This window comes from Lampetra fluviatilis, chromosome 20 (genome assembly GCF_964198595.1).
Source record: "Lampetra fluviatilis chromosome 20, kcLamFluv1.1, whole genome shotgun sequence".
NCBI classification, from domain to species: domain Eukaryota; kingdom Metazoa; phylum Chordata; class Hyperoartia; order Petromyzontiformes; family Petromyzontidae; genus Lampetra; species Lampetra fluviatilis.
In genome coordinates, this window is record NC_136294.1 from 2,887,088 (window position 1) to 3,108,947 (window position 221,860).

General features: G+C 47.5%; 4 protein-coding genes and 1 long non-coding RNA gene across 8 annotated transcripts in view; 3 read left to right on the forward strand and 2 right to left on the reverse strand.

Moving 5' to 3' along the window:
* The first annotated feature begins 7,576 nt into the window (after positions 1-7,576).
* On the forward strand, positions 7,577-20,523 carry LRRIQ3 (leucine rich repeats and IQ motif containing 3). Its single transcript, XM_078865367.1, has 10 exons — positions 7,577-9,066; positions 10,766-11,101; positions 12,629-12,907; positions 13,115-13,177; positions 13,662-13,812; positions 14,376-14,605; positions 14,934-15,096; positions 15,448-15,576; positions 18,868-19,096; positions 19,843-20,523. The coding sequence occupies exons 1-10, from the start codon at positions 8,452-8,454 to the stop codon at positions 20,045-20,047; spliced, it is 2,400 nt and encodes a 799-aa protein (XP_078721493.1). The 5' UTR covers positions 7,577-8,451; the 3' UTR covers positions 20,048-20,523.
* Positions 20,524-20,603: 80 nt separating this feature from the next.
* On the reverse strand, positions 20,604-23,681 carry UBL5 (ubiquitin like 5). 2 transcript variants are annotated; one of them, XM_078865371.1, is made up of 5 exons: positions 23,596-23,681; positions 22,296-22,379; positions 21,566-21,649; positions 20,997-21,034; positions 20,604-20,866 (listed from the first exon to the last, which is right to left on the reverse strand). In XM_078865371.1, the coding sequence occupies exons 1-5, from the start codon at positions 23,664-23,666 to the stop codon at positions 20,823-20,825; spliced, it is 321 nt and encodes a 106-aa protein (XP_078721497.1). In that variant the 5' UTR covers positions 23,667-23,681; the 3' UTR covers positions 20,604-20,822. The 2 variants fall into 2 exon arrangements, with proteins under 2 accessions (XP_078721497.1, XP_078721496.1); XM_078865370.1 differs by having other exon boundaries at positions 22,296-22,357; positions 23,594-23,667.
* Positions 23,682-23,911: 230 nt separating this feature from the next.
* Positions 23,912-43,897, forward strand: PIN1 (peptidylprolyl cis/trans isomerase, NIMA-interacting 1). The gene is made up of 4 exons (XM_078865368.1): positions 23,912-24,020; positions 27,428-27,622; positions 30,400-30,510; positions 42,174-43,897. Exons 1-4 carry the CDS (start codon positions 23,960-23,962, stop codon positions 42,281-42,283), a joined length of 477 nt encoding a protein of 158 aa, XP_078721494.1. The 5' UTR covers positions 23,912-23,959; the 3' UTR covers positions 42,284-43,897.
* A 4,967-nt stretch (positions 43,898-48,864) lies between these two features.
* Positions 48,865-147,476, forward strand: LOC144937739 (uncharacterized). 2 transcript variants are annotated; one of them, XR_013637771.1, is made up of 4 exons: positions 48,865-48,905; positions 110,988-111,066; positions 144,451-144,561; positions 147,258-147,476. It is a non-coding gene; the product is annotated as an uncharacterized LOC144937739 (long non-coding RNA). The 2 variants fall into 2 exon arrangements; XR_013637772.1 differs by lacking the exon at positions 48,865-48,905 and adding an exon at positions 83,870-83,887.
* Positions 147,477-190,621: 43,145 nt separating this feature from the next.
* LOC144937852 (noelin-like) overlaps positions 190,622-221,860 on the reverse strand; it is a 75,404-nt gene continuing 44,165 nt past the window's right edge. For both annotated transcript variants that reach the window (XM_078865373.1, XM_078865372.1), the window contains exons 2-6: positions 215,918-216,067; positions 211,761-211,916; positions 209,191-209,410; positions 194,358-194,464; positions 190,622-191,335 (exon numbers count right to left, since the gene is read on the reverse strand). In XM_078865373.1, the coding sequence (XP_078721499.1) occupies positions 190,646-191,335; positions 194,358-194,464; positions 209,191-209,410; positions 211,761-211,916; positions 215,918-216,067 (1,323 nt within the window). In that variant the 3' untranslated portion in view covers positions 190,622-190,645. The remainder of the gene's footprint in view (positions 191,336-194,357; positions 194,465-209,190; positions 209,411-211,760; positions 211,917-215,917; positions 216,068-221,860) is intronic.

Sequence of the window (221,860 nt, forward strand, 5' to 3'; positions counted from 1 at the left end):
AATGACGGGCAGATGTCTCTCTGCGATGAAGAAAGGCCATTGCCCGAATCGTGGAACCTTTTATACATCTTAGGGCAGTGCTATTGACGAATGTGTTTGCGTGTGCATTATATGTGAATGAAGCACGTATTCTACGCTCGATTATATATGTATTGCATGTATTGGACAGGCGTCATCAATAACCACGCAGCCGTGGTCAATCCGCTGCTGAGGTGAAGGCCTTCCCAGCCCCGTCGAGATATTTCACGATCTTGCGATGTAACATCCACCGATCTCGTGCACGACACACGCGAGCTGATTTAATCGCTCCATCTCCTTAGAGGCAGTCGTCCTGCCGGGCGCGTTCCGTCTCTTGGCTGCTGTGACCCCACTCGATATTCTTGACCAGCCTGCTCAAATGTAATGCACGTGTACGGTTATGAATAATATCGTTATCATTCACGGCCCTGTGTTCATCCACTGCTGGATGAAGGTGGTTGTTTGGCCATACTTCGCCACGCTGGTCAATGCGGGGTGCACAACATGATTATATATTAGTGTACGGTACAATAATAACAATAATTGCCATGATTATTACAATAACTGATACTTTATATATATGTTAGGGCACGTATGTTGTCCAGGTGCATTCACGTTGATCAGTGTGTGGAAACACCTCTTGTGGAGTATAAGGGTGTCCCTTCCAAAGGCACCGGAGGAGAATTGATGGGCGCAATGCACAATGCCAGAGAGCCACGCTGCGCGCCTGACTGCGGGAGATAAGAGTCCTCACGCTTTGTCACAAATAAAGCGCCGCACGCGATAGTTGAAAACCATTCTGCAGAGCATACGCGTGTTTGTGTATGCACATATGCGGCGTGGAGCGGTGGTGCGGCAATGGGTAGCGCACGGTGCCCGTGCTGTGATCCCGGCCAACCGAGTAAGATTCCCAGCCACGGCTGACATGGGTGGCGAGTGATAATTATCTAAAGCGGTCCTGGACTCCCACCGCACCCCTCTAACCCCTCCACCCCCGTCGCAATCAATCCCCAATGACCAGCGTGGTGAAGTATGGTCATGCAATCCCCATGACCAACACGGTGTGAGGAGGCCTCCATCCAATAGTGAATTTTAGAAATTATGTAATTTTTGTTTATATATCTTCATTTTGGTACTGTCTATGGGTATATGGTTCAAAAGCACGCACGTTAGAAATGACCCTGGCCAGAATTATTTGACAATTCTCGCCCCACGCTCGTAATTTGACAACCTGTCCTGGTTCAGGCCAACGATTTGATTCAAGCGAGGATGATTGTTACGTTACGATAAATGGTGGCGCCTCCAATGAAGGCAGACGGTGACGTGAACCCATTACAAACATATCTTTAAGTTTGAAAAAACCCTTCCATGCACAATATTCGATGTGTGGATAATAAGTTGGAGTCATCGATATAAATCGACAAAAAGACGTATTTCACCACCACCACCACAGTGCATTTATTGCGGCTCTTGCCAATCCATCGCATGGCCATAGTGTGGTTAATGCTGGGCATATCGTGGCAAGACAGGGGAAGAGAACACGGGGCTGGTAAGTAAGCGTCGTTAGATATGAACGGGCAGAACAGCGGCTGTGCAGGGTGGGGCACGTGCGCGCTCATCGCTGATGAGGGCCGATTGGGAAGAGAAGACCGAAGTGAGACCCGTTGGTGGGACACTGTCACTGTAGACCAGGGATCAGCAAACCAAAATAACAAGAAGAGACATTTTTTTTTTAATTCGTTAAAGAACTCGATATTTCAAGAGCCGCGATGCAACGTGAATGCGAGACGGCTGCCTCTAATACATACGAAGCAGCGATTCTTAAAGAGCCACACGCGTCTCCAGATGCCGGAGGTTGCCGACCCCTGGGGTAGCCCTTCAAGGTCGTTGCGTTGTCAACTGTGCAGCAACTGCGGGGCTGGCGGAGGGTGGCTATATATATATTTTTTATATCCGACATATGGTCATCATCATCATATCACGCACTTTTGTATCTCCAGGCGAGAACCCATTGAGGCAAAACGTCACTTTTTATAAGGGTGACCTGGTCCTACATGCCTACAATAAACAATCGTGTAGACTAATTGAATCTTCCCCCGCAGCAATATTCCAGTTGGAAGGGTTTTTTGGGCAATGGCATTTCGTGGCTTCTGTGCCTCATACACAAGAGCTTCGTATAATTACTCGCTCAGTCGGCAAATTAACCACGCCATGGAACGGCATTGCCGAGTCGTAAAAAATAATCGGCCACCTTGCACCGTGAAAGTAATGCGACAATTATACATAACATGCGGCTATATAATTCCAGATTGTGAGCATTTGCATTAACACGCGTCGAACATAGCGAATGGTCGTTGCGTGATGATTCGGCGGTGCAATTGGTTTGTGAGCACACGGGACTTGCAAGGCAGAGATTGCCGGTTCGATTTCCCGGCGCGGCAGTCGAAATAAAAGTCCAGGTTTCTTAAATCACCCCCTCCCCCCCACTCCACCATCGCCTTTGTCCGCCCAGCAGTTAAACAAGGGCTCCATCAGAGTTCGCCGATTGGTGGGTGGGGTGAAGTGTGGGTATACCCACCTCTTCCAAGACGTGTGGCAAGGGTGGAAGAGTAGGCCAAATTACCCTCGAAGAATAACCCTCTGAAAATCGCTCTAAGTGGAGGCCCCTCCGCCAGCAGTGGCGTGAGCAGGAAATTGCAGGGCCGCGCCTTTACCCTTTTTGCCGATGCGCTACCCGTGCATAAAAGGTGGTGAGAATTCTAATGTTCGCATCATACGTGGTACACATTCGTTATCTCCTGTTAATTACGTATGCTAGTAATACGAATTAAGAGAGAAAAAACATACGGTGTGAAATTAAGAAAAAAATATGGAAAAGATAATTGGCATTTCTGGGACCCCCCGGCGATTGGATTTAATGTCGTTCATTAAGAAAACGCTGACGCGACCAGCGACTTTGGTGAGCACAATGGGAGAGAGGCAACCACGCCAGAGTGGCCATAAAGATGACGATTGCTGCCTTGTGGGTGAGCCGTTGTCAGGACTTCACGTTGTGGAACTTGGCCCTAATTTATGTCGATCTACGCACACACGGTGACTCGTATTCCGCCGCCCTCGCACATTGCCCAGAGACAGTGGCAACACTGGTGCTCATGCAGTGTCTATATGCCCTTGCGTGTGAGTGTGTCTGAGGGTGAATATACGGGAGCGGTAGTGCAGCGGTTAATGCGCTACGCTACGAACCCGGTGACCCGAATTAGATTCCCGCTCACGACCGATACCAGTGACAATTATCTGAACCGGTACTGGGCCTCCCCTAGGTCGACTCAGCCGCAAATGAGTACTTGTGTGATGTGTAAACATCGCCACTCGGGAGACAAAGGCGGCCGGGCGTGATGATGGCCACTCACCCCCTCGTGTGCCGTGTCGGCCTTCATAGGTGCTCGTTAACCGCACTTGCCCAAGCAGTCTTATAAGGCTATACGGGGATCTTTGTATTTGTGAGTGAATATGTTTATGGGGAGTGATAGAGCAGCAGTTAGCGCACAGCGCAACGAACCCGGCGACCCGAGATGGATTCCCGCCCACGAACACCCCCCATGAACTGTGAATAATATATACGGGGGATCTTAATATTTGTATTTGTATAAAACACGCTCAAACACAGTTATGTGTGGTGCGCTGACCTAGTGGGTGAGTGCACTTTGTCGTGAACCCGGTGACCTCAGTTCGATTCCGAGGCACGACTAACATCAGTGGCGAGTGATATGAAAACTTGTCACGAGCCTCCACAAATCTTCAAGTAGCTTTTCAAAATATTTCAGCCAGCAGCGGTCGCATTTTCACACACACGCTTGCTGTGATAATGTATTGACCATCAAACATTTGTTTTTATCTTCTTGGTTTTTTTCGGTGAAGTCACGTAGAATGGAAATAATAAAATAATAAAAAATAAAACATAATAAAATCATTCTCACGACGTTTCGGCCACAACGCAAGCAGCCGTCCTCAGGTGGGGAACAGGTCTGTCGAGAAGACAGAGTCTGAATGACAGACCTGTTCTCCACCTGAGGACGGCTGCTTGCGTTGTGGCCGAAACGTCGTGAGAATAATTGTATTATGTTTTACTTTTATTATTTTATTATTTCCATTCTACGTGACTTTACCGAAAGAACCAAGAAGATGAATCCCTGCAGTCACGAAAGCTTTAAATCGAAATTAGCTTTTATATTTAGCTAAATTAAGGGAAATGAAGTTCAATAGGGTTCATGTGGACTGTTGGCAACCAGGCTGAGATCATCAATCACCTCGGTATTGAATCGCGAACCCTGCACGTTAATCATGCGCATCTGTAACTCAGATTCTCAGCAGTACCGGCCCAGTGTTTCTGACCTCTTCTGAGCTGTGCGGTCACCTCATAAAATGTTCAGGCGAACATTTACGGGTAATGTCTGAATGTCTTCAGGAAGAAAAAGCCACTTACAATACCGTATACGACTTGGCTTTTCATAACCGCATCTCCACAACTCAACATGTGGCGGTTGGCGGCGTATAATTTTTTTTATGTGTTGTGACATTGACAATAAAACCGCTCTGTTGAATTTTATCTCTCGAGATGGATTATCTCGTTTGCAAGATTGTGCAGGGTGTAAATTGCCACCTCACGCATACCGAGTACGTAATCACAGGCATACGAATATATTAATATATTGTAAAAAATCGATAACATATACCGTCGTATACGTTTCTGAAAAATCATAATTGTCACAAAAGGCACAATGGCAGTGAGACTAAACATTTTTTTGTTTACCAGGTAAGGCCCACTGAGCTCTTTCTCAGAAGCGACCTGGCCACAAATGATAACTCGACGAAGTGGCTTATCATGTGTAAATTGATATCAGCCAAACACTCGAAATGCACGTTTGTAAATGTGGAGGGACAAACGGGAGGACTCGGGAGATAAAATCCACGCCACCACGGGCAGAGAGACATGCAAACTCCAAATATACAGGCATCAGGGTCGAGATCAAGCCCACGACCTCCTGCATATCAGGCGATAACATCTCGCCACGAAACGCGAGCTTACACTCGGGCAGAACCCTACACCACTGTAGGCACGGGGCAACCAAAATGAAAGTGAAAATCTCCATCCATTCTCAACGAGCTACATCCATTCTCAACGGGCTGAGAATCGGTCGAGTTTCATTTGCATAAATTTGCATCGGTAATTCTCCGCACTTATCAGTGCCAAACAGATGCTGCCCAACAAAAAAAAAATCAAAGCGAGCGCACGGACAACAGCCTGAGCGGGTGTAATCCGGAGCAACAGACAAAATTACTCCCCGGAATTCAAGAGGATTTGGTAAAATAATGTTTGCGAGAAGAAAAGATTATGAAAATTAAGATTAGTTTTTTTTTATATATATACCGGCGTCAACATTATTTGTCGAAGACAATGACACACGTAAACTATTTAATTCGGCTGTACTCATTTGACAAGTACTGTCAATTATTCGATTATTGGCCTGACTATGCACTCATTCTCAATTGGAAATTATTATTTTTGATTAGTTTATTTATGCAGTACGCATATCATTTGTTACGCTAGGGAGTAGCGATTTAACGTCCCCCATCACACTAAGATGAATCAATAAGCTCTTTTGATGCTCTTTCGAAGCACTTGGGAACGTAAAAATATTAATCTAGACAAAATCGTCACAACCCGAGTTACCCGACCACCATATATTTTACATGCACTGCAAAAACAAAACAAGAATACCCTAAAGTAGATTAATACATCGAATAGTTTTGATTACTTTGACCGTAACGCTTAATTTAATCGTAATTATTAATGGGATACATCAGGATTAATCGTGTTTTTGTATTGTTTGTTGTTGTAACGTTCTGACCTGCCCCTATTGGACATCTGTGAAAAAGAGCGTTGGGGCCGTCCATAAATGACGTCACGCACCTAGGGGAGGGAGGGGGGTCAGATATTTGTAACGTGGTGTGACGAGGGGGGAGGGGGGGTGAGAACTGTGACGTCACATCAAAATACGCAACGTTAAATAAATATAGACAACACGTTCTACTTGATTAAATATTTTTTTAATAAATGTTTTCCCCTACAATATCAGTGCAGGGTCACATTAAATACGCACTACAATTACAATAGTTTAAAGTGATTTGAAGCAAGTTTTATTTTCAAAATGGAAATATGGTTTGGGGGGGAGGGGCAGAGCTTCGTGACGTCATATTTGAGGGGGGGTCTGACTTTTTGTGACGCCGTGTGACGAGGGTGGAGGGGAGGGTCAAAATCGGCCAAAATCGCGTGACGTCATTTATGGACGGCCCCGTTAAAGCTCGTCGGATTCCTCCAGGATATATACAGATTCTGATTCTGATTAATCGCATCGTGATGATTAACTAAACCATGAAGATTACAGGGTGGTCCAGATGTCTTGTGACCCCCAATTAATTCTCAACAACTTTTTGTTAATTAATATTCTTTTGGTCTTTCGGTAAAGTCACGTAAATAGGTTTAAAGTAATAAAAATAAAATATAAAAAACTACGACGTTTAGATCGCCTGTTTGTTTTCCTCCTGATGACGATCGCTTGTGTTGTGATCGAAACGTCGTAGTTTTTATTTTATTTGTATTAACTTTAACCTATTTACGTGACTTTACCGGAAGAACCAAAGAATATGAATTCCTGCAGTTACGAAAGCTTTAAGTCAAGATTTTTTAAAATTAAGTTTAATTTAAAACAGAAATTAATATGCCAATGAAAAAACAAATGTTAAGGGTCAATTATTTGGGGGCTAGTAGACATCAGCACTACCCTGTGACATGACAGTAATCATAGGGGGTTTTCCCCTTTTTTCTGGCAACAAAACTGAAACCTTTTTACAAGGATTAATGTCTGCATTAACCACGATACTTGCAGTCAAATGCAAACAAAAACACACTATGATAATATATGCAAAGGCTTGGCATCCTCTGGTCGAGCACCAATTGGGTCGAGGCTCAAAAGAAAGCCGTTCCTTGGTGTGGACCAATCAGTTACAAGGACAATGCATATATTATCATAGTGTATTTTTGTTTGCATTTGACTGCAAGTATTGTGGTTAATGCAGACATTAATCCTCGTAAAAAGGTTTCAGTTTTGTTGCCAGAAAAAAGGGGAAAAACCCTATTATTATATTTTGGTACTGGCAAAGGAGGTCTAATGATACGACCCTTCGAGTAGGAGCTTTCGCCGTCGCCACGCGTAAAAGTGCGAGCCACAGTGATGGATAGACAGACGCACGCACCGCCTGTAACCCAGCACCGTGGAGGCGAGGTTTGGTGGATCGCAAGCATATTTGTTCTAGATTTGAAGCTTTCGTGACTGCAAGGATTCATACTCTTAGGTTTTTTCGGTAAAGTCACGTAGGTAAAAAATAAGAAATAAAAAAATATATATTTTTTCTATTATTATTTATTATTATTTATTTTTTACCTACGTGACTTTACCGAAAAAACCTAAGAGTATGAATTATTGCAGTCACGAAAGCTTCAAATCTAGAAAGGTCTAATGATGACAGTAATCGTAATGTGATCATTATCGAAACCCGTAGTGACTCCAAATCGAGCGGCGCACGAGCGAATCGCGTTCCGTGCGCCGCTCCCCGTCTCGCGCTCCGTAGCGCGGCCGTTGCCGTGGCGACGCGGAGCCGCGACTAAGCCGGAGGGCCCCTGGGATTGCCTTATCATCCTCCTCATCATCATCCCCCTCATCATCATCCTCATCATCATCCTCCTCACTCCCTCTCCGTCTCGTCTCCACTCTCGCACCCTCTCCTTTCCCTTTCGCCCTCCTCTCCTCCGCTCGTATTCACCTCCACGACGCCGCTCATCCTCCACTGCGTTCACTCTGTTCTCATCGACAGCCGTCTCTGCTTCATGCACTCCCCGTCTCACATTTCAACTCATATTCTCTCTCCCGTATTTCTTATTTACTCTCCTCTTCTATCATTTCCGCTGCTCTCTCCCCGTCTGTTCCATCTCACCTCATTTTTCCTCCTCCTCTCCGTGCCCTTCTCAGCGCTCTCTCAACATCTCCCTCTTGATCACTAGATTTGAAGCTTTCGTGACTGCAATAATTCAAACTCTTAGGTTTTTTCGGTAAAGTCACGTAGGGGAAAAAATAAATAATAAAAATAAATAATAAAAATAGAAAATTAATAGAAATTTCTGTACAGCAATTGTGCTGTGACGGTTCCACCTGAAGACGGAAGCTTGTGTTGCCTCCGAAACGTCGTGATTTATTATTTTATTTCTATTATTTTATATTATTTATTTTTATTATACATTTTTTACCTCCGTGACTTTACCGAAAAAACCTAAGAGTAACTCCCTCTTGCTCGCACTGGCCCTCACAAACACGCCACATGAAGGAGGCGGCCGTGGCTGGGTTCCTGGTCACCCCGACCTGGCCATTGATTCTCAGCAGAGGCCAAGCGGCTGGGGGTCAACCAGCGCGTAGCGACGAAGCTGCCCGTGGGAGCGTCGTGACCCAGAGTCAGGGTCACTTGGGAGACGCGACCCGGAGCCGGAGCAACCTGAGCAATTGGATTCACGATAAGACACATCTTGAGTCGAATCTTAACCGCGGCGGCGAGCTGAGAGAGGTCACCGAGGGTCAGATAGCACGTGGAGATGTGACCACTCAACAGAGTTGCCTTGGAGAGGTGACCAGCGATAGGAAAGCCCTAAAGGTGACCCAGGTGACCACAGAGCAGCCCGACTCCAGGGACGTGACCCTGGGCCACGGTAATGTGCGGGTGGTGACCGGGGATCAGGCTCCACGGGGTCAGAAGGGAGGCCCCGATGAGTTGCTTCGCCTGGCCGTGGTGTGTCTGAGCCAGGCGAGGCTGGGCAGCATGGGAGACCTCGCGCTCTGCCACTCGCTGCGATTCCTGCACCTGGGCAACAACTACATCAGGAGGGTGGAGGCGCTGGGGTCGTGCCCAAGCCTCCTGGAGCTCGACCTCCACTCCAACCAGGTGACTTGGAGACGCCGGAGGGGACGGATGGATGGATGGAGCGAGCGAGTGGTGCTGTGTTGGAGGTGTTCACGTTGTGGTGGCGGATTGTGTGGTGGTTCGGTGTGCAACTCGCGTGTTTGACCGTCACGTATATCCGCCCTGACCAATGAACCGCATGGTCACTTTTGCTAAAGGGGCCGTCCATAAATGACGTCACGCACCTAGGGGGGGGGGGGTCAGACATTTGTGACGATGTGTGACGATGGGGGGGGGGGGGGTGAGATACGTGACGTCACATAATGCGCAACTTTAAATAAATATAGACAACAGTTCTACTTAATTAAATAGACTTTTAAATCGATGTTTTCTCCTACAACATCAGAGTGCAGTGCCACATTAAATGCGCACTACAATGACAATAGTTTAAAGCGATTTGAAGCATGTTTTATTATTTTTGGGGGGGGGGGGGGCAGAGCTTTGTGACGTCATATTTGAGGGGGGGTCTGACTTTTTGTGACGCCGTGTGACGAAGGGGGGGGGGGGTAAAACATCGTCCAAAATCGCGTGACGTCATTTATGGACAGCCCCAAAGGTGTTCTCATATCCTACCTTTGCACAGAGATTGTAGGCGGTCACGTGAAAAGGTTGGATATCCCAACGTCAACTTACATTTTGACAGCTACGCCACGCACAAAGACTGCACTGAGTGTCGGTGCTTAATTGGTGAGGGTGGATATGTGACGGTCGGATATGCGACGTACTGTGGTAATTAAGCTGGGTTGTCACAGAGTAATGGTTTACTATATAATTTACGGTACAATTTGGGTATAACAGTGCAGACGGCTGGGAAAATGCATTATTAGACAAAGGAGTAGCAGAGGAGAATAAACGACCTCCCACTGTGAACTAAAGCTGACTGGGGGTTTGATTCCCACTCTCATGGACTTTTATGCTAGGCATTCCTGCGTTACCAAAAGTGCACAACTTGTTTAAAGGTAACTCCTAAGGCTCGCAAACAGTTCAACGTTTGCATTTGACTGCAATGAGAACTGCGAAGCAAGAGACTTCTAGACGACAATGATGCTAAAAAATACATTTTCTGTTTTACTGATTCCTACGTTATTTTCTTGAGAAAGTGATAAACTATTTGGACGTTCGCCTGATTAAAGAATGGGCTTTGATTTATTCTTAAAAATTTTCATGTAAATAAAAACATTAAAAACGGAAGATTATGTGTATTATTTATTGGTGCAGGTCTCCTGTGCTGGGAAATGATATGTCATTTCTGAATTGAACTGCAAAGGGATTTAAAAAAAAATGAGTTGCATCAACTTTGAATGCATAAGTGGTACGAGATTACATCTTTAAACATGTTTTATGGCCTGGAAATGTTACACTGAGCGCAGCAGTGTGGCACATGCCGTTATATAATAGTTGTAGTAGAACGTTACCTTATTTTTCACTGGGTACTATTTCAAACCAATGAATGCAATTATAAGGCTAATGTAATTTAAACTCGCGGTGAATTAATGACCCTTATTGCACAAAGCGCTTTTAAGGGACTTGTAAAAGCCGCAAACGTTTATAATCGTTAAATTAATGCGTTTATGTTATTTCATTTTCTATTTAAATGTAGGCACATGGCTTTAATGAATACATAAATTATTCACGCACAAGATTGATTGAATAATAAAAAAAGAATGCGTGCCGATTGCAGATCAGCGCGCTGCCCTGGCCCGACTTTTGGCTCGGGCTGCCAGAGCTCCGTGTGTTGTACCTTCACGACAACCCACTGGGCACTGCCGCCATACCTTGCCTGGCAGCCTGCCCGAGCCTCGTGGCTCTTACTCTGGCCGACACGCCACTTTCGCTGCGGCCAGGCTACCGGCACCGCGTCGTCAATTCGATCGCCACGCTGCAGGCGCTGGACGGCGTGGTGGTGGCCGACGAGGAGATTATCGAGGGGCTGGCGGGTCGCGCGTCGACGAGCGAGCGATTCCGAGCCCTGAGCCCAGCCATGGTCGTGGGCGTACGCACCTGCCTTCCGAGACAGGTTTGAACACGCGGCTTCATTCGGTGTATATATTTGCCCACTTAGGTACGGATCTGAAATGTTTGACGCCGACAAAAAGTATCGAAAATGTAAAAAGTATAGGAAGTAGGATTGAGAGCTGCATTCGTGGAATTAGGCTGAGAGACAGAATGAGGAATACATGGACGGGAGAACAACATTATTGAACACATTCTGCCAATGGCCCTTCGTACCACATAGGAAAATTAGTGGACATTGGCAGGACACATCATTCGAAGGGATAATGGCCAATGGATGAAACTATTTTTCAAACATTTTTTTATTTCACCAGGTAAAGCCCACTGAGCTAATAGCTCTTTTATAGAGGCGACCTGGCCACAAATAATAGCTCAACTGAATTGGCTTATCATGTGGAAATTTATAGCAGCCAAATAATCTAAACATTCCTGAGAGGGTAAGATCAACTCATACGTCAGAGTGAGATTGTGGTATCATGGCACCGTGTGGGATGGTGACGGTTTTGGGAGGCCTTCATACAGAATTGGATCAAGCTTAGCTGATGACGATGAAAATGAAAAATGGCAATTGTGTAAAATGGCAATGTTAGCTAACTAATAAGCCTTTGACAATGAATGGTTTGCTTTTGTGTTCCTTCCCTAATATCACTTTTTCTTGGGATTTCCATAAACTGTATGTTGTAACTGAGTAATGCATGAGCACGATTAGGTTTTATATCTGTAACTTATATTTGTGTAAAGTTTTCAGGGGACTCTATAATGTGACTTAAATGCAGCCCGTTCAATAATTAGCATATGAAATAAGTAAAACACGAGTGCTATAAAATTGTCACGAATACAAATGATGCATGCATCACAAATTACCAGCAGAGAATCAATCCGAAACAGCTCATTCATATTATCTTGTGGATACATACTTAGGCTGTGTTCCAGGATGTCAAACAGTAGATTTAATCTTCGTTAATAACAACATAGACTGAAGTTCTGCGCATGCATGTCATTACAGCACTGTAGTGACGTCGTTGCATTGACGTATTAAAATGGGAGTGTAGTCAAAGTGATTTTGGATTGCGTCTTCTGTCACTTAAGTTCATTTTAGCATATCAATGCATTGACGTCACGAGAGTGGTTTAATGGTGTTCCTATCCATCAATTTAAAGTCTTCTTTCTCATTTACAAAAACCTCAAACTTGTGTCGCAAAGCCTAAAACACACAGTCGAGGTATATATCTACAACAGAAAAGCCATTTACTGCATAAGGTCACAGTTGAGCTGCATGACTCTCAATGTGTTGTTGGATTGTACCGCATGTTGTGCAGCTTGATGTCCGATATTTCTCTGCGGGTGCTGCAAGTTTCTTCAGGAACTGAATTATTCAGCCTGTCAGACATCATGCTGAACAACACACGGTACAACCCGAAAACACATTGGAAAACGATAAACGCTATTTGTGTTGTAGTTTGCACTCTACCTTTTAGTTTTTAATGCGTACTAAGAAAATCAAGTATCTATTTTTAAATGCTACAATCAGATATCGTACATCGCAAAGATGCAGCACTTCCAGAGGCTCCTGAAGGACATCAACGCAGTGCTGGCACGTCACTCGGCTGTGCACATCATCCAACGTTGGCTTCGCGGGCACCTGGTCCGTGCCAGGCTCGGGAAGACAGGCAGGAGGCTACCAGCATCGTGCGGCAGAACATCTCGGCCGGAGCGGGAGGAGCGAGCAATCCTGGCTGAGGGCCTAGCGCGGGCCTGGGATGGAGGACCTTCTGGCCAGATGACAAGCAGGAGCCAGTGCAAAATGAAGGTGCGTGTCGTTTCCGTGCGCTTTGAATGTTTTAGTTTTACGGTCGATTTCGGTAAACCGTTTTAACTATAAGTTACTTTTATTCTACAAAGGGAAAAAACAACACATAGGAACGTTTCAAAATGTATAAGTATACCATCCATTTTTTTTTAAGGATGGACACTGCCCATATAGTTACTTAATTTGATATATCTTCTTTTACTCAAGGAAAAAGCAGAAGTCAAGCATCTTACGATAGATTTGAATCAACTGCACACAAGTACAGTCCAGGTAAACAGATTCTTCACGAACAACAAACGCCAGTGCATGATTTTGTGACTATTGATTTTGTGTCATTGGTTCGTACAAAAGAAACTGTACAAAATCTTTCAATTGACTTGTAACGTCAATATACACTCACCACAGGTATGAGATAGTGGATTTTGATGTGCATTTCACTTGTCAGTCGTGTGAAAGTGGTGATTACGCGCATTCAAGTCTTGTATTGCTACAGTGGTTCTGCTTGAGTCACATCTCAACACAATCACGAATGTATTGAGCTTTGCACTAACAATGGGCTTTTAGTGAGCGAAATGATTGTCCCAAGGAAAATTACTCAACCGCGCGGTGAAATTTGCAACAATTTAAGCTGACTTATTGTGCCCTTGAACAAAGCTAGTATGTTCCATTCATTGACATCACATGTGTGTGTGTGTGTGGTAGGGAATGCTAAAAAGGTTTAAGTTTTTATTCACCATTTGTATTGTCTTGCAAGGATGCCTTGGATCGTTTGAGCCCAACAAGTGCCTACCCACAGAGGTCCTACCCATCCACTTGGATTCATACCGCTCCTTTCAGGCACCAGCGTGGTCACATTAGTGAAGTAATGAGACGGAAGGAGACAAAGCCACTTCGACAACAAACAGGTCTATTTGTCTCTTAGCCACGAACACACATGGAGACTTAATTAGGTTTTTTTTAAAATGCAAACGCTTGGAAGTAACAAATGTAATGGTAGGATATTTAATGTATTATAACCTTCTTCTTCTTGGTTCTTTCGGTAAAGTCACGTAGAATGGAAAAAAAAAACATTATTTATTGTATATTATTATACTATATTATTTTATTATGTTTTATTTTTATTATTTTATTATTTCCATTCTACGTGACTTTACCGAAAGAACCAAGAAGATGAATCCCTGCAGTCACGAAAGCTTTAAATCGAAATATTATAACCTTGCTTATTTATAATAACAACACAATGGCATACCCAGGTAAATTAATCGAATGTTTGGGAATAATTTTCCCGATGAAGTGATTGTCTTTACAGCAGTAGTTATAAACATTTAGATTTCAGAAAACGTCCATTAATTCATCTTTTATTGAACATCAACCATGTTTCAGAGTGTAAATGTAGCGCCACTGATACTTATGATTAGGATTGTTTCCTTTTAAAATCGCTTACATCAATGTATGTGTTCCACAATAGTCTTGGAGACACGGGATAAAGGTGATGACTTGAACACGGATGTCAATCTGGAAGACCAACAAGTCCAGTTCCGCATGTCGGGCCTGTGTGCCAGGATCCACCAGTCTGATCCTCTACGGGATTTGCTGCTTACCCGGCATGAGCAGGCATGTGATATCAGGAAATCCGTGAGCCAGATCCATTCTCTCATTCAGGATGAGTCCAGGACAGAATTTATACACCGACCACAGGTAAGGAATTGACAGAGACAAAGCCACTAACGAACTAGCAGATGTTTTGTTACGAAGTGCATTTATTTCGGTTACCACTTTCCATTTTACATATTTAATGCAGACCGCACCAAACGAATAGAAAAAAAAAACATTGCAATCCAGTCAATTAGATGTGCGATTTGCATTCCTTCCAGGAGACCGATTACTTTGTATTTCGCTTTCGCACACACGCTAAAAGTGCTTTTCTTGTTCACGCGCATTTGCCCTGCTTTTGAAATAAAGGTCAAATACCACGAGAAACGGTATGCCAACGTGTAGGTGCGTGTGTGTGTGCGCCCGCGACCAGCACCCCACGACGAGTCTGGACGAACGCCTACGCCGTCGCTCCATGGGGTCCCACGTGCTGGCGCCGTTTGAGACCCTCGAACGGGCTCAACGAGAGCGGGAGAGAGTGGGGCACCTGACCGCCAAGGTTGAGACCGTGAACAGGGCGCACTCGGCCAAACGAGGTGCGAATGGGGGGGGGGGGTGTGCCGTGTGGATGATTGGGTTTCACGACTTCTGGCCAATGGGCAGTGGCGACTTTCAAGGTCGTGTGCGCCATGACAAGTCAAGCTTGAAAATAATGATAGAGGAAACTACTTCCTTGCCTGATTAGATGAGAAAATAAAATCATTTGGGCAGATGGCCTATTGTAAGGCAGCAAATGGGCATCTATTTCCATCCGCCCATGCAGAGCAATCTGCTGGTGTAAATTTGAACACCCACCACCATCACGACGCTATTAGCTCTGTGCCAATGACCTACACATTTTTTTTTAAGTTTTTTTTTCTCACTTCCTAATTGCATTTGGAGAGCAGTGATGCAGGCGCGCATGCGGGGCTTTCTGGAGGAGAAACGTGAGGTCGCGGTGCGCCTGAGGGAGGCAGATTGCGCTCGCATGACGGACGACCTGCAGCGACAGAAGAGGCAGGCGCCCCTTGACGGAGGTATTTTCTCTTTAAACCGAACTATATTTATCTTATCAGGTAAGGCCCGCTGAGCTATATAGCACTTTTTCAAAAGCGACCTGGGCACAAATGATAGGTCAGCGAAGTGGCATATCATGTGGAAATGTATAGCGGCCAAGTACTCTAAATGCACGCTTCTAAATGTGGAAGGAAAAACCGGAGGACCCAGAAAATAATCCACACGACCAGGGTAAGAGAGGCATGCAAACTCCAAATATACAGGTGTCAGGGTCGGGATCGAACCCACAAACTATTGTATACCAGGCAAGGTAGTTAACACTGTGTGGCGAGATGGCAAGCCCTTGACTCATGTTCCCTTCATCCTTTTTTTTATGTTGCTTAGCACAGGACCAAAGGCCCAAAACGCCAAGTGGCTAGCAACAAACATCACTATTCAGGATTCACTAAAGGTGTTTTAGGTGTCAATATGTTTCTTGAGTTAAGCAAGGTTATACGAACTTGAGAAAACAGAGCGGGAGAGGGCAATCCAAAGTCGAGCAAAGCGAGGGAATAAACAGAAATTAAAACCTTATTTTGACCTGCAGTGTGGTGGTTGAACGCCATTTGGGTGGGTCAGTCTGAACGGCCTCAACATAGGTGGATAAACGAGTTGAGTTCACAGGAATAGTAACAATATTAATAGTGATAGAAGAATGATAAGGGGGTGAGAGAATCACTGGAGCAAATCAGTGAGTGCCGGATGATCAGTCAATCCGTTCAACATTGCATTCTATCACGTACATTGTGTCACGTGCTCCACCACAGATACGACAACGGTAAAAGATCCTGACCGATTTTGAGATTTCTTCATTTCACTGTACGGCCCCCTTAACCATCGAACAAAGATGGTCACTGCATCGCGCGTTTTCAGATGTGCTTTTGCGGCCGTCTGGAACGCTCTTCCTTCTGATATTAGGAACCCAATGGACCTATGCACTTTAAAATCTAGATTGAAAACTAATTTCTTTAAAACTGCTTTTTTGTGTTTAGTTTGTTGTCCTACCCCTGAACCTCTGATTAGCACGGTTGGCTCTGTACGTTGCGAAAGAAGTTCACCATAAATTTCGATTTAAAGCTTTCGTGACTGCAGGGATTCATATTCTTGGTTCTTTCGGTAAAGTCACGTAGAAGGGAAATGATAAAATAATAAAACAATAAAATTCTCACGACGTTTCGATTGCAACACAAGCAATCATCATCAGGTGTGAAATCCACACCAAGAAAATTAGAAAAAAAAATATTGCTGTGGTTTTCACACCTGATGATGATTGCTTGTGTTGCAATCGAAACGTGATAATTTTATTATTTTTTTATTTCTCTTCTACATGACTTTACTGAACGAACCAAGAATATAAGTTCACCATACATACATATACGTACATACATAAGAGCTATTACAGTGGCACAATTCCAACGCTCGTATAAAGCTACACATTAACGTGACGGTAAAGTTTATTACGCAAGCATGAATTTGAAGTAGCTATTACATTATCGAACACTTAATGGCGAGGCTGAACTCAATCTTAAGTTGTGCTACCCTTTATGTGCTATGAATGGTCACTGCCAAAAACATCATCCGTTATATATTGTTTATTTTAAGGCAGCGTTATTGATGTGTTTTGAAGTTTTTTTATGTGCACCTGTGAACGACATCCAACGCAGTATCACCAAATAGTGTATAATACTGCAGGTCAAAACACTTCTTAAATTGCGCGATACCCCTTCAATTTGTTTTACTTAACCCAACCTTATCCACCGCTGTATGAATGCTTCCGCATGCCTTCACCGTTCCTTCTGGTCTTGCGATGTTGCAATGCTGCACGTGAGCAAACTCATTGCTCCATCTTCCTCGGTGGTCATCTTTTCGAGCGTGTTCTCCACGGCTGCTGTCACAATCTCGTTCATCCTCTCGCCTAGTGACGTGACTTGCTCAAGCCCATGCACTCACCTGTCAATGATGCCTCTAATTTCCCCCGGCCCATGTTTATTTGCCTAATTCCAGGGATGCATCCGTCCATGCTTGTTTGGCAACTTTTCGGTTTTTATAACCGTTGTACTTTGTCCATGTTTCTCATGCACGTCGCAGCACTTTGGTATGTTGCTGTTATCAAATTGAGGTTTCCAAAATCACTCCATTGTGCTTTTGTAACTTCAATCCACCTCAATAAGTGCCTCATTGTGTATTCCTTCGGACATAAACTCTTGTTAGCAAATTTGTTGAATGTGACATTTACTCATGCAGACCGTTTGTAAAACACATTCCTGCGGAGGGAGCTGGTAGGAACGTTGGGTTGCTCGGTCAATGGCCAGGGTCAATGGCGGCGTGGTGTATTCCGCAAATATGGCCGACTGTGAGGGCGGGCACAAGCCGGCGTGAGTAGGTTAAACTTTGAGCTTTATAAGGGCACCACGGGGTGACCAGCCCCTCCCAACCCTCCCCTCTCCACCAAGCCCCACCCCTCCCATTTTTTGATGCACGACGGACGGACACAATAATCCCCTGTGGGCTGGTGGAACCAGGTGGTTCCTACCAGTATAATGTCCTATAGTTAATTTCCATTGCTTGTTATTACGATCATTAAGAGTATCTGAGATGAGTAATAATTTCTACATTAATTATGCTTATACCTTTATTTTTCCAATTCAATATTATGAAAATGTCTTTGCTGTGAAACAGCCTTGGTGAGAGCATATTTTCTTGACATACTCATTTGTAATGTATTGCTTATTTCCTGCAATTTAGGTGTAGTTGTTCCATCTTCAAGTTATATTTTTGACCTATTCTATCATATACAATCCGTGTATGTGATAGCATAGGTCTAATTTTTCAAATCAGTTTTATCTTCTTTCTTTGAGGTATTATTCCATTAAGGTATGTGTATATATTAATTTTGTTTAAACAGCTGGTCCTACTTCTTTGTTACTCCACCTGGTCTGGGATATTAAAATTTTACACTGGAATGGGCAGTGTAAGCTTATCGTCAATATTCATTCCTGTATTGTTTTATTTTAATACAATTGTTGTGCACAGCCAAAAATTATAAGCAACCAACAATGATTCTGTTGATGTCATAGGTACGGGTGGTTTCTTGAATTTCACCACTGGATGGTCTTCGTGTGCCTTGCCAGTCATGGGCAGTTGCTTGACCACAATGCACCGTCAACGTGGTCGGTGAAGGGTGTTGTCGAGTCCATAGCATAGTGTGCTCACCAATGCGCCACCATTCCACCACCTCCTTCCACACACTCACACTATTCTCTTGCACGCAGACAATGCGCGTGAACGGAGACTGGACCACGACCGTCGTTCGCGCCAAGCGGAGCTTGTTATGGCACGGGCATTTGGGACGCAGCAAGCGGCCGTGGGTAAGGCGTTGTGGAGGCACGACTGGCAGATGCGCCGGCAGGAGGAGCGCAGCGCACGCGCCGAAGTGGCCGGGGATCAGCGGGAGCACAGCCTGCAACAGCGCGAGATCGTGCGCACGTTCCTGCAGCGCAGGTTTGGACGTTCATGCGCCTAAGTTTCCAGAAAGTGATATTGTGTGGCTGTCAGAATGTGCGTATATGGTGTTCTTACTCTAGGCATAAGGCTGTAAATGAACAACCCTCCGCACATATCTTGCTGCTGATCAACCGTGTTGTATCCATTTGTTTGGTGGATAGAGGAATAACAAAACTTGCCTACTATTTCAACAGCCATGCTAAAATGTAATCAAATTGGCGACGTATGGATTGCAAGTCCATTGTGCTAACCATTACTCTAATTATTTTAATATACATTATCAAGCAGGGCTCCTGGGATTAAAGTGAGCATGCATAGGTGGGGGGGGGGGTCCTGTCAATACTACTGCATCTAAAACAAATTAGGAAAAATCAGGCATACGCATTAATTATGTAATGATTTCTAACACGCATTTATCATAGCGGTATGGATGCAAACGGAAAGCTGTCAGGGCACTGTTGGGTTGAATATATGCAATTAGCCATTTTATTAGAATCAAAATCTTTAGAATAGTGGATTCCGATGAGCTATGAAGCTCTTTTTAACAGATGTCTGGGTTGTTTAAATTGAGCAACACTGATCAATGTGGTCAGTTTTCAAGTACCTAACTTGCTATTAAAGTTTTCTTCACATGAGAACATATTTTCAAGTTATTATGACTCCCTTACCATTACAGAGCGTATGCACAAATGCTTTCAACCTTAGTTAGAAAGTGTTGAAAAAAAAAAATTGTGTGCTTGCAGACAAGAGAAGTTTCAAGAGCAGGCTGCGACCGAACGAACACAGCTGGATGTCCACCTCTCCCGGGACGCAGTAGAGCGAACACGGGAGGCAAACCGTCGTGTCGACCGCCTTAAGGCACACAGGCTCGCGCCAAGAACCACTCAGATTCACCAGGTTCACGTGCCAAAGGAGTCCATCACGCTGAGTCTTGAGGGAGTGTTCTGAGAATGAAGGTATCTGTATGGCTGAGTGGCTCCAGAGGTCAGAGCAATACGCTTGCACTGTTGAGATCCTGGGAGCTGCTTGTGATTAAACAGTTATCTTGTGCAGTGAGTTGATGGGCTCAGCCTTGTTACCAATAACTGCATATAAAAGCCATTACATACAATGTTGTTTCTTACATGGCTACCATTCCAGCACTGAGAATTAAATATTGCTTTGACTGTATTGTGATGAACATTACTCTCATATGCATAGCAGGTGGGACAATGCTTCCCTCAACTGTGTGGACCAGAGGTCACTTCATAGGATATCAAAGGTAGCTCTGATATCTGCTTGCATGGGCATTCTCTTACTTGAAGGGTGACACTGCTGTGACACATTTAAATGGATACTTCGTTTTATGACACAATTTGGGTAAAAGCGGGGTAAACAAAAAAATATAAAAAAGCCTCCTACCTATGATTGATTTAAAAGCATAGCACTTTGTGAAAACAATTTCAATATAGTATCATAGCACTTTTAATTTTGCACTAGGATTGTAAGACAATGGTTCGACAAGTCAACTTGCATTTTTATTAGAAATAAACTTGATAATGGCATGAATGTAACAAAAGCCATTCCTATTGCGGAGATACAATGTTAATGAGTGTCAAAGAATCAAGAATGTATTACAGATTCCCCATGTAAATAATACATTTAATTAAAACTGACTGATGTACAACGATGTCTTGCGGAACATCCCAATTATGGAATTGTTGACGCCATGCTTGGATGTGCTTCATTGGTAGTACAGCTCCAGATTTTGTCCGTCGTGGATCTCATCTGTGTTTAAACATTAAGGACAATCGCAATGTAATGTTTACTTTAAAACATGAGGTGAACAGGTAATGTGCTTCATGCATTAAAAATTAAACACTTTAAGGCGTTGTTAATTTGTTTTTGTAAAGGATACAGTCCTCCAGCGTAACGTGGTCTTTAAATATGGTGTACCTGAAAGAGAAACGAGATTAAATGATTGCTAAAACTGTGAGTATAAGGTACATTGTATGTTAAGCCTGATATGGCCCATAATTAAGTATCCATCCCTACATCACTGTTATACATGTAATGATTAATATATTCAAATAAAGTCTAACCAAATACATGCATTGAACAACGCTTGTGAGACTTCATTTATATCGTACAAGACTACTTTATGTAACTCCGCCGCCACTAGATATTATACATCTACAGATGTTTTTTTTTTAAAATACAATTGTGACCCCAAATAACTATTATTCGAATTGCTTAACGGGTGAAATGTGACATTCCTAAACTGTTTCCACGATGTCCACCGTAGATAACACACGGGTGTGTGCATCAGGCAATTTTTCATACACTTTGGAGTGTTCCAGGCTTGTGCGTGTTGACATTAAGTATAAAAAGTACACATTATAGAAATGGGTATTTACTGAATACACATTTAATCGGCTATGCTGTATAGATTTATTTCGACATACAAAACGTATTCCAGTGTCTTACCATTTCTTCAGGACAATTTTGTCCCATTTTGTTCCAGTCTGTGCTGCAATAAGCTTTTTTAAATCCCCGATTGTGTCGCTGGGACTGAAGTATACGGTCAAGGCGTGTAAACACAAGTCATGGACATTCAACAGGTTATGTTCGATGCCTAAAAATGCATTCTCTCTCAATATAAACAGTAAAAAAAAGAATTTCATATATTCATTTCCAGATTATAAGATGCATTGAAAATCGCACTCAAAACCTGTGCACGGTGTCAGGAAAGTTATACAACCTGATCAAACACACCAAATTATAAAATGCACCTCCAAATGTTGCTTTAAAATACATGGGAAAAATGCATCTTTTAATCTGGGCAATAAGGAAATTCAGTAAATTGTAACATTACTTAATTGGTCACTTTTTGTCTCCTTATAGCGCTGAAGCGCTAATCCATTTTAAAGTTGTATTATCTGTAATGACATTTTCTTGGTTCTTTCAGTAAACAGTAAAGTCCCCTTCTACGTGACTTTACCGAAAGAACCAAGAAGAGGAATCCCTGCAGTCACGAAAGCTTTAAATCGAAATTGTAATGACATTGTTTCAAAGCAAATGTCAAAAAAGAAAAAAAACATCACTACTAACGTTACTCTCATGAAACCAATTCCTGTTTACTTTTGTTAAGAGACCGGACGCTGATCTTGTTTTTTACGACAGTTCATCGAATTAACCCGCTGCTGATGAAGGATACTTGCACTTGACCCGCACTTTCTTTCCCAGCCGATCGTTGCAGGTGATCTCCAACATTGTGACCTGCGGGAAATCACAACAGCAGTGATAACAAGAAAAATGCACACTGCATTTATACGTTACATTCAAAAATGACCTTCGTTTGAGCAGGCGAAAACCCACGGAGATGTAAACTAATTCTAGATTTGAAGCTTTCGTGACTGCAAGAATTCATACTCTTAGGTTTTTTCGGTAAAGTCACGTAGGTAAAAAATAAAATTAAAAATTACTAAAAGTAATAATAGAAATAAAAAATAATAATAAATCACGACGTTTCGGAGGCAACACAAGTCTCCGTCATCAGGTGGGACCTGATTGATGCAGTAATTTTAGCTGTGACGGTCCCACCTGATGACGGAGACTTGTGTTGCCTCCGAAACGTCGTGGTTTATTTTATTTTAATTATTACTTTTAGTAATTTTTTATTTTATTTTTTACCTACGTGACTTTACCGAAAAAACCTAAGAGTATGTACAAACTAGTTATCTCGGGTGGGATGCGATGCACGTGTGTAAAACGTTCAATGTCTGTGTCAGTCTACTGTCGTGGTCTCCCCCAAGCTATGTGACCATACTTCACCACACTGGTAAGTGCGAGGTGAAGACAGGGAGAATAGGACATTGCAAAACATTATTTAGCGACATTAAACACAAGAGATATTTCCCCCTGGATTTGCGTATAACCGTATGGGGTAAAGGTAAATAAAGTAAGATATTGAACGTGCCCAGCTTTGGGAGGTATATTGCTAAGAGGCCACAAATTTCAAGCTTACTTTAAAAGTAACCAAGAAAGCCATTATTGCACTCGGATGACTCCACATATTGCTTGCGAAGTTAACACGAGATACATCTATTTGTTACAACTTTAAGCTTTTATTTTCTTTATATGGAATCGGTCACTGGGAACAATTCAAATGTAACACAATATACAAACGTAATCCTCGAACTGCACCCCATTAAAAGCTGTCTTCGTCAAGTAAAGAAGAGGGTATCGGGAAACATCGCTTAACATCGTTATAACTAACACAATATCAAATCAAGATTAACACTAAATATACGATCTGAGAATCAAGGCCCTGAAACCCAGGCTTTAGTGAACGCACGCGCACTTCCAACTAAACACCGCCTCCATTAAAGCTGTTAGAATACACAACCTTTAACAACGACCTCGATTAACTATTATAGGTAACCAATGACCAATTAACCAGTCAACTATATGAGGGTTTATTGATGAATGGGTATTTGAAACGGAGTCGCTTACCGCTTCTTCTTGTGTTGAGAATCTGGAATAGAGGCCACAGAGTAAACGCAGCCTCCGCGTTGTACGTTCGCATATTCAGGGGTCACAGTCATTACGCGGCGAAACATAAACCCACAAAACAAAAACGTCTTAATATCAACTTTTTTTTACTCACGATCAACACAGCGTCGCAACTTTTGCCAGATATACATATAATAGCAATTTAACGTTCATTCATATTTTTTTTGGCGGGGCACAAAAATCGTACGAAATCACACGGCCTGTGTTGGTGAATGAGTGACCCCCCCCCACCCTCGTTGACGCGCGCGAAAGTGCAGGCGCGAAACGCCGCGCCGATGTTTACTCAAGCGGCTGTGTGTGTCAGGCATGGCGGATGAAGCAGAGTCACTGCCGCAGGGATGGGAGAAACGGACGAGCCGCAGCTCCGGTAAAGCAGCAGACGCGACGAGGTGGCGGTCATCTGCGAGAGGAAGGGAAACCCTCCCTTCACCCCCCCTCCAATGTTCGGGGAGAGCCTCGGTAGCCCTCCCTTAGCGCCTACCAGATAGATGGAGGGCGCTGGTTACAATGTCTGGCCCCACCCCCATCTGTACTGCATTGCAGCATGGTCCGTGGTGATGGTGGTGATGGCGATGTTGGTGATAGGGTTGATGTGATGGGGGTAGCTCTAAAGGTTGTGATGGTGGTGGTGATGTGATGTTTATAGTGGTGGTGTTTTTGTTGGTGGTGATATTGGTGATGGCGATGTTGGTGGTAGGGTTGATGTGATTGGGGGTAGCTCTAAAGGTTTTGGTGGTGGTGGTGGTGATGTGATGGTTATAGTGATGGTGTTTTTGGTGGTGGTGATATTGGTGATGGCGATGTTGGTGGTAGGGTTGATGTGATTGGGGGTAGCTCTAAAGGTTGTTGCAGTAATGATGGTGGTTCTGGTGATGTGATGGTTATCGTGGTGGTGTTTTTGGTGATGGTGGTGATGATGTCGGTGATGGCAGTGTTGGTGATTTGGTTGATGTGATGGGGATAACTCTAAAGGTTGTTGTGGTGATGGTGGTGGTGCTGGTGATGATGATCGTGGCGATGTGTGATGGTGATGATGACGTTGGTGGTGGCGATGTTGGTGATATGGTTGTGATGGGGGTAGCTCTTAAAGGTGGTGGTGGTGATGTTGGTGAGGGGATGGTTGTTGTGGTGACGTGGGGTGATTTAGGGGATGATTATAATAGTTGTGGTAATATTGATCATTGTAATGGTGAATGTTGTGTTCATGTTGGCGTAATTAATAGTTGTTTAGGTGTTGATGTTGGTGGTTATGTTGGTGATGGCATGATTGTTAACTTGATGGTGGGTGGGGTGGTGATTGCGATTGTTAGGATAATGATGCTGGTTGAGGTTGTGAGGGTGGTGATGGTGAATGTGGTCATGACCAGGGTCATGTTAATAGGGATTATTATTGTGGTGAAGGTGGTGATTGTGATGATGAACATGCTATGGTGGTTGTGATAATGGGAGTGGTGATGATGTAATGACGGGGGTGGTTGTGATGATGGTGATGTTTTTGTGGTTATGGGGGTGTATATGTGATGATGGTTGTGGTGGTGGTAATGGCAGTGGTCGTGGACTCATCATCACGCTGGTTTGAGATGCATCTAGTACAGCTCACCAGGTGAGCAGCACTTCCTTAGGCCTGGACCACAGAGTGGAAAGGCAAGGGTAGTTTTCCACTCGTCGTAGAAACATCATCAATGGCTTGGCCAAAAAATGCAGTTCAGCACCACATAACATACATTCGATTATGGGGGAACTTTATATACTTGTTTTCATCTTGTCAACATGTGCAATATATGTGCATTGGGACATGGCTCTCCGGTAGGCACAGCAGAGCGTAGGCAATCCATTTTTTTCAATTGCAATGTCTGTAATTTAACCAGAGGAATTAGACCCTTTTGGGAACCATTAATATTGCCCTTTTTGAGTGGCCCAAATCGGGCCTTTTGGAAATCTAGTGCCCATTTGGAAGCAAAATAAGTTATTGCCTTGGCATGGGCCATCTGGCATAAGACGACTCCATCTGTGTTGTGAAATGTCACTGCCGGGTCTGTCCATTGGGCGTTTCTGTGTTTGGCTTATATTTTGTCATCCGGGGCGCTTAAAAGAGTCGGTCATGTTTAAGTCATCATGCTTTTCTAGACAATTTGTTTACACAGTACCTGGCATTTATGCAGGGGCTGGGATACACCAGGCAAGCTCGCCTACGACTTCAAATTCCACTGGGTTGATGCCAAATTGCAGCCTGGGAACTCTGTATGCTTCCACATAAGGGGATTAGGAAACACGTGTTTTCACGCGGATATCCCTTGGTTGAGAAGGAGGTGATGAAACATCTCGCTGCTTGGCCATTTAATGCTCCATATTCCACACGACTGATATGTAATGAAAGTATAAATGTAATAAACGTCACTATAAAATACATTAAAGAGTGTTTAATAACCCTAATCATGGTTGTTGTTTTTTTGTAAGCGACTTTCAAAATGCACAGTTCCAAAGCACGTTGACATTTGTGGGATGTGGTCAACAATGCAGTATTTTCAGGAAACCCAACACAAACATAACATTAGCAAAAATCAAATCCCACAACAGTGACGGCTAATATTGCCACCTTAAGGGAAGAATGTTTTGTTAAAGTCATTATACACCGGGGAGGCTGGCCAAGTATCATAGAGGTCCAGAACCCTGAGCTGAGATCCTGGATTCGAATCCAGACAGCCCCACCTGTGATTAAACTGGGTTCTCAATTTTAGTGAAAGTCGATGGTCCCAACCTAGTCACCAATGACTGCATTAAAGATGATAATCCCATAGAATTTGATTCCGTACCTTAGTTGTGAATTAATTTGACTGGAATTGTGTGTATATTGTGCTCGTGTATAGTGTAACGAAACGTCTCGGAGCGTTTTATTTGCAATTTAATGTCACGTGAAGAAGTTTGTGGGAAGAGTGCTGTGCCCCTCTGTTGTGTGGATTAGACGCCACTTGATGTCAGTGGTAGCTCTATGATATCCACTTCCATGAGCTGTTCGTTAACACGTAAGGTTGCAATGCTCTGAGAGATCCGAGCGGATACAATGTCTCGTTACATGGCACCAAGAACAATCGGGATAGAATTCGGGAAAAAGATGCGTTTTTGTGAAATATAAAAGTAGTATACCTAACGACACGCACTTTTTGTAATTTCACCTACTAAAAGTAATGACCGTAAGCGACATGGCGCATTCGCCGCTTATTGCAGAGGTTCACATTTCGAATCCAGCAGCCACCCTGATTAATACTGTGTTACATTAACCTTAAAAATTGTGTGCTCCCGTCATGGTTCAGTTTTCACAAATTTTAAAAGGTACCCTCTTACTCAATAGGAATCTACATACCAATAATCGCCCCACACTGCGAAAACTTGGCACGACCCTTCTGAAAAAGAGTCATTAGACTCTTGAGTCTTTCCTGGGTAAACAAGCATAATAATTGATAAATTGTATTAAACATAATTTTACAGCCCTTTTTGTCATTCCGCTGCCAGCTAAAGACCTCCCCACGCCACGTTGATCACAGGAATTTGACCATACTTCACCATGCTGCTTAGTGAGGAGGGGGGTAGGCCAAGAACCGGCCCATATATATCATTCACCCCTCATGTTAGCTGTGGCTGGCACTCAGCTACCACTCCACACTTATTATTCACACCACACGCAGTCACGTTCGGCACGTGTAATGACTCTCCGTTGTCTTACGTCTGAAGCGCGATCGGTTGACGCTTCCCGTGGCCTCTCGCCGTGCGCCGCAGGCCGCGTTTACTACTTCAACCACGTGACCAACTCGAGCCAATGGGAGCGGCCGGAGGGGGGCAGCCGCGGTGACGAGCCCTCCCAGGTGCGCTGCTCTCACCTGCTGGTGAAGCACAGCGGCTCGCGGAGGCCATCCTCGTGGCGCGAGGAGCACATCACTCGCTCCAAGGATGAGGCCGTCTCCATCCTGCAGGGTGAGGGTGGCCAGGATGGCTGACGCGATGCCCTCTTTCCCCTGCGAGCCTCGTTTGCGGGTTGAGTTTGTTCCCCTGGGCGTGGGGTGCCTGCCTATGGCCCACGGGCCATATATGGTCCGCAACTTCATTTAAAATACGCCGCGGTGGCGAGATGTGAACTACCCCGCCTGGTATACAGGAAGTATTCAGGTCGTGTGGATTTTTCTCCGGATACAGTTTAGTTTTGCCACGGTACAACTGAGTTGTGCCGAGGCCATCTCAGGTTATTTTTACGTTGCCGAAGCAGAGCCGTGCTTTTCACATCGCTCGCAATGAGCGAGTCGAGACGCGGGCACAGTAGTTTACACGGTGACGCTGTGTCCTTTGCAGTGAACTGACGTCGCACGCAATGCGTCGTCAGATCTGCCCATGACCCTTTTTGGGTCCGAACCACATTCGGTTTCTATCGAACCACGACAAATAGCCCTTGGAAAAAAACACCCGCACGGCGAGGGTCCTGCGCTGGGCTAGGTTGAGATCAGCTACAGTGGAAAGGGGGTGATAAGCTCCATGGCCACATGATGCCTATCACTTAGAAAGTTGCCAGTAAACGATAATTATTAATGGAGGTACGCACTTTAACGCACTAATCAGGTAAAAGAGGGGGAATATTTAGTCGCGTGGATTTTTCTCCGGGTCCTCCAGTTCCTCCACATTTAAATACATGCGTTTAAAGATTATTTGGCTGTTATACATTTTACACGTGATGATAAGCCACTTCGTTGAGCGATCATTTGTGGCCTGTTCGCATCGTCAAAAAAGAGCTATACAGCTCAGCAGGCCTAACCTGGTAAAACATTTTTAACATCGCAACGCTGTAGTGCAGTGAGTGAGGTGTGTGTTGACGTATGGTTCACCAAAGGTATTTGAAAATCCTATTTGACCCTCACAAAGCAAAATGCTACCCCACCAATGCGTTGCTCGTCTATTTGCAGCCCCCGGGTTTTTACAAGCTGGCGCGTGTCAGACAACATCGATAGATGTAAATTGTATTGGACAGAAATCTGTTCATAATCCAGTTTTCTCTATTGGACACACCTGACCTTCAGGACCAATTTGTAAAATAAGGGTTGACTAACTTTGTTCAGTGTCACAAAGTTGAAAATGTAATTTTGTTTCCCGCGCGCGTGCTGTACGGGATTTCTTATAGTTAATATTACTCTTTGGGAGGCAATATGGGATGTTTATGATGGCATTTCAACAAGAAGTACTTGTTCGTGATTAATGCCTGCAATTATGCCGGAGAAGCAGATTAATTAAAGAGACCCATTTATGTGGATATTTTTAGCTGTAGGCATTGCTCCTCATTAGCGCCGGCTTTCCAATGTTAAAGGTACATTCAGGGCACCTAACGAGGCAATGCTTCATTCGCTGGACACCACCAATCCTTTTTTAAGACACTCCACCCAATACCACCTATCCTGACACTCTCAAGCACTAGCAATTTGTCACACATTGCCAGGGGTGTCAGCTGCCATGAATGCGACGGTAAATCTCTGTACGAGACCACTTGCGCTATTGGCTCATTGCGGCGTGATGAATTGGGTTTGGAATTTCGGCTTAAGGTGAATTGGGGGGGGGGGGGGGAACAAAATCAAATGTAGTTGTCCTTCCCGATGGAGAAAAGGAGACATCGGTTCAGTTCTATAATTATGCACAACATTTTAACTGCAGTTACACGTGACGTGCAGAAGGGGGTGTTGCTTGCTTGGAATATTCTTGATTTTAGTTTTTTTTTTGTGAGGCCTTTGTTAAATGTAACTAGATTGTGATATTAAAACGCACACGTACAAAAGCACATTGACATTTTTTTTTAAACCTATTTACCGCTCATAATTACTACGGTAATGTAGTTGTTAGTGGACATGTCCATTCCTCCAGTCCTTGAGTTGTGCCTCAATGTTTTATATCGATTCAATGACATTAACTCCAAAATCACTACGAATTGCACCTATTTCCACAATGCAATTAGCGCAGGATGTGTTGCTGCTACCAATGCCACCTGGCATGTTATGTTATCTTGATACGTCGAGGGTATTTTTCTTGGTAGCGTCATTAGGTGTACTGCTGCGGTGTAATGGTCAGCACGCTGGACTTGCAATTCAGAGGTCATCAATTCAGTCTGATCACTCAGTGCGGCGTGTCAAACAATGAGGCCATTTTCTTAAATTGCCCGCTACCCCCGCCTCCCCCCCGCACTGACCAGAATGGTGAAGTATGGTCAAATAACCCCTTTGATATTCGTTGGAGAGTCCTTCAATCCGGCAGTAAATTGGAAAAGGGTTGTAAACTAAAAAAAAAATACACTGTGCAATAACATAACAGGTTCTCCATTAGCCATGATCTATCCACTTCTGGATTAAGGCCTCTCCACGTGTGACTGAGACATCCAGCACAGCATTGATAAATGTCTGTTTTGGAAAGGGGAAATAGTTTGATGGGTTTTGGCGAGTTTTTCATTTGGCTTTATGCACACCACATTAAATTCGATTGGCAGGTCACAAGTGGCGTGGTTAATCGTGGGTACTCCCCCCTCTTCCAAGGAGTCTGGCCAGCGTAGAATAGTAGGCCAAATATCATCTAGAGGGACTCTCCGGAGCTCCCTCCAGCGGAGGCCCTTCCGGTAGTAGTGGCGTGAGCAAGCAATTGCAGGACTGCACCTTTACCCTTCACCTCAGAGATGTGAATCATCTTTCTCCCCCCACCAACGCCGCTCGTCCTGCGTTGTCGGACAGAATACATCCGGCAAATCCGGTCCGGAGAAGTGCCATTCGAGGAGCTCGCCTCCAAGTACAGCGACTGCAGCTCGGCCAAGAAAGGGGGAGACTTGGGATTCTTCAGCAGAGGTGAGTAGCACGGAGGTGGTGGCGGTTTCATGTACACTGGACGTCTATGAAGAAGAGCTTCATAGCTCATCGGATTCCTCCGGTATAAATAAATGTTCAGATTCTGACACGCTTGCCGCATGCAAACTCACGAAGCGAAACGTCAAGCGGCCAGCATCAGATTAGAACAAAGTTGTAACAGATAAGAGTTATTAATACGTTTCTTATATTAAGCAATGTTATGAGAGCTTGGGGAAAAGAGACGATGGGAGGGAATTCAAAAGTGGTGAAGTGCGAGGGAAGAAACAGAAAAGATAAGCGTTTTGAAAATGAAAAATGTAATGCCCAGTGATCGAGACTATCATCCCACTACACTTGAGAACACAGTTGAATCACGGGCAGCTGAAACTAATATTCGAACCCTGGGTCTCGGCGTGTCGGCTCAACTGCGCCGCAGCTCTCCATGCCATGCGGTGGTTGAGCACAGTACGGGTGAGATGACGCAGTCGGTCTGGCAGACCGTGTCCTAAACGCGGGTGGAGGGGTCAACGAGCGGCGTTGACGGGAACGGTGGCCATGGTGGTAGGGATAGAGGAGTGACGGGGGAAGGAGGCCACGCGTGCTGGCGTCACAGTCAAAAACTTTGAAGTTTCACAAGTATCCCCAAATTACCGGATTTGACGAATTGGATAAAACCACGTAACAACATCGCCCCCTACCGGCAGACTTTTACCCGTCGATACATCGTGCCTTAGAGATAGCCGAGCGCTGTAAGTAAATTTTACTATTTTTCTATTTTACCAGGTAAGGCCAACTGAGCTATGTAGCTCTTTTTCAGAAGCCATCTGCCCACAAATGATAGCTCAACGAAGTGGCTTATCATGTGGACACTTATTGCAGCCAAATACTCTAAAAGAATGGGGCGAATACCAAATTCACGAATTGTAATCAATAGTATACACGTACGGCTGATTTGCCAATCCACTGCTGGATGAGTGCCTCCCCACACCATGCAAGTCATCAAGGTTAGTTGACCATTCATCATCACGCTTGTCAGTGGGGGTTTGGCGAAAGCAAGTAGCGTAGAAGTTGGAGCATAGCACGGTACAACATTGGATGTTGCTGCACTGCTGTCTGCTGACAAGGGAGCCTCGCAGCATGCTGTGACACCTAATTCCGTACATGGGGGTCGACCATCGGAGTGCTATCCAGGCTCAAACCTGCTTCGCTTCTGAGATCTGATGAGATTTGGTACTTTCTATGCCATCCGGTAATGGGCTCAATTTACATAATGGAACGGCACAAACGTGCACAGTTAGCGTCAAACACAAGGACATCTCGAACCGCGTAGGTCAGCAGCTGCACTGCAGCCATTTGTTTAAGTCTGATTGTATTACATTTTTGGCTTTTTTCATATATTTAAAAAAAAAATCAATTGTGCCGGTTTGATTTCTTGCCCATAGCATGTCCTTGACATATATCTTCTAAGTGAGTTTTTCAATGTTTGAAAATGTAGAATATACGTTCCCATAAATGTTTTCTTGTAGAACTGCGAGAAGGAGATCAATGGTGCTGTCATGTTGTGGATGAGAAAGTGCTTGCTGGCAAAACGCAGGGGCCTGCCCACGTGCCTCTGGTTCTGCCTTCAGTTGAGACATAAATCTTGCGCTCAAAACCACGGACAGTAGCATTCTACAAGGGTACCAACCTCAATATCGCTACGAAGGCCAGAGGCACCTTAGCGCAGAGTCTAACATGGAGACGCACTTTAGTAGCTCAAGCGTTGGCCCGTCAAAATAAACACCGACGGATTTTATTGAGACGCTAGTTGGGAACAGAAACATTTTAATTTTACGGATATAGTCCCCATAGCTCATACATGGCAACTGCTTGAATCTTTATTGTGAAGGTTAACAGGGTGATGAGTGTTAGTCGTATGTCAATAGTACTCTTAGTTTTTTCAGTAAAGTCACGTAGGTAAAACATTTAATTAAAAAATCACAACGTTTCGGAGGCAACACAAGTCTCTGTCATCAGGTGGGACCGTCACAGCCAGATTTGCTGCATCACTTGATCAGGTGGGACCGTCACAGCCAGATTTGCTGTATCACTTGATACAGCTGTATCACTTGATACAGCAAATCTGGCCGTGATGGTCCCACCTGATGATGGAGGCTTGTGTTGCCTCCGAAACGTCGTGATTTTTATTATTTTATTTTTACTAATTTTACCGAAAAAACCATGAGTATGAATCCTTGCAGTCACGAAAGCTTCAAATCTAGAAGTATGTCAATAGTGCCAGAAAGTGATGACGTCATCACCATTATCGTCGGCCATGATCTACCCACTGCTGAAAGAAGGCCTCCCCAAGTCATTGCCATCCCTCACAGCCTTGCGATGTCACGCCTGCACGCGAGCCCATTGAATTCCTTCCATTTCCACTGGGGGATTGCACTGGTCAACAATTTTTTTTTTTTCTGGCCTGGACTTTTGCAGCTGTTTTAGACTAATTTGAGGGTGCTGATTCCAAATCTGATCTCAGATTTGCTCTATCACATCTCATTTTTATGCTATGGGCATACCCCATTTCATTGATTTTACCCGAAATTGACTCTATCACTTATGATTGCAAGTTGTTGTGAGTCAGTGACTGCTTTAGTGTTAAAATATGGTGCTGTATTTTTAGGATAGTGTGTTTATAATATCATTTTATGTAGATATCCACATTTATTTAATATTTTTTTTCTGCAGTTTTTATTGAAAATGCAATATTTGATATCTCAAAAACCTGATGTGGTAGACAAAAAACTGATGCCAGATTTGGAATCAGCATCCCAAAATGACCTTAAAACCGTTGGAATACCTTATGCCAGAAAAAGTGTGTTGACCAGTGTTGTCAATGATGGCAACAACTTAGGGAGGTCTAAATCCAGTGGTGGATTGATGGCAGCTGGCAATGACGATCTCCCACTGTGGACGTACTCTCCGACGTGAGTCTTGACCTTCTTGGTTCTTTCGGTAAAGTCCTTCTACGTGACTTTACCGAAAGAACCAAGAAGATGAATCCCTGCAGTCACGAAAGCCTTAAATCGAAAAGTGAGTCTTGACCACTGCCCCATCATCCCTGCAGGCGACTCGTCATGTCCAAGTCTCCCCCGCCAGCGGGTAGATCTTTGCATCGTGCAGTTAGTTGGAAACCGTTGCCATTAAAAAACTAAACGGTGTTTCGTTGTAAAGGGTTTTTTTTTGTCATTTCCCAATGCAGGCAATGTTTCTAGAGAGGTAAATGTGTTCTGACTCCTGTAGTCCGCAGCAACTTTCAACGCTTGCGAGTGATTAGCAGCGTGTCAGCTCGCATTTGCTGATTTCAGCCTTTTGTTTTGTTTAATACAAAAAGACGACTCTTTTGATTGGGAAAGAGGCAATTTTGCAACACTTATTTAATGCACGAGCTCCAACTAAATTCAATAAATATTTATGTTGTTTACTGCAGCGTCAATTGGAGGCTTTAAAACGTGTGCAATGTTTTATTTAAAGCAATGGTTCGTCGTTTGGAATTTACTGTAAGGTATCAAGTTCTTATATTAATGATTTATGAATGCGGGGATAGGACTGGAGTGGTGGCGCAGTGGTTAGTGCATTACCCAGTGTCCTGAGTTTTGATTCGCAGCCGCGACTTGCTTACACAATGTGTGACTGATATCTGAACTGGCCCTAGGCCACAGCTACCTACAACCCCCTTCGAGCGGACCGGCGTTGCTAAAGTGTTGCTATCATGCTTGAGAAGGAACTCTACTCGCTGAGCAATTGGTCCTATATCCCTTTGTATGCGTGTACGCATGTTGGATTTCTTTAGCACCGTCCGTAGCCCACCGTGCTAATCGGCGGTGCAGCAGGACCCTCCATAGGATATCGTCTTGTGACTCGGCGAAGGCTTTCGCATTACAGCAGTCGCTACACGGGCAGTGCCCCCATTCTCTTTACGAAACATTGGATGGGAATACTTTCCACCTTGGATAATTTCCATTTTTCGCACTGGGGGGGGGGGGGGGGGGAAGTGTGTTCTTCAACAAATCATCGGAATTTACTGCTCCAAAGAGCGCACGGTGTGTGTTAAGGTGTGAAAACAAATAGATCAGCAGACGAATAGGCGAAGCAAAATTTATAGCTTAGGGAGCACAGTAATATCAATGCATTCTCCAGTTCAAATAACCCAGCAATTGCATTTAAAATAGGCAATTTGTTTAATAATCCTAGCCCCCAGCAATCGCGTTTCCTCCTATTCATTCCTTTGTAATTTATGTTATTTCATTTCATATTCTCTCATTAAAATTATATTGACCTTTACAAGTACTCGCCCTCATAGGTAGGTATGTACGTTCTGGGTATTTTATCTTCTAGGTGTGTGTTTGTGCGTTCGTCAATTGGCGGGTACGTGTCTTTGGGCAGGGTACACGTGTACTGTACAGCCTGTCACCGACCCAGTCATTAATAATGCAGAACCCTTAAGATGTAGATACATTATCTCGTACCTCTTCACATCCGCCCCAGACATGCTGCTGCGGTCTTTCGTTACCGACCGTGTAAACCTGCAACTTGAAACGGGCAAAATGGGTTCACATCAAGTCGCGGTCGGATTGTGCTATATTCGTGACGTGTGTGGGGGTACGCGCACAAAGGATTTGTCCCAGACCCCCCCCCCCCCCCCCCCTCCACAGGGGGCTAACTTGGATGGGTCCGGTTGCCACAGATATATCGGCGCAATTTGAATGAACCAATGGCAGTCAGTGTCTCTTGGTCGTGCCGTCATCCTTATAACCCATGGATGTAATAAGGTGTTCTCTGATTGGCTCGATAGACCTTAGCTTTTGGTCTGAGAGAGCAGAACAAGGGGATACATTCTAGGGATGTAACTGGACAGGCAAACGCATTAGAAATAGGTTTTGACCGCAGGGTACAGCTAAATGTCCTCATTCATTGTAGGGTCGCCAACTGTTCCGGTTTTCCTAGGAAATGCTCCTTTTAAAGTTTGCTGTCCTGGGAAACGTGCAAGTCTTCCTGAGACATCGGGACCTCGTCAATTGTGGGAAAATGCACCGATCAAAACAATGCATTGACATTTACACTTGTCCTCTCTTCCGCTCAGTAAGATATTGTCCCCATGATTCATCTGAGTTTTCTTGGACCTTGGTCTTTGTCAATTATGCTTTACAAACTCCAAAACGGTAAGTGTTGCGCACGATAATTGCTTACATTTATCGGCCAATAAGCTTTCTTCTCCTAGGAGCCAGCCAGGTGGCTCGGCACGAAAGCGAGCGGTTCGCAATCGGAAGGTCACAACTCCTGGTTCGGAGTTTACTCAGCACACCATTCCTTGCTGTGTTGATAAAAAAAAACGTGTACCACAATGGGGGGGGGAAGGAAGTCAACAGTGGTTGTCTTATCGATCGTCTCAGGCCCCATCATAGGAATGTGGAATTTCCACCATGGGATCAGAGCAATAAAGAGGGGGTGAGCATTGCCGCAATGCTCCTTGGTCAATCTTGCAAATGAGACTTATCCTGGTCTCTTTGAATTCTCACCTTTTTGAACAAAATAGACTTGGAACTCATTTTAGCAGCTGTGACTTAAATCCAGGAAAGGTCCGCCTATTTGGTGAAATGTTTTGCAAATTGGAAATATTCGTGCTTGTACGGTTGGCCTCTGTCCATGCAGTTGAATAATGCGGCCACAACCGTGAATCTATCCTGGCAGCTGGTGGAGTTTATTAAGGAGTTTTAGTTGTGATTTGTATGTTTCTAAATGGAAGCACGGAGTACTTAGATGAATTCCGCTACTTTATACTTTGCGGTGGGAAACTGTGCTTAATAAAACTTCAGGATTTTTTGTAATCATTTTATATTGTTACGAACTTTGCCACAAGCAAAATGCTACTGTACAAGTGCTGCCTCTTGCTTGTACGTCTTCATTCATCACTTTGTGCGGCAGTTGAGTTTCCACGTTGCGTTAATGTGGTTTGAGTAATATATTTTCGGTGGTCATTTATCTTCCGCATCATCATCATCAGCAGCTGCGATCAATCCACAGATGTTAAAAGCCTCCCCCAAGTCTTCGCCATCCTTCATTGTCCCTCATTACAACAGTTCATCCGGCACCAGCACGCAGACTTATCTCGATGCTCCATCTCCGTGGTCTACGTCCTCTTGCGCGCACTTTGCCTCCTTTGGCTGCCCTCTCGGTAGTTATTCTCGCCCACCGGCCATCGTCCTCTTTGTCAGCATAGCAAAGTGCAGCTTTGCTGTTGGGCTTTTAAGACATTTGTCACGAAGATAGGTCCCACAGTGGTGGCTCCACAGCGTTGCCGTCCACTGCGTGAATCTGTCGTTGAAATTCAACGCTTTCGCGACCAAATTTTCATAATAAGAATTCCTTTGGGTTAAAGCGCGTAAATGCAACTGTGTCGTTAACCCACCACCACCTGGCACAGACAATTAGTAAGGTTTGTCATGTCAACAAAACGTTACTACTTCAGCATGCCAGTGTGTTGGACAGTAAACCCACAACATTTTAAATTTGAGTACCTTGATGTTTCGCTGCCGTTGCAGTTAAAATTTCAATTGCGATTTTATACAGCGTCTAAATGCAAACGCATCTCAATTTGCCGGACAAACACAGAGGGACATGGGCTTCCTATGGAAAAGGTGCGTCCTTATATATTTATTCTGTGGGCAGGAGAAGAGACAAAAAGGTTTTGAGGCCTGGATTCGAACGTAGATGAGGCATCCACAGCACGGACGGCTGGAGGAACCAGCCTGTACACGCAGCAGAGGAGAAGGAGCGACCTCCCAGTTCGCATAACTTCATGCAATACACAGTGACCGCCCTCTGCCAGTCTGGTAATTACTCAACTGAACGAGCCATTTGTGAAATGCGTTGCGCTACCCTAAAAGACCGCAGCGGCGGTGCACATATTAAATTTATGAAATTATAGTTTTCTGGCACAGGTATATTTAATTATTTCTATGCAACTTAACTTTTGTTGTGAGTGCCTTATGCTGCAGAATTAAAGTCGGTGCTTTAATACCCTCAAGACGTCTGTCCTGGCAGAGAATGCTTATTAAGCGGTTGTGAAATTTTGTCACGAATTACTATGCATTAGATATCACTGCATTTAATTACATTCACGGCGCTTGATCAATCCGCTGCCTAGACTTATCCCCACTCCCTGTCAATTGTTGGAGCAACAACGTTTCGGAAACAGCCCTGTTTCCGCCATTAACATGGCAGCTAAACTAAAGTCACTCTTTTTTATTTCACCAGGTAAGGCCCATTGAGCGGTCTAGCTCTTTTTTTGGGAGCTGCCTTGTCACACCTGACAGCTCAACTAAGTGACCTATCACGTGGACAGTTACAGCAGCTAAATACTCTGAACTGTTAAGTCTTACTTACAATAATATCCCGAAGCAGACGATAAGTGCTGGATGCAACCACATTTGCAAATGATTACAGCCAATTCCCACCATAGCCTCGTTGGAACTGAACGGTGTACTTGCTACACTCGGAGCAGATGACACCCTCCACGCTTTGTCCGTTAGAAATGGCTCATTGTCGGACACACTCAGAATGTCTGCAGGTGAATGAGTGGTGCCCCAAAGACACTTGCAAGCGCTCCATTATTGTCGCAGGAAAACAATTGACTCTCTTGTGAGTGGCGGTGGAGAGAGCCAAGTGCATTGCTGTGTCTGTGCAGAGCTCCGGTGCACGCTCATATAGCTGGGTAAAATGTAAAATGCACCGTGGCTGCGTTGTCTGCGAAGCAAAGGGCAAGCTGAGAGATTGTTTTTCAAGGCGTGCCGTGACATTGTTTTTTTTTTAGTCTACGTGTATAGAGAGATTGAACTGGCTTTGAGAACCTGGCAGGATTAATTGAAATTAAGTGATGGTTCTCTGCATGTTTCCCTAAGAGGAGGATTTGTGTTTGTGGTCAGAAATAAATCGAATTTCAGGACATTTTTTTGAAACTAATCTCGTTTGGCCATCAAGCTAAGCCTGTCTCGGCCTAGGAATTGCACCAAACTGCAAAAATGTGAATGCGAGGGTGGGTATTGCATTTGCCAGGAGCTTGACAAATGGACATTGGCTTCGGACCTATGTGAAATAGATCTACGTGTTTGGTAAACAAACGGATTCTCCCGGAGAGCACCATTCGTTTTACCCCACCCCTGTTGTGCTACCTGCTCTTGCCGAGATGGCTATAAAGGCCATGCGCCGACGTGCTTTGTCATCTTGAAGATGGATGCCCGCTCTTATTTATGGCTCCGGTAACGCGTTGTTTGTAAAATGTACGGCCGAAGTTTTTGGCGGCACGGGCTGTTACCCAGCTACGTGCAACTTTGCTCCGTTACTTGTTGGGAACCGCGATGACGGGAAGGGGCTTGGCAGCGGTGATCGATGTGACGAGCCCGAAATAGCCACCCGATTTTGCGACCATTTCGGCGATCCCATTCCCACGTTTCCCGAAACGTGCAAATTATTGTCGACAGCGCGGCACTGTTGCTCTTCACGCAGCGGCGGGCTTTCCGGCCGGCCTTGTGGGAAGAGCTGTCAGATGAAACGCGCGCCTTCAGTGTCGCTTACTTCGGTGCGGGGTCACCGAAGCCCATCGCCATGAATAATTTATGATGGACATGTCTGCCCTAATGCCCTGAAAAGGATGTGGCACGTGTTATTAAGCAGTCCAGAGATTCCGCTGTGTGCGCCCACGGCTGTGAATGTCAACAACCGTGGATGTTAAATGTACTTTAGTCAACTAGTTATCGGGATAATTAGCGTATTGTTATTTGAATGGTTCTTCTTCTGGGTTTTTTTTTATTTGCCAATGTTTCCGTATAAAAATGTAACAATTGCGAGCATGCATCGTCACTGGTGCACAAGCACAAATAGATATACTCCGTATATTTGTCAGTAACACAGGGATTCATCTTCTTGGTTCTTTCGGTAAAGTCACGTAGAAGGGAAATAATAAAATAATTAAAATAAAACAATAAAATAATTCTCACGACGTTTCGGCCACAACACAAGCAGCCGTCCTCAGGTGAAGAACAGGTCTGTTGGGGAGAGACGCCCTTCCCCCCTTCCAACCCAGCTTAAATATACGCTCCAAGCGTGGTGGTGTTTCACTCAGACGCTATCTCCCCGACAGACCTGGTCTTCACCTGAGGACGGCTGCTTGCGTTGTGGCCGAAACGTCGTGAGAATTATTTTATTATGTTCTATTTTTATTATTTTATTATTTCCCTTCTACGTGACTTTACCGAAAGAACCAAGAAGATGAATCCCTGCAGTCACAAAAGCTTTAAATCGAAAAGTAACACAGGGCTCAAGGTGAAACATTTCTATATAATAGAAGGGCCACTGCCCAAAACGTCACCTATTTTACATTTCTCCTGTTCCTTTTCAAAGTCAACGCGATCTCCTGCTCAAACGAGCCCGAGCCGGTGGTGGAAATTCCAAAGTGAGCCGATTGGTGGGGACAAGTCTGTCCTCAAGACTAACCGCTGTTGACTTGGTGCACGAAAAAATTTACCCGTAAAAACAAAGTTTTTCACTATAAATCCTTTATATGTGTGTTCAATGGGCCACAACCCAGCCCACATTGGTCTTTGAAACGGGCGGCTAGAGTCCTCTCGTCCTCTGACTTGAGATGGCTGCCACCTATGGGTTAGATGATTGCCTGCCACCATTAAGCAATTGGTAATTAAATATTAAAAAAAAATCCTAAAAAGTGTACATTTTTTGGAAAAAATTTTCACGAAAATAAATTGTCACGCACAACGAGTCTGTGTGCAAAATGTCAGCTCGATTGGATCACGGGAAGTGGGTTAAAAAAACGACCGAAAGATTTGCACGGTCGTAAGCGCGCAAGCAAGCAAGCAAGTGAACTTAATATAAAGGATTTTAAAATGGTCCTTATTTTACAAAGTCCAGAGGGATCGTGTTTCTGAATCAAAAGCCCCAGACACGATGTGAACTCGCAACCTTTCTATTGCGCGCCCGGCTCACTCTCCCGCCGAGCCACCAGGCCGGTTATTCGGGCACTGTTATTGACAAATGTGTTTCATTGTTTTTCTTACGTATATATGTATAACGAGCCCATGAAGGTTATTTTTCGGACATCAAAATGATTTACACGGCTGTGTTTCAAACATTTTAACCCCCCTTCCCCCCCCCAAAAAAAAACTAGCTTGCATCATACCCCACGACCAATTTCAATGAATATTACTTTGGAAACAAGCCACTAACCCACAGTGAGCTTTTTAACTGAACTTACTACAGAGAGGTAAATTGATTGGAGGAACATTCTGTATCCAATTATTTTAAGCACCTGGGTGAGTGCAGGCCGGAGACATAAATGCACGGCTCGGCTGACTCAGACGCTGCCGCTTTCTCCTCCTGCCCAGCGACCACTTTTCGCGCCTTCAGTGCGCTTAATAATTTTATACCAGTTGTGCACAGTTTGGAAACGCACCAATGGGCCTACATCACTGGACCTGTCTTCTTTTTCAAAGTGTGTAGGACCGTATAGCCTCACTTGCTCACTTGGCATTTCAGCTTTGAGACTCAAATATGACAAGGTTATTTTTCATTTTTTCGGGTGTGAAATGGGATTGTAGTGACAGATCGGAGGAGGAGAGAGGGAGTGAGGACTTTGGGGGGTGGGTGGGAGGGCAGGCGGGGGCTGGTGGGCAAAGTAATTTTAACAGCCCCACTCAAAGCTCTACACCAGCTGTCCGTATGTGTCCGTGCTGCAGTGTGGCGTCTGCGGGGGTGAGAGTTTCACACAAATGTGACGAAGGTTGAATTTTAGATAGGGCAGTATTTAGTTTATGCAATGTACAGCTTGCCCTTTACAGCACAGCAAGGGTTTTAAATCTGTCCCTAAAAAAATAAGTGTCCTTTTGTTCATGGAACGTGTTTGCGTGTGCTGTGTATGCGGGTGCGCTGCGAGCCCAACAACCCGAGTTCGATTCACGCTCACGGTCCACACCATTGACGATTATCTGAACCAGTCATGGGCCTCCCCTAGGTTGACGCAGCCTCGAATGAGCACCTGGTGTGACATATAAACTTTGCCACTAGGGAGACAAAAGCAGCCAAGCGTGGTTCTGGCCACCCACCCCATCATGTTCAAGGTGGGGTGGGTGTACTTGCCCAACAGTCTGTTCAAGGCTATACGGAGGATCTTTGTTTTTGTGCTTGCGGGTGGTGGTGTGGTCAGTGCATTGCGCTACGATTTCGATTCCCGGTCACGGCTCACGTCAGTAGTGATTTCTCTGAACTGGTTCTGGGACCTTCTACATCGAGTCTGTTAAATGACTACCCGGTGCGGTGTGTGAACATCAGCAGCTGGATCTTGCCCCAACAGCTTGTGTAGGCAACACAGGGGGGGGGGGGTCTTTGTTTACGTTCAATATCTTACTGTGCCGCCTGGTGAACGTGGGAGTGTGTGCCTGCAGCGTGGCTCTGAGCTACTGGGAGATCTGCGAAAAAGAGCTTCATTGCTCATCGGATTCCTCCAGTATGAATACATTTTTTGTATTCTGTCTCGCAGCTGTTGGAAAGTGGACAACCGTCGATGACTGATCCACCCCTTTGTTCCTTCCGCCCCTTTCCTCTTCCACCAGGCCAAATGCAGAAGCCGTTTGAAGATGCGTCGTACGCCATGACAGTGGGGGAGATGAGCGGACCGGTCTTCACCGAATCCGGCGTCCACATCATCCAGCGCACGGGTTGACCGCGTCAATGACCAGGGGGCAGGTGTCTTGACTCTCGGGTTAAAATAAATAACACAACAGCTTCGTAATAATAATAATAACAACAACTGCCACCACCTTCACCACCGTGTTACATGGCACGTCGTCAGTATGCTACCACTGCTTTTACATTTCAGCAAAGCGTTTGTAGTCTCGGTTTACAATAAAAAAATGTTTTTTTCTTTTATGTTTTACTTTTGTGTGACCGTCATTGCATGTGTTTTATTTTTTAGCTAAAATAAGTAAAAGCAGGAAGTAGCGTTTTAGATACCCGTGCCAAAAGAGAGTCATCAGGACACTTGTTCATCTTAATTTCTTATTTTTTACGTACATTTTTTTTTTAGCGCTGCTAGTCTTAAGCAGCGGCAGCAGCAGCAGCGTGCGCGCCAAAGAATTGAATGAACCACATCGGGGCCACCGTGTTTAAAGAGATGAGCGGCAGCTGGCATAACGCCGCGGCAATCATTGATATCATCCCTACCCGCCCTGCTGGCAAAAAAAAAAGCATCCCGAGATGGTTTTCGCGCAACGAAAGCAGGGTCACCTCACGCGCTCGCTGTCATGCTCTTAGACGGCTTTTGTTTTGAACTGCTGCTAGCCTCTCGCGCTATTAATGTTCAATACCATTAGGCGGCTGTTCTCTTCTAAAAAACTGAAATAGTCGTAATAATGTGTTTTTTTTAGGATTACTGTTATTATTATTGTTTCGCTGCCGTAGTTGTTTTGCACTCGCCCCCCCGCCCCCCCCCCCCCCAAAAAAAAAAACCAACGCGTCGTGCTGTAGCTTGGCTTAGCGGCGGAACAAAGATGGCAACGAAAAACCAACCGCGAAACGGGTGCTGTTTTATTTTGGTGACGCAGGCGCGTTTTTTGTTTGTTTGTATTATCCACCACCCCGTAACGCTACCCTTCACGTGCTCCCGCTGGTTGCTCTCGACGACTTCACAATAAATATCCAGAAAATTGTGGAATAACGGGGGCAGCGCTCTGGTCTTTGCTGCCGCAATTTGCACCTTGGGTTGCGGCTGCAAACTTTACAAAGAGCGAGATTTATTTCGAACCGGTTTAAACCCCCTCACCCCCCCAAGATTCATTAATCTGACCGAAATGCAAGATTTCAACAGGGTGGATGGAGAGGGGGAAAAAATCCATTATTGTGCTTTGTGAAACATAACAAATGTATTGATGGTAAGATTTATTTGTTCTCTTTCTCTCCCTCTCTCCGCGGTGTGGTTGTGCTGGTTAAGGCTGCAGCTGCCTTCGTCTCTTTACTGTCAAATAAAAGCAAAGAGATTTACGCTGTAGCCATATTGATGCACGGTAGTAAAGACGCACAGTTTTTTTTCTTTCGTGTGCTGGTTTACGCAGTTCCCAATTTTTGAATGCACGGCGCTCAGTGCATGCATAATGTTATCGCCAGTTCGACTTGTATCCCGCTTAGAAATCAAACGCGCATTGTTTAGTGTGACGAGTGCAGTGGCATAGGCAAAACAGCGGCCCGTGGGCCAGTCCCAAGTTGAATGAAATATAAGCAAGACTACAATGATATATAATTTTCCAATATTGTATTGTAACATTAAATGTGATGGACATTGTTTGCGTTGCTGTGTGTTCTTTCCTTTGTTCGGGAATGTCATCGTGATTATATCTAACCCATTTATTGTGGGTGCAATAAAGAACATTGCTTGGGGCTTATGAATCATGTTGCTCTTAATTATTTGATGAGCTATTATATATGCCAAGAATATGTGCGAGCATTGCCCTTTTGGCAGATGTTTTCTGCGAACGCCCGTCGAGTTGTATGATTCACAAATAGCGGAGGCCGTGTTATAATTATCGTTTTTTTATTGTGCTATTAACTCCCAAGCAAATAAACTCAATTTCATTATAGCCTTTAGCGCGTAATGTAATGTGCGAACAATGGGGTTAGCGTCAAGTAATACCGTTAACCGGCGCATAATGGGTGCCTGACTGCACGTGATGGAATTGCAATGCAGGTTACCCAAGTGGCCCTGAGGGTGCCCCATGTGGTTTGGTCTTCCGTAGCCTGGTCGGTGCGTGGATGGGCGGCCATCGGTCCATAACCAGGTGTTGTCGGCAAACGGCTGCGCAGGCTGTGCCTGGCAATGGCAGTACGGGGATGGGTGTGATCGACGGATAGGTTTGGGCCCACTCGCAGGGCAGAGTCTGTGGATTGCATGTATGTGCGGGTAAGCTTTTGATTGTTACTCCATCGCACTTGTGGGGTTTTCTCTGGGTACTACGAATTCCTCCCAAATGGCAAATATCTCCACTGCGGGATCCTCCTGAAAATGGGATTCGAGACCTGGAGTGAGAATTTTTTTTCGAGGTAAACAATTGGCGTATGTGTCAAACGTGCACTTTGCCATCCGTAGTGAAGTATGGCCATACAACCCCCGATCGCCGACGGTGTGTAGAGAGAGGTCTCCAGCAGTGGATTGACAGGGCTGTATATTATTTTTAACTTTTGTTTTACTGGATTTCTCAAGGCCTATTTATGAGCACTTGTCAACAAATTGTCAGGGCAACACTTCATATTGTATGTCTCAATGATCATTTGTGTCCATGAAAACAAATGATGTGAGTGGTGAGTGGAAAAGCATTTGTGATGACAAACTGGTGTTAATATTGCGTTTGTGTTTTCTCACGTGGATGTGACTCATGGGTTTATTGTTTGTACTGATTTACAGTTTATTTTTAAAAACGCTAATATTATATTTGTAATGAGCACAGCTGGAATTCAAGCTCGGAGAGGCACGACAGACCACAGAGAAGCGGGGAAGAAGCCAAAATCGGCGTCAACAATTGCCCAAAGTCCGTGGTCCTATATGGATGGAGGACATACTCTTTTGGTCTGTGAATTCCTGCACTCACGAAAGCTTCAAGTCTGGATGGAGGACGCTGGCCAACTCGACTGATGGCTATTCTATACGCGTGGGAGGAAATCATCGGAGCGGAGTGGCCGGATAAAACCCACGCGCACACGTGTGATGACAGTAGGGGGGTGGGTGGTTAACACTTAATCTCCATACAGATGGAGAACAGATGAAAATTAGTCTACTTGCTGTACTGCCATCGTACACTGGAAAGCCAGGAGGTGGTGACCTCGACACCCGCGCACAAATGTGCTTTTTCGGTAAAGTCACGTAGGTAAAACATCAAAATTAATAAAAATAAAATAAAAAATCACGACGTTTCGGAGGCAACACAATTCTCCGTCATCAGGTGGGACGGAGACTTGTGTTGCCTCCGAAACGTCGTGATTTTTTATTTTATTTTTATTAATTTTGATGTTTTACCTACGTGACTTTACCGAAAAAACCTAAGAATATGAATCCTTGCAGTCACGAAAGCTTCAAATCTAGAACAAATATGCTTGCGATCCACCAAACCTCGCCTCCACGGTGCTGGGTTACAGGCGGTGCGTGCGTCTGTCTATCCATCACTGTGGCTCGCACTTTACGCGTGGCGACGGCGAAAGCTCCTACTCGAAGGGTCGTTATCATCATCGCCGTCGTCACCACCACCCCCTCGGAGCGAGCGATTTAACAAAGCGTCACCTTGGCACGTCGCTTAAGACGACAGCGCGGCGAGAGAGAGAGAGAGAGACAGCGTCGTGTAATTAAAGGCATTCTATCGACTGAGCCCGTCAAACGCTCGGAGCTCCTCGCAGCTCTCCGCATGACGAGATTCGCCTTTTTGAAAAGTTTGACAGGGATACGCCAGGGTCTTCTTGTTAATGCGACGTCTAATGGACTTTTCACGAAGCGCAATTGAATGGCGCAGCGCCGGCGGCGGTGGCGGTGGTGGTGGTGGTGGCGTGTCTTTAAATGCCTCCGCGTCCGTCGGTAAGTTTGTCATTTAAAACGAAAGACATGTGCGCGTTATGCGCACGTGTTGGTTTAAATTTGTCTTCTGCTTCTCTCTACACGCAACTGCGTCTGTGCGCAACGTTGTCACGAACGATCACACGCAGTGTCCGGCGCTACTGATAGCTGATCGGTAGCGCTGTGTGGCTTAGGGGTCGAGTTAATGTGTACGTATGTGTGGTGATTTCTTTCGTACCGTACGTAGCCAACCGTGCTAATCGGAGGTGCAGGAGAGAGTCGGCATTTCGGTTGTGTGTCAGTCCATGCCTGCATGAGCAGTCCCTACATGAAAAGCAATGCGTGTGTGTGCCTTTGTTGTGGAGAGCGGTGGTGCAGCGGTTAGCGCACTGCACGACGAACACTGGCTACCGAGTTCGATTCCCGCTTACGGACAACACCGGTGACGATTGTCTGAACCGGTCCAGGGCCTCCCGTAGGTCGACTCAGCCTCAAATGAGTACCTGGTGCGGTGTAAACATCGTCACTGGGGAGACAAAGGCGGCCGGGCGTGGTGCTGGCCACTCCCTCGTGTGCCGTGCTCGCTAACAGCACTTGCCCCAAAAGTATGTTAAGGCTATACGGGGGATTCACACTCTTAGGTTTTTCGGTAAAGTCACGTAGGTAAAAAATAAATAATAAGACTTGTGTTGCCTCCGAAACGTCGTGATTTATTATTTTATTTCTATTATTTTGTATTATTTATTTTTACCTACGTGACTTTACCGAAAAACCTAAGAGTATGAATCATTGCAATCACGAAAGCTTCAAATCTAGATTCATACGGGGGATCTTTGTATTGTATTTGTTGGCTGAATTGTAATTCATGCTTGTCACAGCCGTGTGCTCCTGGCTTGTTCAAAGCCCTCATGGTGAGAGCCCTTATATAACAATACGTTGACCTGGTAATGTACATAAACAACATTCACGCTTTTTGTATGAAAAACACCAAATTAGTGATCACGACGCTTTTCTCAAAATCCATCCACTTGGTTTCAGATCGCCTCTTATGAGTGCTCAGGGTGGGGAGGGGCTGGGTGGGGAGGGTGGGGAGGGGCTGGGTGAGGCTGGGTGGGGCTGAGTGTGGTGGGGCTGGTCACCCCGTGGTCCCCTTATAAAACTCAACGTTTAACCTACTCACGCCGGCTTGTGCCCGCCCTCACAGTCGGGCATGTTTGCGGAATACACCACGCCGCCGTTGACCCTGGCCATTGACCGAGCAACCCGACGTTCCTACCAGCTCCCTCCGCAGGAATGTGTTATATCAAGGACCAGCGTCTCGTATTCACCGCATTAGCATTGCGACAATTGAAATATTTATTTTTTAAACCCGAAAAATAAAAAAATCCTCGTCCGTTTGGTTACCGGCCCCCGGGTCTGAACATCACGAACCACGGCGGCGTTCAGCACGCGCGTAAACACCTCCGATTAGCACGGTCTGGCGACGTACGGTGCGAAAGAGGTTCAACGGTACATCGCGTACACACAAGTCGACGGCACTGATTTCAAAAAAACTAAAACCGTCGGCCGCGTGTACAACTGCCGTAGCCACAGTCTCCGTAGCCTGCAAGCAAAGCAAAGCATCGCCGTGGTGGTGGGAGTCGTAGCCGCCGCGTGATGTGTGGAGCCCTCACGAAAGTTATTTTCGCCGCGTCGCCGATGTAGTCGAGGCAGTAAATCACGTTGACGGAGCAGATCAATCTTTCTTTCTTTTCGCTCGCGGTTATTTTCTTGCGTTGGGTAAACGTCCGCGTTGCAATTGTTGTTCGCATCACGGCTGAGCAAAGAGAGTAGGTTTCATTTATTTATATATTTTTAAAAAAATGTGTTGCGCTTTTCCCTTCCACGTTGGTCCCAGACGTCCATCGATGATGGCAGTCTAAGCGACGGCTGGGCTCAAATACAAATGACCGTTTCTGGGTGTCTCGGGTGACGGGCAGGCTGCGTGTCCCATGCGGTGGCTGTCTCACCAGCCGCTGTCACACAGCAGCACTCAACACGCCGCTTCGCAATTATCCGTCGTAAATATTCGGCTCATTGTCAGAACGCCGATAACATGTTCTCAGCCCCTTGGCGATTGACCGCTAGATGGTTAGGCTCCACCCATGGCACACTTCACCACGGTACGTGCCCGTTTGGTGGTGACGAGCTGGTGAAGTTGGGGAGCAGGCAGTGTGGCGGTTAGTACGCCGCGCTACGAAACCGGTGATCTGAGTTCGATTCCCGCTCACGGCCAACACCATTGACGACAATCTGGGCCTCCCCTAGGTCGACTCAGCCTCAAATGAGTACCTGGTTTGGTAGGTAAAACATCGCGGCTGGGGAGACAAAGGCGGCCCGGCGTGCGGTTGGCCACCCCCCCCCCCACTTGGGTGCCGTGCCGGCCTTTATAGGTGCTCGCCAACAGCACTTGCCACAACAGTCTGTTACAGGCTATGCCTTTGAGCTGGTGAAGGGGTAGCTGGTCGAAAGATCGGTTCAGATATCACTCGCCATTGATGTTAGCCGTGTGGCCAACGGCATTTGAACTCGGATCACCGGGTTCTTAGCGCCGCAGTGAGCCAGCCACCCGCTGACCCAACACTCCATGCAAACACTTCAGCAAATCGACACCTTTTATCAGGACTTCGTTTATCACTCGATCATTTTCCAGAACGCTGCGAGGCTGGTCAGGAGTTGGGAGTATCGGCACGAGGCGCTACCACTCGAGTACAAGGTACGCATGTGGATAATAATTAAAATATAATTGTAACCTACACTCCTATAATCATAAGCGGACGTCCATAAATGACGTCACGCACCTAGGGCGGGGGGGTGGGGGGTCAGACATTTGTGACGATGTGTGACGATGGGGGGGGGGGGGGGTTAGAAATGTGACGTCACATCAAAATGCGTAACTTTAAATAAGTATAGACGAAACGTTCTACTTCATTAAATAGACTTTTTAATAAATGTTTTCTCCTACAACATCAGAGTGCAGCGCCACATTGAATACGCACTACAATGACAATAGTTTAAAGCGATTTGAAGCATGTTTTATTTTCAAAATGGAAATATGGTTTTGGGGGGGGGGGGGCAGAGCTTTGTGACGTCATAATTGAGGGGGGTCTGACTTTTTGTGACGCCGTATGACGAGGGAGAGGGGGGTGGTCAAAAATCGTCCAAAATCGCGTGACGTCATTTATGGACGGCCCCTAATAACAGGTGTATATATATAAAGGATAATAAGGCGAGATGGATGTGGATGGATGCCTAAATAATTCCCCGAACAGTGTTCCGGCTGAAATTAAGGCATTCCTTTACAACTATTGTTCACATTATTATTCATTAATTCTAGATTTGAAGCTTTCGTGACTGCAAGGATTCATACTCTTAGGTTTTTTCGGTAAAGTCACGTAGGTAAAAAATAAAATAAAAAATAATAAAAGTAAAATAAAAAATCACGACGTTTATTATTCATTGCTACAAATCTGTAAAATCTTGCGCGGCCTCTTGAAATGATGTAAAGGGACGGTATAAATTCAGATCCGCTCCTGTGAAATGCTTTGTAAGCAAAATAATTAATGGAACGTCTGTGAGCTCTGTGGCTGATGGTACGAGCGGAAAGCAATAGGCTATCTATCACTCAAAAACAAAGGATCCCTATATAGCTTTTCACAGTCTGTTGGGGCAAGTGCTATTAGCGAGCATCTATGAAGGGTGGAACGGCACACGAGGGGGGTGAGTGGCCAGGACCACACCCGGTCGCGTTTCATCTCCCTCGTGGCGATGTTTCTACACCGCCACCTTGTACACATTTGAGGCTGAGTCGACCTAGAGGATGTTCAGGACCGGTTCAGATATTTATCACTGGCGTTGGTTGGCCGTGAGCGGGAAGCAAACTCAGGTCGCTGGGTTTGTAGCATAGCGCGCTAATCGCTGCGCCACCGCTCCCCAGTGCCACGCACACCAATTGTATTTATAAAAAGAGTTTTTTCCCTTTCTCGAAGTAAAACAGGTGTGTTAAGATGTTAAAACACCAAACATGAACCCTTAGCAAGGAATCCTGTCTGCATTAACCACATATACTTGTGGTGAACATGCAAATAAAGAAAGCATGCTCTGGTAGTATATGATGATGCATTGTCTTTGAAACTGATTGGTCCACACCAGAGACAGCTTTCTTTAGAGCCTAGTCTCAAACAGTGTTGCCAGAAAGGGTAAAATCTATTCTTATTTTTCGATTTAAAGCTTTCGTGACTGCAGGGATTCATCTTCTTGGTTCTTTCGGTAAAGTCACGTAGAAGGGAAATAATAAAATAATAAAAATAAAACATAATAAAATCATTCTTACGACGTTTCGGCCACAACGCAAGCAGCCGTCCTCAGGTGAAGAACAGGTCTGTCGGAAAGACAGCTGTCTTTCCGAAACGTCGTGAGAATTATTTACTGTTTTATTTTTATTATTTTATTATTTCCCTTCTACGTGACTTTACCGAAAAAACCAAGAAGATCTATTCTTATATTTTGAGACTGGCAAGGGAGGTCCCATGACTAATTGTATACATTTTCCGATACCGGTGCATGTGCAACTTTATGATAAACTCGCCCAGCGTCCAGAGAGGTGTCTTCTGGTCCCCCGCGGTCGTATCAACCCCCCTTTGTGTACCGAGGACAAGGTGAGAGGGCCGTTACCAATACAAATGAGCGGGGCGTGTAACACGTGGATAACCCGCGCGTGTCGGCACGGCGTGGCAGGCTGGTAGGGGGGGGTGTGCGTCTCATAGTTGGTTAGGTTTTTTCGGCAAAGTCACGTAGGTAAAAATAAATGATAAAAATAAAAATTATAGAAATAATAATAGATATAAATTATAAATCACGACGTTTTGGAGGAAACACAAGTCTCCGTCATCAGGTGGGACCGTCACAGCTAAATGTACTGTATCAAGTGCGGCAAAATTCCAAGAGACGAGCTCTTAAAAGAGTGGGAAGTCATCCCTGCCGAGATAGAGGTTCCACACTCGCCTATCCACCACTGCCTCGGAAGGCCAATGATCTCTCTCGCAATGATTTCCGTTGCAGCGATTGTATCTCTCGGTCACAATGCGTGTGCAATAGCAAGTTGACCGTGGTCGGTAGCTTTTTCGTGATCAAATATGCACACAAAAGTGGACCATAATACGAGTGTTTGATAGAGCATGCAGTTTTGTAACGGAGGGTGGGGGGCAGTGAAAAAACTAATGTGATACGAAACGCCTTACAGAATATGGGAATAAATAGGAATAATGAATTTCGAGCAGACAGTATATGCGATTAACTTTCTGTTCATTGTGAACGCCGATATCATTTGCCATTCAAGACGGTACTAACCAACCTTGCCTAATGGCCTTAAAGGGGGTGGTGGGTGCGGAGTGAGGAGGGGGACAGGATGGTGGGTGGGTGCCCTGTGAGCTAAATTCACCCGGAATCATGATCGTGATTTATCGCCCGCCTTCATTCAAACCAATTAAAGCGTAAAAAACTCGCGCCTCTGCGCCATCCGCGCGAATCCGGTTTTAATTACGGGCAGGCGGGGACGCTGAGATATCGTCGCTTGGTGTTCGCGGAAACTTCCCTATTCCCAGTTGTACCCGTGCCTGGGACGTGAGTCTCCGTTTGAGTAATTGCAGGAGGAAAGTGATGACGTCCTCCTAATGTAACTTTCCAGATGGATACGCGTCCCGTTCTCAATATTGGTGCGTGTCCCGGTGGGTGGCACAGCTGGGATAAAGCTACACCCAAGACAACGCAAAGCCCCCACGTATAGATGTAACGGTATTTTTTGGGGCAGGTGTTGTTAGCGAGTTAGCACCTGTGAAGGCCGGGACGGCACACGAGGGGGTGGGTGGCCAGCACCTCGCCCGGTCGCCTTTGTCTTGCACGTGGCGATGTTTACACACCGCTGCCGGGTTACTCGTTTGAGGCCGAGTCGACCTAGGCGAGGCCCCAGGGCCGGCTTAAATAGCCGACGATGGTGTTGGTTGCCTGGACGAGAGGAAACTGCGGGGGCCATCCACTTGGTGGGACTTTTGGACGTCTGTGAAAAAGAGCGTTCTAGCTCATCGGATTTCCTCCGGTCGAAATACGCGTTCTGATTCCTCGGATTGAGAGAGCGACACACACGCACACGCACGTGTCCACCGACTCCGTCAGGGCGAGCGGATTCCTTTGACGTGGATGCCAGGTAAAACAACGTGCACCAACCACGCAGTGTGAGTGCAGGGGCCTTGGAGTCAACATTGGGGGGGGGACAAAATCTTCCTGGGGGTCCCCCCCCCCAGAAAATAATCGAAATTTGAAAACTCATTCCCTGCCTAAAATGTAAAACATTCACTAACACATGGGATTTACTTTTTTTTTTACAATAATGTCTAATAGTGTATTGTATTACATTGCTCTGTTTTTTTTATTACCTTTTCTTGTTTCATTGTATGTAATGGCAGAGATTATGGATGAATAAAGTACAACCATAACCACAATCATATGAACACAAATCTATGCATTGTTAAATGAAGACAAGTCCAGATATTGTGGCCAAGGTTTAGAAATTTTTTGTTTTTATTTACATATTTACAAGTAAACTCTCCTGTCTTCTCCTCTCTTCTCCAGTCATATTTTTTCCTCTCCTCTGCTCTGCAGTCATCTCTGCTCCTTTCCTCTGTTCTATCCTCTCATCTTCTCTCCAGGCAATGACAAGTGTTTTGACTTCCCATTCTTCAAGCAAGGGGTCCAAAGGCCTTTCTGTGCTTATCGTTGAAACCGATAAAAGGCTGGCATATTCCTTCAAGGTCCAGTCTGTCCAGTTTCTCCTGGTGCACGTGACACATGGCCACATGATTCAGCCTTGTTTGACCCATCGGAGATCTACGCCATGTCTTAAGCCTCCTCAGGGCACTAAAATTCCTTCCTCTCAGACTCTACAGAGGAGGCCGGGACGACCAGCAGAAGCCTTACTAAAGCTTCCACCAGACACCAGACTGAAGAGACCTCTTACCTCTGGCACCATTTCCCTAATAATGCTAGCAACATCTGAGCTCGTTTGATATGTGTAATTAGCCCCAAACATGGCCAGCTGCACCTGCAGTCATCTTCAATTAAATTCAGCAGACTCGTCTACCACCTTGTCCATGTCTCCGTGTAGCGGCACTTGTTCAAGCTGCTGCAGCTTGTGGAATCTAGCTTGATCAAACCTCTCTATGAATTGAGTATTCACTGTGTCCAAGGCGTTGTTGAATTGGGCTCTGGACAAAGACTGGGCATCCGGATGGATATGGGCTTTGTAGGTTTGCGGATATGAGGCATCTGAATAGGTTGTAGGTCCAACTTTATTGCCATAGCAGTTGCTTTTGCGAACAAGACATCAAAGTGCTCCTCCATTCGCTTGTCCTGCATCCTTGTTTTACATGGTCCACAGCCTCCAACACACCTGAAACAGTCTGTTTCCTAAGCTGCAGGGATGTGTTCAGGCACTCCAAATCCCCCATCAGGTCTTCAGCCATTACAGTGTTCCCTTTTAGAAATGTTCCATGAAGACCATTGGCCTTGGTTGAAGTTGTCAGGTGAGCTGCATGATGCCATTTCTTCAAGGGCTGTCAGCACTGACTCATACTGGCTGAGAACTGAGCAGATGGCAGGGGTGCGAACAGTCCACCTGGTGGGACAGAGAGGTTTCAACGAGGTGAAACCATGCTCTGATTTTGCGATTTCCTGGAAAATCACCTTGAACATTCCAGATTGATGAAAGAAGTCCCCAAAATTCATGCACCAGACCCATTGATTATCTTACTAGTGGAGAGGCTACACAGGCAGCCTGCGTAACTAAGTTCACGCAGTGTGGACCACAGTGACAATACATAGCCAGCGGTTTTTTCCTTCAAATAGCTTGCACCCCCTGCAATCGTCCAGCCATTTTTGAGGCACCGTCATAGGTTTGTCCTCGAAGTTGGGACAGAGGAAGGCCTAGACCAGGGGTCGGCAACCTACGGCTCCGGAGCCGCATGCGGCTCTTTGCGGGCTGCTTCTTGACGATATGTACGTATGTACTCAGATGCATTGCGGCTCTTGAAATACTGAATTTTGTACCGAATTGGAAAGAAATGGCTCTTCTTGTTATTTTGGTTGCCGACCCCTGGCCTAGACGCATCATCACATCACATGCCATCTTGGCTATATTTTGCCCTGTCGTTGATGACACTTCGTAGAGTCCCAGGAATTCTTCCTTTGGTTCTACAAAGCGCAAAGATATTGGCTCCTGCTCAACTCCTGATATATCCTGGGTGCTATCAATGATAAGCGCGAACTGGACCACTGGCATTTATGTTATTTCCAACACAATTTCTTTGACGATTGTATTGCCCATCAGCTTAAAAATTTCGTTTTGCATTTGGGGATTGGTGAAATCAAAGTGACCTTTCAGCCAGGTGGTCAGCTCTGCATCGCCCTCTGCCTTGTACTTTAGAAGCTGGCTGAAATTTCCACTCTCCTTATCAACGCCCCGACAAGCCAGACCTTACCGTGCCAAGTACTTCACACCCCGAACAATCTTCGTAAGATGTTTTCTCGCTTGTTGCTGCTGTCTTTCAAGCTCACGTGAAAGTTGCACATTAACAGGTTTTGGCTCCTGAATCCGAGTCATCACAGCTAATTTGTGACACTGGCTGTCTTTATGTGCACTACATTTCTCCAGTGCCTTCTTCCAATTTTGAAAGCCGGTCTTGACAAAAGCTGAATCTGCTTTTGACGCAAGATTAGACTTTTGTGTTGCAAAGTATTTAGCACAATAGAAACAGATGCCCCCCTTTAAGGAGGGGCTGTAATGGAGCCAAGTAAAATCTTTTAAGCATATCTCCTGAAAGTAGAGTGTCCTATTTGATAGGGTTTGACTAGGTATGACATTAACATTTGGCTGATTTGGGCGAGTTCCAAGCTCCTCCACTCCCTCTCCTTCACCTTCATCTTCGCTTGCCTGTCTGCTCTGGAAACTGGGAGTACCCTTCTACAACAGCAGCTTCGTATATGGGATGCCTTACCTGGCTAACAAGTGCCATGACCTCGCCAACTTCGCCTGTGCTCAGGCGAAGATGGCAGTGTACAAAACGAGAAAAAAGATGCTGGAAGGTGACACTGACGGCTGCTCTGTGCTGCTTCCAGTGTTCAGGGGCCTGCTTAAGGCGCGGCTCCGGCTGGAGCACGCATACCACACACATGTTGGTGATGTGCACGTCTTCTTCGAACGCTGGGGAGCCGGAAAAGCCCCTCTCTGTACCAGCGTGGACGGCACCCTCGTGTTCACCTTCTGAAGCGCTCGCTCGTCACCGTGGCGTGCGCGATGACACCACAACCACGTGACTTTTGTATTGTGCGCGGTGCTTTTAGCGTCATAGCGCGTCGATTTGTAGCGTTTATTTTCATTTGTTTGTTGGTGACTGTATTTCATATTGAATTCGCCTCCAGTACAATTTCTGCTGGCGGCAATAAAAGTTGTTTAATAGTCAAAAGTCTCTTTTCTCTGAATGCACCAGGGTGAACATGAAAGAAATATGATCAGTAAACAAGTAGTGTTTCTTGCCATGATGTTCAGGAATGGATTAATAACCATTTCTGATCTGAATGGCAATTATTATATCGAGAACCATTGTCTCATCTCTTGTGCTACTGGATACTTCTATCATCTGACTGCTACTCATTTTCTCACTGCTCTTCAACTTTTCTTCTTTTCTGAGGCTGCCCAAAAAACTGACGAATGTCACCGCCACCCTTCCTCTTGCGCATGATGAAACTCACTGTGAATGAAAGCTGACTGTTATAAAACTGCTTGCACTTTAAGTTAACGCTTTCGTGACTGCAGGGATTCATCGTCTTGGTTCTTTCGGTAAAGTCACGTAGAAGGGGAAAAAAAAAAAAACATTATACAATAATTCTCACTATTATTTTATTATGTTTTATTTTTATTATTTTATTATTTCCCTTCTACGTGACTTTACCGAAAGAACCAAGAAGATGCTTGCACTTTAATCAAAGAAACACTAATAATGCTATTTATCATAAGCAAGTACAGCTATACACTACACTATACGAATACGCAATAAATGAGAGCTACTACTGTCTACAAATATTACACATGCAACGCAACATAAATGATTGACACTTTTCTCAGACTTCACGTGGCAATTATTATTATATCGAGAATATAACGTCATAAAGACATTAACGTTAGTTGAATACGTCCGTGAGCGCCATTGTTGGTCGCTGGGTGAATGTGTGGCTAATTAACTTTCCAAGTAAATTACTGAGCTATGAGAGTTAACATTAGTGATGGTTGATTGATTAGCAATCGCAAATCGGCCCGTTTTCACCAAAAAAACGTTTTGTTTTCCGCTCGACAGTGATATAGCCTACGTGACACTCATATTACATTCTAGTTTTCTTATTTTTTTTATTATACATTTGAAAGTAATTAAATGGAGAGACAGTGCAGTGTTTGACATTGATTGTACCGACCCACAGCAGTCGAGCAACGCCTTCTGCTGGGGTACGGCAACGCCACTTGGACAAAGCACATCGCAGAACTGCAGTACACCGTAATACTGCAACTTGTTGTAATAATAAAGGCAGTTTTTTTTTTAAGTTTGGTTATGATTACATTTGCTAATGATTATTTCAGACGGCGGTGTGTGGTTGCATGTCGTAGCATAGCAATAATTTTTTATATCAATATATTGGGGGGGACATTTTGAGCATCCCCCCCCCAATATATATTACAATAATGGCCTTGGGCTACATCCCTACCCAGCCCCCTCTTGTGCTGTGCCGGCCTTAATGGGTGGTCGGCAACAACAACGGGGGCCAGGATTATGTAAAAATATTACTGTAAGGATTGTTGCTGTGTGTATGCATTTGTAATTATATATATATATAGTTCCGTGTGGGTGGTGGCTATAACTATACCTGTGATATCCACATAGGTGCTCGGGAAACAGCGCTTGCCTCAACAGTTGAAGGATACACGGGGTGTCATTCATTGCATTTATCCGTTTTTTATGTGTATCTATTCTGAATAGCTCGCCAGCAGACGCTAAGGTTCTAAGTTCAATACCCGGTCAAGGTTAAATTGAGCTTCATAAATAAGTATAACCACTTGACGTCCGACAAAACCACCACCGCCACGTCTTGCCACGTGGCACCGCCTTGGCTGGCTTACGAACGTCCTTGGCCTCGGCATAGTAACGAAGAATTTCATGACGGTTGCTGCCTCGGAACTGCGAAAGGCACTCGGCCTCCGCACGTGCTCATTAGCGAATGGGAGGAGTAGGAGGACGCGCTGACTTTTGGAGGTCGGGAGCCCTTGACTTTTTGAAAGGTAATAGGCCTTTGTGGTGAATTAAATGGGTGACAGGGCGTGTTGGGGGGTGTCACAATACAATGAATTACATCCAACTGCTCTGCAGGTGCCAAACGAGGCGAAGGTTATTAAAACGGCCCCGGGCAAAACAATTGCACCCAAAATAGGCAAGTCCTGCATTTAACCAGATTGTTTGGTGGTTTCTGCTGCTGCGTTGGCAGTGGTGCACATGGACCAATTAACAACAACCAAACGCGTTCGTCAACAACGCTGTGGTCTTATAAGGAAAACATTACAAGCAACATGTTGGGCAATAATGCCCTTCTTGGTAGTCCATGGATAGAGAGTGCCACGGTGGTGAGATGTAAACTACCTCGCCTGGTATACAGGAGGTCATGGGTTCGATCCCGACCCTGATATGCTTTGGTTAGGAGATGTTAACTACCTCGCCTGGTATACAGGAGATGGTGGGTTCGATCCTGACCCTGACATGCTCTGGCTAGGAGATGTTTACTACCTCGCCTGGTATATAGTAAATCGTGGGTTCGATCCTGACGCCTGCTGTAGAGTTTGCATGTCTCTCCAAGTGGTCGCGTGGATTTTTCTCTGGATCCTCCGGTTTTTCCCTCCACAATTAGAATCATGCGTTTAGAGTATTTGGCTGCTATAAATGTCTTAATGATAAGCCGCTTTGTTGAGCTATCATTTGTGGCCAGGTCGCTTCTGAAAAATAGCTACATAGCTCAGTGGGCCTTACCTAGTAAAAGAAAATGAGTTAATTTTGTCTTAGTTTAGAGAGGGCAGTGAGATAGCGGGAAATACGAGTTGTAGACTGAACTTTATACCACGGGGCTTGATGAGAATTATATTTGAAAAATCTTTTGCAATGACCAATTTTCTAAATGAGATGTGAATAAATGTATACTTAACCATGGCAGTTGCGCATCGAGATTCACCGTTGAGCGATGGGAGCTGATGCATACATGTACATATGCGCAGCATAGCCTGTGTGTCAGTCCACTGCTGGAAGAGGGCTTCCACACGCCGTGCGGCTCGCGAGGGTTACTCGACCATACTTCACCACTTTGGCTATTTCGCGCGGGTTGGCGAAGATGGGGAGCGTAGACGTGGGTGTGTGGAGTACAGCACAACATTGGAATTTGCTGCTCCGTCCTCGAAGCCCCGTGACAAACCCGCTTGTGCATACTCTTAGTGTTTTCAGTAAAGTCACGTAGGTAAAAAATGAAATAAAAATTAATAAAAATAAAAGAATAAAAATCACGACGTTTCGGAGGCAACACAAGCTTCCGTCTTCAGGTGAAACCGTCACCCATCCGAGCACGATATCCAGGTTCGACTCCCGCTTCAGGCTTCCGAGGTCTCACGCAATCGGGCGCCATGCCTGGCGATTCGCTCCTGGCCGGTGGAAGCCGATTTCTGAACGTCCAACGTTCATTCAAACCCGGCGAGGACTCTCGGAGTCTCCAGAGTGAGACAATCATTTCCAGGAGGGTCCTGCATCTGGTGTTATTTTTTGTTGTTGTTGTTGTGCCACCACTTTTATTTTTGCCATTGTTGGCGTTTATACGGAAACTGGGATACCCATAAACATACCCACCAGGCACACGGGGGAGATGACATTGAAGTCGTAACGAATTGGCACGTTTTGTTAACGTGACAAATATTACTAATTGGCTGTCGGGTGGTGGAGTGTTTAACGACACATTTATATTAACGCGATCTAACCCGAAAAACACACATTACGGATATTGGTCGTGAGAGCCTGCCACGTGTTAAACTGCCATTGAAAGGGTCTGTACAGATAGGTTCATGAACCCACTTTGCTGTACTGCCACCAGAGCCATGCAGAGTTGGGAGTTTCACAAATATCTGCGTGATTCTCCAAGTGGCGTTCCTATCGAGTGTGTAGGCGGTGCAACTGCACCGTGGCTCACCAAAGCCGGAGGGGTTCACGTGTTGCGAAATTGAATCGAGAGCGGGGCCCCTATTTAATTCCTTCAGCCAGGGCCCGTGCCAAACCACGCCGCACAACGGCGGATGACATTACCATTCGAGCCACTGTCATTCCCAAGCGCACATGCGCTGCAGACTCCCGGTGGCGTGTATGAAGGTAGAATCCCGCTGATATTTCCCCACTGGATTTGTCATTAAAGTTCAGTGTTTGCTGGCGCCATGGGGTCAGGTCAAGGGGGGTGGTGGCCACGGATGGCAGAGGCGCCCCGTGCGCCGACCCCACGTCGCGCCGAGCTCAGCGTTTGATTTAACCGAAGCCGGTGTTCTTTTACGTGCGAGAAATGTACAAGTTTACAACCCTATGTGTCACTCCGCTCGCGGATGAGGGCCAGTTCATGCGTGCGTGCGCTTGAGGTTGTGCGTGTTTGTAAAGGCGGTCGGGCGTGGTGCTTGCCACCCACCCCCTCGTGTGCCGTGCCGGCCTTCATAGGTGCTCGCTAACAGCACTTGCCCCAACAGTCTGTTCAGGTTATACGGGGATCATTGTCTTTGTATATATGAATTATGTATGTATGTGTGGTAGTGTATTGGTTAGCGAATGATGCGACAAACCCGGTGAACCGAGTGCGATTCCCCACTCACGGTCAAAATCAGTGACGATTATCTGAATCGGTCCTGGGCCTCCCCTAGGCTGACTCAGCCTCAAATGAGTACCTGGTACGGTGTGTATACCTCACCACGCGGGAGACAAACGCGGTGGGATGTCATGTTGGCCACCAAACTCTTCGTGTGCCGTGCCGGCCTGCATAGGTGCTCGCTAAGGGCACTTGCCCCAACATTCTGTTCAAGCTATACGGGGATCTTTGTCTGTACGTGTTTGCGATGGAGCAATGAGATCAAGTTTTGTGTGCGTGCGCGCGATGTATGTGCGTGAGTGTGTATGTGTGTGTATGTACAATGTGTATGTGTCTGTATGTATAATGTGTGTGTCTGTATGTACAATGTGTATGTGTGTGTATGTATAATGTGTATGTGTGTGTATGCACGATGTGTGTGTGTCTGTATGTACAATGTGTATGTGTCTGTATGTACAATATGTATGTGTCTGTGTGTACAATGTGTGTGTGTCTGTATGTATAATGTGTATGTGTCTGTATGCACAATGTGTGTGTGTCTGTGTGTACAATGTGTATGTGTCTGTATGTACAATATGTATGTGTCTGTGTGTACAATGTGTATGTGTCTGTATGTACAATGTGTATGTGTCTGTATGTACAATTTGTATGTGCGTGAATGTGTATGTGTCTGTATGTACAATGTGTGTGTGTGTGTATGTACAATGTGTGTGTGTGTATGTACAATGTGTGTGTGTCTGTATGTACAATGTGTGTATGTGTCTGTATGTACAATGTGTGTGTGTGTCTGTATGTACAAAGTGTATGTGTGTGTATGTACAATGTGTATGTGTGTGTGTATGTACAATGTGTATGTGTGTGTGTGTATGTACAATGTGTGTGTGTGTATGTACAATGTGTGTGTGTGTATGTACAATGTGTGTGTGTGTATGTACAAAGTGTATGTGTGTGTATGTACAATGTGTGTGTGTATGTACAATGTGTGTGTGTGTATGTACAATGTGTGTGTGTCTGTATGTATAATGTGTATGTGTGTGTATGTACAATGTGTATGTGTCTGTATGTATAATGTGTATGTGTGTGTATGTACGATGTGTGTGTGTCTGTATGTACAATATGTATGTGTCTGTATGTATAATGTGTATGTGTGTATGCACAATGTGTGTGTGTGTATGTACAATGTGTGTGTGTGTCTGTATGTACAATGTGTGTGTGTCTGTATGTACAATATGTATGTGTCTGTATGCACAATGTGTGTGTGTATGTACAATGTGTGTGTGTGTGTCTGTATGTAAAATATGTATGTGTGTGTATGTACAATGTGTGTGTGTGTATGTACAATGTGTGTGTGTGTCTGTACAATGTGTGTGTGTGTCTGTATGTACAAAGTGTATGTGTGTGTATGTACAATGTGTGTGTGTGTATGTACAATGTGTGTGTGTGTCTGTATGTACAATGTGTGTGTGTGTATGTACAATGTGTGTGTGTCTGTATGTACAAAGTGTATGTGTGTGTATGTACAAAGTGTGTATGTGTCTGTATGTACAATGTGTATGTGTGTGTATGTACAATGTGTATGTGTCTGTATGTACAATGTGTATGTGTGTGTATGTACAATGTGTATGTGTGTGTATGTACAATGTGTATGTGTCTGTATGTACAATGTGTGTGTGTCTGCATGTATAATGTGTATGTGTCTGTATGTATAATGTGTATGTGTCTGTATGCACAATGTGTGTGTCTGTATGTATGTACAAAGTGTATGTGTGTGTATGTACAATGTGTGTGTGTGTATGTATAATGTGTATGTGTCTGTATGCACAATGTGTGTGTCTGTATGTATGTACAAAGTGTATGTGTGTGTATGTACAATGTGTGTGTGTATGTATAATGTGTGTGTGTCTGTATGTATGTACAAAGTGTATGGGTGTGTATGTACAATGTGTATGTGTGTGTGTATGTACAATGTGTGTGTGTGTATGTACAATGTGTGTGTGTGTATGTACAATGTGTGTGTGTCTGTATGTACAATGTGTGTGTGTCTGTATGTACAATGTGTGTGCGTGTGGTGAGATGGAGCGGTGAGATCGGCTCACTGCAGGCGGTGAGATGGATTGTGGCATCGCGGGACCGTGACGGATGGTGACAGTGCGGGAGAGAGAGAGATCCACAGACAACACTCTTTGGAAGTTTCAGCGCATCCTCCTTGCCAACGCTTCCCCTGGTGGTTACTTCGGTCAAGATCACAGACGGGATTCGCTAAGTTCGGCCCTAAACTTCGTCGCAGATAAGAGGCATCCTCCTGCCCTATAATTATACTAAATCCACGCTGCTGCTGACTCGGCGCTGAGCTTGCTTCTCTTCGTGGGCCACGGTGTATTTAAAGGTCCCTTTGTCAGCACAATCAGTGTCTGTCACCATCTACGAGGGAGAAGAACACCGAGTCGTACTCATAAATACCGTGATTTTCGACAAAATTTAGTGTGGGCGTCTCTGAGCCATATCTCAAAAAAATTAACCCGTAAAAACAAAGTTTTTCACTATAAATCCTTTATATGCGTGGCGGCTAGAGTCCTCTCGTCCTCTGGCTTGAGATGGCTGCCACCTATGGGTCAGATGATTGCCTGCCACCATTAAGCAATTGGTAATTAAATATAATTTATTTTTTCCTAAAAAGTGTACAATTTTGGAAAAAAATTTTCACGAAAATAAATTGTCACACACAACGAGTCTGTGTGCAAAATGTCAGCTCGATTGGATCACGGGAAGTGGGTTAAAAAATGTCCGAAACTCATCTCCTGAGCGACTCCCCCCCCCCACCCCCCACAAATCTGCGGAAGCGATTGGAGGCATCGGCACATTTTTTTTGTTCGTGATTTTTTTTTAAAAAGAAACCCCCCGCCGCCCCCCTAAAAAAATCGTAACGAAACAAAAAACACGCTGGCCAACAACGTTGGAATTGTCACCCGTCGACTTGTCGTTGAGCGAGAGACGCGCCCTGCGTGTTTCACAGCCAGAGGACAGCGGCCGCGTTCAGCGCGGAGCGCCACGGCTCTAGCGCTGGCCCCGGTTCACTCCTGGGGTTATTGCCTATTGATCGAGCATGTTTGCACTTATTTTTTTGGGGGGTGGGTGGGGGGTTCTTTCCTTTCTCCTTCACCTTTACTCTGCTGCTCCCACCCTAACCCCCCCCAAACCCCCTTCCCCCACCCACCCCCCTCCCTCCCTCCCTGCAGAATCGCTCCTTCTTCCACCACCAATGCCTGTTGATTTACGGCGCCTGCACGGCAGATCGTTTGTCCCTCAAGCCAGAACGTGACAGCCGCAGCCTTAGCGAACCCCTTCTCTCCTGTGCCACCAAGCCCCCCCACACCTCCCACCCACCTCCCCTCACCCCCCCCCCCCACCTCCTCTCTCCCCCACCTCCCCTCACCCCCCACCTCCCCACCTCCCCTCACCCCCCACCTCCCCCCACCCCCCCACCTCCCCCCCCACACCTCCCGATTCTGTCAGACCCATGAGCTGAAATGCAACACATTCTGGCGCAGCCGATAGGCCTCTGACAAGCTGCCGTTGCCCGCGGTCGAGGCTCTGCACACGGCGGGGTGTTTGGGGTCGTACGGCGCGTGGGACAATCGCGCTCCGCTGTCGTAGGGCGGCGCGTTCCGCCGAGATCGATGCCGAAACATGCAGCGGTGAGCGCGTGGGGAGTGGCGTCCCAGGGCTCCCAGGTTGGTAGTCTCGGGCAGGTGCTTTGTCTTGACCAACGACCATCATCACCCACCCACACAAAAGATCGCGTGTAGCCTTGATAGACTGTAGGGGAAAGTGCTGTTAGCGAGCACCTATGAAGACCGGCACACGAGGTGGCCAACACCACGCCCGACCGCCTTTGTCTCCCTTGTTGCGATGTTTACACATCGCACCAGGTACTACATTTGAGGCGAAGTCGACCAAGGGTTGAGAAATGTGACGTTACATCAAAATGCGCAACTTTAAATAAATATAAACAACACGTTCTACTTAATTAAATAGACTTTTCAATAAATGTTTTATCCTCCAACATCAAAGTGCAGCGCCACATTAAATACGCACTACAATGACAACAGTTTAAAGCGATTTGAAGCATCTTTTTTTGGGGGGGGGAGGGGTAGAGCTTTGTGACGTCATATTTGAGGGGGGTCTGACTTTTTGTGACGCCGTGTGACGAAGTGGGGGGGGGGGGTGGTCAAAAATCGTCCAAAATCGCGTGTCGTCATTTATGGACGGTCCCAAATGATGACGAAAAAAAAACCTTGATAACAGAAAATAATAAATCTGATGCAGCAGATCTGCCGCATTAGATTTTGAGACTCAGTACGATTGCGAGTATGTGTTATTACTACTCGTGTATAGAACTATTGTGGAGTGAGAGGGTTGAGCGGTGGTGCAGTGGTCGGTGCATTGCGCTTTGAACCTGGCGACCCGGGTTCAATTCTCAACCAGCGCTGCTCCTGATGCCCCCCCCCCCCCCCCTTTCACCAACCTGCACTGGTCAGCGTGGTGAAGTATGTTCATACAGCCCCACGTGACCGATCATACACATTAATGCAATTGCACGGGAGTAGATTTTTTAAAGTTAAATTATGCAAATCTAATACAAGCCCATTTTATGAAGCGCCTTTAGGCTAACGGAGTGCACGAGATGGAACAGACAACGAGGGGCAAATGAGAAATGCGATACGAATTAGAAGAGATCGTCATCTGCTATGCTCTTTAGACTGCTGGATGAGGGCCGTTGCATCTTTCGCCTACTCGCGATTCAACAGTCGGTCGAGCTCGTGCACGGGAGCTGATTTCGTCGCGCTCGGGTTGCGTTCCCTCCTTGGCCGCAGTTCATTGCCACGCCGACAAACCGGATGAAAAATAATCGATTGCTCGCGTGAACTGTGACCCCCACCGCCCCTGATTGTGACACGTCATTCAATCAGGCGCGGAGGAGTTGCGTCGGTGAGCGTTGCACGTGTGTTGTTGAGTATTGTCCTGCGGCCTTTCAGTTGTTTGTAACGGTATGCTCCTTAATATAAGTTTTTTTTGGGGTTAGATCGCATAAGTATATAAATGTATCGTTAAAACCTGCCAACACTGTGAATGTTGTGGCTTGGCTCTCCAACACACAACCGGTGTGCTGTACTGGTGATGAATTGGCAAGTTTTGTTTAGGTGACAACCCTTACTAGTTGGCTGTTTCAGGTGGTGGTAGGTTTTCACGACACATTTAGATATTTACGAGATCTAACTCCAAAAAAAACCCTCTTATGGATGATATTGGTCGCGAAAGCCTACTACGTGTTGAACTGGTATGCAAGGTACCCGTGATATATAGGGCATCGCATTGGCATGGCCACGATTGGCATCACGCAATTGATCACTTGTGGCAAGTAGCCATGATTACATTCAATAATCTTGTGAAAGACCCAACACAGAATGTCCCTGGAGGTTTCATCTACCACGAAGCTGCTCATGGTCCACCCTGAGCCGCATCCACTGCACAAACCATGGCAGTAGATGCGGATACCTGATGCACAAATGCCAAATTAAATACTCTCTAGCAGTGTGCGACTGTGGTCATCCGGAACAGACCGTACAAGTTGTAACGATTGGAACCTCATTTGCCAGTAAAAAATATGATAATTGGTTTATTACCCTTCTATCTGGCAACAAAACTGACACCTTTTTTTACACGGAGTCATGTTTGCATAGACCACAATACCTGCAGTCATAATGCAAACAAAAAACATAACTCTGATGATGTATGCACTGTCCTTGAAGTTAATTGGTCCACACCCGAGACAGCTTTCCTTAGAGCCTAATCTCACATGGGTTGGACCAGATGACGCCAAAAGGCGCACTTTTGGCGTCATCTGGTCCAACGTCATCTGGTCCAACGTCATCTGGTCCTACGTCATCTGGTCCAACCTCATCTGGTCCAACCTCATCTGGTCCAACCCATGTGAGACTAAGCTCTAAGAAAAGCTGTCTCGGGTGTGGACCAATCAACTTCAAGAACAGTGCATACATTATCAGAGTTATGTTTTTTGTTTGCATTATGGCTGCAGGTATTGTGGTCTATGCAAACATGACTCCTTGTAATAAAAGGTGTCAGTTTTGTTGCCAGATAGAAGGGTAAAAAAACAATTATCAAGCTGTAACGACGCAATGCCCCGATCCACAAATACGAAGGAGACATCACGGCCATGATGATTCACCCCGCTGCTCCTGACGCGGTTATCTGGCTTGACCACTGCATGTGCGATTGTAGCTGTTGCTCTGCGTCTACATTAGCCGTACGACAGAAGAAGAAGTTTCAAGAAGGAAATCTGGCTTTTTTATATTATGGTAAATATAGCCACCTCTAGTGGCTTGAGGGATCACGTCCGTACGACACACGTGGATCTATGAACATCTCGTTTAGGACACACGAATCAATGCACGTGTCACGAGTTTAACGATCGATATCAGGAGGTGGCTGGGTGGCTCAGAGGTCAGAGCTGAGCCAGCAACACTGAGATCCCGGGTTCAAACCTGGGCAGCGACCTGTCATTTAAATTACATAATCGTTAGTGTCGGTGTGGAGAATAGAAGTAACAACATTTAATAGACGTTATTCTTCACAAGGACGCGAATTATTATGTTCTTACATACTATATCGTTTTGCATCGAGCGAGGACCCATATTTAAAATCTATGGTCTTTGCCTGTACCACCTGGCAGGTTAACCAGCATTGGTTCAAGCAAGCCTGCCTCTGCTGATGAGACACGTCATGAGTTTGCTTGTATTGAACCGAGGCTACTGAAATGATGCACTCCCAGAAGGCCTTGCGGTTGATATGATGTGTATTTTGTTGGACGTGGAGGGACATTTACAGGTAGGAACAACAGGTTTCACACTGCCCACCAGGGATTATTTGTCTGTCTGTCGTGCATATTTGTCTGTCGTGCACGAATGCGCTGTCCAACCAAGTTCCTACCTGCCCACTCCGAAGGAACGTGTTATATATGAAGGAGGTATGTTGTCAGCTAATTTATTTTGTGATTAAAATTGATTCTAGAGTGTAGTGAGTTGATGATGCTCCCTGCTTGTTCGCTGCATGAACAACAAAATAACGCATTGCATTTTCTATTGCATTTAGTGTTGCATTTAATTTGGTTTGACTGCCAAACAACGGTCTCATTTTGGGTGAGGACCATGGATATAAAGATGCTCCTTTTCAAAGGCGACCTGGCCACAGCAGAGTACATGATGGTGGACTTCCTACTGTGTAAAGATAAAAATAGAAAAATTAAACCCCTTGAAGGATTTTATTTCTGCAAATGTTTTGTAACAAAAAAGCCATTCTGACTCTCACAGGGCTCACCGCTGTGAGATCGTCTCATGGCGTGACACCGACAGCACAGTGGGAATAAATTGGGCCAAAGAAAGACCAAAGTAAGACTTAATCAATTAATCGATGCATCCTTACACGGCTAATTTGCCACCATCTATATAACATTCACACCCATTCTTACCTTCCTCCTCCTCCTCCATCCCATATAACGCGACCAGTGTGCTTGCGATCTGCTAAGTGGATTCTGTATATATTTAAATTTAAAACAAAACCGCTTGGGGACTTAAATACAATGCCAGCATCTGAAACGTTCAACCCGAGTACATCACACACACACAACACCCACGTGCTTAGTGTTCACAGCTCAAGGCCCAGCAAGCGAGGATTCGTGCAGTGCCCCAGCACCAGCACCACGACTCCCACGGAGACAGCGGGAGTATGGCAGGTGTGCGTGGCAGTGGTGGTACAGGTGTGGCCGAGAGGGGCGTGGCAGTGGTGAGGTGGGTGTGGTTGAGGGGGGGGGAGTGGTGGGGCGGGTGTGGTTGAGGGGGGGGGGGCAGTGGTGGTACAGGTGTGGCCGAGAGGGGCGGGGCAGTGGTGGGGCGGGTGTGGTTGAGGGGGGGGGTGGTGGGGCGGGCGTGGTTGAGGGGCGGGGCAGTGGTGGTACAGGTGTGGCCGAGAGGGGCGGGGCAGTGGTGAAGCGGGTGTGGCCGAGAGGGGCTGGGCAGTGGTGGGGCGGTTGTGGTTGAGGGGCGGGGCAGTGGTGGTACAGGTGTGGCCGAGAGGGGCGGGGCAGTGGTGGGGCGGATGTGGTTGAGGGGGGGGGGTGGTGGGGCGGGCGTGGTTGAGGGGCGGGGCAGTGGTGGTACAGGTGTGGCCGAGAGGGGCGGGGCAGTGGTGAAGCGGGTGTGGCCGAGAGGGGCGGGGCAGTGGTGGGGCGGTTGTGGTTGAGGGGCGGGGCAGTGGTGGTACAGGTGTGGCCGAGAGGGGCGGGGCAGTGGTGGGGCGGGTGTGGTTGAGGGGGGGGTGCACGCAGCTCCTCTCGCGTGGTATTGATGCTTGGCTGGTTGGGATTAAAGCAACCGGCTCCTGGCGTCCGGAACAAAGAAAAGAGGGGGTGCCGGCTGGAGAGAACTGGACACCGTGAAGGGGTTTATTCCGTGCGAGGGGAAGGATGATCGTCATGCATCGCTCGGACCTGCTGCAAGAACTGATGAAATGTTGACATTTGATGGAAGTGGATATTTCACGTTGACTTTTCGTTTTTCTCGTGGTGTCTTTCACCCCCTCCCCACACTCCCCTCCCCGATGTTCAGTGAGCAGACAGAGAACCCCTCTTGGGATGAAACAGCAAAAGCAAAAAAACTCCGCAAAAGGCCAATTCGCTTCAACGATTCCGGTTGTACACTTTGATTTATTCGCCACCCGTCGCTTTAGCTTATCGCGTTTGATGGCTGGGAAGATAAAGTGTCTCCTCCGACTAAGATGCATTGCCCACAGGAAAAAAAATTCCAGGCGCGCTCCTGAGCGGTGTGTAGCGGCGGGCCCGCGTGAGGTTTTTATCGCGCGTGATGCCGCTCACGGCACGAGCCGTGTGCGCTCCTGAGATACAGAGGGACTGCCATCCGTGGGCGAGACGATAGATTTAAAAATATATATTTCATTAACTCCCTCCTAATTACAACTGGCATATGAGATGGAGCGTTTGTCAATCCCACTGCTGGTTAAGGCTGTGGCGGTTATGGGTTTGTGCGACTTTACTTCACCATGCCCTGTCAGTGCGGGTTGGTGAAGGATAAGGGATTGGCCAAAACCGGTCTCAGGCATCACACGCCACTGATGTTTGCCGCGGCTGGGAATCGAACTCGGGAAGCCGGGTCTGTTACACAGGTTCGCTAACCACTGTATCCACCGCTCCACCCAGTTATATCGGCTATCTATATCGTTAATAATAATGTCCTTGACCCAAGAAAGCCTTAAACTTCACCCGCAAGACCCATTTCAGGGGGGTCCCGCGATATGCACGTGCGGCTGATTCCATTGACGAGAGTTTGGTTTCGTGTAGGAGGCGGACGACTTCCGGTGAATTCGGAGAAACCGCAGCACCGCGCTTTTGCTGGGAGTGACACCTAATCACTGCCGTCTCGAGGCAACAGCCCCACGCCTACAGCACCTGGCAAGCCCTGGTGGTGGCCGCTAATCCAAGTACTCGCCAGGCTTAGGCTTAGCTCCCCCAGCTCTGACGAGATGGGGCACATTTTAAGGGTAATTCGTGTGTAGCCGTTTGATTGAATTCGAAAATTAAAAAAAAAAACGTATCTGCGTTGTGCTCACTCCACAGTGAATGGGTTCTACATTGAGGCATGGCAGTGAACGTATAAATAGGCAATGGCTGATTGATGGAGAGACTAACGTCCTCTTATTAATCACGTTGCTTCCATTGAAATTGCCTCCCTTGCAATGGGACGGCTACAGATTATGTATTCTCTTTCGCCATTTATTTCGCGAGTAATTGTCAAACCCGGAAATTTGTACCGTGACACGAGCACAGACGAACGATTGATTGTGATGAACGACGGTTACACGCTGCGGTAGAATTGACGACAACCTGTGCCGGTGGCGCAGTGCGTTTGAAAGTTTTCCAGCAGAAATCAGAATTTGTATTTATACTGGAGGAATCCGATGAGCTATAAAGCTATTTTTTAATAGATGTCTAGTAAGGGGCGGGTAAGAACGTTACAGACAACAAACACGACCAAATATCATGGGACCTTTTTTTTGCCAGTATCAAAGTGTGACAAATAAAATAATAAGAAGAGGTTTTACCCTTTCTGGAAATAAAACAGGTCTTAAGATGTTCAAACACCAAATATTATCTTTTTTGCAAGGAATCACGTCTGCATTAACCACACGTACTTATAGTGAACATGCAAACACAAACACGCTTTGTTGGCATGGTCATCTTAACGCCTGTTTTATTGCCAGAAAGGGTAAAAAACTAAACTATTCTTATTTTTAGCAGTACCATAAATACGATGGTAGTGCAAAGTAGAAGAACAAGGTACAGTGGCTGTACAGGAAATCGTGGGAAGTGTTCGCGCAGTTACACGACAGCACTGGGTTCGTGCTTCTGTCCGGACACGAGAACGCCCGGTCTGCGAACGGCACCATGGCTTATAATCCGCGCGCGTTATTACGCATAACCTGCACGTATCGGCGATTAGTGCGATTGTAAGCCTTCAGCACCCTATGGATTTTACAAAAGCGCATTGATGTACGTCTACAGAGAACGGCTTGCGTCTGCATGTAAACACAAACGCGTACACACAGCACGCCACTTGTGCATGTAGGCGATCGTGATAAGGCACGGGTGGCTGATGTAAATTCTAATGATTTTGGAGAAGGGCTAAGAAACTGAAATGTGGGGCGATTATAGCCGCGTCTACGCTTTTAGCCAGGGGAAAAGATGAAAGGGAAAATTGTTAATTTTGGACCCTTTGGCTATTTTTGATTGACTTTTATTTATTTTATTTTAAGCCTAGGTGTGTAAAAGGTTTGAAGCGTGCTGTATCGAAATATATAATACGTTGGATAATTACATTTTCGGTGCTTTTTGTGAGAGCGTGGCACTGAAGCCAAATATGAAGCGAGTTAATCCCATGACTGGATTATGCCTATAGACTGTTGACTCAGTGATGTTAATTCCAACAAAGTTCAGCGATATAGCTATGCCAAGAACTCAAACAATCCCCAGAACTGGCATTTTTTGGATTTGGGCCGCGTATATCAAAGATGTGTAGCATTTTTTTTACTTGTTTTTGGTTACCGGAATATTGTATTTGGAGGGGGGGGGGAGATATTTTTGAGGATTCTGGATATAAATAGGAAATAATAATTGATAACTCGGCAACAAGTCACGGATAGATCTAGCAACAACATCACAAAGTTGGCAAGGGGCATAAACCACCACGGCAACTCCGGTTATCCTCGCAGCGCCTTTTGTCTCGCCATCAAAGACCGTCACTGCATCGCGCACTTTCAGATGCGTATCTGCGGCCGTCTGGAACGCTCTTTCTTCCCGTATTCGAAAGCCACTGTGAGCTTTTCACTTTTAAATCTAGATTGAAAAGTAATTTCCTTCGAACTGCTTTTTGTGTTTGGTTTATTGATTCTTCCCCCGCAACCTCCGATTAGCGCGGTTGGCACGGACATACAACACCGCCAGTACAGTAGCCACCTAGAACCAACGTTGGATGTGGTGTGTTTCGTGTGGAATCACTTTTTTTTGCAGGTTGCTGATCCCAGACAGATCGAGCTGAACTTGAGCCCAGTGTGGAGCTAATTAAGAGGTGGGGGTGGTGGGGTAAAAGATGGGGGGGGGGGGGCAGGGGGGGTTAGTAGTAGATGGGAAGGGGGGATGGGTAGAAAATGGGGTGGGGGGGGGGAAGTAGAAGATGGGGGAGGGTGACAACGAGGAGCAGCGTATGGAGGAGAAATCGCTAACGCGTGATGTCAACTTCTCAGCACGATCGCCTCGCTCCCCATGGCTCCCGCGCGCGCTGTGCGCTCCACCGGGGCATTTACAGAGGGGGAATTTGGCGGCCGCGTTCTCCGCTCCTCTTCCAAACCTCCTTTCTCGCACTCACCCCGATAACTGACTCCTGGCCCGTCCGCCACGCGCGCGAGACACCGTTGGTGCGTCATGTCCCTCTGTTCCGCGCGTCCACCGTGTGCTCTAGTTGTAATCGGAGTCGGAATCTTTATTGGGACTGGAAGAATCCGATGAGCCGTGATGGTCTTTTGTCGCAGATGTCCAGTAATCCGGGTGAGAACTCAAGGGTCCCAGGAAATTGTGAAATTTGGAAGAGGGACTCACGCGGTGTTCACCGAAATGACAAAAGCCGAAACAAATTAAATACATTATCTACGTACGCTTTCACGGCCAGTGCTGTGGTTCATGATTGTGTGTTTTTTGGGGGTTGGATCATGTCGGGTATAATGCCAATGTTTGATTCTAATACTTCACCACCCGACAGAACTAATCGAATCAAGTTGTCAATTGGATTTCTTGGATGAATAAATTAATGATGCTAGAATTTTCCCGTTAAATTCCATGGATTGGGTTATCCAAAAGACCCACCCCACAGACATACACACGTACTCATATACTTGCACACACGAACCTACATACAACACACACATGCACCAATGTACATTCACACGCACTTATTACCAAGTGGTAGTGGTGGCGCAGTGCTCCCTGCACTGTGCGATGAACCTCGTTACCCGAGTTCTATTCCTGGCTACGGCCAACATACGTGGCAAGTGCAATTCAACAGCTTCCAGACCGATATGGCTTGGCGAGGCTTTCACGCAGCAGTGGATTAATAGACGGCTGTAAAATTTCGATTTAAAGCTTTCGTGACTGCAGGGATTCATCTTCTTGGTTCTTTCGGTAAAGTCACTTTACCGAAAGAACCAAGAAGAAGACGGCTGTAAATTATTATTATCATTACTATGCTGTAGATGTACAGCTCAAATCATAGCAAGAGACTGCGACCACTTTAATCGCCCCCCCTCCCCCCCCCACCGTCCCTGTGCACTCATGGGAATTACCCAATCCTGCCGACAGCGACCTCGTGCACCAGATGTGGCAACACGACCCGGCGTCACGCGCGCGCGCGTTCGCTCGCACCGCGGCCAATTTCTCCGGCGCGAAGTTTCAACGACCGAAAAGTTTGCCGGATCAATAAGAGAGCGGTCGCGCGCGGGTTCCCACGCGCGAAATACCGTGGCCCGAGTCGTGTTGAGCAGCGAGGTGGCTTCTCGCTGGTTTGTCAATCTTGATTTGAAGCTTTCGTGACTGCAGGAATCCATACGCTTGGGTTTTTTTCGGTAAAGTCACGTAGGTATAAAATAAATCACGACGTGATTTATTTTATACCTACGTTCACCGAGCGTTGTTCGATATAAATTCAAGGATAGCTGTTTTTCTTTAATTTGCGTTTGCGTACACACGTGTCTGTGTGTGCGCGCGTTTCTTCGTCTGTTTGTTTTGACGCCCGTCGGTATTTCGTAGAAACTAACGGCGTCGTCATCGATGCGTTTAACAAAGCGTCGTCTCCCAGTAGCCTGCTACCAGTGGGGTGACGAGCGTTTCGGGAGGCAGGGGGTACCTTGCCCCCCCCCCCCCCCCAGTGGCCGAAGCTACGAGTTGGGGCCCCGTTGACAACCACCGCGAGATACGTTTTCAAAACAGTGTCAAAGAACAACAACTTAGTTCAAACTGAGCGCCCCTACAGCGTTAAATGTTCGAGACGGTGAGCGTAACGATGGTGTGATTAGGCCAAAAGAGGAGCCGCCACATATATCACAGCCTAGGTGCGACCGTGTGCACACAACTGAAATATTGGGGTTCCATCAAACCGATTGCCGCACCCCCTGAGCTGATAATGAGGCCACTACGCAACTGCCCGAGAAGAGTGGCGCGTGCGACGATGCTAGCGATTTTGAAAATAAAAAAAAGTCTTCGAATGCGGCCGTGAGTCGCTTTGGCGAAAGGGTGTCTCCTTGGCCGGCTCGTCCCTTGTGATCTTCACGGAGAGATTGAGAGAGGAACACAGAACGGATCGCAGGCTGATATATATGGGAGATGGGAGGGGGGGGGGGGTGTTTAAAATGGACCATTGGCCGAAACGTCATCGTATTAAATTTAGATTTAAAGCTTTCGTGACTGCAGAGATTCATCTTCTTGGTTCTTTCGGTAAAGTCACGTAGAAGGGAAATAATAAAATAATAAAAATAAAACATTATTATTATATTATAGTATTATATTATTATATTATTTTCTAATATTTTATTATGTTTTATTTTTATTATTTTATTACTTCCCTTCTACGTGACTTTACCGAAAGAACCAAGAAGACGTCATCGTATTGTATTTATAGATGCATGTTGAACACGAGAAGAGTTGATGTGAGACCCGGGTGAGGTTGCTTTGTCCGTCATCGTTGTACGCTGTGTGTGATGGCGTTGTTGACGTCCCGGCGTCAGTGGGAAGCTCCGTGCCAGGGTGGCGTGGCCCCGTCTCTCTACGCGCCTCTTTCACTGGGCGACGGAGGCGAACCTGGGCTTGAACTCGTGCGATAATTGTCACGAGTCTCTCTATTCACCGAGTTACCCGGGGCTATTGTTGTTGACAACAACAGCAACAAAAAGGCTCGAAGCTTTCGAAATGTGGCTGTATCGAACAATGCTGAAAATCCCATGGACAGCCAAAACCACCAATACACAAGTTCTGCAAGATATGGGCACTGACAGGCAACTGCTGAAGACCATCATTAGCAGGAAGTGTTACTGCCTAGGCCACATTGCCCGAAACGACCACAAATACCAGCTATTAAAGCTAATCCTGGAAGGAAAAATCGAAGGGAAAAAACGACCAGGACGGCCAAAAACGACATGGCTCAGTAACATCAAAACATGGCGACAATTAACAACAGCAGCACAAACTCTACACGCCGTGCTAGACCGGGACCAATATCATCGTGAAGTCGCACACGCCGTTAGGCAGCACTAAAGAAGAAGAAGATATAAAGACAAGCTTACATCTCTCTATATATAATGCACACTACACAGTTACTTCGTGATGGAGGATGTCTATTGGAATAAAACAGAAAACAACAACCGCATGCGACAGCTGTGGAGATGGCGTTTGCCACCGTGCGGAATCAAAATCGTCGCTTTAAACGCCCTGCACGTCACCTGCCCTCGACGCCGTCTCTCCCTTGACCATTGTGAGTCCTCGCTCGCCGAAGATAAATTGCATCTCGGCGGCCTTTCACCTGTGTTAAATAATGGAAATTGAATTTGATTTTTATCAATCATTGGCCCCGACTTTTACCCGCCGCCAAAGATTGGGTCCGCCGCCGCGAGACGGCTGTGCGGTCGGAGGCTTGCGGTGAGGGTTAACCTACCGTGTGGTTAACCTCACCTCCTCCCAGGCCGTCTGGCAAGTGTAGAATAACAATTCCTTCGAAAGAGAAAGCGTATTTTATCCGGCCGCGGGTTGAGAACAACGGCGTTGCGTTGGCACGGGTTACAACGCGCCCAGCTCTCCTTCTGTCAATCCACTGTTGGATGGATGGCGGCGGGGGGGGGGCGTGTGGAGAAGAAACCGCTAACGCGTGATGTCAAGTTCTCGGCACGATCGCCGCGCTCCCCATGGCTCCCGCGCGCGCTGGGCGCTCCGCTGGGGCAATTACAGAGGGGGGATTGGCGGCTTACGCGGGTGGGCTTGACGCTGGACAGTGTGGGTTTGCTGGAAGGGTCACCAATCAACATTCATCAATTGACCATTCCCCGGCCCCCCCCCCCTCCCCTTCTTGGCCACCACGTAGACCACCTGGGTCTGCTCATCACCGCATACGAACTAAATTATCTCACGAGAGCTTTCAAAGCTAAGCAGGGTTGAACGTGGCGAGTGCTGCGATGGGTACAACACAGGTGTTCTAGCGTTGCGGGGCAATGCTGTGAGCAGAAATCGCAATCATCGTGCCGTAATCATGCTGCCAAATTGACGATCCCTGCCTTCACAAACCCGAGCTGGCCATCTGCGTGGGGCGGGAGGGCCCCCGTCCAGCAGTGTATTGAGAACAGGGTCGTAGAGCGTGCACATAACTGGTATACATCATTTGGTCAGGGCTTCGAACCTAGGGTGACGACTGGGCTCCTGTCAGCACGGCGCCCAGGCTCTGGGATTCCCTGCCGCCTTGGAGGTCAGGGACTCCAAGAAGACTCCACCACCTGCTTAACACAACATCGGCCCTCTCTCTCTCGGTGGCGAGACGTTAACGACCTCGCCTGGTATACAGGAGGTCGTGGGTTCTATCCCGACCCTGTTCGCCTGTATATTCGGAGTTTGCATGTTTGCCCCGTGGTCTCGTGGATTTATCTCCAGGTCCTCCGGTTGTTCCCTCGACATTTAGAATCAACACGGGTTGAGAGTATTTGGCTGCTATACATTACCACGTGGTAAGCCACTTTGCTGAGCTACAATTTGTGGCCAGGTCGCTTCTGAAAAAAAAGCTACTATTTAGCTCAGTGGGGGCTTACCTGCTAAAATAAAAAATAGTTAATACTTTATTTATTTCACTATCTCTATTTAGTCTTTCTCTCTCCGGTTACGTATCACCTATTTTCCTTCCTTCATAAGCATTACGCTCTGAGATCCATTGTTTAAGTGGCGCCTTATACATCTAATTTGTTATTTTTAAAACAATCCGTAACTCGGTCATTTGTGTGTGCTCACACCCTCCTCCTCCCCTCTCTCCCCCGTGGGCCCCCTTGTATAACACCCTGGACGCACTCCCCATGAATTCTCCGTGCAGCGAGACGTTTCGACGACACGCAAGCTGCTCGCTTGACATCTCTCTCTCGCGAGCGGGGGGGGGGGGACCGCGCATCGGTTGTGGCTGGATCGTTCTCGCACCGCGCGCCCCATCGACACAATTAATAAATTGCGTCCAGCCGCTGCCGCCCGTAAGCTACAGGGGAGGGCAGTTTGTTGTGGTCTCTGTGCGGAAGCTTTATAGCCACTGTCAAGTCCTCATATATACGGCCTCACGGATGCAGAGTGCCGTCTTCTTGTTTTACGGAGGATTGTTGGCTGTATTATGCGGTGAGTGGTTTACGAGGCATCGTCTCACTCCCCCGCCTCCCAAACCCCACCCCGACGCTCACGTGGCGATGCAAAGCAACGGTGTGGTGTGCAGACCTCGCGTTAATCGTAACCTTGCGTTGGCGTGGACGCAGTCCTAATGCCGCGATGTTGGTATCGTGGGGCGGGCAGGCGGCGGCGGGGGTTAGGAGACACATAGCGCCGTTTGCGAACGTGTGGGCGTTTCCCCCCCCCCCCCCCCGTCGATGAGACGTCTTGTACTAAGAAATAATAATCGAACTATCGCAATTTTTGCTTGAACAAAGTAACTATATTTATTTAAAAAAAACGAGATACCTTACATCCTCTGGGTGTGATGCGGGGCGGCGTTTACGCCTCAATTTGATCTGCGCGCGCGCACAGATGCGCAAATTCGTGGCCCAAAATTCGGTCACGGGCCAAACACATGTATCAATACAAAAGCGGGGCAATTTAGAGCGTGGCCCACGTGGTAGCTCCTCCCTCCCTCGCAGCGTGCTGCAAGAATGATGATGTTCTAATGTCCCGTGTCCCGTCTTGACCTTTGCCTTGCAGACGAAACGGTTGATTTATAGCAAAATGATATGACACCCTTTATCTCCGCGGCAAACAATTGGCTTCCACTTGAGGCAATCAACCACCGGCTGGAGGTTGGGCAAATCCCTTGCGCCAGCAAAGAGCTGGTCGAGTTCTTGCTTACGAAATGAAGCAGACCTTACTCGTGATGCCACGAGACGACTCTGCGAAAGCGCTCGGTGTGGAGTAGCTGCCGTAATATTCGTGGTTTTTTTCGGTAAAGTCACGTAGGTAAAAAAATGTAAACTAAAATTAATAACGGTTCCACCTGAAGACGGAAGCTTGTGTTGCCTCCGAAACGTCGTGATTTTTTATTTTACTTTCATTAATTTTAGTTTAAATTTTTTTTACCTACGTGACTTTACCGAAAAAAACCCTAAGAATATGAATCCTTGCAGTCACGAAAGCTTCAAATCTAGAATTAAGCTGCTGTAACTCAGCGGGCCGCGTGGCTCCGAGAGATAGCAGCAGCAGCAGTAGCGAGACGGCGTCGTTGAGGTCCTGGGTGCAAAATCGTGGTTGCAGCTGCGCCGAGATTAAAAGCGGGTTCTCAATTGTGGTGACTTGATATGCTCGGTTACCAACGACTGCGCATTTGAAGCCCCGATTAAAACTGAGCTATTGAGCTCTTTCTCAGAAGCGATCTGGCCACACACGATAGGCCAACGAAGTTGCTTATCATGTGGACACTTATAGCAGCCAAATACTCGAAACGCGTGATTCTAAATGTTGAGAAAAAAACCGGAGGACCAGGAGAAAAAGCCACGCGATCACAGGGAGATCATTACACGCGGCTCAGTTTAACACGTAGGCTTTCGCGACCAATATTATTCATAATCAATTCTGGCGAATTGCCCGATGATGCTGGATGCAATTACCAGCGAAACGTCGTACTCAAAAATTGTAAATGTTGTGGTTTCACGCTTCAACACACCGGTGGGCTAAAGCAGTGAACTATTTGTCTTTTGTCAACGTGACACTTTTTTGCTGATTGGCCGTACCGGGTGGTGGAGGGTTACGACACATTTATAAATAACGCGATCTAACCCAAACACGTTTATTATAAATGATTATGAATTACACGTGGCTGTTCACTTAATTTGACTGCTTCTGCCGTCTCGACTTAAACATTTTGGATGTATTCGCGTGCAGCAAGCGTACTTTGCAGTACGTATGAAATCTCTGCCCCTTCTTTGTGGTGGATAAAGAGGTTTGTGACTTCGAAAGTGGATTCGCTGCAAGCCACAGAGGTCCGATTGGAAATTGCCGCATCTCGTCACACGGTGGCCGATAGTACAATTGAAACACAATTGGGGGATTAATATATATCAAAAACACAAGGCTGCCATAACTGATGTCAATCATCTGCACCGACTACTATTAAGGCAACATTTCTTCTTACGTTCAAGTGACAGATATTGGCATTGTATTGGCACGCCAAAAGGTGAACGCTCGAACGCTACTTGTTTTTTAAAAGAAAGATTCAGTCATTTCACAATGTTTGAATAACCCCCGCCACTTTGCACGTGTGTTTCGAAATCCTCGTGCTTGTGCGCTACGTGGATGAGAGATACACCTGAGAAACCCGGAAGAAATCGTAGTAAATGTTAGAAACTAAAGTAGACAAAATAATGCTCGCGGGAATTGGCTTCGAGTGACCAAATTTAACAAATCGGTTGCGTGCATGGCTTGCTCTTAATTAAATCCCGACGGGGAAAATATTGGTCTGGAAAGAAAGTCAGCCAATAGGCTGGATGACTAAACTGAACTTAATTTTGTGGAGGCCTTTTTTTTTATTAACGATGTACGCTCCGATATCAAGCCAACGTATGCATCTCCCCATACGATGAGAAATGTGAATGTTTAAAATTAATATTAAAACAGGAAGTGACGTAACTTCCGATGTTTTTCCCGCCAAAATAAATTGCCACGCGGCATTGAGTGACATCACAGACGTCGACGCGTAACGTGGTGTAAATCAACCTAGAATCCTCACTCTCAAAAATGATATATTTGTCTGTGCAGAGGAGCTTTAGTAGAAATTTTATCGGCCCTGGAGGTGAGGCATCATGATGGGCTGACTCAGTCCTCAACCGGGATTTGAACCCGCAACCTTTCTGATTGCGAGCCACGTGGCCGGTTGGGTGGTGAGTGTGGCTTCACCCAAGTTGTCGACGCACCTTCAAAACAAAAACAACAACAAGAATGTGTGTCACAAAGAGAAGAGTTTGTTGTCGGCCTTTCACTCCCTCAGGTGTGGCGCCATCGCCGTCCTGAAATACGAGCGCGGTGCCGAAGGTTGCCCCCGATGTATATTGCGCTCCCAAAATCTCGTCGAGCGAGCGGCTAAAGGGCTATGGAGAGTTCCTGCCGCGGGAGTTCGCTCGAGTGAATTCTCGCGAAGCAAAAGAGCAAAAAACTAAATAAAAAACCCGACCGACGTGGATGGAATGTGGCGGTGTCTCAACGCCGCGCTCCTCCGAACTGCGATCGTTTCCCAAAATAAAAATCACTCTGCGGAAGGGGCCACTCGGCTGCGCTTCCTCAAGGCTCTGCTGCTGTTGCCAAGCGAAATGTACCGCAGTGCAAACGGACTTGGTATTCGTTTGGCGCACATGTTTCAAAGTACATATGTACCGTATGTTGAACTTCTTTCGCACCGTACGTAGCCAACCCGTGCTAATCGAGAGGTGCGGGGGAAGGACAACGAACTAAACACTAGTTGTAAAGAAATCAGTTTTAAATATAGATTTTAAAGTGCGTAGCTCCAGTGGCTTCCAGATATAGGAAGGAGGAGTGTTCCAGACGGCCACGGAAGCGCATTTTTAAGTGAAATCCCCACCCAACGTTTAACCTGTTCGTGTTGGCTCTCACAGTACAAGAGATTTTTGGTTCTATTTTTATTTCTCAACTGGAAAAGATAAAAAAAAAATACACAATTGTACGTGTGTACAATTCACGTTCATATCGCGGCGTCTAAAACCAAAATGCATGGTCGCATATTAAACGTCTGCATTCTGTGTGCCCTGAGTTTGTCTGACAACGAGTTGCTATGCAAAGTTTGCTGAGCACAGGCCCCAAAGGTCGACAAACGTCAAGCGGCCAGCAGCAAACAGCGACCATCAAAGTTGTAAATACACAGACGATGAGAGTTGGCACGGGTCTTGTATTGAACATGGTTATCAGTGCTTGGTGGGTGGGGGGGGGATAAAGAGACGATGTGAGGAGGAGCTTCCAAAGTGGAGCAGTGCGATTGAAAGAAGCAGAGAGCGAGAGATCTGTTGTAACCTGCGGTGTGATGGTTGGGTGAGTGATTGAGTGTGTGGGTGAGTGAGTGTGTTGTTTTGACCTGCAGTGTGGTGGTCGAACAGAGCACGGACGGCATGAAGCAGTTAGTGTCTGATAGACCAAGTCCTTGACATTGGTGGAGGAATCGATGAGTGAAGTTCACGGTAATAAAATATTTTAAAAGTTATGGCCGAGGCGTGCCCATGATAGCACTCCAGTGACATCAGTTCGACCTCAACTCTCGAACGTTTTAATGCAACGTCAATATACTTGGACATAACCTGAAATTATTTTCAGTGATGAGATTCAAACCTGTCTTGGCCTGGAACACGTGGCTTAGATTGCTAGGCTTTCCAAGCCGGTATCGCTCTCCAAGGAAGCCTCAAGTAGAATGAGAAACTCGTCAAAAACCACGAAACCATCTCCCCTTTCCAACACAGACTTTGATCAATCCCCCTGCTGGATTTACGCCTCCTCACTGTGTGTCAATCAAGCATCGCTCCTCAACTCGCCCGTGAGCTGAAACGCTAACAATCGACGGCATCGTTAAACGCTTGTGCACATGGCAAGTTTAATTCGTTTGGCTTGCGTCGGGTGGTGGAGGGCCTTGAGGACATACGTTTGGCGAGATCGTTCCGTGACCTCACCCGAAAATCGATTATTACGAGTCATAAAATATAGATATTCACAGTTGCCAAATAGTCACTCTATCGCAGTATAGCTCAACTCGGGTGAGAGATGCAAGGTAAAAATGTGACAATGATTGTGCTCTGATTTCTAAGCACATTGCCTGTTAGATGATAGAGAGACTTTCCCAGGTAACTCTGCATACTGTCATCCGCACCGATATAGCCCAAAACAAACCTGCTGGGTCCATTGCCCACCCCCCTCTCCATGGATATTACATCGGTGCGTCCCAGCAGGTGGGTGCGAATGATTGCACCGCACGGAAAATAAATAAATACAACAATTGGCCACGTGTTGGGGAGGGAAAGAAAACGACTGTCTTAAGGCAGCGCAAGACGTGGTCTGTGCCTGCCGTGTGCTCAACGTCGCGAACAGCAGAGCCGGGGAGGTATGATGAAGGCTGTAAACAGCACGTACATTTCGATTTAAAGCTTCTTTCGTGACTGCAGAGATTCATCTTCTTGGTTCTTTCGGTAAAGTCACGTAGAAGGGAAATAATAAAATAATAAAAATAAAACATAATAAAATTTCGATTTAAAGCTTTCGTGACTGCAGGGATTCATCTTCTTGGTTCTTTCGGTAAAGTCACGTAGAAGGGAAATAATAAAATAATTAAAATAAAACATAATAAAATTTCGATTTAAAGCTTTCGCGACTGCAGGGATTCATCTTCTTGGTTCTTTCGGTAAAGTCACGTAGAAGGGAAATAATAAAATAATAAAAATATAAAAAATAAACATTTCGATTTAAAGCTTTCGCGACTGCAGAGATTCATCTTCTTGGTTCTTTCGGTAAAGTCACGTAGAAGGGAAATAATAAAATAATAAAAATAAAACATTATTAAATACAACGTACATGTCACGAGGCAGGAGGAGGAACTCCCACGGGCCAAACTGCCGCAAAGCAATAATCGGCGCGATGGTTTAAACTAAGTTATTATTTTACCAGGTTAGGCCAATCAGCAAAAAGTGTCACGTTGACAAAAGACAAATAGTTCACTGCTTTAGCCCACCGGTGTGTTAAAGCGTAAAACCACAACATTTACAATTTTTGAGTACGGCGTTTCGCTGGTAATTGCATCCAGCATCATCGGGCAATTCGCCAGAATGGTGAGGCTCTGCTCTTGCTCCCGGTCTTAAATGGAGCAGCAGCAGCAGCAGGGTGACTTCATCATTGAACTCATCAGGTGCAACGATTTGAGGCGGAGGTGGGGGGGGGTTATTGTGGAGGGTTACGACACATTTATAAATAACGCGATCTAACCCAAAAACGTTGATTATGAATAATATTGGTCGCGACAGCCTACGTGTTAAACAGGTCAGGCCCACTGAACTATATAGATCTTTTTCAGAAGCGACCTAGCCACACATTATAGCTCAACGACGTGGCTTATCATGTGGACACTTAAAGCAGCCAAATACTCTAAACGCATGTTTATAAATGTTGAGGGAAAACCTGGAGAACACAGTGAAAAAAATCCACGCGACCACGGGGAGGGAGAGACACGCAAACTCCAAATATACAACAGCAGGCGTCAGGGTCGGGCTCGAACCGACGATCTCCTGTATACCACGCGAGGTAGTTAACATCTCCTAGCCACCGTGATGATGATGACAGAGAGAGACACGCAAACTCCAAATATACAGCGGCAGGCGTCAGGATCGGGTTCGAACCGACGACCTCCTGTATACCACGCGAGGTAGTTAACATCTCCTAGCCACCGTGATGATGATGACAGAGAGAGACACGCAAACTCCAAATATACAGCGGCAGGCGTCAGGGTCGGGCTCGAACCGACGACCTCCTGCATACCAGGCGAGGGAGTTAACACCTCGCCACCGATGTACCACGGCTGGAGAGGTCGCATCCGCATGTGGTGACGGCGGTGTTCGTGGGAACATCACAAACCGCGGCGTGCACACGCGGAGAGAGGGCGCGCGCGTCTTACTGGGGAGGGTATTTTTTTGTGTGTGATTATGCTCCGTTGGTGAAGTTCTTATCGTTATTTCCCACGAGCGTTTCTCTTACCGGCACCGACAGGGGGTGGGGGATTAGCTAGGGCCGTTTTTTTATTTTTTTATTTTCCTGGCGCGTGGGTTGGCGGGTGGTGATGATGGGTGAGCTGCGTACGCGAACTTTCAAGCGCTTATCGAAGTCGCAGGGCGAACGCCGCTGCGGCCTGCGCTCCGTCTGGCAGCTTGCTGTGCGCGATCACTTTGAAGCCGGCTCTCGTGTCTCGGAGTGATAATGGTGATGAGTTTTTCTCCTCTTTAAAAAATAAACATTTTGAGTGATATTTGAAGCGCACCGTTTCTCAAAGTGGCTCCGACCACCCCGACTCCCGAAGCTTCTCTCCTCCGTGCCACGTCGCAAGGCATAAGCGGCTTTGTGTGCGACATTTTTTGTTGCTAATGTGACGGATTCATTGCCGTCGTCACGCACACACTTCGGTGTTTGATACCGGATGAGCGACGCAATGAGCGAAACTTCAGAGTGCGCGTGATATGTCGAATCGTATTTTTTTTTTTTGACACGAGAAGTGCGACTTTGAAAAAAATTAAAGTTAAATTGTATAATCCCTCCGGGAGCTGAAGACGGAACGGAGAGATGTGAATGGGGACATGGTTGGTCGTGGTCAGGCGGAGAGGGAGAGAAGTGCACTTAATTAAAGTGGCGACCTTTTTTTTCCATCACATCGACTTGTCACTTAGCAGCGGTAATTCTTGGCCTTCGTGGAAAACGAACGTCGATTTTCCTCCTCCTCCCTCCCCTCCCCACCGCTTCGCCACACACCCCACGCACCCGTTCAAATGCACTTCAGATCGAGTTGCCCGAAGCAAAAATAATATACCCCGAGCTTAAAACAAATGATGCCACATCAACAATGAGCCACGCAGCGGGATGGATATCACCTTTGCCCGAATGTATTAAGAGACGATCAACTACTAAGTGAAGGCAAAACAAAACAAAACCCCGACGAAATTTCGTCATCGGTGACAGTATTTCTGTTGTTGCATTCGGAGGCAAACGAACGGCGCAGGGAGAAATGAGATCCGCAAGCGGCTGTTGAGTTTATATTTTTGGGTCTTTAGGTAAAGTCACGTAGACAGGTTCAAAGAAAATAACAAAACATTACAAAAAACTGCTTTTCCTTTGAAACTATCTACGTGAAATATTGACTTAAAGCTTTCGTGACTGCAGGAATTCATTTTATTTGGGTCTTTCGGTAAAGCCACGTAGATATAAAAATAATAAAAAGAATCACAATATCACGACGTTTTTGTTCCTGCTTCAGCAGCTCTCACCTGATGACGATTGCTTGTGTTGCGATCGAAACGTCGTGATATCGTGATTTTTTTTTATCTACGTAACTTTACCGAAAGAACCAAGAGTATGAATCCCTGCAAGTCACCAACGCTTTAAGTCACGATTTGACAAGTGTGTTTATTTCTAGATTTGAAGCTTTCGTGACTGCGAGGAATCATATTCTTAGGTTTTTTCGGTAAAGTCACGTAGGTAAAACATCAAAATTAATGAAAATAAAATAAAAACAAAAATCACGACGTTTCGGAGGCAACACAAGTCTCCGTCATCAGGTGGGACCGTCACAGCCGAATTAGCTGCATCAAGTGACTATTGTGTTTGGCGTCGGAGTGAGCGGAGGGTCGCGGGCGAGGAGGAGGATGAGGTCTGTCAGAATTCACAGCCAGTGGAGGAGACGCGACGAGAGCGAACTCGTCGCGTTTTTCTAGAACAACAAGAACGTGGAGAAGTCCGGATATGGGGGGAGGGGGGTGAATTAGAAATTAAACAAACTCTCCGATCTTGATTTGAAGCTTTCGTGACTGCAGGAATCCATACTCTGTGGTTCTTTCGGTAAAGTCACGTAGGTATAAAATAAAGATAAACACAAGCGTCCGTCATCAGGTGTGAAAGCATGGTCTGCTGCTGAGGCAGATTGTTTTAAAAAGGTTTGAAATGGGTGTAGCCCAAGGGACATAAAGAAGTGGACGGAGCTGGTGATGTTAATGTGGGAAATGAGCATGCACCTGTAAGATAGGAGAGCGTCCTCCTCGACGAGGGCACGGAAGTGGCTATGTTAATGTAAGAGATTAGCATGCTAATGTAAGAACGAAGAGTGGTGCAATCCAAAGGCATGAGAGAGGACATGTGAGCGTGAGAGTGCAATTCAAAAGACACGTGAGCATGGGAGAGATTCATTTTATTTTATAATTCTCCGATTGTCAAAGACGTCCTCGGCAAATTCAACACGAGCAGTGATCGCGTAACTGTCGTGTGACGCCAGTTGCGCTTTGCAACATCGCCAAAGAGAGGGGCAAAGTTAATCACAGGAAAACTTCAATTACGCTGGTCAACATTTTTGTTTCTAGCCTGGACTTTTGCAGCTGTTTTAGACTAATTTCAGGGTGCTGATTCCAAATCTGATCTCACCACCGACTGAGGTTTTTACGGATATGCGGAAAGAACATATTCGTGAACGTCTGTAGAGATTGGCCGTGAAGCCGTGAACAGACTCTGCGCTGCTGGGCGTGGTCGGTTATGTGGTCATGGCCGATAAGCGGCGATCGGACATACGTGGCACTTTGTACTCTATATGCAAAACGAAGATCTCTTAATGTTAAACAAAAAAGCTTGTTCGGTCGGTCGGTGGGGGGAATCCATCCCACATCTTGTGCTCTGGGACGCCTTTCCTGCCGACATTAGGCAGCCATTGGAGCGAGGGCACTTTTAAATTACCTACATTGAAAACACATCGCTTTACAACTGCTTTCATGTGTTTATAACACGTGGGCTTTCGCGACCAATATTGTCCGTGATTTATGAGCTTGGTTTGGTGTCCCTTCCCCGCACCTCCGATTGGCGCGGTTGGCTACGTACGGTGCGAAAGAAGTTCAACACAAACCCACTCGCCACGCAGTCCCGCGCTGCATGCCGCTTAGGGAACAACAACAACATCATGTTTAAAATAAAAACAAAATCGAGATGTCGCGTCCTACCGCGTGTCCGCACAGGACATTGCTTCCGAGAGGGTCGCACTGACGACATCACAGTGGGCCGCGAGCATGCAGCATGTTTCATACAATCGAAGATGCCGCGTGCGCGTGTGTATTAACACGTGGGTGTGAAGAAATCGATGAGAATTGGGGGAGGGGGCGGCGGCTATGGGGGGTGGAGGAGGGAGGGGATGGGGAGGGGAAGCAGCTACCCTGGGCCCGCTGTGTCCGCTCTCACTGCTTACGGAACACAATGTGACTTATTGATAGACGTTAAATGCTGGGGGGGGGGGGGAGGAAACCGGTAGGCAGGCGGCCGCGTCATTTCTCTCTTGGCTCTCTCTCTCTCGGTTTTTTTTCATCGTTCCACTTTTATTGCGCGTCGGTCATTGTCACGCCGTGGCATTCGTGAGTGGGGTGACCGAGGCATGACGGATAACGTCGGATTGATGCTTTTTTACGGCAGTGCATCAAGAGCACGCGTGTGGCTTTTCGTTTTCGTTGTTGTTGTTGTTACGCGGCTGAGTGAGTGTGTGTGTTAGTGTGCTTTATGCGTGCTCTTCTAGGCCAAAGCTACAACACTTCGCGGCGTTTTTGTTATTTTTCAGAAGGGGCTGTCCCGGTGTACCCAAAGCATTTTGCGAAAGTTCAGAGATTGTCCCCCTCGTTTAAATACCTGCAAGGCCTTCTCGTGTTACAAGCGAATCATGACGTGGGGCGGAATGGGCGGGGCTGCCTGAGTAGTGGGAGGGGCCGGCAGAGGGAGTGGGTGGAGCATATCAGCAATGATACAGCCTGTCACTGTTCCACCTGAAGACGGGAGCTTGTGTTGCCTCCGAAACGTCGTGATTTTTTAATTTTATTTTATTTTACTTTTATTAATTTAAAATTTTTTGCTTACGTGACTTTACCGAAAAAACCCTGAGAATATTAGCAATGGGTTGTGGCCAGTGTCTCGCTGGGGGGCAGGGCGAGAGTGGCCGTGTGGGCGTGGTTTATGTAAAAGTAGGCGGGGATTGCGGGAGGAGGAGGCGGAGCTTCCAGATCACCGTTGTGACCTGGTTGAACCTCAGATAATTAGGTGGTAGCAAATTTCGATTTAAAGCTTTCGTGACTGCAGGGATTTATCTTCTTCGTTCTTTCGGTGAAGTCACGTAGGTGGTAGCATTTAGTAAATTTAGTAAATTCTTTTTTTTACAAAGTAAGGCCCACTGAGCTGTATAGCTTATCATGTGTAAATGTATAACGGCTAAATACTCTAAACGCGTGATGTTAATTATGAATGTGAAGGGAAAAACGGGAGGACTCGGAGGTCAATCCACGCGACCACGGGGAGAAAGACGCAAACTCCAAATACACAACAGGCGTCGGGGTTCGGGATTGAACCCACGACCTCCTGTATACCAGGCGAGGAAGTTAACATCTCACCACCCACCGTGCCACCCAACTGAGGCATTGACGACGATGTGCTAAGAGAACATGCAAACTCCAAATATAATATCGAGACGAAACTATTCTCTGCAGAGCATTTACACTGTGCGGTCACTGCGTTGCAAGAGGCAGCCATGGACATCGCGTTATATTACAGGAGACAGTCGCGAACAGAAGGGAAGAGTGGTGACCCGAACCTAGATTTTAACAGCAGCTCAGACGGCTAGGAAAGGGGGGGGGGGGGGGGGAGAGGCAGATTCTAGACTGAGGGACAGCAGCAGAGAGGGAGCGACCTCAGCAAAACTCGGAAGTTGACCGAAGATTTGAGAGAAACGTGCCAACAAGAAACCATCTTCTTGGTTCTTTCGGTAAAGTCACGTAGAAGGGAAGTAATACAATAATAAAAATAAAACATAATAAAACAATTTTATTTTTATTATTGTGTTACTTCCCTTCTACGTGACTTTACCGAAAGAACCAATAAGATGAATCCCTGCAGTCACGAAAGCTTTAAATCGAAATTTAACAAGTAACCACTTCAGCACACTGCTATGCTCGAGATTAAACCCAAAACATTTACCATTTGAGTACTCGCTGGCGATTACAACCAGCTTTATCAGGAGATTTTGTCAGAATTGTGAAGAAGTCTTCCTGTTTTTCGGTCTTAAATAGAATGAAGGCGATGTCATCACCGTGAGCCTATCAGGTGCGAAGACCAGAGGCGGCTTTCTCTCAAACACACCGGTGTGCTGAAGTAGTTAACTAATTGGCACGTTTTTGTTTACGTCACACACCTTACTAATTTCATGTGTTGGGTGCTTGGTGGTTAACGATACATTTATATTTACGCAATCTAACCCAAATAAAAAATCTTTATTATGGACAGTATTCTTCACGAAAGCCGACTACGTGCTAAATTAATTTTAGAAGTTCTCGCTAACTGGAGTGTGGCAAGCATGTCGGTGGGGATATGAGGAGCAAGTCCATGGATTTCAAATGTCAGAATTCCAGACTCATGACTGAAGCCCTAAGAGGGCAGTGCATCAATAGTATTGTACTGTGTTATGCTCCCACACTCATGTTGGCCAACTTCAAGCCGCACACACCAGCACGGTGAAGTATGTTAACCCTGTGACCTGCACGACGTGAGGGAGGTCCTCATCCAGCAGTGGATTGGCAACACGGGGGTGCATACGTACATGGATGAAAAACGGAAGGAAGAATCGATTGATGGATGGATGCTTGAAATTGTGAAGAAATTGAAGTAATTAAGGATTAACCATTCAAGAATGTCTGATGGACAGATCGATGAATGAAGGAAATTAAGGATAATGGATGGATGGCTGTACAGACGTGAAGATAGACAATTAATAATGCAATATCAATGGATGGATGACAAAAGTTATGGAAGTATGCACAGAGCACTGAACCATCACTTGTGGCGACGCAACGGTTATAATTCCGTCAGTGCGTAAACAAAGTACTCATACAGTGTGCACGCCCTCCCGAGATGCTTCACACGGACACGAAGATGGACAAAGTGTAGGCACGCCGAGGTGGATCGCGTTATTTCTTTACCTAAAGAGACGTATCTGCTTAGAGGCCCTGGGAGATGGGCTGACGGGACTAGTGGCTGATTTATTCCAAAGGAAGACGCCAAGATTGAGCTGGGGCGGACGGGGAGGAGGGTATGTGGCGGGGTGAGGGGGCGAGAGGGAAGGGAGTGGGGCGGGGTGGGTGGGTGGGGAGGAGGCACAGGCCAGGCAAATCCGATGGGCATCTCTGTGGATTTTGTGAAACAGATTAGTATCGATTTGCAGGAATAAAAAGAGAAAGCGAGTCGAGTAAAATTAAGGGCGTTTGGAGAATGTAAATAAGTGCGACTGGGCTCAGGTGCCTTTGTGATTCACGCGCGCTCATCCTTTAACGGCGATATTTCGCAGCGCCGAATGAGTCTCAAAGTATTACTGCACATTTTTCTAAAAGCGCATGTGAAAAAAAAGTTTTAACTTATTTCCATCACCCCCCACCCCACCTACCCACCTCCCCACTTCCACCCAGGAGCTTTCGACCTATTTTATCTCATACATTTTTTTTGTTCACAACGGACGCTTGAACTTTGCTTGCGATGCATGCGGCGGCGGGAGACATTACCCTTTAGCGAAGCAAAATAAATCTTCCGTCCGGATAATTTATATAACGAGAGCTGGATGCTCTATTTCACCGGGCACAGAAGTTTAATATAAAACGTGCGGAGATTTATCGAGCTCACTGGGGGTAAAAGCGCTGTGGGCAAAAGCGGCGATGAAATCGCTCGACAAAAGGACAAGGCTCGCGCTTGTGAAATTAACACTCGCGGTATATTTCTTCTGCTTTTTCTTATGCTCCCCACCTTTCTCCCGCCGTGCACGCGGGGACACGTGTGCGAAAGATGGTGCAACCGGAGGAGTACGAGGTGTTCGGAGGTGGACGTGGAATTGTTAAAGGGGTTATGGCAACATAGGGGGAGGCAATACCGTGAGCCTCGTTGAGAGCCAGCCATCGGTGGTGTCAATTAGCAACAATGGTCTTCATTCAGCAGTGGGTCGTGAATGAATGGTGGGTTTGTTTTCGTGTAATTTATCATTTTGTATTTTTTTAATTAATGGGATCAGGATTCTTGGCCAGGCTGGCACGAATCGACGATTGTAAAGCTGGTGATGAGATTACATTTAAGTGGACAGAGTGTGGTTTCACCTGTAATTGTAAGTTTCACAATCGATCTTGGGCCTCCCCTAAGCCAACTCAGACTTAAATTAGTTCCTGGGCCAGTGTGTAATTATCAGCATATGGGGGAAACAAAAGCAGCTGTACAGGGCGAGGTCCACACCACCCATTTTGAACGCAAAGATTAGCCTTATTAGGTGCTTACTAACATCATTGTTCCAGCAGTCTGTAAGCCTACATTTGGGATATGTCTTTGTGTGTATGTGTAAGTTTGGGGAGTGGTAGGTGGTAGTGTAGCGGTTATCGAACTGCACTACGAATCCGGCGACCCGAATTTGATACCCGCTGACGGCCAACACCAGTGAATATTATCTGAAACCGTCTTGGGCCTCCACTAGGTCGTCTCAGCCTCAAATGAGTACCTGGTGCGGTGTGTACACATCACCACTGGGGAGACAAAAGCGGCCGGGTATGGTGTTGGTCACCCACCCCTACGGTGCCGGCCTTCATAGGTGTTCCCTAACAGCACTTTCCCTAAAACTCTGTTAAAGGCTATAGGGGGGGCCTTTGTCTTTGTGTGTGCAAGTGCGACCTGTATTGACATCAGCAATAGAAAAATGTGGGGGAGCGTGGTTCTGGCCACACCAGCCCATCAAGAACCGGACCAGACTTGGCAATGCCAGCTCATCGCAGATGTCCTCATTGTTGGCACGGCTGGACGGGCAGCCCCTTTTTATTATGACACGCTTTTATTTAACTCACTCCGTCTGTTGTCGTTCTATCCTCAAATCTTGTAACTCAATGTAAACCCCACTTCCCAATGTAGTATCGACTGCAAACTTGGTATGCTTATGTCATACTGATAACAATACTATATTCTATCATATAAAATGTAAACATATATTTTTTAAACAATTTTTTTATATGTTATGTTTCGGCTTGGGTCTAATTGTTCACGATTAACTGACGTTGGCTCTAATTGAACACGGTTCCTTACGTTATGGCAAGCTTCGGGGCCACTTCCTGGAGTCGTGGAGTTCTTCCATTACTAGTACGGTACATTTAATTAAAGCGTGTTTAAAAAAAGTTTTTTAAATATATTACTTATTTTCTTTGTGCATAGACATGCGAGCACTGGATGGTGATGTCACAGTGGTTCACAGGTCGCACCACCCTTTGAAAAACGAGCTCTATTTTTGGCCACGAGCTTCCGGATCCTGAATGCTCTTGTGGCCTCCTGCAGGTTGGCTCAGGATGAAAAGAGTTATCTGCGTGAATGTAAATAATGCAGTCGCAACAAACAACAACTAGTTTCAATGTCCGCTGGCAAAAATACCGATTGCACAAGTTATTTAGCCGTGCCAGTCATAATAATGCCCATTATTTTTCGCAGGAAACGTTACAGAGTCGAAAGTCGTTTTCATCAGGGTCCTGCTACTTTGAGATGTCTGACCAATTTTATTAAAATAAGGAGTTGGCTTCATACAGGAAGACACAAAGATATCTGGAGAAAACCCATGCAACGCCACACAGGTCGATTCACGAATCAATTTCTGTTCGTGTCTTCATAGGTGTTCGCTAACAACCAGTTCTGCTTTGGTCAAAGAGGCCACAATGGGTGATCTGAGAAAGCTGCTATTGTCCTGTGCACACGGGGATAAAACGGATCAACAGATTTCAACTGATATTCCACTGATTGCAACGCAGGTAAGGAAGTGGAGATGGGAGGGTAGAGAGTGAGGGATGCGAGGGAGGGAGGGCTGGGAGAGATGGGAGGGAGGGAAATATGGGAGGGATGGTAAGAAGGGAAGGGAGGGGAGAGTTGAGAAGCTCAGAGAGAGAGAGAGATGGGAGCGAGTGAGGGACGGATGAGAGGGAGAGTGGAAGAGATGGAAAAGCAGAGGGAGAGGAGGAGGGGAGACAGGGAGGGAGAGACATTAGCATGCTAGTCAGAGGCGCCTTGAATTGAATGCTCGACTATTGACTGCCCAACCGAGGCTTGTGGCATAGCCAGCGCTGATGGAGCATTTGCCCTGGGCGCCGTTCGCATAGATTGAAAACTCGCATTAAGCGTTCGCCCGCAGCGAATTAATTAATAGCTTTTTATTGGGCGCATTATAATAGCGAGCGGCTTGCCCGAGAAACGATGAGATGTAGGCTGTGCGCGCGTGTGTGTATGCGCGCGCCTTGCTGTAGGATGTGCATGCACATGTATGGTTCTCTATGTGTGCGTGTGTGTTCGATTCCCGCTCACGGCCAACACCAGTGACGATTATCTGAACCGGTCCCGGGCCTCCCCTAGGTCGACTCAGCCTCAAATGAGTACCTGGTGCGGTGTGTAAACATCGCCACTAGGGAGACAAAGGCGGTCGGGCGTGGTGCTGGCCACCCACCCCCTCGTGTGCCTTTTCGGCCTTCATAGGTGCTCGCTAACAGCACTTGCCCCAACAGTCTGTTCCAGGCTATACGGGGATCTTTGTCTTTGTCTTTGTCTGTTATATTTAGACATTCATAAGGAAAGCGGGAGTGCAGCGGTCAGCGCGCTGCGCTATGAACTCGCCACCCGAGTTTGATTGCCGCTCACGGCCAACACCAGGGGACGATAATTATCTGAACCAGTCCTGGGCCTCCCTTGGGTCGACTCAGCCTCATATGAGTACCTGATGCAGTGTGTAAGCTTTTACAGCATCAGTCTCAGGTAGCTTTATCCCTTGCCCGTTCCGAGACTTCTGCAGGCTGCAGGGAGGGTGTCCCGTTCACCGCCGAATCTCGAAACCGCGTAAGCGGTTCAGCGTTACTTTCAGAGAGACTATAGCGCCACGAATGTTTAAAGGCACAGTACTCACTGTGGAGGACCCTAGCGACACGCCCGCACTCTACGATAGCTGGGGCGCCAAACTGTGCCACACGCCCTCCCGCATGGCCTTTAACTCCAGATTGCGTTCCGATCGTCACCTATTGTGGGCCTCTTTGACGTACCTGTACGTCATCGGAATGGGAAAGGGTTAAGTACACTCCGGAGCCAACGGCTATTGGTGGTGGTGGTGTCTTCTTCAAACGGGGCGAACTACGCAACGACCCGCGTGCATTGGCGTCGTGCCGTGCGCTGCGTCGCTCTTTGCTCACCGCGATTAACCCGGCAACCAGGAACACAACGCAGCTCAACGTTCACCGCGGCACCTGTGTGCGCCCGCAGCGATGGTGAGCGTCGCACCGAGAGAAAGAGATAAACTGGCAGTGTTGGTGAACCAAGCCAGCCATGTCCGAGTGTTTTCTATTGCTTCGTCGCAGTCGCAGATTATTGCGCCCAAGTGGATTTGAAGTGAAGGGTACTAGCGGGCACATGCGGGTTCCCCCCTCCCCCTTCACCAACTCGCACAGACCAGTGTGGTGAAGTATGGTCAAACAACCCCCGTGCAGATGCCTTAATCCAGTCGTGGCTTGACAAAGTGCTGTAAATAATAATACGAATGCAACTATATTAATAAAAGTACCAGTGTTGGCATTATGATCTGAATGATGTGTGTAATTGGTTCGCGGCAGTCCTGCAGCCACTAGGAGCCGCTATAATGACCACAATGTAAAAAAATTAAGATTTTTCATGTATGTTGAACTTTTTTCGCACCGTACGTAGCCAACCGTGCAATCTCGGAGGTGCGGATGAAGGACAACAAACTAATGAAAAAACAGTTCTAAAGAAGCGAGTTTACGTATCGAAGTACGTATGTATTTCATCGAATCGTGAGCCTGAATTGACAGTTTATAAAAACCGGGGTGCCGAGGTGTGAAACGTTTCTTCCCACGTGTTGGCGAATGTAAAATGTTCCTGGAGGTTTTTGTGGTGAATGTTAGCGACATCAAGGGGGGAGAAATTTGCGTCACGACGTATTTCGGCCGTTGGACGGAGATGCGAATCCAGCCCGACCTCTCGCACAGGGCAGGACTGGGATAATGGAATTAAAATTAGAAACATTTTCGTACAATAATTTTTTAAAATATATATTGCAGCTTTCCATTAAATTACCAAATAAAGATCTAAGGAATGCAGTCTCTGAGGAAGACGGGATTTTTTTTGTTAATACGATAAATGTAATCTTAATAATAATCTACACTTATAAAGTGCCTTTTGTTCGGAGGTCACGAGGCACAGTAGGGAAGAATTGTATTTTTCTTTTAATCGTAAAAGCACCTGATCACAAATCACTCTCCGTTCTCATTCTTTTTTTTAATGAAGTCATTTAAATATTAGATAACAGGGAAAAAAAACTCAGTTTGCTATTTGAAAGTATATCAGAAGTAGTCCTCTCCTACCTCCGTGGGCATCTCTTATCTGTCGCGGAGTCGTCGCTCTGCAAGGCGCTCCCCGATTAATCCGTCGGCTCGTGAAGTGGCACCGTCAATCGCTTCGTTGGAATAAAATTGGAAAAGCGAAAAAAAAGACGAGCGATTTTAATAAATGTGTGAGTATAATGTCCGCTGAGATCCCCGACACGAAGTAACTCGATGTTGTGACTAACGGTGTCACGAGTTCTGCATTATCCACTATTTTTTTCCTCGAACAAAAAAAGGTAAAATCGCCGTAGGCCGGCGGCGGCTGGAATTGAACTGTTGAGGCTTCGTGTCAGCTGGCAAGTGGCTGAGCGACAACCCCCTGAACCGTGTTCAGTCACCCAACTGCAACCCTATCGCATAATCACCACTCTGCCCCCACCGTGCCCCCCCCACCCCCACATCGTCATCCCCACCCCCGACACGAATGGCCTACAGCTGCAGGTTATTTCTGTTGGACAAGCGGCCGGATCGATGATGTCTATGATTATTGCCTAGTTCATGCGGCTGGTGCTAGAGGAAACTTTTTTGTTTAGCAGCAGCACGTCGCATTACATTAAATCCTCGGTGCCATCAAGACGTGAATTACTATGCGCATACATTCCCCCCCTCCCCCCACTCACTATCGGCTCCTGTTAAGTCGTTGCCTGATTTAAATATGAAACAATCGTGGGTTGTTGTTGTTGTTGTTGTTTTTGTTGCGATACTGCATTGCCAGTGATGCCCGAGCACAAATAACGACAACAATAACCGCTCAACGCATTCGTCAATGACGCTGCTCTCCAAAGGACACATACACTACACGAGTATAATAGTTGGCGTTTTCGGACCCAACGGTGGCCTTCTTCATAGCAAATAAATCTCGAGGCCAGAGAGATTCAATGAATAATCGTCGGGGACACCAACGGATCGTTTGCCGCCGTGCGCATGCATACAGAAGAGTTACACGCAGCCTCAAAGTCAGATGACGACTTCTCATTCCTGCGCGCGATTGTTTAACGCTCACGTGGTTGTTGTTTGTTGTTGTTATTGCTGGAATATATTTAAAAATAAATAATTATAAAATAGTCTCCCTCCTCGAGTGACAACTCAACTGGGTGGCACACATCTGTTATCGGTCCTGAAACTCGTGGTGGAATTTTCATGTTTCTATGGCCGGGCCGGTCTATCCATGCGACAACCATTTAAAACTTCCCACAGATTGTATTGAGCTAATGAATGATGGTCTTGAGTCCCTACGCCCCCATCGACTGGGATTTGAAGCGATTAAGATATTGATGCTAGAGCATAGGTCTCATTGCTTACTGAGCAAATCAATTTAAGTTTAACGTCCACGGTTACTATTTTGTCATCAGTATCCTGTCTAATGTAATGTTTTTCATTCGTGTTTTTTTCGTCTATTTCTTCATTTTATTCCACCTGTGATACATCCGAGTCCCCACTCGGAACTTCTGCATCAGCGTTATTATCACCCTGTGATGAAGAACAGCCAAGGGAATGAGATAATGCAGAACTAATTCTGTACAACCCCTTCGATTGGCCCGTAATCTAACAGGGTGTGTCCAATGATGTCTTGTGAACCCCATTGAATTCTCTAAAACGTCATACTTTTTTTTTAAGTGCGGTATATTTAAAACAGAAATGAATCTACAAAGGACAACAATGAACAATGCTATGGGTCAATAAATTGGGGGGGGGGGGGGGGTCACCAGACATATGAACCACCCTGTATGCTTTCTTACACGCCCTGCCACAGATACAAGTTCGTCACATGGCAGTCAAACCAGGGATATTTATTTCTCAGAGATGGAATTTTTCAACATCGCTCCTATTTGCTGTGGTTACTCTTCATGTAAACGTCACCCATTTATATCTCCAGCCATGTCGAGCACTCGGTCGACCCGACGCTCTGCTTCGACTCATCCATCCTGTGCTGAACAATCACACTCGCTCACTCGCTCAGTCACTCACCACACCGCAGGTCACAGCAACACACTCAATCAATCGCTCACTCACTCACCCAGTCACTCACCACACTGCAGGTCACAGCAACACACTCAATAAATCGCTCACTCACTCACCCAGCCACTCACCACACTGCAGGTCACAGCAACACACTCAATCAATCGCTCACTCACTCACCCAGCCACTCACCACACTGCAGGTTACAACAACACTCTCACTCGCTCACTCGCTCACTCACGCACCACAACGACCAAACTGCAGGTCACCGCGCTGATAATTTTATTTCTTCCCTCGCACTGCCCCACTTTGGAATTCCCTCCCATCGTCTCTTCCTCCCCAAGCTCTGACAACAATAATAAACTCTGTCAATTCAAGAAAAGTAGCAACTCCCGTGTAGTTATAACTTAAATTGTGCTGTTTGTTGCTGGCCACGTGGCGGTGTGTGCCATTTGGGGACAATGCTCGGCAGCAAAGCAGGAATGTGGGCAAATCTGACGGAGATGTTTTTTGTGTGCGGGCCATTATATTATTTCTAGATTTGAAGCTTTCGTGACTGCAAGGATTCATATTATTAGGTTTTTTTTGCGGTAAAGTCACATAGGTAAAAATTAAAATGAATAAAAGTAAAATAAAAATAAAAATCACGACGTTTCGGAGGCAACACAAGCTTCCGTCTTCAGGTGGAAGCGTCACAGCACGATTGCTGCATCAAGTAAGACTTACCTTATACAGCAATCGTGCTGTGACGGTTCCTCCTGAAGACGGAAGCTTGTGTTGCCTCCGAAACGTCGTGATTTTTATTTTATTTTTTATTTTACTTTTATTTTTTTACCTACGTGACTTTACCGAAAAAATCTAATAATACATTATATTATTGTTATTCACTTTGAACCCATCAAATTCATCACACTCTGGGGAATCCGGTTTTAGTCACGTGGGTATCTGACACGCTGCAGGATTAGGCTGTGCGTGTGAGAGCAGCGTGGGGCTCCGTGCTTCTGAGACTTTATCAGCCTCGCCTTCCTCTTTGTCCGGGTGCTGCTGCAAGGGAGCGCTCGCTGCGGTCGAAAGCGTCAACGCGTAGCGGCAGAGCCACGCACCGCGTTATGCGCCCCGGTATACGCACACACACAGGTTAGACACGGCGGAAATTCCTCCGTTAACGAGGTTATTCATCTTCTTGGTTCTTTCGGTAAAGTCACGTAGAAGGGAAATAATAAAATAATAAAATCAAAACATAATAAAATCATTCTCACGACGTTTCGGCCACAACGCAAGAGCTGTCCTCAGGTGAAGAACAGGTCTGTCGGGAAGACAGCGTCTGAATTATTTTATTATTTCCCTTCTACGTGACTTTACCGAAAGAACCAAGAAGATGAATCCCTGCAGTCACGAAGGCTTTAAATCGAGGTTATTAATATTAGGCGAGAAACCTGCTCAAATTGTACAAGACACTTAAAGCGAAAGAGGATTGCGGAGTCGAGGAGGGGGGCGGGGGTGGTTAATTAAAACGGGGGGCATCGTTAGGAGGATCTCACCAACGAATCTGGTATAATGTCGGAGTGCTGCGCGTACGTGATGTGCAATTCACACTTGGCTGAATGTACGGCCCCCTCCGCAAATGGATTTCGGAGCCCGGATATTAAAATCGTGCGCCCGTTGAAAAGGCGCGGCTGCGTTATTTTCTTCAGTGACATCAATAAGCGCACATCGCGTTACCGTGTTTATGATCGCGATGCACGTGTGAGGATGTTCCCGCTTCGAGCTAAATGCTGCGTTGGTTCTGAGTTGCACGCTATTACACACATTTTCGAGGGACGCTTCGATGAATTCATTATTTCTCATCTACGGTGCAGTTCTACATTTACAACACGATGCAATGCTGTGTTTCATTTACTTACGCGTATGCGCGCATTTTAGGATGTATAATAGCGTATTTTTTTGTGATACAATTTCCATTAGGAATTTGGTGCAAATGTTCATATTGGTGGGTGGTTGGGTGGCGGTTGTGCAGTGGTTAGCGCGCTGCACAACCAACACAGTGGCCTGATCATGGGACCTCCTTGGCCAGTGTCAAATATAAGAAGAGTTTTTCCATTTTTTTTTATATTTTGACACTGGCAAAGTTGGTCCCATGAGCCCGAGCTCTCGTGGTCCTGAGAGTGGCATTGTCTTTGTGCTGTTCGCCTTTTGGCGTCCTCTGGTCTAACACTGTTTGAGACTAGGCTCGAAAGAAAGCTGTCTCTGGTGTGGACCAATCCGTTTCAAAGACAATGCCCATACTGTCAGAGCATGTTTTTTGTTTGTATTTTCACCACAAGTATCTGTGGTTAATGCAGACATGATTCCTTGCAAAAGGTTTCAGTTTGGTGTTTTAACATCTGAACACCTGCTTTTTTGCCAGAAAAAAGGGGAAAACCTATTTTTACGGTGGCCTGAGTTTGATTCTTGCCACGGATAACATTCGGGTACTGTAGCCCCACCAACCCTTTCACCAACCTGCAATGACCAGTGGGGTGAAGTATGGTCAAATATCCCCTTTGGCATTTTTTGGAGGGTCCCCTCAACCAGGCAGTCAATTGAAAAAAAAACTGGTTATGAAGCCAATACTGTACTGTACAGTATCTATGCATTCTAGATTTGAAGCTTTCGTGACTGCAATGATTCATACTCTTAGGTTTATTCGGTAAAGTGACGTAGGTGAAAATAAATAAATAAATAATTATATAAAAAATTAACTCCCTATAAATTTTAATATTAATAAAATATTATTTATATTAATTGTATTATGAAATGTTATTATTTATTTATTTTTACCTACGTGACTTTACCGAAAAAACCTAAGAGTATACTATCTATGTAGTCAATCAAAAAACAGGGTGACAATTAGCCACGTTTTATCCACTACTGGATTAACGCTGATTAGTTCCTGCCCTCGGGTTTGCTCCATCGCCACGGTGGACGTACACTCGGGTGTGACAACTACAGACAAATGTTTATTTTTTTCTTTATACCGTCACCGAGAAGGACGGAACAGCCTGACCTTTCGCTCCCACTAGCCTTCAGAAAAAAATCAGTTATTTATACGTTCACTGAAACATGAACTTCACACCTTTTATATATATTTTTTACGCTCATTCAAACATCAGCATAACCCTCGTCGCCAGGTGATAGTCCGCAGGGCGCACAGCCAATATGTACACGTACAGCCCTTTCGGTCAGCTCACTGCTAAGGGATGAGAACCTCCCCGAAGCGTGCGGGTCATAGGTCGCTGTTTGACCTTGCGTCTCACCACACCACTGGCCACTGAGGGTTGGGTGAAGGCGGGGAGCATAGACGTGGACGCGTAGAAGTACGGCACAACAATGAATGCTGATTCACTGCTTTCCGCCGTCCACGAGGTAGCCGATTGGCAACCTGCTGTGCGTGGTGGTCGCACATCCAAGCAAATATCCCAGGCACACACCCTGCTTAGTGTCCCGAGATGGGGAGGAGACAGGGCGCAGTCCGTGTGATTTGTGAGCATCGGCATCGTTCAGTGCGTGGTTTCGCGCTTCCCACGCACGATTGAATAGGGCACTGCACACATAGGCAGCAGCGCACAAAAAACAAGTTCTACTGTGAGTCTCTGAGCCTTTGTGAGTCAATGGGTCTGCGTGTGCGAGTCTTTGGGTCTGTGTGTGTGTGTCGATGGGTCTCTGCGTGTGAGTCAAGGGATCCGTGTGTGTGTGAGAGTCTCTGGGTGTCTGTGTGTGCGAGTCTTGTGGGTCTCTGTGAGTGTATGGGTCTCTGTGTGAGTATGTGTGTCTTTGTGCAAGTCTGTGGGTCGCCGTGCGTGAGTTTTTTTGTATCTGTGCCTGTGTGTTCATCATCAACAGACAGAAAAACAAGTCCAGAAAACGCCAACGGAACGAAGCATCGCAATTTATCACAGCACTGCACAGAGGAAGGGGCATCAGCAGCGCGCGTCAACGTAGACGCACAATAGGTTCGCAGGCCAACCAAGAACGTGGCATCGAGCGGAGGTCATGCAGTAAACTATCGCACACGGCAACTCGGCGATAAATCACAAATCGCCGTTCGCTCGACATAAACGATGCCAATTATCGTGCGAGGTTTGAAAAAGTTCGAGTTTTCATACCCGCTCTTTAACTGCGATGGAATTAGCTCACAATCTGAAGCCGATACGCGTGTACGCAGATACATGTATTATATGATTTTATATTATTTTATTCTATTATGTTGAATTTTTATTATTTTATTATTTCCCTTCTACGTGACTTTACCGAAAGAACCAAGAAGACAGATACATGTAGTTTTTTTTTATATTTGCTGTTGGTGTTGTTTAAGAAGGTCTTAATTATCCACGCGATGTCTCAGACAAACTTTTCTCAACAATGATTAGGCGGGGATTTATTTCGCCGGCTCATTAGTCGCGGATACTTCACAGAATCGCATTGCACTCGCGTGTTACGTGACAAGGGGTGAGGAGGTGTTCCTGCATCGCTCGTGACCAACATTTACACTGCTCGCGACGTTATGAGACGCAGCAGCAGCGATCTGCGTATTAATTGCGTTGCTATTTGTCGAGCAAGCTCCCTTAATAGGCTTCGCCGCTAACAACGGACAAGCGGATATGAATAATGCATGCATAGGTCCACGAATAATTGTTTTGGTCAATGTATGTTGGCCGCGGTTAGAAGTTAAGAGACAGCATCTGTTTTTCTTGTCTTCTCTAGATTTATAAAGCGCGCCTCTATTACTCTTTGGTTCTTTCGGTAAAGTCACGTGTAAAGATAAAATGATAAGTTAAATAATAGCATACGACGTTTCGATTGCAACACAAGCAATCATCATCAGGTATAAATGAAATAGCAACAAAAATCTAACCAGAAAACTATAGACAGACATATAAGCAGACAGATATCATTATATGTCTGTCTATAGTTTTTTGGTTAGATTTTTGTTGCTATTTCATTTATACCTGATGATGATTGCTTGTGTTGCAATCGAAACGTCGTATGCTATTATTTAATTTATTATTTTATCTTTATACGTGACTTTACCGAAAGAACCAAAGAGTAATTCCTGCAGTCACGAAAGCTCCAAATTAAGATCGCGCCTTTATTAACCAAGGCGCTTTGCGGCAATTGTACATCGCATTATGATGATTTTAAATGAAGAATTCGGTTATTGTTAGTAGGTGGTGTAGTTTTGATGACGGTAGAACCATTGGGGGGGGGGGGGGGGGATTGATAAGGAGGGGTTGAGATTCGCCTGGAGGAGGGGGGGGGTGACAGAAAGCTCGTGGGGGCTGAAAAGTAATGAGGCATCGTTGCATTGGGAAGACAAAGTTGGGTCGGGGAGGCTGACTATGGCTGATTATGATCATGGCTGATTATGATCATGGCTGATTATGATGTTCGTCGAAGCTCCCATGCCTTCCGATCTGGTAAGCTAAGCAGGTTTTGAGCCTGGATAGCGCTTGGAACGGGGCGAATGCCATGCTCTTTTACGTTCAAATTCCTGGCCACGTGCGCATGCAGCGACGCTGCTGTCCCGGATCTGACATTTCAATAAATACACCTCTTAGCTCCACACCTACGACACCTGGCAAGCCTAGGTGGTCATTGAAAGTTACTAAATGGAGGTTACGAGCCTGGCTCGCTCCTCGTGACAGCCGTGTCCAGAAACGTTATTCCTGTTACCGGTCCATAATACTGTACAAGGTTTTTTTTTATTAGACCGCGTAAAAATATAAACGTGTCGTTAAACCCGTCACCATCCGACACAGCCAACTAGTAAGGGTTGTCACGTAAACAGAAGGTGCCAATTCGTCACTCGTACAGATCACACCGGTGTGTCGGAGAGCCAAGCCACAACATTTTCAAGCATATTTGATCATATTGGTCGCGAAAGCCGACGGGTTAATCTTGTTCCCGGATTCGTAGCGCGGTGCATCGACCACTTGCTGCCGCCACTGTTCCATCCCGTTGCCTTCCGTGCGTCTATTTTAAAGCGTGCTTGCGTAAACTGCAGAGTTACATCCATGCACACCTAGACAAATAAAATACAATGGTATTATTATTATTATTTCGCTCGTTGTTTTGCCAGAAAAGTCTCACCGAGTCTCAATTTTCTTTCACGAGCACCCTGCCACGTTTCCGCAGTAGTGGGGTGATTTTGCTGCTGCTGCTGCTGCTGTTGTCATCCTAAGAGAGTAATCTGCAGGTTATTTATCGGCATTGAGGATGTTGTTGTTGTCGTTGTTGATAAGCCACTTCGTTGAGCTGTCATTTGTGGCCAGGTGGCTTCTGAAAAGGAAGCTAATAGCTCAGTAGGCCTTTTAAGTGATGTGTTTACCTTTCCACTACTTTGCACTCATATCGTGTTTTTGTATCGTTTGTTGTTGTAACGTTCTTACCTGCCCCTCCTGGACATCTCTCAAAAGGAGCTGTATGATGATTCTGATCTTCGAAAGGAAAGGAAAACCCATGCAGAACAAAGACATACAAAACTCGACAAGGGGAATGCGCACAAGTCGATCATCAAACCCCCAGGCCGTCCTCGCTGTGTGTAGCAGCACGAGTTTGTGTGTGTGTGTCTACCACCGGGTCAACCTGCCGTTCGGGTGTATTGCATTCAAGAGCGTTGCAAGCTCACGGTGACACGCGAGCGCTGTGGATTGATCAACTCGTATTGCTAACTCCTGTTACTAACTCCTGTTACTACTCGAGGCAATGCGAGTCGGCGAAATCCTTACGTGTATTTCGGGCTGTGAAAAAAGTGAGGACAAAAATCCCCAACTCCCCCCCCACCCCCCCGAGTAAACATTTTTTTTGCGGCGCATCGCAATTGAAAATCGAAATCGGCAACACTCGCCCTTATCTCGTGAGTTCTATTAACACTCGACGTTTTATCTGAAAGTAGTTTTTCTTCTCTTTTTTGTTAACTCCCCCCCACCCACTCTCTCTTTCTATTCACTCTGCCAAGGTGCAATACAATGCTGGACAAACTTGTCTTGTTGAAAGGGTATAACGCCCCCCCCCTCCTCCTCCTCCTACTCGCCTAACAAAATCTGAGCTCATAAGAGAGTTTTTTTTTTAGGCTAGATCGTGTAAATATGAATGTGTCGTGAAATCCGCCACCACCCGACACAGCCAATTAGTAGGGGTTGGCACGTAAACAGAACATGCCAATACGTTACTAGTACAGCACACCGGTGTGTTGGAGAGAAAATTCACAACGTTTACAATCTTCTTGGTTCTTTCGGTAAAGTCACGTAGAATGGAAATAATAAAATAATAAAAATAAAACATGATAAAATAATTCTCACGACGTTTCGGCCACAACGCAAGCAGCCGTCCTCAGGTGGAGAGCAGATCTGTCGAGTAGAACCAAGAAGATGAATCCCTGCAGTCACAAAAGCTTTAAATCGAAACGTTTACAATCTTTCTCAGATTGCACTCAGATGGTAAATGTTGTGGATTTGCTCTCCAACAGACAACCGGTGTGCTGCACTAGCGTAGAGGAGTAGAAGATGGTAGTGGCGTCGTGTGCGCTGTCCGGTGCGATGGCGTCACGGGACGTGGGGTCACGCGCTCTGAACGGCGCACATGACGACACAGCTCATCGAGTATAAAGGGGGGACCCCGTGACGTAAGCGGGGTCGTAGCTGGAGTCGAGGGTCCGAAGAGGGTGGGACGGGGAGCCAGGGGCAAGAGGGTAGGGATAGTGGAGATAGCACAGCGCCAGGGCTGGAGGTGGCCGTGCTCCTCGGTCGGTCGTGTTGGCTGACCCCACGCTCGGCGCAGAGGAGACAGCACGGGGCAGTCGGCTGTGTCGGGACCCAGTCGGGACCTAGCCCGGGACCCCTAACCCCTGGGAGTTGTTCCCCTCGAAAGATATAAAATAAACCTACGGCGAAAGCCCTTAACCCTTACCTCCGTCTCTGAGTCGTCGACAACTCTTCTACACGAGTAACGAATTGGCACGTTCTGTTTAAGTGACAAACCTTACCAACTGGTTGTGTCGGGTGGTGGCGGGTTCAACGACACGCGACCTAACCCAAAAACATCCTGTATTATGGATGATATTGGTCGCGAAAGCCTACGACGTGTTAGCAAGCTGAGCTCTCGCTCGCTCGCTCTCTCTGGAGTCGAAGTTGGGACATCTCTTCCCTCCGGGGGGGTCGATTAACTCGTCTGTGATTGCTTTATAATCATCGGTGGGTGCGCGTGTGCGTGCAGCTTCTGTGTAATTACAGCCGAAGCGAGGATCAATGTGGAATATTAAACAAAAGTTGCGGCAGAACATATCTAATGATAGATACGTTTTTGTGTGTGTGTGGGGAGCGGTAGTGTCGCGGTTAGCGCTACGCTGCGCTATGAACCCGGCGACCCGGGTTCGATTCCCGCTCACGGCCAACACCGGTGACGATTATCTGAACCGGTCCTGGGCCTCCCCTAGGTCGACTCAGCCTCGAATGAGTACCCGGTGCGATGTGTAAACATCGCCACTGGGAAGACAAAGGCTGCCGGGCGTGGTGCTGGCCACCGACCCCCTCGTGTGCCGTGCCGGCCTTTATAAGTGCTCGCTAACAGCACTTGCCCCTACAGTCTGTTGAGGCTACACGGGGGATTTTTGTCTTGGTGTAGTATGTTGTCCTTCCCCCGCACCTCCGAGTAGCACCGTTGGTCTCGCACGACGCGAAAGAGGTTCCACGTACGGACGCTCCGTACACATCACCCAGAGTGTACCTCCTGCCAAAGATGAGTAGGGGAATGAGGTAGGGTGGTGGTTGGGGGGGGATTATTTGAACAAACTAAGTATTTGCTGCACACGTGAGTGATCGCGCGCGCGCACAATTGCCACTGTGGGAATATAACTCGAGCAAAGGAGAGTGCCATCTGTTATCGTTCGTATTAAACAATCATAGTAATAATCAATTCGCGCGTAATTTGCATTTAGAAAACTGTTGAACGTAATGGCTCGGAAATAGCTTGACGATGTTTGTACAAACACACATTTAAGGGGGCGGATTGTCCGTGCGTGGTTTGTAAAGACAACGCGGAGTCGTGGCGAGACAACATCCCGTGGTTTTGTCCCTCTGCACCGCCCCCCCACGTGGGAGACAGACTTTGCCGAATCACAACTTTTAAGTTGAAAAAGAAAAACAATCTAAAAGTGTACACGATACACACTTTTGCTTGAACATAATCAAAGCGCGTGCGAATACGTGGATGTATCGGTGTTGGAACGCAGACGAGGAAGACAAGGCACTTGTTCATCGTCGTAAACCATGATCATTCCACTGCTGGATGAATGCCACCCAAAGCCATCGCCATCTGTCACGGCTGACATCTCACTCACACCGGGGGTGGATTTGAACGTCATTCGGTGTCCACCTTCCAGTTCATCTCCCTCCGTGAAATTCGGCACCACGCCAAGGCACTCCAGATCCAACCATACCCCAGTCTACACCGCCCCCCACTCTGCACCGCCCCCCACTCTACACCGCCCCCCACTCTGCACCGCCCCCCACTCTACACCGCCCCCCACTCTGCACCGCCCCCCACTCTACACCGCCCCCCACTCTGCACCGCCCCCCACTCTACACCGCCCCCCACTCTACACCGCCCCCCACTCTGCACCGCCCCCCACTCTACACCGCCCCCCAATCTACACCGCCCCCCACTCTACACCGCCCCCCACTCTACACCGCCCCCCAATCTACACCGCCCCCCACTCTACACCGCCCCCCAATCTACACCGCCCCCCACTCTACACCGCCCCCCACTCTACACCGCCCCCCACTCTACACCGCCCCCCACTCTGCACCGCCCCCCACTCTACACCGCCCCCCACTCTACACCGCCCCCCACTCTACACCGCCCCCCAATCTACACCGCCCCCCATTCTGCACCGCCCCCCACTCTACACCGCCCCCCACTCTACACCGCCCCCCACTCTACACCGCCCCCCACTCTACACCGCCCCCCACTCTGCACCGCCCCCCACTCTACACCGCCCCCCAATCTACACCGCCCCCCACTCTACACCGCCCCCCACTCTACACCGCCCCCCACTCTACACCGCCCCCCACTCTACACCGCCCCCCAATCTACACCGCCCCCCACTCTGCACCGCCCCCCACTCTACACCGCCCCCCACTCTACACCGCCCCCCAATCTACACCGCCCCCCACTCTACACCGCCCCCCACTCTACACCGCCCCCCACTCTACACCGCCCCCCACTCTGCACCGCCCCCCACTCTACACCGCCCCCCAATCTACACCGCCCCCCACTCTACACCGCCCCCCACTCTACACCGCCCCCCACTCTACACCGCCCCCCACTCTGCACCGCCCCCCACTCTACACCGCCCCCCACTCTACACCGCCCCCCAATCTACACCGCCCCCCACTCTACACCGCCCCCCACTCTACACCGCCCCCCACTCTACACCGCCCCCCACTCTGCACCGCCCCCCACTCTACACCGCCCCCCAATCTACACCGCCCCCCACTCTACACCGCCCCCCACTCTACACCGCCCCCCACTCTACACCGCCCCCCACTTTACACCGCCCCCCCTCCACTCTACACTTCAGGCTCGCCCCTACTGGAGATTTTGTGAAAAAGAGCTTCATCGCTCATCGGATTCTCCCTCCAGTCTAAAAAAATATTCTCACCCCTCTCCACCCCGCACCGCGCTCCACGCTCACCCCTCTCCACCCCGCACCGCGCTCACCCCTCTCCACCCCGCACCGCGCTCACCCCTCTCCACCCCACACCGCGCTCCACGCTCACCCCTCTCCACACCGCGCTCCACGTTCACGCCTCTCCACTCTCCACACCGCAACGCGCTCCACGTCGCACCGCCGCACCCCTCTCCGTGCCGCACGAAGTAAGCGGGGTTCCTGCCTGCACGGCCCCTCCTCGTCACGGCCCTGCCAGCATCACCACGCAGCTCCAAACGAGCTGCTGCTGCTGCTGCAAAGACGGCGGCGCGCAGCTGTTTGTCCGTCTGAGTTATGAGCTTCTCCTGACTGTCGGGCCGTAAAAACCTCGACGGCTAGGAATACATTTCCCAGCGGTAGACAAAGAGCGTGCGGGGGGGGGGGAAGAGGGCCGCGTTTATTCGAGCTGCGCACGCGACAAGCGGAATTTGCCCGCACGTGCGCGCGCGTGCACACGGCGCGCGCAATGCACGTGCGCGCGCGTGCACACGGCGCGCGCGCGTACATACGTGCGCGCGCTGTTGTTTTCTCCGCGTCGTCCCTGTCTTGTATCCCCCCCCCCCGCGCCCGCACAAATGACGGTCGTTTGTTTCTCGTGGGCACGACATCATGCGCGGAGCGATCCACGCGCTTCTTCTTTTTTTTTGTATATTACGCGCGGGGCCCCCGGGACGGATCGGCGTCTCGCGACACGAGTGCTGTCTGCTCCAATTGTCTTATTTGTTGCGCTTATTGCGGTCTAATGGGCCATCGTCCGTACGGCGAGCAGGTGGCAAGCGTCCGTGCCCCCCCCCCCCCAACGCTCACTCGCTCGCTCGCTGGCGTCTCTCCACCCACCCCCCGCTCGTGCCTCGCATGCCCCGCTTAGCGCGCGCCGCCGTGCGCGCCCTCGGGTGCCGTTCAAGGTTCCGGAGTGCTGCCGCGGCCCCGCAGAGATGGGAGCCCGCTGCTTGTTTAAGGATGCGTGAGTGTGTCTGTGTGCGCGCGCGCGTGTGTAGCGGTAATGGGGAGCGGTAGTGTAGCGGTTAGCGCGCTGCGCTATGAACCCGGCGACACGGGTTCGATTCCCGCTCACGGCCAACACCGGTGACGATTATCTGAACCGATCCTGGGCCTCCTCTAGGTCGACTCAGCCTCAAATGAGTACCTGGTGCCGTGTGTAAACATCGCCACTGGGGAGACAAAGGCGGTCGGGCGTGGTGCTGCCCACCCACCCCCTCGTGTGCCGTGCCGGCCTTCATAGGTGCTCGTTAACAGCACTTGCCCCTACAGTCTGTTCAGGTCATACGGGGAACGCTTTGTCCTTTGTTTACGTTGCGCGCGTGGGAAACGAAAGTTTAAAATGAAATGTTTAACAACGATGAACGACGTCTGGAACAACAACGACCACAACCGAGCGAAGAGCCACGTTGTACGACGACCGGTTGAGTGGCATAATGCCCATGCATAGCGATCGAGTTTCAAGTGCATTTCGTTCCGCCAGGGTGAGAACTTGAAGATACTGTACCAGGATGAGTCCCTGTTTGCAAGAGCGACCTGGGGCATTAGACTGTCAGTAGGGAGGGCGATAATTCTTACTGCGTGTGTTTGGACCATGCTGCCAGCATACAGTGGCCTGCTCTTGCGACGCAGAAATATTTCACGTCCGCTCTGAAGCTCAGATCGAGGTTATTTCCACAAATGAAGCTGATCAGGTCATCACGCGAACTCCGGACATCCTCTCAGCAGCGGCTTTTAGACACAGAAGCGCGATCACGGCATCGCGCTTCTGTGGCCGTCTGGAACGCTCTTCCGATATTAAGAAGCCACTCATTTCTTTATAACTGAATTTCGTGTTTAGTTCGTTATCCTTCCTCTGCATCTCCGATCAGCACGGTTGGCTATATACGATGTGGACGACATTCCACATACATAAATACATTAAATATGGCATTATTAACTTGGGCAGCCGTTAGAATTTGAACCGTGAATTCTTTGCGGCAAGCGGCCAACGCGTTACCCGCTGGGCCGCGTCACTTTACCATGGGCCTCAGCAATGATCTAGAAGATATCGTGACAAACAGAAAGGGGAGAATGGATAACGAGACAGAGAGAGAGAGAGACAAGTAGAGGCGATGGGCGGACGGGAGAGGACAAGATAGGGTAAGAGAGTCCCGTAAAGCACGAGCTAGCCCTGCGAAAGTGCGACCGAGATGTTCCGGAGTGGATGTAACGCGCATCAGATCGAGCTCTGCGGGTGGGTGGCGCATGGGCGGAAAATAGAAGTTTGGCCCTCGCCAAATGTGAGCGCTCGGCAACCCGCAGATCGGTATTGGCAGCTGATCGTCGATAATGCTGCTTGCTCGCAAATTGCGTCCGCTTGCGTGTGCAGTTTTTTTTCCTGCAGCCGGAGGGGGGTAAAAAAAATATTACATTTAAAGTAAAAAGATAAAAAACAAATTATCTCAATTGCACTGATGTTACATCGCAACTTTTTGTGTGAACGGCACCTATCCAGAACGAGTTCTAGTGCCCGCTGGCGTTGCTTTCAAAGGCGTTGCTTTTGTTGGAAAAGCTCCGGCGAAGTTTAATCTTGAAAACGTTCGCCTCTGAGCGGAAGATCAATTCTGGCGACCATATGGAGCAATCAGATACGAATGCAATTTGCCTAAAAAAAATGTGTTTCGATTAATTGGTTTGATTATTGAATTTGTTTGGCTATGTTGCGTGATGGAGAGGTCTTACGACAGAAACCTGGCCCAGGCCATTATGCGGCCTGACCCAAAAATCAAACACGGAATCGAGCTCTTTTTTGTTGCTGCCAATAAGAGACGGTCCTGAGATCCTGTCAGGAAATATGTGCACCAGCAGGAAACGAAACACTTCTGTATCCAAAAGTGGCGTTTGTAGTCATGATGATGATGATGGTGAAACCATAAGAGAGGCACACAACGTCTTTCCATACTTTGCATGTCAATTTTGACAGCGCCATTCTTTTTATTTTTCAAGTCAAATTGTACCCCCATTGTGTTCTTGTCATCAATGCAGCGAGACAGGCGGAGAGAAGTGGAGACGGGGAGCGACAGGCCGCCAACGCTCTGGAAAGAGGACGGCGATGACGATGATCGTGAGTTGATGATGATTGTGGTGACTACGAAGCCACTGAGAGATGTCACGGAGCAGTGCGCTACCCTTGTGTTCGAGGGTGGGTGCAGATTAGATCTATCACGGGATTTGTCTCAAACAAAAACATCTTCAAAGTGGCCTTTTTTGGGTGTTCGCACAAACACAGTGTGGGTTGCATCCCATCGTCCCCCTACACACGCACTCTGAGATAATTGATCAAATTACATTTCGAGCCACATTAAGCGGCAAAAATAGTTTGCATGGGATTAAAATCGTCAATTCGCCACACTTGCGAATGCAGTTTAATTACGGGTGGGTACCTGGATTCCAACATCAAGATCTCAGCGGTGTGAGCTCTGTGTTGTCCGGCCCCCCGATTGAACCACCCGGCCACCTCAATGGCACCAAATCCGTGCGTGTTCTACACAAAACGTTTGGCTGCCCATCGAACAAAGACAGTCACTACATCGTGCACTCTCAGATGCGCTTCTGCAGCCGTCTAGAACGCTCGTCCGTCCGATGTTAGGAAACCACAGGGAGTTGTCCACTTTTAAGTCATCCAGATTGAAAACTGACTTCTTTCGAACCGATGTTTGTGTTTTAGTTTGTTGTCCTTTCCCCCGCACTTCCGATTATCACGGTTACCTACGTACGGTGCGAAAGAAGTTCACCACGCATAGAGTACATACATACAACCCTGTAAAGACCACGGAGCTCACGAGAGCTGTAAGTGTGGGCTTCGAGCAGCAGCAGCAGCAGCAGTCCCGTCGGGGACAACTGCGTTCCCTGTTTCATCCTCATTTGTATTCGTCAGTAAAGTGTCGCCGTTGATGGGAGCCGCCGAGAAGGAGGCAGTTGCACGGGGAAGACCGCATTCTGCACTCGCGATGCACGCAACGTCGAGTTTCATTAGGAGAGTGGTGGGGGGACGTGGGGGGGGGGGGGGTGCGGGCGGGGGTGCGGGGGGGGAGAATGGAGCGATGTTTGTGGTCTCGGTCTTCATAACACGATTGCGTAACGCATCGTGGTGGATATAAATAACGGTGAGTGTGTGCGCGCGCGTAAAGGCGGTGTGTTCATAATTGACAAACTGTCAGATGCCGCGTTGCCGAATTTCAGAGGGTATTAATAATGGCGCTTTGCTGGGTTGGAGATCTTACTTAATTTGCTCAAAATGTACACGAACAGAAAAGCAAAGCAAGGCGAACTCCACCAAACGACCGAATTCACTATTGCGTTTATATCATTTTAAATTAACTTGTGGCAAAAAAAAGAAAAATCGATTTTATTTTTCAATTTAATACAAATGAATGGTAAGATGACGTTCTTGCGAGTGTGCGTATTTTTGTTTTTTAGAGACTTGCCCAGCTATATCCGCTCATCGTCTTCAGCCAGCGCGGCACGGGTCGTGTGATGGAAACGTCACGGGCGCCACGGTGGCTCGGAGATGTCAACTACCTCGCCAGGTCTACAGGAGGTCGTGGGTTCGATCCCGACCCTGACAACTGCTGTTTATTTGTAGTTTGTGTGTCTCTATCTCCACGTGGTCCCGTGGATTGTTCTACGAGTCCTCCGGTTTTTCCCTGTACATTTAGAAACACGCGTTTAGGGTTTTTGGCTGCTATACATTTCCACATGATAAGCCACTTTGTTGAGCTATCAATTGTAGCCAGGTTGTTTCTGAAAAGGAGATATATGACTCAGTGGGGCCTTACCTGGTTAAACAAAAAGTTTAAATCGGCTTTTAGTGTCAGGTGCATTGAATACCTGCGAAAATGCATCTCAATCAGGGGACCGTTGAATGTAAATTAATGGATAAGCTGGCCTCTTATTGATCTGCGTTGTCGGTCCGTGGCGACAGAGATGAGATATTCTGTTTGGTGGCTGGGAACGATATATTGTGAGAAAGCGGCTAAAGGGTTAGGTCTAAGGAATGAGCAATTCATTTACAAATGTGTTATTTGCGTTTTCGCTGACTCTAAAAAGAACGTTGTCGGGTAACACTGCAATGGTTGTGTGTGTGGGGGGGGGGGGGGTCACTGTAGCCGTGACTGTTGAGCATGGTTTATAATTAGTTAAAACAATTAAGACGAAGCCTACAATTATACAATTGGAACAATGTTAGCGGTTTGTTCTGAGTAATGTATTTTATGAACCCTTAAAAAAATCTTTCTAATTACACAAATGTGTAATTTATTAGTAGCGTTTATCCTTGTGCATGACAAACAAAAAAACACAATTACACGAAACATCTTATTACGTGTGGAGGTCGGAGAGGCAAGCCAGTCACGGTGCAGATTTCATTCCCTACTGATGTTAGACGTGAGCCGTGGACTGGGATCAAACTCGGGTGGCTGGGTCGGTCGCGCGGTGTGCTAACCACTGCGCCACCGCTCTACCCATTACATATTGACATCTGTGAAACTACTGGACATCTGTGACAGAAAGCTTCATAGCTCATCCGATTCGTCCGGCATAAATAACGATTCTGATTCTGACATATCTGCGGTTACGAGTCGCACGGTTGGCTGCGTGCGGTGCGTAAGAAGTTCAGCATACATACAGACATACATTTAACGGTTTGGGGAAGGACACAAAAAAAAGCATACCAGCATGTGCAGGCAGGTACGTGGCACGGTGGAACATATGTTCTCTCGTGTCCATACGTAGGTTTGATAGCATCGGAAGCGATGCGCTGCCTCGCGTCACTTGTCATTTGTCATTTGTTCTTATTCGAGGGCCCTGTGTCGTCTTGCCAGATGAACAAGCTTTGCGCAAGCTGCCCGCAGCCAAAACATGTTGCCCGTTGTATCGCAGCACCGCACGTGGTTGTTGTGGATTATTAAATAACTCGCTGTAACATAAAAAAAAAACATTAAAAAAACTCCAGACAATCTCAATCTATAAATGGAGGAAAGCGTTCCCAAACTATGTGGTGGGGGGGGGGGTCACGTGACCGTACTTGACCACGCTGGTCAGTGCAGGGCAGCGTGGTGGTGAGATGTTAACTACCTCGCCTGGTATACAGGAGGTCGTGCGTTCGATCCCGACCCTGACGCCTGTTGGATATTCGGAGCTTACGTGGATTTTTCTCCGGGTCCTCCGATTTCCCCCTCCACATTTAGAAACACGCGTTTAGAGTATTTGGTCGCTGTACATTTCCACGTGATAATCCACTTCGTTGAGCTAGCATTTGTGGCCAGGTCGCTTCTGAAAAAAAAATATATATATAGCTCAGTAAGCCTTACCTGGTAAAACTAAAAAAAGTGTAGTTTTAGTTTGAAGGTTGCTGAAGGGTAGGAGTCGGCTGAGATTACACTCGTCGCTGTTGTTCGCTGTGGCTGCGAATTGAACTTCGCTTGTCGGGTCTCTTGCGTCACGATAACCAGGGCACCAGCGCTTCCATCCCACACTTTATTTTAAATCGTTTTGTCGTGATTGGTTGTTGGCCTTCACCACGCACCTTCAATTGGCACGGTTGGCTACGTACGGTGCAAAAAAGTTCCACATTTATACAGACACACGTCTTATACCCGTGCAAATGAGACTGTCCTGGTCTCATGAGTTTTCATCTTGGATAAAGTTATGCTTGGCACGATTATTATTTAAAACAAGTATCGATGAATATTCAGCCTTGATAAATGCGTGCAAAGGGAAAATCATGCCGCTCATCCACGACCCTCACCTTGGCCCATCTCTTGATGTAGCTGGCAAAAAAGTGAAATATTCATTGTTATAGGTTCTCATGCTGACATTGCTGATACGGTCCAGACTTCGGCGCAAAAAAAAAAGTTTGATTTCGCAAAGTAGATTTCTTGTTAAAAGTGAATTAACCCGACACCGCGTTCTATCTTCTAACAAAGTGAACACCACGTACAAAGTACTTCTTTTCTGTCTCGGTGCCTGCGATTTAATCCCGGCAGAACGGCGCTAACCTTTAGCCACCGCGTTATTTGCTGCAGGGTGCAACATTGGTGCGAGTCGCAAGCGCAACCGCCATACAGAGTACAATCACCGCAGCCCTTCGTCAGTGGATGACGGCCTCGAGAAACATCGGGTCGTTCGTCTGGGTCTGTTTCACCATACTTCACCACCCTGCGAGGTTGGTGAAGGTGGTGGGAAGGGCATCCAGGTACGGTGTATATCAGACCTGTAGCGTGACCGTGTTTAAAGGGGGGGGGGCGGGAGGGGGGGCATGCAAACACACAGGAGGGCAGGCGGGCGGTGGTAATACAGAGTCAACGTTAATCAAACTTTAGGCAATTGTTACTCAACGGAATGAGGAACGGAGAGATCAGCTTCGGTCTGTCGTGCGTCCCGCTAGAGCTATCGCCCCCAGTATCTCTGTGTGCGCGCGCGAGAGGGAAAAGGCCGATTGTAAAACTGCCACCGGTGCCCGTCAAATATATTGCAGCAACATTTTTAGTTTGTTATTTGGCTCTAAGAACTTCGATCAAATGAAGCATTCGCGTCGTTGTGGGCGATATCAGGAGCAGTAATGAAGCAGGCTGTTCGCCACCTTCCTATGTCTGTACCTAGATATGCAGTATTTGTGTTACACAGCCATTGGCCACGCAGCCTCCTGTTAGCGCAGACAGCTTCAGCAGCATTGGTACAGAAGATTTTAGACGGAGTGGAGTGGGTTCAGCCCACTCCAGCCCCCTCCCCCTCCTCCTCCCGTGATGCTGTGGGACTGGTTCAGATATCTCTCTCCGCTCTTAGAAGGCGCGATCGGGAATCCAACATTTGTGGGTTGGGTTAATCGCTCAGCATGCGATAACAGTGCGCAAACGCTCCCTCTATACAGTGTAATGTATTCATAATAAAGGTTGTTTGGTCATTACAGCGAAACGTCGTACTCAAATAGTAAATGTTGTGGATTCACTCTTCAACACGCCGGTTTGTTTACGTGACAAATGCCTAACTGATTGGCCGTGTCGGGTGGTGGAGGGTTTCGACACATTTATACTTACGCGCTCAAACCCAAAAACCTTTATTATGAATAATGTTGGTCGCGAAAGCCTTCGTGTTAAACTGAGCGTAATGTATTTTACGGTAATTATGGGGATGATTAATAGAAATGCCGACTTTGAGAAAATTTTACTCGTCACTCTTTCCAATTGAAACATCCACGGTAAGTACATAATGGAATAGTTGAGAAAGAGCTTTTCCTTGGCACTTTAAAGCCATCTTAAACAGTGTCATTTATCACTCCCCCAGGGATATCCAGTTCTGTACATTTTTCAATTATTTCGGCTCTGCCAAGCCACGTGCTTGCCACGTATTCGCACGGTGATATTGAACAATTGACGGCATCGTTGATAGTTAATTCTAGTAGCTCGCAAAAAGCTCCTCTCATCTCGTCTGCATCTTGTTAACCGTTACGGCCGATGTTCATACTTCAATAAAACACAAATTCATTGAAAACGTGGCTTTTTTTTTGGAACCGAGAGAGACTTTTGAAACCTATTAGCTCATTCTGAGATGACTGAAGTTCAGTGCAAATGTCTGCACCTGTGGTTCATTTGTAATATTCGGACACGACCAGACGAGGCCAGTTTTAAATTCGGTTCTTTGGCATTGGGAGGTGGACAAAACTAAAACAACCCTCCCCCAAGAGAGGACTTCTCCACAGCCAAACGAGTGTGCTCCTTTCGTCCGTACGTTGTGCGCACTTAATTAAAAATCCTGCTGCATCTTTCACGGCCGTGTCATGATTTAATTAACTCTGCCATTAAACGCGTGGTTTAATATCCGGATTTGCCCCGGCTTGTCGGCATTCGCTGATGACCCCGCATATCGCCCGTGCGAGCCAGCCACGGTTTCCTCCAGCTTGCGTCTTAGCCATCGCTGTCCCACTCCCTCCCCAACCCCCCACTACGGAATATCCCCACAGGGCGGTACGTCGAGCATTCCACCCTTTTATCACCCCTCACGCCGCCTACGTAAAGAGCTTCTTAGCTTATCGGATTCCTCTCGTATGAATACATATTTGGAGTATGATCTGTAGCCCTCCCTCTCCCCTGCGGGTTTTCTGTGCCCCTACCCCCCGCCCCACCATGAAACAGCTGGCGCGTTGCACCGTGCGAGCGTTGCATGCTTACCACAATGTACAAAAAAAAAAACTATAAATCCGTGTTCCAGACGCTCAAAGTGTTGTACCCCTATAAAAAAGGGGGTTGGTGGGTGGGAGGGGGGAACAAATAAAAAAATACACGTTATAAAGGGGCAGCCCTGCAATGCCTTGCACACTCACACTGCAGATTACGGCACAGGGAGCCTTCGAGAAGCTGGGTTATTTTGGCCCGCTGGCCCAGACGACTCGGGAGAGGTGGCAATAACCCACGTTTTACCCCACCGCATCACACCGTCCTGTGGATCGACTGACTGAGGTGGAATCCGTTTACTTAAAACTGCTGGGTAGACAGAGGCGGAGAGATTTAAGGAAACATAAAAAAAACATATTTGGTGCCAGTGTTTCAACTGTGGCAGTTGTTTCAGCAGGACGCTCTGGAACAAGAGGGCCTTTGAGACCCACTGAAGCTTTCTCGGGTAAATAACTGATGTTATTATTATTATTATTGAAAACACATCTGTTCCCTAGTTAATTTGCGTAAAAAAAAACAACAACAACAACCACCAAGTCTTAACCTGTACACGATGGATTGCATTCGTTCGTTGAAACAGTGGTGCGGGTTTCTCAGACGCCACCGCCTCTGTCCGTCCCGCAGTGTAACTGTCGACGAAGGGCGCTCAACAGTCGAGTCTCACGGCGCGTCGCGAGTGGTGGGATAAAGCGTGGACACACACTTCCGCATCTTCCAAGGCGACTGGCCCACGGTGGAAAAATTAGCCGCGATAATCCTCTCGGAGGGGGCCCTGTAGAGCTCCCTGCAGACCGTTCCGTCAGCAGAGTCGTGAGCTGGCCATTGCAAGGCTGCGCCTACGCTTGTCCTTGCAATGTTAATAATTAGGCGCGCACGAAAGAACCTCTCCGCGGGTGCGTTGCGTGATTAACGTCATTATCGGTGTTGCTTGTTGAGTCTGCGTTTTTTGAGGGCACGGTGGAGGGGGGAGAGTTGGGACGACGACGACGGAATCTGTTGCCTGCCGCTCATTCGCACTCCTCACTACGGCGTGAAGCCCTTTTGTAGAGGGCGGGTTAATCACGCGCCTATTAAGATCAGAGAATGGGGAAATTATTTGCAAATCGAGGGCGCCATTTATCACGAAATTAGCATTGCAAATCGAGCAACGGGAGGAGTTTGTAGTGCCGCTAATTTATAGCTCTGGCTCTCTCGGGATGGGCGAAGGGACCCTGCCTGTTTGCGCGCAGAAGGAAATGAGCAGATTCATTCAGATATCGGCCTGCGTTGGTACGTTTCCATCATAACATACGCACTTGTGCGTGACTGTTCAAGGCAACAGATCGTGATATGCACGTGTGATCACACGAAGGAGAGTATAATTCCACTTGCAGGAGAGGTGACGGGAGAGAGGAAGGGCGGGAGTAGAGTGGATGATGCGACACGCACGAACGGGATAGATGATTTGCGACAGCAGAGAGATATATATATATATATAATGTATGTTTAACGATCCCCGCTAATTTCAACGGTGGCTAACGAGACACTACCACGGGAGAGGAGGAAGTGAATTTACTGGATGATGCTCTGATTGATTAGCCAATGAAAACCAATCTCCGGAATAATTCGCCAAGTGTCTGCCCTTTCATTTCCGATGATGAATCGTGCACCGCGCACGGAGCGCAAGAACAGATAAAATGCGTCGCTGGTTTCCAACTCAGCGACTCGGGGAGGGGGCGCTGCCGATGAACGCGACGGAAATGATGTTGAGCGCACGTCGTTGGACCGCACGCCACATCCCCCCCCCCACTCCTCCACTGACAAGGACAGCCGCTAATTTCATATTTAAATAACTTATTAACGCCTACAACAACGAGGGCTGAGTGTCGTGTCGTGTCGCGTGGCGTGGCGATCGCCCCACCCCCCGAACCCCCCCCCCCCACTCGTGCGTCGTAAATGAGCGGTGGCGGTGTTTGCTCGAGCGGGTGAAACGCCGACGCCGACGCGTGGAGATGGAATTTGAATTGACACGTGGTCTGAGGCGGGCGGGAGGGCCCTCCGCTCAACTTGCAGCGTCTCGTTAGCGAAATCAGGGGAGCCGCATCGGCACCGCCTCTTCATCAAGGAGCGTCAACCAGAGCACGCGCGGTGCTTTTCATTAACAAACGCGCGTCACAATGCAGACGGCACCCTCGGCCGCGTTTCTTAATTGTTTATTACGGAACAGTACTCCGATCAATCATCATCGATCGTCGGCGGCTCTTGTCAATCTCGTGCCAGATGAAGGCCTTCCCCAACGCCGCACGGTCAAATAACCCCCCCCCCCGCTGCGTGGCAGTTATTTGACCATACTTCACCACGCTGGTCAGTGCGGATTAGGAGCGGTGGGGGGTGGCGTGCGGGGTGTGGGTGAGGGCATAGCTCGTTCAGAAATCACTCGCCATTGATGTGAGCCGTACACTGATATTGGGAGCCATAGGCTAGATGCTGAGCAGTCGTCGTCGTCATCGGCGGCAGCCTTGATCAATCCACTGCTGGATGAAGTCCCCACCATTCCAAGGTCGCCGCCATCTCTCACGGTGCTGCGATGTTGCCAATCCGCCCACCGCTTGCAACGCGAGCTGATTTCATCGCTCCATCTCTTTGGGCCCGGCGGCTTCTCGGGACCGTTGTTCTGCCACTCCGTCGTTAATCTTGTCCGTGATAATAGCAATGCGAAACGTGTATTCCAGCGGTGTGAAGAACGGTGCAGGGGGCGTGTAAGGGGGCGTGTAGTGGGAGGACAGGGACAAGTGGCAGGGCAGGCAATTTACTGTTTGTCTGGGCGACGAAGAGGAAGGGGCGGTGGGGGGAGGGTGTTTGGCGGCAGGGGGGCATTAGTCGGAGGGGCTCTGTAGCTGCCATCTTCAACCCTGACGGCTCCTGTCCCCGGCGCTGATGAGCCGTGTGCCGATTCAGGAGCGTCTGTCCCGCGGGGGTTAAAAAGCCATTTAATGTGAAATTAGGTGCTCTTATTTGATGTACCATCATTGCAGTTGCGGCCTTTTGCACGTCACGTGCCTTTGGGCAGTTTCTGTGGACCCTCACCTAATGTGCTGCTGCTGCTATGGTTGGGTGGGTGAGTGTCTTTGTGATGGGGAGCGGAAGTGTGGCGGTTAGGTGCCCCACACTGCGAACCCGGCGACCCGAGCTCAAATCCAGCTCACGGCCCAACACCGGTGCGATTATCTGAACAGGTCCTGGGCCTCCCCTAGGTCGAACCAGCTTCTAATGAATACCTGGTGCGGTGTAAACATCGCCACTGGGGACACAAAGGCGGTCGGGTGTGGTGCTGGTCACCCATCCCCTTGTGTACTCTGCCAGCCTTCATAGGTGCTCGCTAACATCACTTGTCCGAAAAAGCCTAAAATGCTTCGAAAGGCTGTACATGGCGATATTTTTCTTTGTGCGTGTTTATCTAAGGGGTGTTGTGGTCAGCACCACGGACAGCCGCCTTCGTCACCACCGAGCTGATATTAATACAACACACCAGAGAAGGCTGAAGACCGCTTTAAAGTATGTGCCACTGATGTTGGCAGTGAGCCGAGTTCGTAGCGCAATGCGCCAACCACCACAGGACCAGTCCACACAAACACTCCACAAGCGCACGCACGCACGCACACACACACAGACCATTTGTGTCATCGGCATCATCAGTTCATTTCAGCCTCCAGGCCGTGAGAGGCCAGAACCGTACCACAATCAGCTTCCACCATGTGTTCTCACCGCAGGGTCACGTGGAGGCAAAACGAGGTTTCTCAAATGATTTCGCCCTGATCTCACCGGGCGACCATCTCCGTGCTATGTAGCGCGTGCGATCCCCCCACAGTTCGACACGTGGTTTCTACTTTTTGATTAATTTTTTTGGAATTCCGGAATGGAATGGCACACAATATTACAATCAGGCTCCAGCTGGTGCTCGCCACACGTTTTATCGGGCCTCTGATTGATATCTGTTCATCGTCGGCATCGTCGTCGCTATTAATATAATTTGAATGTAAAGTGCTTTACCCGATGATGTACATCGGTAGGGGTGGTTGAGGGTGTGGGGCGGTGGGGGGCTAGGGCGCGGTTGGAGGGGGCTATGAATTCTGGAGCAATCGGCTTCAGTGGAGTGGTTCTCTCTTGCTCCTGACCACCTACAGACGACTCGCTAATTGTATTTAAACACAACTTTAAGATTTTCATCAACAAAAGCAGAGCAAACAGAACCAGTATACTTATCACGGGACGGGTACAATTGGAATAATGAGGTTGGAGTCAAGGATAACTTGACTTACTTGAGGTGCAGTGTTTACCGCCGTCTATGCGATGTGCGTGTCAGAGTTCAGACCAAGGTGCCGTTCGGCACCGCGTCCGACGTTTCGCTCCACGTGCCGCCGGGAGCTTCTTCGAGAACTGAGTTGAGACAGAAGTGAGAAAAACGAGCCGCTCAAATTGGGTTCCTGAAGAAGCTGCCGGCACGTGGAGCGAAGCGTCGGACGTCGTGCCGAAAACCACGCGGGTACGACCCGGAAACACATACGATCAGCACGGTTGGCTACGTACGATGAGAAAAATCTTCAACATATATACATACGTACAGCGCTAGCGCCAATTCGTACACATCAGTGTTTGCCGCTCGATGGATGTTCGGTTTGTAGATTTTTTGTTATCAGAGTTGCTGAGCACTGGCCCAAAAGCTGAGTGGCCAGAAGCAAACATCACTATCGAAGTGGTAATCGGGTAAATGAGAATTTATACTTTTTATTTATTGCACAGGATTACGAGACATTGGGAAAGGAGATGATAAGAAGGAATTCTGAAGTTGAGAAATGCAAAGTGGGGGGGGGGGGGGGCGGAGGGGCAAGCAGTGTGAGAGTTTCGATTTAAAGCTTTCGTGACTGCAGGGATTCATATTCTTGGTTCTTTCTTTAAAGTCACGTAGAAGAGAAATAATAAAATAATAAAAATAAAACAATAAAATGTTCTTGCTGTGGGTTTCACACCTGATGATGATTGCTTGTGTTGCAATCGAAACGTCGTGAGAATTGTATTGTTTTTTTATTTTAATATTTCCATTCTACATGACTTTACCGAAAGAACCAAGATTGTGTGAGAAGTGTTGTGACGAGCAGGATGGTCGGTTGAACGTCGTGTGGTTGAGACAAAAACAGTGAATTTAGTGATCGCCACAAGACAGAATAGTGCTGGGGCGTGGAGGGGGCGTGCAAGCTCATACAGCCAGACTAAGGCATCATTATGATTCCAATGTACGTTGTATTCATGTTGAACTTCTTTCACGCCGTACGTATCCAACCGTGCTAATCGGAGGTGTGGGCGAGGGACGACAAATTCAATACAAAAATTCAATCTAGATTTGAAGTTTTCGTCACTGCAGCGATCCATACTCTTTGGTTCTTTCGATAAAGTCACGTAGGTGAAATTAGTTTTTAATCAAGGTGATGATTTAAAAGTGCATAGCTCCGGTGGCTTCCTAATATCGGAAGGAAGAGCGTTCCAGACGGCCGCAGAAGCGCATCTGAAAGCGCCACGCGATGCGGTGGCCACCGTCTTTGTTCGATGGTTCATTGGCCGATGCCTGATGCACACCGATATATTTTCAAGAGGCCCATTTCCATAGGGGATCCTCGGACGAACGGATAACATGACTAATTCGCTTAAGAGTCTGAACTGGCTTGAGAAACTGTTTTTCTAGGGTTGTAAGTGTATTAAATATTACTGATGCATTCCCTGGATTTAGCCCATATTTTAACCCCCTGGCCTTTCAATCCCCCTACATAAGCGATGTTTTTTTTTTAATGGAACAACTTTCCATTACAAATTATCTGATGATGCAGCCCCTAATCTGAGTTTAATCTTTCGCTCACTGCTCCGGGAGAAATTGCAAACATCCGCAAGATTAAAATATCCACGCGGGGATGTTCGGTGTGCGTGCATGCAGATCCACCGCGCACGCAGGCGCGTTTCAATCGCTGGGTTGCGGTGGTAGATCGGCGACGGCTGGCGGAGGCCTTCAGCCAGCAGTGGATTGACCCTGGCTGATGATGGCGATGATGGATTGCATGCTTTTTTAATACTTAAAGCGATCTAACTCAAAAAACTTTGTTATGAATAATAATCGACATTGACGTTAGCCGCGGCTGAGAAATGAACTTGGGTTGCGGTGAACTAACCGATGCGCCACCACTCCGCCACGTATTCCTCGGACCTGCAACAGTTTTGTGAGACTGATTAAGGTTGTCACGCGACTGAAGGGACACGTGGCATAACATTGCAGTGCAGCATGCGTATCCGAGTGGCCAAGTAGCCATAGGCTCTGATAATTTCTGCAAAAAACATGTCTTCAATAGAAACAACACAAATATATATAGACCGGGAATCCCAGCATGCTTTGTATATCGGGATGACATCACCGCTCTTGCAACGCATTCTGCACACAGCCTTGTGATGGCCACCGTCTCAAAAGAGCCGAGGATATGGCATTAATAATTTGGCTACCGGAAGGACACACACGACGGCTGTATAACAGTACCGTCCTTATTAGGGCTCGTCAGCAGAGTGTAGGCATCATTGCCTGGTGCCTGCTGTGCCTCAGTGGCTTCTGTCGAGCAGCCCTTACCCCTACCCTCCAGGGACAGATTCGACACAGCCTGAGGGCAATAAAAGTCAAACTCAAGCACTTGCTCTGGCTGAAGCTACAATGCAACAGCTGTTCAGAGTTTGAAGTTGCAGCCCTGCAATTGCCTTGTTCACGCCACTGGTGGCGGGGCTCCACTAGAGGGTAATTTGGCCTACTCTTTCACACTGGCCAGGATAATTGAGAGGAGGGGTGAGAGTTACCCACATTTTAACCAACCAGAAATTACTCGATTGCTGCTGCTGCTGCTGCTGCTGCTGCTGCTGCTGCTGCTGCTGCTGCTGCTGCTGCTGCTGCTGCTGCTGCTGCTGCTGCTGCTGCTGCTGCTGCGTTGGCAAGGGTGCACAACGCGCAGTCAATAAAATAAACTCGGCACGTTCATCAATAATGCTGTGGCCTTAAAATATTAAAACAAATATAATAGATGACGTTGGGGGGCACGCACAGAGAGGCCAGAGAAATGGAGTTAATCAGGGTTGGAGACTGCACTTAACACCATGGTGGCTTGATGAGCCATTATTACGTAACCATTCATGTTCCTGGTAAAAAAAAAAAGCTGTTCATCATTTAATTCTCAACAGGCCCCATATTCACCTGCTGTGTGGACAGAGACGCAGGGGGGTGGGGGGGGGGGTACGTGGACGTCCGCATTATTTTAACTGTCACGCCGAGAAATGGAATCGAACCGGCGCGCTAAAGTTCGCGCAGTGCCCACTTGTGCTGCCAGCATCCACGGCTACTGCACCGAATTCCAGAGCCTGGAAGTGGCCCATACGCCGGGCTATTGAGAAGGGGGGGGGGGGCAGGGTGAGAGGTGGATATTGTTTGCAGCCAGCAGGGCCTCATACCAACTACACTTCGCCACTGCCAGGATTATCAGATTTTTTTTCATACTGGAGGAATCTGATGGGCTATAAAGCTCTTTTTCAGAGATGCCCAGAAGGGCGATTTCAGAACGTGACAACCACAAATGATATAGAAACACGACGGGAGTGCAACTTTTTGGCAAGGTAAACAAATCACCAAAACATATATGCACGGCTCTAGGACGGGATGGAGGCGGTCTCAGTTGATAGATGCAGCGATGGATAGACAGAGAGAGATAGAGCACTGCAAGGATATATCGGTATGGCCCTTTGGCCCCAAATGCCAGCGGTCTAGGCAGGGCCGTGGTGTCGAAGCGCTGACCCACCCCACCCCCCCCCCCCCAAAGCGCGGGGCCCAGGGCGGTCGCATCGATTCACCGTTACTCTAGGTGACGGCTCTGGGTCTCGAAGAAGAATTGGTTAAGATATATGGGACCTTTTTTGCCAGCATTAAAATTATGAAAAAATAAAAATAGGTTTCACAATTTCTGGTAAAAAAGGTGTTAAGGTGTTCATACACCAAATAGATAGCTATCTTAAGGTATCAAGTCTGCATTAACCACACATACTTATGGCAAAACATGCCACCAAACATGCTCTGACAATATATGCATTGCTTTTGAAACCGATGGGCCTGCGCCAGAGACAGCCTTCTTTAGGGCCTTGTCTCGCCAGCGTCAGACGAGAGAACGCCAAAAGGTGAACAAATTAATCGAATAACGACGATGTGCCGTCTCAGTCTCGCCATTGAGAACATCAGGAGTGGGCACCTCGCTTGAACTTTGACCGCACGGTCTTTGTCCGCCCTCGTGCATCCGCCGCGTGCTGTCCGCGTGGCGTCTGAACCGCGCGCGCATCGAACGTTCGTCCCCGACGTCCGTGCGCTGCTCGTACGGTTTGCAAACACGCGATGCGGCCGCGGCGGACAGGTGGACGGTTGGCGCGGCCGGCTTTTACCGTCGCTAGGCCTTGACATCAGCGCCTGCCAATCGAAGCCACCGCGGCCCCATCCATTCTCATCCGTCTCCTTTACTTCCCCTAAGGGCTATCGATCGCCGCGTCGGGATTGATTGGCTGCGGATGTAGCGCGGCGCGGGCAGAGCGGACCGGACGTGCGGCTGGGACCATGCGCGACGGGTTTTCTCTCCTTTACTTGCTCAGCGACGAAACGTCGAATAGATAATTAGTTGACGAGCGACTGCCGCGTATGCGCACCTCGTCCATTAATGTGTCCCACACCCGACGGAGTGTTGCTCTACGTATGGTGTAACTCGGGAGGTGGATCTAGAGCAGGGGTCAGCAACAGTGCCAGATGAAGCTAGTGCGGGGCTTGTAGCATGATGTTATAAAGGGGCCTCAAAAAAAAAAACCACGTAAATATTAAAACGCAATTTTTTTTTGCATAGTAAAGTAATTTTATTTTTTTATTTGCTATACAGCCAGATAATACGACAAATTTCTCACCTTAATCACCCGGTCGTTTATAAAAGTTGAAGGCAGTCTAGTACTATAGTAATAGAGCAGAATCACTGAACCAGAATTGATAGCTTTGAAAGCATTTAGCGCGGGGCCCTTGAAAGTGCGGGTCCCGTATCATCTGTAGCTACTTTTGATACTAGGATTTTCCGACACTGGTCAGCAACCAACATAACAAGAGGGGCCATTTCTTTTTAAAAAATTCGGTAAAAAAACCCACCACCCTCAATATTTGAAGAGCAGCAACGCACGTGGTGAATACGAGACGGTGGCTGCTGAATAAATAACGCGCGTCACGAAGCGGCGGTCCTTAAAGAGTCGCACGCATATCCGGAGCCCCGGGTTGATGACCTCCTGATTCTAGAGACTTCCCACGAGGTTTGATGGGGGGGGGGGGGGGGGGGGCTTGGGAGTGGGGGGGGGCGGTGGAGGTCTCTAAAATGTCAAGCTTTTCAAATAGGGCCTTGTATTAATACAACGGAATAGTCGATGCATTTTCCTTGGTAAGTATAAATACAATTCCCATTGAAAGGTTCTCTCCTAGTGCACGGTGTTTTATTTTATTTGGTGGGGGGCGGGGGGATTGGGGTTTGGTGGGGGGGGTACAACTCTCACTTCCTATAGACGTTCGCAAATCCGCGCGACAATTTACTTATTGACTTCTTTCCCACCGTACGTAGCCAACCATGCTAACCGGAGGTGCAGTGTGTGTGTGTGTGTTTTTAATCTCGCCGAGACTCGCTCACTCGTAAAGGAGAGTGAAGCGTGTTCCCGTGTTTAAAGCCGTTTGCGATTTATTTGTGTTGTCCAGTAGACTATCTGTGCACGGTGGGCAACTGCCATGTCCTAAAGCTGTTCACAAATCCCAGCTTTTGACATTTACGCCTGTATCTAAGTCCCCAGCGAGTCAGATGTGTAACCTTGTACCTTGTGTATTTGTATTTACCAGTGCGTGCGGAGAGCGGTGGTTCGGGTTCGCGCACTGCCCTGCAAACTGGCGACTCGAGTTCGATTGACGCTCACGGCCAACACCAGTGACGATTATTTGGGTGTTCCCCTAGGTCTATTCAGCCTCAAATGAGTACCTGATGTAGTGTGTAAACATCGCCACTGGGGAGACAAAGGCGGCTGGGCACAGTGCTGGCCACCCACTCCCTGGTGTGCAGTGTCGGCATTCATGGGTGCTCGCTAAAAGCACTTGCCCCCAACAGTCTGTTTCAGTTTCAATTTTCAGTTTCATGTATTCGGTATAGCCCGGTGAGCCATGCGGCTCTTGACTCGGGTGCAACCGCAACAAACAAAAACGTAAACAAAGAACATCTTAAAGTGACGACGCGCAAAAGAAAATCTGGGAAAAACCAGCAAGATCTTCCAGAAAAAAGCACCGCATATCAACGCTGCGTGCAAATATCCCAGTGGGATGCAAGTCAAACAGTAACAACCATAAGACAATTTTGAAGCGACACGGGATTTCTTTTGTCTTTTTTTCAGTCAGTGAGTGACCCGGAACATATTCGGTGAGAAATGAATCTCCGTATTGATATATATGTATACTGTAAATATACACACACCGTGTATTTAAATAAACTGTAAAAATACACACCGTATGTGTTCCCCTCCGCTTGCCCATCTTTCTGAATTTGTCTTTCTCCCGGAATCGTTTTCACTCCCATCAGAAAACCGAATGTCCACCCCGTGGCCCTGGCTCTGCTGGAGCGAAGCGAGCGGTCACGCTCCCCACCCCCCCCTCTCTCTCTGATGAGTTTACTTCGGGAGCGATGCGAGAGCCTCCGCTGCGCTTTAACGCGTCGCCACCCCCACACCACCCCCACTATCCCCACCACTATCCCCACCACTACCACCCCCACCATCCCCACCACCAGCAACGCCACCATTCCCACCACTACCACCCCCACTATCCCCGCCACTACCACCCCCACCATCCCCACCACCACCAACGCCACCATTCCCACCACTCCCACCACTACCACCCCCACTATCACCACCACCACCACCCCCACACCACAACCACCATCCCCACCACTACCATCCCCACTACCACCCCCACTATCCCCACCACCACCACTACTATCCCCACTATCCCCACCACCACCACTACCATCCCCACCACCACCAACGCCACCATCCCCACCGCCATCACTACCATCGCCACCCCCACCACCACTACCCGCACCACACCACACCCTCGCCCACCATCGCCACTACCACCGACACCGTCATCACCACCACCACCACCCCCACCACCACCACCAACACCACAACCACCACTACCACCGCCACCACCAACCACTGCAGTGCAGTGCCACGCCACCCGAGAGAGACGACTTGGCACATTGTTGGAATTCAAAAGCTTTTCGACGCACAAGCCTCGGGCACGGGCAGCCAAACTAAAGCGCTGCAATGACAACAACTGACAAGACGGGAGGTACAATTTTCCAAATTCACGACTCGGCACTAATGCACACTAATACGCACTCTCTTCCCTCCCTAGTCGATTGAGAGATGTGCCAGATGGAGATTGCGCAGGCCTGGTTGGGGGGGGGGGTGACAAGGGGAGGGGGGAGGGCGACGGTGATGTTACGTAAGTCACTTTATGCTGCCACCAATCCCCGTAACATCTTGGCGGACCTCCCTGCTGTCAATGGGCAGTGTCTGATCCTCCTGCGCAGGGCGTTCCAGACTCGAGTTGCCTCTCCAAGCAGACGCACGCAGACCCACGCGCTTGGCAATGCCCGCTCCTGACGCCGCTCGCAACAACGCCGCGGTTACAATGCGCTCATCCTGTCCCGCGTAAACAAGCCGCGCGCTCCGGGCAACCCCGATTAGCACGGTTGGTTACGTACGGTGCGCAAGAAGTTCAACATCCATAATGTTTTGTTTCGCCAGGTAAGGCCTGCTGAGCTATACAGCTCTTTTTCAGGAGCGACCGGCCCACAAATGAAAGCTCAACGAATGGCTGATCACGTGGAAACTCACAGCTGCCAAATACTCTAAACGGATGTTGATTGTAAATGTGGTGGGAACACCCGAAGGACGCAGAGAAAAATCCACGCGGCCACGGAGAGAACATGCGAACGACAAATATACAGGCGTCAGGGTCGGGTTCAAACCCATTACCCCCTGTGCATAGCAGGCGAGGTAGATAGCATCTCGCCATCATCATTGTCCTCATCGTCATCTTAAATAAACAAAATAACGATGCTAATTTACATTTGCATTGTCTATCATCGTCATCACCACTACCATCACCATTCACTCGCATTCTGCCTCGCTGCGGTGGTTCGCGTATTGGACTTTGCAATTCAGAGCTCTCCCGGTCAATCTCACAGCGTGGCAGGTGAAACAATGGCCCAAGTTTCTTAAATCTACCCCACCCCCTCCCCCGCTACCACCCCCCCCCCCCGGCTTTGCCCACCAAATCTGGGTGGAAAGAGGCACCGCAGTTAGTCGAGTGACAGATCGAGCGTGTTGGGGTACAGTGCGGGTAATCCACAGTATTTACCGAGACGTCGGACCGGCGTGCGAGAGGAGGCCAACTTTCCCTCGAGGGGCTGCTCCGTGAGCTCTCTCTCTCCTAAAGGCCGTTGCAGGGCTGCGCCTCTATCATCAAAATCCACTTACTCGGATGTCATCATCAACTCTCACTTGAAATTCGTCATCAGCGATATATAATTATCTGTCCACCGCCATCCATTGTCACCCCTTATCGATAATCATCGTTCATCATCATTTTAATATTTATATTGGATTTTGCGCGGCTCAAGATAGCGTGGCCCGAAGTGCATTGTCACGTCCAGGTGAGCGGAGTGTTGCAGTGATCAATAACCGTACATTTGCAAATGGAGAAAATAGATTGATCGGCCCCACAAACACGCTTCAATAACAGATCAGTAATAACAAGGGTGACAAGAGCAGAAACATTCACTTATTTTCCAGCAAAAGTCAAGCGGGTTGCTATTCATCGACAAAATATTTGGTTACCGTGTACGCATAATCAGGCCATGCATTTAGTTGTGAACCGAGTGACCGAGAACTGATGCAATATAATTAATACAATATTATCACAACAACCCACAGTCTTGTCAGTCGATTGCCGAATGGAGGCCTTTCCACGCCATGCAGGTTGTTAGGGATTCTTTGACTATACTTCACCATTCTAGATTTGAAGCTTTCGTGACTGCAAGGATTCATACTCTTAGGTTTTTGTGACTTTACTGAAAACCTAAGAGTAAATATACTTCACCACGTTGGTCGGTGCGGGATCGGCGAAATGGGGGCCAGGCTATTCGTGACATCTCACCACTGATGACAGCCGCGCTCGGATGTTGAACTCGGTTCACAGCAATCGTCGCGCACGTGCGCTAACCACTGCGCGACCGCTCCCCCCCATCCCAACAGCATACAGCAGGCGGTCTATCGCGCACTATAAGGCGCGGGGATGTATGTCTGTATGCACGTTGAACTTCTACGCAGACACCCATGCTAATGGGAGGCACGGTGTGATGCGGAAATAGCGTTCTGAAACGATCGAATAATAATAATAATAATTATTTTTTTTTACCCAAAAAAATTTCCGGATAGCTTTGGTGACAATTTTTTTCATTTCGTCTCCAAGTACGAATCGGCCGTTGCGCCCGCGTTTGCAAGCGAGTCACGTGCGAGCGTGACGTGGTGCCTGCAAACTGTTGGCCCGGTGTCCAAAAGGTTACACGAAGCCGTAACGACATCGCTATTTGGTGATTCCGCAAAATCCGGTCACGAAGACAAATACAAAGATCCCCATTTCAGACGCTGTCTTCCCGACAGACCTGTTCTTCGCCTGAGGACGGCTGCTTGCGTTGTGGCCGAAACGTCGTGAGAATTATTTTATTATGTTTTATTTTTTATTATTTTATTATTTCCATCCTACGTGACTTTACCGAAAGAACCAAGAAGAAAGATCTCCCGTGTAGCCTTTTTAACAGACGCTCAGGGCAAGTGCTGTTAGCGAGGACCTATGAAGGCGGAACGGCACATGAGGGGGTGGGTGGCCTGCACCACGCCCGGCCGCCTTTGTTTAATCAGTTGCAATGTTTACACATCACACCAGGTACTGCTTTGAGGCTGAGTCGATCTAGGGGAGGCACAGGACCGATTCAGATAATCGTCACTGGTGTTGGCCGTGAGCAGGAATCAAACTCGGGTCGCCGGATTCGTAGCGCAGCGCACAAACTGTTGCATAACCGCCTCCCACACGCACACAGACACAGACAGAGCCCAGCCTTCAACGTTTGCCTTAAAATACAGAGGACGAAGTGCATCTCATAAGACAGAGCATACGGTAAATATATTAGCGGATAATTTTAAGCCTTTGGTTGGGGTGGGAAAATCTCAACACATTGGTTCCACGCTCGAACCATGAACCTACACACACACACAATCCTAATTAAAACGACACTTCCTCTCGTTTCGCGAGGGCAGATGCGGCAAGTCATGCGCCACATTTTGTTACCATCCGAGCTGCCAGGGTTCATCGCTGGCCACGAGCAAATTGGTATTTGAATACTACACTGGTCTCCTCCAGTTTGACTCGGCATCAAAACCACCCGGCATGCATAACACACCACACCATCTCTGTGGTAGAAAAACACATACATTGATATTTTAACACATAGTTCACAAATTAAATATAAATATTTGGCCGAGATTATCATTTTGTGGAAGCTAAGCAGGAGTCTTGAGCCTGGTTCGTGCTTTGATGGATGAATTTGATAACATGGTGTTTTGGCTTGGGCTGTAAGGTAGCCAGTATATGCCAGTGGAGGAACAGATTCTTAAATGAACTAAACTTTTTTTAAAATTTTACCAGGTAAGGCCCACTGAGCTATATAGCAATTTTTTTCAGAAGCGACCTGGTCCAAAATAATAGCACCACGAAGTGGCTCATTGTGGAAATTTACAGCAGTCAAATATTTGGCCTCCTCGAGGTTGACTCGGCGTGAAGCGAACAACTGCATGAACGTCAACAATGAAGAAACAACAAAGAACATTGGCTGCGTGGGCTGGCAACAACGCTGCAATGTGCAGTGTCTTGCAGGACCGCATGAATGTTCTTGTAGGCCTGAGACACTTCTGTTTGCGTAGGCCTTCAGTGACAACCTTCTACAGTGGGTGCTGCTACTGCCCAATGACACTACTACCGCCGCTGCCACTCCGCTTAGTTCACGCGTACTTTCGTTGGTACTCTCTTCAAATGGCAGGGCCCAATTGAAGTTCTTGGACAATTCCGCGGTAACGGAATGACAGAACGGTGCAGGCATATTGGCCGTGCTGATGGAATTGACCCCTTTGTTCTAGATTTGAAGTTTTCGTGACTGCAGGGATCCATACTCTTATGTTCTTTCGGTAAAGTCACGTAGGTATAAAACATTAAGTACAAATTAATGCCACGACTACCGCCGCCCAAAAATTATCATCTGAAGATGTTATTGATAAGTTGGCAATGAAAACATCTCTAAAATGTCATCTCCGGTGTTAATTTTTCTCACCTTATGAAAAAAGAACATCAAGATTGACATTGACATGACTCTGCCTCTTTGTACATACACCATATAATACATTTATTGTGAAGATATTTTGGTTACATTTTTTGTATCATACAACACAAACATGGTAAAACATGTTTTTCGTAGGCCCTTTCGTTAACGTATTGGATTATACGGCCCTGGACTCTTGTGTATTAGGCCAATTGTAAAAAAAATCACTTTGTGTATCCGGGAAAGCCTCACTGGGTCTGAATATTTTTTTTTTAACTAGGGTTCTACAATTGGGTTGTTTGGCTGATTCCGTTCGTGAATATTTAACTTCACGTGACAGAAAATTGGACTAATTTCGAGATAATCATCACCCCTGCACACCAGGATGTAACACTTAAAGCTCAGCTCAGATTTATTTAGAGTACATTGAGCCGCGGTGACGCGATGTTAACTACTTCGCCTGTTATGCAGGAGGTCGTGGGTTCGATCCCGACCCTGACGCCTGTATATTTTGAGTTTGCATGTTCTTCCTGTGGTCGTGTGGATTTTTCTCCGGGTCCTCCGATAATTCGCTGCTATAAATCTCCACATGATGAGCCACTTTGTTGAGCTATCATTTGGGGCTATATAGCTCAGTGGGCCTTACCTGATCAAATAAAATATAGGTTCGTAAATTTAAGAATCTGTTCCTGCACTGCCATCTCCTAGCTACCTTAGAGCCAAAGCCTTATAACCTGTTATATAATTTATGCATCCAAGCACTTACCAAGCTTAGTTTCCACAATATGATCATCTCGGCCAAATATTTACATTTTCTTTATTAATTATGTGTTATAATCGATGTGCTTTTCTACCAAAGAGATGTGTGGTGTGCTCTGTATACCTGGTGGTTTTGATGACGAGCGCTCTCCTGATAATTGGTTCTTTACCCTTCTATCTGGCAACAAAACTGACACCTTTTTACAAGGAGTCATGTTTGCATAGACCGCAATACCTGCAGTCATAATACAAACAAAAGAACATAACTCTGATAATGTGCACTGTCCTTGAAGTTGATTGGTCCACACCCGAGACAGCTTTCCTTAGAGCCTAGTCTCATATGGGTTGGACCAGATGACGCCAAAAGGCGCACAACTCAAAGACAATGCACCATCAGAGTATGAGAGCTCGGGGCAAGCATCTACACTATGGGAACCTCATTTGCCAGTAAAAATATGATAATTGGTTCTTTACCCTTCTATCTGGCAACAAAACTGACACCTTTTTACAAGGAGTCATGTTTGCATAGACCGCAATACCTGCAGTCATAATACAAACAAAAGAACATAACTCTGATAATGTGCACTGTCCTTGAAGTTGATTGGTCCACACCCGAGACAGCTTTCCTTAGAGCCTAGTCTCATATGGGTTGGACCAGATGACGCCAAAAGGCGCACAACTCAAAGACAATGCACCATCAGAGTATGAGAGCTCGGGGCAAGCATCTACACTATGGGAACCTCATTTGCCAGTAAAAATATGATAATTGGTTCTTTACCCTTCTATCTGGCAACAAAACTGACACCTTTTTACAAGGAGTCATGTTTGCATAGACCGCAATACCTGCAGTCATAATACAAACAAAAGAACATAACTCTGATAATGTGCACTGTCCTTGAAGTTGATTGGTCCACACCCGAGACAGCTTTCCTTAGAGCCTAGTCTCATATGGGTTGGACCAGATGACGCCAAAAGGCGCACAACTCAAAGACAATGCACCATCAGAGTATGAGAGCTCGGGGCAAGCATCTACACTATGGGAACCTCATTTGCCAGTAAAAATATGATAATTGGTTCTTTACCCTTCTATCTGGCAACAAAACTGACACCTTTTACAAGGTTTGTTGCCAGATAGAAGGGTAAAGAACCAATTATCATATTTTTACTGGCAAATGAGGTTCCCATAGTGTAGATGCTTTCCCCGAGCTCTCATACTCTGATGGTGCATTGTCTTTGAGTTGTGCGCCTTTTGGCGTCATCTGGTCCAACCCATATGAGACTAGGCTCTAAGGAAAGCTGTCTCGGGTGTGGACCAATCAACTTCAAGGACAGTGCACATTATCAGAGTTATGTTCTTTTGTTTGTATTATGACTGCAGGTATTGCGGTCTATGCAAACATGACTCCTTGTAAAAAGGTGTCAGTTTTGTTGCCAGATAGAAGGGTAAAGAACCAATTATCATATTTTTACTGGCAAATGAGGTTCCCATAGTGTAGATGCTTGCCCCGAGCTCTCATACTCTGATGGTGCATTGTCTTTGAGTTGTGCGCCTTTTGGCGTCATCTGGTCCAACCCATATGAGACTAGGCTCTAAGGAAAGCTGTCTCGGGTGTGGACCAATCAACTTCAAGGACAGTGCACATTATCAGAGTTATGTTCTTTTGTTTGTATTATGACTGCAGGTATTGCGGTCTATGCAAACATGACTCCTTGTAAAAAGGTGTCAGTTTTGTTGCCAGATAGAAGGGTAAAGAACCAATTATCATATTTTTACTGGCAAATGAGGTTCCCATAGTGTGAGCGCTCTCCTTTTACGATCTTGCCGATCCCGGGTTCAAACAATTTTTTTGGGCCACGATAGGAGCGACCGAATGCGTTGAGCGATGGGGGTTTGGCGATCGAGAGGATTGAGGGTACGGAGGGGGACGGAGGGGATTTTGTAGGTCTGGAGATGATTTTTAGTGACGTTGTTTATCGTGGCAGATTCGAGGGATGTCAAGGGCGGGTGGTGGGGGAGACGAATGGAAAGGCGATCGGAGCGAGGAGCTGGGTCAGTCAAACACCAGAAATCTCTTCTTTATTTTCCCCGACGTTTTCCGAGAAATGGGGAGGCGAGTTATTGTGACTTGGCAACTGACGGAGTAGAGTGGAGGAAGCCCCATTCTGAGGACACCATTCACTTAGTGACGCACGAGGAATTTAGCCATTCCCAGCAGCATTCGCAATTAGAAAATAAGTCCAATTGGCGATCTTTCTCGAGATGACCGACACGATTTGTTGAGTTTTCCCACCCCTGGTAGTGGATTTTGAGTCTGGATTTCTTCCATCGTGTCTCAAGTCCGCGACCACTGATCGTGCATCAGACAGACATGTAGGTTCTAGAAGGAGGTTCAAGCCTTCAGAAGGTTGAGATCATTCGCCGAGGTGGCGAGATGTTAACTACCTCGCCTGGTGTACAGGAGGTCGTGGGTTCGATCCCAAACCTGACGTCTGCTGTATTTTTGGAGTTTGCTTGTCTCTCTCCCCGTGGTCGCTTAGATTTTTCTCAGGGTTCTCCGCTTTTTCCCTCCGCATTTAGAATCAACATCACGCGCTTCGAGTATTTGCTGCTTTACATTTCTACGTGATGATACACTTCGTCGAGCTATCATGTGTGTCGCTTCTGAAAAAGAGCTACCTGATGAAATAAAAAAAAAAACAAGTTCGTTACATTGCGGTATTACTGCGATTAGTGGGGTCCCTTTAAGCAGAGGGCAAATGTGCGTGCAGAGATATGACGAAGAAAACCAGACGTTTGCGAGGATAGTGGACGTGGATTTGGGACCTGCAAGATAGAGGGTGGGTGAAAGTAGACAATCATGAGGTGGCGATCGCTGGAGGTGACAGGCGAAGTGTGGCGGGGAGAGCGATGGACTCTGCGTCGGGCGATGACGGCGGTGGCGGCGAGTGCGGCCGCGGGAGATGAGATCAGTCGGGAGAGATCCATCGATTGCGACGAGAGTCACCCGAAGGTGGCTGATGGAATTATATAGATTGTCAACGCGTTGACACCGCCGTCTAATGATGAGTGCAGAGGATTACAAAGGAAAAGAGAGAGAGAGAGAAGAAATAAACCCTTTAAGGTTGAGAAGGTGAAGATCAGAAACGTGGCTGGGTGTGATGCAAGTCACAATGTTCCGAATGTGTTTAATAGGGGCTTGCAAACAGTGCCTGTCCTAACAGTTTACATACAGGCTAAATATGGGCACCATTGCGTGTGTTGGTGCTGGAGACGGCTAAGCATTGTGGGTATTTATGAGGGGGCTATGGCATCACCTCTGTTGATTTTGTCTTTAATCCAATAGAATTGTTGGTGGGTATTCCCCATTTTATTTTCGTATGTACTATAAATCAGAATACTCCTCTTGCACCTTTTGCATTCACTAGTTTTTACATAATTTTACTTTCAGTGGGATTTACATTCAATGCAAGCACCGAGATGGTTATCTCTCCCCCCCCCCTCATTGGCCCCTCCCTGCCTAGCACCCTATATAAAAAACACGTGTCTGAATAGCTCTCTTCATACGCTACAGCAATTTTACTGGAGCGGTTATACCTGATGACGGGACGGAGGCGTGTGTTGCTTCCGAAACGTCGTGATTTAATTTATTTTAATTTTTTACCTACGTGACTTTACCGAAAAACCAAAGAGTATGCTGCCTATTGTGCATTATCGATAACGTTGATGGTTGATGATGGTGAAGATGGGTGGGACCTTGCACTGGTTCAGCGATTATGATCGATTCTTAAGCTCACGATAAACGCGTATAACCGTGCGTGCAAGAATCGACATTTTAAAAAATGTTCTCACACATTGTGTGTGACTGGGGAATAGCAGAGCTTCTATTCACCATCGCGTAAGAAGAATAATTCATTCATCAATCACTCAACTAATCCGCGACTGTGAAGTCATGACAATTGATCAAATCTCTTCGACTGGGGTGTAATATCCACAATTCATCAAAAAAGTAGCTATCATCCACAATCGTGTTAATTAATCAATTGATCAACCGCTGAACTAGTCCGTGACCGTGAATGATGACAATTTATAAAATCTCTTCGATTGTGATAGAGGTTACCAGTTGGTTGACCCCAATTGATAATGATGATGATGACGATATCTGCTATTTTATAATGGTTAATGAAACGATGGCAAAATGCTAAATACGACGACGAACATGATGACGATGATGACGATGATGTTACCCGTCACGTGATGGGAAGAGACCAAGACGAAAGTTCAGGGCACATCCCGTTACAAATCCTGCTCAGAACATTGGGAAGGGTGTATTGGATGTCCTTCGCAGAATCGCACGTTTTGGATTTCTTACTGATGCGATATGCAAGCTGCTCGTGACGCAAAATAAAAAAAATATATAAAATTGTGCCAACCCCAAACCAATTAACGTGTGACCCACTGCAAAACGTCCCTGTGTAAACGTGAATATTGTGGACAGGCTGCTGATGATGATGGATGATGCTAATCATGGCGGTGACTCTGATGTTACTAATGATGCAGCAGCTGGACTGCTGTGATAGCGATGATGATGATGATGATGACGGAGGAGGTGATGACGGTGGGTGGTGATGGTAGTGATGACTGGCGATTGCAGTAACGACGCCCCGGTGGCTAAGAGATGTTAACTACTTCGCCAGGTATACAGGAGGTTGTGGGTTCGATCCTGACCGTGACGCTTACATATTTGGAGTTTGCATGTTCTCCCCGTGGTCTTGTGGATTTTTCTCCGGGTCCTCCGTGTTTTCCTTCCACATTTAGAAACATGCGTTTGGAGTGTACGGCTGCTCTCAATGTCCGCACGATGATAAGCCGCTTCGTTGAGCTATCATTTGTGATGGCCAAGTCGCTTCTGAAAAATATCTACGTAGCTCAGTGGGGCCTTACATGGTAAAAAAAATAAAAGCAAAAGGAAAAACCAAAACAGTTTCGTGTTGATCCGGTGCTGAATGACGACCTCCCCATGCCGTGTCGGCCATTGAGGGTTGTTTGACCATACTTCACCACGTTGGGCAGTGCAGGTCGGCGAAGTCGTGGGCGGCAGGGAACCCAGGACCAGTTCGGATATCGCTCGCCACTCACGTTAGCCATGGCCAGGAATGAAACTCGGGCCATCGGGTTTGTGAAGCAGCGTGCTAATCCACTTTGTGCCAGCTCTCTATCGCCCCAGTGAAATAGCTTTGCTGGTAATGTATATTTTTTTAAGTACGGTCATTCTGCAGTCACGAGATGGGCCACACGGGCCACGGAACATTTGTAATTGAAAAAGAAAATGCCAACATTTAAATTGGGCATCGTTTGGACGTATTACGGTTTAGGAATGTTTTTTGCACAGCAGCAGGCTGATGCGGGGACATTAAAAGGGCCAATTCCATCAGCACGGCCAATATGCCCGCATCGCTCTGTCGATCCGTTACCGCGCTAACGCATTTGCAGTCTTGAGAGCGTAACGTGTAATCACACTCGTGGCCAGAATTTGCATCTGGTAGGGTGTCTGCCAATTTAGCCAGGCTGATGCCTGTGTCCGATCGGCCGCGCACCTCACCACCAACGCGGCGATCTTTTAAATCACCGGAACCACGGCTAACTTCCGTGGCAAGCGATGTCTGAACCAGTTCCGGGCCTCCCTTAGAGTGACTCAGCATTAGATGAGCTACGATAAAGCCTTCCCTCTCGCGGGGTTTAGCTATCGTGGTTTTGCAGCTTCGTGTCCAGTGCATTAAGGTCGCCGATGGTGTCCCTGTGGCACGACCATTTGCGGTTGACCGCGAGATTCCTGCGATGCATCGTGACCCGCAAACTAAAGTGCAGACAACTTCTTCTTGGTTCTTTCGGTAAAGTCACGTAGAAGGGAAGTAATAAAATAATAAAAATTAAAACATAATAAAATAATATAATATAATAGTGAGAATTATATTATATTATTTTATATTATTATATTATTATGTTTTATTTTTATTATTTTATTACTTCCCTTATACGTGACTTTACCGAAAGAACCAAGAAGATGAATCCCTGCAGTCACGAAAGCTTTAAATCGAAAAACTCAGACAACTTGCCTGCACTTTGGTTTGCCTTGCGTCGACTTGTGTCCGACTTGTCTCCCGAGCGGCCCGTCGCGGGGTTCCAGGCCACGCGGTTTCGTTCCGAGCCTCCAGTGAGGTGACAGCTGCCCGCGGTGTTTCACCCTGCAGTGTACAATGTTGTAGACGGATACGTTCTATACATTTACCGCAGAGGTGATTTTTGACACTGGAAAGTATTATTCTTATTTTACATTCAATGCTTTGGTCGATGGAGGGTAACTTTAAACAAAGGGTGTCGTATTTACCAACCGTGAACCGAGCCCTCGTTTTCCCTTCGATGCCTTTGAGTTTGCGGATTTGCCGATCGCGGCTATTTTCAAGAACGTGATTCTTACGACACCGACTCCGCACGCGCCATTCCCATCCTTAATAAGTGCTTGCTGACACCGCTTGCCCCAACCGCCTGCTACAGCTACACGTGTATTGGTTTGCCTTGCAACACGTACACTTTGTCTGCACTTTGGAGAGTTAATCCCTTTCCAAGAGGCGCGAGCTGAATTTGGGAGGCGGCCGTAATTGCGGTTCAAGCACCCCAAACAACCACCACCACCAGACCACGGCGTGTGGCGTTTGGCACGACAACAACAACAACAACAAAATAACAACAACAAAACAACATCCCAGGGACGTGCCCGGCGGCTTCGATTTCTGTATCGCTTTGAAACTCGGCGACAGACACTTAATGGTGAAGCACGTGCCCCCCGCAGTTCTTGTTAGCGGTGCCCCCCACTCCTCAACCTCCACCCACCCCCCCAAAACGGTTCATTTGATTTTGTTTGGCCCAGGCGATATAGATTTTGGGGGGAGGAGATTTGTTCCATTGAATTATTAATCCGCTGAACATAAGCCATGGATAGTTTTTTTAAATAAATAAGTTGCCGATAGAGGCCACGTGGCCGCGAGGTGCCCCGGTGACTCTTGGTCGGTCCGCGGCACGGTCACCACCAGCGGCGGTGATAGCCTATTGGGGGGCGGGGGGCCTCAGCAGAATTTATTTGTTCAGAGGGGGGAGCTGAGCCCCCCATTTCGACGATTTAAAGAGATGAGACGGAGGTGTCGTAGCGTGAGAGATGTTACCAGCGAGACCTACTAGCTAAACGTTTTTAATGAGATTGTTATCTTGATTCAATTTTCAATTTGGGGGGGGGGGGTGGGGGGCTGATATTTAGTTCACATTTTTTTTAAAGAATCTAGAGCCCCTTGAGCTACTTAGGTTGCTTCGTTTTTTTTGCCTAAGGTTTGCTTTCGTCCAGTGCCACTACCTACGACTGGTTGGCAAGGCCACAGGCGTCACGGACTGCCGCCTCTGTCCCCCCCCGGCCACACTGAGCATGTTGTGGCACAGTCAGCGGAGAAGCATCATCATCGCGTCGACCAACTCATGTATTCGTCACCGAGGAGCATCACGGGCAACGGCAACTCACGAAACTCCGTCCTCACGGCAAGAATCTATGCACGTGCGGACATTTGCACCGCTGTACTTAATTCATATTTATTTTTTGCGACCTACTCACCTTTTCTCTATTTTGCTCTCGTATTGTTTGTTTTGTATCGTTTGTTTACGCAACTCGGTGTCCCGCCACGACTTTCCATCTGTGAAAAAGAGCTTCACAGCTCATCGGATTCCTCTCGGATAAATAAAATTCTGATTTCTCGTAGAAAATAATTATGTTTTAGTCAAAGAACCCATTGGCTTTCCAGACCAATATTATCCAGCGACATTTGATTTGAGCAAGCAAACTCTGGACTGGTTTCGACCTTCTTGGTCTCGTCCATTTGATTTCTTCTTAAATGTATTTGTATTATTTTTGTAAACCGGCAGCATGTGTTAACTACCTCGCCTGGTATACAGGAGGGCGTGGGTTCGATCCTGACCCTGCCGTCTGCTGCTGTATATTTGGAGTTTGCGTGTCTCTCTCTCTCTCTCATCATCATCACGGTGGCTAGGAGATGTTAACTACCTCGCCTGGTATACAGGAGGGCGTGGGTTCGATCCTGACCCTGCCGTCTGCTGCTGTATATTTGGAGTTTGCGTGTCTCTTTCGCCGTGGTCGCGTGGACTTTTCTCCGGGTCCTCCAGTTATTTTACCTTCACATTTAGAATCAAAATGGGTTTAGAGTACTTGGTTGCTACAAATTTCCACGTGACAAGCCACTTCGTTGAGCTATTGTTCGTGGCCAGGTCGCTTCTGAAACAGAGCTATACAGCTCAGTGGGCCTTAGCCGGTAAAATAAAATATAGTTTTGGTTTTAGTTTAACAAGCCTGACTGCCAATGAAACCCATAATGTTGAAACTGGTCCAGCGCTTTGCTTGCTTAAACACAAATTTCTCGATCTATATTGGTCTGGAAAGCCGATGAAATAAAATGCTTGTTTTGTTGACGTTTGAAGACACAGTGGATTTATGCTTCGTGTTTTTTTTTCTAATTTTGTTTTCTAATCGTGTAAGAGGAGGATTATGATGCAGAATAAGATGAACTGTAAACCAACCCCGTGCTAGTCATGTGACCTACAGACAAACGCACAGATAAAGGCATAGTGCGGTTATCCATTATTCAGCGATGACTTACGTGGATATGTACGTAGGTATGCAATACGTTTGTTCAAGGAAAGTAAATCTTATAATTCTTTTTGATATTTACAAAAGAATGTGAGCACACGGTGAAATGCGTTTTTTTTTTTCTTGCAAGACTTCCCTTCTACGTGACATTACCGAAAGAACCAAGAAGTTGACAAATAATTTTTTTGTTTTTATTGACGTAGAAACATTCTTCCACGAGTCGAAATTAAATGACAGAAAAGTCCAATTTTATATATATATATCTATAAACTGGCGGTAGTTTTAGAAAATAGTGATGAATGTGGTATTTTTTGTAACTTTTTTGTGCCAATGCATTGCCTTGAATGCATTGCCTACGTGACTTTACCGAAAGAACCAAGAAGTTGAATTGTTGTTTTTTTTTAATTATTTTTATATACCTGCAAGACATTTGAAGGACATTTTATTTGCAAGAGATCTCATCTTACAGGGACACGGACACATGCGGAGGGTGTTTTGGAGACGATTGCAAACCAATGTAAGCAGTCCATCTCTCTGCAGTGATGAAATATGTCTACAGTACATGTGCTACGCCTACACTTAATAATAGACTGTTGAAGCAAGCATTTAGAGCGAGCACCTATTAAGGCTGGAACGGCACAATAGTGAGTGGGTGGCCAGCACCACGCCCGACTGCCTTTGTCTCCCCAGTGGCGATGTTTACACACCGTACCAGGTACTCATTTGAGGCTGAGTCGATCTAGGGGAGGTCCCGGGCCGGTTCAGATAATCATCACTGATTTTGGCCGTTAGCGTGAATCGAACTCGGGTCGCCAGGTTCGCAGCGCAGCGCGTTAACTGCTACACTACCGCCCCCCCCCCACACACACATCCACACGCACGACAGACACGTGGCCGTGTGAGTGACAGACCCGGGCGGAGGGCACGATCGGGGACTGTGGCGGGTTTCTGTCGGGGCGTGGATGCTGGAGGAGGGCGGGCGGGGGGTGCGGGTCGATCGTGACCGCGGGTGATGGATGCACGACCCCTTCTCAACGTGAACAGCACAAATGGTCGCTCCTTGTTGTCCTGCCACTCGCTGAGCGTCGTTCAGCGCTCGAGCGAACGAACCGCCAACAAAAATATAGCGACAGGGCGATGGATCTCAGAGCTCCCCCCAGCCTGCCCTTGAACCACTTTCACCTTGAACGTTCCTTGCACGTGTTTCAGAGTGACTGTACGCGCGCAGAGTGCAAAGAGATTACTCGACCGGGGCGTCACGTGGTGAACGAGCTTGGATTGTCACCGTCAGTCAAGCGGCAGGTTTCTATGCTGTGAGCAAAGTGCGATGACTCCTCTGCATCTGGCAGGAAGCTTAGAGCCGGCGTGGTATAGTACATTCCAACTTTACCCTGTTTCACTTTAACAGTGCGAGCACAAACCTATGTGAACGTTGCGGGCAATAGCGGTTCTTCAATGGAGAGGAAATCGTTATTTGCCAAAGTGAGTTTGTTGTTGTTATTTGTGTTGTTTGTGCACCACTGCCAGTGCAATATTGTGGCATTTATATATATTGTTTTGTCTTTGGCATGAACACTATGATTGCATTCCGCCGTTCTGCACTGGACAAACGGGATTCCCTTCCCCCCCCCAAAAAAAAAATCGTGTACTACCTCCCCGATCGTAGGTTCCAAATTGACTCCACTGTAGTGTGTGCCCAATTTAATGAAGAAAATTGCCTCAAGGTTTCTCTCCCCTTGACTGGGAATCAAACTCGTTATCTCCACATATATTTATATATATAAACTCTGATGTCCAATTACAGATAGAATGTTCCTTGCGTACTGCATAATGAGTGCCACTTTTTTTCCGGCTCAAATCTCTGCTTCGACTGTTAAAAAGAAGAAAAATGTAGAAAAATAATCTTAGCAAGATTTGGTCTGATTCTTCCATGATTAATTTGAGATGCTCGTGGCCACGGGCTGTGTGCCCTGGTTAGGCTGGGTCAGAAAAAAAATACCATAACGGGCCACTGGACTGGATCTGAGCCACCCCAAGACAAATCGAGTCAATGGGATGTAGAGGCCAAATGAGCATTGCAGCATAGCTCATCTCCCACTTACAGCCCAGAGCCGGTGGTGGAAATTCTACATTCCTATGGTGAGTTACAGTCTATGCACAAAGCTACGTACATATGATACAGTACAACCACTGTTAACGTTTCCCGCAGTCTGAGAAATATCTGAAATGCTGCTTGCATAATCAGTCGTGGTCTTTGCCTGCTTTGTATTGACTTCCATAGGCCAAGGCAGCCACCCAGCCAAGATCTGAACTTGCAGCCTTCTGGTCGCGACCCAGCCCGCTCGCCTGTTGCGCCACGGGGTGTAAACTCCCACGCACCACCCTCGCAGTGGTGAGACATCACCCCGCCTACACTCTGCGCGGCTAACGACCCCCCCCCCCCTATTTCCCTCCCACCCTGGGCGTTTGCTTGTGACCCCGGCAGACACCACTCGCCCTTCATGGGCTTAACAGCGGCGATATTTGGCCATCGTCAAGGCTCTCAAATTGCTCATTACGTCCGCAAATTACAATTCGTGGTGCTTGACAAGGGGAAATGGGGAGGAGTTGGGTAGGAGTCGGGGGGGGGCGCAGTCGGGCGTGAGGTCCAGCGGTGCGCGGCTTAGCCCAAAGCCGTCGCTGTTCCCGGAGACGTTCGTCTCTGCGATGATTTTGATTATCACGTAACCAGGGCCGGCCATGGGGGGGGGGGGGGGGGTGCCGTGCCCGGGACGAACCCCCACTGTGTGGGTCCCCTACCCCCAACGCCTTGAAGCTAAACCGGAAGAATTACATCTGACACCTTGACGGTGCAGCGAGAGTTCTCCCGCAGCCCCCCCCCCCCCCAAAGCGCGGGGCCCGGGGCGGTCGCCTCGATTTGCCGCGTACCCCAGTGGACGGCTTAGCCCGTAACGCGTGTGAGCGATAGTGGGGCGTACAGGGTGGTGGGGGTGATGGTGATGATGGTGATGATGTGCGTGCTTGCGTGTGAATGATGGACGTACGCTCAGGAAGTTTTGTGGACTTGATCGTGAAGAATGTACGGTGTGTTCAGTTGCCATCATAGGCGCCACTCGTTAACTGGACTTGCCTCAAAAGTCTGTTAAGGCTATACGGGGAATTTTTGTATTTTGTTTCTACTAATATTTTTACAACTATTTTTGTTATATTCATGTGTATAGCAAACGTGGGAAACCATAAACAGGATACGTGAAGGATTGTTGTGCCCGCATGTCAGAATCAGAATCTTTATTTAACCTGGAGAAATCCGATGAGCCATGAAGCTCTTTATCACAGATGTCCGGTAGGGGCGGGTCAGAAAGTTACAACAACAAACAAACAAACGATACAACAAAACGACCGGAGTGCAAATTATAAGCAAGGTGAGCGAATCATTAAAGCACAACTGCATAACATAGATCAAGTAGAAACGTTCAACATGCAAGGCGACAAAACAACAGCGAAACAGACCACAACCGGGACAAGGCACAGTCCCTCCATAGAATGGATGAATGGATCTAAAGAAGAGCCTAGTTGTGATCTCAGAAGGCATGGGAAGGGACGCAGAGGATCGGGAAGACTGTAATACGTAGATTCGAATGTAATTGTGTTCATTTGAAAATGTTATCACTGTGTTCCTTGGTTTTATCAGGATCTTCGCATTCGACGCAAAATTGTCAATTATTATTTTAATCATGCAATACCGACAGCGCATAATTCCTTAATTCCTGTGATCATAGTTTCATAACCAGCCAAAGCCTAATAATTCCGGAAATGTTTTCATGCACACGCACACATATTTACACACACATACATACAAACAAAGATAAAAATCCCCCATATAGCCTTGAACATACTTTTAAGACAAGTGCTGTTAGCGAGCACATATGAAGGCCGGTACGGCACATGCAGAAGTCGATGGCCATCACCACGCCCAGGCCTCCAGTTGTCTCTGCAGTGGCGATGTTTACACACCACACCAGGTACTCGTTTGAGGCCGAGTGGACGTAGGGGAGGCCCAGGACCGGTTCAAATGATCCTCAGTGGTGTTTGTTGGTGGCCATGAGCCCGGTTCGCAGCGCAATGTGCTAACCGCTACACTACCACAAAGACACAGATCCCCCGTATAGCCTTAACGGACTATTGGAGCAAGTGCTGTTAGCGAGCACTTATGAAGGTCCGCACGGCACACGAGGGCGTGGGTGGGCCAGCACCACGCCGGGCCGCCTTTGTCTCCCCAGTGACGATGATTTTACACACCCAACCAGTCTTCTTGGTTCTTTCGGTAAAGTCACGTAGAAGGGAAATAATAAAATAATACAAATAAAACAGAATAAAATAATTCTCACGACGTTTCGGCCACAACGCAAGCAGCCATCCTCAGGTGAAGAACAGGTCTGTCGGAAAGACAGCGTCTGAATGACCGAAAGAACCCAGAAGATGAATCCCTGCAATCACGAAAGCTTTAAATCGAAAATTACACCCAACCAGGTTACTCATTTGAGGCTGACTCAACCTACGAGATGGCCCAAGACTGGTTCGGATAATTGTCACCGGTGTTGACCATGAGTGTGAACCGAACTCGGGTCACCGGGTTCGCAGCGCAGCGCGCTACCCCCCCCCCACACTAATGCACGGCACACTCACCTGTTAATAAACACCTTCGGCCGACGCATTAACGAGATGGATTCAATATGCGGGAGTGTTTATCGAGGTCAAAACTCATACCTAGAGGAGCCGTTCTCGTGCACTCAGCCACGGCGCGCTCGCGTGTGCGAGCTTGGGGAGTGGTGGTGCAGCGGTTAGTTCGCTGCGCTACGAATCTGGCGACCCGAGTTTACACTAAACATTTTATTTTTTATTTTAGCAGGTAAGGTCCACTGAGCTATGTAGCTCTTTTTCAGAAGCGACCTGCCCACAACATGTGTAAATGCGTAGCAGCAGCCACAGACTCTAAACGCACGTTTTTAAGTGTGGAGGGAAAAGAACGATTTTCGCTCACGCCAACACCAGTGACACTTATCTTGAACGGTTCGGTGCCTCCCCTAGGTCGACTCAGCCTCAAATGAGCATCTGTGTTTAAACATCACCACTGGGGAGACGAAGCCGGTCGGGTGTGGTGCTGGCCACACACGCCTTCATGTCCCATGTCGACCTTCAGAGGTGCTCGCTAACAGCACTTGTCCCAACAGTTTGTTAAGTCTATTGGGGAAGGTGGGGGTCACTGTCTGTGTGTGCGCTCGTCGTCACGCGAGTCCTATAAATGAGAATTAGGCCTCACTTGGCTCGGGGGAATGGGTCCGGGGGGCATGAATTTGCTATCTTTGCATTCCAAATACCGGGTTCCTCCCACCGGGACAATTTCGTATTAGTCAAATTCTACCCCCTCCCCCCCTCTCTGCCTAACCTCTAAATTGCCTCTGAATGCAATTAAGTTACCCCCCCGCCCCCCCCCCCCCTTCTAACACGTGATGATGTAGACTGATAAAATTATTTTCACAGTCTCTCGGCTACCCGGGTGATAATTGCAAGCGTTGAGTTTAGTCTTGCCGTTGTTGTTCATGCTAATCTTTTTCCACTTACTATCGTTTCACATTTGCACACCTCGAGTGTACAACTCGCCTCCACCAACACTAAACTATAAACATTTGTATTTTATTTTAACTAGTAAGCCCCACTGAGCTATGCATCTTTTTCTTTTTCGGAAGCGACCTGGCCACTAATGATCGCTCAACAAAGCGGCGTATCATGTGGACATGTATAGCAGCGAAATACTCTTGAACGCATGCTGCTGCCAAATGCGTTGATTTTAAATGTGGAGGGGAAAAATCTGAGGACCCGGAAAAAAAAAACACGACCACGGGGAGAGAAAGACACGCAAACTCCAAATATACAGCAGGCGTCAGGGTTGGGATCGAACCCAAGCCCTCTTGTATACCAGGCGAGGTAGTTAACATCTCCTAGCCACCGTGATGATGATGAGAGAGAGAGACACGCAAACTCCAAATATACAGCAGCAGGCGTCACGGTTGGGATCGAACCCACGACCTCCTGTATACCAGGCGAGGTAGTTAACATCTCCTAGCCAAGCGTGGCACCCCTGGTGTAAAGTGAGACGTATCTCTAATTCGTATCCACCAAATCTCTCTGGTCTCGTTATTTAGGTGCTTCGAAGGAGATCCATTGCCAGAAAAAGTCTGCTTGTTCCATGTCACGTTGCCTTTTAAAGGCGACAGTGTTACCGGTGAATACATTGGTTGTTTAAGATGCACTGATGTTTTAATTTGGTATTTGTTTCGATGACCATGTTGGATAAAGGCAGCAGCAGTGTCTGTGCGTGTGAAGGAAGATGAGCTGACTTTGCTACAGGAACACTTGGAGCTGCGTGGAAATTACGAGGAACGATACGATTGGTGTCAACATCAGCCTCTGCGAAGGAGGCTCGAGAAGGATGCGCATGGGCAGTTGGAGGCAGCCGGTCTCTGGAAACCACATTGTGGCGAACCGACGCTCACAACAACGAGCGGAGCGCCGGGTGGATAAAACGACGCAGCAAGCTGGCGCAGTGGAGAGCACAGGCGGTGCATCTGTCAGTCATCTCAGTCAATGAACCGAGCAATACTGTGCCCGGGTCTGTCCCATGACCTCCGGTCAACGAGGCATCGACCTCTAGCATGGCCTCAAAGTGCACCTAGCCTGACACAAGTGTTTGATGTCGCTGTCATGTTGTGGTGACTGGTGGCTATTGTGGTTGTGTCTGTGTGCGCGTAGGGATCATTGCGCACACCACTAGGGACCTGTGTTTGATTCCGACCACGGCTAAGAATAGCGGCGATCAATATCTTAACTGATCCTGGGCATTTACCTAGGTGAACTCGGCCTTAAATTAGTACTTGGCAACGGTGCATAAACATCAGCACTGGGTGAGACAAAGACTGCCGGATGCGGTGCTGGCCACATACCTCGTGCACCGCGCCATCAGTAATAGGCGCTCGCAAACAGCGCTGGCCCCAACAGTATCTACGGTTACACAAGGAGAGGGAGTCTTTGACGTTGTACATGTGTGTGTGTGTGTGCATGCGCGCGCTACGAACCCGGCGACCCGAGTTCGATCCCCGGCGCATGGCCTTGGGCCTCCTTTACGTCGACTCAGCCTCAAATGAGTAACCTTGGTGCGATTGAAAAAAAAAACATTGCTGCTGGGGAGACAAAGGCGGTCGGACGTGGTGTTGGCACACCCATCACTGTCCGTGCTACTCGCTAACAGCACTTGCCTCAACAGTCTGTTAGGCTAGACAGGGGGGGGGGGGCGGTTCTGTTTACGCATGGCGTGCGATTCAATTGCAATGCATTGCCCCTCCCCGCGTTGATGTGACCCAACTTTCAAAACTAAAGTTGCGAACGGATGAAGACGACGCAACTTTTTCCACGACTGTGCGTGCGAAAAGAAAATCACCCTCGGTTCACAGAGCGACGCACAGCAGACGTACACACGTCTGAGCCGTACGCGTCTCGGAACAGCATCGGCCCAGGGATTGACCCCATTCGCAACGTAACGGAGACTTTTCCGTGATGCACGCACGAGAGGAGGGTTCTTCCTCGTGTGTTCGCGCGACAGTTTATTTCGTTTTATTTTAAATGCGAGGGCCCACCTTTTCATATATATATATTTCAACAAAAAACACAACCCCTGGTGGCTGCAGGGGCACGATAGGAACCCAATTACCGGCTGCTGCTGCTGCTGCTGCTCCTTTGGTATAACCCCAAACAAGCAAAACAAACCGCCCCCCCCCCAACGGATCTCGCGCGGACCCTGCTGTAGTTGGCGGAGCGAGGAGGCCGCAACTTGCACTTCCTAAATTATTTTTACGCCGCGACATTTGCGAGTCTGAGCGCTGTGCCGCCCCTTTATCACACCCGGGCTGCCCGGCTCGCCATAATGAGACGAAGGTGGCGCTTGCTTGTTTTCTACAACATTTTTTCGAGTGTCTATTTTATATATATATTTTATCGCACGGTCTGTGTTCTTTTTGGTTGATTGTGTGTGGTGGGTGGGTGGGTGTGAGGTGTGGTCGTTCTTGTGGCGCGTGCGCACGTGTTTGGACGTTTGATTGTTACGCCCGCACTCGCGAACTTTTTAGTTGAGTCGCTAAGCCCGGCGTTTGTCTTTCACGTTGCCTGCGGTGTCCTTCACAGCTCTCACTTCTGTAGTGGCCGTGGAAATTCACACTTTTTTTTTGTTGTTCTCAGAACCCGTGGTCAAGCGGCTCGCTGTCAATTTCGACGATCGTTGCCGAGTTTCCGTCCAGTGGTAGCGCACGGCGGTGGGGATGGGAATGTTCAGCAACTGCAGAGTCGACAGGGCTCGATTATTGCAACTCGCTACTCTACGGGACGTCTGGCAAAAGAAAAAAAAACCTTACCAAAGCTGCAGCGCTTACAAAACCCGATGGCACGTGTTGTGACGGATTCTGCAAGATCTGACCTTGTCTGTCCGGTGCTCGCCGAGCCGCAATGGCTTCCGGTTGCCGAACGCATGCACCCTTCTAAGGTATCGCACTCATTACACGCGCAACGTGCTTGCCACAAATGAACCACAATACCTCGCTGATCTCGTCAAGGAGGGTCAAGCATCACGCGATCTCCAGTCAACCTCGCAGCAGATTTTGGCTCGCCATCGATCAAAGGCGGTCACCGCATCGCGCACTTTCAGACGCTCTTCCGCGGCCGTCTGGAACGCTCTTCCTTCCGATATTAGGAAGCTATCGGAGCTATGCAGTTTTAAATCTAGATTGAAAACTCATTTCTTGATAATTGATTTTTGTGTTTCGTTTGTTGTTCTTCCCCCGCACCTCCGAATAGCACGGTTCACTACGTATGGTGAAAAAGAAGTTCAATATACACACATTCCCAAGGCTTCGATAAAATTTGTACCACATTGTTGGAGAGTCATCAGTGCTGTCCCATACAAATGTGCCCTCATAATCATCATCATCATCATCCATGATCAATCCACTGCTGGAAAACGGCCTCCCCAAGTCGTCGCCATCCCTCAGTTCTGCTCCGTAAGTTCACTTAGCGCCTGTACACGAGCTGATTTCATCACTCCACCTCCTCAGTCGATGTCCTCTCATACGCATGCCATCCCTTAGCTGCCACTCTGCAACTAATCTTGACCAATGACCATCTCGTCTCGTGCGCACGGCCTGCACGTCTCTGTGCGGTTCCCTCTTATACCTCCCGTGTACATTCCAAGCTTTTGTTTCACAGGAATGTGAAGCGTCCCACCACGGTATCAGAGCATCCAACGCGGACGAGTGTAGCCGAGCCCATTCATCATTTTGCTCCCCCACCCCTCTTTCTGTGAGTTTATTTAAAAGGACGAGCAGCCCCGCCGTGGTCTTCATCAGCTTGGACAGCACGTAGCTCCAGATCCAACGCCGTGGAGTTCCGGACACTGCGCTTTGCATTTTGATTGTTAGAGGCGCCCGCATGTTACGCGCTTTCCAGCCTGACGGACAAATAAAGGACTTTTAGCCGCAGTCTGTCCGTGTTGCCGGTTCGGGGATGAGTTGTCAGGGATGGGTTGGTACGTGGAGCGGGTGGAGGAGTGGAGGGGTGAAGGAATGGCTCTGATGATCTGGTGAGTGGCTTGTGAGGCCCTTCTTCGCAGCGCTGGCCAGGGGAGGGGCGGCGTGGGGTGGGGGGGGCTTAAAGGGGAGAAATTGCCCCAGGCCTCACACAAAAAAGAGAGAGAGGCCCACAATGGTTCTGGGGTTTTTTTTTACGATAATGAATAAGGGGCCTCATGCGGTGTTCTGCCCCGGGGCCTCCAGCCGCGGGCTCCCCAGCATCGGGCCACCAGGAAGCGATTTTACTTGTTCCCACTGATATCTTCGCTTATTGATAATCGACGTAAGAATATTTTATTCTGTGCTCCGGTGGGTCGTGGGTCCCGGAGATTCCGTGACGTTCTTTCGACTTCCTTCTGACGCATGGAGCCACGTCGTTTGGCATCCTCAGTGCATTATTTTAGGGCCTCCGTCCATGTCCGTTTACTTATTAGTGCAGTACAATAGTCGCCCCACAATCTGCTCCACGTTTCTGTACCTTAACTTTGTAATTGTACGATAATCAGTCTTAAAACATTCGGCCCTAGCCCACCTCCGTGCCAATAAATGTATGCTCTAACGTTGATCTACGTCCGTTCGACATGTTCGATTGCTCACGTGACACAGTTGTATAATTGCTCTGTTTTTTTTCGATTTAAAGCTTTCGTGACTGCAGGGATTCAACTTCGACAGACCTGGTCTTCACCTGAGGACGGCTGCTTGCGTTGTGGCCGAAACGTCGTGAGAATTATTTTATTATGTCTTATTTGTATTATTTTATTATTTCCCTTCTACGTGACTTTACCGAAAGAACCAAGAAGATGCTGTTTTTATTTGCTTCACGTACTGCTACTTATTTGTACTTTTTTTGTCATGTTGGTAACACCGGTTCACTCTTTCAAAACGAGGCGACACCTCGGTGTCTCGACTTCTCACGTCGATGAGACAAATATCACCTTGACGCCACCACCAACGCCGAGCATTCCCGGATGGAAGAACGTCGTTAGGCGCCCACGTGGCAGTGAGAACGCCATGCGCGGAGCGATGACTCCCCATAACGTCGAGCCCCTTGGCGTGTCCTCACGAGTGCCGCGCTCTCCCCGTGGTCACCACGCACCCCTCTCCCCCTCCCCACCCCACGTCAATTACGTAATTATCCTGATGGCTCCGCTCGGCCGCGTCGCCAGTGTGAACGCTGCAGGCGCGCCGCGTCGCGGCTCTTGCGCGCTCACCCACGTTGGCAGCACGGAGAGAAGATGATTGAATGTTTACGATCCGCAGCGGGGAGAAGAGAGAGAGAGAGTGAGAAAAACAACCGATATAAAATGAACAATCTTCCTCGGCATCATCATCAGCAGCATCAGCAGCCATGCTCATTCCGCCGCTGAATGAAAGCAGTCCCGATCCTGCGATGTAGCAGTCATGATTAAAACACAGCGAGCACCCGCGCACGGGACTTATTTCGTCGCTCCATCTCTTTGTTCGGCGTCCTCCCTCGCACCTTTTACACCACCCCCCCCCCCCCGTCTGCCTGCCGCTGCGTCTTCATGCTCGACCGCCAGCCATCGTCACGTCCCGAGACGCGTCCTGCCCAAGGCGCGCTTATTTTTCTTAACCGTTGGAATTGTTGCATTAATTCGAGCGGCGTTAAATCCAACGGAATTATGGCACTTAGCCTGAGTACGTTCTGCAATGCATGCGTCCCTCCTTCTGTCGTGTCTCATTGGAGTTCCAAGCACGCACCGCTCCATGATGCTTCTTCGTGCGTTTTTCATTTGTTCAGATTATTTTTTAAAAATCATATTTACGAGCCATGTCATAAGCAGTCGTAAAGTTAAAGGTGCGTCCCTGCAATCGTTTGCTCGTACCACTGCTTGAGGATGAGCCTGGACTCTAGGAAGCTCTAGAGAGAGAGTGTATTTTGGCCTACTCTTCCACGTTGGCCAAACGTTTACGAAGCGACGCAGGGGAGAGTACCCACACTTTGCCCCACCACACGCGACTTTACCGATGGATTAACTGCGGCGTTACTCATTGACGCTTGGCGGTGGACAGATGTTCAGAGCCAGTTCAACTACCGCGCTGGGATTTAAAAAAAAACAGCGACCCCCGTGGATTTCAAGTCCAGCGCGTCGTACGTGGTGTCTTTTTTTATTTTTTTATTTTACACGCTTTTATTTAACTCACTCTGTCTGTTGTTGTTGTTGTCGTATCCTCAAATCTTGTAACTCAATTTAACCCACTATCCAATGTGGTATCGACCGCAAACTTCGTATACTTATGTCTTACTGATGACAATACTATTTTCTATCATAGAAAAAAAATTAAACAATCTTTTTATACGCTTTCTATTAACTCACTATGTTGTTGTTGTCGTATCCTCAAATCTTGCAACTCAATTTTAACCCACTTCCCAATGTGGTATCGACCGCAAACTTCGTATACTTATGTCTTACTGATGACATTACTATATTACATCATACAAAAAAATACATATTTTTAAACCATATTTTAATGTTATGTTTCGCCTTGGGTCTAATTGTCCACGCTCAACTGACTTTGGCTGTAAATAACCACGGTCCCTTACGTTATGGCAAGCTTCGGGGCCACTTTCTGTAGTCGTGGAGTTCTGCCATTACTCGTACGGTACATTTCATTAAAGCGTGTTAAAAAAAAAAGTATTTTTTTAAATATTACTTATTTGTCGTTAAAGTACCATGGCTCACAAAGCGAACAGAAACAAAACACGGACAAAACAAACCCTGTCCAGCCGCCACCGCAACAGCAGCAGCTTAAGGAGTTACTGCATAACGCAGTGGAAATTGAGCTCTAAGCAATATCTCTGTCATCCGAACTGGCCCCGTTATTTAATGTGTCCATATTGCTAATTAGGTCTGGGATCACCGTACAATAAATGTAATAATCTACAGAAAAAATCCCGGCCTTTCAAAGCAGGGCTCTCTAATTAGTAATGATGCTTAATTGCACGGGAGGGTTTGAGGGGGGGGGGGGGGCAGTCGTCTGGATCATTGCAAGAGAAATGAGGGCCCCATCGGAGCAGAAGAGAAATCGGTACCAGCCAAGGTCACAAAACTCCCGTACCAGCGGTGTGTTTATACGGCCTATGAGAGTGAAGCATTTGAAAACCTCACTCGTGTCAAATTCTTCTCGCACAATGCAATGGTGTTTAGCCACATTAAGAATGTGGAGGGACTTATTACTCTTCTTCTTCCGTACGGCTGATGTAGACGCAGAGCAACAGCCAAACTTTGTCTAAACATCGTCCGAGCATCCCACTGCAGCAGGACGGCGTCTCACACGACCCCAGTGCATACCAGGTGCTATAGGCGTGGCCATGCAAGAGCTGCGATGTGGCCTCGCAGCGGCTTCTGGCTGGCCGTCGAACAAAGACACCTTCAGATTCGCTTTTGCGGCCGTCTGGAACGCTCTTCCTTCCGATATGAGGAAGCCACTGGAGCTGTGCACATTTAAATGTCGACTGTGAACTAATTTATTGAGAACTACGTTGTATGTTTAGTTGTTTTGTTCTTCCCCCGCAGCTCCATTTGACGCGGTTGGTTATGTATGGTGCGAAAAAGTTAATACAGTACAGCAAGTCCGCATATATTGCATTGATATGGCCTCTTTGTGGATTGAATCGATCTTTGCCGAGCTTTGAGTACTATATCAGCACGGGCTTGTCTCTGGGAACTCCAGTTTCCTACCACATACATTCCTCGCTAATGGTATTGACCAAACATCAAATCAACGATTTATTTAACTATTTAATCATATCAGGTAAGGCCCATTGAGCCCTATCGCTCTTTTCCAGAAGCGACCTGGCTATCATACATGATAGCTCAACGAAGTGGTTTATCACGTGTAAATGTATAGCAGACAAATACTGTAAACGCATGTTTATAAATGTGGAGGGAAAAACCGGAGGATCCGGAGAAAATTCCACGCGACCGCGGGGAGAGACACGCAAACTCCAAATATACAGCAGGCGTCAGGGTCGAGATATAGGACCCACGACCTCCTGTATACCGGGCGAGGTAGTTAACATCTCCCAGCCACCGTGGCGCCCCATGGAAGCAGGAGCCTCGTCTTACGGGGTCCCGAGACTCACTAAGGCTTTCATGGGTAAGTAATTCACACTGGCACTGAAATAAATAGTTAACAAATCCTTATTAGAAAATTTACATTTTTTAAACACTTTCAGGAAATATGAGCCTCAGTTTTATTACAATACGGTTTTTCTATTGAATTGTAATTTTGTATTAGCGGCTGTTGATATATATATATTTAATACGTATATGCAGATGATAATGATAATTTGCACATTCAATATTCCTCTGATTTTAAAGTGTTCCTACATAAAACTGTTTCCGTTTTTTTTATTCATGACCACTGGAGGTGGAGTGATAACCACAGTGGTTATTGTGCCTTGCGCGAAAACTTGAAAACCTGAGTTCGATTCATGGCCGTGGCTAACATCAGTAGCGAGTGAGATCCGAATAAATCCTGATCCCTACACTGACCAGTATTTACCTTCATCCAGCAGTGGATTGATGAAGGGCTGTAGAATAATAACATTTTTCCATAATAGAGGTGTTTTGGGCTAGATCGTGTAAAATAAATGTGTCGTTAAACCCGCCACCACCGGACACAGCCCACTAAGAAGGATTGTCACTTAAACAGAACGTGGCCAATTCATCACTCGTACAGCACACCGGTGTGTTGGAAAGCCAAGCCACAAGATTTACAATCTGAGTGCGACGTTTCGCCAGTAATTACAACTCTATTATGGATGATATTGGTCGCCAAAGTCTACGCATAAAATTTGTATTTATTCATTTCATAATCCGGTGAGATGAACTTCTCTCATTTACAAAGGTGACGGGGGGGTGGGGAGGGAATCGTGGCCATTGGCAATACGGCACAATTACAGCCGAACATCGACAACGATTTAAAAGAACACATTTGCAACCTTTCGGTGAGAACGGTGTCATTCATTATATAAAAAAAATGACGAATATCAAAAAAAGAACAATCCGTAGTGCCAGCAACATCTAGGAGGCGTTAATATTAATGGTGCAACATGGATCGCGGTCACCTGGAATTGGAGACCTCTTCATTCATTTCAAGGGAATTCGCAATGCCGTCTCGCGAGAGATCAATATTTGTTTAGAATATTGCAATCAGAAACAGCCGACAGTTGTAGCCGCTTCAGCACAGAAAGTCGTTATGTGATGTGCATTATATATGCGCCCTCTAGACCACGGTAATAGAGGCAGCTCTTTGCTTTTCATTGCAGCCTTATTTCAATTGCACCAACGGCTTAGTGCCTGGGCAAGATAACAGGCATTGCACTTGAAACGTCATCGGAATCATCCAGTCCAAATAAAGATTCTGATTACTCTTTGGGTCTTTCGGTAAAGTCACGTTGATAGAAAAATAATATAAAAAATCACGACGTTTCGATCGCAACACAAGCAATCGTCCTCAGGTGAAATTTTTAATTTTTTCAATTTTTTTTTTTATGTTTTCACCTGAGGACGAATGTTTGTGTTGCGATCGAAACGTCGTGATTTTTAAAATTATTTTTCTATCTGCGTGACTTAGCCGAAACACCCAAAGAGTATGAATTCCTGCAGTCACGAAAGCAATTAAAATATAACACTTAGTACCCAGGGAGACGAATCGTGTTACATTGTGAAATCACATCCCAAGTTATCAGTAGCCGGGAATCTAACTCGGGTCGCCGTGGTCCAAATCGCGCAATGCGCTGTAGCCCTACCCATGGTGGCGCTCCCCAACAGCAAAGACAAAGATCCCCCGTGTAGCCTAAACAGACTTTTGGGGCAAGTGCTGTTAGCGAACACCTATGAAGGCCGGCACGGCACACGAGGGGGTGGGTGGCCAACACCACGCCCGACCGCCTTTGTCTCCCCAGTAGCGATGTTTACACACCACTCCAGGTACTCATTTGAGGACGAGTCGACCTAGGGGAGGCCCAGGACCGGTTCAGATAATCTTCACCGGTGTTGGTCGTGAGCGGGTATCGGACCTGGGTCACCAGGTTCGTAGCGCAGCGCGCTAACTGCTACACCACAACAAAAACAGCAACACGCGTAACACACACACACACACACGTTACACACACACACGCGCGCGCGCACATGAACGCACAAAAAAACAGAACATACACGGCGTTCATCAAATGCGCAGCGAGTTAAAAGTCTCTAAAGCTTTCGTGTTTAAATGAAAGCGCTACATCGCAAGCGGCGGGTGGCCCCTTTTTTTGCCTTTCGCAGCGGCAGCTGTTCGGCGTGAAGCTTTAAAGCTGCGCTCGGCACGCCGGTGTGGTGGTGGGGTGGTGGTGGGTGGTGGTGGGGTGGTGGTGGGTGGAGGGGTGGTGTGTGGTGGTGGTGGGGTGGTGGTGGGGTGGTGTGTAGGGGTGGTGGTGGGGCGGGTGGAGGGGTGGTGTGTGGTGGTGGTGGGGTGGTGGTGGGGTGGTGGTGGATTGAGGGGTGGGGTGGTGGTGGGAGGAGGGGTGGTGTGTGGTGGTGGTGGGGTGCTGGTGGGTGGAGGGGTGGTGTGTGGTGGTGGGGTGGTGGGTGGAGGGGTGGTGTGTGGTGGTGGGGTGGTGGGTGGAGGGGTGGTGTGTGGTGGTGGTGGGGTGGTGGTGGAGTAGTGGGTGGAGGGGTGGTGTGTGGTGGTGGTGGCATGGTGGTGGGGTGGGTGGTGGGGTGGTGGGTGGAGGGGTGGTGTGTGGTGGTGGGGTGGTGGTGGATGGAGGGGTGGGGTGGTGGTGGGAGGAGGGGTGGTGTGTGGTGGTGGTGGGGTGCTGGTGGGTGGAGGGGTGGTTTGTGGTGGTGAGGTGGTGGGTGGAGGGGTGGTGTGTGGTGGTGGGGTGGTAGGTGGAGGGGTGGTGTGTGGTGGTGGTGGGGTGGTGGTGGAGTAGTGGGTGGAGGGGTGGTGTGTGGTGGTGGTGGCATGGTGGTGGGGTGGGTGGTGGGGTGGTGGGTGGAGGGGTGGTGTGTGGTGGTGGGGTGGTGGTGGATGGAGGGGTGGGGTGGTGGTGGGAGGAGGGGTGGTGTGTGGTGGTGGTGGGGTGCTGGTGGGTGGAGGGGTGGTGTGTGGTGGTGGGGTGGTGGGTGGAGGGGTGGTGTGTGGTGGTGGGGTGGTGGGTGGAGGGGTGGTGTGTGGTAGTGGTGGGGTGGTGGTGGGTGGAGGGGTGGTGTGTGGTGGTGGTGGCATGGTGGTGGGGTGGGTGGTGGGGGTGGTGGGTGGAGGGGTGGTGTGTGGTGGTGGGGTGGTGGTGGTGGGGTGGGTGGAGGGGTGGTGTGTGGTGGTGGTGGGATGGTGGTGGGGTGGGTGGTGGGGTGGTGGGTGGAGGGGTGGTGGGTGGAAGGTAGCGCTAGGTTGCACCAGGCTCTTCCAATTGATGGAGCAGGCTATTCGTTTGGCGTCCACAACCCCCCCCCCCCCCCCAATTTACGTTTTTAATCGGCAGCGCGAACCTCTGTCACCAGCGGTGTCGCAAACCACCCCCCATCCCTTCCCTCCACCGCCTTCATGCGCAAAGACGAACGTTGCTCTCACTCTTCCACTCACTCGCTCTCTCTCACTCCGCGTCCTCGCTTCCCCCGTGCGACGAAACAGCCCTCGGATGAAGGAAGAACGCGAGCTGACAACGCTATCAAGGGCATTGAAAGCTGCCTGGCATCTCGCGCTCTCTCTGTCTCTCTCTCTCTCCCCGCGGGTTTTGCTGCCACGCGTTTATTATCCCCCCTCGGTGGCCGCGACAATTTGCCGTTTTTTGTTTGTCGTTTATGCTCGCCCGGTTAATCGAAGGGAATGAATTCCATCTGCGGGAAACGAAAGTTGCGATCTCTGCTCGGATGCGCAAATCAAAACGCTGTCACCCCCCCCCCCCCCAAGTGTTAATTTACGGATGGCAAGCGTGGCGTCGTGGTGCTGAATGTTCTTCTCGCTCGTCGGAATGCGCCGCTGGTTTCATCCGCTTTAAAGGCGGGGCTGCGAAAGTCGTTTGGCCGTGCAAGTTGCGGTTGACGTGGCTAGAGCTGTCGAAAGCGATGAAACTGCACCGTGACCCTCACCCCAACCCACCCGCCCCACGGGACTTGGCAGAGAGGAGCCCCTTGCGCTTGGCTACAAAGAGGGGGCCGGAGGGGACCGGCGATGAGGAGGGTGGAGGTGGGAGGCATTCTACACAGCGGCGTGATTATTGAGTGCGCAGGCGGTGCAACTGCGTTTGGCCATACTCTTCTAGCCTCTGGCTCTCGGGTGAAGCGGGGAGCTCTTAGAAGGCTTGCTCGGGGAGACACGTGGCCATGGCCGTCCCCAGGGTGCACGGCGAATCGGGCCGATCGCCCCGGGCCCGGCGCTTTGGGGAGAGGGGGACCCCGTGCTACGACATCACGGTGTCAGATGTAATGTGTGTATGTTGAACTTTTATCGCACCATACGTAGCCAACCGTGCTAATCGGAGCTGCGGTGAAGGGACAACAAGCTAGACACAAAAAGCAGGTCTTAAATAAATTAGTTCGCAATATAGATGATGATTTAAACGTGCATAGCTTCCTAATATCGGAAAGAAGAGGGTTCCAGACGGCCGCCAAAGCGCATCTGATTCTTCCAGTTTAGTTCGAAGGCCCTGGGGGGCCCACACGGGGTGATTTGCCCCGGGCCCCGCACCACCTCCCATGGGGGTCCTGCACGTAACATTTATCTACTCTTTTTTTTGTAAAAGGGTGACCTGGGTTACATCACCTCCGATTAGCACGGTTGGCTACCAACGGTGCGAAAGAAGTTCAACATACAACATCTGGACTTAACTTATCAATAGTGTAATTCATAAAAAAATGAATAGGCACAATAGAAAACAAGGTGAAAGAACGTGACATGTCCGTGAATGTATGTAATAGGTTAAGCAAAGTCGAGTTCAATGTAAGAGTAAAGAATACAATGTTATTATTGATTCATGTATTTTCACCGTTAAATGGTAGCGAATTACATGTGTTGTGACTGACTTGGAGACGTAACTTTTTGGAGGCAAATCTTTAATTAAACACCGAGCACACTTTGTACACTTCATACAATACACACCCTACACTGTTTCACACTCTCTGTCTCTCGCTTATACGCGACTCTACACTGGTTGCTCGCCTACACACTACGCCAGCCATCTGACACTGTCGGCGCTGAACCGAGACTGCCAACTACGTCTAGCAGCGCAATTATCAAGTGACGACGACAGCGACGAAGGCACGAGACGACAGCCACGATGGTGACGATCTCCAGCAGCAACGACGACAGAGATCCCACTCCAAACGACAGCCCTGGGCTCCCGCTCGGGGTCCCCTTTTATCCTCCCAGCGTGGGCCTCGCCCCGCCCCGGCCACGCCCTCCTTCTGGAACCTACTAGCGGGGCTCTCGACGTGTCTCTTCCGTAACCTTCCCCCTAGATCCCTCTGGGGTCTATCACGTGGCCTGCTCAGGGCTGCTACAAGCTGCAGACCCCCTTCCCTGCCAGCAGCCAGCGCTATGCCACTTAGTGACCAATTCTATGTCACTACACCTATAATGCGGAGTAATAATAATGATCACAATGTACCTGCCCTTTGAATTAAATTTGTGGATGAAGTCCTCCACACGCTCTGTCAGGTTATGGCGGTTGTGTGACCGTACTTCACCACGCTGGTCATTGCGGGTCGGTATAGGGAGGTGGCAAGATGGGCAGGGTTCGGGCTCTGTGACACGATGTCGTCGGGAGGATGGGCTACAGAAGGCGCTTTGTAACCCCGAGGCGAGGATCTGAACCTCGCACGATCAATGAATGTATGTATGTATGTATAACTTTTTTTGCCCAGTACATAGTCAACCATGCTCATCGGAGGTGCATTTCGAAGGACAACACAGAAACAGAAGAGACAGAGAGACACAGAGACACTCAGAAATGCAAGGAGAGAGAGAGAGACGGTGACATGCCGAGACAGAGAGACACACACACATACACTCTGAGATGCAAGGAGAGAGAGACACGGAGACACATCGTGCCCTATTCCCTCGGCTACAGCTCACCCGCACACAGTATTAACAGATTTTTTTAATTTTTCAAACATTACTGATAATTGTGTGGCGTCCTATTAGCCCCCCCCCGACCCCCCTCATGCCCCCCCCTACTCACGACCCTCATCCGAGCACCCCCCCTTACCCCAACCAATGAGTCAATTATCCCCCCTAGATTGTAAAATCGTGATGCTGCCCACGCATTGAGCTCATTCATTCTTACTCCAGTTTGCGTAATTGGAATGGAACGTCGGGGAGAGGAGATTGGGAATTAAGAGTGGCTAGGCAGTTAAACAAATTCGGGGAAATTCACAGCCCGAAATTCCAGAACCCCCAATCATGCACACAGTCGCGGCGTCAGAATGGAGCGGTAATTGTCTTTGGTGTTCGACGTTCCGGCTCGCTTGCCGAACAAAACGATGGTTCGGCAGGTGCAGGGAACTCCATGCGCTGTCATCTCCATCCTCGCGCGATATTTCTTTTGGGAGCCCTTCATCCCCACCGGGGTAGCTAAAATAAGTACCACTTTGTGGGGTAGTAGCCAGTGGTTGTTCTATAGATCGAATCATTCCACGCCATATGAATGTGGAATTTCCACCACCGGCCTAGGGCTGTATCCAGGTGACGTATCGACTGTCTTAATGCTTCATCAGTGCAAAAAGGGTGCTCTTTGAATAAACTTGACCATGCCCGTCAGTGTGGGTTGATGAATAAAGGAACACCGAGTGGGGAGCATACAAATACGGTACAACAACAGATGTTGCCACTGGCGATATAGATTAGTCGTCGAAATGCAGGCTGGTCACGATTTGCTTGAATAATCCACTTAATGCTTTGCATTGTGGTAAATGTAGTGGCCTCTGTTGGCTGCAGGGGTCATGTGATCCCATTCAAGGCAACGTAAAAATATAAAACCCCGTTGATTCTTCCGTAACGTGATTCGATGCATGTTATCGCGAGCTTATAAAATCGATATTGACAGATACATCGCCGTAGCCTTTCTTACACCGCCGGAATCTAACGACGTCTTGCAATTGGCTCAGATGCGAATTAATCGATCGTCATGCATCACAAGTGAAATTTATCGATTTTAATCGATTAATCGATGCGTAGCTAGATGCGCGACGCTGCACGTGGCACCACGATCCGTTTGATGTCACAGTCCCCCGGTCCCCGATAGTGGGAACACACCCAGCAGAATCATAATAAAAAGCCTGCCCAGCGTGTGCGTGTGTGTGTCCAGCGTGTACATGTGTGTGGACAGTGTGTGCGTGTGTGTTCAGTGTGTGTGTGTGTGTCCAGCGTGTGCATGTGTGTGCACAGTGTGTGCGTGTGTGTGTCCAGTGTGTGTGTGTGTGCCCAGCGTGTGCGTGTGTGTGTTGTAAACATCGCTACTCGGGAGACAAAGGCGGCCGGGTGTGGTGCTGGTCACCAACCCCCCCTCCCACACCCCTCGTGTGCCGTGCTGTCTTTCATTGGTGCTCGCTAACAGCACTTGCTCTGACAGTCCGTTGAAGCCTATACAGGGGATCTTTGTCTGTGTTTCCTAGTGTAAGTGGTCTCCACTCTTCATAAATGCTTAATTGACTCTTGCAGAGCATATGCACGGAATGCCTAGCGAACTGCTGGCAAGAGTCAAATAAATTAGATTTGTTAACGTGAGCCTCACCGTTAGTTACTCGTCAACCACGCTGGTATGTGGGTCATCCAAGGTTATTCCAAATTTGTTTAATGTATGTATTAATTATGTTCCACGTGTGCAATCGGTGATGAAGTGTCCAGTCTCGTCTCCAGCAGAGCAATGCATCATCCTTTGGTAAAGAACGGCCCGTGGAAGTAGCTCGTGTAGAACTGCTTCTAAAAATCCCTTCAGGGGTGACCTTTTCTATCGGGTGACATCTTCACTTAGCGGCGTGTTCTATTCCACATGCCCAGCTGCAGAGAAACGTTTTGCTGCATGGCAAAGCAACATTTTTAATACCCAGAATTTTGTTCAACTCAAGTGAAAACTAAAGTTAGTGTGACGTCCTCAATTAAGCACACTCAAAAAAACAATTAAACATTTAATCTGCAGGTACGTGATGTTACAAATTCCAGTTGTGCTTGCCGTTAGAGTTGTGAAAGGAAATGTAAACACATTGATCAATAAATTGAAACGAAACTTTTTAAATTTAAATTTTACCAGGTAAGGCTCACTGAGTTATATAGCTATTTTTCAGACGCCTGTATATTTGTAGTTTGCATGCTCTCCCTATGGGTCGCGTGGGTTTTTCTCCGAGCGCTCCGGGTTTCCCCTCCACATTTCGGATCAACGTGCGTTTAGACTATTTGGCAGCTGTGAATTTCCACGTGGTAAGCCACTTCACTGAGCTATAAATTGTGACTAGGTCGCTTCTGAATAAGAGCTATTTATCTCAGCGGGCCCTACCTGCTAAAATACAAATCGTTTAGTTTTATAACAGGTGTTACGGGCTGTGAGTTTACATCGCAGAACAGAGGGCAATGCAGCACATCCAATTGTTGTCTTGCGCTAAGATTCATCACCATGGACCCAGCGACCCGAGTCCGATTGCCGGTCACGGCTAACATCAGCGAGAATGGTATCCGAACCGATCCTGCACCCCCCACCCCACCCCCAACACCACCAAGTGTGGTGAAGTATGATCATATAATCGCTCACCCAGCATTGGATTGACAGGAGAGGTGAACACGTTTACACGTCTGACCCAATGTGCGGCGGCGCTTCACTGCGAAGGGCGGGCGAGCGTGCGAGCGAGCGAGCGTGCGTGTGACACCCTTCTCCTGCGAGAGGAGACGGGTTGGCACCTTAATGGGCGTGCGATGATTCTGCAGGCGGCGGCGGTGGCGGCAGCAGCTGACGCGTAGCGGGTGTGCGGCTAAGGGGCGAGTCGCGTCAACCTTGCGCCAGTCCTTCATCGTAGCGCTCGCGGCGGTGGTGGTGGTGGTGGTGGCGACGTCTCCACACGGTTTGGGTGGTTGTAAAAAAGAAAACAAAAAATGTCTTGTCATGTCACAAAAATACGACAGCTGGCACTTAAACTAATTACTCACGGGCCCGACGTGGGATCCATCTGTGATAAATTTAATCAATCTCAGCGGGCCCCTTTAATTGGAAAACCAGCGTAAGCAAAGGCGGACGGGATGAGGCGGCATCAGAAACGTGGCTGGAGATTTCAATCACATAAATCCGGTCTTGAAGTCGAATCCTTAAAAGAGAACTTTTTTTTATATATATCTAAACGGGGGCTTTTAATGAATGGCACTGCCGGCCGCTTTGCGATATACAAAACAAAGCGACTCGATGTGTGTGTGTGTGTTTGAGGTTGAGCGATATGGAAGATGTGGGATTGGGGAGGAGTGGTTGTGTTGTGGTTAGCGCACTGCGCTTCGAACCGACCACGGCCTACATACGCTGGGTCGACTCAGCCTTAAAATGAGTACCTGATGTTGAGAGAAAGCGTTAGCAGGCGGGAGGCAAATGTGGCCACGCGTGGCGCTGACCAAATTTGCGTGTCTCTGTCTCTCTGTATTTTTTGTGCCCGCATGTCTGTCCGTATGTATCCAAGTCCCCGTGTGATTGTGTCTTTGCGCCCGCGTGTCTCCGTGTGTGTTTCATTTCGCACACTTTTTTGATGTAACGGCAGCAGAGTCAAAACTTTGAGTTAGATTTTTTTTACTGAGCCATTGCAGTGGGACACATTTCACACGCGGCAAGAAAGAGCTGTCCCTTCAAATCCCTGTGAACCAAGTTCAAAGGAGGTGATTCTTAGAAACCGTGCGAGCGCTAAAAAAAACTATACACTTGAAGGTTTCTCTAAATTATTCCAAGCTCATCTCGACGGTTTCCTATACCACCCATCAGATAAAGAAATGCCCAAATCTCAGCGCATTCATCCCCCGAATCCTGCGATAGCAAAATGAGACAATCTCGTCGGCTCCTCGCTGCTGTTTTTTCCACGATTTGCTCGTGGCATTTGGAGATATCGTGAGCGGTAATCCTGCTCGTGTGACATCACTGAGCAGGTGGACACATGAAAGAGAAGGAATCGGGTTCGGATCTAGAAATAAAATAAAACAATATTATCATTCAGTTAATTATTATCAAATAAATACAATTACAATTCCTCATAAGGGAAACAAATAACAATGAATAACAATTGAATGATTACCAATCTATATAATTACAATACCCTCCCCCTCCTTGCCTCGAATCACTGCACCAGATTGAATTGAATTAAATGATGACGTCACCCTGATGCTGCTCTATTTAAGACCTGAAGCAACAGGAGAGCTTCACCATTCTTGCCCGATGAAGCTGATTGTAATTATCAGCGAAACGTCGGACTACTCAAATTTTAAAATGCTGTTGATTCTTTCTTCAGCACACCGGTGGGCTAAAGAAGTCAATTAATTTGTCCTGTGAAAACGTGACGCATTTTTTACTGTTTGGCCGTGTCGGGTGGTGGAGGGTTACGACACATTTATAAATAACGCGATCTGACCCAAAAACCTATATTATTAATAATTATATCTAACGTTTTTTTGTTTCTCTTACGGTCTTACCGCGGGTTATACAGCACGATGTCCGACGTTTTACCTTGTCCCGCTGGCAGCTTCCTTTGAGTAATACGTTCGAGTTTGTGTTGTTTTTTTGCGGTTGTGCTGCGCGGCTTTCCGACGTGTCCTTCGGTTTCAAACCGAGCGCTGTGCCGCACGACCTCCGACGTTTCGCTACCACGTGCTGCTGCGAGCTTCGCCGGGAGCTTTCGGGCTCCTGGCGAAGCTCGTAGCAGCACGTGGTAGCGAAACGTCGGACGTCGTGCCGAACAACACGCGGCGGCGCAACTCAAAACACCACGACGAAGAGCGACGCAGCAGCGGCGGCAGCGGTGGCAGCTCAACCGCGAAAGGCCCGCGCGGTGTTCCGCTAATTTAACCACTACCCGCGTGAACCGTAACTACAAGACGTATCAAAGTAAAATCGTACCAATGATAGCAACAACAACAACAATGACAGAGTCATAATCATACGCGCTTGTTTTTTGCGAAACGGCAGAACAACAATCCAACAGGAATGCGCCCGGGGATTCTGTTCATCAGGCGTCGGGAGCTAAGTAGAAATGAGCCTGGATAGTGGTTGTGATTGGTGGTTGCGATGAGTGCTTGCGATGGGTGGTTGCGATGGGTGGTTGCGGTGGATGGTTGCGGTGGGTGGTTGCGGTGGGTGGTTGCGGTGGGTGGTTGCGATGGGTGCTTGCGATGGGTGGTTGTGATGGGTGCTTGTGATGGGTGGTTGTGATGGGTGCTTGTGATTAGTGAGCGCCAACACCCTCGGGTGCCCTCGGAGCGGCGTGGGTTCGCAGGAGGACGGCGCAGCAACGTCCACGCATACCCGGCCACAAGTCGACAGCGCGCACATTGAGGTTCGGTCAAAAAAGAATATCCATCACGTTGGAAGGGGAGGACCTCGCGCAGCAGTGGATTGCAAGAAACGGGCTGCGCATGTGAAGTCGACCGGCTGGTTGTGTGTGTGGGGAGGGGGGGGGTGTGCTGGCGGTGTTGAGAGGAGGATGTGGAGGCCCCGCTGTTTATAAACCGCGATCTCCATCCGCCGCTGCGTGGAGTCGGCGTTTAATGTGGCAGCCGCGGAGTGACGGGGGTAACCTCTCCGGCAGAGGCTGTCATGCTTCAACCCTTGGGCTGCTTCATTTGCACCGCGGCTTCTGTTGCTGCTCGCTCGCTCGCACGCTGGCACGAACACGTGGAATCTCTTCGCAGGAGAGGAGCGCCCAATGCCTCACAGAGGGGGGGGGGGGGGAAGCCGATTTCACGAGACTGAGAACATTTGAGCTTTTATAGTTTGATTGCCGATTGTTCTTCTTCAACTTTTTACCGGCGGGGTTCAAAACAACAATAATGACGAAATCTAGATTGAACAATAATGACGGTTTTGGTATTAAATGTGCCTGACAATTTAATTCGCCTGGCTATTCTCGCCTGTTGGGTGGGGGGGGTACCGTCACACACACACAAAACACACGCACAAAACAACATTTGGCAAGATCATTGCGTGTTTTGTATGGCTGTATTGTGCCAAAAGATAACCTTTGTGCGTTAGTCTCCTACGTTAAAAATTTGCCAAGCTCGAGTATTAATATTCTTTTGCTGCGGTGCTTTAAGATAAATTATACATTTCTACGAGAGAGAGAGAAAAAAAATCACTGCGCTGTAATTATGTGCTTGCCCACGTGGTTCAATTCAGACAACCCACAGATTCAGGGCCAAAATGTGGTCCATATTTAATTTCCCTCCCATTTAAACACCACTTTCTGCGGAACGTCGTCTCTGAAGTGTCGTTCCTAATGGCCGGATTGTACTGAGAGCCATTTTGCGTGCAAGTATTAGTTTGAAATATATTAGACATAGCCTTTGATGGATTGTTTAAAAAAAAAAAGAACTTTCAGTTGCTTGGAGGTGATGAAAAAATAATGTTTCCGTCAATTGCTTCGGTATGAACGGCAGAAGAAATAACCGAGTGGAAAAGGTTGATTTCCACCGCCCGCGGAGTCGGAGGTGCCATTTGATGAGCCTTTGTGACAGCCAACTCAGAGAAGTTGAACATGGGTCTTCCGCAAAAGGCAAGTGACTTGCAGGCGAGTGAGCTCGTGTCTGATCAGGAGCGGTGGGAGGGAGGGAGTTGATTTTAATTCACAACTTGTCCCGCTGCTCTGTTGAAGTTCCCGTCGTCTCTCTGAAACGTTTTTTTTTTACCCACCAACATTAACCCAATGAAATACGGACCAAAATGGGCCCTTATCCGCCAGCGTTATGGCCAAATTAACCAGCAGCAGTGGACAAGTAAATGCTACTCGGTGCTTAATTTCAGCTGGAATAATCTGGAACGCTGTTCCAGTAATTGTATTGGCACCCAACCAAATCCATCATTTTGTCCTTGTGATAAGTATCTTGTCCTCATTTGATTATAGGCATATAAGGTGCAATAATAATTTTGGATTCTACTGGATGGGCATATCTTATACTCTCGTTGTAGTGCCTTACGCCAACAAACCCTATTGAGTGAGAAATTAAGCCCTGATGATATTTTTGTTGTTGTAGTCTATCTTTACATATGGGCGAAAGCACATTGAGACCGCACGTTTCTTTTTAAACGGTGACCCGAGTAACAAAAACAGATGTTAAAGAGCAGGCTCCCGAAAACTTTGCAAGGGAGCGATGGTGTGATGGCTCACAACATCACGGAATAAACTCCCAACCCGAGCTGGATTCCCTGTCACGGCTGAACAACAGTGGCCCGTGATATCTTGTCAAGTCCTGGGCACCCACCTCCATCAACCCGCCACTGACCAGTGTGGTGATGTATAGTCAATCATCATTTACGCCCGACACAGCATGGCGAGACCATCCACAGCATTATATTGTTCATAATAAACGTTTTTGGGTTAAATGGCGTTATTTACAAATGTGTCGTAACCCTCCACCACCCGACACGGCCAATCAGCAAACAAATGTGTCACGTTGACAAAAGACAAATAGTTCACTGCTTTAGCCCACCGGTGCGTTGAAGAGTGAAACCACAACATTTTCAATTTTTGAGTACGACGTTTCGCTGGTAATTGCATCCAGCATCATCGGGCAATTCGCCAGAATGGTGAGGCTCTGCTCTTGGTCCCGGTCTTAAATAAAGCAGCAGCAGGGTGACGTCATCATTGAACTCATCAGGTGCAATGATTTGAGGCGGAGGGGGGGTTATTGTTACGATACATTTATAAATAACGCGATCTAACCAAAAACGTTTAATATGAATACTAATGGTCGCGAAAGCCTACGTGTTAAACTGCATTATTTTGTTGTCAGAGTTCTGTGAGTTGTTATTCACATGAGTGTTACTCAAAGCACCGTCGTTAAGACAGTTGCATTCAGTTTGACATGGTCTCTCTCTTGCTGTTTCTAACGCTGCAGTTCCAAGCATGCAATACCTAACCAGTTGTCGGTTTGGTGAGATGTCACCAAGGAAATGCGTCTTCAACCACAGTAATTTCATCTCGCGACATCACGACAGCCAGTCGCAATTGTTTTTTTTATTTTCTGCCAGTCCGCTTTGTACCAGTTTCCCATTCGGTAGCTGCTCACGAGCTCTCGCTGATGCACACACCCTGTAACTCCTCTACAAAGAAAGGGCATTTTTCTAGATTTGAAGCTTTCGTGACTGCAAGGATTCATACTCTTAGGTTTTTTCTGGTAAAGTCACGTAAAAAATAAATAATAGAAAAATATTCGAAATAAAATAATAAATCATTGTATTTATATTATTTTAATAATAAAAACAATAATAATAAAATAATTGGGAAATATAATAAGAAATAATAATAAAATATAAATAAAATAATAATAAAAATGTCCCTATAATTGTTCCTATTATTATTGATTATTATTTTGTATTATTATTTATTTTTCACCTACGTGACTTTACCGAAAAGACCTAAGATTAAGGGCATGTTTGTTCTTTACCTCTGTGACCACCTTTGCAATGGCACGAGGACAAAGCCCCCCGCGCCTCGCTCTCCACTTAATATTTTAAAAGTCCCAACCGCGCGCATCTCTGTGCTTCGTCCCGCACTTTTCAGCTTCCGTTCCGTTTCTTTTGTTTGTTTGTCAACGTCCGTGTTGACGCCTTCAGCGGAGTGGCTGCCAAGATGAGGGAATGCCACCCGAAGATCGTTGCTTCGTAATGTCGCGAGAAAGAGAGACGGCCCGAATTGAACAGCGGATAGATCACGGCTGATGACGATCTCTCTGTAGCCACATCTATTTAATAAAACAATAACATCTTCCACGGTGAAAAAAACGCATGTTGCTTATTATTGGAACAGCCTGTTATGAAGGTGTTTGATGGACAAAAAAAACAGATGCCTGAAAACAAGCAGTTTGCCACTAATAAAGCGGTGTACATGTACAAACAAAACGTTTACTCTTTGTACGCAAAGCTGCGTGCGTTTACTTTTGCAGATGCGAGAATAACAACGCTAAAACATTTATTGAAGATGCAAACACAACCGCGGTTGGCTATGCATGGTGCGGAAGAAGTTCTCTCTCTCTATGTATCTCTGTGATATCTGTCTGCTTATACGTCTGTCTATATGTCTCTGGTTTTGTGTTTTATCTCTCTCTCAAATTTAGCATTCTCAGGAAGAACGTAATCAGCCAGGTAGGGTGTTGACTGTTATGTTATCCGACTCTCTGTTGTATTACATTACATTTCTAAGTATGCTAGATTTGTGTTTCTATTTCATGTATACCTGATGATGATTGCTTGTGTTGTAATCGAAACGTCGTATGCTAGTATTTAATTTATTATTTATCTTTAAACGTGACTTTACCGAAAGAATCAAAGAGTAATACATGCAACTGGCAGGGCAGAAACGTGTTGCAGTGCGTCGTGAACTGCGCGAATCAATCACCCGGATTCGACTCATGTGGTTCCTGTTTAGTTCTCTTGTGTTGGCCAGGGTTTAGTTGTCTTGTGTTGGCCATCTGGCGGAAGGAAGTGGAGGAGTCGTTTGACTATACTTCACCACGCTGGTCAGTGCAGATGATAGGGTACTTGTCCGCTTGCTGAGTGCACGACTCTCCAGCACGGAGTCTCAGGGCTACAACACCCACAGCCCTCTTCTTGGTTCTTTCGGTAAAGTCACGTAGAATGGAAATAATAGAAATAAAACATAATAAAATAATTCTCACGACGTTTCGGCCACAACGCAAGCAGCCGTCCTGTTCTTCACCTGAGGACGGCTGCTTGCGTTTTGGCCGAAACGTCGTGAGAATTTAATTATGTTTTTTTTTTTTATTTCCCTTCTACGTGACTTTACCGAAAGAACCAAGAAGATTAATCCCTGCAGTCACGAAAGCTTTAAATCGAAACCCACAGCCCTCTTTGCCCCGACAAGGCAGGAATGAGCGTGGAGTGTCGACGGTCTGACACATACACACCTCCGATTAGCTACGTAACGATGTGAAAGAAGTTCAAGGTATGCACCATCGCCATACCAGCGTACACGATCAAAGAAAAAGTCCGTCCGAGTATATCCGACATCGTGGCATTTTATGAGCCCCCCCCCACCCCATTGTCGAGAAAGGTGGGGGGGGGGGGGATAATTTATCACTCAATTGGCAGTCGTGATTTGTTGGCACGACGTGCCCAAGTAAGGAAGGGCACTTACGGCAGCGGTAATGGTTGGCCACATCTTCAAAGTTCTTTTCAAATGTACGTCCGGCATCGTGCAACCACACAGGCAGAACTATTCCGCCTGTGTGAATTTTAGCAATTTGTGAATCATGACTCTATTACAGCCATGAAATTGTTTCCTGGAATATTTAAATATTTCACGATTTGAAGCCATATCTTGCAATTTCCTGTTTTTTTCTTCTTCTATGTTTGGAATGGAATCGCCGGGGGAGTGGGGGACGAGGAGGAGGAGGAGGCGGGGGGACCATCGTTTACCGAGTTCATCCTATCTTGCCACGGCCGTTTCATTTTGACACGCAGGCTTCATTGGGCTAATTGAAATTTCATTACGCGAAAAAAAAAACACCTGGGAGGAATTCGCCGATGGGAAAGCCAATTAGAAATCGTTTTACGTACAAATAACTCGGAGAATAAAAAAAAACCCGTCCGAACTGTGTACACATGCGTGGAGAGCTGATGACTTCAGCTCTATGCAGAGAGAGAGAGAGAGTGGCAGATTTAGTTGTTATCCTCTCAGATTGCACTGAGCCCTTCAAACCTCTCCCGAGTGGCAGACCAGACGGCGGCCCGCCGCTCTGTATGCATGCCGGCGCGCGCACATTTCCCTAACCCTTTCACCCGCGGCCTCTTTGTCGTCGCATTTTTACCCGTGACCCGCTGCTAACGCACGCTATTGCCAATTACTGCTGGCAACGGAGCCGAGGGCTAATATTGTTACACGTGACCCTCTTTGCTGCGCCCCCCCCCCATCAACCGACCAAACCAAAAAACCACGACCGCCGCCTCTTCAGTCTCGTGGGATCGAAGCTGCGCGGATTATCGCGCGCGGCAGTCACTGCTGATCGTGGTGACGTCGCCAGCGCCTCTGATGGCGTAGAAACGAGTCGAGGAGTTGGAACCAGGTGCACCGCGGACGACGAAGGAACGCTTCCCAAGATCGAAGGGAAGTTGCCATGCTGAGGTGGGAATGAAGGCGATGAATAGCAAGTGCGGCTGGCGAGGGGGGCAGAGATCAGAATCAGAAGATGTATTTCTACCGGATGAATCCGATGAGACATGAAGCTCTTTTTCACACGTGTACAGTCGGGGCGTGTAAGACGGTTGCAACAGCAAATAATACAAACACATGATCGGAGTGCAAAGTTGAAGCAAAGTAGACAAAACACCAAAACACATGCAAATAAAACTAAACCATCCCCATCCTACCAGACAAAGCCCACTGAGCTATTAACTAATTTTTTCAAAAGCGACCTTAAAACCGTGACTTATCATTTTGGACATTTATAGCAGCAAAAAATAATTTAAATACTGTTAGTCAGAGCTCCATCAACAGATGGTCTCTCGTTGGGCTTTAATTAGCAAACTGATTCATATCGAGCAGTTCTGAGAAGGCGATGCGAAAAAAACAACCCTTATCTTAAAAAAAGTAATATATATTTTGCACGCAAAAAAAATCCCGACACGTAATCTGTACTGGAGGCAATGTCAGAGTCTTAAGAGATACGGTCACACTCCCCAGAAAATAAAAAAAATAAAACCATTTTTGTATTTGATGCCTTTAATCACAGCACTTGGTCGTGACACTTTATTATAAATATCTGATCTCGGGGCCAAATGGTAAGCAGGGAAGTTATGACGGGGACACAGTATCTGCTCGATGCGTTATTGTGCGCTCTTATTACAATAACGCGTCTTGCGATGCACACGGAACCGAGAAGCGAGCGGGTAGAGCGACCATCATCATTCGCGCACGCGTGCGCGCACGAAAATAAATCGCTAAGGTGTTTTCGCCTGGGCAATACATTCAGTTTACCTAATTGTTCTGCATAATTTATGATTGGAGCCATTACACCGTCATTCGTTCTGCCTCAGTCGTGTACCTTACGAATAACCGCATGTGCAATATTTCCCGTTTGCGGACAGCACTGCTTATTTGTGCTATATTTTATGCCGCAGCCAAGCCAGCAAATTACAACCTCGCTTCACCGCTGCGGATTCTTTTTTCTTCCTCCCCCCTTTTTTGTTTTACCCCTCTTCGACAAGCAGATATGGGGAGAAATTAAATTTAGTTGCACCGCTGTGTGATGATGTATGCCACGAATGTTGGCAGTCGCAATGGCCCGTGCGTGCAGGTTTTTTTTTAAAATGCTGGCTGGCAAATGAGCGACCGTGCGAGTGAGCATGGTGGCCCATGGAGAGGAGACAGAGACGTGGATTGTCCTTTTGAGCAATGCGGCTGTTCATAATTAATACCGCCCGTGCTCATCGCAGAAAGCCCCCCGCCGAGTGGTGGATGTGCGGACACTTAGCTCGGAGCTTTCGCGTCGTTTTTTAATCCCTTGTTTATTCTTGGGTATTCCCTAAAGCCACCCAGCGTTTATTTCAGGGTTTCTCAGACCCCAGTCCTCGCGACGCACCACGCTACCTCTTTCTGAGTTTACAGATTTACACAGATTTACTTCCCATAAAAAAAAAAAATCTCGTTTCACGCTGATTGTTCGACAGGTCCCACCCGACGCGCTAAGCTATCGACGCTGGCTGCGCCAGGTGGAACACGTGCACACGCACACTAAGACCGCGATCTTAATTCGAATCGGTTATATTAACGCAGGCCTCGTCAATTGCTTAACGCGTCACCTGGGAGGTGTTTAACAATCATCGGACACGTGCGACGTAAATTGGTGAACGCGGAAAGACGTCGGGTGAAGGGTCGTGAGGACTGTGGTCTGAGAAACACGGAATATTTTTGCAAGGTTCCCCAACACCCTGAACCCCGCCACCTTCCACCGACGGGAGGGTCGGGGTCGCACATTTTTTTTTCTGTAGCTCAGCCCCGGACGGCTCCTGTTGAAATTAAACTCAGCATCCACCCGTCCGGAACCAATGCCGAAGGGTTCAATTTACTAGAGCAATCTTCTTGTTGCTGTATTGAGACAGCTGGTTATAGTTTAATTGTGCAAAGAGATGAAATAACTTTTGAATTAAATATACATTTATTTATTTTATTTATCTAATGTGATCGTGATAGCGATGATGATTAAATGCATAAATGCGAGGGCGTTTTTAATTTAATTTTCCACAACAACTCCATAAATTACCAAATGTTCAGCAATTGAATTTAGGGCTTTTATTTTTATTACTATTATTAGACCTGGTCATAACATTTACGAGGCAATTGCCATCATTTGGTAATCTATGTGTGCTGCATATTTATAAATATCACACGCGAGATGTAAGGCTATTCCATAAAGCATCATTAAAAGCTAATTTGGCCGTGTAGAATGAAGCATGCGCGCATTAAATTTTCAGATGCCTGCAGATCTTCATGGTTTGCCGTACATTATTCATCGCATTCCCTTGTTTAGTGCAGAATGACTCCATCACGGGGCAAAAAGGGCTTTCATCACGCACGGCAATTGCGCACGCCGTGTCAGACGAGAGTGCTCACGTCCAGGTGATCAATTAACGGTGTTCTTCCTGCAGCAACGCCTACTCCGGTCAGGTATTCAACTTGCATTTTGGTCGAAAAAAACATTTGGTTGAGAGATTTTTTTTTCTCTCTCCCATAACCGTTATCGCCACGTGTGTGTGTGTGTGTTCCCCCCCCCCCATCCGCTTTCACCGCCACCACCACCACCACCACCGCACTGTCGCCCCCCCCCCGATGGGGGACAAAAGCCTGTGCTGGAAATCAGAACCTGGGCCCATCGATCGCCGCAAAGCTGCCGGCTTATGGCGCCTGCCTATCTCTGTAATCCGGACGAGAAAGCCAACGATAATTGGCCTGCCGGTTTCCCTCCCCCCCCCTCCCGTTTTTTTCCTCTTCTACAAAAGTGTCGCCTAATTCCATGCACGAGAAATCCGATACGCCGCGGGCGCGTGACTCGTCAGAGAGAGGCGCGCGCGTTGTGAAGAGTGGCACAAGATCGAGGTGGCTTGCATCAACATTCCTGTGGCGGAGAGTGTCTCACTCCCGCTCTCTCCTTCGCCTCGTCCTTCTCGCTGATTGTCCCTCTTACTCGATCGGTCTCGCCGTCTCGCCTCACGAACCGCACCTCCACCAACCCACCGACCCTCCCACCGTCGCTCACTCCATCTTCTTACTCCCCCCGCTCGCCGCCGGTGTCTGCCTTGCGATGACTTTGTAAATTGACCTGGCACGCACCATCATCTTCGCCTCTCGCTCTTCCGTCTTTTCCCCTCCCCTCCTCCCACCCGGCTCCCGTCTCCGTAACAGGATAAAATAACCATCGAGGAAAATAAATAAATGGTGTGTGTACGTGTGGTGAACTTCTTTTAGCACCGTGCGTTGCTAACCGTGCTAATCGGAGAACGAACGAGAGTGATATTTTACAGAAGAATTAAGTGATACATGCACAATTACGACTGTGCAGCATTGTACGGCATCGCCACAACCCGTTCAATTTGTTTCTTTTTTTAACCGCACGAAGGAGACAAATCAGCTTGTAGTAACGTGGTGGTCGGGGGGTGGTGGCTGCCCAGGTTAAACGGAGGCCCTGGTGCAGCACAAGTGGTGAATGTTTGAATGTTCTGTTGGGGGGGGGGGGGGCGCTGACATTCATGACTATTATGTTTGTATGTTGAACTTATTTCGCACCGTAAGTTACCAACCGTGCTAACATCTCTCTCTCTCTCTCTGGCAAACCCCGCGACTCTGATGCCCAGACACGTGGGACATTTTGTCCCACCTAATTTTTTCCCCTTCCACCTACTGCCACGGATAAATAAACGTGCACAACTTTACACGCAAACACCCCTTCTACCCCCCACCGACCCTTCACTTGCTATTTCTGATAAAACCCATTTTCCGTACTCGGCACTCGTCCGCGTAGAAGCAAGATCATCATCATCATGATCCATGAGCAGATAGACCGTAGGTGTCCACTGTATATTTGTTTCCACTTTCCTCTGTCTTGTTGCCAATATGATCAAGCAGTGCAGCCTATAGGAACACATACATACATCATCAAATTCTCAAAGGATGGGAGGCCTCTCCATCACAATGCTCGGTCATAGCTGTTGATTTTTTTTTTCTTTTGTTGGACCATTCTTCAGCACGCTGGTGAGTGTGTGGGTTGGTGAGGGTCCATGGTCAAGGCAGGTCGGTTTGCGGCAGAGAGAGGAGAGGAGGGCCAAGACGGGTTCACAAATCACTCCACTGATGTTTCGCCACTCCACGAATATCACACTCCACCCTCTCCCTCCGCCGTGATCGCGTGGATTTTTTTTTTACTCCGGGTCCTCCGGTTTTCCCCTCTACATTTGGACACATACATTGAGATTATTTACGTTTTTTTGGTGCTATAAATGTCCACATTAGGGGCCACTTTTGTTGAGCTATCATTTGTGGCCAGGTCTCTTCTGAAAAATAAGTTAATGCCTCAGTGGGCTTTGCCTGGTTAGGATGGGGATGGTTTAATTTAATTTGTATTGGTTTGGGGGGGGGATCTGAGTTGTGTTTGTTGTTGGGATATTCTTACCCGCCCATACTGGATATCTGTGAAAAAAGAGCTCTTTAGTTCATCGGATTTTTTTGCAGTATAAATACATCTTCTGACTCTGAACTCTGTCCGCGGGGTTCACAAGCCATCACCCGGCATTCGTCTCGGTGCAGCGTCTTCAATGAATATACAGGGTGGAAGATTCCTTGAAGATGCTCCAGATGTCTTGTGACCCATCTCCCCCCCACCTCAAATTAATTTCTTTGAACCAATTTTTTAAAAGTCACGTTTCATTAAAACAGAATTGAATATGCAAAGGAAAAAAACTAATTTCTGGGTCAATTAATTTTGGGAGGAGGGGGGGTCACAAGACATCTCAACCACCCTGTAGTGTGCGAAGTTCTCGATTGGTTCTGTTTATGAGTGCGGGGTTTGGAGGGAGGGGGCCTTGCCGAGATATTAAAGCGCCCGGGGTGCAAGGCTCGCACGAGGGACTGTCCGGACAATAGCGGCGACGCTTGTAATTAATCCGAGGCACTTTGGGGGGATTTAGGCGAACAATAGGGGGGCTTGAATGGCATCCGCAACAATCCCGCGGCACAAATCTCATTAGTGACAGCATAATCAGTTACTTAATGAGCGATTGGACGAACCGGCGGGGGGAGGAGGGGAGGGGTTAAGACGGAGCTCCACCGTCCGTTAATTCCCCCGACGTGTCCTGCCTGAATTACCACAACAGGGACTCTTTGCTCTCCTAATCCCTCGGTGGTGGCGCCTTCGTTTGCCAACGCCACTCGTTGCAGTGGTTCACGGTTCGAAACCCAGTGGCCGCCATAGTTAATTCTACGGGCGTGTTAACGGCCAGGTATAGAGTGGGCGGCTCGCAATTGGGACGTTGCTAGTTCAAATCCTGATTGGGGGTTGACCCGGCCACATCACCACACCAACCTACGAGCGTGCCGCGGTGGCGAGATGTTAACTACCTCGCCTGGTATGCAGGCGGTCGTTGGGTTCGATCCCGAACCTGACGCGTGCTATATATTTGGAGTTTGCGTGTCTCTCTCCCCGCGATCGCGTGGATTTTTCTCCGAGTCCTCCAGTTGTTTCCCTCCACATTTAGAATCTACACGCGTTTAGAGTATTTGTCTGCTATACATTTCCACAGGACTAGACATTCCGTTGAGCTATCATTTGTGGCCAGGTCGCTTCTGAAAAAGAGCTATACAGCTCATTTGGCCTTACCTGGTAAAGTAAAAACAATGTTTAGATGGTTTAAGATTGATTGAATGAGTACCATCTTGCTATAATCACGAGTGGTTATCCGATATCAAAGGAACGTCCTAGCTCAGCACTGTAAAAGGAGATGAAAACCCCCTATCAGTTATCATTTTGAGCAGGAAATGAATCATAATGTTTTTGGTATTAACTGAAAACATGCACCAACCTGCTTCACAGTGGGCCTTAAACATCCCGTGAAGGTCACGTGTGGCGGTGTCAAGGCCCAAAAGTGCCACAGTTGAAATATTACGCTCGGCTACGTAATCTATGATACAGGTTTTTTTTTGGGTTAGATCACGTAAATATCAATGTGTCGTTAAACCCGCTACCACACGACACAGCCAGTAAATACATTGTAAATGTTGTGGATTTAATCTCCAATACACCAGTGTGCTGTGCTAGAAACAAATTGGCATGTTCTATTTATGACAAACCTTATTAATTGTCTGTGTCGGGTGGTGGTGGGTTTAATGACACAGTTATATTTCGATGTAAAGCTTTCGTGACTGCAGGGATTCATCTTCTTGGTTCTTTCGGTAAAGTCACGTAGAAGGGAAATAATAAAATAATAAAATTAAAACATAATAAAATACAATTCTCACGACGTTTCGGCCACAACGCAAGCAGCCGTCCTCACCTGAGGACCCTCACCCGAGGACGGCTGCTTGCGTTGTGGCCGAAACGTCGTGAGAATTGTAATTTATTATGTTTTATTTTTATTATTTTATTATTTCCCTTCTACGTGACTTTACCGAAAGAACCAAGAAGACACAGTTATATTTACGCGATCTAACAAAAAAAAACTGTTATGGATGATAATGGTCGCGAAAGCTTACGTGTTAATTGTCTGCATAAGGTGATCTGATTGGGAAGCCACATGGCAACCTACTGTGGAATTACTGGAGGCACTCCTCGTTGGTGAAACATGAGTCGATTCGGTCTCTGTGTGAGTCTGTTGGGTCTCTATGTGAGTCTCTGTGTCTCTATGTGTCTCTGGGTATCTGTGCCCATGGATCTCTATGCAAGTGTATCACTCTGCGACTATGGTCTCCGCGTGAGTCTATGGGTCTCTGCGTGAGTCTGTTGGGTCTCTGTGTGAGTCTCTGTGTCTCTATGTGTCTCTGGGTATCTGTGCCCATGGATCTCTATGCAAGTGTATCACTCTGCGACTATGGTCTCTGCGTGAGTCTATGGGTCTCTACGTGAGTCTATGGGTCTCTGTGTGAGACTCCGAGCATCTATGTAGGCTCACGTCGCAATTGTTCCGTAAAGCTTGCAAGGTATAAACATTGCAGCACTTTTGTGACAGCCTTGCATGGGCTATGAGAATTCCCACATGTACTATGATTTGTTGATGTGCTTACAAACCAATGGCAGCTTGCAGCCTTCATCGATGCAAGTTAAGGAGGAGGCACAAATACATATTAACACAATGTCCCGCACAAGCAGCAGTTGACAAGAGCATGGCGAATCAACCACGGCTGCTTGAAAGGCCAGGGCCATTTGTTAATATGCCTCAAGTTTAATAAATATGCCACGCAGATTAAATAAGGTAACACGATAAAGGTGCAGGCCTGCAACGCCTCGCTCCAGCCACTGCCGGTCGAAGGGGCCTGCTGCTCTATAGAGGGAGCTCTAAAGAGCCTCCTCTAGAGAATATTTGGCCTACTCTTCCACACTGGAATGGTTAGGAGGGCCCACACTCTGCTGCACCACACGCGAGCTGCCGATAGATTTAACCGTGGGTGCATTCATTTTACAATTTCAAGCGGGCATTGGGGATTTTTTGTTAGAAACTTGCAACGTTCTTTCAACCGCCGCGCCGGGAGGTCGAATTGACCGGCGAACTCCGAATTGCGAGTCAAGGTGTGTCGAGAAACACCCCCGTACACTGCAGGAGGATCCCATCTCACAGACAGGAGTAGCCGTCTCGTACATTTGGCATCCGTGCCGTGCCCGTTTGCGCTCGGTAGGCGATGAAGGAGCCGCTGTGTTTCACAGACACAGCCTGCCAGCAGTTTTTAACACGTAGCTTTTCGCGACAGATAATATCAATAATTGTAAATGTCGTGGGGTTTACTCACCAACACACCGGTGTGCTGAACTAGTGACTAATTGGCTTTCATAATAGAGTTTTTTTGGGTTAGATCGCGTAAATATATGAATGTGTCGTTAAAACCCGCCACCACCCGACACAGCCAACTAGTAAGGGTTGCCACGTAAGCGGAACATGCCAATTCGTCACTATTACAGCACTAGTGTATAGTGTAGTGTATAGTGTAGTGTGTAGTGTATAATGTAGTGTATAGTGTAGTATACTAGTAGAGCACACCGGTGTGTTGGAGAGCCAAGCCACCACATTTACAATCTGAGTACGACGTTTCGCCAGTAATTACAACTAGCTTCATCACGCGACAGCCAGATTTGTCGAGAAGTCCACCTGTTTGTTTATTATATCGAGGCGTAGATGTGGTGACCACGCTTCTGCGCTCTTGCGAAATGTGGGTGGGGGGGGGTATTACTGAGACAACGTACATTATGCATGTGCATTATACGAGCCATTTGATCTTGTCCTTCCTGTCTATTGTGTGTATTAAAATAGTCGTACCAACGGTAATCCCGATTGAAGTAGGCTGCCCTTCATAGGCATGCATTTAAATAATGTATCATTTGGTAATTCGCTTCCATGCAACACTAAGGCGGTAGCTACCCGAAGGGTTAAACTAAATTGTATTTCTTTCAATTTCGATATATTATCAAATTAGTTTGCCAGGAGTAGCTACTTTTGCACATAACCTCAACATTATCAAAATCATATTCTTTGGTTCTTTCATGTAAAGTCACGTAGATCGAAAACAACAAGCAAAAAAATAAAAAATAAAAAAACTCACGACGTTTCGATCGCAACACAAGCGGTCGTCGTCAGGCGGAGATGAAAGGGGGGCAGGCCTCCAACTGCAACTGTTTCTGAAGACTTGAAATGTTCGTAGCCCAAGTGTCAGAAGGAGTGGGCACAGGAGCCGCGGCGCAGCATGAATGAGCGTCTTGATAAGAGCAGATTTCTGTGCGGAGTGATGGCGTGACTGCATTCAGATAGGCGTCAGTGTGCGTTTTTTTTCGGTGAACGCTGTGTTATTTTACCATTTCTACCCCGTCCGAGCAGAATATCCAGAAATGGTAAAGTTCTGTCAGCTTCCACTTCCATGGTGAACTGGATGGATGGGTTTTGAGAGTTGAAATGATTTTGAAATGCCTTCAGTGTATCTTTGCCGTGTGGCCAGACAACCAATGTGTCATCCACATATCTAAACCAAGCAGATGGCTTTAGTGTGCTTGAAGCTATTGCTTTTGTTTCAAAATATTCCTTGTACAAATTTGCTATCACAGGAGACAAAGGAGAGCCCATTGCTGCTCCTTCCTTTTGTTTATAGAAGTCACCTTGCCACAATAAGTAGGTGTTTTTTAGACAGTGTTCAGCTAGTCGTGGGGTATCTTTGGCTAAACCTTTGTTCGTTAACAGAGAGTCGAGTAATTTAATTGACTCGTTGACCGGAACCCTCGTGAACAGAGAAGTCACATAAAACTTACGAGAATATCATTAGGGTTAAGTTTAATATGTGTAATTATATTTACGAGATATTAAGAGTTTTTGATGAATGAATACGTCCTAACGGTGTAGGGGTGTATTTGTTTCGTTACGTATTGTGCTCATTTGTACGTGGCAGAGCCTATTTTTATTTTATTTTATTTTCATTAATTTTGATGTTTTACCTACGTGACTTTACCGAAAAAACCTAAGAATATGATTCCTTGCAGTCACGAAAGCTTCAAATCTAGAATTAGAGCCTATTGTGTTTAACTATGGGTCTTAAAGGGCAGCATACTTCAATAAGGATTACCGTTGGTACGGCTATTTTAATACACAATAGACAGGAAGGACAAGTTAAAAGGGCCTGCATAATGCATAATATACGTTTGACTCAGAATCCCTCCCCCAGGCAAGAAGCGTGGTCACCACATCAACGCCTCAATATAAGGAACGAAACAGGTGGACTTCTCCACAAATCTGGCTGTCGCCTGATGAAGCTAGTTGTAATTACTGGCAAAACGTCGTACTCAGATTGTAAATGTTGTGGCTTGGCTCTCCAACACACCGGTGTGCTGTACTAGTGACGAATTGCCACGTTCTGTTTACGTGACAACCCTTACTAGTTGGCTGTGTTGGGTGGTGGTGGGTCTAACGACACATTTATATATTTACGCAATATAACCCACGCAAAAATCTCTATTATGGATGATATTGGTCGCGAAAGCCTACTACGTGTTAAACTGGCATGCGTTGTTTACGTGACAAACTTACTAATTGGCTGTGTCGGGTGGTGGCGGGTTTTAAGGACGTAATAATATTTATGCGATGTAAACCAAAAAAACCACTCTTATTATGAATCTTCTTCGAAACTTTGAAAGTTTGGACCGTGGCACCAGCGCAAAATGGACGAACTAATTTCGACTGACGTCAGGGGGATTTCTCGCACCCACTGTGGTTAATAGCCAGGACGGCCTGCCTCGGGACTCGAACCGCAAACCTCCGCCACCAGCGGCGAACGTGCCTCTGCTGGGCCATAGTCCACGTCCACAGAATGCACGGCGATTGTACACGGATGGTCCAGATGTCTTGGGACCCCCCCCCCATCCCACCCCCATCCCACCCCAATTAATTGAACCCTAACATTTTTTGTTTGCCTTTGCATATTAATTTCTGCTTTAAATAAACGTTGCTTAAAAAAAGACAAATTACATTTTAGAGAATTAAATGGGGCTCACATGACATCTGGACCACCCCCTGTAGGTGAGTCGTTGTAGAGCCCCCTTCTCTCGGCAATGAAAGTGTATGCAAGATGATAGCACTGCCCTACCTTGAAGTGATCTCATGCTGTCCTCTCCATCTGCCCCACGCTGCCTCGTGACGTCTACAGAAGCGGTGGAGTCGGGCGGGGGGGTGGAAACGCATGGCTCCAAACTGGGCAGGATACAAACCCCACTTTTGTTTTTTTCCAATCTCGAGTAACGCGTGCAGGTGGCTTAATTGATCATTGCAATATGAAGGCGACGTGCGGTGATGAGTGAATCAGGCCTGGGTTCCTATTACGGTAAGCCTCCGGGGAAGCTGCATGGGCTACGTGAGCCCTTCTGGAGAAGGAGTTGATGATGATGATGATGACAAAGAATACACTGCCAGCATATTCCAGTTTTTTTTTCATGGATCCCTATGTGAGTCCATGGGAATTTGTGTTCGCTTATGGATCTGTGTGTGGGCAAATGGGTTAACGTATGGCTGTCTATGTGAGTCTGTGGGTCTCCATCTGAGAAAGCATTGATGATGAAGCCACGGCCATCACACTCCACAGACTCAATGTATCCGCCAGACAGTGGGGAAACCTGAAGGCAAAGGAGTTTGTAGCCTCCTCAACCTTGTGCTGAGCAGCAACACTGAGACGTAGCTCTTGGGAGTGGACAGGCCCAGGGTGACCCCAGTGACCCTGAAGACATGCGGGGTGCGAGGGATGCTTTGGCCTGGAGGTAGAGCAGCATCCTCCCTCTCGGTGCCACTCAATGGACGAGTGTGAGGCTCAGTGAGTGGCCTCGGGTCCAAGTGGGGAGCAGACGTGTCGCAGTTAGCGCTCCGAACCCGGCGACTCGAGTTTGATTCCCCGTCACGGCCAACACTGGCGATAATTATCTGAACCGGTGCTGGGTCTCCCCAAGGTCGACTCAGCCTCGAGTACCTGGTATGGTGTATTAAAACATTGCCACTGGGGAGACAAAGGCGGCCGGTCGTGGTGTTGGCTACCCCACACCCTCGTGTGCCGTTAGGCGTTCATAGTTGCTCGCTAACATCACTTTCCGCCAACAGTCTGATAGTACGGGTCATCGGGTTCATAGTGCAGCGCGCTAACCGCTGCGCCACCGCTCCCTACTCACACACTCACTCACTCGCCCGGTGGAGCGTGCGTCACAAATCACCGCGCAGGAAGTAGCAAAGACAAAAGTTTGAGTTTATTTGAACCTTAAATTCCGCAGACGGACGATGCTACTAAGTCTCTAAAGCGTTCGGGAAATGCGGATGTTGGTGACGGTTTGTAATCCAGCTAAAGCTAGGATGAGTTTGGTCCATTCATAGACAGTATCACATGCTTAAACAGGCTGCATTTTCACTTTGTACACATTGCCAGTTAGAATACGAAAACACAAACAAACGAAAAAATGGTCACCGTTTAAAGAGACACTGCATATTTCGTTTAAGTGGTAATGGTTATTTATTTACAAGTGCACGCTTGTTTGTGCCATTGCGAATGTTTGGCCGTGCCCTCCTGGGGGCTTCTGTTGGGCAGTTGAAGACGGGCTTACCGGTTTACTTTCTGGAGATGGTGTTCGGCCTGCTTGTGTATACTGGACATCTGCGAGAAAGAGCTTCATAGCTTTTCGGATTGCTGAAGTCTAAATACGGATTCATAAATTTGATCAAGAGAACGAATTCCATGAGTTTTGAACGTTTTAGTGCCAATCGTGTCACCGGGCGATCGTAAATAATGTTTTTTTTAGGTGGCATATCGCTCGACTGAAATTGACGATTTCGTTGCCGGTTGCGTGAAGATGCGCAAGGGGCGAGAGTTTAGTTTGCTTTGCTTTGCTCCATCGGTTGAGAAAAAAAGATGCTTCGATGATCGAAACTAACATGCATTTCTCTTTTGACCTTACGGGATTGCTCCGTTTTGCCAATGCGTTGGCCTCGCATACAGAGAGTCTAATAAAAAAATGTTTTACGTACACAGTGTCTCTTTAATGCATACACGTCCACGTAATTCATTCACACGCAGTACTCAAAACTCATTCATTCCGCGTTTGACTTTGAAACGGAAGGTTATCTAAAACAGTATTGCCACCAAAGCAAAGTATTCCGTGTATTTGCAATAATTTAATTACCTAGCTCTAAATTTAATAAAATCGTTCTTCTAAACAATATTAACCTGCTTTAGGATGTCCTTGAAAAAATGTATTTTTTTCACTCCCCACTCTGTCCTTTACCCAATAACCTTGAGAAATTACACCGTTAATAATTAATAGCAAAACAGGAGTGGGATGTCCAATAGGGATATATATATATTTTTCTCTCTTGCCATTTAGTTTGCCCGGGATAAAGACGTCTTGCTGCGAATGAAAGGTCATTCTTTTCCTGGGATTTAATGCAGCGTTCATCATTTGCGATTGCGGATTTACGCGTTTTGTGACTTCCTAATATGCGTGTTACTGTACGTTTGTTGCTGAGATTGTTGTCAACGTATTTGGTTTGAACTTTGCAATGTGGCCATTGCCAGTGTAATTGACATTTCGACCATGCTATTGTTCAGAGGAAATTCGGCAATTAGAGGCTGAGTTGTTCTCTCTCTCTCGATTTTCAACATCCGAGCAACGAAGACGATGGATTTATCTACGGTTTAAAATTCATGATCGTGATTGAATCGTAAAATCGACACGGTGGCTTTCAAGTCTACTGTAAGCACGTGCGTACTTTAAAATTACAACAATGCCGAGTAGCTACATGTACAATTATTTAAGGTGTGGCGTTCTCATTCATGTATCAGATGTGGTCACTCCTCCTGTCCACAGCCAAAAACAATCATACTTTTGAAATATAATTTAACGATTCGAATACAAATTTGGAATTCAGAGCCTAATATTTTATGACTCTGCGTTGTGGCGAAATATATATCATCCCTATCATCACCCGTGATCAATCTATTGCTGGATGAAGGCCTTCCGACGGCACGTATCGGCACGCGTGTACGGTCACCCCCAAAAAGTGAGCACAGAGGGGGAAATAAAGGCTCCTGTCGATACAAAACCATTATAATCATCATCGTCATTGAAAAATCCCATATTGGAAAAGTGCTATGAGTAGGCATCTTTACGTACACAGATAATGAGATGAGCAAACCCTCTCTGCTCTTTGACGATAGTGGAAAAAAAAACACAGACTCAAAGGCAAACAAAAAACTTGTGAATATAAAAAAATGTGTCCTTTTGTCCATCGTGCCTGCCACTTGATCAATAACATAGACCACCCTCCATCCTCTCACTCCCCTCTCTTTCTCCCGGCCTCCCACCCACCCACCAACCTCCCTCCCTCCGCCCAACGCCACACCCGTCAATCCCTAAATTGAGCCATCATCAACTGAGCACACATTCCGTAAAGAACAGCCTGCCTGGGTCGTGAGGCTGTCCCGCTCTCGGGGTTCCCGAGAGAAGGTGTAAACTGCCACTTTCGCCGTCAATCCCGGTGTTCAATATGTTTGTGGGCTGTCTTGGCCTGGTTGCGTTGGGAGAACTTGCATACTGCGTCTACCCGAATTGGATGCATTTCATCAGTCGGTGGATGAGAACACCGGCATTGATTTCAGATTGCGATGGGTGGCATACACGAGTGGGGACCATCTCTCGCTCTCTCGCTCCTCCCTATCCCAAAATGCGAGCGGCGTCGTTGTCAGAATGTATTCCGAATGTTTGCATTATTGGAGTTAAGAAGATATGATGTTTTCCACAATATTGCTGACTGCCAAAGTATGATTTTCTACAAATGCGATAAACTGCATACGTCGGAGCTAATATTATTAAACTATGCAGTAAAAAAAAAACATAAAGATAAATTTTTGCACTCATCGAAACACCCGAAAATTGGAGCCGTTTTAAATCCCCTCGGGATTTATCGGGGCGTATTTCGGAGTGTACCATACGCTCGGGGTAATGGCTGCATTGGGCGATTTATTTATGTATTTCCGTAATCATCGCGGGACGATAAACCCTGCCTGCGTAACGTTTGCTCTATCCCGTGGGAAACGTTGGGATTCCTCATCGCAGCACGGCCGAGCATTCGTACGTGGCAGCACCAGTGTCCCAATATGATCCCCTAGCGTTGTTTTTGTTTACGGTTTGGTTGTTGTTGTTGTAATTGTTGGTGCCACATCGCTCGTATTAGGGGCAGTAATTGACCCCTGGCCACGTGTGTGGACGCGTTGATCACGCGTCGGAATAACGCGCTCAATGTCGCTCCAGAGACCAGGAGGTCTCTCGCTCCGTGGCCGTGGTCAGAGGAGGGGTGTTGGGTAGAGAGAAAACAAAAAACTCTTCAACCCAGGGTCACATTTTTTTCGTTACCATCCAACTTTGATTATAGCTTAATATTTTTTGTTATGCATGATGTTGTCTTCATATGTCACTCCCTAAAAGAGTCTCTTTTCTTATCCCCCCCCCCCCAATAACTTGCTTTATTACTTATATTTACAGAGCATCCGCACGTATAATAAACCTCCACACAACCAACGTGTTTTGAAGGTCTCTTTTTTCTTTCTTTCAAATTCAAATGACCCCAAAATAACTGAGGAACCTTCTCGCAAGACGACGTGAAGCCATGTCGGAATGCGGCAACACCGCTACACTCACTCCCCCGCTCCACCTCCTCTCCGCCATCCTACTCCCTCCAACTCCGCCACTAATCTGGGGCTTTCCGGGGCGATCCTCATCGATGGATTCGGGGCGACGTCACCGCCACCACCGTGCGGTTTAACCGCCACCGGTGGCAACAAACCGTCCTTCTCAATCCACTGTTGCGGCCACCACCCGGCTCCACCGTGCTTGCTTGCTTGTGGCTCGTGACGCCGTGGATGTCTGTGGCAGCGTCTCATTGTAGATGTGCCCGCGTGTGTGTGCGTGTGCACACGCGTGTGCGTGCGTGCGTGCAAATCCGCTGAGTTGCGAGAGCTCCTCCGGAGTGACAGCAACACATCTTGGTAAAAGGGGTTTCGCCATCGAATCAGAATGTTTATCTCTCCTGGAGGAATCTGGTAAGCTATAAAGCTCTTTTTCACAGATGCCCAATAAAAACGATTTCTTTTACCAGGTAAGGCCCACTGAGCCGTATAGCTTTTTTCAGAAGTGACATGGCCACAAATGATAGCTCAACGAAGTGCCTTATCACGTGGAAATTTATATCAGGAGCCAAATACTCTAAACGCGTGTTCTTTCTAAATGTGTAGGGAAAGAACCGCAGGAGCCGGAGAAGAATCCACGCCACCACGGGGAGAACACGCAAACTCCAAATATACAATAGGCGTCAGGGTCAGGATCGAACCCATGCCTCCTGCATACCAGGCGAGGCAGATAACATCTCGCCACCGTGGACTTCACAACAGCATCAGCACGGCGATTCTTTGTATGCACGTTGAATTTCTTTCACACCGTACGTAGCCAACTGTGCTAATCGGAGAGGCGGGATCTTCCGTCTGTGGAACCGGCCACCCTCCAGATCTGTTGCCGTTAGAAACTGGAAACTGCCACATTCCCCAAAGGGCTCCACCGCTCGGTGAGCTGGGGCACCGGCGGCGTCGGTGACGGTGATGACTTCCGCGTCTCCGGCCTCACGAAATTTCCCCGGACAGGTTTCCTCGCGAGGTCGGAGCTGACCGGCCCGGAGGTCGGAGCTCACAGAGCCGGTCGCTTGGTGGGTTGTGGGAACAAAGCATCGCGAGCGTCGCGCCAATTTTGTTTCATTAACCAACGAACACACGCAAAAAAAAAAAACGAGTTATATATTGTCACGCGCACACAATGAAAGGGGTTGTCTGCAGGGACCGCGTATATCCTAATTGAAAGTGAACTCAAGACGTCGAAGGCGAGATCCGAGCGTCGCCACGCCACAAATCCCTGACGGCTCCTCCGTCTATCACCGAGCATCTGACGTGAACTGTGATCTAAGGACGATTTACGCCAAACGTTGATATCTTCACTTGTGATTGGCTGCTTTTGTATTGCCGTTTTTTTGTTTGTACTTTGCCAATTAAGAAAACTGGACGAAGGAGGAAGACAAACCTTCATCTTCCAAGTAAAAAATGAATATTTACATCTTAACGCACAGATTCCGTGTTTGTGAGGAGGGTGACTGGGAAACACACTTTGTCGCGGCATTAAAAACAATGGGGTGGATAAAGGCAGAAACAATATCATCCTGCAGAGTGTAATTACACAGGGCCTTCGATGCAAGTGGGGATTCAACGTTTTTTTGTCGTCGTGTTTGATGGGCGAGTGGAAGCAAAGGGCCACTTGCTCCGTCACGAAGGGATTATTGCCACGTTCCCCGTTTTGTGTCGGTGCGCGGGGACGGATCTGGACCTCGACGGGCAGTGGGCGAGAGTTCGGAGCGAGAACGCAAACATCGGAAACGTTCCTCTGCTCGGTGGCTCCCCGTCCTGCTCTCGATGTGACAACCGTCGTCGGTGGACCAGCTTTCGTCGCCGTTGTTGCACTTTTGTTCATTCTCTCTCTCTCTCCCGCGTGGATTCAGTCGCTCAGATTGTCCGACCCACGCAATGTTGTATTTTTTCCACTGCGTTTCTTCTTCACGGTCTCTGCGACCGCTCTGCCCGACGTCGTCGTTCTAACTCGGCTCCTCGCTCCCTTTACAAAATTCAGCCGCTCCGATCGTCCCACTTCCCGCGTCGCCGTTCTCTCGCTCGCTCCCCTTGCTGAATGAGTCGACGCGATTCCCCCCACCCACCCCACTCCCTCCACCCCCCCTCCCATACCCCGCCCCCCGTCCCCCGCCGCCGTTCCCCCCCCCCTGCCCCAAACCCGCGGCACCTCCGTGCTCACTCACACGTTGTTGTTTGTGGCGCTGCTGGTGGCCACGATGTGAAAGAGCGTGACGTTGTAGAGCACCTGATGGCCATTGTTCCAGGCGTAGAGGGCGCGGTCGCGCGGGTTGTAGTCCAGCATGGAGATGTGCGAGTACATGTTGTGGAAGGGGATGTCCACGTACTCGTACGTGCTCGAGTTGGTGCTGTACGTGTAGTAGACCTTGGCGCCGGCCATGTGCGAGTTGGTCACGTACAGCTTGCCGCAGATCATGAACGCCTCGCCGGCGCTCCGCTTCGGGTAGCCCGTGTCCCACGAACGGATCAGCTCCAGCGTGTTGGGGTTCAGCTTGCCCACGACGATGTTGCCCGCGTTCTGGTTGGTCGAATAGACGGCCCAGAGGCCGTTCTCGTCCACCATGAGGTCGATGTCGGTGTGGCCGCCCCACGAGTAGGGGAAGATGTTGTTGTAGCCGGCCTTGTCGAGGACGCGCTGCATCAGGATGGTGCGCGTGGTCAGGCAGTAGCGCACGATCATGTTGCTCTGGTACTTGTTGAAGTAGAGAGACCCGTTGAACACCACCTGGCCCGTGCCGGCCCACGGGTGCGGCAGGCGGTGCAGCACGAAGGTGTCGCTCGTGGCGAACTCCGCCATGGAGCGGTACTCGCGCACCGAGCGCGTGTTCAGGTAGCTGTCCATGTACCACACCTGTGTGTGTGTGGGGCGGGGGGGTGGAGAGGGGTCACGCGAGGGGTCACGCGAGGGGTCACGCGAGGGGTCACGCGAGGGGTCACGCGAGGGGTCACGCGAGGGGTCACGCGAGGGGTCACGCGAGGGGTCACGCGAGGGGTCACGCGAGGGGTCACGCGAGGGGTCACGTGACATTGACCCCCTGCTGTATATTTGGAGTTTTCTTGTCTCTCCCCGTGGTCACGTGGAATTTTATCCAAGGTCCTCTGGGTTTTCCCTCCACATTTAGATACGTGCGTCGAGGGTATTTGGCTGCTATAAGTTTCCACGTGATTAGCCACTCCGTTGAGCTATCATTTGTGGCCAGGTCGCTTCTAAAAAAAAAAAGTAGTTAAATGGGGCTTTCCTGGCAAAAATAAAAATAGTAGTTAAATCGTATAAATATTCGAGGATTTCATATTTGCGCCGTTCTCTAGGAACAGTATCCCTTGCGAATATTAAGCGGTCGCTTTATTTTGAAAAATTACCCGCAAATTACTCAATTGGGAATTATATGCTGCGATCACCCCCCCCCCCCCCCAACCGTCAAACGGCTACAGACTTTGCGTGACATCCAGCGCCGCCGCGATAGCCTCGTGTTACGGGAATTGCGGCGTGAATGCTAAAAGTGTGCAATTATTATTGTGAAGCAGAGGAGAGCATCCTTGCAAATAGGGCTTGAAGTTCACTCATTGTCAGCATCTGACCGTCAATGTGGTTGTAATAACATTTACATTCCACAGGGGCCACTTAAGCAGAAACCGGGAGAATGACCTCATACTCTCTCGTGATAAATATAACGTGAATTAACGAGTATTAGTTTGCCTTGGACAACAGTTAATCCTTCAACATGAATTCGTACGAGCTCTTTTTCGAGATGTAGGATCCGTGTCTTGTTGGTGCCACTTGATATTTTGAAATGTATTGCTCAGCGACAGCATTTTTGACTTGGGAAAGAAATCGATGTACAATATCGAGCGGCGAATTTGCAACAAGAAAAAATTGGATTCTGCAAAACTCTTGTGCCTTATTTTAATGGGTGCCCCAAATGTATTTTTCAATTATCATGCTTCAACATTTCTCTGCTGCGTCTGGCGTTACCTAGAAAACATGTTAATATCCACATAATTGTTTCTGCGTTTGTGCTTGCTATACTTGAAATTATATTTTACAATTAACACTTAGCAATGCTGCTTCCCCCACCACCCCTACCCACCAGCCACACCCCTCCCAAAATTCAAGAATTATATTGGATTAATTTATTCGGATAGTTTTACTTTTGTTAAATTTTCTGGTTTAATGACAAACGGCTTAATGAGAGTCCCGATTGTGTAGCAAAAACATGTGGGGAAAAAACTACCGTCAGTCACTTGGCGGCATGTGGGAATCAGTTTAAAGTCGTCATCTGACCTAAAATGAATAATAATAAAAAAAATTGGGTACATCCTCAACGAAATGTCTAACAAACAGATGGGAAAATTCTCAAAAATTAACACGTGCACATCCACTTCAAATCAACGTCAGCGCACGGCAAGAATAGCGTTCAATTAATTTGAATTGGACAGGTCAGCATTTTGTTAGGGAATTTTTTCTTTAGATAGCCGGCAGTCTTGTCGCAAAACTAAATTTTTTTGTTTCGATTGCTTTGTTCTTAAAAAAAATACGGCAGATTATTGTCTGGAAACTTTTCAGAGCCGCTGCTTGTGATCTGAGTGTGGATTTCCACGGTGGTAAAGATGTTCACTACCTCGCCTGGTGTGAAGGAGGTCGTGGGTTCGATCCCAACCCTGATGCCTTATATTTGGAGTTTGCATGTCTCTCTTCCCATGGTCTTGTGGATTTTTTTCCTGGCCCTCTGGGTTTTCCCTCCACATTTAGAAATGTATTTACAGTATTTGGCTACTTATAAATGTCCACGTGATGAGCCACTTCGTTTGGATCTCATTTCTGGCCAGGTAGCTTCTAAAAAGAGCTACATACCTCAAGTGGGTCTTACCTGGTAAAAAATGTGAATAATGTAGTTTTTTTTTTCTAGCTTGGGTTACGCGTTGAGCATTTTAAAAACAGTGCAGATCGCTTAATTTTACATGCGATCAAACTTTTGCTACGCACTACTGCGGCCATCCGTGAGGATATTGAAGACACCCACAAGCGTCTCGTGGTGAAAGCTTTGGCCACGTGGAAACCCCGGGGCAGTTGCTGAGCCTTACGCTTGGGTAGAGACATGCAGCAAAGCGCGCACGCAATAGTGTACAAACTCTCGTTTGTTTGTCAATTTAAACGAACAAAAAAATGGGCTTTAATTGCCAACAATTGTTCCATCAATAGCGTGAGACGTGATTTCGTGCGACGTTCAATTGTACCACGTGGCAGTGCCTGGCACTTCGGGATGGCAGGCAGTTATTTACTGATGAAGGGGAAGATAATTGTGTTGCCATCTCCTAGATGTTTTGCTTTATTACTGTTTGGGAGCACTTGTGTGAAAACTGAATATTGAAGAAGAAAACAATTACATTATCCTATCCTCTACAATCCCATAGAGACTGCATTGAATTTCGCAACCTATTTATTTTTACCCACTTCCTTGCTGCAGGCAGACCTGTAATAACCCATCAATAATACATTTTATATAATGTTCTTATGAAGCGTTTATTCTTAATTGGCCATGGGAATTTAAAGGCCTGGATTTTGTTTATGAAAAATCTGCCACATTAATTTACGACAGTAAAGGCATCACAAACACTGGGATTGAATTAACATTTCCCAGCATAAAACATCGCATCAAGAGCCGGGGGTTCCTTCCCTTAAAAGCACAATGGATGATTAATGCGGTCCCCAGAGTAATAAATTATGAGGCGTTATCGCTTTTGCACAGGCCCCACTTCTGGGCGCCATGGCGACGCTAATTTTGGTGCTGGTCGCCTTGGCAACCACCTGCCCACCCCACCCCTCCACCACCTTTCCTCCGCCCCGCCCCCCGCCCGCCACCCAGGTGGCTTACCCGGTTGTCTTTCTCGGAGGCGAGTGGGTCCGTCATCCACGCGCCGAACCGCGAGCCGGATGTCTTCACCGTGTCCGGATTGCTGATCCCCGTCAGGTTCCCGCAGGCTGCCGGCACGGGGGGGGGGGGGGGAGCCGGAGAGGGAGACGGATCGAGCGAGTTAGAGGTGCACGGAGAGATGGAGAGAGATGGAGAGAGAGACGCGGAAAGAGATGGAGAGATGCACGCGGAGAGAGAGAGGGAGATACAGTGTGATGGGTAAAACCATAGGGGAGAAAGAGAGATGCACAGATAGAAAAATTGAGAGAAGCACACAGAGAGAGATGGAGAGAGATGAAGAGGAAGAGAGACGTGGGGACAGAAATTAAGAGATAAAGACCAAAATAAATATGGGGCGAGGAAGAGAGAGACGTGGAGAGATATATGTATGGAGAGAGAGACATGGCAGGTTGAGACACAGAAAAAATATTGAGAGAAAGATGGGGAGGGAGTCAGAGTCATGCTACAGAGGGAGATACGGAGAGACATATAGATAGATTTAGAGAGAGACACGTGGAAAGACAGATTTTGACAAGCGTGCAGATGTGACATGAGTCACTCAGGTCTCCATGGATCACGTCGAAGCAAGGCAATGCATAATTGAAAGCAGTTAACAGCTGTGCACTGTTTGACTGATGTAAATATTTTTCAACACATCACGTAAATATGTACTTGCAGTTGAATATAAATACAGCTTGTGTAGGCTGCAGGTTAGAGCACTTAATTTAGAAGGTTGTAAGTTAGACTCGTCCAACCATCCATCTGCAGTGAATAAAACACAACACTGCCTTGCGAAAGTTGGTGTTTTCTGATGGAGAGACATACGAATGTGGATTTGCCATCACTGACTCTGGGTCACCAATGCAGATGAGTGCTATGCCACGCCTGTTTGAGCATGATTTTGAAAATAATTAACTATTCATAAAATCGTAATCATTATTAGTTTCAAACCATTGTCGTTACACTGCCGGGTGATGGTCTCACCACACGACATGCTGGTTGTGCGTGTTTTTTTTAAATTTACCAACCTTAACCACATTCGTCAGCCGTGACTTGGACATCAAATTCTGACAAATCCCCGTACGTGTACATTGTATATTGTCTATAGGTCCATGTGCATCAACTTACGGCAAGGGTTGTTAACTAATACGTAAGCCAACTTGAATTATTGCCGCTTCGGTGATCATACACGGCGTTATTGAATGAACATGAAAAAGCAAGGACGTTTTCCTTCTATCGCTGAAAGGAAAATGAAATCTCAGAGTTTTGGCCCCGCTGGGCTCTGTCTTGATATTGTCAGAGATTAAAGTCGTGCGGCTAAAATGTCAAAACTTTTAAGAAACCGTTCCCTCCCAGCGATAATGGCAGCAGCAAACAGCAACGAGACCAGTCCGCGTTTTTTTTTTCACATGACCGTCCAAACACACTTCCCGGGAATTTACAAATTACGGATTTCTCCGGCAAAGGTGTGTGTATCTTATTGATCGCCGCGATACAAAATCTAATCTGCGCTATGGAAAAAGATCGGTATAGATATTTATTTTTGTTGGTGCGGCAGACGCACGCGTTTCCCGAGCGTGCTCTGCGGAGATTACTCGGTGCGTTAAAGCGCCCAAGAAGGCTGCCTGCGCGCAATTCTCTATTGACTGCTGCCCGGCATCACCGCGGGTTATTCTCCAATAAAGCATTGACCCCTCCCCCCCCCTTAGCACCCGCCCTCCCAACCCTCGCACCCTCCACCCACCTTCCCCAGCCCCTCCCCCACCCATATTAAAACCCCAGCCTCAATCGAATGCCTCTGTTAAGGTGAGTCCACACACCTGAGTGTCATCGGTCTCGCAACTCGGTCGCCGCGGTGGCTAGGAGATGTTAACTACCTCGCCTGGTGTGCAGGACGTCGTGGGTTCGATCCCGACCCTGACGCCTGCTGCTGTATATTTGGAGTTTGCGTGCCTCTCCCCGGGATAGCATAGATTTTTCTCCGGGTCCTCCGATTTTCCCCTCCACAACTAGCAACGTGCTTTTAGAGTATTTGGCTGCTTATACATGTCCACGTGACAAGCCACTTTAGCCGGGCTATCGTTTGTGGCCAGGTGGCTTCTGAAAATTGAGCTATGTATACTCAGTGGGCCATGCCTGGTAACATTTTAAATAGTTAAGCCTCTAGGGCAACCGCATCCTCGTCTGCCCCCAACCCCCCCTACCAGCGGATCGGTGGGAGATGTCTACCGCTTGCCGCGCGTGATGTGCAGCAGCAGCAGGCGATTTTTGCGCCGCGGGACGAGGCTTTTTTGCGTGACGTTTGACGCGACCGAGCCGATGGGGAAGACGAAGCCGAGGCAGGCGCCAGGCGCGTGACCAGGGTCGATAACGCGACGCGCCCCGGTGCGACAGCGGTCAGGACGAAGCAATAAAGAATACTTAACGTGGCGAGGAGACGCTTAAACACCGCGTGGTTATTACTCCGAAAGGAGGGCCTGGTTTATCTTAAAGTGGTGGTGGTGGTGGTGGGGGTTTACATTTTAGTAAAAAAAAAGAGAGACTTTTTTTGTTGGCGGCTCTTATTTTCAGTGACCAATTCCATTAATTGAATGACTGATGGGAGCCCAATAATTTACAGCGCGGCGTTCATCACGAATATTGGCCTCGCGAGAAAGCTGCTGTGAATCACTGCGAGGCGCGTTTACCCAGATTAAAACAATCCAGCGAGAAGTCGCGGCGCAATCGAGCAGAATGCAGGCGAGGGGAAGGGCTTGGGCCCTCTGTGGATTCACTTTATAAAATGTTGACCCTTAGCAGCAGAGAAACAGGATTTTGATCACCCTCGGGAGGAATGCGGGTAATTATAATGTTTATGAGAGCACAAAGGGACCCGAGGAAGAGCGTAGTTATTGCCCCTATAATTAAAAATCTCCTTTCGCTTGGCATAATTGTTTTGACAGTTGCCTCTCACCGGTGAGCACGCATTAGCCGGTTGTTATTTTGTCGTGCTGTGTGTCCCGATATGCCGCTATTCGCTTCGGTGTTTATTTACGCGACCTATCCCCCCCCACCCACTTATTCCATAACCGCAAATCTTGCACAGTGGAATAGGGCTGAACGATTTGGGGAAAATGTCTAATTGCGATTTTTCTGACAGATATTTCGATTGCGATGAAATTTTTTAAAGTCAAGCTTCAGTTGAATATTCACTTTGTAATATATTTAAAACATGTGATGGAGCATTACCACATGATACCATCAAAATATGAACTGCTCTATATATTCTAATGCAAGGATGAGAACTTAAAAGATATGAATTGCTTCCAACGTGTATTTATTAAAATGTTTTAATTGAAATAGAACAATCAAACATAGAACAATTGTTAAGTTAAATAAATTAAGTTATACTAACTAAACATAAACAATTCCAATAAGAACGTAACATGACATTTCAAATCGCGAAAAAATCGCAGCCTTTGCGATTCGCTCAACGCATTGTTTCAAATTGCGATTTCGATTTGAAATCGATTAATCGTTCAGCCCTACAGTGATGTTGGCATGCGAGGGTTGAAATAATAAATGAAATTAAACAATTTCCGTCATCAATTGGAGCGCCGGGGCGCGATCTCATCACGTGGAAATAGTCAAACTGAGTCGATTGGTCACGTCTCAATTGTCCGACTGCCAGGAGAAGTCTACAGTTGCTGGAGGAAAACAAATCGCCTCGGTTTGTCAGGGTATTCCCCTCTTCTACTGAGTGACAAGCCGCCCAACAAACGTTGCGTGCCTCAGAGCCGTGTGTGTGTGTCTGGAAGAGATGTAAAACTGATGTTACAGACACTTCGCCACTCTTCAATACACAGCAATGTTTTAACCCTGTCAAGTCAACCTAACTGGAATTCACAGAGTAAAAACAAAATCTATAGGCTGGAAAATGTAGTTTGTTTTTCTCTCTTTCTCTGTGGCCAACTCTTAAAAAATGAGGCCCGCTGAGACATGAATCCCCGAGGGAAGAGGGGGACCTTGTAGTGAGCTCTGTCTTCGGAATAAAACAACTAATATTCGCGTTGGTGCTGGAGGAAGCTCAGCAATAACAGCAATGAACATCGGTACAAAGTACCCACCTACACTAGAGCTGAACGATTAATCGATTTCAAATCGAAATCGCAATTTGAAGCAATGCGATTAGCAAATCGCAAAGGGTGCGATTTTTTTGCGATTGAAAACTCCTCTTACTTTATTATTGGAATTGTTTATTTTTTATTATCATAACTTTTTTTTATTTAACTTAACAATTGTTCTATGTTTCATTGTTTTATTTCGATTAAATTTTTTTTTTAATAAATACATGTTGGAAGAAATTAATATTTTTTAAGTTATCATACTTGCATTAGAATATAAGGAGCAGTTCATATTTTGATGGTATCATGTGGTAATGCTCCATCACATGTTTAAAATCTATTACACAGTGCATATTGAACTGAAGCTTGACATGAAAAAATGTAATCGCAAATAAAATCACAAACGAAATGTCAGAAAATTCGCAATTTAATATTTTCCCCAAATCGTTCAGCCCTAACCTACACAACACGCCGCTGATCTTCGTGTGTGTGTGTTTATGTATGTAGGACTTTTGTCCAGAGAACATCTTCCAGACCGCTCCACCAATTTTTCTGAATGACGATGGATCATTTTGCCACGCACTTTATGCGAACGAGGTTGAAGAATAAAATACCTGAAATAAAGCCGTCGCCCTCATAATGACAACAATTTGGCTCATTGGCTCCGACGCTGCTTATTCCACCCACCATTCACAATAGCCACATTTCAAAATCATACAATGGACAGAATACATGTTTTGTAGTTAGCATAATACATTTTGTGCACACTGTACATTTACACGTATGCACCCAGTGAGGCTGTACAGTTTGCTTGGTGAAGCTGCGCTGAGCGGTGACGTTTGCGCCTGTGTCTGTGGAAGGTTTAACGCTCCTATTTTTTGACACGCACCGCTGCCTGGCATCTTTCAGGAGATCAGTTCGACTCCTGAAGATGTCTAATCCGGAACGCCGCGAGCCTAAAGTTGTACATTTACTCGCAGAAAAAAAATAGTGACTTTACCGAAAGAACCAAGAATATGAATCCCTGCAGTCATGAAAACTTTAAATCAAAAAATGTATCCATACTTTTTGATTCTTTCGGTAAAGTCACGTAGGTATAATTTTATTTTATATCTACGGGACTTAACCGAAAGAACCAAAGAGTATGGATTCCTGCAGTCACGAAAGCTTCAAATGAAGATTGAAAATGATATCATTTGACAGACGACATCGACAAGAACAAAATAATAGAAACAGTTGCCCCCCCTCGTTTTGTTTGGAAACATTTAGCTCCCGGAGGTTATATTTATCCGTGTGTGTACATATATATTCTGCAACGATGTAGTCCAGTGGTTATAGATGGAGGTTGCCGGGGTGAATTGGGATGGATGCGTAAGGGAGACGGAGAGGGAAGGGGGATTGATTTTCCTTGCCTCGTCAGTAAACAAAAATAAAAATAAACGACTGCGATGGAATGTTCCGTATCGAACCCCAGCACAGGTCTTGCGGGGGGGCTTAACAAGAAGAACGGCGACTGCGGGGGCGTGACGGTACGAACCTCCAGGGGGGGCGGGTGGCAAGGAACGGCGCAAGTGCCTAGAGTGGTGAGCACAGCACGGGAACGGGGACATCGTATCGCCGCGCGCCTGCACGCCGCCCGTTCGATGTCCACCATAAATTCACCGACGCGGCTAAAATCACAGTGGGACACCTCCCGCCACCATCCCCCCCCCAGCCCCCCCCTCGTCCTTCGGGGGGGGGGGGGGGGGCTGGAGGGGGGGGGGGGGCGTCTGCAGCTCCTAAACCGCGGGCGAGGTTTCTGCGCGACCGCGTTGACAGGATGGCATCGTGTCGTCGCGATGATGAGGTTGAGAACTCAAGGGCTCGAGGTGCGGCTTGGTGGGGCTCGCTGGTGGTGGCAGAGGGGCCTTCAAGAGAGAGAGAGCCCCTGAAGTGGGTGGCTTTGGCCTACTCTTCCTCACTGGCCAGGCGTCTTGGAATAGGCGGACGTGCCCACACTTTACCCCACCACACGCGACCTGCAGGTCGAGTGAACGTGGTCTGTACCCACTTACACTGCTGAGTAATGGTAGTCAATGTTCTTTATTAACCAAAGAAGCTTCACATCCCACACTTATTTGGATGGTGAAGTAGGCTCAAACAATGTCTGTGACCGACACAGCATGAGGACGTCTCATTTATTAGTATAACGACAAAAAAGTGGAAATCTACTTGTCATTATATTATTTGCCCTGGAAAGCTTCTCCGAGTCTCTCGATTCGCTTTTAACGAGAGTCCCGCATTAGGGTATTTGACCAATTACATTGGTAAGCATTTGTCGTAACGTGCGGAGAAAACCAGAGTGCCTGGACAAACCCCACGCATATGTGGAGGAAACACTCAAAATTATACACGGATAGATTCCGCCCAGTGCCGGACTGCCATTCGATAGTCATTGCTGGGTAAGCCTGAGTCTCAAGGCACCCTTGCAAGAGAGCCTTGCAAGCATTTGGACGTTTGGCCAATTCCACAAATGCAGCAGCATTTGGTCTTCCCGAGCGGCCACCGGTCCACGAACTAAACCGCGCCCAGCCTCGCTCCTTAGCCCCTGAGCTCGGCTACGCTCAGGGCCGAATTGGCCAACGGGGCCGTGCAGGGTGCGGACGACTGCGCTGAGCATTCGACGTCAGCCGCGAAAGGTGGCGACGATGCCCTATCGTCCTGGGTTACTGCGAGGTACGCGCTGAGTGAGACGCGAGGTCACGATACTGTTTGGACGAATCACCACCCCCCCTCCACACCCCACAGCACTGAGTTTATATATATATAACATGTCCGCACACCCGGACAAGCTGCTTGGATTTCATATGAAATTTGGGGTACAATTTGCCGAACAATGTTCGGATCTCGATCGGATCCGGATAACATGTCAGCACCGTGCTGTCGACGTGCCCCCCCACCCGTCCACAGCCCCCCGGGGTATGGCTATAAACCTACACTGATAAAAAAAAATCAGCGAGTTGAACGGGGCAACGGAGACCCAGTTATACCTCCAACCCCTTTGGCTGCGTCTGTAAAATGCGAACGTCGATTAGCATCCGTGGCCGAGAAACAGGGGACGGTTTTCGCCATATTGTGCTCGCGTTTCAAGCGTCGGAAATAATAATCGCATCCCTTATGCCCGAGATCTTGTTCTTCGAAAGGTGCGAGAGGCGTTGTTGTTGTTGCTGTTTACGCAGTTAATCGTGGGTCCCAAGTGTCGGAGCGTGCGAGTCCACGTCTAACGAGAGTTACGCCTTGGTGAACATATCTGCTTCTCATCATTCATCCAGGCATTTGGTAAACACGCGATTTGGATGAAGACTAAATTGTGGCATGATGAGAGTGTGATCAACGCGACGATTTACGGCCCTCCGTGAATTCACTGCTTGATGAATTCCATACCCGTGCCGTGTGTCGGTCATGGGGCAGTTGTTTGACCATACTTCACCACGCTGGTCAGTGCAACATATCAATTATTCGTGGAATGTTGTACACAAACTCATTATCTAGTATTATCCAGCAGCCTTTGTTTAGGCGAGTTCTGCAGATGAGACCCGGTCCATAGTTTTGCTTGCTTTAACAAATGCTGCCGAATTTGTCTGCATGGCCAAATAGGCGGACAAATCAAACGTTTATTTCGTCGATATCCCCCCAAAAAGATGTTTAAGTGATTTCTTGCTCAAATGAGCATCGTAGGCAGTCGCTCCTGAATCAGTGATGGATCCCACAGAACGAACAACCGTTGATGTACGGGCACAGAGTAGTACTCACGTGGAAACAGAAGAGAAAGGAGGGTTATAGAGGGTGTTTGTAGCCTACGCGTCTTGGTAGAGGTGGGGAGTGCCCAGAATTTAACCCACCGTGGAAGAAGAAAACTGCGTCAGGTGGCGATACAAAATTATTGGCGTGCGAAGAAACGAGGCTTGGCACCAAATAAGCGATACAGAGCGCCACGGTGGCGAATTGTTAAATTGCCTTGCCCGATATACAGTGAGGTCATGGCTTCGATCCCGACCCTGACGCCTGTATATTTGGAGTTTGCATGTTCACCCCGTGGTCGCGTGGATCTTTCTCTGGGTCCTCCAGTTTATCCCCCGCACACTTAGAATCAACATCATGCGTTCAGGAGTATTCGGCTGCTATAAATGTCCACGTGCTGAGCCACCTCGTTGAGCTATTATTGTTGTGGCCAGGTCGCTTCTCAAAAAATATCTACATAGCTCAGTGAGCCTTACCTGGTAACAAAAATAGGGTTAATAGTTGTATCCATGTATGTTGAACTTCTTTCACACCGTATGTAGCCAACCGTGCTAATCGGAGGTGCGGCCGCCGCGATTTTGGGCCTCCACGCGCTCAGCCGCTGTCCGTGTCACACACACACACGCGCACGCGTGAGAGAGAGAGAGAGAGTACGCAAGTGTGCGTGTGCGTGTGTGCGCGTCTCGGGGTTCTCGTCTCCGCGATCTCCCAGTGGGCCGCACGAGCACGCGAGCGTGGGCAGCGGAGCGGGTGGCCACCGAGAGCTCCTTACCTGAGACAACACAGTCCGATTCCCCCGGGCAACCAGAGCAAATTACCATCTCTCAGAAAAATCAGCCTTCGCCGTTTCCCAGAAATATAGTTCACGTTGGTGAATTTGTCCAATCTGTCCGATACTATTTTGGTGATCTACTCGTACAGATATCTCTTCTTGTTTTGCAGGGCTTTGCATTTGGGCACGTTAGTAAGCACGGATCTGTCTCTGCCTCTTCCACCCCCACCCCCTCTCTCTCTGCATGTCAATGAAATGTGATGAAAACATAATGAGCTGCGGAAATGTATACTGACTCTGTATGGACACGTACGGTGGTGTAGCTATCGACTGTCCAGGTGGTGGGCTACAGGGCCAGAGGCGTCCAGATGTCAGGCTGCGAGGAGGGGAGGGGTAGGGGGGTAAATAGAATGCCCCCCCCCCCCCATTTAATTCCTTGCACCAGGACCCATTCCAACCGCGCTACTGTGCCATTATCCACGTACTTACAAGATGATTTAAAAAATACACTTCGCGCTTGTGGGGAACGTCTACTATCGCGTGCGTGTAAACACAAGATGAAAACATAAACAATGCCATGAGTAGCGGCACGCATCTGTACCTGGAAGTCCCTTTTTGTGATTCATAGCTATTACGTCGAGAATGTGTACATAATGTTAAATTGCATGGCCATTCCTGTAATAATTCAGGCACAACGGTCTTGCAAACATATCATTTGCCAGCATATCTTTTTCCCCAGTTTTAAGCCATTCTGCAAATTATTTGGTGGTGGTGGTGGTGATGCTGCTGCTGCGTTGCCAGCGGTGTACAAGCACAGATAATATCGTGACACAATAGACGTGTCAATACAACTGCGTTGAAAGGAGAAACAATAAAAAAATATATTTTCTAGATAATGCCAACTGAGATATAAAGCTATTTTTCAGAAGCCACCTGGCCACAAATGATAGTTCAACGAAGTGGCTGATTACGTGGAAATGTATCACAGCCAGATACACTAAACGCATGATGTTAATTCTAAATGTGAAGGGAAAAAAAATCCAGAGGAGCCAGAGAAATATCCACGCCACAACCATGGGTGCACATGCAAATGATAAATATACAGGCATCAGGGTCTCCGGATCGAACCCACGACCTCCTCCATGCCAGACGAGGTATTTCACATCTTGCCACCGTCACACCCACAATAGGTGACGTTTCAGGCAATCACCCTTCTCCACAGCTTCATGTGCTACGAGGAAGGAACATTGCCCAAAATGTTGCCTATTACATGCGTTTCCTTGCAAGACCGTACCTTTAAGGAACGTGACATTTGTGTCATCCTGAGTCAGTCGTTCGGCAAGTCCCAAGTCCCATGCGCTGGGGTAAAATGTGGGTATCCCCTACTGTTTTTGTTCCAAAATGTCTGACCAGCGTGGAAGAGTAGGCCAACAAACACGCGATATAGATGAGCTCTCTAGAACTCCCTCTCGTAGAGGTCCTTTTGCCAGCAGTGGTGCGAGTAAGCAATTGCATGGCTGTGCCTTTACATCTTACCTTTAAAAAATATATATAATTATACCGTTCTGAGTGCAAGGTCATGGTGTTCGCAACATGTAAATAAGCAAATCATGAACTAATTAAACTCCCTCTGTGATTCATAATTATTCTAATTAGATACCGGAGGTAATTTTTGAAACTTTTAATTAGCTACAGTTAGGGGCCGTCCATAAATGACGTCACGCGATTTTGGACGATTTTTGACCCCCCCCCCTCCATCGTCACACGGCGTCACAAAAAGTCAGACCCCACCTCAAATATGATGTCACAAAGCTCTGCCCCCCCCCCCCCCAAAATAAAATAAAACATGCTTCAAATAGCTTTAAACTATTGTCATTGTAGTGCGTATTTAATGTGGCGCTGCACTCTGATGTTGTAGGAGAAACAAAAGTCTATTTAATTAAGTAGAACGTGTTGTCTATATTTATTTAAAGGTGCGCATTTTGATGTGACGTCACATTTCTCAAACCCCCCCCCTCGTCACACATTGTCACAAATGTCTGACCCCCCCCCTCTAGGTGCGTGACGTCATTTATGGACGGCCCTTTAACTTTTTTTTAAGGGTTTCATGAAGACATTTAGGAACGAATAATTACATATTTTAAAAATCCACCCGTTATCTATTGTAAATTATCAACGAAATATTTGAAATGTACCCCTTTGTTGATTAGCATTAATTAAATGATTAAAAGTAAAACAAATCCCTTTCATATTACTCCCTCTACTGCATGTTTAATTCAACAAAATCGTTTTTACAGGCCTCACATGTTTTGCTTTGATACGTAATTAGTTTATTTTTCGGTTTACATCCGTGGAGGTATAACGTCAACTAGAGTCATAACCCTCCACCACCCTACAGAGCAAAACATATCAAGTTTTCGTTGGGCAGAATATGCCGAATGATTTCCTATATCAGCAGGCACCGGTCACGTTTAAAATCGATCACAATTTTAGTTCTCAACGTTTTCTTTTGTTCGTTTCGCTGGAGATCATACCCGGCATCGTTGGCGATCGTGAGAGCCTCGGTGTGAAACATTTATTTGCTTTGTTGTTAACGGCGGTTAACGCACCTGGACTACGAACATCAATGAACGAAGTTCGATTAGAATCCATAACTAAGAATTGGTGGCAAGTTCTCTCCGAAACGGTGCTGGGCACCCATCCCCTTTCCCCACTAAATCCACACTGACCGGTCTGGTGAAGTATGGTCAAACACCCCCCACAGGACCTATATGGGGGGGGGGGGGGGGCTCATCTTTGTTGTCCTTCATCCCACACCTCCGATTAGCACGTTTGGCTACGTACGGTGTGAAAGAAGTTCAACACACAAACATCTGTCCAGAAGTTGATAGGCAAAGTTGGTAGAATGCTTAGTAGTGAGATGCCTCATGGCCCTTCCTTTTAACCCAACACAGGGTGGGGGAGGCTCTTATCCAGAATGGATTTATAAAGCGCTGGAAATTAATTATCATGATGATGATGATTAAAAGTATTATAATATGCCTTTAAATGTTTCTGTTAATTGCTTTTACAGTGTTTTTTTCTTATTTTAACTTTCACTGGTGTTTCTAGTTTAAAACAGTATGTCTGATGTCTTACAAATGCACTTGCAAAGGTGTTCCTGATGGCTGCACATTTGAGACCCGTGGTTGGTAATTGGAACGTGATAAATAAATACCTGATAACCATAACTGTGTTGATATAATTCCCTCCCACCGAGAAATTAAATGAATCGTCGTTGGAATTTAGCAATGCAATTTGATCGCGACAATGTTGTGATTGTAGTGATCGCTTATTGGCCGCAGAGATTCACGCCATCCAATTATGTACAGAATATTCATCATCAGTCGTGCTCTATCCACTGCTGGATGAATATCTGCAGACACCGACGCCATCACACGCGGTCACACAATGCCACAATCCATCCGTCTACTGCACATGAGCTGATCTTCCCACTCCATCTCCATGCCAGCAGTCCTCTAGGGTATGTTACTTCTCGAGGGCGCCGTGGTGGTGAGATGTTAACTACCTCGCCTGGTATACAGGAGGTCAAGGGTTCGATCCCGACCCTGACGCCTGCTGTATATTCGGAGTTTGCGTGTCTCTCCCCCCGCGGTCGTGTGAAATTTTCTCCGTGTCCTCTGCTTATTCCCTCCACATTTAGAATCGACGCGCGTTGAGATTGTTTGGCTGCTGTAAGTTTCCACGTGAAAAGCCACTTTGTTGAACTATAATTTGTGGCCAGGCCGCTTCTAAAAAAACCCCCCAGCTTTTTAGCTCAGTGGGTCTTATCTGATGAAATAACTAAAAATAGTTTTCAAAAAAGTGTTCCGCAGTGTCCCCTGCCCTGGCTGCCATTCTCTCACCGTCGGCTGTGATCCCCTTCAAGCGACATGTCCTGCCCAAGCCCATTCAATCTCCTGCATCGTGGTTGCCACGTAGCTAACTATTGTTGCTGCATGTCCTTAGATTCAGTCCGTTTCTCTTGCCCATTACCATTCCAAACATTCCTCTCTCTCACTCTCTCCATTGATTTACAAAGCTTGTTCCATGTTCTTTTGTCAGTGTCGACGCCTCGGGTTGCCATATATCCGCCGTTGAATTAATGCAATCCCAGCTGAGGGGGAAGTCTAATAAAAAATATGTTATATTTTTGATGCAAAGGATCAGATGTGTGAAATAGGCTTATTATGTGCTTGTTTGTTTTGTTACTCATATCATCCACAGCAATGAAAATTGTGATCTTGTGTTACGCATTTTAGAGTATTGCATCTAACCCTCTCTAGCCTTGCTGATGAACATCTGGCAAGTTCAGCCAGCACCGGTTCAACGAAGCCTGACTCCACTAATGAGACGCCGAATGTTGAAACCGTGTGGAGGTTACTTGCGTTGAACAAATGCTGCTGGAAACAATGCACTCCCCAAAGGCTGCGTGTGATTTGATGGGACGTGACAACGTTGCTGGGATGTATTTTATTTTTACGTAGCGCGACAGATATACGAAGGAGGTGCTCTCGTGTGCTTATCTATTGATACCCTATGAAGGGTAATGTGCGCTGACTGATAACCTCATGCTGACATTTTGGCAAGTACATTTTTTGTTATTTTCACATTCACCTTTGCAAAAGCTGCTCATCCTTCTCTCATTTGCCTCTTTACGTCATAAATTAGGTCTTAATCCTGCCTTCAGTAGACACCCTAGGAATACAGACTTCTCAACCAAACGGTAATTTCCCTCCCGTGTCTTTGAACTCGTTGGATGACTAAATAAACACCTCAGCTGTGGCATGACGCTCCAATCATTATCCATTCAGTGTAGATGAAACATTTAAATAATTACACTCATTAGCTTCCGATGGTATGTAAATCAAGTGTACGCGAAGATCCATAATGTAATTGAATAATGGGCAATTTAGAGGTCTTCTAACGGTGTGAGCAAGCTGAGTTAAGAAGGGATTTTAAAAAATCTATCATTAACCACATGCATACTCTCAATCGGACGTTAAAAAAACGCATCAATTTCAAATGCAATTATGCCTGCGTTTTGTAGACCGTGGAAAGGCATTAGATTGATCATAAACGAATGCAGTCATCTAAGGTCTCACAAACCAAGGCCTTCATTAACTAAAGAAATGTTTAATATAAATATTAGAAGCAATCATTAAGATGGAAAGGCTGCCACTGCGATTTCGTGATGAAAGTGGCGACGTGCAAGTCGGACAACTCGAATTCGATTCCTGCTCGAGACCATCATGGCCGATATACAAGCCGGTCCCTTACCTCCTAAAACGGCCCCACGAAGACAAAAGCATTGTCCCGGCCACACCACCGCCTCACGTGCCATGCAGGTTCAACAGGTGCTCGCTAACAGCACTGTCCCTTTGGTCTGTGTAAGGGGTGTCACCATGGCGAGATGTTACTTACCTTGACGTCTGCTGTATATTCGGCGTTTGCTTCTTCTCCCCGTGGTCGTGTGAATTTTACTCCAGGCCCTCCGACATTTCCCCTCCACATTTAGAATCAACGAATTTTTGGCTGCTCTTAATTTCCACGCGATAAGCCACTTCATTGGGCTATCATTTGTGGGCCAGTTTGCTTCTGAAAAAGAGCTATGAAGCTCAGTGGGGCTTACCTGGTAAAGTAAAAAAAAAACGGCGAAGCCTTACGGAGGATCTTTTACCCCATTTCCACTGGCACATCCAAGCCGAGCCACCATGCGGGACTCTCATGCTACGGGTGATTTATTGTTTCCAACTGGCTGTTTTGCCGAGCTGATGCAGAACTAAACGATTAGACGTTGTTCTCCCGCGAGATGCCTGAATGTGGCTCGAGGGGGCGAGCAGGCACACGGTGGGGGGGGGGGGGGGGGTGGTGGGGGGGGCGGTGCGGGTGGGGAGGCACAGTCGATCATCGCCGTTGCCCTGCGACATCGAGTCGTTGATATTGAACTCGCGTCATCGCCTGGTTTCCGCGCGTTCGGCCGCTCACGATGTCACGGCTCTGGCTTCCCGGCAGTGGGAAAAAAAAAAACTGGCCTCGGCACGGTCCGGTTGTGCAGTGGAAAAAAGAACAAATACCCCCTGGTCTGTGTGCCACTCACCTATCTTCTGCATGCAGCTGTGCAGCCTCGACTCGAGGTCCAGCACCCGCCGCTGCAGGCTCTCGAACTCGTTGCCACCGATCTCGTCCTGGATGCTGCCCAGCACCACCGACAGGTTGTTGAGCTCCGCCTTGAACTGTTCTATGAGCCGCGTGTCGGCCTTGTACTGCTCCAGCACGGGGATCAGCGGCACCAGCTCGTCCATCTTCTCCTTCAGCTCCTAGGGCGACGGCGAGGGGAGAGAGGAGGAATGGCTCGGTGTGCGAGATGGCAGAATGGAGTTTTGGAGTTTGTCGGCGGTGAGCGAGAAGCCCCGAAGTTGTCCCATGATGACGGCACAAAGGCACACTATTTATATCCATCAGCTTTGCAGAACACTTCCAACTTGAGTCTACTCGGAAATCCGCGGACTCTCACAAGAGGGCCATGGACTGACGTAGAGACCCACAGACCTCCATAGCTCAGCGGCTGTCTACGATGATTGAGATGTTACACTTTTTCAGCCTTTTTATGAGCCACTTCTGGATTAAGGCCTTCCTCCCCACGCAATCCCTTCACATGTGCTTGTTAGCGTGGCGAGTTTGTAAAGGGGGTGAGGCAGGACAGGACCGGCTCAGTTGACATCACTCGCCGATAATGCTCGCCATACATTTTCTTTACATTTGCAGTAATTGCACGTTTACACTGAAGGACATAGGCTACTGTGTGTGTGTGCACACTGTTAGTGGCAGTGTTGTGGGGAGCGGTGGGGTAGCCGTTTGCACATTGCACAACGAACACGGCACCCCGAGTTTGATTCCCGCTCACGGCCAACATCGGTGATGGTTATCTGATCCAGCCCTGGGCCTCCCCTAGGTCGACTCGGCCTCAAATAAGTACCTGGTGCGGTGTGTAAACATCACCGCCAGGGGAGACATAAGCTGCCGGGCGTGGTCTTTGCCACCCGCCCCCAGTGGCGATTATTTGAACCGGTCCTGGGCCTCTCCTACCCCCCTCGTGTGCCGTGCCAGCCTTCGTAGGTGCTCGCCAACAACGCTTGCCCCCAACAATTACCAATTGCTAAATTACCGAACGGCATTCTGTTCGCCTCTCACGAACGCAACTGACGGCGGTTTGTAAACGGCTGCTCCCCGACCCACAGCGGTGCCGCCCTCTATCGAAGGGCACCTCACAGCAAGGAAGCCGAGTGGTGGCGCGGCTTCAAAGGACGTTGCTCCCTGGTAGTCCTTGCAGCCTTTGACGGGTCGCTTTTGTTTCGGCTTTTGTCATTTACGCTGAACTTTAATGGCCGTGAAAAATGAATGTCGGCGGCGACTTGGACAAAATTGCGCAGGCCCCCGTTGCTTAATTTTTTTTCTATATATACGTCAAATATAGCGGCCGTAAGGAATTCAGTTTCTTCGTTACGTTCAGCTAATTATTAACGAGCAACGCTCCCACTCGCCTGGTCGTGTCTTAGCAGAGGCAACGTCTCACCCAGCGCACTTGACGTGCTGCAACTCGCAAATCCTCGCCGTTTGCTATTTTCGGGGATTGTTGAATCTTTATTTAATTTATTTTCAAACCGAAACTTTCTTGCGATGTTAAAAAAAAATTGCGCGTCCCAGCTAGAGGTCACGAGCTTGCATTGGAAGATCGATCTTACAAAAAAAAAACGATAGAGATACAGACGTAAATGCGTTTAAGGTCTACGACCAAATCTAAAAGTGTCTCCCGGCTGGAGCAACCAAATACTGCTTACGGCTCTCCGGTGCCCTTTTCTCCCAGCCTCTGCCCACCTTGCGGTGTAAACCATTTTGGCATTGGCAGTGATGCACAGGCAAACACAGCGAAACAAAACTCAACACATTCATCGATACAATTGTGGCCTGAAAAAGGAAACAAAAATATGCAATGGCGACATTTTGCCCAATTGCCCTTCTGCATCTCCAATTAGCTCGGCTGGATACGTACATACGTCAGAGTATTTCGAGGAAGAATGGAAAGTGGAGGTGGGCTTCATCTAAAATTAAAGTTTTATTTTACCAGGTAAGGCCCAATGAGCAAGCGATAGCTCAACGAAGTGGTTTATCACGTGGAATCTTACGATAAAAAATCCACTCGACCGCGGGAAGAAAGATACGCAAACTCCAAATATACATCAGGCATCAGGGGCGGGATCGAACCCAGGACCTCCGGCATACCAGGCGAGGCAATTAACATCTAACCACCACGGCGCCCTAGAGGATGCACATACCCTAGAGGATGGATGGCATGGCGTCAGAGTGGCAAAATCAGCTCACGCACAGGAGCGGGATGGATTTGTGGCATTGTGGGAATGCGTGCGATGGCGTCAACAGACATTCGTCCAGCAGTGGATAGAGTGTAACTGATGGTGATAATTCTGTATGTAAATAGTGGTGTGAATCCTTGCAGCCAAATAAGCGGCCGCTACATTCACAACATTGTTAAAACGTGCACGACATTGTCAAAACAATATTCTTTTTTTGCACGTTGTTAAAAAGAAAGTGACGGTTACGAGATGTTTTAAAATTCACCCCCCCTTATGCATTGCTCTCCGCCGAGCGTACCTGAAAGTGCCGAGCCAGCAGATCCTTGCGGTCCTCCTTGGCCTCCTGGAACATCTTGTCGAGGGCGTTCATCTGCTTCTCGATGCCCTCGATGTACTTGATGTCTCGCTGTGTGCGCAGATCGAGGACGGCCATGGACTGCGAGATGTTCTGCACCTGTGTGTGAGAAGGATTTCGTGGCCCCGTGTCGGTCGTCATTTCGGTGATAGCCGTCGGGGAGGAAACCTTCTTGTGGAAGCGTAAGGACGATGCAAACGCCGAGGCATTAATAGCCCGCGATATTAATGCACGTGTGTACAGTTTGTGCTCCTGGAACGCGTAGTTTTCACAACGCGATTTGGATATGACGGGATGAATGTATTAGGGAACACTTTTTTTGTTATAACGCGGACGCAAATTGGGTATAACGCGATCGAGTGGAAGGAACTACGTCGCACGAGTAGGAATAAGCGGCTGTACGGCTGCTAAGGCATTGGGAAGCTGCTGGATCCTTCTAGATGCAAACCACGCATCTCACGTGTTATTGCGGACTGTGCTTTACCCTATATTATTGATTATAATGCGATTTTTCCATAATGCGGCCGCGTTATAGGATAACAAACTATACGTTGAATTCATTTTGCACTGTACACGGCCAACCGTGCTAATTGGAGTTGCGGGGGAAGGACAACAAACTAAACACAAAAAGCACTTCTAAAGAAAGTAGTTTTCAATGCATATTTAAAAGTAATGCTTTAGCGTCTGCATTGTCCTTTTGCTGTCCGCCTTTTGGCCTTCTTCGGTCCATAGCACCTGTGAGACAAAGTCATGAAGGAGGCTGTCCCTGGTGTAGACCAATCAGGTACACAATGCGTACACTATCAAAGCACATGTCGTTTGCATGTTCTACCACAAGCACGTGTGGTTAATGCAAACTTGATCCCTCGTAATTCTAGGTATCTATTTGGTGTTTGAACATTTTAACACCTCCCGTATTGTTACCAGAAATAGGGTAAAGCCCATTATTTTTTTTATCATCCTAATACTGTCCAAAAGACTCATGTAGGCACAGATACTTTGTCCCGCGTTAGGGCGGCGCGGTGGTGCAGAAGGTTGGTGACCAGAGTTCGATTCCATGCCATGGCTGGCATGAGTGGCAAGTGATGTTTGAGCTGGTCGTGAGCCCTCCGCCTTCACCAACCCGCACCGAGCAAATGCCGTGAAGTATGGTCACACAGCTCCCATTGTTACGGGACGGTGTGGACAAATCCATCGACTGTCAGTGTATTAATAAAAGCGTGCCGCATATATATGTTTTCATTCTGCTTCTGTCAATATAGTTGGTTCGTATGTCATCTACGCAGTGTGTGTGTGTGTGTGTCCACCCTGTACTATATATGGCATATAGTTGTATGTATCCTGTTGTTCCTAATCGATAATAACACCACGCTGGTTGTTGTTGTTGTTGTTGTCGTTGCTATGGGCAGGAGCAGTGGCAGTCGCTCAGACAAAAAAAAACCTTACACGAATGGGAAGGAGAGGCCATTATTTTTAGTTTCAAGATTAATGGACTGATCGTTTCACGTTGGCAAATGATTTAAAACGCCGGCTAATGAATAAAACAGCGGCACAATGACGCTGATAATACAATACCCACGTTTCTCAACACGATCAAACCGTTGTAACTGCGGTAATTAAACACAAAAATAAAATCTCGCGTAGCTTGTCAGATGCGTTCGGCGAAAGCGACAACGCATCGACAGCGCGAACCCATCAACCGCCACGTCTCTCGCTCCACATCCACACGTGCCACCTCCAAGGGGCCTGGCGGGTGGTGTGGCGACGATGCCCGCCGGAGGCGGTTATTATAATTACGGCGGCAGGTGTTGTCAGGTTAAATGTGGTGGTGGTGTTTTTGTTTTTATGCTCAACAGTGGTGATTAAATTATTTGCCAAAGGCTGCGCCGCCATCATTGGCTCCGTCATCCCCAGCATTTGTTTAACGGTCTGCGAGAAAATGCAGTCAGTCGGTTTCTGTGTCGCTGCGGATCGGCCTGCTCATGGAGGGTAAAAATCGCTGTATGACAATACGTATAATTAATGTGTGCTCGGCACATGTAAGATATGCATGTGCAAACTAGAACGTGTGTGTGTATAGATATATATATTATGGGGAGCAGGGGCTCAGCGGTTAAAACGCTGAGCTACGAACCCGGCTACCCGAGCTCGAATCCCGCTCACGGCCAACACCAGCGCCGATTACATTTGAACTGTCCTGAGCCTTTCCTACCCCCTCGTGTTCCGTGTCAGCCTTAATAGGTGCTGCTCATTAGCATCACTTGCCCTGAAAATTTGTTTAGGCTATACGGGGGATCTTTGTCTGTTTTTATATATGTGTGTGTGTACATATTTATGTATAGGGCAAATACACACTCGCATATAGAAAGTGTTAAAACGCATTAAGAAAAAATGCCATCCCATCACTGGCAAGGCCTCCAATAGCCAACACCAATTGCGAGATTTCATTGCGTAGGTGTTCTGCCCGATGCGGTTATTCCCCATTACACCCGACACGTTTTTGCCAGTGGCAGGTGTTAGTGTGGCTCTGGGAACACGGCGGCGGTGGGGGGGGGAGGCTCTTGGCGTGGGGTGGAGAATTGTGCCCTTTTGTGTGACCCTGGATTTGCTCATCTGCTGCAGAAATTACTGCTGTGTGCAGGCTAAATCGTTACACCATTATGATATTTTTAATGAGCAAATGAATTCCCATCTTTTTATGTATCTGTGGTTTTTTCCCTCTTCTTCTTCTCCATTCGGTCTCCCGATGGTAACCCCTGCAGTCCGTTGACCTTCTGCTCCCCATTTGTTTGTGAACGTAAAGCGTTTTTTTTTTATTCGCTTGATACGATCTGAATTTATGCGCAAGCGACAACATTCGCAGGCCATTAGCTTTAACGAAACGCGCCTTCTCTTCATTGTTTTTTGGTAATTAAAAGACACGCACGTATACATGCTTGCACGCACGCACGCACGCGGGTACACACGCATGCACTACGTTGGGGCCCGGTGCGCATTAAGAAACCGTCGATAACGCTGATGGCGGCGATGATGACGACGACGATAGTGGCAACAAGAGTAAAGGGTCAATACCGGCGGCACGCCCGTCGGTTCGAACTCTGGCCACTGAGTACCGCTGGCTCAATTATACGAAGGGAAATGAATCCATCCATCGTGCGCAGCTACGGAGGCAGCGCAGGATTGAGCGGGGGTGGCGGCTCGGCACGCATGTGCGCACGCACGGGCGCGTACGGTGGGACGCGCTTTCCTTGACCCTCTAATGGCCCTGCTTCCTCCCCTTAGCTCTTCCACGTTCACCTCGTCTCCGCTCTTCTCCGCTCATCTCCCCTCCCCACGCGATCCTCTCGCATCGCGAATGAGCGAAAAACCAAACGAAGACAACAACAGCAAAACGTGGGCAGGTTCCATGCAATTCTATTGAAAGCGATGACAGACCAGGCGGGGTGATTCTCGGGGTCGTTTTTTTCCCTTCTTTCACCACGAGGCGAAGCGGGCGGTTGGAAGCGGCGCGGGGCCGGTGTGAGATCGCTCCATGACACTAGAGGTGACATCATCCCCCAAAATGCTCGGCAGAGCCTCCGCCGAGAGAGAGAGAGAGGGAAACGGCACCTGAATGAGAAGTGCTCCCCTGTGAGCGTGAGGTTTCCGACCCTGTACCCCTCCCCCCTACCCCCAACGCGCACGATATACCCGGCGGTTAAATTTGAGACGGTCTGCCGCCGCTGCTGCTGCTCCCATCGAGCGCTATGTAACCCTCGGCCCGTCCGTCCGTCGTCAAGGTTACGCGCTTTGCAATTATAATTGCAAAGCGAGCGCACGCTGCGCACGGCACAGGTGTCCTGGACCAGTGGCGTGGGGCGCCGTTGGCATCGGCCCCGGCGCAAAAAAATTCAAATGGGAACCATCCCCCACCCCCACCCCGGCTCTGTCCCCACCTAACTGGGTTCCTCCTCCGGCACCCAGGGGGGCCCCTGGTACAGTGGCACCACCTGCAAAATCGCTGCCCTCGGACCCGATATTTGATTGACAGATGCGCCACCCGTGCCGCTAAGTGGCACCCCCCTCCCCCCCGCCCCCCCCCCCCCCCCCACGACACGTACCTTCTCAAGCAGCTGGCGAAGCTGGCGGGAGCGAGCGTCCCGCGAACACACGCTCTGCTGCGGCGCCACCACTGTGCACACGCACTTCCCGTCCGCGTCCTGGGCCGAGGTGAACACCTGCCAGCCCTCGTCCGGGTTCGGTATGAAGCCCTGCAAGCGGGGAGAAGGGGGCGGGGGGTGTGCGTGGAGGGGGGGGCACAGGCCGAGCGAACGTGGTTGGGTCCATCGGTCAGCCGGGTGTGTGCGGGCGCGTGTGTGCGTGCGCTGGGCACATGTGTGTGTGTGCGGGGCGCGTGATCTTTCAAAACCGCCATCCGGGAAATTGCTGGCTCGCATCGCTGCTGGCGGAATTGCCTATGCGAGGATGTTTTTGCCTACTCTTCCACGAAGGATAGCTGTCTCGGAAGAGATTGGGGGGGGGGCATGGTTATTTCCAGGCAGGCACCGCGGTGGCGAGATGTTAACTACCTCGCCCGGTAAACAAGAGGTCGTGGGTTTGATCTCGATCCTGGTGCCTGTATATTTATAGTTTGCGTGTTTTGCCTGTGGTCGCGTGGATTTTTTTCTCTGGGTCCTCCAGTTTTTGACCTTCCACATTTAGAAGCAACGTGCGTATAGAGTAATTTGGCTGCTATACATTTCCGCGTGATGAGTGTCTCTTGATTGGGCAATTATTTGTGGTCAGGTCGCATCTGAAAAAGAGCTAAAGAGCTCAGTTGGCCTCACCTGGTAGAATAAAAATATAAATAACTTCAACCGTGAGACAGATTTGCAACCGAACCATTCGTAATCCGTTCGCATTCACCGATTTGTCCCCCCCCCCACCAGTTGCACGTTAATTTCCCGATCGTTTGAGTCTGTTAAAATGACGCGAGACTCCATCGACGCACGCGAAAATGTCTGCAGGCTGGAAACAAGTGGGTCAAACGACACGGCGGTGCGCATCGCGCGTAACAAAAACTCCTCCAGACCACTCGGCTCAAAATAGCTGAGAGTGTGTGTCGGAAATGTTGTCGTTCGTCGAGAACAAAATGTGGCCAGCTGCTCGCTTGGATGAGAGCTTGTGTTCAGTGCGTCCTGAGTGTCTCTGCATTGTGACCGTAGATGCTGGATATAAGCATGGCCCCTGCAAGAGCCAAACGCAAGGCCATCATCCCTGGGTTTGATCTTCCACGAAGATCATGGCCCACCCTAAAACCGCACCCACGGCGCAAACCATCGCAAGATGCGCACATGGAACGTTAAAACTCTCCGGTAGCGTGCGACTGCGATTATCCAGAACAGATCGTAGACTCAGCCACTCCTGGCGTGGTTATCTGGCTTGGCCACCTGAATGTGAAATTGTAGTTGTTGTTGCTCTGCATCGACATCCGCCGTACGGAAGAAGAACAACAAGAAGTAGGAGCAGCACGGCCCCTTTGGGGAAGAGCGTGGGCACTGCCGCCTCTGCCAAGTCGTCTGGCCAAGGTGGTCGAGGCGGTAAAAATTAGCCTCCCCGGAGGGGCTCTCAAGACTGGCAGCGGTGGCCACCTGGCGTCATGCGGCTCTTTTAATCCACCACGTGCGGCTCTATCGAAGGGGCATAACTTGGACCGAATGTCTCTCGTGCTGTGCCGAAAACTGTCATTATATACACTTATATATATATGTAGACGCTTGGCTCTTTGCAAAGCTCGTGGGCACATTTTATCTCTTGGCCTGTTAGAGATTGGCCACCCTTGCTCTTCAGAGTCTCTTACACACCTCCGATTAGCGCGTGGTTGGCTACGTACGGTGCGAAAGAAGTTCAAATACATACGTACGTACATAGAGCTCCCTCCATTGGAGACATTTCCACCGGCAGTGGTGTGAGCAATTCATTGCAGGGTTGCACTTGTACCTAATTTCCTTTCGAGCGTAGGCCAGCTGTGCTTATATCAGAAGTTTCCCTTCACCCCCCCCCCCAACGTCAGGATAACGTAAGCGTGCGTCGCTAATTCCGTAGGGTGTGCCAATCGCCATCGTCCACGGCCGTCTGGAACGTTCTTCCTTCTAATGTTCGGAAACTACTGGGAGCTCTGCACTTTTAGAATCCAGATTTAAAACTAATTTCTTTACAATTGCTTTGTGCGTTTAGTTTGTTGTCCTTCTCCCGCACCTCCGATTGGCACGGTTGGCTACGTACGGTGCGAAAGAAGTTCAACGTGCTACGTGCGGACGTCGAGGGACGTTCTCAGAGTAGAAGAGATTTAAATTTGCGTTCGGGTGGCGCTCAATTTGCGACTGCAACGCAGGTGGCGAGTTGCGAAGCGCGCACAGAAACAACAACGACAACAGCAATAACAACAACAATGATAACAATAACAACGATAACAACAGCAATAGCAACAATGATAACAACGACAACAAAAATGATAACAATGACAACAACAACATCATCGACAATAATAGCAGCAACAATAACGACAACAACGATAACAACAAAAACATAATCGACAACAATAACAGCAACAATAGCAGCAACAATAACAACAACAGCCGCATCAGCGGCATCGGCACATCGATAGGGCTGTGGTTAGACAGGAGCAGATCAGCAACAACAACAACAAGAAAGCCCCCCTTGTTGTCCGGCCTGCACATGTTTTTCATCAAATATTCAGGGCCCTGCGAGAGCAGCTTCGTCCAATTGGGGGGCAAATGCTCGAACCTAGTTCGGCGCCGTCGTCATTAGCAAAATAAGTTTAAAAAACAACCCTCGTCTCGGACCCAAAGCGATGATGTAATCAGCTAACGGAGAGGAGGGCAGGGGGGCGGTGTCTCTCCGGACGACAAAGGGGACTTCTGGAATCGCGGGATCGAGAAGGATTCCGCAGCGAGCGAAGCGTCCAGGGGTTGACGGTACGGCCCAAGTTGGCAGGGGCGCACAGGCGGAGAGAAATCAATGGAATGTTACCCACATTTTTCTTAGGTTTTGTCGGTAAAGTCACGTAGGTAAAAAAATAAAAATAACATTAATAAAAGTAAAATAAAAATAAAATAAAAATCACGACGCTTCGGAGGCAACACAAGCTTCCGTCTTCAGGTGGAACCGTCACAGCACGATACAGCTATCGTGCTGTTGTTGTTATTGTTGCTGTTAGTGTTGCTGTTATTGTTGTCGATTATGTTATTGTTGTTACAGCTATCGTGCTGTGACGGTTCCGTCCTGAAGACGGAAGCTTGTGTTGCCTCCGAAATGTCGTGATTTTTATTTTATTTTTATTTTACTTTTATTTTTTACCTACGTGACTTTACCGAAAAAACCTAAGAATATGAATCCTTGCAGTCACCAAAGCTTCAAATGTAGAATGTTACCCACGTTCGTTATTATAAGGAGACTAATGTGTCAGGCGAGAAGGACGCATTGCCAAAATGTTAGCCAATTATATTCTATTTAATATGTGTAGAATTGTTTTTAATATATAAAGTACTACATATCAATATATATAATTGCAAATGTGTTGGAGGTTTTCTTTTTTTAAGCGAACGTTCGCTGACGAGAGAGCATTGCGGCAATTCGTTACAACAGTTGCAACGTGAATCATATCCACGAGCAGAGATTAAGTGTGAAAAATTACTTTTAATAAATGGAAATGAAAAATAAATAATGGGTTTTAATCATTCCCACCCCCTCCCCACCAAAAAGTTTGCAGTTTATTTTTTAAATGTGTCGGTACGCATTAAATGAAGAGTTTTAAATTTAATTTAAAACCCTAAATGGCGGTAGCATCTCAAGCATAACTTTGGAGCTCCGACACGATGTGGTGACTTGCTGTGCCCTTTAAAATCTAGGTTGAACGCTGATTTATTTTATAACTGCTTTTTGTGTTTAAGTATCTTGTCCTTTCCTCCGCACCTCCGATCAGTACGGTTGGCTACGTACGGTGCGAAATAAGTTCAACATACTTACTTGATATGCTTTGGTTTTTTCGATAAAGTCACGTAGGAAAAAAAACAAAGTAAATCATTTCATTTTATTTTTTACCTACGTGAGTTTAACGAAAAAAACAAAGAGTACCAATCCTTGAAGTCACGAAAGCTTCAAATCTATACTTACTTGACTTGTTATGTAAAGGTGACCAAAACATTGTTGAAGCGGACAATTCTAGCTGCCAGTCCAGGAGGCTGCCAGATTTCACTTAAAATCCCAACTCTTTGGTAAAGGTTGCTCGATGAGGTGACGAACAGCCCAAGTGACAATCTGCACCTTTGAAGAAGCTGCCTGCAGACCTCTGAACTGTTTAAGTGCACCACACTGTGAGTTCCAGTGACAACGCATTAGTCAGGATTCCCTAAATTGTTAATGTTGCGAGCTGTGATTTCGTACTTTGGTTATCTGATGTGACAGTCTGCTCCAGGGGAGCCACAGCGTTCATTTGTGCGTGTGTGTGCATGTGTGTGTGTGTGTTGGTGTCACTGAGTGAGTGTGTGCGCGCACCTCTGCGTGCGTGTGTGTGTGATTGTGTTTCACGCCGCCGTGTGCACATGAGCGTGTGAGTGTCTCGGTGTACGTGCGGTTGAGTGAGTGAGCATGTGACCGACTGCGTATAACGAGTGTGTGTGTGTGCGCGCATTGGTGTTGCGTTTCCAGTGGAGAGTGGCGGTGTAGCGATTAACGCGCTGCGCTACGAACCCGGCGAGACGGGTTCGATTCCCGCTTACGGTCAACACAAGTGGCGGTTATCTGAATCGGTCTTGGGCCTCCCCTAGGTCGACTCAGCATCAAATGAGCAACTGGTGCAGTGTGTAAATATCGGCACAAGGAAGACAAAGGCGAGCGGGCGTGGTGTTGGCTACCAATCCCGTCGTGTAGCGTGCCAGCCTTCGTATGTGCTCGCTAACTGCACTTTCCTCTGACAGTCTGCTAACGCTATACGGGGGATCTTTGTCGTTGTATTTGTTCTGTGTCCACGTGTCCACGTGTTGCGCGACTTTGTCTTTTTGGGGTATTGATGTCTGGCCACGTTCAAAACCCATATCAATTGGAATTTGAATTAGTTGTGGGCCACCCCCAGGTTGTTTCAGCACAAAATGACCGCACTGAGTACACTGTGGGGAACATCAGGACTGGATATACAAATCTGTCCACCCCTTCCCCACGTCAATGCACTCCAACATTCATAGGTGCCCGCTAACAACATCTTCCCATTCATATGTTTTACTGTCGCAAATTAGCAGATATTCACGAATAATTGCTGGATTAAAAAAGACGTTATTGAGCTGAGTCACGAAAAAACCCGGTACTGATGAATGCTGGTAAATGTCACTGGTGTGAGATGATGATTTCGCCGTTTGATAGACAACGCCCTTTGATGCCAACAAAGTTAGTGTTTAAAACAGCAGCGAAACGTGTGCGCATGGCACACTTCCATTGTATTGTTAAAAGTTTTGACCTCGTAAGTGATATTTATATCTGAATATCACGCGAACTACGACCGTACCGTCGTATTAGTAGAAGTGGTATCCTTTATTTAACCGGACCGATGAAAATGCAGATCTATTCTTTTGCAAGGGCAACCGCAAAGAGGACACTACCTGTAGGATAAATTCAGCCCTAAGAGAAATTACGAGCACAGTGGACTGTGCTCGTAAGATGAGACAAAGGAATGGGATTCTTTCATGCATCACATTAATCTGCTGCGCATCGTACGAAGTACAATACAGCCCTACGAACAGCTCCAGTGAGGCTGGCGTTACAGACTGCGTGAAATGTCACGTGTCGTATCCTACAGCTGTGATTCCATTCCTGTGGAGCTGACCATCGTCATTATTATCACCATTATCATCAGCAACAGCAGCAGTTATGGTCAAACCACTGCTGGACAATTTAACTGACCGACTCTCTTAGAAAGACCACATTGCGGTATTCGTTGTGTGAATATCGTGCCATACGTACGTGTCAGACGCACGTACATCCGATAATAA

Excerpts from the sequence above, each read along its gene's own strand:
- PIN1 (XM_078865368.1), top strand. The coding sequence starts at position 23,960 with ATGGCGGATGAAGCAGAGTCACTGCCGCAGGGATGGGAGAAACGGACG. Across the intron at positions 24,021-27,427 it reads ACGGACGAGCCGCAGCTCCG|GCCGCGTTTACTACTTCAAC; the intron begins GTAAAGCAGCAG and ends CGTGCGCCGCAG. Across the intron at positions 27,623-30,399 it reads GGCCGTCTCCATCCTGCAGG|AATACATCCGGCAAATCCGG; the intron begins GTGAGGGTGGCC and ends GTTGTCGGACAG.
- UBL5 (XM_078865371.1), bottom strand. The coding sequence starts at position 23,666 with ATGCGAACGTACAACGCGGAGGCTGCGTTTACTCTGTGGCCTCTATTC. Across the intron at positions 22,380-23,595 it reads ATTCTCAACACAAGAAGAAG|CTGCTGTTGTGATTTCCCGC; the intron begins CGGTAAGCGACT and ends TTCTTGTTATCA. Across the intron at positions 20,867-20,996 it reads CCACGTTACGCTGGAGGACT|ATGAGATCCACGACGGACAA; the intron begins GTATCCTTTACA and ends GTTTAAACACAG.
- LRRIQ3 (XM_078865367.1), top strand. The coding sequence starts at position 8,452 with ATGAAGGAGGCGGCCGTGGCTGGGTTCCTGGTCACCCCGACCTGGCCA. Across the intron at positions 13,178-13,661 it reads TGCACACAAGTACAGTCCAG|GATGCCTTGGATCGTTTGAG; the intron begins GTAAACAGATTC and ends TTGTCTTGCAAG. Across the intron at positions 14,606-14,933 it reads AATTTATACACCGACCACAG|CACCCCACGACGAGTCTGGA; the intron begins GTAAGGAATTGA and ends GCCCGCGACCAG.